This window comes from Coregonus lavaretus (genome assembly GCF_964263955.1).
Source record: "Coregonus lavaretus genome assembly, chromosome: 34".
Classification (NCBI taxonomy): domain Eukaryota; kingdom Metazoa; phylum Chordata; class Actinopteri; order Salmoniformes; family Salmonidae; genus Coregonus; species Coregonus lavaretus.
In genome coordinates this window covers 33,232,570-33,520,927 of record NC_140021.1, presented here as the reverse complement: position 1 = coordinate 33,520,927, position 288,358 = coordinate 33,232,570, and the positions used below count along the sequence as shown (strand labels likewise).

The following is a 288,358-nucleotide window of genomic DNA, read 5'->3' as shown; positions in this document are numbered from 1 at the left end:
CTGGTGGAGGTGGAGGGGTGCAGGAACACATAGCATATTAAATCGGCCGGCAGAGGACGGGTACGTCCATGCAGAGAGCTAGGAGAGCCAGATCTGAGGCATGCCCTGAAGGGATGGCTGGGCCTGGGGATTAGGAGGGCCAAGAAGAAGCCCCTCATGCTGCGCCCGCCCGCCTGCCCCCTTCTTCTCGCCGCTCACACGCAAATGCATCCAGACACTTTGATGTAGGCTACACTCAGCGGCACACTGCCCCGGCCCCAACTTTTTACAAGGAGGTGAAGGAGCCACTCACATGTCACATGCACACCTCTGTCTCTTGTCTTGCTGCCTTCTCTCTCTTTCTCTCTCTCTCTTTCTCTTTCTTTTCCCCACTGTAACTTTTCCATTTGATGTCAATATATCAAAGTTCAGAATCATTAAAGTGAGGGATTCCTATTGGGGGCAATCTATTCATGTAGCGGATATATTCACAGGGCAGCGATGGCGAAACAAATCACTTAGGGGAAAGATTCCAAACTTTGATTGGGTAGCCATTGTGATAGTGTGTTTATTTATTTCTGCCAAAAGCCTTGGTACATGTTACCTTAATTAAAATCAACTTCCCCTAGATTAACCTCATAGAACAATACACTTGGTACCTCTGAGTGTGCCTTTATTGAGTGCCATTACCACAACAACAGACGTCATTAGGGCCTCATGCATACACACTTGATAACAGGTATTCTTCCTCTAGGATGTAAAAGGGCCTAAGGACAGAGGCCTCCTTTAAGTGCCTGCCTAGAATAGTGGATTTGAGAGGCCCTTGACTTAAGGGGAATAATATTTCATCTTTATGCATTAACATCTCCTTGTGTGACAGGCCCTATTTTGGGCAGGTTGGAAAGGTCAGGAGTGCACTGCCTGGTGTTTCGCAGCTATGCATAATTGAATGTAAAGGTTTGCTAATATGGAGATAAAGGGCTGCTCTGCTATCAGACGGGCTGAGGAGGAATAAGGAGGGAAGGATAGGGGTTATCCGTGACTTTCCTTCCCTATCCGTGGGACTGTGCGTTACAGATTGTTCCCTTCACCAGACGGGCATTGATTCATCTCAGCCGGTGAAGAAAAAAAAAAAAAAGGTTCTTCATTGTGCCTTTTTTAAACATTATGTGTATTTATCACTGTTACTGAATCATTTATGACATGCAGTCGTTGTTTTGTAAAATTGCACCTGTTCAAGCGAAGCTGCAGCCCCTAGCTGAGCTCCGTTCTGTTCTGGAGATGTAAAACAGTAACGCCATACATATTTATATTACTGAGTGTGTTCATCAGATATCATTCATATTTAATATGATTAAATCATAAAATATCTCCAGCTCCATACACATATAGGCAGGTACTCAGAGCCAATCTGTGATTATTTCAGAGCATCGTTTTCTCGTGGAAAATATCAGCCATTCATTAAGGCTAAATAGAGCTCAAATTAATATAATTAAGTTTAATGTTGCTTTGGTGATCATTAAATCTGGGGGTAAGCAATCACACATTCTTCATGAAAAATGCACTCTGTCATAGAGCTTTCTGTCGACCATCAATCACTACAATTTTGATAAATAAAACTTAATCACAAAATACCAGAAATATATAAATTCTAGTATGTTTTTAAAGTCCATTGCATCCTCTCTAAATAAAATAACAGATGATAGTTTTAGAATGCAGGTAGGCTTTATATAATTGAGGTATAACGCTTGGATTTTTGCAAGCCAAAAACTTTGTTTCTCTTGATTAAAATACATATCTGAAAGGCAAAAATGCATTAATAAAAAATGACATTTCGTTTCATGGCTAGATAAGGATAACAATACACCATATTACTGTACCAAACACTAGTTTTGATTAGGAACAATAATCTATTGAGATATTGAGAATTAGGCTAAAACAGAGGTTTATGGCTTCCTTGATGTTCATACTCAAACCAAATATTATTTCATAAAACATAGTTGGGGGGTTCACTAGATCAATTAAATGATTAAATACTGAGCATATGATTTCAAAAAATAAGTGCATAAAGGTTTGGGCTCACGCAAACAAAATTATGCGTAAAAACCAAAATTATGCGTCAAAACGATCACTAAATTTAGTGGGTTATAGGCCAATGTTCTTGTCATTTTTCTTTCCTTCTTAAGGCAGCACAAGAGAGATCTCATATGGGCCTAAAACTGGCCAGTCCAGATGACCATGTTCTTAACACGAGGTAAAAAAAAAACTTTCATCTGCACAAACTCTTAAACTGTTAATGCTAGATCACAAGGCAGTTACTGTAGATCTCCGTTAATAATTTGCCAAGTGTCAAAGAAGGTTTGTCTGAGCCGTCACCGCACCGCTGAACGCCTCGAACCCTTGTTGTTTGTATGGCGGCGTGAAACCCGAGACACAAACGGTCCAACAGTCACTCACACCGAATCTGACAAGCAGATAAAATCTGGAACAGCTGGTTGGTAGCAGAAGGAAAAGTGTAAAACAAATATCTCCACATGTGGAGGCGTGCTGCCATGATACAGACGCAAAAAAAACGAAATGGATTACAGACAAAAAAATTATAGGCCTAATAATTAGATCTAATTATAAATCAGGGCAATAAAATATTAAGGGAAAGTATCCAAATGTGCCAGTGCGAATATAAGGCCTATCCAAAAGTAGCCTATAGTGTAGTCTATTTAAACTCAGAAATTACATTTTCTATTTAGAACTTTTCTATTTAATTTGATTAAACCTAGTTGCTTTTCTTTTGTCAAACTCGATGGGCCTACAATACTCATTATATAGGTCTGCAGGCCTGTATAATCGTTAAGTTGTGCCTATGGCATTGTATAATAAATGTGGGGCTACATTCATATTTTGATTGTAGAAATAGGGACTTCAGTGGTTGCATTATATTTTTATGTGAATAGGCTACATGGAATTCTGAACAATAGTCCATACATTTATAGTATATACATCCAGTCATAACTCATATTAGGCCTAATGGATAAGAGACCGAATCGATAACATGGTAAAATCCTGCTGAAATATGATCACATGTCAATATGCATGCCCCCCGTGCGTGTCTTTGGGCAAAAGTCCAATAGTGGAAGTTTTTTGTTTTAGTAGTGGAAGTTCCCAAAGAAGTTTCAGCCCATATCACAATTCTCAACAATGCAATTACTTTTGCATTCAAGTATATCCAATGCACAAACTTAAAATGTATAAACCTTCCATTAAATAACTTTAAACACACCTTTAAATCAGATTTAGGGGAATAAGAACCATTGTGTTGAATGAACAGAGTGAGAGTGTGTTTCTATCACCTTCTAAGAAACTGCATCAGCAAAGTTTGGAAACTATGCAATGGGTCAACTTGTAACTTTAAAGAAAGTAGAAAACATCCAGCAAAAGACGTAGTGTTAGTAAATATGTTATGCTGTGTCTAAAGTCATTTATGTTGCGCAAGTAATAATATTAGTGAATAGGTTGGGTTTTCATACAATTTTCTGCTTATATATCACCCCCCTCCGATTTATGCACTTCTATGAAATTCCAGTTGATTTTAAACATGATACCTCTGACAGTTTTTGAAATAAATGTGTTTTCTCTTCCACACTTTCAAAGCCAGTACATAGCAAAATGTTCAAAGGAAACAGTTCATCATGACTCGTCGTGTTTTTCTGCACTTACGTGTTCTTGAACTTTTTTGTCTTCTTGTAAGTGAAGTCTTTTTTCGCTTGTTGCAGATGTGCTTCTCGCGCTCTTGGGTTGCCTATGTGACTTTACGCTGCAACTCCAAACTCCGCTCTGCCAGACTTTCCTTCTTCTCCGCGTCTTTCTCCTTTTCACAGTTTGCTGAACAGAGCGAAAACTGAACTAAAACCGTGAACCGCCCTACATACCTGCCAATAGCATATAGCAAACCTGTATGAATAAGAAAACATGTGTTTTCAAAAACTCGTGGACTGTAGTTATTACATTAAGTATGCTTTTCGAAGAGAAGAGGGCGAAGTGTGGAAATCCAGCTGCTCTTTCCCTCGCCTGACTCCTCCCTCGTATTATCCCTTCGGATCGGGCTCCCTCGCACTCTACCTCCCTCCTTTCTATTCTCCCACCGTACCCCCTCCCTCCCTTTCGCCTCTCTGCTCCGGGCCGCAATTTACTGAGAAGGTGCAGACACCGTTGGAACGAATGAACTGTTGTACATTACCAGTCGCACAAAATTGCAAAGGATTGGCAAATACTCACATAGTTCACTTAGCTGCCTCTACTCCTTAGGATGAAGTTTGTGATTTTTAGTGCCAGTTTTGTCTTGTTATTCATAATAGTTTCAACACCAGTGGCCCAGAATCCAGTGGCTATAACAAAACTCTATTCAATTGCGTTTAGGCCTATTTATTCTTCATTAAAAAAATTATACTGCATTATAAATAAGCAGGATAAGGTGAGCATGGTTTTATTTAGTATGAGTTATTTCATTAATCATACAAAAATCCAATGAATATGAATATCATTCAATCATAAAGTATATGTTATGAATAATGAATGTTATTTAAACATACATTTTCTGTTTGCATTGACTTGTGGGTTGAATGTTATTTCAATAAGTGTCCTTTCGTCTTCTTTCTGTCTAACCCTGAAGTGTGGGGTCACTGTGTCTCAGCCTATGTTCAGGTGTGATCTACATTTCATTTATTCAGCTCAAGTGAAATTGTTATTTAATATTCCATTCCCATGTTTCAAACTCATTTAAATCTATGTTTGTTTAGCATGACATTCAGATAAGCCTAAAGTAGGCCTATGTTTAACTGGGTCCCTCTTTACATTAGGTAAGTAGAGTGTAATTGCAAAGGTGGAGACCACGACACAGTTCCCCACTACCACAACTTATGGAGTCAAGATTCCCACATTTGGGGAATTCGCATGGGGTCAGCACGGCCGGAGTGCAATGGCCGAGCTTCGTCCTGGGTGAACCTCTTTCGTGACCAAGATGTCTCCCCTGCCAGGTAAATATAGCAACTGCATTTCTGTGGTGTCTCTGCAACATATAGCAATGACAGTGACATGCTCTGTTGTTGTGATACCTAAATAGAATGATCTACTGTAGGTCTAGGTCTAGGTCAAGTTGTCCAGTGGTCTACGGATGCGTCCCAAATGGCACCCTATTTCTTTTATAGGGCACTACTTTTGACCAGGACCCATAGGGAATAGGGTGCTATTTGGGACAACTTGACATGGTTACGTAGCGGCCTACATACAACAGTTTTACCAGTCTGCAATTACACATTCAACCTGAAAAACTGCCAATTGACATAGGTCACTTGCTCTGGGTTTTCCCCATATAAACTCCCATTCACATATGAAGGGGAATTACGCGACGTGTCTAGCTTTTTTTGATAGGGAAACTGACGATTTATGAGGAGGAAAGTCATGGTCCCCTGGGCCAGCCTTCTGAATGAGACCAAATGGTACGTTAAGGAGGGGAAAGCTTTCCTGTAGGGTTAGGTAGGATCAATATACAATCAATATACAGGGAAATTATGTAGTATGAGAGGTCTACAGGGGTCTGTATCAATCAATGAAGATGTGCAAAATCCCCAGTTAATCATTTAAGCAGGATTTGACAGTGTGTGTGTGGTCAAGAGGTCACGTTGTCCGAAATAGCACCCTATTCCCTATGGGTCCTGGTCAAAGGTAGTGCCCTATAAAAGGAATAGGAAAAGGAAGAATTCCCCAAATGTGGGAATCTTGACTCCATAAGTTGTGGTAGTGGGGAACTGCGTCATGGTCTCCACTAAGAAGAAGGGGAACAAATACAAATTAAATGCAGTTGCGTCAAGCAGGATCATGGTCAAATCAATGTGCCCTGTAATAAATTTTTTCCCATTGTTGTGATTTTTGAAGCATTGGTATCCACTGTATCGCATAGAGAGTGACACCTCTGTCTTTACCTACATAGATCATTATGACTAGGTAATATTGACAAATTACTTTCTTGATCAACAATCAGTGTGTCATATGTTCTGATCTCTACTGTATGTATGCTGTCATGGATAGCCTGTGCCTCCACAACATTTTCCTTGGAATCAAATAGAGCAATAATGGACAATTAATTCTGTCTTCATCAACATTTGGCATAGATATTCAGTTTAATGAAAGCTTGATGGAGGGAGGTACACATGTATATCTATGTAAACATAGATTGTACAGACTAAACTTTCCTCTTGGAAAAATGAAGTTAGATCTCTATTCAATCTGCATCACGGAAATTCAGCTTTACAGCATGATTGGAATTTAAAGGCAATGTTCCCGCTTTAGCGGAGACTGTATTCATGGTAAACGCTGCTTATGTCGGCTCCATCAAATGACCTTTACATTTCTATTGTGGATTCTGTAACGCTTCATCTTTACAGATAGAATATCCCTTATTCTATTCTACAGAATTAAAGCAGGAAGCATGAAGTGGCCAATCAGTGACAGTGACAACAGCAAACCAAGCAACAGAGAGTGCCTAGTCAAAGGTCCCCTGTAAGACACGGGTAATCCTCCTGTCTGTTTGTGAAGGCTTGTGCTCAGCTGGACTGGACTACACCAAGATAAAGTCCTTGTTGTATGAGTCTCTCAAAGAGAATGATCTGAGGAGCAGGGAAGGGCAGGGGAGGCAGTAGGAAGGGTGTGGGGTGTAGGGAAGGAGGGATGGAGAGAGGGAGGTGGGGGTGCACATGGGCATCAGTGGGGTTAGCAGCTCCAGAAAGTATTTCATCAAAGAGGGCTAGGATCCTAGGGATTGAGATTCTGCCTGGAGGCAAGTAACCAATGGTCTCCCAAGAACCTATTCCAAAGTAGAACTCAGAGAGCCAAAACACACATCAAAAGCACCTCTGGAGCCAAAGCGATTCTGGAGGAGAAAGAAAGGGGTACGGGTTCCCTTCTTGACCCCGTCTAAGCCCCAGATATCACCCCAATAAAGGAGGAACTACTGTTTGTTCCAGACCTGAGATCTACTGCAGTCAGAGATGTGCACACCAAGGCAGGCACACACACACACATAGCGAGAGAGAGAAAGAGAGAGAGTGGCACACACACTAATATTACATGGTTTCACACGACATACAGACAAACAAACAGTATATTCTCATTACACATATTGTGATTCATTTCTGAGGCTTTTTTCGAATTGTGTTTGAATAAAACAGAACGGTTATAAACTGTAAAAGACACATTCATTTGTTTGTCTTCATCTACACACTGATTGATACATTACAACAAATATGCATTTAACACTGCATCAGTCTTTTTCCCAAAAGTAATTTCATGATCTCATTGAAATAAGTTACACAAGTAACATAAAATGACTACTTGGCAATACAGTGTTTAATTTTTCTCTCCATTTATCTCCAATTGGACAGATGTCACAGTGAAAGGGATATGTCATCAGAAAAGCATATGATATCCATCCAGATTTGACCTCTAGCATTGCATTGGACATACCAATGTTGAATCCCAAATAGCACCCTATTCCCTACATAGCGCACTACTTTTGACCAGAGACCCATGGGCCCTAGTCAAAAGTAGTGGATTACATAGGGAATAGGGCTTCATTTGGGGTGCAGACCAAGAGAATGGCAGGCTTGTTCAGTGAGTTGTGCAGTTGAGAACCGCATGCAGTCTCCTCTCAAGTTAACACCAAGGGTCCCAATTCAAGGAACAGTTTTCCACTCCTTCTGGACCAATAGAGTATATTTTAAAGCTTTCATTTCATGAATAAGACAATACATTCCCAGATTGTAATACTTTCTTAATTACAACTTTATTAACTCAGGATCTGACAAAAAAGTCCCACTGACATCCTATGCTGTGACTCGTTTGGCCTCATTTTTTCACTGCTTTCAATTGATAGAGCACCCTTCACTGTTTACTTGTTTCCCACTTGTTTGCTACTCCATTATTCTCCAAGACAAGGCAGCAAACAGACTAGGGCTACCAGTGGTCCCTGCTTCCCAATGTGTCAGGGGAAAGAGGGGCCAGAGTTACTGGGGCCAAATGAACACACCACAAGGACTGCTATACTGACCACTAATCTACTCCTGAAGAGAGCATTAGGCCCCATCCATCCTAGAGCTGTGTACACAGGGTTCAAGTGCTCCTTCACACACAGACCCCCCCCCACACACACACACACACACTGAGGCCTCGCAGCCATCTGCCAAATCAAAGAGCAAACAGTGAAGACACGACTGAGATAAAGCCTCTCTCTCTCTCTCGCTCCCTTACTCTGCTCTCTCTCCTGTCTCTCTGTGCATGCTGGAGGTATATCGGGTGTCTATGAGTGGCCCATTAGCGTGCATGACTGATAACAGGCGCTCAGTGCCCCCCCCTCCCCCCTTTATAATCACAGAGAGGGATATTTGTGGGGTTATTTTGAATCTGTCAGAAATAATAAACGCAAAACTATATCCACTTCGGCTATTTAAGCAATTTCCCTGTGATAACGTCCCGAGGGTTCTCATGCAGCTTCCAAATGACGACATAATGAAAAGACGACGCCTGCACCCCCTTATCAGGGCGGATTAAAAGGGAATAATGAAAGTGAGGGGGTTTGGAGCCTTGTGTGGCATGAATATGATTATCTAATGGACTCCAATGGAAAAGCATGTTAATTCCACTTAAAGGCGAGACCTTTCCCAGCCCTATCTCCTGCCCCTTGCTCCTCTGAAGTCTTCCTTTCTCCCCCTTTCTCTTCCTCCTTCCCTCTCTCCTCTCCTTTAAGTTTAAATAATCGCAACTCTCCTCAGCAGAAGTCATTATGTGTGCTGGGTATCTCTGTATGTGTATGAACGTGAACGTGTGAGAGCCAGCGTTTAATCGCACTCGTTTTTTTACCATCTCTTCTTTCTTTGGGCCTGTTGGAGCGTGTGTTGCTCTCTCTTAGCTTTCAGACAAAAGCTCTCAAGGCGGTTATCGATATTCAGAATTTTTCTCCATGAATGGACGTCCCCTTTGTTGCTGGAAGAATGTGGGTCACATTCTTACAAACTCAAATCAAACTTTTGGAGCCACCATTGGTATTAGGTTAAGTAAGTAAGGATTTGAATATTGGGTCAGACAATTATTATTTTGCTTTGCTGAGGAGAGCGCATAGTTACTTCAACTCTGACATGATGACAAAGTTGTCAAGATCAAAGTTCAAGTGAACATTCTTCCTCTACTCTACACACTTCCTATTGAGTATTCATACACACTATATAAGGATACACACCCTTCTGGCTGAATGTTGACAGGAAATTGACAATACAGCATTTATCCCAGGCATTTGAAGTATTTTGTTGTCAGATCCACAAACTGTAAATCTACTGGCTAAGATTAATTGGAGAAGAACAGCGAAAAGACCTTTCTCCTTTTGATCCCGACCAACCTTTCCACCTCGTCAAGGGGGCCTTCCATCCACATTAAGGACCGTTAGGACCAATAAGACTCCTTCAACTGATAGCCCAGTCCATTCTCCTCCAGTAACAGCAGCAGAAATGTGGCCCAGACCACTGCACACACTTCACACATCCTGAAAGCAAACAGAGATCCCACAGGACACAGTTAAAAAAGAGAAACATCAATATTTCATCAAACTACTCTCTCTTTCTGTCCCACATCAAAGCTAGTAGCTCCCATTGAAATCCTACAGGTACAGCTCTTTTGTTTTTCCTCCTCTGGTATGCCTGTAGAGACTACAGCCATTCCCCCGCTCTCCTTTAGAAAACCTCTCGGTTACAGTGTTCGTCTGTCTCGTGGTTAACTGTCTCACGGTTTGGAAGATGAGGTGCAAAGGGGAGGGCTGTGATTAGAAAAGAGAAGACATACTTACTCTGAGGATGTCCAGGGAATGGTGGAATCACAAATGCAGGGGAAATGATTGTCCAATTTAAGTAAAGTAAAAGAAGGTGTTTCTTCTATTTTACTCAACTACACTTTCTCATAAAGTCTTCAGTGTACGTGGAGGCCATCAACATGTGGTCAGAAGACTCAGAGCAGCAGGGGGGACAGACAGGCCATAAAGAGGAACCTTCTGACATGCCAAACCTGCCGGGGGCACGTAAAACTCCCTGGAGAGCTCGCTAGCTGGGGGAGGAGGAGGAGCATTGATAATTGGTTGTCGGGGGATACTTTGATCTATTGTTGCGGTTGAAGGAATTTTGTTCCTTTTCAAAGATGATTTTGTCTTTTGAGTTGTTATATTTTCCTAACACGAGAATGATGTAAGGGACCCTAAGCAAAAAATGGAATGCCCAGTGTTACAAATGGAAAAGCACTAACATTTTAACACAAAACTACTTTTGAACAAAATCAAAAGGAATGATCACTTTAGCATCGCTGAGGTGTTGCCTATGTGCACTTTGCCTCATTGTCGCTGGATTTGTACACTAAACACATTTCCATAAAATGACACGCTCTGAGTGTGTGTGTTTGTGTGCGTGTATTTTCCCCATAGCCCTACAGCTGTGCGTTGTGGTTAGGTGTTTGGAGTGTGGTGGCGCCTGTGCCTGAACACAGAGGGCTCCTCCCATCATCACCGTCGTCAATCTATGGCTGTCCCTCAGAGGCGGACAGTGACAAATGACACTCCCAGTCAGTCACACGCTTATCACCATACAGGTAACACACAGGCCTGAAAATGACAGACATGAAATGGAAACATCTCTCATTCTGTGGGCCTGGGAGTCTGAAGTGAAGTATTAACTGAGGGAGAGATGGAGTAGGATAACAGGGTCACTGTTTGGGGTGCGATTGCAGAGGAGGTCCACGTGCTATTACGTTTTCTAAAAAAGAGAGTGTTATGGAGATCCTTTGAGCTTTTATTTGCCTTTAATAAAATAGTTATATTACTTTATAGATAGCGTGAACTCACTGAAACTTTTTTCAAATGAACCTTTAAGATAATACCAAACTTTTGCAACACAGTGCGTTTGTCATAATGTATTTTGAGATCTTATAATAGTAAAGTGTGTCGCATGCCATTGTGTCAATGTTGATACATAAGCTATCCATGGTCCCTCAGTCTCACAGTACAAAATCCTCTCTGGTGCCCGAATGCAGCCAGGTCAATGGGTCAACCCCATCCCAACCTGGACTCTCCCATTCAACTAGACCCATAACTCAGAGAGGCCTTTCTCTCTCGCTCTCGTAAACATTTGCACATGTACACACAGGCACCTACACACACATGCTTGTGCACACATTCACACACCCACTGTTGTTCTTATACAATCTATGACACACACACACACCAACACATACACCTAAATCCCTGGGAAAGGAAAGATGGATGGGATGTCTTGGGACACAGGTGCTGTTCCAGTTGTTTGTTCTCCCACACATTCCTTCTAGCTCCGTTTTAAACACTCTTCTTCTCCCCTGTGTTAATTACCATAACATTAGACAGAGTAAGGAGAGCTGAATATCATGTTAGATCAATCAACCTATCTTTTGGCAAAGTTTGTTCGTCGCTGACTGTCTTCTTGCACTGAATGTACGATAAGCATTTCTCAAGACAGCGTGACCAAAGGGGTCTCAGGCAGTTCTCTTCATTGCCGTTAAATGGTGCTAATTCACCAATAATATTCATACCACATACTTAACACTAGTTATTCCATCTTGTGGCAGACCATAGAGATAGATAGAGGACTCATCTTTCTGCGCCAATATAGCGTCTGTGACAGCATGGACAGTGCCATTTTGAAGTAGTCCATTTTCTTCTTCACAATTGGCTGATCCCTCCTGATGACCCGGTTGGACATGACTCCAACAGGGTCACCAGGAGGGATCAACCAATGAAGTTGAAAGTCCAGCCCTCAATGGTGCTGCCCATGCTAACACAGCCTTTTGTCACCAAGGGAGTACCCCAAGGCTCGATCCTAGGCCCCACGCTCTTCTCAATTTACATCAACAACATAGCTCAGGCAGTAGGAAGCTCTCGCAGCTCTCGCATCCATTTATATGCAGATGATAGTGTTATACTCAGCTGGCCCCTCCCCAGATTTTGTGTTAAGCGCTCTACAACAAAGCTTTCTTAGTGTCCAACAAGCTTTCTTTGCCCTTAACCTTGTTCTGAACACCTCCAAAACAAAGGTAATGTGGTTCGGTAAGAAGAAGGCCCCTCTCCCCAACGGTGTGATTACTACCTCTGAGGGTTTAGAGCCCTAATTCAGATGACCATCCTACCCATGCTAGAATACGGAGACGTAATTTATAGATCGGCAGGTAAGGGTGCTCTCGAGCGGCTAGATGTTCTTTACCATTCGGCCATCAGATTTGCCACCAATGCTCCTTATAGGACACATCACTGCACTCTATACTCCTCTGTAAATTGGTCATCTCTGTATACCCGTCACAAGACCCACTGGTTGATGCTTATTTATAAAACCCTCTTAGGCCTCACTCCCCCCTATCTGAGATACCTACTGCATCCCTCATCCTCCACATACAACACCCATTCTGCCAGTCACATTCTGTAAAAGGTCCCCAAAGCACACACATCCCATGGTTGCTCCTCTTTTCAGTTCGCTGCAGCTAGCGACTGGAACGAGCTGCAAAGAACACTCAAACTGGACAGTCTTCATTCAAAGACTCAATCATGGACACTCTTACTGACACTTGTGGCTGCTTCGCGTGATGTATTGTTGTCTCTACCTTCTTGCCCTGTGCCCAATAATGTTTGTACCATGTTTTGTGCTGCTACCATGTTGTGCTGCTGCCACGTTGTGTTTCTACCGTGTTGTTGTCATGTGTTGCTACCATGCTGTGTTGTCATGTGTTGCTGCCATCATGTGTTGTTCTCTTTATGTAGTGTTGTGGTGTCTCTCTTTATGTAGTGTTGTGGTGTCTCTCTTTATGTAGTGTTGTGGTGTCTCTCTTTATGTAGTGTTGTGGTGTCTCTCTTTATGTAGTGTTGTGGTGTCTCTCTTTATGTAGTGTTGTGGTGTCTCTCTTTATGTAGTGTTGTGGTGTCTCTCTTTATGTAGTGTTGTGGTGTCTCTCTTTATGTAGTGTTGTGGTGTCTCTATGTAATGTTGTGGTGTCTCTATGTAGTGTTGTGGTGTCTCTCTTTATGTAGTGTTGTGGTGTGTCTCTTTATGTAGTGTTGTGGTGTCTCTCTTTATGTAGTGTTGTGGTGTCTCTCTTTATGTAGTGTTGTGGTGTGTCTCTTTATGTAGTGTTGTGGTGTGTCTCTTTATGTAGTGTTGTGGTGTGTCTCTTTATGTAGTGTTGTGGTGTCTCTCTTTATGTAGTGTTGTGGTGTCTCTATGTAATGTTGTGGTGTCTCTATGTAGTGTTGTGGTGTCTCTCTTTATGTAGTGTTGTGGTGTGTCTCTTTATGTAGTGTTGTGGCGTCTCTCTTTATGTAGTGTTGTGGCGTCTCTCTTTATGTAGTGTTGTGGCGTCTCTCTTTATGTAGTGTTGTGGTGTCTCTTTATGTAGTGTTGTGGCGTCTCTCTTTATGTAGTGTTGTGGCGTCTCTCTTTATGTAGTGTTGTGGTGTCTCTCTTTATGTAGTGTTGTGGCGTCTCTCTTTATGTAGTGTTGTGGTGTCTCTTTATGTAGTGTTGTGGTGTCTCTCTTTATGTAGTGTTGTGGTGTCTCTCTTGTTGTGATGTGTGTTTTGCCCTAGATTTAAAAAATGTATCCCAGCCCCCGTCCCCGCAGGAGGCCTTTTGGTAGGCCATCATTGTAAATAAGAATTTGTTCTTAACTGACTTGCCTAGTTAAATAAAGGTTAGATAAATAAAAGTAGTACAACATTAGTGAAGCAGACTACTTGTGAATTTAAATTATTAAGGCACACCACATGTATGTATTGACGTAATGTAGGCTGGTGACATCTTCAAAGACAAGTGTTTTGATGCTACCAATGGTGATTAAAACCAAAGCTAGTGGATTGTGTAAATGATACTTAAATTGCAATTAGATTTCATACTACGCTTCACTTGCTTACAACCTGAATCTAGGTCATCAGACTGCAACTCAACAAAACAGCAGACAAGGCTTCTTTTTTTTTTTTCAGTGGGATCACAATCAATTTCTCAATCGTCAAATTTGACGGCATGCTACTTTCACCCTGTCTGAACCTATGGTGCTGAGTCAACGGTTTTCAGAGGTGAATGAGTGCATTGAGTGCAAACTATCCTCATACCAGTCTGAATGGGCAACTTTCACAAAGCCATACCCAGACCAAAATAGAGTACAACTGTTTGTGTTGGTGGAAACTCAGCAGACAGTCAATGATGTTTGAACAGCCAACTAAGAATAGTCTTAGGCTGCAGTCATAGTGAAAATATTGTGAATGCCACAGCATTATACTTTCTCACACAAAGTAGATGACAATAAGTGAATGCTGCTCTTGTGGCTCAAAGCATTGCATTCCTTCATTAAGACTTTGTTCTTGTTGCTTATTCTAATATTGCTACCTTATAAAGGTTAGATTGAGAGTGCCTCACACTTACTCAATTGACCTCATTGTGCTCAGAAAAAAAGATTGTGATGAGGCATTCTGTTCTGAGAGTAATTGGGTTTTGTAAATGTTATTCAAAATTTGTTAAAGAATTATAAAAATACACACAAAAATGAGGATTTTAGACTCTAGACCAGCACTAACTCTGCAAATAGAGAACATATTGAACCAGTAATGGTAAGACCAGGGCTGCTGCTACATGGGAGGACACCGATTCTTTCAAATAAAATAAATAAATAATAACATATATTTTTTGGTAGGAACTCAGCCTGGGTCTCAACTTACTGTTAAAAGTGAGAATAGTAGAATACACAAGGTGCAATTTCGAAACTTGGTTGTGCATCAGCAGTTTGCCTTTTGTTCTATGTCACTCAGTGACAGTCACTCAATTAGTCCATGTCAATAAAAACAATTTAAATTGGTAAATGAGTCTAGTTAGTCTAGCCAGATATCTAAACTTGTAGTAATCATGGCTGAATTACCGACCAGGCACGCAGTGCACGTGCCCAGGGGCCCTGACCTCCAGGGGGCCCCCATTGATTTTGTTAGTCAGTCTCACTCAGAAATCATATTAACACGGCCTAAGCCATAGCACCACTTTACACATTTTGTAGAATCGCTGGAAATTAGCTGTAAAACTGCAACAACAAAACAAATCTGTAAAACAAACATATTTGTTTAGCTGTTGTTAATAAAATAATTGTTCCGCTAATAGATCCCTCACTGTCTCCCACGTGGGTGGGCCTATGCCAGGCCCACCAATGGCTGCACCCCTCCCAGTCATGTGAAATCCATAGATTAGGGCCCAATTAATTTATTTCAGTTGGCTGATTTCCTGACTGTAACTCAGTAAAATCGTTGATATGGTTGAATGTTGCGTTTATATTTATTGTTCAGTATATATACAATAATTTACACTTTAATACAATGTCTTAGAGAATGGTATGCATGTACTGCATGTTTCTTGATTGTCAGCATGGGGTAATTGTAAACAACAATGAATTTCTATACTGGCAAAATATCAATGTACTCAGGATGCAACAGGTGGGAGTGTCCCCTAGCAGCATATGATATCATGGAGGAAGAAAGGTGTAGAATGATGAGGTGTTTACCATTGGAATTATGTGATCTGAGGTGACATTGAATGTGTGTGTGGTTTCAGTGGGCACGATTACAAGGCGAGGGCTGGGGTGGTCTCAGTGTCAAACATGACAGAAGGGCGTTTGGGGATGGCCTGCAGATTACTCAGGCCGCAGGTGCACAGCTTCAGCAGCCTCAGCAGATCCTTCTGGAAGCGAACGCCAATGAACACGTACAGGAAGGGGTTAATGCAGGCGTGGGTGTACGCCAGGCTCTTTGCAATCTGACCAGCGACATCGAAATGCCCCGATACGACACAGTCCGTGATGGTGGTGTTGGCGGCCTGCGTGGCGGCGACCACCAGTAGCCCATTGTACGGCAGCTGGGAGAGGACAAACACAGCCACCACGGCGAAGATGACCCTGAGTGCCTTGTGCTTCTCAAAGCTCTTGGCATGCAGCAGGGTGCGGATGATGACAGAGTAGCACAGCACCATGACCAGCAGCGGTAGGCAAAAACCCACACATATCTGCAGAGCCAGCACCAGGATCTTGGTGCGATTGAAGAGGTTGTTGGGGTAGACCAGGACACAGAAGGAATTCCCCCTAAGGTCAGGCTTGACCTGGGCAAAGATGAACTCGGGTAGGGCCAGGGAGACTGAGATGATCCAGACAGCTAGGCAGGCCAGCTTGCTGACAAACAGCCTCTTGTTCTTCAGGTTGTGGGCCTTGGTAACCTGGACGATAGCCACATAGCGGTCCACGCTGATACATGTGAGCAGCAGCATGCTGCTGAAGAAGTTGATCTTGTAGACGGCCGAGAGGAGCTTACAGAGGCCCAGGCCAAACATCCAGCCCTTGGTGGCGTCGGCGGCCCAGAAAGGCAGCGTGCCCAGGAAGAAAAGGTCAGCCACGGCCAGGTTGAGTAGGTAGACGTCAGTCATGGTCTTGAGGCGGTGGCGCACAGTGGTATAGATGAAGACCACCATCAGGTTGCCCACAGCGCCTAGGACGAAGATGAGCCAGAACAGCGGGGGTTCGTAGAGACCCCGGAAGTCCCTCACCCAGCTCTTGTCACACACCCCCCCTGAGGTCTCAGTGAAGGTCTCATATTCCTCTGTGTAATCGCCAGAAAGCTGTAATACAAACAAGCATTCTTTAATGGGAGACCTTTACTCTGGATTTGTGTAACAGGTGTCCCTAATCATTTATTTTGTCACCGGGTCTTTGATAAGTGTCTTTGATAACAGTTTAAACAGATTTCAATTTAGCCTACTTTTAATTTAACAATTATTTTAATTACTGTCTACAGTGGTTGACTGTCTGTCTGTTCCCCCAAACTATCTGCATACACTACAGGGTTTCATAGCACAGTGGATTCAGTGGAGCAGTGTGACACCAGGATCTGGTGGTAGTGACGATCTATCTAAACCAGACGCTACTCTGGCTGCTCTCAGATGCAGGTGTTGTGTCTCACTGTCTCTACTGGAGAAACCACACCACTACACCACTTCCTGTATGAGATGGCAGGATAACGTTTCAGAGGGGCTACAGCTCAGGTTCACGATGCACGTCAACGGCACAGTGCTCATTGTCGACACCGACACACACAGATGTAGGACAGCGATTAAACTGGGGGAAGAGGTGACAGCATGCACACCATGGACATTTTTAGACTGATGTTTTAGCCTTTACTGAGGCAAAGTTTGTGTGTGTGTCTATTGGAAACATTTGCCTAGCTTAAAGGAAAGCAAGCATTAAATTCACAAACTCCATGCTACATATACAGTGGGGGAAAAAATTATTTAGTCAGCCACCAATTGTGCAAGTTCTCCCACTTAAAAAGATGAGAGAGGCCTGTAATTTTCATCATAGGTACACGTCAACTATGACAGACAAATTGAGGAAAAAAATTCCAGAAAATCACATTGTAGGATTTTTTATGATTTTATTTGCAAATTATGGTGGAAAATAAGTATTTGGTCAATAACAACAGTTTCTCAATACTTTGTTATATACCCTTTGTTGGCAATGACACAGGTCAAACGTTTTCTGCAAGTTTTCACAAGGTTTTCACACACTGTTGCTGGTATTTTGGCCCATTCCTCCATGCAGATCTCCTCTAGAGCAGTGATGTTTTGGGGCTGTCGCTGGGCAACACGGACTTTCAACTCCCTCCAAAGATTTTCTATGGGGTTGAGATCTGGAGACTGGCTAGGCCACTCCAGGACCTTGAAATGCTTCTTACGAAGCCACTCCTTCGTTGCCCGGGCGGTGTGTTTGGGATCATTGTCATGCTGAAACACCCAGCCACGTTTCATCTTCAATGCCCTTGCTGATGGAAGGACGTTTTCACTCAAAATCTCACGATACATGGCCCCATTCATTCTTTCCTTTACACGGATCAGTCGTCCTGGTCCCTTTGCAGAAAAACAGCCCCATAGCATGATGTTTCCACCCCCATGCTTCACAGTAGGTATGGTGTTATTTGGATGCAACTCAGCATTATTTGTCCTCCAAACACGACGAGTTGAGTTTTTACCAAAAAGTTATATTTTGGTTTCATCTGACCATATGACATTCTCCCAATCCTCTTCTGGATCATCCAAATGCACTCTAGCAAACTTCAGACGGGCCTGGACATGTACTGGCTTAAGCAGGGGGACACGTCTGGCACTGCAGGATTTGAGTCCCTGGCGGCGTAGTGTGTTACTGATGGTAGGCTTTGTTACTTTGGTCCCAGCTCTCTGCAGGTCATTCACTAGGTCCCCCCGTGTGGTTCTGGGATTTTTGCTCACCGTTCTTGTGATCATTTTGACCCCACGGGGTGAGATCTTGCGTGGAGCCCCAGATCGAGGGAGATTATCAGTGGTCTTGTATGTCTTCCATTTCCTAATAATTGCTCCCACAGTTGATTTCTTCAAACCAAGCTGCTTACCTATTGCAGATTCAGTCTTCCCAGCCTGGTGCAGGTCTACAATTTTGTTTCTGGTGTCCTTTGACAGCTCTTTGGTCTTGGCCATAGTGGAGTTTGGAGTGTGACTGTTTGAGGTTGTGGACAGGTGTATTTTATACTGATAACAAGTTCAAACAGGTGCCACTAATACAGGTAACGAGTGGAGGACAGAGGAGCCTCTTAAAGAAGAAGTTATAGGTCTGTGAGAGCCAGAAATCTTGCTTGTTTGTAGGTGACCAAATACTTATTTTCCACCATAATTTGCAAATAAATTCATAAAAAATCCTACAATGTGATTTTCTGGAGAAACAAATTCTCATTTTGTCTGTCATAGTTGACGTGTACCTATGATGAAAATTACAGGCCTCTCTCATCTTTTTAAGTGGGAGAACTTGCACAATTGGTGGCTGACTAAATACTTTTTTTTCCCCACTGTACATTTTTCTTTAAGATTATCACTAAATCTGATCAACTGAACATGGAGAAAAAAAAAATGGTATCATGAAAAATAATAACTAAAACCATCTACATACAGTATGTGTGTACTGTAATAACATACACACACAGACAGATCACATACAGTGGGGAAAAAAGTTCTCCCACTTGCTGATCTGAATCTTGGGTACTAAAAGTGATGAGTTTAAAATACAAACATGAGTTTTTCTATGTATGGGAGTTCAAAAGACAAACAGTAGATACTCTAGGCAACAATCAACATGTTTGGATTGAATTCATTCTCTGATGTTTGATGTTGATCTCTAAATTCATTTTATAGCATGGCTTTACAATTGTAAATACAAGCATTTAGGTTGAAATAATACTTACAGTTTCATCAGTTGGGAGTGCAGTGAATAATGGCCACTCCATTTAACCTGTCAGAAGAAGTAAAATGTAAATAATGTGTTCTTTAATCCACAAATAACCTAATAGATTATGTGAAAAAAAGTTATTACTACATATACACTTAATAATGTATCACCTTTGACCCACACTGAAAACAATTTCAACCAAACGAAAACGTTAACAAAAGAATACTATCCAGTATTATGAAAGAACATCTCTACATTTGAAACAAAACTCACTAGCAAGAGGATAACAAAGACAGTGTTCCAACCCACTCAGTGATGACACTTCAATGCTGTGTCTCTTTCTCAGAGTAGACGCTTCTAGCTACCTGTCTCACCGTCACCAGCTTTTATGGTTCTTTGTCTTAACCACAACGTCACATCGATAGACCGCTTTGCCTATGTCATTAGTTCCTGTTTTTTCTAACATACAGTATACCAGTGTAAACATCCTAATCAACTTTGTATGCATTACATTTAGAAACTGTTTCTCTTTTTAGGGAACCTGTGGTATACTCTATAAAAACAAACACTACCAGTCAAAAGGTTGGACAAACCTACTCATTCAAGGGTTTTTCTTTATTTTTACATTGTGAAGTGAAGACATCAAAACTATGAAATGACACATATGGAATCATGTAGTAACCAAAAAAGTGTTAAACAAATCGAAATATATTTTATATTTGAGATTCTTCAAATAGCCACCCTTTGCCTTGATGACAGCTTTGCACAATCTTGGCATTCTCTCAACCAGCTTCATGAGGTAGTCACCTGGAATGCATCTCAATTAACAGGTGTGCCTTCTTAAAAGTTTTGTGGAAATTTGTGGAATTTCTTTCCTTCTTAATGCATTTGAGCCAATCGGTTGTGTTGTGACAAGGTAGGGAGGTATACAGAAGATAGCCTTATTTGGTAAAAGACCAAGTCCATATTATGGCAAGAACAGCTCAAATAATCAAAGAGAAACGACAGTCCATCATTACTTTAAGACATGAAGGTCAGTCAATACGGAAAATGTCAAGAACTTTGAACGTTTCTTCAAGTGCAGTCGCAAAAACCATCAAGCGATATGATGAAACTGGCTCTCATGAGGACCGCCACAGGAAAGGAAGGCCCAGAGTTACCTCTGCTGCAGAGGATAAGTTCGTTAAAGTTACCAGCCTCAGAAATTGCTTCAAGTTCAAGTAACAGACACATCAACATCAACTGTTCAGAGGGGACTGTGTGAATCAAGAAAAAGAGACCTGCTTGGGCAAAGAAACACGAGCAATGGACATTAGACCGGTGGAAATGTGTCCTTTGGTCTGGAGTCCAAATTGGACATTTTTGGTTCCAACCGTCTTTGTGAGACGCGGTGTAGGTGAACGGATGATCTCCGCATGTGTATTTCCCACCGTAAAGCATGCAGGAGGAGGCGTTATGGTGTGGGGGTGCTTTGCTGGTGACACGGTCTGTGATTTATTTTGAATTCAAGGCACACTTAACCAGCATGGCTACCACAGCATTTTGCAGTGATACGCCATCCCATCTGGTTTGGGCTTAGTGGGACTATCATTTGTTTTTCAACAGGACAATGACCCAACACACCTCCAGGCTGTGTAAGGGCTATTTTACCAAGAAGGAGAGTGATGGAGTGCTGCATCAGATGATCTGACCTCCACAATCCCCCGACCTCAACCCAATTGAGATGGTTTGGGATGAGTTGGACCGCAGAGTGAAGGAAAAGCAGCCAAACAAGTGCTCAGAATATGTGGGAACTCCTTCAAGACTGTTGGAAAAGCATTCCAGGTGAAGCTGGTTGAGAGAATGCCAAGAGTGTGCAAAGCTGTCATCAAGGCAAAGGGTGGCTATTTGAAGAATCTCAAATATAAAATATAGTTTGATTTGTTTAACACTTTTTTGGTTACTACATGATTCCATATGTGTTATTTCATAGTTGTGATGTCTTCACTATTATTCTACAATGTAGAAAATAGTAAAAATAAAGAAAAACCCTTGAATGAGTGGGTGTGTCCAAACCTTTGACTGGTACTGTATGTCAGCATGCTAGGTATGACTTGCATTTGTTCTAAGAGACACCTTATATGAACTTCCTCATAGCAGTGAATGCAGGCTTTATTAGGCATCTCTGCTCTTCCTTGGATCTCACACCACCTGTCTTATGCAGCTGGAACAATTCTCCCTCATCCCTCTAAAAACACTTTTCATGTCACGGTCCATTTTTCACAAGACTGTATGCTCAAGTGAAGCACTTAGTGCCCATGAGAAGTGATGTGTGAAATGGATACGCTTGGTAGTAAGACAACACCAGTGTTGTGAGATGGTGAGGGGAAGTTCATTGTGGGCTGTAGTGACAGAGTTATCTTTAGGACCACTAAGCCCAAACAGAGTTATATGTCACAACAGGGCTGTTGAACCCTGTTCCTAGAGAGCTACCCTCCTGTAGGTTTTCTTTCCAACCACAGTTATAACTGACCTGATTCAGGTTATCAACCAGCTAATTTCTAGAATCAGGTGCTCTACATTAGGGTTGGAGCGAAAACCTACAGGACGGTAGCTCTCCAGGAACAGGGTTGGAGTGCCCTGTCTCAGTGAATACATCTATACACTGTGACCAAAAGGGGCCAATGTACTGGAATGTACTGGAATATGTAAAATCCCCAGATGTTGCCTAAATGAAAGTAATGTAGTTGATAACATAAGTTTAATCAGTAAAGCGGACTGAATGGCTTGCTTCTTTAACTTCATCCAGTAAGTATAATACACTGAGTGTACAAAACATTAAGAACACCTGCTCTTTCAATGACAGACTGGCCAGGTGAATCCAGGTGAAACCTATGATCCCTTATTGATGTCACTTGTTAAATCCACTTAAATTAAATAAAATCAAGTTTTATTTGTCACATGCGCCGAATACAACAGGTGTAGACCTTACAGTGAAATGCTTACTTACAAGCCCTTAACCAACAATGCAGTTTTAAGAAAATAGAGTTAAGAAAATATTTACAAAATAAACTAAAGTAAAAAAAAAATATATATATATATGCAAATTGAATGCAAATAGTCTGGGTGGCCATTTTATTAGCTGTTCAGTAGCCTTATGGCTTTGGGGTAGAAGCTGTTAAGGAGCCTTTAGGACCTCGACTTGGCATTCCGTTACCGCTTGCCGTGCAGTAACAGAGAGAACAGTCTATGACTTAGTTTACTGGAGTCTTTTACAATTGTTTGGGCCTTCCTCTGACACCACCTAGCAACTCAATATTAGGAAGGTGTTCTTAATGTTTTGTACACTCAGTGTGTATTCACATTGCTTCCTCTTCTATGGTCGTAGTGGGAATGTACCGATAACTGCCAAAATAAAGGAAACATAGTGTCTTAATAGGGCATTCGGCCACCACGAGCCAGAACAGCTTCAATGCAACTTGGTATAGATTCTACGAGTGTCTTTAACTCTATCGGAGGGATGCGACACCATTCTGTCATGATGTTGTGTTGATGGTGGTGAAAAACGCTGTCTCAGGCCCTGCTCCAAAGTCTCCCATAAGTGTTCAATTAGGTTGAGATCTGGTGACTGAGACGGCCATGTCATATGGTATATATCGTTTTCATGATCATCAAACCAGTGACCACTCGTGCCCTGTGGATGGGGGTATTGTCATCCTATGGGGGCATAGCCATGGTAGCCAAAATAATGGACTGCCCAGCATTCACCTATTTACCTTATAGCCTATGAGCATGGCACAATAATGCACATTCCTCACGATGCCAGTTGCCACCCATAGGGCTGGCTACCTGCCATCATATCCTCTGGCTACGAGGCTATTCTCAAAACGATTTTAATAAATGTTCATATTACGCTGTGTCTCTGTTCCTCATTCAGTTAGTCTGTCCTCAATTTAACTACATCTGAGCATATCCACCCTTGTTTACAATTGCGACAAAGAAGCAGACACCATAGAAAAGGAAGTGCAGCTACTATGAGCAGACGTGAAAGGCAAGGGGAAATTAAACAAAAGGACAAAATGCTGCTTTGCAATGTGGGCACAGTTAACCACATGTACAGTACACCGCAAAAAAGACTGCATCAAAAGTCCCTGGCATTCTTGGACTTGTTCACAACATGGATAAATGAAGAGGCAAAAATGATAGTTTTGATTGAATTCATTTAAAGATGTTATGTTTTTATCGGGCTGAGTTCCAGGTTGCAGCAACAGTCAATAGTTTGACAACTTGATATTGTTGATACCATGTGTGTTTACCATGCTCTTGGGCTTCCAACCACACCTGCACACCGTTTTTATTGTATTGTTGTCTATCATTTGTTTTCTTTGGTGCAAATAAATAAATAATACAAACAAATAAATGTTAGCATGTTTTGAGTTTCCAAAGCCGAAGAGACTGTTATGATAGAAACATCAAGGGAGAGGGAAGTCCATTCATGGCTGTTTGTTTCCTGTGAGTAGGTGTAAGGAAGAGTACTTTCTAACCTCCTGTGTTTCAACACATTTTTAGGCACTGAGTACAGCTGAGAGCAGAGCACAGTGCAGACCAGTGTGGAATCCTCATAAAGGTTTCACTACCCAACTTGATTTAGCAGTTTCTGTCTCAGTTTCTCATAGGACTTAGGGGTGAGATGCCGGAGGTTGAGAGTAGCTACCAGTCTCCTCTTTCAGGTTCCGTTTCTCAGTTTGGACCACAAAAAGGCAAAGTGAAACAGCCATGGCCCGTAAGCTAGGCTAAGGGTGCTTCAGGGTTCCTATGAAAACAAACTCTTGAATAAAGTGACAGACAGAGGTGTTGGTGATTACATCAGTTCCAAATGACACATGCCAAAGCAGTGTTACTGTAGCTCTAATCTGCGTGGTAGGTGCTATATACAGTAACACCTGTGCAGCCACAGGACAGACTTCTCTGTTAAACACGAGTAATGCTTGAAAACACACATGCACCCATCCAAACACACACACACACACTACAAAGCCAGTCTCCAAATGATCTTCGGGTTCTTGCATAAATTATTCAAATCACACAGAAGGAAACACCATATCTACATTGTGTGTGCACTATGGACATTCTACCAGACGTATTGCTATTCACCACAACCCAATAATAACCACAATTAAATCCTATACGATGAAGCAGAGTTTATTGGTTGAAAGTTAGATAGGGTCACCATGCTGTGCTGCTGAGGTCGGAAGTCTGACGTCTGACCTCCAGGACTCAGACTTTGCATCAGACGTGTTAGTAGTGGTCTCAGAGTGGGCCTCTGTAGAGAGAAAGCATTGTCCCAGCAATCCCTTATGAGATGACATCAAACCTTATTCATTAGAATTGCTGATTAGTAATAGGCCTACGTACATAACAATATTTGGTTGATGGTGATACTGAGCAAAAGAGAGTTCTGTGAAATCCCCTGCTGATAGGGTAAACCCTGACAGACAATCGGAGTGCTTGAGACTGATTCACCTTGACAGTGATTCATGACAATGGACTTGGTATAACCCTAAGCCACATGGCACTGTATCATTGGTCTACCAACCCATTGGCTCCGTCTGTTCAAATGATATGGGTTACAGGGACTCACCCGTGATGACTTCCTCTTTGGTCTCACTTTCGGCACCTCCTCTGTCACTGCACAGAGAATAAAAGATTATGTGTCAGTGTTATCAGTCATCAATGACGTTAGCTCTTAATCTAAGATTGAATTGGCAAATTGAGAGGTACTCTTCCTAAGAAGAATGACACGGCACAGTTATGCATATTGAGAAAAAACGTTGTTGTGTGGTTTTGCTGGTGTGACTATGTGACGTCTGTGATTTACCTAGTAATTCAAATACCCATATCCTCAGACTGGCCATAGGACAGTTTGGGAAAATGCCAGATGGGCTGGACCATCTTTAGCCCAGTAGCCCTGTCTACATTTGTTTGTTTGTTTTTGTTTTGCGCAATTATCATTATTTGGCCAATAAAATAACGTTAGCGCCTAACTAGAATTCGTAAAATATCATGTTAGAAAATTCGTAAAATATTGTAAATTTTGAAAATGTGTAACATATTGTACGTTTGCAAAACTTTTAACGTATAATACAAATTGTAATTCGTAACATATCATACGAAATGGGTGATGGACATCCACAAATTAATACATACTGTACCATAAGAAACTTAACATATCATACTAAATGAATTGTCTACGTACAGAATAATACGAAATGCTCTGAGACCAGGTTGTCCAGGGACATGTTCTATATAATATAATAATAATATGCCATTTAGCAGACGCTTTTATCCAAAGCGACTTACAGTCGTGCGTGCATACATTTTTGTGTATGGGTGGTCCCGGGGATCGAACCCACTACCTTGGCGTTACAAGCGCCGTGCTCTACCAGCTGAGCTACAGAGGACCACAGAGGAGGGAGGAGGGAGAGGAAGTGGTGGTTTTGGCATGAGTCCAGTATAGGGAGGGTCAGAACCATAATTCTGTTAACTAACTCACTAGCTCATGTTAAAACATACAGTATATTTAACTGGGAAACACAACATAATCACCATCACCATGTTATCAAAAGTGTATCTTTCAAAATCAAAGTGCCAGTCAATGCACCCCATTCGCCATAAACAGGAACTCACTTCACATTTCTGAAGAAAAACACTTGTTAGAATTGAGAAAAGTCCCTTGGTGCCTTGGCAAACCCCCTTAGTCCCCGGTCTGTGAATCGGTACACCATTGTGATGATGTGTATAAGTAGACAGTTGCTCAGGTATTTTCTGGAAAGTTGCTGTTTGTGCCCTCAGCGGCAGGGGAGTGTGGCACGGCAAGACAGCATAGCAACCACTTCCTGTGTGACTGTTAGCACTGATTTATTTCACACTTTGATACTCATCAGCTTGCCAGCTTCATCCCGGAACGGTCAAAGAATCACTGTCTGACTTACAGTACCAGTCAAAGGTTTGGACACACCTACTCATTCAAGGGTTTTTCTTTATTTTTACTATTTTCTACATTGTAGAATAATAGTGAAGTCATCAAAACTATGAAATAACACACATGGAATCATGTAGTAATCAAAATATATCAAGGCAAAGAAAAGGGTGGCTATTTGAAGAATCTCAAATATACAATATATTTTGATTTGTTTAACACTTTTTTGGTTCCTACATGATTCCATATGTGTTATTTCATAGTTTTGATGTCTTCACTATTATTCTACAATGTAAAACATAGTACAAATAAGGAAAAACCCTTGAATGAGTAGGTGTGTCCAAACTTTTGATTGGTAGTGTACGTACATGGTTTGATTATAACATAAGGACTCTTTCTTCATGTCCTCATTACATGTAGTGCAACAAGACCACTCATGGACCACTGTATTTTTATTTGGGGTTTTCAAATGAATCATTTTCTATATTTTACAAATGTTTGTTTTGAACTTATATATTTAGAGGCAAAAAGTATGTTTTTAGTATTTGCTGTTAACTCCTTCAGTGGCTTGTCAACTCCGTCACTGATGGCTAACCTCCTTAAGAGCAATCTTTTTGTCCATATTCTGAAAATATATTTGAATCACTGTTCTGCAACATATTGACATATTTGCTGTGCTAGATCCAAGGGATAATGTTTGCTTTCTAAATGTTGTTTTATGTTCTGAATCTAGAAAAACATGCCAAATTGAAACAAACTCTACAAGGTGTCGAAAGCGTTCCACAGGGATGCTGGCCTATGTCGACTCCAATGCTTCCCACAGTTGTGTTGATGTCCTTTTGGTGGTGGACCATTCCTGATACACATGGGAAACTGTTTTGAGCATGAAAAACCCAGCAGCGTTGCTGTTTTTGACACAAACCAGTGCGCCTGGCACCTACTACCATACCCTGTTCAAAGGCACTTCAATCTTTTGTCTTGCCCATTCACCATCTGAATGGCACACATACACAATCCATGTCTCAATTGTCTCAAGGTTTAAAAATCCTTCTTTAACCTGCCTCCTCCCCTTCATCTACACTGATTAAAGTGGATTTAACAAGTGACATCAATAAGGGATCATAGCTTTCACCTGTATTCACCTGATCAGTCTATGTCATGGAGAGAGCAGGTGTTCTTAATGTTTTGTATACTTAATATTAAGAAAAATAAGGAGATATTGTCCCGTCTTCCAAGAATCCCTGATTTATATTTATTTTCTATAAGAAATAAAGTGCACTTACGACCTCATTCAGTAACTACTCATCCTGGCCTGCTTTTCAAACTTTGGTAACCATTCAAAGGCTGAATAATGCTTTGCTCCCCAAAAATGTCTCACCCTCATGTGAAGATATTTTCAAGTCAAACTAACTCATCCACACAAGGTGCTAAACGTGTAACCCAGAGACCAGCACCCGTGTCCACAAAGCATCTCAGAGTAGGAGTACTGAGCTAGGATCAGTTTTAGCATTTAGATCAGAATGAATAAGATTATATGGACAGATCCTATATCAGCACTCCTACTCTGAGATACTTTGTGGCTACTGGCCCAGAACTATATGGTGTAGCCATATCTACTGACCCCCAGTGGACAAAGCGTGTATTTCACATTTTGTAGAAGGATATCCCGTTGAGGGCAGAAGTGATGTACGTGTCAGTGGACGAGGTCCCGAGTTTGACTGAACAGCTCCTGTAAAACCACCCCCCAGCAGTAGTAGTATATGGGTAAAATCACTGGGGAAGCCAAGCCAGAAACAAAAAGCCATATTATAACCTATGTGTTGTGACAATATCCCAGTTTGCCCTATAACCTGTTAGTTCATATGCCTTGCCACCGTGATATATAGGCCTAAGGCCGAGACAATAAGAAGACACAGTGGCAGAATCAATTAAACCACAACTTTGTTTCATCACAAAACCAGAGAGCAACCTCTGTCCGGTGAAGTCCATAAAGCATACTGCATGTAACAAACAGTTACATGACCTACAGCATGGTCAAGCAAGTTAATGTTTCCGGCATTTTCCGACTACTAAACAGCTATTGATTTAGAACCATGGAGAGTTACCACAAGTTGCAAAGAAAACAGGAGCTGCCTCCACATTTTCCAGCACCACTTCAACTTCAACATCATCAAATCACCTATGCTTAGTCTAATACAGTGACAACTAAAAGATACCAAAAACAATTTAGTCCAATAAACGTAAGCTAAATATGATGAGGCTGTCCATGGTTCTGGTTTCTGTGTGTGTGTGTCTGTGTGTGTGTGTGTGTGTGTGTGTGTGTGCACAAGTAGAAAAAACATGTTGACTCGCCCTACTTGTAGAGAAATGCCAATGGCATCCTCCTCTCTTTCATGTTGACGAAACGGTCTACGACTGTCATACAGAACAGGACACGCTTCTAGCTACATACTGAACTTCCATCCTCTCAGGCCAGGGGCACAATGTATGAATTTATGGTTGGATCAGAATCGCCGTTATAAACATTGGCCAGTATGTAGAATTAAGTAAAACCACAAGTCCAAATCCCTATCTCCATCCATGGCTGATTTAGGAAAGGAGCCATTTTAGCTAGCTAGCTAGTCACCGGAGGATGACACAACGAGATGCAACAATTCGACAATTCAATTACATTTTGCTTTTGATGTGATTGGTGTGAAGCCAAATCCAAACTGGCTTCCCTTGACACTTTTTTTTGGTGCACCAGGACCATTCACAGCTCACTCAGTTAAGCTCAATGCTGATTGGCTATAATTTTTTATCAAGGGAGGCCAAATGCTCGCTGGCTTCCCTTGCATTCAATGCTACGTGCGGCAACAATGTCATACTCTTTTTGACCAGACAGCATCAGATAGATGGGCTACACATACAGAGACAGAGGGGCGCTGTTTTGCTCGCTCGGATGCTTTCTCCGGTGAGATACATTCAGCAGCCTCTTGCGAATTGAAGGAAAATTATGAAACACAGAGAGACGAAAGATACAAAAATTATTGGTCCATTTTTTGGGGAAGCCTGGCTTCCCTTGGCATCCATGAATACACGCCACTGCCCCTCAGTCAGTTAATACCACTCATTACAGTTCACATTACAACAGTTCACAGTACAAGTCTCATACTGTTGTATGTAGTTGAATAGTATAGAATATAATAACTTTAATTTTCCCAGAGGGAACTTCAGTGTTGACTTGCTCACCATCTCACAATGAATGTATATAAAATGTACTAACTAGTGCTGTGCTCGCTGATGTATTGTAGGCTTTTACCTCTTCCTGAGTCTTGGTGACAGTCAAGCTCATTTTTAAAGAGCAACTGCCACTAAAAAAACAACTTCTCATTTAGAATACACCCTATGTGGCATTGATATGAGTCCGAAAAAAAATAAATAAAAATTGACTACAAAGTGTAAATAGGATAATTTTGATCATAAAGTTAGTCTCATCCAAAACTGAGTTTTGTGAGACTTGTGGTCGTGACTGCATCACAACGTAAATTAACGTTGGGTTTGTTTCAACCCTGCCCAGATGCCCACAGCACACAAGTAATCATTAATTCGGAGTGCAGCTGCACGTGACCCGATCTTAATGCATGTGGTAAATTTGGGTTGACTTCGGATAACCCTATGGGGCTAGTTAGGGACCATTGATAAATTACACAATGTAGGCCTACATGGGACAATATGTTAAAGTTCCAATAGCTCCAAATTTCAATGACTTAAAAACCTCAAACCAACTACTGTATAAATTGTAGGAATTCATATACAGTACATACAGTATATTGAAAGCGTTTAATGAGAAAACAAAGGTGTGTAACATGAAAATATTGTCTCGTTTACATAGTGTAATTTATTGACGTTCCCTAACTAGCCCCGAGATAAGCTATCCAAAGTCAAATCATTTTTGCCAGGGTTGCACACCAGCCAGCTGACGCCTGATGCATATGTGTTTTGCTGAATGTCTTTTCCCTACTTACATGTGCTTTTCCCTACTTACTTTTCAACTAGCTAAAAGCTAGCTAGTTGGAGTCAGTGTGGGTACTTCCGTTTGTACCACTGCAAGGTAAAGCAACGAACGAGTTGAAAATATTGAACGCATGCGGTACACAGAACGCATCGCTGCCTAGTGTGGCATCCCCAACATAGCGTTGCTCCATTGACAATAAATTACTTCCGCCGGAACGCAAAGAGTTTGATGCATCTGGTGGACATGAGGCGTGAAGCTAATTGGCTAAATAATTTGGCTAACTCATCCCACCTGCCAACACAGAGACGAGACACCCACATCAAACCACACCCGAAACCAACTCACATTTGAATTCAATCATGGCCGCTAGCATTTCTTAATGTACCACATCTAAAACATGGCCAAATCAGGAAGTGCAGTCGCCCTTTAACGCTTGAGTGTTTGGCATCTCGTGGGCCATGTCAATACCCTACAGGATGGATAGTTAGTGTATTGTATTGGGTATTGTTGTCCAATTGAACATGAACTTTATTGCCCTTTTAGTGTAAGAGCTGTTTGAAAAGACCGCCTGAAATTTCAGCCTGTTTTGGTGGGTGGAGTTTTGACCTGCCTGGTGACATCACCATGAGGTAAATTAGTTAATAGACCAATAAGAAAGAGAGTTCCAAACCTCTCTGCCAATAACAGAAAGTTTTCAGTTTTCCCCTCCCCACTCAGACCACTCCCAGACAGTCCTAGCAAAATTCTTGCTTGAGAAATTGCTCTTTGCTAAGAAGTTATTTTTGACCATTTTAATTGAAAAAGAACATAGTGAAGGTACCAAGAAATTATTGGATATCGAGATAAAAACGGCTGCATTGGGCCTTTAATGAAATCTGATATTTATAAGCATAGATTCTGCAGTACCCTCTTCATGCTTCCAGCCTTGTTCAAAATCATACCTGCATGACCAAAAGGTGACAGGTATGACAGGTAATCATAAACATCTTTTCAAAATTGGTTTAGCAGACAATGCATAGCTAGCATGTTTTAAAAAACACATGCATCCCAAATGACACCCTTTTCCCTTTATAGTTCACTACTTTCGACCAGGCCCCTATTTGTATTTATTATGGCAGCAGCTACTCTTCCTGGGGTCCAGCAAAATCAAGGCAGTTATACATTTAAAAAACATTACAATACACTCATAACAGATTTCACAACATATTAAGTGTGTCCCCTAAGGTCTCTACTCTTCTACCACATATCTATAACACAAAATCCATGTGTACATGTGTGTGTAGTGCGTATGTTATCGTGTGTTTGTATGCATGTGTCTATGTTTGTGTTGCTTCACAGTCTCCACTTTTCCATAATTTGTATCTGTTTTTTAAATCTAATTTTACTGCTGGCATGAGTTACTTGATGTGGAATAGAGTTCCACGTAGTCATTGCTCTATGTAGTACTGTGCGCCTCCCATAGTCTGTTCTGGACTGTGAAGAGACCTCTGGTGGCATGTCTTGTGGGGTATGCATGGGTGTCCGTAGTTCAAACAGACAGCTCGGTGCTCTCAACATGTCAATACCTCTCACAAATACAAGTAGTGATGAAGTCAATCTCTCCTCCACTTTGAGCCAGGAGAGATTGGCATGCATATTATTAATGTTAGCTCTCTGTGTACATCCAAGGACCAGCTGTGCTGCCCTGTTCTGAGCCAATTGCAATTTTCCTATGGGCCCTGATTGAAAGTAGTGTACTATATAGGGAATAGGGTGCCATTTGGGAAGCAAACATGCACTTTTCTCAGAGAAATGACTTACAGTGAGACTCTTACTTGGCCTTCATCTCATGGGTGGTTCACCGGATGCCGTCCAGCTCAATCTCCAGTTTAACCGTGTCCAGGGTGAGGCGCTCCTGTTCACCGCGGTACTCCATCAGCTGGGTCTCGTACTCAGCCGTGGTGGTGGTGGCTCCGTTGGGCTCATTGGCCAGCATGGGCCCCGCAGAAGCAGATGCTACTGCTGCAGCCAGAGCTGCACACGCTCCCAGCCCCCTGCTGCCATGGTGCGGCCCATAGAGAAGCACTGCCACGACCCATATCCTGGCCCATTCATTTTAGTGTGAGGATTAGCTTTAGATAGCTGCTTGCAGGCCCACATCTTTATATTCTGTCCCAGGGTGCACATTGAACAAATGTGAAAGAAGCTGCCATTTTGGTAACAGCTTTTATTACCTCACAACAATTCAAACATATCACACATACACGTCTAATATGACATAGGTGGTCGTGTATCATACTCTACAAGAGCATTACGTCAAAGACTGTATCATTGAACTTTTGTCATATTACACACATGCCAGACACAATACAATATATGCCTTGATACCAGGCTATTATCAGGATTAAGGACAAAAGAGTTCAATGTTCCCATAAAAATATTCTATATGTGTAGGGAAGTATTTGTACATTCGCTTAGGTCCAACCTCTGATCTTTCCAAGCATTTTTTATATGCTAAAACAGGATAAAAATTGTACGAAAAATAAGAAAACATGTCAAATCATACTATGTAAACGTTTCCCTCCAAAACCTTCTCCTCAAGATATATTTGGAAAGTTATGCTATGCTGCGATTCATAATATGTACCATTAGCCATGACTATTCACTATCATTGAGCTCTGAATTCCGCCAGCTGAATACATATAAAAAGATGTTGCATGATGCCCTAGCTACATAGAAATAGGTGAAAAAGAATATACCGTCTTGAGAAGAGAAAATAATCTATGAGTTGGTGTCATGGAAAAATTTACCCATCACCATCAGATATAGACAGCTGCAAAGCTTCAGGCATATCTCTCCTATTCAGAAGGCCTCCTTTTTAGACAGCAAGTCAAGGACGTGAAAGTACTTGCATAGTGCAATGAGGAAAACCTAGTACTAAACACACAAAGCTCCAGCTCCTAGATATGGGACAGAACGGTATAGCAGAGGGACAGAGACATTCAAGGTTCTTCTCCCAGTGAGACTGACCATAGGAGGCTCTGTCGATTAGCCCCCAACCCTTAATACCCCACAATCATATCCTAAAGCCAATGACTACAAAAGCTGCTGGATCAGCGAGATGATACGATTCTTCTGAAAGGTTCTGAACTACAGGTGATATTCTCAATTCAATTTTTTGTTCAAAGCACCTGCTCCTGCAGTGGGGAAGAAATACATGGTAAATGTGCCAAAACCTTCACCAGGGTGACAGTCCCAGGTTTTGGGCCATTTCTACCCTCTTTAACCTCCATTTTGTGTCTTGCTGTGTGATGCAAAGGGTTCATTCATCGGACTCGTATCTAGAAATGATACATTAGAACTGTTAGCGGAGAAGGTTGTTAGACAGGACCTGCAAACACAATCATCTTTCAGGAGAAGAATCTCAATCAATCAATCTGTCTATATATCATACATAATCATTTGTATAATAATTAACCGACTCACTTTGAAAGCCGTTTCCTGATGTCCTTGATCTGCTCATTTTTCTTGGTGAGGATCTCCTTCATGTTGCGGTAGGCAGAAGTCTGCTGGAACTTCTTGTCCAGCTCCTACACACACACACACACACACACACACACACACACAACAGGATTGCATGATAACCTCGAAATGGCAGATATACAATTCAAATGCTAACTTCAGATATTTTGAGATTGAAGTTCACACAATTGTCCATTGGTTGAAATGAATGCATGATTTATGTGAAAGGCATCAGGTAGGTACCAGTATAGGATACAGGCCAGGCACGTACCTTCTCTGCCAGGGCCAGTTGTTCCTGTACCCTAAGCAGGTCATGTTTGGCAGACATCAGGTTCTCCTGCAGGTCTCTTTGGGAGGCAGCGTTGACACTCAGGGACTTCTGGTAGTCTTCCTGCAGTGCTGCCACCGTGTCCTCCAGACTAGTGATATCCTGAGAACGGGCGGCCGTCTTGGGGAAAGAGAGACAGCACGTCAGTGGGTGAACTTTTATGTGCGGACAAAATGGCCCCCTTTTCCCTATACAGTGCAGTACTTTTGACCAGAGCCCTATGGGAATAGGGTGCCATTTGGGATGCACACTTAGATTTACATATATTCAACACACAATGTATAGTGTTGGATTGATACATACCAGTTGATTTCCATGAAAGCAAATTAAATAATAGTAATCGTTCAGAAAAAGAGGAGGACAAAAGCTTCCAACACATCATAAAACACAAGGCCTGCATGTGGACAGCTTCACTAAAAGGAAATAAATACTACAATGCACAAAAACCAGGAAGTAAACAGGGAATACTACTGAAAAGTCAAGTGCAGCTGTCATTCTATGGTCATTTGACCCATGTTTGTCTGTTATATTGTTAACCTATGACCTTGAACCCATGGCCCTTATGTTGCTACAGTACCTGCTGTTCCCCCTGGACCTTCTGCAGGTCTTTGAGAGCCCTCTCCGCCCTGGTCTTCTCATCCAACGCACCCATGGCCTGAAACACAATCAGTGTACTGCATGATACTGCATTTAAGTGATACCAACATCGATCATTCAATTAGCAAGGTCAGGTGTAGGTCAGGTGGAAACATGAGCACAAAATACAATGATGTCAAAAGTTACAATAAGTTGAGTGCATTTAAGGGTGTGTTCGTAAATTCACTCTGGACGCTCTGCTCTGAAAAGCGAGTGCTCTGGTTCGAGCGTCCTAGAACGCTTGATAATGACGAATTCACGCACGATAAAACGGTTCACAAATGAAAATGAAAACAGAGAAGGCGTGACTGCTCTCTTTTGGGTAGTTAACAATGTTGTTTCATCTATTTTTGAGACTGGTTGACAGCGACAGTGATGAGGACAATGTAAGATTAACATATTGCCCTTGCAACATGCATTTGGCGTGTCAGCGTGTCACTAACCTTGCTTTTAGCTACAGTAACATCAAGCTAGCTAGTTAGCTAACGTTGGCAAGTGCAATCAGCTGATTGTCAGCTGGAATGGCAATAGCTAGAGTAGTATAACATAACTTACTTAGCTAGTAACATAGCAGGCTATTCTAGCCAGATAGCTAGCTTGCTACAGTACAATGTCTTTCATTTGTTTCTTTTAGGAGTATGACACTGCCAACATTGACATGGAAATCCTGAATATGTTAACAGCCAATCCGCAGCTAACATACACACGGTTTCCAGACTATGCTGAAAGAATTGTACTTATATACATTGATGACTTCAAAATGCACTTTGCGAGGAAATAGCTACCCAAATAACAAACAAGGCAGTCGGTTGGCCATCCATTCTAGCAGACAAGCAGCTCATGATTGTTCTGTGGTTACTAGGAAATCAGGAGTCATTCAGGTGAATATTGTCGTGCCATTATAAACTAATCATGATAATGGATGTGATCAGGTACAGAACTTGACAAAATTATGTCCAAATTTACAGTACCACACCATTGATAAGCAACGTCATAACTAAGTAAGAATATGTCAATCAGAAACACACCTTATGGATTCAGATGTGTTTTTGTGTGAAGTACCTGGGTTTCCAAAGTCCGGAGCCTGCCTTTCAGCTTATAATTTTCCTCTTGTAGCCTTGATATCTCCTGATGAAAAACCAACGTGAAGTAACAGTTGATGAAATGGTTGGTGAAATAGCTGCTGAGCTGGTGTTATTACTCCTATATTACAAAATAAATCTGTACTACCAGATGAGGTTTGAGTACCTTACCTTGTTGAGAAGTTCAGATACCCCACCTTCATTCAGCGGCGCTAACTTGGGCTTGCTAATTTCCTGGTTAGTCTGGGTAAGGAAGCAAGGCATGTAAGTGAGCACATACTCTCCCATCAATAAATAGCGTCAATGCATGATTTGCAACATTTCAGCCCTAACCCTAACCATGTAATAAATGCACGCTTATTTTTTATAAAAGGGAAATGGTTAAAAGTGGTTGGGCACTCACCTTATTTGGGATTTTAAACTCAGTCTTCTCAAACTCAGCCACTTGCTCTAACAACTCTCTGTAGATAATGAAAAAGAGCAAAGGGGACGAGAAAAAGAGAGATGGACAAAAAATGAGAACATGTTCATTTGAAAAAAAGTTTGACTTTAAGGCACATTTATAGCTTATAAACGACCCAGAGTAATGACAGAATGTTTGATACCATACAGTGAGTTTCAGTGAGTGTACTGACTCATTGGTCGTCTGAAAGTAGGAGAAACGTGGCCTATAACAGCTTAGCATGTTCCTTTATGAAAGTGACCTACAGAATAACATTGTGCAAAACATTTGAGGTGGAGTACAGGGGAGCAGCCACCTGGCAGTTACTGTATGTATCTTTAAGAAGAAAAATAAAACACACTTGTTGTCCTCCTTAAGAGAGTTGAACAAAATGTTTGTGGTAAACAAAGCACCTCTCTACACGCTTCTATGTGGTTTGAAGAAGCTGCAGAACGCACGTAGATCTGTGGCTACTAGGGGCGTATTCCCCATTTTTTCGGGACACCTTGGTAGGTTATCTTATTGAGTGACTGTAGGCGTAATAGAAACACAAAAACATAATCTACAAAAGCACAGGGCTTGGTTTTTTATGTTTTGTTTTTGTTCTATGACTGGTGTCAGTGTAATGAAGGTCAAATGTAGTTTAAAACACAGCTGGTTAATATTCTCAACTCAGCAGATGTTAGATGTCAAATACAAACAAAGACCCAAATTGCTACAAAAAAAAACGAATTGCAAGCTAACAGTGCCATAACTCAAATAGAATCCATACGGGCTCATGGATTTGGAACACAGTATTCATTATAGTCCCTTGGAATAAATTGTGTGACATTGGATCAAACCTACAGTGGGGGGAAAAAGTATTTAGTCAGCCACCAATTGTGCAAGTTCTCCCACTTAAAAAGATGAGAGAGGCCTGTAATTTTCATCATAGGTACACGTCAACTATGACAGACAAAATGAGAAAAAAAAATCCAAAAAAATCACATTGTAGGATTTTTAATGAATTTATTTGCAAATTATGGTGGAAAATAAGTATTTGGTCAATAACAAAAGTTTCTCAATACTTTGTTATATACCCTTTGTTGGCAATGACACAGGTCAAACGTTTTCTGTAAGTCTTCACAAGGTTTTCACACACTGTTGCTGGTATTTTGGCCCATTCCTCCATGCAGATCTCCTCTAGAGCAGTAATGTTTTGGGGCTGTCACTGGGCAACACGGACTTTCAACTCCCTCCAAATATTTTCTATGGGGTTGAGATCTGGAGACTGGCTAGGCCACTACAGGACCTTGAAATGCTTCTTACGAAGCCACTCCTTCGTTGCCCGGGCGGTGTGTTTGGGATCGTTGTCATGCTGAAACACCCAGCCACGTTTCATCTTCAATGCCCTTGCTGATGGAAGGACGTTTTCACTCAAAATCTCACGATACATGGCCCCATTCATTCTTTCCTTTACACGGATCAGTCGTCCTGGTCCCTTTGCAGAAAAACAGCCCCAAAGCATGATGTTTCCACCCCCATGCTTCACAGTAGGTATGGTGTTCTTTGGATGTTCTTTGGATGCAACTCAGCATTCTTTGTCCTCCAAACACGACGAGTTGAGTTTTTACCAAAAAGTTATATTTTGGTTTCATCTGACCATATGACATTCTCCCAATCCTCTTCTGGATCATCCAAATGCACTCTAGCAAACTTCAGACGGGCCTGGACATGTACTGGCTTAAGCAGGGGGACACGTCTGGCACTGCAGGATTTGAGTCCCTGGCGGCGTAGTGTGTTACTGATGGTAGGCTTTGTTACTTTGGTCCCAGCTCTCTGCAGGTCATTCACTAGGTCCCCCCGTGTGGTTCTGGGATTTTTGCTCACCGTTCTTGTGATCATTTTGACCCCACGGGGTGAGATCTTGCGTGGAGCCCCAGATCGAGGGAGATTATCAGTGGTCTTGTATGTCTTCCATTTCCTAATAATTGCTCCCACAGTTGATTTCTTCAAACCAAGCTGCTTACCTATTGCAGATTCAGTCTTCCCAGCCTGGTGCAGGTCTACAATTTTGTTTCTGGTGTCCTTTGACAGCTCTTTGGTCTTGGCCATAGTGGAGTTTGGAGTGTGACTGTTTGAGGTTGTGGACAGGTGTATTTTATACTGATAACAAGTTCAAACAGGTGCCATTAATACAGGTAACAAGTGGAGGACAGAGGAGCCTCTTAAAGAAGAAGTTACAGGTCTGTGAGAGCCAGAAATCTTGCTTGTTTGTAGGTGACCAAATACTTATTTTCCACCATAATTTGCAAATAAATTCATTAAAAATCCTACAATGTGATTTTCTGGAATTCTTTTCTCTCAATTTGTCTGTCATAGTTGACGTGTACCTATGATGAAAATTACAGGCCTCTCTCATCTTTTTAAGTGGGAGAACTTGCACAATTGGTGGCTGACTAAATACTTTTTTCCCCCACTGTATATGTCTCATCCCCACACACTCATTCACCAATCTCACAATATCCATAGTAGTGGTAAATCAAAGTATTTTTGGTAAAGTACGAAAATGGTCTCTTTGAGTCCATTTGCCATGTAACCACTGTCTCCATTCTACCTTGCTGATGGACTGCCAGCTTTTCAACATAAAAAGGTTGGGACTGTAAAAGGAATGGCTTACCCCTCCCTCTCTAAAATACCCATTAACACAGTCCCTGGGCCTGGAAATGTACTCCACATCACAGAGCCATGCTATACATTTCAATGTGGCATGTTCCTGTGCCCAAGTAACAAGTTCAGATCCATCCACAGAGTGGAGGAGTGAGTGTGAGGGAACGGTCCTTAGCCTCACCCTCCCATTTCATTGTATTGTTGGGGGAAAAGGGTAGTGAAGTGGGAGAAACCGTTACCTGCTAATAACCCTTTACGTAATTGCTTCAATAGCCTTAAGTCCGAGTTTAGATTTAGGAAGTGTGCTATTGAGATTAATTGAGCCACCAGCTAGTTGCCCATGTTTCATTGCTGGCCAGACTTGACTATGGCCACGCTGCATTGTTTCCTGCTATGTATTTAGCACCTCTGATCTGAGGCACCATGATGAATGATCCTGTGGTAAATTCAGCATGGTAAAAGGGAAAGATGCGCTAATACATTTTTTGGCACAGTGTAAGTATGTCCGCTAAGGGCAAAGTAAAAATGGGACAACCCCTCTCCATGAGATAAAGCTGTTTTTACTGGTACTGAACATTCCCACATCCCTCTTTGTCCAGGCATGTTATTAAGCACTGCTGTAAGACATTCTTGGCAGCCATGCTTAATAACCCTGGATGCAACAGGGACCTTTCATTGGCAGTTTTCTACACATTTTGTTTCGTCTCCACTTAGCCTAGACCATTTATATTTTCTTCCCATTTACAGTGTAAATTGTACAAACATGTTTTTAGAACTTTCACCACTACATGTGGTGAATAGCAAACGTCCTGTCAATATATGGCAGGAAAGGCAGGCATCAACCAAAACAAACATTCCTTAGGTATCATATCATGTGAACTACTCCACCCACACATGTATCAGAAGCTATGGTCGCATCTGCCGGCATTTCAGTGAGAGTAGGAAACCACAGAAATTGAAAAGCAGGGTACCATTCTCATGAGAATGTGTGGCTTGGCAATAACCTCAGTGATTTACGTAGCCTAGGAAGTGGCTTCTGCTACACTGAAGGAAGTGGCTTCTGCTTTGAATGGGAGGGACATTTACTGCTCACACTCTCAGTGTACATATGAGAGGCTCTGCTGACAGGCTACACACAGAGGCATGTTGAGGTTAAAATGTTGCTTCCCACCTGAGTGTCACCCTCTCGTTGACCCTTAAACTGAAATATACCTTCACACACACTCCCTAATTCTCAGTACTATCTACTACTTTACATTTTAGTCATTAAGCAGACGCTCTTATCCAGAGTAACTTACAGTAAGGAGTGCATACATTTTCGTACTGCTCCCCTGTGGGAATCGATCCCACAACCCTGGCTTTGCAAGAGCCATGCTCTACCAACTGAGCCGCAAAACGGGATTCAGCCTGCCCTTGCAGCCCCCCCTCATCCCCACAGTCCACCTCCAAGCCATCCCACCCATCCCCACAGTCCACCTCTAAGCCATCCCACCCATCCCCACAGTCCACCTCCAAGCCATCCCACAGTCCACCTCCAAGCCATCCCACCCATCTCCACAGCCCACCTCCAAGCCATCCCACCCATCCCCACAGTGCACCTCCAAGCCATCCCACCCATCCCCACAGTCCACCTCCAAGCCATCCCACCCATCCCCACAGTCCACCTCCAAGCCATCCCACAGTCCACCTCCAAGCCATCCCACCCATCTCCACAGCCCACCTCCAAGCCATCCCACCCATCCCCACAGTGCACCTCCAAGCCATCCCACCCATCCCCACAGCCCACCTCCTAGCTACTCGTCCCCACAGCCCACCTGTTCTCCAGCTCCGAGATGTCAGTCTGCAGACGGAGGTAGAACTTCTCAGCCTGGGAGAAGAGCTGCCGGAGCAGCAGCACGTTAGTGTGGGCTGTGTTGATGAGCTCCGTCTCCACCTCCCCTCGCACCACCAGCTGCAGCCCGTCCAGCATGTCCCGCACCTCGTCCACTGTGAATGTCTCCTCCACTAGCCTAGAATAGAATAGAAATAGAATAACCTTCTCCCTGTGGGGGAACTTCTTCTTTGGAGATACACACAAATACCCTTAAAAGCTGTCCTAAAAAAATTGACTTGCATTCCTCCGACAAACATTGTTGGCTAGCTGTGATAAACAACATGAAAATGGTGTGATACACCACCTGCTGTCTTTAAGGTCCTCGAAGCAGGAGTCAATGGTCTTGAGTCTGATGACCCTCTTGGAGCGTGCAAAGCGCATGTAGTTGATGGCCTCATTCTGATGGTGTTCATTGAAACCAAACTCAGCCTTCAAGGAGAAAGAGGAACAGGGATGGATGTCAATCTCCAGCTAAGTAACGCAAACTAGAAGACAGATCTGTGGTTGTGGCCCTCTTGATTAATTATAGTTAGTTATTTAGCTAGCAGGTTAAGTTACTGTTTCAAGCACAATATTGAACAAGGCAGTGTGTGTGGAGGTGGGGGGGGGGGGGGGGGGTGGGGGGGGTACTGCAAGGTTCTGTAGCTGCAATCACTAGCTAGGCTATGGATGGTTACCTAACAGTCGACACTAGTTACCACAGCCACAGAGTCAAAAAACCCGACTATTTCTACAATTTATCTTATTCAAATGTGATTTTAAACCTAACCCTAACCACACTGTTAACCTTATACATAACCCTAACCTTAAATTAAGAACAAATAGCTCATTTTAGTTTTCATGCATTTTTACGATATAGCCAATTTTCTGTGGCTGTGGTAATTCGTGGAAACCCTAGCTAATCAGCGTCGAGCACTGCGTTGTCATGGAAACTTCATTGTACATTATATTAGGTAGCTAGCCTAGTAGCAGTCACTTGGCTAGCTAGCTCATGTTGCATTTCGCTACTAACTGACTAAACTAACGTTAGCTAACTAACTATCCGTGCAGTCGACCGCATCGATAGAGTGATTGTTCGAACATATCAACAGTATCCTGATGCCTCGTTTACGAGTTAGTCACTTTACCCTGCCTTCATGACATGACTCATGTAACGTCACATATTTACCTCAAATACCTCATACCCCTGCACATATATTTTTTTTTTACTCTGCATCGTTGGGACGGGCTCGTAAGCAATCATTTCACGGTTAAGTCTAACGATGTTACACCCGTTGCGTTGTATGCGGCGCATGTGACAAATACAATTTGATCCCTTGCTAAATCCACACCAGCAAGCTGGCCATATCATGTTGCTAGCTACATAAATTAGCTAGTTAACGTTAGCTGGGATAAATTAGCTTAGCTTCCTAACGTAGCTAGCTAGTCTGCTAATGTTACTCACCATTGTTGACCCCAAACACCCGACTCTTTTACTGCTAAATGTTATGTTAACTAGCTAGACCACAATGCACAAACTAATAGTTACACTACGCTTTTAACTAGCTATATTTATTTATGGTGATATATGAAAAGATTAAATCAGCTAGTTCGCCTCTTCAACGCTGGAGATGTCTTGGATACGGAAAAGCGTCATTGCGTTGGTAACCATGGAGCACGTTCAACCATAGAAATATAATAACTAGAATGGAAATCCCCATTCAAGTCAATATTCCTTGTTCGGTTGGAATTTCTATTTCTATACATTCAATAGAGATCCTATGAAATTACTTTTTACATTTACATTTTAGTCATTTAGCAGACGCTCTTATCCAGAGCGACTTACAGTTAGAGAGTGCATACATTTGTCATACTGTATACTTGAGGTGCTGTATACTTGAGGTACTATACAGCACATTTGGAAAAGTATTCAGACCCTTTCACTTTTTCTACATTTTGTTACGTTACAGCCTTATTCTAAAATGGATTAATTAATTGTTTTCCTCATCAATCTACACACAATACCCATAATGAAAAAGCGAAAACAGGTCTTTATAAAAACAGAAATACCTTATTTAAATAAGTATTCAGACCCTTTGCTATGAGGCTCGAAATTGAGCTCAGGTGCATCCTGTTTCCATTGATCATCCTTGAGATGTTTCTACAACTTCATTGGAGTCCACCTGTTGTAAATTCAAATGATTGGACAGGATTTGGAAAGGCACACACCTGTCTATATAAGGTCCCACAGTTGACAGTGCATGTCAGAGCAAAAACCAAGCCATGAGGTCGAAAGAATTGTCCGTAGAGCTCCGAGAGAGGATTGTATCGAGGCACAGATCTGGGGAAGGGTACCAAAACATTTCTGCAGCATTGAAAATGTAAGGTCCCCAAGAACACAGTGGCCTCCATCATTCTTAAATGGAAGAAGTTTGGAACCACCAAGACTGTCCGTCCGGCCAAACTGTGCAATCAGGGGAGAAGGGCCTTGGTCAGGGAGGTGACCAAGAACCCGATGGTCACTCTGACAGAGCTCCAGAGTTCCTCTGTGGAGATGGGAGAACCTTCCAGAAGGACGACCATCTCTGCAGCACTCCACCAGTTAGGCCTTTATGGTAGAGTGGCCAGACGGAAGCCACTCCTCAGTAAAAGACACACGACAGCCCACTTGGAGTTTTACAAAAGGCACCTAAAGGACTCTCAGATCATGAGAAAAGATTATCTGGTCTGACGAAACCAAGATTGAACTCTATGGCCTGAATGCCAAGCGTCACGTCTGGAGTAAACCAGGCACCGCTCATCACCTGGCCAATACCATCCCTACGGTGAAGCATGGTGGTGGCAACATCATGCTGTGGGGATGTTTTTCAGCTGCAGGGACTGGGAGACTAGTCAGGGTCGAGGGAAAGATGAACGGAGCAAAGTACAGAGAGACCCTTGATGAAAACCTGCTCCAGAGCGCTCAGGACCTCAGACTGGGGCGAAGGTTCACCTTCCAACAGGACAACTGTCACGCTCGTCGGGAACAGAGGAGGACCAAGGCGCAGCGTGGAATGCGAACATTTTATTAATTTGAATGAACACACGAACAAAACAACCAAACGAAAACGTGACGTCCCTGGTTACATACACGAACCAACACGGAACAAGAAACCACAATGAATGAATGCCTAACGGCTACCTAAGTATGACTCCCAATCAGAGACAACGAGCTACAGCCGTCTCTGATTGGGAGCCACCCTGGCCAACATAGATATACAACAACTAGAACCAACACACATGACAACTCACACCCTGGCTCAACATACTAGAGTCCCCAGAGCCAGGGCGTGACAGTACCCCCCCCTAAAGGCGCGGACTCCGACCGCGCCAACCAAATACCACAGGGGAGGGACCGGGTGGGCACTCCGCCTTGGCGGCGGATCCGGCTCCGGGCATGATCCCCACTCGCTCTCTAACCCCCCAAAGTACCCCTGGTCCGGTCTGGCCCTGCTGACCGGAGCTGGACTGCACACTGGTGGAACGGATTGCTCTAGCTCCGGCGTGAAGCAGCTGACCCGTGCTGAACCAGGCACCAGTGGAACAGGCACGGGCTGTGCCGGACTGACGACGCACACCACTGGCTTGGTGTGGGGAGCAGGAACGGCCCGAGCCGGGCTGACGAAACGCACCCCTGACCTGGTGCGGGGACCAGGAGCGGGCCGAACCGGGCTGACGAAACGCACCACTGACTTGGTGCGGGGAGCAGGAACGGGCCGAGCCGGGCTGACGAAGCGCACCACTGACTTGGTGCGGGGAGCAGGAACGGGCCGAGCCGGGCTGACGAAGCGCACCACTGACTTGGTGCGGGGAGCAGGAATGGGCCGAGCCGGGCTGACGAAGCGCACCACTGACTTGGTGTGGGGAGCAGGAACGGGCCGAGCCGGGCTGACGAAGCGCACCACTGACTTGGTGCGGGGAGCAGGAATGGGCCGAGCCGGGCTGACGAAGCGCACCACTGACTTGGTGCGGGGAGCAGGAACGGGCCGAGCCGGGCTGACGAAGCGCACCACTGACTTGGTGCGGGGAGCAGGAACGGGCCGAGCCGGGCTGACGACGCGCACCATTGGCCGGGTGCGGGGAGCAGGAACAGGCCGGACCGTACTGGGGACACACACCACTGGTCCTACGCCGGGATCTGGAATGGGCCGGACTGGACTGGTAACACACCCCAGTACCTCTCGCCGTGCCTCTACACCTTCCATCCCCTCTTCGACCAGTGGCCCCCGTAACCTGGCGGCCTCCATTGCCAACCCGCTGGGCCGCTCTGCCGCGGTCTCCTGCTGGCCCGTCGTCCACGGCGTTAGCCCCCCCCTAAAAAATTTCTGGGTGTCTCTCCTACCCGTGGACCAGGTCTCCATGTCCCTCGCCAGCCTTTCGCCCTTCTGCTTCCATATCAAGCCCTTCTCTTCCTCACCCGGCTTGACCCAGTCGAGGAGGCGAAGGAGATCTGCTAGAGATCTCCCTGGCGATGGCTCCTGGACACGCTGCTTGGTCCAGTCTTGGTGGTTTCTTCTGTCACGCTCGTCGGGAACAGAGGAGGACCAAGGCGCAGCGTGGAATGCGAACATTTTATTAATTTGAATGAACACACGAACAAAACGAAAACGTGACGTCCCTGGTTACATACACGAACCAACACGGAACAAGAAACCACAATGAATGAATGCCTAACGGCTACCTAAGTATGACTCCCAATCAGAGACAACGAGCTACAGCCGTCTCTGATTGGGAGCCACCCTGGCCAACATAGATATACAACAACTAGAACCAACACACATGACAACTCACACCCTGGCTCAACATACTAGAGACCCCAGAGCCAGGGCGTGACAACAACAACCCTAAGAACACAGCCAAGACAACACAGGAGTGGCTTCGGGACAAGTGGTCCTCTGTAGCTCCGCTGGTAGAGCACGGCGATTGTAACGCCAAGGTAGTGGGTTCGATCCCCGGGACCACCCATACACAAAAATGTATGCACGCATAACTGTAAGTTGCTTTGGATAAAAGCGTCTGCTAAATGGCATATTATTATTATTAAGTCTTTGAATGTCCTTGAGTGGCCCAGCCAGAGCCCGGACTTGAACCCGATCATAGCTGAAAATAGCTGTGCAGAGACGCTCCCCATCCAACCTGACAGAGCTTGAGAGGATCTGCAGAGAAGAATGGGAGACATTTTCCAAATACAGTTGAGCCAAGCTTCTAGCGTCATACCCAAGAAGACTCAAGGCTGTAGTCACTGCCAAAGGTGCTTCAACAAAGTGCTGAGAAAAGGGTCTGAATACTTATGTAAATGTGATATTTCATTTTATTTTCTAAAAACCTGTTTTTGCGTAGTCTTTATGGGGTATTGTGTGTAGATTGATGAGGGGAAAAAACAATTTAATCAATTTTAGAATAAGGCTGTAACGTAACAAAATGTGGAAAAAGTCAAGTGGTCTGAATACTTTCCGAATGCACTGTACATGAGGTACCAGTACCGAGTCAATGTGCAGGGGTATGAGGAAATTGAGATATATAGGTAGGGGTAAAGTGACTAGGCAACAGGATAGATAATAGACAGCAGCAGCAATGTATGTGATGACTATGGAAGTGTGTGTGGCGAATGTGTGCCTGTGTGTATGTGTTAGGTGTGAGTGTGTGTGTGTGTGTGTGTGTGTGTATGTATGTGTTGGTGTGTCAGTGTAACTATGGGTGCATTTGTAAATTCACTGGAGTGCCAGAGTACATTCAGAGTGCGCTCTGGGCGTTTGTAAATTCAGAGCATTATCAGATTGTCCATTAGTAAATTCAGAGCATTTCGTTGTCGGAGCGCACACTGATCCGAGCATTCTGACTTCATAACGGCTGTCAAGCACCCAAGCTAACTGGCTAAAGATGGCTAGCTTGCTAGTTACTTCCAGACACAAGAACACCTCACTCTGACCATTCTACTCGCCCTAGCAGAGCTGATTAGGCTGTTTTCATGTTATCTAGAGTGTTGGTGACTGTAACTGTCCTGCTGGCAACAATTTAATAATGTTTTTTTGGGTGTTTTTAATGGGTGTTGCCTGTTCATAAATCCTTCAGTTATTATGCGCTCTGACACACTCAGACGAGAGTGCTCTGAAATCAGAGTAGATAGCCAGAGTGAATTTACGAACGCACCCTATGTGTGGGTAGAGTCCAGTGTGTGTGTGCATAGAGTCAAAAAGGTATTAACTATTTAGCAGTCGAATGGTTGGTAGTAGAAGGTGTTCACAACTAATCTTCTCCTTTCCCCCTTCTGATAACCAGGTGGCAAATCGCATCTCTGCATGTCTGGCAGACATATCAGTATGGATGACGGATCACCACCTCAAGCTGAACCTTGGCAAGACGGAGCTGCTCTTCCTCCCGGGGAACCTGGACAACACCCTGTCGTTCTCCGCTAACATCAAGGCGGTGACCCGATCCTGTAGGTTCATGCTCTACAACATTCGGAGAGTACGACCCTGCCTTACACAGGAAGCGGCAGAGGTCCTAATCCAGGCACTTGTCATCTCCCGTCTGGATTACTGCAACTCGCTGTTGGTTGGGCTCCCTGCCTGTGCCATTAAACCCCTACAACTCATCCAGAATGCCGCAGCCCGTCTGGTGTTCAAACTTCCCAAGTTCTCTCATGTCACCCTGCTCCTCCGCACACTCCACTGGCTTCCAGTTGAAGCTCGCATCTGCTACAAGACCATGGTGCTTGCCTACGGAGCTGTGAGGGGAACGGCACCTCCGTACCTTCAGGCTCTGATCAGTCCCTACACCCAAACGAGGGCATTGCGTTCATCCACCTCTGGCCTGCTGGCTCCCCTACCTCTGCGGAAGCACAGTTCCCGCTCAGCCTAGTCAAAACTGTTCACTGCTCTTGCACCCCAATGGTGGAACAAGTTCCCTCACGACGCCAGGACAGCGGAGTCACTCACCACCTTCCGGAGACATTTGAAACCCCACCTCTTTAAGGAATACCTGGGATAGGTTAAAGTAATCCTTCTACCGCCCCCCCCCCGCCTTACCCCCCCACTGGCTATAAGGTGAATGCACCAATTTGTAAGTCGCTCTGGATAAGAGCGTCTGCTAAATGACGTAAATGTAAAATGTAAATGTGTTCAGGAGCCTTTTGGTCCCAGACTTAGTGCTCCGGTACCATTTGCCGTGCAGTAGTAGAGAGAACAGTCTATGACTTAGGTCGCTGGAGTCGTAGAATATTTGCAGGACTTTCCTCTGACACCGCCTGGTGTAGAGGTCCTGGATGGCAGGGAGTTCGTCCCTAGTGATGTACTGGACCGTATGCAGTACCCTCTGCAGCGCCTTGCGGTCGGATGCCTAGCAGTTGCCATACGAAGCGGTGTTGCAGCCAGTCAAGATGCTCTCAATGGTGCAGCTGTATAACCTTTTGAGGATCTGAGCACCCATGCCAAATCTTTTCAGCTTCCTGAGGGGGGAGAGATGTTGTCGTGCACTCTTCACAACTGTGTTGGTGTGTTTGGGCCATGATAGGTCCTTAGCGATGTCGACACCTAGGAACTTGAAGCTCTTGATGTGAATGGGGGTGTGTTCGGCCTTCCGTTTCCTGTTGTCCAAGATAAGCTCCTTTGTCTTGTCCACATTGAGGGAGAGGTTGTTGTCCTTGCACCACACTGCCAGGTCTCTGACCTCCTCCCTATAGGCTGTCTCATTGTCATTGGTGATCAGGCCCACCACCGTCACGTCATCTGCAAACTTGATGATGGTGTTGAAGTCGTGGGTGAACAGGGAGTACAGGAAGGAACTAACTATGCACCCCTGAGGGGCCTCCGTGTTGAGGATCAACGTGGCGGATGTGATGTTGCCTACCCTCACCACCTAGGGGGCGGCCCGTCAGGAAGTCCAGGATCCAGTTGCAGAGGGAGGGGTTCAGTCCCTTGGACCTTAGCTTAGTGATGAGCTTTGAGGGCACTATTGTGTTATATGCTGAACTGTAGTCTATGAACAGCATTCTCTCATAGGTGTTCCTTTTGTCCAGGTGGGAAAGGGCAGTGTGGAGTACAAAAGAGATTGCATCATCTGTGGATCCCCCAAATTATCATCTTGGGCGACCTCAATGTCCATATTCCCTCAATTAACAAAACAATACTGCTGCTCAGTAAAATATTCATATTAAAAAAACAAAGTTCTTTATCTCTAACACCGAACCTGTTTATACAATTTGTTAGGCACAAAATTAATCTTAGAAAGTACAGTCGTGGTCAAAAGTTTTGAGAATGACACGTATTGGTCTTCACAAAGTTTGCTGCTTCAGTGTTTTTAGATATTTTTGTCAGATGTTACTATGATATACTGAAGTATAATTACAAGCATTCCATAAGTGTCAAAGGCTTTTATTGACAATTACATTAAGTTTATTCAAAGAGTCAATATTTGCAGTGTTGACCCTTCTTTTTCAAGACCTCTGCAATCCGCCCTGGCATGCTGTCAATTAACATCTGGGCCACATCCTGACTGATGGCAGCCCATTATTGCATAATCAATGCTTGGAGTTTGTCAGAATTTGTGGGTTTTTGTTTGTCCACCCGCCTCTTGAGGATTGACCACAAGTTCTCAATGGGATTAAGGTCTGGGGAGTTACCTGGCCATGGACCCAAAATGTCGATGTTTTTTTCCCCGAGCCACTTAGTTATCACTTTTGCCTAATGGCAAGGTGCTCCATCATGCTGGAAAAGGCATTGGTCGTCACCAAACTGTTCTTGGATGGTTGGGAGAAGTTGCTCTCGGAGGATGTGTTGGTACCATTCTTTATTCATGGCTGTGTTCTTAGGCAAAATTGTGAGTGAGCCCACTCCCTTGGCTGAGAAGCAACCACACACATGAATGGTCTCCGGATGCTTTACTGTTGGCATGACACAGGACTGATGGTAGCGCTCACCTTGTCTTCTCCGGACAAGCTTTTTTCCGGATGCCCCAAACAATCGGAAAAGGGATTCATCAAAGAAAATGACTTCACCCCAGTCCTCAGCAGTCCAATCCCTGTACCTTTTGCAGAATATCAGTCTGTCCCTGATGTTTTTCCTGGAGAGAAGTGGCTTCCTTGCTGCCCTTCATAACACCAGGCCATCCTCCAAAAGTCTTCGCCTCACTGTGCGTGAAGATGCACTCACACCTTTGATTTAGGTGCAATCTTAGTAGTGTAACAGTGTTGCTTCCGTCCCTCTCCTCGCCCCTACCTGGGCTTGAACCAGGGACCCTCTGCACACATCGACAACAGTCACCCTCGAGGCACCGTTAACCGTCGCTCCACAAAAGCCGCGATCCTTGCCGAGCAACGGAAACAACTACTTCAAGGTCTCAGAGCGAGTGACGTCACCAATTAAAACGCTACTAGTGCGCACCGCTAACTAGCTAGCCAATTCACACCGGTTACACTAGCAGCAATAGCCTTGCCTGTGAAGCCCTTTTTGTGCAAAGCAATGATGACGGCACGTGTTTCCTTGCAGGTAACCATGGTTAACAAAGGAAGAACAATGATTTCAAGCACCACCCTCTGTCACGCCCTGGCTCTGGGACTCTTATATGTTGAGCCAGGGTGTGTAGATTCTATGTGTTTGTGTTTCTATGTTAGGATCTAGTTCATGTGTATCTATGTTGGCTGGGGTGGTTCTCAATCAGAGGCAACGAGAATCAGCTGTTGCTTGTTGCCTCTGATTGGGAACCATACTTAGGCAGCCTGTTTGGCACAGTGTATTGTGGGATCTTGTTCCGTGTTGGTTTGTGTTTGTTACCAAGGACTTCACGTATCGTTTTGTTGTTTTTGTTTGTGTGGTGAATATATAATAAAGTATGTTCGCATTCCACGCTGCGCATTGGTCCAATCCTTTCGACGATCGTGACAGAAGATCCCACCAATACTGGACCAAGCAGCGTGTTCCGGAGCTAACGCCGGGTAAGGAGATGGAGAAGTTGGCGATGGCCCAGGTGGGCCAATGGTGGTCCTGGGAGGACATGTTCGAGGGCAGAGGACCATGGGCAAAGGTTAAAGCCTTGGCGAGAGAGGAGGTACGGCGCCAACAGTGTCGTCGTCGGACAGGCGAGAGGCAACCCCAATACATTTTTAGGGGGGGGGGCACATGGCATGGACGACGGGGCTGCTGGAGGCAGATAAGGGGCGAGTTTGTGGACGAGGAGAGAAGGCCACCGGGTTACGGGAGCCATTGGTGATTAGAGGGAGGGAAAGTGTAGAGGCCCGGCGAGAGGTGCTGAAGTGTGTTGCCAGTCCGGTCCGGCCCGTTCCTGTTCCACGTATAAGGCCAGTGGTGTGTGTTCCCAGTGCGGTCCGGCCTGTTCCTGTCCCTCGCACCAAGCCTGTGATGCGCGTCGCCAGCCCGGTCCGGCCTGTTCCTGCCCCTCGCACCAAGCCTATGGTGCGCGTCGCCAGCCCGACCCGGCCTGTTCCTGCCCCTCGCACCAAGCCAATGGTGCGCGTCGCCAGCCCGGCCCGGCCTGTTCCTGCCCCTCGCACCAAGCCAATGGTGCGCGTCGCCAGCCCGGCCCGGCCTGTTCCTGTTCCTCGCACCAAGCCAATGGTGCGCGTCGCCAGCCCGGCCCGGCCTGTTCCTGCTCCCCGCACCAAGCCTATGGTGCGCGTCGCCAGCCCGGCCCGGCCTGTTCCTGCTCCCCGCACCAAGCCTATGGTGCGCGTCGCCAGCCCGGCCCGGCCTGTTCCTGCTACCCGCACCAAGCCTATGGTGCGCGTCGCCAGCCCGGCCCGGCCTGTTCCTGCTCCCTGCACCAAGCCAATGGTGCGCGTCGCCAGCCCGGCCCGGCCTGTTCCTGCTCCCCGCACCAAGCCTATGGTGCGCGTCGTCAGCCCGGTCCGGCTCATTCCTGCTCCCCGCACCAAGCCTGTGGTGCACATCGTCAGCCCGGTCCGGCCCGTTCCTGCTCCCCGCACCAAGCCAGGGGTGCGCGTCGTCAGCCCGGTCCGGCCCGTTCCTGCTCCCCGCACCAAGCCAGGGGTGCGCGTCGTCAGCCCGGTCCGGCCCATTCCTGCTTCCCGCACCAAGCCTGGTGTGCGTGTCGTCAGTCCGGCACAGCCCGTGCCCGGTTCACCGGTGCCTGGTCAGGTACCGGTCAGCTGCTCCACACCGGAGCCTAAGCAATCCGCTCCACCGATGTCCAGTCCAGCTCCAGCCAGCGGGGCCAGACCAGACCAGGGGCACTACGGGGGGGTTATTAGAGGGTGGTGGTCACGCCCGGAGCCGGATCCGCCTCCGAGGAGGAATGCCCACCCGGCCCTCCCCTGTTCGGTTTATGTTTGGCGCGGTCGCAGTCCGCGCCTTTGGGGGGGGGGTACTGTCACGCCCTGGCTCTGGGACTCTTATATGTTGAGCCAGGGTGTGTAGATTCTATGTGTTTGTGTTTCTATGTTAGGATCTAGTTCATGTGTATCTATGTTGGCCGGGGTGGTTCTCAATCAGAGGCAACGAGAATCAGCTGTTGCTTGTTGTCTCTGATTGGGCACCATACTTAGGCAGCCTGTTTGGCACAGTGTATTGTGGGATCTTGTTCCGTGTTGGTTTGTGTTTGTTACCAAGGACTTCACGTATCGTTTTGTTCATGTGGTGAATATATAATAAAGTATGTTCGCATTCCACGCTGCGCATTGGTCCAATCCTTTCGACGATCGTGACACCCTCCTTTTAAAGCTTCCAGTCTGTTATTCTAACTCAATCAGCATGTCAGTGATCTCCAGCCTTGTCCTCGTCAACACTCTCACCTGTGTTAACGAGAGAATCACTGACATGATGGCAGCTGGTCCTTTTGTGGCAGGGCTGAAATGCAGTGCAAATGTTTTTTGGGGATTAAGTTCATTTTCATGGCAAAGAGGGACTTTGCAATTAAGTATATGCAATTGGAGTATATGCAAATTGCCATCATAAAAACTGAGGCAGCAGACTTTGTTGAAAATTAATATTTGTGTCATTCTCAAAACGTTTGACCACGACTGTACAATTGCCACTATAAAACAGAAAACAGCATTAAAGAAAGTCTGAGGCCTATTTTTGAGAAAGTCCACTAAATTGTTGTTGAATAATATGAAATAAAATGAATACACAAAAAGTTATTACTAGTCTGCTTTTCTTATAATTGATTGACCCCATTGACTCCAAATGTGTTGTATCGTCTATGTGTTTTTTTTCAGTCATTATCCTTATTGTCTTGTTTGTATTCCGTTTAATAAAAATAAAACATGTTTTAAAAACAGAAAACACAGCACAGTATTAGATATCAGTCATTTCCACTCCTTGGGATATCTGCACTGTCATCTGCTTTGTTTACATTGCCCTGAGAAGTTGAAATTGGATGGGGGTCAAGGTACAGTCACGTGATTGTGTCAGCAGCCAATCACGTGATGTTGTTTACCTCTGTCCCAGACAAGTTTCAACACACCCCCTTATCTCTGCAAACATCTGCAACACACACACAGGCACTCACACTCACAGGCAGCCACTGCTGCACTGAGAGAAGGAAAACACTAAAGAGAGGTGTAGCTAAAGAGAGGTGGGTTAAAAAAGAATAAAGAAGAACAAGAACAAGAGACATTGTTGTTTGTTTTGCCGGCCGGAGTAATGGAGATGTGTAGTAGCGTGGTGTTGGGAGGCCTGGTGTTGGTTCTACTGTGGTTGTTGAGGAGACAGAGACATGTCCGTCTACCCCCCGGACCCCGCGCCCTGCCGCTGCTAGGCAACCTGCCTCAGATGGACAAACAGGCCCCCTTCAAGACCCTCACCAAGTGGAGTGGTGTGTATGGGCCAGTGATGACAGTGTATTTGGGGCGCCAGCGGGCCGTGGTGCTGGTGGGGTACGAAGCGGTCAAGGAGGCTCTGGTGGACCAGGCTGAGGACTTCATAGGACGAGCTCCTGTCCCCTTCATGGTCCGAGCTACCAGGGGATACGGCCTGGCCATCAGTAACGGGGAGCGTTGGCGCCAGCTGCGTCGTTTCACCCTGACCACACTGAGAGACTTTGGGATGGGCCGTAAGAGGATGGAGGAGTGGATACAGGAGGAGAGCCAACATCTCATAGACAGTCTGGATGGCACTAAAGCTGTGCCCTTTGACCCCCAGCCCTTCCTGAGTCGCACCGTGTCCAATGTCATCTGCTCTCTGGTGTTCGGCCAGCGCTTCGGCTACGAGGATGACAACTTCCTGCACTTGCTCAACATCCTCTCAGCCATACTGCGCTTTGGAAGCACCCCCTGGGGACAGCTCTACAACATCTTCCCCTGGCTGATGGAACGCCTGCCTGGTCGGCAGCAAGTCGTGTTCGGCCAGGTGGACGAGCTGAGAGGCTTTGTGATGAAAAAGATCCATGAGCACCAGGAAACCATGGACCCAGGCAACCCTAGAGACTTCATAGACTGCTTCCTTACCAAACTCAACCAGGAGAAGGATGTGTCCTCCTCTGAGTTCCATTATGAGAACCTGGTGTCCACAGTGTTGAACCTCTTCCTGGCAGGAACAGAGACCACCAGCACCACTCTCAGATACGCCCTCATGGTGCTCATCAAATACCCCAACATTCAGGAGCACATGCAGCAGGAGATCGACACAGTCATTGGACGACAGCGCGTCCCTCAGATGGAGGACAGGAAGTCCCTCCCCTTCACAGACGCTGTCATCCACGAGGTGCAGCGGTTCCTGGACATCGTCCCGTTCAACATCCCGCACTACGCCACCAAGAATATCTCATTCAGAGGGTACAATATCCCTCAGGGCACCGTGATAATTCCCATGATTCACTCTGTTCTAAGAGACCAGGACCACTGGGCCACGCCCACAACCTTCAACCCTGATCACTTCCTGGATCAGAACGGAAACTTCCAGAAGAACCCCGCCTTCATGGCCTTCTCTGCAGGTAAACGTGCCTGTGTGGGGGAGTCTCTGGCTCGTATGGAGATCTTTCTGTTCCTGGTGTCTCTGCTGCAGCGTTTCTCCTTCTCCTGCCCTGGAGGACCTGACAGCATTGACCTCAGCCCAGAGTTCAGCAGCTTCGCTAATGTGCCGCGCCGCTACCAGCTCATTGCTACCCCCCGCTGACCAGGAGGGGGAACTGCAGCTGTACCAGTGGGAAGATGAGGGGGAGATCAAAATCAAATCAAATTTTATTGGTCACATACACATATTTAGCAGATGTTATTATTTGCCAGTAATATTTACTGCTTTATATGATATATTTTCATTACCAAAAACAAAAACAAAACAAAAACATTAACTTAAAACAAAAGATTAAAAAAACATGACCTTAAGGGGCTCCTTTTTCTTCATTGAGGGTCTTTATAAAACTTTGTCATGGAATTTGTAATGAATTGTTCAAGGATGACATGTTCATGACAATACAGTAGCGTACATAAAGATAGTGTACATTAGACCTATTACTTGACATGTTAACCTCTTGATGTGTGGACACATATTGCGCTGCCCTATTTCTCTAAATGGCTCAGAGAAGCACATTGAAGGTATTTTAACAACCACAGCTAATTCTGTGATCTGTGACCCTTTTACAGGCCCCTGACATTGTTAACTTTTTGTTGCAGATTGGAAAATCTGTATCTGTTGTTTGACAATATCTGATGAAAAAATTTATATGATATATAAATAGGACAACATATGTGCTCTTTTATTCCCATTTGACTCCATGTGAACCAAATAAAAAGTTTGGCCTCCCTCCTTGCCTCTTTCCTCTGATGCCTGAAGATATCAATGTATGTTTTGTTTCCGCAGGATCCTATAGAAGCCAAATGCTCCCCTTTCCTCTTGTGTCTATCTATAATTCAATTTACCTAATGGGCAGCGCATGGTTACTGGTAGGCCCCTGAATCAGATGCTTCATAAGGTGACCACTCAGTGTCCCTGTCCCACTCTCAACATCACTCTGCCACTCAGTCACAGAGGCCAAGATGTTTCCCATCTGGATTCAAGCGCGGTGAGTTAGCACACTTTATGGTATGGGACCCAGGTGCCACAACAATCAATAGTCTCGGTTTGAGGAGCTGGCTGACAGGTCACTGCTGAATTGGGTTGTATTGTTTAGAGAAGTACATTTGGAGAACTGCAGATCAACTGTACTTTGATTGACTGCACTGATTCTGAGTCACATGACACAATTCTAGAAACTTTGTTGGTTTGCTATCTCTAGCTATTTGGTTTGACAAGCTGAGGTCAAAACTAGACCAATGTAATTTTATTGTTTCATGCTACTTAGCTATTTTTTGTCATCTTTATACTCTGGGGAGCTCGGGGAGTGCACATTTGTGGAGGATGTTCTTGTGATCTAGACATAGCCAGAGCAATAAAGCATGCCAGATTTGTTGCGCCATATGTAAGTCAAATGAGGTCTCTACCAGAGTGTACTGTAATAGTACTGTAATAGAATAGGGAGGTGATGAAGGGTTCAACTACTTTATTTAATACCTATATTACATTTTTAGGTAGTAAATACAGTTGCATCTTAAATAGCCCACTAATTTGTAAATAGACGCCATCAATCCTAGCCTGTATGTGTGTTAGACCTTTACCTGTGACAACATAGAGTGGATCCTGTCGTTACCACTTTGTGTGGAAGGGTCAGGATGCTGTCTATAGAGGGCACTATAACACTCTTGATTAAAGGCATTTTACCCTTTCAGGAATGTAAACAGTAGTGGGCAAGACTTCATTCATTTTGCACCAGTTCAAAGTTTGCAGATTTGTTTTTCAGAGGGCAACAACAAAAACAAAACAATTATGAAGCTGACTTTGTTTGCATTAAAGTATACAGTCCCATTCTGTCTCTTTTCATGTATTTGCCTATTCTGTGTTTTATTCCCCTTTAGAAATAACAGATGAAACCACTGTCTGAATGTGATTACTATACTGATTCTCAGAAATTGTGAGAAAACCATGACAGTGGATGTACAAAAATGTACAGTAAGTTTAAAATTATTTAATTAAAATGAATTTGTAGATAACATTCTCTGGTGGTCTGGTAGAGAGGAAAAGTGATGCACCTTTTCGATTTGGAAGGCATCTTTCTTAACCCCTTTTACATTACTCTGCTATTTCTTTGGGTTCACTGTTTATTTGCAGATTTAAGGTCAGTTATACACTGAACAAAAATATAAACGCAACATGTAAAGTGTTGGTCCCATGTTTCATGAGCTGAAATAAAAGATCCTAGAAATGTTCCATATGCACAAAATGTTGTGCACAAATTTGTTTACATCTCTGTTAGTGAGCATTTCTCTTTTGCCAAGATAATCCATCCACCTGACAGGTGTGGCATATCAAGAAGCTGATTAAACAGCATGATCATTACACAGGTGCACCTTGTGCTGGGGACATTTACATTACATTTACGTCATTTAGCAGACGCTCTTATCCAGAGCGACTTACAAATTGGTGCATTCACCCTATAGCCAGTGGGTTAACCACTTTACAATATTATTATTATTATTTATTTATTTATTTATTTTGGGTGGGGGTGGGGGGGTGGGGGGTAGAAGGATTACTTTATCCTATCCCAGGTATTCTTTAAAGAGGTGGGGTTTCAAATGTCTCCGGAAGGTGGTGAGTGACTCCGCTGTCCTGGCGTCGTGAGGGAGCTTGTTCCACCATTGGGGTGCCAGAGCAGTGAACAGTTTTGACTGGGCTGAGCGGGAACTATGCTTCCGCAGAGGAAGGGGAGCCAGCAGGCCAGAGGTGGATGAACGCAATGCCCTCGTTTGGGTGTAGGGACTGATCAGAGCCTGAAGGTACGGAGGTGCCGTTCCCCTCACTGCTCCATAGGCAAGCACCATGGTCTTGTAACGGATGCGAGCTTCAACTGGAAGCCAGTGGAGTGTGCGGAGGAGGGGGGTGACGTGAGAGAACTTGGGAAGGTTGAACACCAGACTGGCTGCGGCATTCTGGATGAGTTGTAGGGGTTTAATGGCACAGGCAGGGAGCCCAGCCAACAGCGAGTTGCAGTAATCCAGACGGGAGATGACAAGTGCCTGGATTAGGACCTGTGCCGCTTCCTGTGTAAGGCAGGGTCGTACTCTCCGAATGTTGTAGAGCATGAACCTGCAGGATCGGGTCACCGCCTTGACGTTAGCGGAGAACGACAGGGTGTTGTCCAGGGTCACGCCAAGGCTCTTCGCACTCTGGGAGGAGGACACAACGGAGTTGTCAACCGTGATGGCGAGATCATGGAACGGGCAGTCCTTCCCCGGGAGGAAGAGCAGCTCCGTCTTGCCAGGGTTCAGCTTGAGGTGGTGATCCGTCATCCATACTGATATGTCGGCCAGACATGCAGAGATGCGATTCGCCACCTGGTTATCAGAAGGGGGAAAGGAGAAGATGAGTTGTGTATCGTCAGCGTAGCAATGATAGGAGAGGCCATGTGAGGATATGACAGAGCCAAGTGACTTGGTGTATAGGGAGAAAAGGAGAGGGCCTAGAACTGAGCCCTGGGGGACACCAGTGGTGAGAGCACGTGGTGCGGAGACAGCTTCTCGCCACGCCACTTGGTAGGAGCGACCGGTCAGGTAGGACGCAATCCAGGAGTGAGCCGCGCCGGAGATGCCCAGCTCGGAGAGGGTGGAGAGGAGGATCTGATGGTTCACAGTATCAAAGGCAGCAGACAGGTCTAGAAGGACAAGAGCAGAGGAGAGAGAGTTAGCTTTAGCAGTGCGGAGAGCCTCCGTGACACAGAGAAGAGCAGTCTCAGTTGAATGACCAGTCCTGAAACCTGACTGGTTTGGATCAAGAAGGTCATTCTGAGAGAGATAGCAAGAGAGTTGGCTAAAGACGGCACGCTCAATAGTTTTGGAAAGAAAAGAAAGAAGGGATACTGGTCTGTAGTTGTTGACATCAGTGGGATCGAGTGTTGGTTTTTTGAGAAGGGGTGCAACTCTCGCTCTCTTGAAGACGGAAGGGACATGGCCAGCGGTCAAGGATGAGTTGATCAGCGAGGTGAGGTAGGGGAGAAGGTCACCGGAGATGGTCTGGAGAAGAGAGGAGGGGATGGGGTCAAGCGGGCAGGTTGTTGGGCAGCCTGCAGTCACTAGTCGCAAGATTTTATCTGGAGAGAGAGGGGAGAAAGAAGTCAAAGCATAGGGTAGGGCAGTGTGAGCAGGACCAGCAGTGTCATTAGACTTAACAAACGAGGATCGGATGTCGTCAACCTTCTTTTCAAAGTGGTTGACGAAGTCATCCACAGAGAAGGAGGAGGGGGGGATTCAGCAGTGAGGAGAATGTGGCAAAGAGCTTCCTAGGGTTAGAGGCAGATGCTTGGAATTTAGAGTGGTAGAAAGTGGCCTTAGCAGCAGAAACAGATGAAGAAAATGTAGAGAGGAGGGAGTGAAAAGATGCCAGGTCGGCAGGGAGTTTAGTTTTCTTCCATTTCCGCTCAGCTGCCCGGAGCTCTGTTCTGTGAGCTCGCAATGAGTCATCAAGCCATGGAGCTGGAGGGGAGGACCGAGCCGGCCGGGAGGATAGGGGACACAGGGAGTCAAAGGATGCAGAAAGGGAGGAGAGGAGGGTTGAGGAGGCAGAATCAGGAGATTGGAGGGAGAAGGATTGAGCAGAGGGAAGAGATGATAGGATGGAAGAGGAGAGAGTAGTGGGAGAGAGAGAGCGAAGGTTGCGGCGGCGCGTTACCATCTGTGTAGGGGCAGAGTGAGTAGTGGCCTCTGTAGCTCAGCTGGTAGAGCACGGCGCTTGTAACGCAAAGGTAGTGGGTTCGATCCCCGGGACCACCCATACACAAAAATGTATGCACGCATGACTGTAAGTCGCTTTGGATAAAAGCGTCTGCTAAATGGCATATTATTATTATTTATTATTAGTGTTGGAGGAGAGCGAGAGAGAAAGGGATACAAAGTAGTGGTCGGAGACATGGAGGGGAGTTGCAGTGAGATTAGTAGAAGAGCAACATCTAGTAAAGATGAAGTCAAGCGTATTGCCTGCCTTGTGAGTAGGGGGGGACGGTGAGAGGGTGAGGTCAAAAGAGGAGAGGAGTGGAAAGAAGGAGGCAGAGAGAAATGAGTCAAATGTAGACGTAGGGAGGTTGAAATCCCCCAAAACTGTGAAGGGTGAGCCATCCTCAGGAAAGGAACTTATCAAGGCATCAAACTCATTGATTAACTCTCCAAGGGAACCTGGAGGGCGATAGATGACAAGGATATTAAGCTTAAATGGGCTAGTGACTGTGACAGCGTGGAATTCAAATGAGGAGATAGACAGATGGGTTAGGGGAAAAATTGAGAATGACCACTTGGGAGAGATGAGGATTCCTGTGCCACCACCCCTCTGACCAGATGCTCTCGGGGTATGCGGGGACAATAAAAGGCCACTCTAAAATGTGCAGCTTTATCACACAACACTTTGCCACAGATGTCTCAAGTTTTGAGGGAGCGTGCAATTGGCATGCTGACTGCAGGGATGTTGCCAGATAATTGAATGTTCATTTCTCTACCATAAGCCGCCTCCAACATAATTTTAGAGAATTTGGAAGTACATCCAAATGGCCTCACAACCGCAGACCATGTGTATGGCGTCATGTGGGTTAGCGATTTGCTGATGTCAACATTGTGAAAAGAGTGCCCCATGGTGGCGTTGGGGTTATGGTACGTATGGGCAGGCATCAGCTACGCAAAACGAACACAATTGCATTTTATCGATAGCAATTTGAATGCACAAAAATACAGTGAGGAGATCCTGAGGCCCATTGTGAGGCCCATTTTTTTTAAACGTATCTGTGACCAACAGATATCTGGATTCCCAGTCATGTGAAATCCATAGATTAGGGCCTAATGAATTTATTTCAATTTACTGAATTCCTCATATGACCTGTAACTCAGTTGTCACGATCGTTTAAAGATTGGTCGAACCAAGGCACAGCGTGATAAGCGTACATGTTTATTACAACTGTGCAAACACGACAAAACAACAAACAAACGATACGTGAAGTCTTAAGGTTACACACAACAAACCTATACGGAACAAGATCCCACAACCCACTAGTGCCAACATGCTACCTAAGTATGGTCCCCAATCAGAGACAACGAGCTACAGCTGCCTCTGATTGGGAACCACCCTGGCCAACATAGATCTAAACGATCTAGAAACTAAACATAGAAAACCTAACATAGAAACTACACACCCTGGCTCAACATTTAAGAGTCCCCAGAGCCAGGGCGTGACAGTACCCCCCCCCAAAGGTGCGGATTCCGACCGCGCAACCTAAACATAACAGGGTAGGGGCCGGGTGGGCATTCCGCCTCGGAGGCGGATCCGGCTCCGGGCGTGACCACCACCTATTATCCGCCTCCCTGTTGCGCCCCTGGTCTGGTCTGGACCTCGGCGCGCTGCTTCCCCTCTCCTTCCTCCCACAAAGTACCAAGCCCTGTCTGGACCCTGGTGTGGGAGACCCCGAACCTAGAGAGGGGCTGACGTCTGGGTCTGGACTGGAACCGCTGACTGGAGCTGGACCCGACGACGGTGGAGCGAACTGCTCTGACTCCGGCATGGAGCCGCTGACCGGAGCTGGATCAGGCACCGGTGGAGCGGACTGCTCTAGCTCCGGAGTGGAGCAGCTGACCGATGCCGGACCAGGCACCGGTGGAACAGGCACGGGCCGTGCCGGACTGGGCACACGCACCACTGGCTTGATGCGAGGAGCAGGAACAGGCCGGACCAGGCTGGCGACGCGCACCACTGGCTTGGTGCGAGGGACAGGAACAGGCCGGACCGGGCTGGCGACGCGCACCACTGGCTTGGTGCGAGGGACAGGAACAGGCCGGACCGGGCTGGCGACGCGCACCACTGGCTTGGTGCGAGGGACAGGAACAGGCCGAACCGGGCTGGAGACGCGCACCACTGGCTTGGTGCGAGAGACAGGAACAGGCCGGACCGGGCTGGAGACGCGCACCACTGGCTTGGTGCAAGGAGCATGAACGGACCGGGCCGGACTGGGAACACGCACCACTGGCTTGGTGCGGGGAGCAGGAACGGGCCGGGCCGGACTGGGAACACGCACCACTGGCTTGGTGCGGGGAGCAGGAACGGGCCGGGCCGGACTGGGAACACGCACCACTGGCTTGGTGCGGGGAGCAGGAACGGGCCGGGCCGGACTGGGAACACGCACCACTGGCTTGGTGCGGGGAGCAGGAACGGGCCGGGCCGGACTGGGAACACGCACCACTGGCTTGGTGCGGGGAGCAGGAATGGGCCGTACCGGACTGTAGAGGCGGACTGGAGGTCTGGAGCGGAGAGCTGACACAACCCGTCCTGGCTGGATGCCTACTTCCACACAATATGTGTGAGGCATTAGCACAGGCCGTACGGGGCTGTGCACGCGTACTGGCGATACAGTACGTAGCACCGGCGCAGGATATACGGGACCGAGGAGGCGTACTGGAGACCACGAGCGTTGAGCCGGCACACCCCGTCCTGGCTGAATGCCCATCTTCGCACGACACGTGCGTGGTGCTAGCACAGGACGTACAGGACTGTGCCAGAACACTCGTGGCACAGTACGTAGCTCCGCATAACACGGAGCCTGCCCAGTCACACGCTTCCTTGCATGAGTACGGGGAGTTGGCTCTGCTCTAACACTAGGCTCCGCCAACCACCCTTTTAGCCCCCCAAAAAAAAATTATTGGGGCTGTCTCTCGGGCTTCCTCCTCGGCCGGCACCTTCTGCGTTGCCGCTGCTCCCCTCTATAGCGCGCCTCCACTGTCTCCTCCCAAGGACGGCGATCCATTCCGGCCTGAATCTCCTCCCAAGTCCAGGATCCCTTCCCGTCCAGGATCTCCTCCCAGGTCCAGGCTGTCTGCTCCTGGACACGCTGCTTGGTTCTTAGTTGGTGGGATCTTCTGTCACGATCGTTTAAAGATTGGTCGAACCAAGGCGCAGCGTGATAAGCGTACATGTTTATTACAACTGTGCAAACACGACAAAACAACAACCAAATGATACGTGAAGTCTTAAGGTACAAACAACAAACCTATACGGAACAAGATCCCACAACCCACTAGTGCCAACAGGCTACCTAAGTATGGTCCCCAATCAGAGACAACGAGCTACAGCTGCCTCTGATTGGGAACCACCCTGGCCAACATAGATCTAAACGATCTAGAAACTAAACATAGAAAACATAACATAGAAACTACACACCCTGGCTCAACATTTAAGAGTCCCCAGAGCCAGGGCGTGACATCAGTAGAATCTTTGAAATTGTTGCATGTTGGTTTATATTTTTGTTCAGTACAGTGAGGGAAAAAAGTATTTGATCCCCTGCTGATTTTGTATGTTTGCCCACTTACAAAGACATGATCAGTCTATAATTTTAATGGTAGGTTTATTTGAGCAGTGAGAGACAGAATAACAACAAAAAAATCCAGAAAAACGCATGCCAAAAATGTTATAAATTGATTTGCATTTTAATGAGGGAAATAAGTATTTGACCCCTCTGCAAAACATGACTTAGTACTTGGTGGCAAAACCCTTGTTGGTAATCACAGAGGTCAGACGTTTCTAGTAGTTGGCCACCAGGTTTGCACACATCTCAGGAGGGATTTTGTCCCACTCCTCTTTGCAGATCTTCTCCAAGTCATTAAGGTTTCAAGGCTGACGTTTGGCAACTCGAACCTTCAGCTCCCTCCACAGATTTTCTATGGGATTAAGGACTGGAGACTGGCTAGGCCACTCCAGGACCTTAATGTGCTTCTTCTTGAGCCACTCCTTTGTTGCCTTGGCCGTGTGTTTTGGGTCATTGTCATGCTGGAATACCCATCCACGACCCATTTTCAATGCCCTGGCTGACGGTACATGGCCCCGTCCATCGTCCCTTTGATGTGGTGAAGTTGTCCTGTCCCCTTAGCAGAAAAACACCCCCAAAGCATAATGTTTCCACCTCCATGTTTGACGGTGGGGATGGTGTTCTTGGGGTCATAGGCAGCATTCCTCCTCCTCCAAACACGGCGAGTTGAGTTGATGCCAAAGAGCTCGATTTTGGTCTCATCTGACCACAACACTTTCACCCAGTTCTCCTCTGAATCATTCAGATGTTCATTGGCATACTTCAGACGGGCCTGTATATGTGCTTTTTTGAGCAGGGGGACCTTGCGGGCGCTGCAGGATTTCAGTACTTCACGGAGTAGTGTGTTACCAATTGTTTTCTTGGTGACTATGGTCCCAGCTGCCTTGAGATCATTGACAAGATCCTCCCGTGTAGTTCTGGGCTGATTCCTCACCGTTCTCATGATCATTGCAACTCCACGAGGTGAGATCTTGCATGGAGCCCCAGGCTGAGGGAGATTGACAGTTATTTTGTGTTTCTTCCATTTGCGAATAATCACACCAACTGTTGTCACCTTCTCACCAAGCTGCTTGGCGATGGTCTTGTAGCCCATTCCAGCCTTGTGTAGGTCTACAATCTTGTCCCTGACATCCTTGGAGAGCTCTTTGGTCTTGGCCATGGTGGAGAGTTTGGAATCTGATTGATTGAATGCTTCTGTGGACAGGTGTCTTTTATACAGGTAACAAGCTGAGATTAGGAGCACTCCCTTTAAGAGTGTGCTCCTAATCTCAGCTCGTTACCTGTATAAAAGACACCTGAGAGCCAGAAATCTTTCTGATTGAGAGGGGGTCAAATACTTATTTCCCTCATTAAAATGCAAATCAATTTATAACATTTTTGACATGCGTTTTTCTGGATTTTTTGGTTGTTATTCTGTCTCTCACTGTTCAAATAAATCTACCATTAAAATTATAGACTGATCATTTATTTGTCAGTGGGCAAACGTACAAAATCAGCAGGGGATCAAATACTTTTTCCCTCACTGTATATGTTTGTTGCTCTCAATACACAAGGCTTATTGTGCTTTCAAGACAACTGGGAACTCCCCCAAAAAATATGAGGTCAAATCATGACATCAGTGATCTTCAGGCCTAAAAGTCGGAGCTCTAGAAAGATGATGCTTTCAAGACAAATGGGAACTCTGAAAAAAACGAGGTCAAATCATGATGTCAGTGATCGTCAGGCCGGACAGCTGGAGTTTCAGACTTGGAATTCCGAGTTGGATGACCGTTTTTCGAGTTCCCAGTTGCCTTGAACGCACTGAAGTCTGAGATTTCCGAGTTCCCAATTGTTTTGAACGCGGAATTACACTCTTTGGTATGATGCTGATCCTAGATCTGGGCTTAGAGCCAACTTCTGCTTAGAAAACGCTCCTTCCTGACAAACCAGCTGACACAGTCTTTGCCTGATAAAGTGAAGTTAGGGTATATAAGTTATCCTGTACGAGCTTATGTGCCGAATACATTACGATGTTACAGGTGTCAAACTTATGGGCATGTGGCAGCAGTGTGTAGGAGGGAGGTTCCAAGGTGTGAGAAGTGTGCAGAAGGGCATGAGACAAAGGAATGTGTAGCATTGGGGAAAGTAGTGGTATGTGCTGATTGTAGGGGTGCCCATGGGGCTGGAGATCAGAAATATCCTGTGCGAGAGAGGCAGGTTGAGGTTTCCAGGGTAAGAGTAGTGAAGAAGTTGTCATATGCTGAGGCAGTGAAGAAAGTAGAGGAAGAGGGGTCAAGGGGGAGGAGTGGTGAGAGTAGTAGAGATGTACCAGTACAGAGAGATAGGACAACAAGTGATATATGTTTCAGTAAGATTGGATTTTTGGCATTTATAGCAATGGTTATTAATTGTACTGCTGGGATGGAACGTAAGTCTAAGAAAATTGAGGTTGTGGTGGCAGCTGCAGAGAGGTATTTGGGTGTGCGAGACTTGACATCAGAAGAGTTACAGGGAGTGTTAAGTGGTGATGTTCCATCATCTCAGGTTGAGGGCATGAGGTAGGAATTAATATATTTAAATAGTGGAGTGGGGTGGTGTTAATTATTAATAATAATTTAGAATTTGTGAGTGTAGTGTTAGATGGTAGGGTATTTCTTTATTTTATTTTATTTTTCAAGCAAAATATAAGGGAGTTGTACACCAGTCTAGTAGGTGGCGGTAATGCAACAAATTGGATGCCAACCGCCGTTAAATCTCATCGAAGAAGAAGAACCAGCTGACACACTAATGACAGACAGGTTTCGGGTCATGTCTAGAAGGGATGCAGCTAATGTCAACGTGACGTCAGAATTAGCATATTCGAGTCGCGTCGGGTATATTTGGACATAACCGCAACCCTTTTCCTAGAAGTGACCTAATTCTCCTAACCTGCTAAGTAAGCCCTCCTAACCTGCTACAAATAGTCACTTCTGACATTAGCGGTATCCCATATAGTCAAAACCTAGGTTTCGCGCGTGCGCTTTCGGCTATCAGGAATATGGCAGCATCCTGAGCACTGAGGGCGCAATTGAACAGCAACAGCATCGGATTGGGAAAACAAAAACACAACAGCCACGCATATTGGAGGGTGGGGGGTTGCGGTTCGGAAAATAATCGAATCTGGTCGCGAACATACAGGTAAATTAATCTGTGACTGCCACACTGCACAACTCCTTTCCTCCATGTTTGAGTTCCATATACACAGAACCCTTGCTAAGCTAGTTTGCATGGTTAACCTAGGCAGTTTGCGTGTTGAAGTGTGTGTTGATAAAAAAACCACTGCGACAGTTGTATGCGTCGCTTGTCATGAGATAGTTACAATGTGTATCACTGAAATGGCAATTTCGGCTTCCGTCTTTACTCGGTCTCGTATCTATCAGTATCCTCCCAACTTGGCCCACTCGAGCTGCACTTGAATGTGGCCCTACTAGCCGTTAGCTTGTTACCAAAGCAAAGCCAAATACACAGCGGCTGGCAAACGGGGTGTGATCAAAGTGAGTCTGCAGTTATTTATTAAAATAGACACCCATAGTTACATTACCTTTGATTGTGTCTACGAAAGCGTCTAACTAGTTTTTCTAACGGAAGTTAGTTGTGTCAACGTCTAGCATAGCTCCAGGTTAGTTTAATTTAAATCTCTGTAATTTGGATATCTTCCATCGAGATATAACTTTGTATCATGGAGTTGAGTAAACTCAGCTCTAGCAAGGTGTTTGTTGAACCTTTTTTCGGTCCTGACCAGTGTGATATGTACTATGAAATACATTTAGCAATCGGACATTGAATTTGATAGCAGCGTCTACATTCTCAGGCTGACCTCACTTGGTTGTGGCTGTCATGCATTCTCAATAGGATTTCGATTTTTTGTGAAAGAATGTAATTTATTTTGGGAAATTATGCGACTGCGTTATCAGTAACGTTATGTGTAGGTGATTTTGCTTCCTAGTGAGTTAGTGGTAACAATGAATGTGGGTAACAATATCTGTCAATATCAAATTTGTTGTAGACCAAAATAAGATTAGCTACATCCACTCGTTATCCAAGATTAAAGTTACCTTTTAGAAGTAGCCTTGTCATTGATTCTCACCAGCACCATTTTCAGTCAATCAGACACATAAGCGTATATCCACTACAAAGGCGGAGATCCATTAGGCCTAGTCATTGATTGCATGGATGCTATGGAACAGCGGTGAACAAGGATCACAATACCCTTTTCCCTAAAGTTATCAGTTTCAGCAACATTCCCAGCTGATAATATTGAAAGAACCCCAGTGGAAATGTTGAGGCACAGAATTCTCAAACCTCAAGTGTGTAAAGCCAGGCTTTTCTTCCTCAGTAACAGTGTTATTATATTAGCTATCATCACAGTTATTTATATGCATGTATTTTCCCCTTTGATGATCTGGACTTATCTGAGAATTTCCCCAAAGTTCAAGTTGTTGTGTTTCAAACCGTTTCTAGTGCCATCCAGGGAAGCGCTGTTTGTAAGATAAATCGAGCAAGTGATGATCAATACATGGGGAGAAGTTTGTTGTTACACCAGGCTCCTGGCTTGCTGACTGTGTTCCTCTCAGACAAATACGATTCAAAGTTGTAAGATTTGACTCTTTATTCCCATAACTGTTATATTTGTTATATCTGCGGCATTTGCATTTATCATAAAATCTTGTGCAGAACTCCAATAATGTTGTGTTATTGTACAAATGTCACAAGAAGGCAGGTTACACAGTCACCCAGCGTTCAGAGAGGCTCTGTGTAGTCAGCGCTGTGCACTCACTGCTTGGAAACCATACACTGCCTCACAGGTCGTATGACCCCGCTACTGTGAGGTGTCAGTACAATCCATTTGCTGCTCTGCCTTGTTGATTTTGTTTGTACCCTCCCATGGCAAGCTGAGGGACTATTTTCTCCAGGACCACTTGATGACCTAGTCAAGTGCTTTTCTCTGTAGGCCACACAAGCTCACAGTACGTGACCGGCAAGTGCTGAAGCGCGTAGCGCGTACAAATCGTCTGTCTTCGGTTGCAACACTCACTACAGAGTTCCATACTCCCTCTGGAAGCAACGTCAGCACAATAACTGTTTGTCGGGAGCTTCATGAAATGGGTTTCCATGGCCGAGCAGCCGCACACAAGCCTAACATCACCATGCGCAATGCCAATCATCGGCTGGAGTTGTGTAAAGCTTGCCGCCATTGGACTCTGGAGCAGTGAAAACGCGTTCTCTGGAGTGATGAATCACGCTTCACCATCTTGACAGTCTGAAGGATGAATCTGGGTTTGGCATATTCCAGGAGAACGCTACCTGCCCCAATGCATAGTGCCAACTGTAAAGTTTGGTGGTGGAGGAATAATGGTCTGGGCCTGTTTTTCATGGTTCGGGCTAGGCCCCTTAGTTCCAGTGAAGGGAAATCTTAACTCTACAGGATACAATGACATTCTAGACGATTCTGTGCTTCCAACTTTGTGGCAACAGTTTGGGGAAGGCCCTTTCCTGTTTCAGCATGACAATGCCCCCGTGCTCAACGTGAGGTCCATACAGAAATGGTTTGTCAAGATCAGTGTGGAAGAACTTGACTGGCCTGCACAGAGCACTGACCTCAACCCCATCGAACATCTTTGGGATGAATTGGAACGCCGACTGTGAGCCAGGCCTAATCGCCCTACATCAGTGCCCGACCTCACTAATGCTCTTGTGGCTGAATGGAAGCAAGTCCCCGCAGCAATGTTCCAACATCTAGTGGAAAGCCTTCCCAGAAGAGTGGAGGCTGTTATAGCAGCAAATGGGGGACCAATTCCATATTAATGGCCATGATTTTGGAATGAGTAGGTGTCCACATACCTTTGGTCATGTAGTGTGTGTGTGTGTATCTGTGTATATAGAGCTATCTCTCTATCTATGAATCATCTCCAGGAGGGGATTGAATGTCTGCTGTAACCAAGAAGCTTGATCTTGACATCTATACACTTAGCTAGCAAGTTAGTAAACCAAATTCATAGCTGGAGCCCTGAGCTGGATATCATTTATTTGACACATCTTAGATTTCTTATAGTTATACTTACCTTATAGTTATAAGCAGTGGCGTAGCCCGCAGCCCCCGTGAGGGTATACGGTGTAAATGGTATACAGTGGGGGGGGAAAGTATTTAGTCAAATCAAATCAAATTGTATTGGTCACATGCGCCGAATACAACAGGTGCAGACATTACAGTGAAATGCTTACTTACAGCCCTTAACCAACAGTGCATTTATTTTTAACAAAAAAAGTAAAAATAAAACAACAACAAAAAAAGTGTTGAGAAAAAAAGAGCAGAAGTAAAATAAAATAAAATAACAGTAGGGAGGCTAAATATACAGGGGGGTACCGGTGCAGAGTCAATGTGCGGGGGCACCGGCTAGTTGAGGTAGTTGAAGTAATATGTACATGTGGGTAGAGTTAAAGTGACTATGCATAAATAATTAACAGAGTAGCAGCAGCGTAAAAAGGATTGGGTGGGGGGGCAGTGCAAATAGTCCGGGTAGCCATGATTAGCTGTTCAGGAGTCTTATGGCTTGGGGGTAGAAGCTGTTGAGAAGTCTTTTGGACCTAGACTTGGCACTCCGGTACCGCTTGCCGTGCGGTAGCAGAGAGAACAGTCTATGACTAGGGTGGCTGGAGTCTTTGACAATTTTGAGGGCCTTCCTCTGACACCGCCTGGTATAGAGGTCCTGGATGGCAGGAAGCTTGGCCCCAGTGATGTACTGGGCCGTACGCACTACCCTCTGTAGTGCCTTGCGGTCGGAGGCCAAGCAGTTGCCATACCCAGGCGGTGATGCAACCAGTCAGGATGCTCTCGATGGTGCAGCTGTAGAATTTTTTGAGGATCTGAGGACCCATGCCAAATCTTTTCAGTCTCCTGAGGGGGAATAGGCTTTGTCGTGCCCTCTTCACGACTGTCTTGGTGTGTTTGGACCATGATAGTTCGTTGGTGATGTGGACACCAAGGAACTTGAAGCTCTCAACCTGTTCCACTACAGCCCCGTCGATGAGAATGGGGGCGTGCTCAGTCCTCTTTTTTTTTTTTTCCTGTAGTCCACAATCATCTCCTTTGTCTTGGTCACGTTGAGGGACCACCAATTGTGCAAGTTCTCCCACTTAAAGATGAGAGAGGCCTGTAATTTTCATCATAGGTACACGTCAACTATGACAGACAAAATGAGAATTATTTTTCCAGAAAATCACATTGTAGGATTTTTAATGTATTTATTTGCAAATTATGGTGGAAAATAAGTATTTGGTCAATAACAAAAGTTTCTCAATACTTTGTTATATACCCTTTGTTGGCAATGACACAGGTCAAACGTTTTCTGTAAGTCTTCACAAGGTTTTCACACACTGTTGCTGGTATTTTGGCCCATTCCTCCATGCAGATCTCCTCTAGAGCAGTGATGTTTTGGGGCTGTCGCTGGGCAACACAGACTTTCAACTCCCTCCAAAGATTTTCTATGGGGTTGAGATCTGGAGACTGGCTAGGCCACTCCAGGACCTTGAAATACTTCTTACGAAGCCACTCCTTCGTTGCCCGGGCGGTGTGTTTGGGATCATTGTCATGCTGAAAGACCCAGCCACGTTTCATCTTCAATGCCCTTGCTGATGGAAGGAGGTTTTCACATTCACAGTTATGACATTCTCCCAATCCTCTTCTGGATCATCCAAATGCACTCTAGCAAACGTCAGACGGGCCTGGACGTACTGGCTTAAGCAGGGGGAGTGTGTTACTGATGGTAGGCTTTGTTACTTTGGTCCCAGCTCTCTGCAGGTCATTCACTAGGTCCCCCCGTGTGGTTCTGGGATTTTTGCTCACCGTTCTTGTGATCATTTTGACCCCACGGGGTGAGATCTTGCGTGGAGCCCCAGATCGAGGGAGATTATCAGTGGTCTTGTATGCCTTCCATTTCCTAATAATTGCTCCCACAGTTGATTTCTTCAAACCAAGCTGCTTACCTATTGCAGATTCAGTCTTCCCAGCCTGGTACAGGTCTACAATTTTGTTTCTGGTGTCCTTTGACAGCTCTTTGGTCTTGGCCATAGTGGAGTTTGGAGTGTGACTGTTTGAGGTTGTGGACAGGTGTCTTTTATACTGATAACAAGTTCAAACAGGTGCCATTAATACAGGTAACGAGTGGAGGACAGAGGAGCCTCTTAAAGAAGAAGTTACGGGTCTGTGAGAGCCAGAAATCTTGCTTGTTTGTAGGTGACCAAATACTTATTTTCCACCATAATTTGCAAATAAATTCATTAAAAATCCTACAATGTGATTTTCTGGATTTTTCCCCCTCAATTTGTCTGTCATAGTTGACATGTACCTATGATGAAAATTACAGGCCTCTCTCATCTTTTTAAGTGGGAGAACTTGCACAATTGGTGGCTGACTAAATACTTTTTTTCCCCACTGTATCGCCCAAGCCTAATCCACAGGAAGAGCTGGGAAGGGCCATCACATGACCACATCCAGGAATCTGGGCTGGCTTTTTATACCCCTCATCACGGTAACAGAATTAAACAGCATGGCCTTTGAGAGGAGTGCAGAGCACGTGGTCACCTCAATACCCATTGCAAACGTCGGTCCCTATTGTTAAATTCCACCCGTGTGTGCTTGATTAAATTCATTAGGAGGAAGGGTTTGATGCATAAAAAAAATAATGTGCTCAGATTCAGAAATGTTCCTTTTTAGCTTAGATGTCTCTAAATCTGGTTCTCTTTCAGAGGAAGATTGATGACTAACTTCAGGATTAGTCAGCTAGCTCCTGTCTGATTTGCTACAGTATGTGTTAGCAGTGAGTCAGAGTGAAGAGCACCCATCATATTCGTTGCCTTGGGACATTGTATGATACACTTCTCCTCTGTGATTTAATCTTCCCATTGAAGAAGAGTTCGACTCATCTCTTGGGGGCATACTGGACGTTCATAAGGACTTAATTTTGCTGCCCCTTGCTGCAGGCAGATATGGAGAAGAAGGAAAAGAGCAGTCCGTTATTTCCAGAAGGATCTGGGCAGAGTGCTGACACGGGTTTCCTCTGTAACACTGACAGCACAGCAGCCAAGAGAGGGGGGTTACTACTGCTCTCTGGGCATGATTTACTACTAGTTTACTACTATCTCACTGTACGCTACTGTACTATTTGTTTGTCTGTTGGTGTCTGTTTGCTAGTTACTACTAGTTGCTGGTTTTTATCTAGTGACTTTCTGTGATTTCGGGTGGTGTGTTTATGATAGCCGAGTTACAATCCACATAGGTCTAGTATTCTCAACACAAGTACTGAAGTATTTTTTGTTTTTGTTGCTGGAGTTTTGTAGAATTTGGACCCATTTTGAGTCATACAAAATTGTGTGTTCTCTACTCCAACAATTAATCCACAGATAACACGGGTAACCTAGTTATTTTTCTTTGATTCGTCTCTCCTCGCTCATCTTTCAATCACCCACGTAGGTTAGTATGCTGGTGAAAACCAATTAGTAGATGGGAGAGGCGGGACTTCCAGCGCGTCAAGCATCTCATATAGAACCAAGTTCTGTTTTAGCGACTGTCTATGCAGAAGCCCGTAGATGTGCATGAGCAGTTAGGATGAAATGATTGAAAAACATGCAGGTGTACATTTATTTTGCAACGCTCGTGCATGCAACGTGGCCGTTCTAGTCAGGGTGTCAGGCTTAATTGTTTTGTCAAGACGACCAACACATTCTCTGTGTATGCTGATCTGATCGTCTCAAAGGCTGCTTTTTTGCAATGTTGTCAAGACAACTTGTATGCAGTTTCTGTACTATTTTGCTGTGTTGGCGCTTTTTCCCCAATGCCTCTATGTAGGCGATGCTTCAGTCTCCGCTGAGCGCCTGTGAAAATGTGCATACACAGGCTGTCAACGAAGAGAGGGGTAGAGGGATGAATGTAAATTGTTTGTGAAAGTTGAAGGCATCATCCACGGTGGCTCAGATTCTGGCTGAGACTGTGATTGTTATTGTTGCTGTGACTGCTGTTGAGATGGCATCTGTCAGTCAGAGAGTCTCACCTTTGTCTGTTGTGTCAATTCGACTCTCATTTGCTGTTCAACACTGTTTATTTTGTGTTCAGCACCACAGAGTTTGCCAGCGATGCGACTGTCACGGGACTCTCCCAGCCAGCACAGGGAGTGTCAATAAGGATTTCTATGTGAGGTGTAGAATGTGATCCACCAGTGTGAAGTGTGTGTGGCAGTTAAGTCTTTAAGGTCAGCGGGGGTCCTGTGTGACTTCTTCTCAATAGAACTAGCTTTTGGTTATCCAGCTGACTCTTCTCCACAACCAACTCACATGACTACTTTAGATGGCAATGGGACAGGAATCCCTCCCTCCCTTTGACCTGTGCTCTTCACGCGTAATTGAATTTGCAGACCGTAGGCCAATCTATGCTTGCTGCCATTCGCTTAAATTAACGTTGCCTGGCGTCCATTGCCACTGCTCTGGCCTGAATGTACTCACTGAAGTGACACTAAAGCGAGACTGTAAAAAGCCTATTTCATCATGTTTCTCTCTCCCATGACCTTGTTCTCCTGTATTGCAGGTCTTGCCAGAAGATGAATGTCATCAAAGACAACAAAGACTTGGCCTGTTTCTACACTACCAAACACTCCTGGAGGGGAAAGTAAGAGGCGCACCTCATATTCTAAAGTTCCTTATCCTGATAGGATTGAATTGGTTGAATGACAGTTTTCTATGTTCTTGGAGCTGGTCATTAGTTTGGTAATTACCACACCTTCTAAATGGAACTATAAATGCAACAATTTCAAAGATTTGACTGAGTTACAGTTCATATAAGGAAACCAGTCAATTGCAATAAATTCATTAGGCCCTAATCTATGGATTTCACATGACTGAGAATACAGATATGCATCTGTTGGTCACAGATGAAAAAGTAGGGGCGTGGATTAGAAAACCAGTCAGTATCTGGTGTGACCATCATTTGCCTCATCTCCTTCGCATTGAGTTGATCAGGCTGTTGATTGTGGCCTGTGGAATGTTGTCCCACTCCTCTTCAATGGCTGTGCGAAGTGGCTGGATATTGGTGGGAACTGGAACATGCTGTCGATCCAGAGCATCCCAAACATGCTCAATGGGTGACATGTTTGGTGAGTATGCAGGCCATGGAAGAACTGGGACATTTTCAGCTTCCAGGAATTGTGTACAGATCCTTGCGACATGGGGCCATGTATTATCATACTGAAACATGAGGTGATGGCGGCGGATGAACGACAATGGGCCTCAGGATCTCATCACGGTATCTCTGTGCATTCAAATTGCCATCGATAAAATGCAATCGTGTTCGTTGTCCGTAGCTTATGCCATAACCCCACCGCCGCCATGGGGCACTCTGTTGACATCAGCAAACCGCTCGCCCACAAGTCTGCCATCTGCCCTGTACAGTTGAAACTGGGATTCATCTGTGAAGAGCACACTTCTCCAGCGTGCTAGTGGCCATCGAAGGTGAGCATTTGCCCACTAATTGCCTAACAGTTCTGGTGGACATTCCGCAGTCAGCATGCCAATTGCATGCTCCCTCAAAACTTAAGACATCTGTGCCATTGTGTTGTGACAAAACTGCACATTTTAAAGTGGCCTTTTATTGTCCCCAGCACAAGGTGAACCTGTGTAATGATCATGCTGTTTAATCAGCTTCTTGATACAGTATGCCACACTTGTCAAGTGGATGGATTATCTTGGCTAAGGAGAAATGCTCAAAAGAGAAATAAGCTTTTTGTGCGTATGGAAAATGTCGGATTTTTTATTTCAGCTCATGAAACATGGGACGAACACTTTACATGTTACATTTATATTTTTGTTCAGTAAATATGCATCTCTGCTCTGTGAATGGCATTATCATGCTTTGAAAGATAGCCTAGGTCTTCATGTTCAGGTTAACACCAACAAGGTAATGTCAGGTCAAGCCATGTGCACTCTACCATTCCACACTGAGCCTAGTTGTTGGCCTAGCTATCAGGCAGCAGCAGAACAAAGGGAAGGCACTGAAATCCCTGACTCGGTCCTTCCATTGTGTTTGCGTTTCCTTATCTTCAATGGGGGACAAGGTGTAAGTAAATCACTACTGTCAGATTCTCGCTATCCTGAATACATGTCACTGAAATCCCAATACCTATATATTGCCGGTTAGACGGATTACTCGTGATCTATGGCATCACCTCTATAGCGCTAAGTAGGGCTGGGCGGTATGGCTAAAATATCATATCACAATATTTTCCACATTTTTTTACGGTATTTTATGTTTTTGAATAATAAAAGTTATAAATATGCTTTGTGTAGTTCATGACCCTAGAGTGGCAACACTTTCATTATAAGTGATTTGAATGCGGCTTTCTCCATTCTGATTTGTTTTATACTGTTCAATCCAACCCCCCCAAAAATTCAGCATTTTCATAATTGTTTGCATTTCCTGCACTCATTTGTTATAATTTCCACACTGTGCCATGTAGATCTGCATGATATGGGCAAATAATCTAGGCCTAATTAATTGGTCAACTGTTGGAATCATGGAAATAGAATGATTATTCTAATTATATAGTGGGAATCTAGTGAGCAGCACTTTGAATACATTGTTTGACATGACAATGAATGAAAAAGCCAGGGAGGGATTATTGTGACAGGGTAGGAACCAAAGTGTTGGTCAGTGGTTTCCAGGGGATCCTAATTCGATGTTACATTACATGTTACTCTTACTTCATGTATACTGAACAAAAATATAAATGCAACATGTGAAGTGTTGGATCCATGTTTCATGAGCTGAAATAAAAGATCCCAGAAATGTTCCATACGCACAAAAAGCTTATTTCTCTCAAAATAGGGGGCGTGGCTTGGTGTGGGAAGCGCGTGGGGGAGCGGCATGCAGAGGGAACGAGACGACAAGTAGCAAATGGAGTGAACTATAAAAAAATGGACATTACACGCACCAAAGTGGCGTGTCACTTTTAACAAACATAATTACCGGTGTATATAGTAAAATACAGTATACCGCCCAGCCCTAGCTCTAAGATAACGTTAATAAATACAGCTGAATGGTAGCAATGAGTTCATGAATCAATGGCTTCTTCTATACCTTGGAAAGGGAAAACAAATGTTACTAAACAAACTAGTCCCGTCCTGTTTCTCTGGTAGACTTCAATAGAGGTGAGACCTGAGAGACATTGGGCATTAGTCAACAGGATCACATTACCGATGTGTGCTTCCTAAATGGCTTTGTCCTATTAAGGCAGCCATTGACTGAGGTAACTATAGCAGCAATGCTAAAAGAGCAGATTAGCTACAGCCACAGGAAGGGGAGGGTTGAGGGCTTCATCCTGCTAATTCCTGCAGTGATCTGTGGTGATGTTTGGAGTGGACAGTCATTGAGTCAGGCCAGGGCTTTGACTGGGAGGCCAAGAGAGAAGGGTTTGGTTTATTACCTAATGTTGTTTCTCCTCTCCGCTCCCTGTGGAGCATATGGCCGAAACAAGGTCCTTTGCGGCTTTCTCAACTTCCCCCCCAAGACAGTTTTGTTGTATAGCCTACAGTGGCTTATTTGCTGTTGCTTTAAGAAACTGCGTGGAAATACAGGTGACTGTTTGCAGTGTGAAGCCAGTCTTTTATACACAGAACATCTGTCAGGGGGCAAGCCTTAATTACAATCAACCTTGATTAGCCTGCACTCTTTTCCCAAAGTCTCAGCGTAAACAGCACTATTGCCCTTTTAATAAGAACCTCCTCAGTCCTGAAGTACTGTAGAGAGAGTCCAGTTTCAGGAAGAAGCAAGCTACACGACTCAGTAGGAAAGGTTCACCACCGATTGCACAACATCAAAGCGCCTTTTTAATGACGTAGTATTTTCTTCTCCCGGTGCTGTCTCTTGTGAAGTCCTTTTAAATCCTGTGACTCCTGGCATCTAAAGGCTGTATTAGATTTGGCCTCAGTGTGGCTAACAGGCTGCTCAATGTTGTGGCCACACAAAGGGCCTCTCTCAGAGCCATCGCTGCTTGGATTGTGGACCGTCAAGAATCTACGCTCCCCTGCTGCCGGATCTGCTCTGAGCCGAGAGTGAAGGATTCACTCTACAAACACAGACCACATAGGCTACAGTGTACTTAGGAAACTGGTTTTGGCACCTTCCTAATATTGAGTTGCACCCCCTTTTACCCTCATAACAACCTCAATTCATCGGGGCATGGACTCTACAAGGTGTCGAAAGCGTTCCACAGGGATGCTGGCCCATGTTGACTCCAATGCTTCCCACAGTTGTCAAGTTGGCTAGATGTTCTATGGGTGGTGGACCATTCTTGACACAAACCGGTGTGCCTGGCACCTACTACCATACCCTGTTCAAAGGCACTTAAATATTTTGTCTTCCTCATTCACTCTCTGAATGGCACACATAAACAATCCATGTTTCAATTGTCTCAAGGATTAGAAATCCTTCTTTAACCTGTCTCCTCTCCTTCATCTACACTGATTTGAAGTGGATTTAACAGGTGACATCAATAAGGGATCATAGATTTCACCTGGTCAGTCTGTCATGGAAAGAGTAGGGCTGTTACGGTGACCATATTACCGCCACACCAGTGGTCATGACAGCAGTCAATTCCAAATTCCATTCTAAATCAAAACAAGTTTCACACATACAGTGGATTCGGAAAGTATTCACACCCTTTGACTTCCACATTTTGTTACGTTACAGCCTTATTCTAAAATGGATTAAATAAAAGTGTTCCTCAATATACACGCAATACCCCATAATGACAAAGCGAAAACAGGTTTTTAGAAATTTGTGCTAATTGTTTACCTTATTTACATAAGTATTCAGAACCTTTGCTATGAGACTCAGAATTGAGCTCCGGTGCATCCTGTTTCTACAACTTCATTGGAGTCCACCTGTGGTAAATTCAATTGATTGGACATGATTTGGAAAGGCACACATCAGTCTATATAAGGTCCCACAGTTTTCAGAGCAAAAACCAAGCCATGAGGTCGAAGGAATTGTCCGTAGAGCTCCAAGACAGGATTGTGTCGAGGCAGAGATCTGGGGAAGGGTACCAAAAAATGTCTGCAGCATTGAAGGTCCCCAAGAACACAGTGGCCTGCATCATTCTTAAATGGAAGAAGTTTGGAGCCACCAAGACTCTTCCTAGAGCTGGTCACCCGACCAAACTGAGCAATCGGGGGAGAAGGGCCTTGGTCAGGGAGGTGACGAAGAACCCGATGGTCACTCTGACAGAGCTCTAGAGTTCCTCTGTGGAGATGGGAGAACCTTCCAGAAGGACAACCATCTCTGCAGCACTCCACCAATCAGGCCTTTATGGTAGAGTGGCCAGACGGAAGCCACTCCTCAGTAAAAGGTACATACAGCCCACTTGGAGTTTGCTAAAAGGCACCTAAAGGACTCTTGCACCATGAGAAACAAGATTCTCTGGTCTAATGAAACCAAGATTGAACTCTTTGGCCTGAATGCCAAGCGTCATATCTGGAGGAAACCTGGCACCATCCCTACGGTGAAGCATGGTGTTGGCAGCATCATGCTGTGGGAATGTTTTTCAGCGGCAGGGACTGGGAGACTAGTCAGGATCGAGGCAAAGATGAACGGAGGAAAGTACAGAGAGATCCTTGATAAAACCTGCTCCAGTGCGCTCAGGACCTCCGACTGGGGCGACAGTTCACCTTCCATCAGGACAACGACCCTAAGCACACAGCCAAGACAGGAGTGGCTTCAGGACATGTCTCTGAATGTCCTTGAGTGGCCCAGCCAGAGCCTGGACTTGAACCCGATCTAACATCTCTGGAGAGACCTGAAAATAGCTGTGCAGCGACACTCCCAACCTGACTGAGCTTGAGAGGATCCGCAGAGAAGAATGGGAGAAACTGCAAGGTGTGCCAAGCTTGTAGCGTTATACCCAAGAAGACTTGAGGCTGTAATTGCTGCCAGAGGTGCTTCAACAAAGTACTGAGTAAAGGGTCTGAATACTTATGTAAATGTGATCACGTTTATTTTATTTTAAATACATTTGCAACAATTTCTGAAAACCAGTTTTTTGCTTTGTCATAATGGGGTATTGTGTGTAGATTGATGAGGAAAACACAATTTAATCCATTGTAGTAATGTAACAAATTGTGAAAAAAGTCAAGGGGTCTGAATACTTTCCAAATGCACTGTATATTTAGGTGCAGGAGCTCCACAATACTTTTGAGCTAATATTCTATAAGAGGACCAGGAGCTCAAGCAGTAGAACATTTGAGGTGCCGGTACTTAGCTCCGTTGAGCTCCTGCCCAAGTCAAGCACTGCTTCTTCTGGCTTGCGCAAATAGCCTACAGCTGTGTCTGTCCCGAGCTCACTCGCTCGTGAAACAGAATATTTTATACAATGTTGCAAGTTGACTAGACCAAAGTTGATAGTTGATACAATGTTTCAAGTTCTTTGCAGACAGGCCATGCATAGCCAATGTGATTTCTAGGATATTTATTTTTATCATCAGGATATTTTCTACCTGCAGGCTGCAATGTTTTTATTTGTTGGCTTTATGTAGGCTATTTTTACATACAGTGAGGGGAAAAAAGCATTTGATCCCCTGCTGATTTTGTAAGTTTGCCCACTGACAAAGAAATGATCAGTCTATAATTTTAATGGTAGGTTTATTTGAACAGTGAGAGACAGAATAACAAAAAAAAAATCCAGAAAAACGCATGTCAAAACTGTTATAATTGATTTAAATTTTAACGAGGGAAATAAGTATTTGACCCCCTCTCAATCAGAAAGATTTCTGGCTCCCAGGTGTCTTTTATACAGGTAACGAGCTGAGATTAGGAGCACACTCTTAAAGGGAGTGCTCCTAATCTCATCTTGTTACCTGTATAAAAGACACCTGTCCACAGAAGCAATCAATCAATCAGATTCCAAACTCTCCACCATGGCCAAGACCAAAGAGCTCTCCAAGGATGTCAGGGACAAGATTGTAGACCTACACAAGGCTGGAATGGGCTACAAGACCATCGCCAAGCAGCTTGGTGAGAAGGTGACAACAGTTGGTTCGATTATTCGCAAATGGAAGAAACACAAAATAACTGTCAATCTCCCTCGGCCTGGGGCTCCATGCAAGATCTCACCTCGTGGAGTTGCAATGATCATGAGAACGGTGAGGAATCAGCCCAGAACTACACAGGATCTTGTCAATGATTTCAAGGCAGCTGGGACCATAGTCACCAAGAAAACAATTGGTAACACACTACGCCGTGAAGAACTGAAATCCTGCAGCGCCCGCAAGGTCCCCCTGCTCAAGAAAGCACATATACAGGGCCGTCTGAAGTTTGCCAACGAACATCTGAATGATTCAGAGGAGAACTGGGTGAAAGTGTTGTGGTCAGATGAGACCAAAATGGAGCACTTTGGCATCAACTCAACTCGGAGGAATGCTGCCTATGACCCCAAGAACACCATCCCCACCGTCAAACATGGAGGTGGAAACATTATGCTTTGGGGGTGTTTTTCTGCTAAGGGGACAGGACAACTTCAACGCATCAAAGGGACGATGGACTGCGCCATGTACCGTCAAATCATGGGTGAGAACCTCCTTCCCTCATTGAAAATTGGTTGTGGATGGGTATTCCAGCATGTTTATGACCCAAAACACACGGCCAAGGCAACAAAGGAGTGGCTCAAGAAGAAGCACATTAAGGTCCTGGAGTGGCCTAGCCAGTCTCCAGTCCTTAATCCCATAGAAAATCTGTGGAGGGAGCTGAAGGTTCGAGTTGCCAAACGTCAGGCTCGAAACCTTAATGACTTGGAGAAGATCTGCAAAGAGGAGTGGGACAAAATCCCTCCTGAGATGTGTGCAAACCTAGTGGCCAACTACAAGAAACGTCTGACCTCTGTGATTGCCAACAAGGGTTTTGCCACCAAGTACTAAGTCATGTTTTGCAGAGGGGTCAAATACTTATTTCCCTCATTAAAATGCAAATCAATTTATAACATTTTTGACATGCGTTTTTCTTGATTATTTTGTTGTTATTCTGTCTCTCACTGTTCAAATAAACCTACCATTAAAATTATAGACTGATGTATGTCTTTGTCAGTGGGCAAACGTACAAAATCAGCAGGGGATCAAATACTTTTTTCCCTCACTGTAGTTGGCAATTGCAATAGAAGTTACTTTTTAGGTTTGTATTACTTTAATTTAGATTTGGATAGAATTTTGATTAACCACACATTGATTTTGAGATATGAAGACGCTATTATAAATGGAATGAAACTGTTCCACGAAAATGTGCATATGAAAACCATAACTTGCACTCAGATCGGTGGAAATGGTAAGATAAATTGGCATTCCACATGAGAAAGGTTGCCGACTCCTCATGTAGCCTATTACCGGAAACTTCAGGAGAGTAATGGCAGAATCTGCGAATGCCAGCAGGAGCAGGAGGAGAATGGTTGGGTCAGGTTACGTTTTTTTTTAGATCTCTGACTCCCTCTTGAGGCATTTGTCTTATTTAATCAGACAAGCTCAATGCAAATAGTTGATTTTATTAAAACACATAGGAATATACACTACATATACAAAAGTATGTGGACACCCCATTTAAATTAGTGGATTTGGCTATTTCAGCCACACCCGTTGCTGAAAGGTGTATAACATCGACCACAGCCATGCATTCTCCATAGACAAATATGAGCAGTAGAATGGCCTTACTGAAGAGCTCTGTGGCTTTCAACGTGCCACCGTCATAGGACGCCACCTTTCCAACAAGTCAGTTCATCAAATTTCTGCCCTGCTGGAGCTGCCCCAGTAAGGGCTGTTATTGTGAAGTGGAAACGTCTAGGAGCATCAACGGCTCAGCCGCGAAGTTGTAGGCCACACAAGCTCACAGAACGGGACCGCCGAGTACTGAAGCATGTAGTGTGTAAATATTGTCTGTCCTCGGCTGCAACACTCCAAACTGCCTCTGGAAGCAACATCAGCACAATAACTGTTAGTTTGGAGCTTCATGAAATGGGTTTCTATGGCCAAGCAGCCGCACACAAGCCTAAGATCATCATGCGTAATGCCAAGCGTTGGCTGGACGCTCACACAGGTGATTGCTGCGTGGAAAATGTGTTCTAATACTGTAAACCCAGTCACTGCGCAACATTCCTAAATGCAATCTCAGGAAAAGACAACAGTTTTGATGGCAATTATTGAAAAGAGCGGGATACATAGCCGCGGGAAGTAGGGGTGCTGAGGGTGCTAAAGCACCCCCTGAAAAAGAAGAATAAAACAAATATATTAATAAACCCAAACAAAATTTGGGGGAAAAATATATTTGTATTTTTTACAAAATCAGTGCACTGGGCCTTTACTAGTCCTGTATTAGTGGACCGATATAGCCATCTGTAGTGTGGGCAAAAAATAATAATCAGCATCGCCGCCCCCAAACTACTTCCTGTGGCTATGGCGGGATACCAGCTTTTCAGTGTTGTATGATGTTTTAGCATACCCCACCAAAACATGAGACATCCATGTTTTCATCACTTGAAAAGATACATTGGTGAGATTTGATATCATTTAAAAGTTTACAAACAGGGTTGTCAAACAATTGTATAGTTTCTGGAAAAAAGGTTTTTACTAAATATGATTTTTTTAAATTTTTACTTTAACGTCAATTATTTAAAAAAACACGAACTGTTTTTTTCATATTCGCATACGCTGTAGCTTAGACCCTATTTTCCATCCAGGTTTTTGTGTTGTGCCTGCCATCGGTTGAGGCACAACATGTTCTTGAATACAGGGTGGGTGTCATGTTTTAGCTGATAAATAAACAAACAAACTGTTTTACTCCATGTAAAAACGTATACATACGTACAACAACTTACAATGACTACATTCATTTGCCCTGACCTTAATGCTCACACCCCCATCCCTAGTGCCTGCATTATTGTTTGCCGCTTGTATCAATTTGTTTTTCTCGGTCGCCCCTGCTTTTTCAATAATAAATAATTAGATTTTTACATTGTGTTAATGATGGTGGATTGGTTGATTTCCATGTTTTTAGTATACGTTTTTTCAAGATGAGTGATGAGAAGAGAATCGTCCAGCCTATTGGGTATTTCACAACACCCCCATATACCGTGTCTTGAAATATGCAGACCGACGGATTAAAAGTAAATTTACATTGTAAAACGTCTGACAGCCAACTTTCTAGCTCTGCCCACAACTTCCGGACTTTATAGCGTTCCCAGAAAGCATGGATTATTGAGTCATTATTAGTTTTACACTTGAGGCATGACTCTGCAGTTGTACTGTAGAATTTGTGAATTTTGTCTCTTGTATAATACATTTTATACATTCATTTTATACTGGATTAAGCGTACATTTTTGTTAACTGTATATTCGTCAGTTATGCTGCAACTTTCACCTTAACTTGTGCCAACATCAGTTCCTTTTTAAGTCTTGGTTCCAATAGTAAAAAAAATTCTAAGAGGTTGTCAGTCGGATATGCTCTCTGCAAGGTTTTGTATATCTTCCCTATCATATGAACAACCTTTTCTGACTCAAATAAGATTCCCTCAATGTTGCTCTGATGTCCAAAATACTTCAAATCGAAATTTTGTGATATGTAACTTTTAAGTTGCATGTATTTGAAACTATCAGTCCAAAATTACTTTTTAATTCTGTCATGGAAACATTTCCACTTTCAAATGGTACAACAAAGATGGTTGGGAGTTCACACATCAGAGAATGTTGACTTGACTGGGAATATCTGTTTTAAATTATACTGTCAATCCTCCATAGAAAAGCTATTGAAATATAGAATAGACATTCCCATTTAATCGGAGTTTACGCATTTTTAGATAATTGACGTTAGTGAAATGTTTAAAAATGAAACATTTTCGTGGAATTTTTAAAAATGGAAATAACATTGTTTGACAACCGTGTTTGTAAGCTTTTGAATGATATCAAACTCAACCGTTTCTCTTTTCCAGTGATGAAGACATGGATGTCTCATGGTATGGTGGGGTATGCAAAATGGGTCAACTTTTAGCACCTTTATCTCCTGAATGTTTTGCCATTCAGGTCCAAAAAGTCACTTTCTGACAACTTTTCATACATTTGCCCAAAGAAGAAGTTTTGTTTAAATCAAAAGGGATGCTTTCAAAAAGTGATTGAATTCAAATGGATTTAACCTGCTGTGTCTGTGAGGTAAGGGCTGTACTATGCATCGCTTACGCTGCATGTTGTGCTTTCTCTCCATATAAACGCCCTTTAACCTTCGTCTCTGTTACACCCTGGTAACATAATCTACCATAACCACCCCCCACACTACTGCCTTCCTCCTCTGTCCCAGGCAACACTGAGGAATTGTTAAGGAGGGAAGAGACAATTTGATTCAGTCAATGGAAAGGCTCTTTCAGTGTGTGTGCTTGTGTGTACATCATGTACCAAAGCCTAGCTGTCTGTAGACAATAGATTTTCCAGCTATAGACAAAATACCCCAGTGCCTTGCTTTGCACTAGGCCTCCGTGCCTAATTTAAAATGTATGACAAACAAAAACCATTGATTTCAAAGTTTAACAAACCATACAACTCCATGCACAAGGACTACCTTTAAAAATGTACACTGAACATTTTACAGAAACACATTTACTGGAAGAACTGTGCAGATGCTAAGTTTAGTAACAGAATTTTGGAAAAATCTCCCGCAGTTTCTGTCCAAGTTTTGAAAAAAACGGTTAAATATCTGCTCCGAATCAAGATTCAATGATGCCTGCAGAAAGAATGGGGTGTCAGCTATGACATGACACATTCACTTTGAAAAAATCTATTTTGCTTTTTGAACTACAGTAAGTGAAGTGGATATACCCCGGGTAACAGAATTGTGGAAACGGAATTTCATCATGTGCCCCTGATCTGTACTACACAGAAATGCATCATTATGGATATGAACGTCATTGTCTTCATGGTGATGTATCCTGAATAGGTACACAAAGGTAGAAATATGGAATATTCTCCTTTTGTATATTTGGGTATTATTCTACACACTGGCTATTATTTTAATGAGCTCCTCCACCAAACAAGACCAAATTTGGTTGGTCCGAACCAAATCTGAATCAGTCATAGATGTCTGTTTCACAAGTTTGGAACGCACAGTAGAGTTCAGTACAGTACATTAGTGTACTCAACTCTAGTGTGCTCTACTGTGTACTGTACTGAACTCTACTGTACAGTATTCTACTTTTCTTTACTGTACAGAACTCAACTCTACTGTACTCTACTGAACAATACTTTACTTTTCTTTACTGTACTGTACTGATCTATACTCTACTTTTATTTACTGTACTGTGCTGTACTGTGTACTGTGCTGTCCAAACTTATGAACCCAACTGTGGTTTGTGACTACTGTGATTTCCCATTGTAGCCAATTCAATTGCAGAAATTCCGTTACCGATATTTCAGAATTTCCATTACCGATTAGGTAACGGAATTTCGAGTTTTAATCACTTACCAATTTTGTTTATGAATTATTATCAGTAAAAACACTAACATTGATAGGTTCACCTTTACTTGTTACTTCTGAGAAATTTGAAAATATCTTAAAGATATGTGGGTTTTTGGTAACAGAATTTCAAGACGCATGGCAATGTTTCTTAAACTTACAGAAGGCAGAACATTTCTCAAACTAAATATAAGTGTTGATATTAGTTGGCAGGGGTCTTTACTTTAACATTATTGTGTTTTGATGTATTTCTAATATACATTTTCTGGTAGATGTTTTCTAAGACCCCTTTTCTGTATGACCAGAAATCAGCCTTTGCTTATTCCTAATAAAATGGTTTAAAAAAATAAATAAATAAGTGTGTGTGTGTGTGTGTGTGTGTGTGCTTTCATTTGACACCCAATTTGATATGCTCCTATGAACTTCACATGTTGGTGCTCATGGGTCCTTTTACATGGAAATCACCCACTGCCAATTAAATGTTCCACTGCTTCCAGTAACACTCGTATGAAATTTGATAGCAGTGCCTTTATGATGATGTAAAGCACTCTTTGAGGTCATGGAGGAAATGCCTGAATGATGCCTGTCATTGTGAGGAGCAGCATAGCCTGCCCTGCCCTCTACTTTACATAACCTCTGACCCATGTAGGCTATGGCTATGTAGAGTTTTTCCTGACCATGTGACCTGCCCAGGAAAACAACTCAGGGCCCTAGTTAGTCTATAACCGGTACCCAGAGTATGTCCTGGTCAGGTCACATGGTCAGGAAAAACTCAGGTCCCTAGCTACTACAGTATGTGTGCTAGGCTGGGCTGTTCCACGCTTAGACTGGGCTGGGTGAGGGCCTGTGTCTGCCTGGAGAGTACTGCTCACAGAGGATGAATAATTAACCAGTCGTGTGACTAGGCCATGCCCAGCCACTGAGCACTGAGCAGCAAGGACAAAGGCTCCATGTAGGGGGGTGCCCTCGGAGCAGAGCAGGGGCCCTGCACTTAGAGGAGCGAGGGAGGGAGGGTGGTTGGCTCAGGGTAGGATGAAAGGGAAACGATGTGTTTGCATAAGGATGGAGGAGGAGAGGGAGCTAGGCTCTGGATCCAGAGAGACTGATTACTCTCAATGTCCCATCTACCTCTGTATTTCTATCACTGATATCTGGACACACTCAGGCGTGAATCAAAGATCTTTCAAGGTGTATTGGAATGAATGGCCAATGACTGTGATTGTCTATTTAAGCCACTTTCTGTTTGTCTGAACGTAGTGAAGATCTGTCTGTGTGCTTGTGTGCGCCAGAATGTTTTGTGTTGAGGAGAACAGTGATTGGGAGGTGCTGAAAGTGCTCCTTTCAGCTCACAAACACTGCCCTCACTCACACTCTCTCCCTTCACCTATTGATTAGACAACTCTGTGAAGCCAAGGTCTTCAAGTGTGACACACTCTTCTCATGAGAATATGCCAAGGCCTAAATGTTGATAAATGTGTGTGGGTAGAGATTAGAAGGTGACAATATAGCCTAATATAAGTCTTTGAAAATGTAGGGCCTACGTGATCGTAGTCATTTTGATACGCAGAACAAGGAACGTTGCATGAATGTCGTCGTAAAGCCGGTCCACCCTTCCTGTGTTGAGTCAATCTTCCCATTCCCATCATCTGTCAAGTCAGTCAGCTTCCATTGAATCTGTTGCCTTATTGCCAATCACACATTCAGCACATTTAAAGGCATCAGCGTGACCACAGCATGGTTAGCAGCATGGTGGAAGGTGGCCGAAAACAATACCAACAATACCACCAATTCACTTCATCCAATTGAACAACCCAGGAAATAAGTCCTTTGGGGGTTAGCATAGCAACATCTGAGCCTGGCACCTGACTTCAGCCTGGTTTAGTTTTATACATGTTCAGATGCAAAGTTGTGAACAGGATGTTGCTATAGAATTTCAGTTCAGAGCTCTCTGCTCTTCTTCGTTCAGTTTCGGTGCCCAAGAGCTGTAGCATTTAGGTTAGGGTGCACATCCTAGGTTTTGCTTAGAGGCCTTGTTGGGGCTTGATACTAGGGCAGCTTCTCAAATAACGCCCTATTCTCTTTATAGTGCACTACTTCTTACCAGGGTCCATAGGGCTGTGGTCAGAAGTATATAGGGGATAGGGTGCCATTTGGGCCTCAGTATCACACTTATTTTCAGCCTTTGGCTCCTCGTGGTAACGGAAGTCAGTTGTGTGAGTGGCAACGTGCCCAGCTAGCCCAGTCTCCCCCTCTTTGTCTGAGTGTGGCGGTCTGATGTGGAGGAGAGCGATCAAGGGAAAGTCTAGCGGAAAGTCTTCAGCCGCTCTGAGGTAGCTAGGGCGGGGTACACTGGGCTGCAAGATCATCAGACCCCCCCCCTACCCGACACGCACGCTTATAAACACACAGTCAACGCTTTACAGTGGCTGCCCTTTTCGACTCCCTTTGAATGTGGCTGGCGGTAACATTTCTCACAGATTTCGAGCACGCTTCACTGTTGGCTTGTATATTAACTCAACCGTCCTCTCCCTCAGTGTCAGCAAGCTACTCGCTAGTTAAACCCCACTTATTATTCAGTTCCAGTGACAAAACGGTAGCAGTTAGAGTTCCGCTCCGTATTGGTGCTGTATAAACGACTGTATAAATATCTTCTATTCCTTTTATAGTGCTGCACTAAGGAATAGGAGACATTTGAGATGCACATACAAGTTCTCTGGTCCATTCATCTCACTCTGTCCAGTGTCGAACTCCTCAGACATAATAGGTTTTTATTTCTGCAATGGTTATTTCCAGCTCCAGAGGTATTTCGGGAGCATTGACTGATGGGGAACCATTTTTTTGTATCAATTCATCAATGCTAATGGAATTCACCAGCCTAGCCAATGCTAGGATAACCTTTGTCACTTCAGAAATGCCACCACTTAGGCTACAGCAGCAAAGCCATTCAGGTCCACCACCCTCACTGCAGTACTCCAGTCCACACACTCTTTCTTTACTGAATGTTCAGCTACCCTAAGTTGCAAATGGCACCCTATTCCCTTTATAGTGCACTACTTTTGACTAGGTCACATAGGGCTCTGGTCAAAAGTAGGGCACTATGTAGGGAATAGATTGCCATTTTGGGACGCAGCCCCACAGGAGAAAACGCATCGCACTGAATGACGGTCTGTCGTTATCTGCCATTCGTTCGGAGTTGGTTCGGCGCAGTTTGTTTTAGGGACCACCCGCTGGTAGGCGTCTGACTGCTAACATTTTCTGCTGTTTCTACATGGGTTTGCACTCGGTTAGCAAATTACAGTGAGCTCAAAGTATTGGGACAGTGCATTTTTTTGTTTTGGCTCTAGAATGAATATGGGGTTAAAGTTTAGACTGTCAGCTTTAATTTGAGGGTATTTTCATCCATATCGGGTGAACAGTTTAGACAGCACTTTTTGTACATAGTCCCCCCATTTTAGGGGACCAAAAGTATTGGGACATTCACTTATGTGTATTTGGTCCCATATTCATAGCACGCAATGACTAGGCTACATCAAGCTTGTGACACTACACATTTGTTGGATGCATTTGCTGTTTGTTTTGGTTGTGTTTCAGATTATTTTGTGCCCAATAGAAATGAATGGTAAATAATGTATTGTGTAATTTTGGAGTCACTTTTATTGTAAAACAAACAGCAAATGCATCCAACAAATGTGTGGAGTCACAATCTTGATGTATTCATTGTGTGCTATGAATATGAGACCAAATACCTAACTTTTTACTACTTTAAAGCACATCCCAATACTTTTGGTCCCCTAACATGGGGAACTATGTACAAAAAGTGCTGTAATTTCTAAACGGTTCACCCGATATGGATACCCTCAAATTAAAGCTGACAGTTTGCACTTTAACCTCCCATAGTCGTTGTATCATTTCAAAGAGCTGGAGTACAGAGCCAAAACAACAACAAATGTGTCACTGTTCCAATACTTTTGGATCTCACTGTATGTCTGGCACTGTGTTCAGAGGTGCTAGGTACTCTTGGCCAGCAAATGCTACCGATGTGTCCATGCCTTACCTCAATGTTATAAAAACAAAACAAAAAAACAATTCCTTTAGCAGACACTTTTATCCAGAGCGACTTACAGGAGCAATTAGGGTTTAGAGCCTTGCTAAAGGGCACATTGACAGATTTCACCTAGTCAGCTCGGGGATTCGAACCAGCAACCTTTCTGTTACTGGCCCAACCTCTTAACCGCTAGGCTACCATCCAGGACCCTCAATGTCCTGTAGGTTCTTGTATAACAGATGTTGTGTAGGTAGGTGTCTGACTGACTGAGCTCTCTTCTCTGTTCCAGGTACAAACGAGTCTTCTCTGTGGGCACTCATGGCATTACCACGTACAACCCCGCCACGCTCGAAGTCACAAACCAGGTCAGTGGGCTCATTTTAAAACCCTTAATGATGTCTCTATGTCTGAGTCATGTGAAATTATCCTTGTGATCAATATAGCCTTTGTCACCATTTGGATGCTAATCTACAGTCGTGGTCAAAAGTTTTGAGAATGACACAAATACTAATTTTCACAAAGTCTGCTGCCTCAGTTTTGATGATGGCAATTTGCATATACTCCAGAATGTCATGAAGAGTGATCAGATGAATTGCAATTAATTGCAAAGTCCCTCTTTGCCATGTAAATGAACTTAATTCCCCCAAAATATTTCCACTGCATTTCAGCCCTGCCACAAAAGGACCAGCTGCCATCATGTCAGTGATTCTCTCGTTAACACAGGTGAGAGTGTTGACGAGGACAAGGCTGGAGATCACTCTGTCATGCTGATTGAGTTAGAATAACAGACTGGAACTTTTAAAAGGAGGGTGGTGCTTGAAATCATTGTTCTTCCTCTGTCAACCATGGTTACCTGCAAGGAAACACGTGCCGTTATTATTGCTTTGCACAAAAAGGATATTGCTGCTAGTAAGATTGCACCTAAATCAACCATTTTATCGGATCATCAAGAACTTAAAGGAGAGAGGTTCAATTGTTGTGAAGAAGGCGTCAGGGCGCCCAAGAAAGTCCAGCAAGCGCCAGGACCGTCTCCTAAAGTTGATTCAGCTGCGGGATTGGGGCACCACCAGTGCAGAGCTTGCTCAGGAATGGCAGCAGGCAGGTGTGAGTGCAACGGCACGCACAGTGAGGCGAAGACTTTTGGAGGATGGCCTGGTGTCAAGAAGGGCAGCAAAGAAGCCACTTCTCTCCAGGAAAAACATAAGGGACAGACTGATATTCTGCAAAAGGTAGAGGGATTGGACTGCTGAGGACTGGGGTAAAGTCATTTTCTCTGATGAATCCCCTTTACGATTGTTTGGGGCATCCGGAAAACACCTTGTCCGGAGATGACAAGGTGGGCGCTACCATCAGTCCTGTGTCATGCCAACAGTAAAGCATCCTGAGACCATTCATGTGTGGGGTTGCTTCTCAGCCAAGGGAGTGGGCTCACTCACAATTTTGCCTAAGAACACAGCCATGAATAAAGAATGGTACCAACACATCCTCCGAGAGCAACTTCTCCCAACCATCCAAGAACAGTTTGGTGATGAACAATGCCTTTTCCAGCATGATGGAGCACCTTGCCATAAGGCAAAAGTGATAACTAAGTGGCTCGGGGAACAAAACATCAACATTTTGGGTCCATGGCCAGGAAACTCCCCAGACCTTAATCCCATTGAGAACTTGTGGTCAATCCTCAAGAGGCAGGTGGACAAACAAAACCCCACAAATTCTGACAAACTTCAAGCATTGATTATGCAAGAATGGGCTGCCATCAGTCAGAATGTGGCCCAGAAGTTAATTGACAGCATGCCAGGGCGGATTGCAGAGGTCTTGAAAAAGAAGGGTCAACACTGCAAATATTGACTCTTTGCATAGACTTCTTGTAATTGTCAATAAAAGCCTTTGACACTTATGGAATGCTTGTAATTATACTTCGGTATACCATAGTAACATCTGACAAAAATATCTCATAACACTGAAGCAGCGAACTTTGTGAAGACCAATACTTGCGTCATTCTCGAAACTTTTGACCACGACTGTATGATCTGTCATTTTTAGCTTTAGTGAATGTGACATCCCTTAGTGACATGTTTGTCTCTCTCTCTCTTTCTCTGTCCTCTCTGTGGTGCCTTGCAGTGGCCGTATGGGGACATCTGCGGCATCACCCCGGTGGGCAAGGGCCAGGGCACCGAGTTCAACCTTACATTCCGCAAGGGCAGCGGCAAGAAGTCGGAAACGCTCAAGTTCTCCACAGAGCACCGGACAGAGCTGCTCACAGAGGCACTGGTGAGAGAACACACAATTGGTTCTGGAAGAATATAACTTGTAAATACCACAGGAGCTTAGTTCAGATGCCTTAGCTCATCAGGACCCAAAATATAAGCTTGTTTTAGCCGATTGTTTGTAAACCATATCATTGTAAACAATGTATAATTTCAGTCCATAGCCCCATCTATACATTTGAGTGGTTAGATTTCTGAAGCCCCACCCCTCAGCTGTTTACCCAAAAAAGTGGTGGGATTACATTTCACATTTTACTCGTTTAGCAGACGCTCTTATCCAGAGCAATTTACAGGCGTAATTAGGGTTAAGTGCCTTGCTCAAGGACACATCGACAGATGTTTCACCTAGTCAGCTCCGGGATTCAAACCAGCAACCTTTTTGTTACTGGCCCAACGCTCTTAACCGCTAGGCTACCTGGGATAACTGCTTTGTCATTGTTTGAATCCCAGATTGCCCCTTTAATCACCTACTCCCACCACCAGCACAATTGGCCCAGTGTCGTCCAGCGTAGGGGAGGGAATGGCCGGCAGGGATGTAGCTCAGTTGGTAGAGCATGGCGCTTGCAACGCCAGGGTTGTGGGTTCGATTCCCACGGGGGGCCAGTATGAAAAAATAATGTATGCACTCACTAACTGTAAGTCGCTCTGGATAAGAGCGTCTGCTAAATGACTAAAATGTAAAAAAATAGCATCAGCCATTCTTTTTGCATGAGAACACTCACAACACATTAGCAACAGTGGCCGACTGTAGGTTGCTTTATAAACACCATCACATACATTAAACGGCATGAAGTTATCAAGAATGCACGCACACACACAAGGACAGATCTAAATTGCAGGGAAGGCGAAAAAGAATTGCTGCAAAAACACTCATTGTCAAAAAAAATTGCTTAAGTTTCTAGCGCTCGCAAGTTACAGGTCCCTTGACACAGCTGGTTCTCACACACCACGCAGAAAACAAAATGTGTTGATATCATGAAATCATTTATTCTGAAGAGGTGTAAGAGACTCTCTAATGAGTTTGATATTTTCCATAAGAATTAGACCAGATACAGTAATAGTGCTGATCTAGGATCAGCCCCCCTGTATCACGTAGTGTTCTTCATTATGGTGTAGTAGACAAAACAGGTCTAAATTCAGCACTGAGAAGTATTATGAATACGGGCCCAGGTAACAGTGGATACATGTTTAATCTGATCTCTCTTTCTCTCTGCAGAGATTCAGAACAGACTTCTCAGAGGGAAAGATAACTGGCAGTGTAAGTATTGACTGAGAGAATGGAGAAAAGAGGGAGGGAATGAAAAAACCTGAACGAAAGAGTGAAAGGAGAACCGAAAGCATGAAATGCTCCTTTACAGAATGCATGACCTCACTATATAGTGGAGAATAGAGGGGGGGGGGGACAAATGAGTAAAACAAACACCCCACACACCCCAGGACTATGTTGAGTAGAGCAGAGAGGAGGAGGAGGAGGAGGAGGAGGAGGAGGAAGAAGAAGAAGGGCAGAGTGACGCAGCCTCTAGTTGTTCTTCCTGAGTTGATGATAAAATGATATGTGTCCTCTCTCTGTGTTTCTTGCTCTCTCTCTCTCTCTCTCGGTCTCGCTCTCTATCGCTCTCTTGCTCTCTCTCTCTCTCCCCCTCCCTCCCTCCCTCTCCCGCGCTGAGCCGGTCTAGCAGACACAGTCAGGAACCCTGAGGATTTGATTTAGTGTCTCACATGGCGTCCAAAATGGCACCCTATTCCCAATGTAGTGCCGCTCGCTCTGGTTTCAAAGTAGTACACTATATAGAGAGAATAGTGTGCCATTTGGGACGGAGCCTCTGTCTGTGTTTGTGTTCTCCTCCATCAGCACAATCCCATTTCCCTGGGAGAGAGAGGTTGGAATAGAGCAGCTGCTCGCGCGCTCCCCTAAGGGTGACTTTCATCTACAGCACAGATCAATACAACTTCCTGGTGATCTCATCAAAGAGAAGCACTATGGTTGCGTCTCAAATGGCACCTTATTCCTTAAAGGCCCTGGTCAAAAGTACTGCACTACATTGGGAATAGGGTGCCATTTGGAACAGTGCACTATGTTTTTAAAAGGGCAGCCAGGCACAGACATAACGAATATCTTCATATTTTCTTAAAGCAGGGTCTTGCATAGTGGTTCACTTTCTATATCCATTAGTTGTGAGGGGTAACAATGGACTTTGTCAGTTTGATTGGTTTGTGTTTGAATGTCTGATAGCTCTCTAAGCGTTATCACGCCTATCTCTGGTCCGGGGTGTTACTGTATGTGCGGCTTGTTGATGCTGAGCCTTCCCCAAGCTGCACGTAACGCCCTGGACCAGAGCTATATCATGCCGTGATGCCATGACCAGTTTTGTCCACTTTGTTAACATGTGTGTCCCTCCCGCCAGCGCTACAACTGTTACAAGCACCACTGGAGCGATACACGGAAATTGGTGAGCCTGGAGGTGACCCCGGGGGGAATCGACCAGATCGACCCCCAGACCAACCGGGTGGTGTGCTCCTACGACTACCGCTCTGTGGAGGGCTTCGCAGAGGTGAACGACTACCAGGGGGGCTTCTGCATCCTCCATGGGGGCTTCAGCCGCCTGGTACGTACCTGGGGGGTAGGGTGTACGTGTGCATCTGAGTCTCTAAAGGCTTGTTTAATTGTCTGTGTGAAAATGTGTTTATTCCCTTGAGAAATTCCACTGTCCAGGACTGACTCACATACTGTTTTTATTGCACTCTCTTTCCACCTTCCCATCCCTCTTTCTCCACCTTCCCATCCCTCTTTCTCCACCTTCCCATCCCTCTTTCTCCACCTTCCCATCCCTCTTTCTCCACCTTCCCATCCCTCTTTCTCCACCTTCCCATCCCTCTTTCTCCACCTTCCCATCTCTCTTTCTCCGCCTTCCCATCCCTCTTTCTCCACCTTCCCATCTCTCTTTCTCCACCTTCCCATCCCTCTTTCTCCACCTTCCCATCTCTCTTTCTCCACCTTCCCATCTCTCTTTCTCCACCTTCCCATCCCTCTCTTTCCACCTTCCCATCCCTCTTTCTCCACCTTCCCATCCCTCTTTCTCCACCTTCCCATCCCTCTTTCTCCACCTTCCCACCTCTTTCTCCACCTTCCCATCCCTCTCTTTCCACCTTCCCATCCCTCTTTCTCCACCTTCCCATCTCTCTTTCTCCACCTTCCCATCCCTCTTTCTTCACCTTCCCATCCCTCTTTCTCCACCTTCCCATCCCTCTTTCTCCACCTTCCCATCCCTCTTTCTCCACCTTCCCATCCCTCTTTCTCCACCTTCCCATCCCTCTTTCTCCACCTTCCCATCCCTCTTTCTCCACCTTCCCATCCCTCTTTCTCCACCTTCCCATCCCTCTTTCTCCACCTTCCCATCCCTCTCTCTTTCCTGACATCCTTCTCCGTCTCTCCCCCTATCCCATCCCTCTCTCTTTCCACCTCCCCAACTTCCTCTCTATCTCCCCCATCTATGCCCCTCTCCCCAACCCCCTCAGCACCTGTTTGCCTCAGAGCATCGGGACGAGATCATCAAAAGTGCCATTGAGCATGCGGGCAACTTCATTGGCATCACGCTGCGGCTGCGTAAGGACCCACTGACCTTCGAGGACTTTGTGATGGACCGACTTGGGAAGTACGGCTCGGACGAGTGCATAACCTCCCTGGCAGAGTTTGTGGTGCAGAAGGTCTCCCCGCGCCACTCGGTCAGAATCTCTAACTGCTATCACTATTGTTCTTTCAATTACTTTTATAAATGACCTGTTTATTTGACCTGTTGATCTTTTTATGAGGAGATTTTGACTTTATTAGGACATCGAGATGGAAATTTGCTTTGTAGTCAAATGGCCCTTATCAACTTGAGACTAACTTCTCTTGTGCTGTTTGTCCCTGGCAGGAGCCCATCAAGAGGATCCTGTGCCTGACAGAGACATGTCTGGTGGAGAGAGACCCAGCCTCCTACAACGTAGTCACCGTCAAGCCCTTTGGAGAGGTGGGTGGCTGCTACAATTCCTACACAAACACTGGGGCTGACCCATAGAGTTGGTAGAAGTCTCCATTTTCCTTGATGTGTTATGATGTGGATTTCAGAAATGTTCTATTCATTCTATTTCTATGACCTGACCTCTGCCTCAGGCTCTTTAAATGCCATGTTTGTCTTTTTCAAGTAAATTGCACTGAAGCACTGTTGTGTTAGTGTAATTTGCAGTAAACTGTGTGTGTGTGCGTGCGCAGGTGTTTGCGCTCATCTGCGATGTGGAGAACCCCCAGGTGTTCACCATAGAGTTCATCAGAGGCCAGATCAGGAAGTACTGCTCCACAGACAGGTACAGCACAAAACAGCTCTATAATGGCAAATGTCATATTTGCCCTCCCCTGTTTCCATTCGCACCCTGCTCGTACAGTATGTAATATATTTCCCTATCCTGCATCACTGTCTTTTTATTTATCGTCTATGTGTGTGTGCGTCATATCTGCATATACTTGTCTCTCTCCAGTGACTTAATTCGATGTGTACGTGTGTTTAGGGACTCCCTGATGGCCAGCCTGCTGGACGGGGTGCGTGCGTCGGGGAACAGGGACGTGTGTGTGAAGATGGCCCCCACCCAGCGGGGCCAGCGCTGGGGCCTAATGAGTATGCCCGTGGACGAGGAAGTGGAGAGCCTGCACCTCAAATTCCTAGCAGCACCTCCTAGTGAGTGACACCCCTATCACAGGTTTGATATTTGACCTGGGGTGTGTTCAGTAGGCACTAAATGGAAGAAAACTGAGTTAAACTGGGAGGTACTACCTGAGCTTGTCCAATTGGAATCGCTCATTTTTGTTTTCAGTTACAAAACATTTTGCTAAGGTGTGCCCTAATGAATACAACCCTGAAATGGCCAGTTGAATATTGTATCTCTAAAGGATTGAGGGTTTGACTTAGAGTTCTCATTCTCAGGCCGAACCCGACGGGGCCCGACTGCCTCAAATTCTGTGAATTGATTCAGGCTGGGCGGGTTTCCGGCGTGCCGTGATGTGTTAAAGAAAAACTGAGCGTGTCTGTGCACTTTTTAGCCTAATACAGCTCTCTCAGCTGCAACCGCTGGGGGCCCTAGCGGGGCCAGGATTCCGATATTGGCCAGAGAAATTTGTGGCCATGTTTCAAATTGCGATACAAATATGCTGGAGTGAGAATGATGATCCACAAGACCACGACAGGCAGCGCAGCTCAGAATCAGGAGAAGCACATTGATTGATTATCAGACAAGACGCAGGCTTTTGGTCAGGAGTAGGATGACTATGCGAATGAAGAGGAAAATCCACTTGTTAAGCTACATAACATGCTAGCAAAATGTTCTGACCAGCTAATATATCAGCAAACTAGAATAAAGATGATCCTGAGCACTCACCTCAACTTAGCTAACATTTCCCCAGCCTAATGGTTACCAAATATTGTGTCTGTCTGTCTGAGTGTGTCTGTCTGTCTGAGTGTGTCTGTCTGTCTGAGTGTGTCTGTCTGTCTGAGTGTCTGTCTGTCTGAGTGTGTCTGTCTGTCTGTCTGTCTGAGTGTGTCTGTCTGTCTGTCTGTCTGAGTGTGTCTGTCTGTCTGAGTGTGTGTGTGTGTGTTTGTGTGTAAATGATGTACAGTGGGGAGAACAAGTATTTGATACACTCTGTCACTACAGCCCACAGTGAACTTCCCCTCACCATCTCACAACACTGGCGTATCCATTTCACACATCACTTCTCACTTGAGCACTAAGTGCTTCACTTGAGCATACTGTCTTGTTAAAAATGGGCCGTGACATGAAAAGTGTTTTTCGAGGGATGAGGGAGAATTGTTCCAGCTGCATAAGACAGGTGGTGTGAGATCCAAGGAAGAGCAGAGATGCCTAATAAAGCCTGCATTCACTGCTATGAGGAAGTTCATATAAGGTGTCTCTTAGAACAAATGCAAGTCATCTCTAGCATGCTGACATACAGTACCAGTCAAAGGTTTGGACACACCCACTCATTCAAGGGTTTTTCTTTATTTGTACTATTTTCTACATTGTAGAATAATAGTGAAGACATCAAAACTACGAAATAACACATATGGAATCATGTAGTAAACAAAAAAGTGTTAAAAAAATCCAACTATATTTTATATTTGAGATTCTTCAAATAGCCACCCTTTGCCTTGATGACAGCTTTGCACACTCTTGGCATTCTCTCAACCAGTTTCATGAGGTAGTCACCTGGAATGCATTTCAATTAACAGGTGTGCCTTCTTAAAAGTTAATTTGTGGAATTTCTTTCCTTCTTAATGCGATTGAGCCAATCAGTTGTGTTGTGACAAGGTAGTGGGGTATACAGAAGATAGCCCTATTTGGTAAAAGACTAAGTCCATATTATGCAAGAACAACTCAAATAAGCAAAGAGAAACGACAGTCCATCATTACTTTAAGACATGAAGGTCAGTCAATACGGAACATTTCAAGAACTGATGTTTCTTCAAGTGCAGTCGCAAAAACCATCAGGTGCTATTATGAAACTGTCTCTCATGAGGACCACCACAGGAATGGAAGACCCAGAGTTACCGCTGCTGCAGAGGATAAGTTCATTAGAGTTACCAGCCTCAGAAATTGCAGCCCAAATAAATGCTTCACAGAGTTCAAGTCACAGACACATCTCAACATCAACTGTTCAGAGGGGACTGTGTGAACCAGGCCTTCATGGTCAAATTGCTGCAAAGAAACCACTACTAAGGGACTTGCTTGGGACAAGACACACAAGCAAAGGACATTAGACTGGTGGAAGTCTGTCCTTTGGTCTGATGAGTCCAAATTGGAGATTTTTAGTTCCAACCGCCATGTCTTTGTGAGACGCAGAGTAGGTGAACGGAGGATCTTAGTGGGACTATTATTTGTTTTTCAACAGGACAATGACCCAAAACACACCTCCAGGCTGTATAAGGGCTATTTGACCAAGAAGGAGATTGATGGAGTGCTGCATCAGATTACCTGGCCTCCACAATCCCCCGACCTCAACCCAATTGAGATGGTTTGGGATGAGTTGGACCGCAGAGTGAAGGAAAAACAGCCAACAAGTGCTAAGCATATGTGGGAACTCAAGCTCTGTCAGGTTGGATGGGGAGCGTTGCTTCACAGCTATTTGCATGTCTCTCCGGAGATGTTCGATCGGGTTCAAGTCCGGGCTCCGGCTGGGCCATTTAAGGACATTCAGAGACTTGTCCCGAAGCCATTCCTGCGTTGTCTTGGCTGTGTGCTTAGGGTCATTGTCCTGTTGGAAGGTGAACTGATGATGGCCACTGTGTTCTTGGGGACCTTCAATGCTGCAGAATTTTGTTGGTACCGTTCCCCATATCTGTGCCTCGACACAATCCTGTCTCGGAGCTCTACGGACAATTCCTTCGACCTCATGGCTTGGTTTTTGCTCTGATATGCACTGTCAACTGTGGGACCTTTTATATAGACAGGTGTGTGCCTTTCCAAATCATGTCCAATCAATTGCATTTACCACAGGTGGACTCCAAGTTGTAGAAACATCTGAAGAATGATCAATGGAAACAGGATGCGGCTGAGCTCAATTTCGAGTCTCATAGCAAAGGGTCTGAATACTTATGTAAATAAGGTATTTCTGTTTTTTATTTTAATAACTTTGCAAACATTTCTAAAAACCTGTTTTCGCTTTGTCATTATGGGGTATTGTGTGTAGATTGCTGAGGATTTTTATGTTTGTTATCCATTTTAGAATAAGGCTGTAACGTAACAAAATGTGGAAAAAGTCAAGGGGTCTGAACACTTTCCCAAGGCACTGTATATATATATATATATATATATATATATATGTGTATATATGTGTGTGTATGTATGTATGTGTATTAACATTTGAATGCTGAAGGTACCGCGCAGATGTGCAAGATCAGGCCGCCTACTTGGCTTTGGTCAGTGCGTGAAGCTGGGCACAGTGCGCAGTTTGACTACAGTAGGCTACGGATCTTGCCTGGGGTATACAAAATTACCTGTCAACACCGTTACATGCTTAGTTTGACACTGAAGGTGAGGACGCATCAGTTGTCACAAAAGATGAGGTATTTTCAGAAGGTAGAAAGAATGTAATATAAAAATAAAAAATAAATGTGAACCGGCGATTCGTCATGTTTGAGTCGATTTTCTGACCGATGCATGCTACATTTGGATCGGTTTGGGATTTGCGGACTGATGCTCTTAAACATTTCAATCAGGGACCGATACTTATCGATGAATCATTACATCCCTACCAAATATCCAAACGGAGATTCAGTGAAAACAAAAATCTGACATTGATTTTATTTATCAAAATTTTCCCCCACGCTTGTCTCAAACCAGCTTGGCTCATTCGCTGCCCTGAAACTTCTCCCCAGGTCGTTGCTGTAAATGAGAATGTGTTCTCAGTCAACTTACCTGGTAAAAAATAAAGAAAAGGGAATGATGCTGTCCCAATCAAAACAGTGTTGAGATGATCATCTAGGTGACCACACATGACTATTGCTTTACATTTGTATAACGGTTGGATATGACTTTGGGAGTTTCAGTTAAAGCAACATAATGATCCATATCTTTAATTACATTAGCTTACTTTATTCCAATATTTTAAGGTGAGTTTTCCTCTCTTGAGTTTTTTCTAGGCCCAAGGGCAGTTTCCTCTTCTCCGCATTGTTCTCAACACCAGCTTAAATCAATATATTGTTTTCTAGAAATCTGCCCTTTTCGGGTATTGGCCTCATTTAATTTATGTAACGGGGGGCCAGTATGAAAAATGTATGCACTCACTAATTGTAAGTCGCTCTGGATAAGAGTGTCTGCTAAATGACTAAAATGTCAATTGGATCACAAAAAAATAAATAATGTAATGTCGGACCGGGCTTAGGCTTTAATTTTCAGGCTCGATGAGAACTGTAGTTTGACTCAGTGTCTCTGTCTGTCTCCCTCAGATGGAAACTTTGCAGACGCAGTGTTCAGATTCAATGCTAACGTATCCTACAGTGGCGTGCTGCATGCTGTCACCCAAGACGTGAGTGTGTTCAAACCTACCAAAGAGAGTGTGTGTGTCTGTCTGTCTGTCTGTGTATTAGACCTACCTTAACGCTCCTTTCCTCCGCCCGTCTCTCAGGGTCTGTTTTCGGAGAACAAGGAGAAGCTGATCAGCAACGCCATCTTGGCCCTGCTGTCCCAGGAGTGTGAGCTGCCAGGCCCCAACGCCGAGCTGGAGAGCCACTTTCACGCCATCCGACGCCTCGTGGCCTCCAAGGCAGGTTTCCAGGCCTTCACACAGCTGCCCAAGTAAGGCCTCAACGCGCACACACACACACTGCTACCCTTTCTTCCTGACTTTCCGTCTCTCCTCTCACTACCCCTCTCTCCCTCCTTCAAAGCTCTGACTGTCTAATTGTGCTCTTCACCACTCCCCACCTCTGCTACATCCATTTCCTCTTTCCATCCCCCTCTCCTACTGATAGTTATTGCTATGCAGTGTTGTGTAGTAGTGTTGTGGTAAGCGTGTAGGTAACAGACATGCTCTGTCATTCCAAGGTCTGGTCAAGGGTCTGGATTCACAGATGGAACGTAAATATGAATCCATACATCTCAGTCTGCCCTCTCTGTCTGTGTGCCCTCTGTCTGACTGTCTCTCAGGGTCTGTCTGTCTGCACTCTCTGTCTGTTTGCCCTCTCTCTCTGCCTCTGTCTGTCTGACCTCCTCCTCTCTCTGTCTGACTCACTGACTGACTACGTCTGTCTGTCTGCCTCTGTCTGTTTGCTCTGTATCTGTCTGTCTGCCGCTGACGATCTTTGTCTGTTTGCTTGTCTCTGTCTGTCTCTCTGGCCTGCAGTCTGTCTGGCCTGCTATCTGTCTGTCTGGCCTGCTATCTGTCTGTCTGGCTGTCTGCTCTCCTTTCTCATTTCATGTGTGTCATACACTGGGAGAGCAAAAGAGAAGTGATGCCATCCGTCCATCTCTCTTCTCCACCTCTGTCTGCCTGTGTGTGCTTATCTCTTTCTGTCTTTATTTCTCTCTCGATCAGGGTCTCTCTCTCTCTCTCGCATATATCCAGGACACTGTCTCTCTCTCCTCCGGGGTCACTGAGATGTATGAGAGGATGCGTATTTCTATTCTTTGTTCCTGTGGAATTGAGAATGAACTCCCAGACCCCTTTTAAAATGATATTTGTATATCAAATATGAGGCCCTTTTTGAATTTCCAATGACTCCCCCTTGTATCCCTATCATGTCAATGAAATGAATGAGTGAGTCTCGGTCTAGTTTAATCTGTGTGTGTGTGTGTGTGTGTGTGTGTGTGTGTGTGTGTGTGTGTGTGTGTGTGTGTTGCAGGTTCCGTGAGAAGTTGGGGGTGAAAACAGTGAAAGCTCTGAAGAGGAACAACAACGGCGTGACACACGGCGCCATAGACATGCTCTGTGCTCTTATGTGTGTAAGTGCCATTTGAGCAGGTACTGAAAGCGCACACACACAGACCATCTTACACACAATATTATTGTGGCGACATGACGGTACAGAGAATGTGACTGCTTTTGGTACTGCACAATTTAAATTGAATAGCAATTTTTATTTGTAGCCGATGCACGATGACTACGACCTGCGTCAGGAGCAACTGAACAAGGCCTCCCTGATGTCGTCCAAGAAATTCCTGGAGAACCTTCTAGAGAAGTTTGTCAGCAACGTGGTACGTGTGTCAGCCTCAACCTCTACTAACCTTTTTTGTTGGTCGTGCCGAAACCCAGCAGTCAACATTTACATTTTAGTCATTTAACAGACGCTCTTATCCAGAGCGACTTACAGTTAGTGAGTGCATACATTAATTTTTTTCAACCAAAGGAAGCCATCTTGCTTCGTTATTGACAGTCTCCTTTACACTCTTTTATTCTTCTTCCCCTTCTCTACCCTCCCTCTCTCCAGGACCACGGCACAGGGGCACTGGTGATCAGCTCACTGCTGGACTTCCTGACCTTTGCCCTGTGCGCCCCCTACAGCGAGACCAGCGAGGGCCAGCAGTTTGATATGCTGCTGGAGATGGTGGCCTCCAACGGGCGCACCCTCTTCAAACTCTTCCAGGTAGCTAGGAAGGGTGAGAGAATGGTAGTATGGAATCCAACGGGTATGCTCCGTTTTAGTTTGGATTTCAAGCTAAGACTAAGAGAAAGGGGAAATGATGGGAGGATTGTTGATTTTTAAGGAAAAACGCTTAAAGAAAGAGTGTGAAAGGTGTGGTGGAGGTGGGTAAAACGAAGACAAATGGAAAAGAAAAAAAGGCGTGTCTTTGTATACAGTATAAGGTACAGTGGGGAGAACAAGTATTTGATACACTGCCGATTTTGCAGGTTTTCCTACTTACAAAGCATGTAGAGGTCTGTAATTTTTATCATAGGTACACTTCAACTGTGAGAGACGGAATCAGAAAATCCAGAAAATCACATTGTATGATTTTTAAGTAATTAATTTGCATTTTATTGCATGACATAAGTATTTGATCACCTACCAACCATTAAGAATTCCGGCTCTCACAGACCTGTTAGTTTTTCTTTAAGAAGCCCTCCTGTTCTCCACTCATTACCTGTATTAACTGCATCTGTTTGAACTCGTTACCTGTATAAAAGACACCTGTCCACACACTCAATCAAACAGACTCCAACCTCTCCACAATGGCCAAAACCAGAGAGCTGTGTAAGGACATCAGGGATAAAATTGTAGACCTGCACAAGGCTGGGATGGGCTACAGGACAATAGGCAAGCAGCTTGGTGAGAAGGCAACAACTGTTGGCGCAATTATTAGAAAATGGAAGAAGTTCAAGATGACGGTCAATCACCCTCGGTCTGGGGCTCCATGCAAGATCTCACCTCGTGGGGCATCAATGATCATGAGGAAGGTGAGGGATCAGCCCAGAACTACACGGCAGGACCTGGTCAATGACCTGAAGAAAGCTGGGACCACAGTCTCAAAGAAAACCATTAGTAACACACTACGCCGTCATGGATTAAAATCCTGCAGCGCACGCAAGGTCCCACTGCTCAAGCCAGCGCATGTCCAGGCCCATCTGAAGTTTGCCAATGACCATCTGGATGATCCAGAGGAGGAATGGGAGAAGGTCATGTGGTCTGATGAGACAAAAATAGAGCTTTTTGGTCTAAACTCCACTCGCTGTGTTTGGAGGAAGAAGAAGGATGAGTACAACCCCAAGAACACCATCCCAAACGTGAAGCATGGAGGTGGAAACATCATTATTTGGGGATGCTTTTCTGCAAAGGGGACAGGACGACTGCACCATATTGAGGGGAGGATGGATGGGGCCATGTATCGCGAGATTTTGGCCATCAACCTCCTTCCCTCAGTAAGAGCATTGAAGATGGGTCGAGGCTGGGTCTTCCTCTACATGCTTTGTAAGTAGGAAAACCTGCAAAATCGGCAGTGTATCAAATACTTGTTCTCCCCACTGTATGTGTGACTATCTGTTTTGATGTGACCCATTTAACAGTCTCAGTGAGTTTCTCTTTTTGTTTTTAGCACCCCTCTATGGCCATTGTGAAGGGAGCAGGCCTGGTCATGAAGGCCATCATTGAGGTGAGGCTGGGGGAGCAGGTCTTGATATGGAAAAGAGGTGAATTTTGATGATTATATTGCTAATGATATTGGTGATGATTATGATGATCAAGAAGAATATTTGTTTTGTTTATTAGGAGGGGGATAAGGAGATAGCCACTAAGATGCAGGAGCTGGCTCTGAGTGAGGGGGCCCTGCCCAGACACCTACACACCTCCATGTTCACAATCAGCTCAGACCAGAGGATGCTCACCAACAGGTAAAGGACATTCGGTCGAAATCAGTTTACTTCCGATTTATACACACATCTCCCATAACATCCATGCATGATTTACTCAAAAGTCCAAATTACGCATCCTTATCTCAATTTAGGATTCTGACAAACTCACTCATGGTTTTTTAACTGTTTTCCCACAGGCAGCTAAGTCGTCACCTTGTGGGCCTGTGGACAGCAGAGAACCCCATCGCCATGAACCTCCTCAAGAGAATACTGGTGAGGCTCCAGACAGGTGTTCAGGCAATTCACTTGTGTACCATCCATACTGTCAGGGGCAGGGAACTTGATATTGTGTACAGTCTCTCCATCTTTTACTCTCTCTCCATCTCTCCCACCCTCAGCCGACGGGGCTGCTGGCGTACCTGGACAGCCCTGATCCAGTCCCGGAGAAAGACGTGGACAGGATGCACATCCGAGACAACGTCAAGATCGCCACGGTAATCTGTTGTAGCGACACTAGCCCAGATTCCCCTTTACCCACTCCATACTCTATTGTGGTACCTTTAGAAATTAATGTGTGCTTGTATGTTAACAGTACTGTATATTTTTCCCCGTTTGTCCACTACAGGACCAGTTTGGTCGGCAAAAGGTGCCTGACTGGCAGCGGGTGGCGGGCAAAGCAGCCAAAGAGGTGGAGAAGTTTGCCAAGGAGAAGGCCGACATCGTGCTGATGCACTGGAGGGACAAGATGGGCATTGCCCAGAAGGAGGTGAGGAGGGACTCACTGCTCGCTTTTCTCCCCCCATTCAGGGGCTCCATTCTGGGCCAGTAGCTCTATTGGTGATGCCCTCATTCTGGCTCCGCTGGCTCTTGCTCCTTCTGCTGGCGCTGAGTGGTATTGTAGACTCCCGAGTCACACTCTACTGCGTCCATATCTGTCTGCTGGACTGGTCCAGGTACTGTAGTACCAGTTAGCATGGCTAGCATCCAGCAGCTTTGCCATTACCTGGCTTCGGGGAGACACTCGGGCAACCTGTTGTTTTTGAACCACATTCGAACAAACCCTTTGCTATGCTGTTTTTGACGCCGCTGAGCAGATATGCGCCGCTTACTTCATGTGTGGTGTCTACGCTTGTCTACATGTGTCAGAGGGATCCACAGAGATCTTTTTAAAGTGTATTGGGATTTCTATTAAAACTGTTGGTGCAGTTATGACTTCTACTTTGGGCAACTAAGTGTATGAATGATGCCACTGATTGAGTAACCCTGTGCGTTATGGTGACAGAATGTAATGCAAGCATTTACAGTAACATAGTTAGTGTTGTGCGGTAGCAAAAACGGTAAATTAGATGTCTTGTTAGGACTAATGTGTGTTCTTGAGTAGAGCAGACCATATGACTGGGTCAGTCATTAACAGAAGACTCTCTGCCCTCCTGTCCTGTATGGGGTCACAGCTGCCTCGCTGCTCTGGCTCCGCTTCAAGTCTTTAATCGAATCACCTTTTCTATCAACTGGGCCACGACGCTGCCACAAACCGAAGTTCACCTATACTATATAATAATATGGCCATCACTGGGGTTTTCCTGGGATTTTCTCGCACTACACTAGTTTTTCTTCGTCTAGGTACTAAGATAAATAGGAACTTATTAGTGCGGATTCTGAATGAGACAGTTGTTAATGGCTTACTGTGGGTATAGGTGATTCCAGCTCAAATCAATCATTTAATTTACATTTCTTTCCTTTATCTGCCAACACAAACACTCAATCACTACCACAACTGTTGTGATTTGTATTTAATTATTATTAATTTGATTATATAGTAAAAAAAAATATATATATATATATATATATATATATATATATCATTGCATAAGGTGGTGAATCGTACTGTTTTTGTCGATAAAGATTTTGATAATGATGCAGATGACCTTTGACCTAACTTTATTGAGAAGCATCTCTGTTTGATCCGACTGAGGACCAATAATCTCTCTCTGTTGTCTCTTGCCCCACCCACCCCCTCTTGTCTGTTGTGGTTCTCGGCTGTCAATCAAATGCAGCAGGACAGAAATAACCCGGTAAGTAGAACTGACCAATGGGAACCCCTCTTCCACCCTCTTGACCCCTCCCTCTTTTACCTGTCAGTCATTTAGAGTTCATGCAACATGTTGTGGGATCCCATCTCTGTATTTAGATTTTTGTCACTGTTTATGTCAAAGGTTGTGTGTTTTTGTTGGTGTTTGTTATCATCACAGTATTTTTCACCTGGTGGTCGGTGACATTAAACGTTGTCCGTCCATTTGAATTCATTAATACAGTAAAACATTTATTTGTGAAAAACTTACTATATATATATATACACACACACACACATACAGTGGGGAGAACAAGTATTTGATACGCTGCCGATTTTGCAGGTTTTCCTACTTACAAAGCATGTAGAGGTCTGTAATTTTTATCATAGGTACACTTCAACTGTGAGAGATGGAATCTAAAACAAAAATCCAGAAAATCACATTGTATGATTTTTAAGTAATTAATTTGCATTTTATTGCATGACATAAGTATTTGATACATCAGAAAAGCAGAACTTAATATTTGGTACAGAAACCTTTGTTTGCAATTACAGAGATCATACGTTTCCTGTAGGTCTTGACCAGGTTTGCACACACTGCAGCAGGGATTTTGGCCCACTCCTCCATACAGACCTTCTCCAGATCCTTCAGGTTTCGGGGCTGTCGCTGGGCAATACGGACTTTCAGCTCCCTCCAAAGATTTTCTATTGGGTTCAGGTCTGGAGACTGGCTAGGCCACTCCAGGACCTTGAGATGATTCTTACGGAGCCACTCCTTAGTTGCGCTGGCTGTGTGTTTCGGGTCGTTGTCATGCTGGAAGACCCAGCCTCGACCCATCTTCAATGCTCTTACTGAGGGAAGGAGGTTGATGGCCAAAATCTCGCGATACATGGCCCCATCCATCCTCCCCTCAATACGGTGCAGTCGTCCTGTCCCCTTTGCAGAAAAGCATCCCCAAAGAATGATGTTTCCACCTCCATGCTTCACGGTTGGGATGGTGTTCTTGTGGTTGTACTCATCCTTCTTCTTCCTCCAAGCTGCATGCCTATTGTCCTGTAGCCCATCCCAGCCTTGTGCAGGTCTACAATTTTATCCCTGATGTCCTTACACAGCTCTCTGGTCTTGGCCATTGTGGAGAGGTTGGAGTCTGTTTGATTGAGTGTGTGGACAGGTGTCTTTTATACAGGTAACGAGTTCAAACATGTGCAGTTAATACAGGTAATGAGTGGAGAACAGGAGGGCTTCTTAAAGAAAAATTAACAGGTCTGTGAGAGCTGGAATTCTTACTGGTTGGTAGGTGATCAAATACTTATGTCATGCAATAAAATGCAAATTAATTACTTAAAAATCATACAATGTGATTTTCTGGATTTTTGTTTTAAAAATTACAGACCTCTACATGCTTTGTAAGTAGGAAAACCTGCAAAATCGGCAGTGTATCAAATACTTGTTCTCCCCACTGTGTGTGTGTGTGTGTGTGTGTATATGTATACAGTGGGGGAAAAAAGTATTTAGTCAAATCAAATCAAATTTTATTGGTCACATGCGCCGAATACAACAGGTGCAGACATCACAGTGAAATGCTTACTTACAGCCCTTAACCAACAGTGCATTTATTTTTAACAAAAAAAGTAAAAATAAAACAACAACAAAAAAAGTGTTGAGAAAAAAAAGAGCAGAAGTAAAATAAAATAACAGTAGGGAGGTTATATATACAGGGGGGTACCGGTGCAGAGTCAATGTGCGGGGGCACCGGCTAGTTGAGGTAGTTGAAGTAATATGTACCGGTTGTGCAAGTTCTCCCACTTAAAAAGATGAGAGAGGCCTGTAATTTTCATCATAGGTACACGTCAACTATGACAGACAAAATGAGGAAAAAAAATCCTGAAAATCACATTTTAGGATTTTTTATGAATTTATTTGCAAATTATGGTGGAAAATAAGTATTTGGTCAATAACAAAAGTTTCTCAATACTTTGTTATATACCCTTTGTTGGCAATGACACAGGTCAAACGTTTTCTGTAAGTCTTCAAGGTTTTCACACACTGTTGCTGGTATTTTGGCCCATTCATCCATGCAGATCTCCTCTAGAGCAGTGATGTTTTGGGGCTGTCACTGGGCAACACAGACTTTCAACTCCCTCCAAAGATTTTCTATGGGGTTGAGATCTGGAGACTGGCTAGGCCACTCCAGGACCTTGAAATGCTTCTTACGAAGCCACTCCTTCGTTGCCCGGGCGGTGTGTTTGGGATCATTGTCATGCTGAAAGACCCAGCCACGTTTCATCTTCAATGCCCTTGCTGATGGAAGGAGGTTTTCACTCAAAATATCACGATACATGGCCCCATTCATTCTTTCCTTTACACGGATCAGTTGTCCTGGTCCCTTTGCAGAAAAACAGCCCCAATGCATGATGTTTCCACCCCCATGCTTCACAGTAGGTATGGTGTTCTTTGGATGCAACTCAGCATTCTTTGTCCTCCAAACACGACGAGTTGAGTTTTTACCAAAGAGTTATATTTTGGTTTCATCTGACCATATGACATTCTCCAAATGCACTCTAGCAAACTTCAGACGGGCCTGGACATGTACTGGCTTAAGCAGGGGGACACGTCTGGCACTGCAGGATTTGAGTCCCTGGCGGCGTAGTGTGTTACTGATGGTAGGCTTTGTTACTTTGGTCGCAGCTCTCTGCAGGTCATTCACTAGGTCCCCCCGTGTGGTTCTGGGATTTTTGCTCACCGTTCTTGTGATCAGTTTGACCCCACGGGGTGAGATCTTGCGTGGAGCCCCAGATCGAGGGAGATTATCAGTGGTCTTGTATGTCTTCCATTTCCTAATAATTGCTCCCACAGTTGATTTCTTCAAACCAAGCTGCTTACCTATTGCAGATTCAGTCTTCCCAGCCTGGTGCAGGTCTACAATTTTGTTTCTGGTGTCCTTTGACAGCTCTTTGGTCTTGGCCATAGTGGAGTTTGGAGTGTGACTGTTTGAGGTTGTGGACAGGTGTCTTTTATACTGATAACAAGTTCAAACAGGTGCCATTAATACAGGTAACGAGTGGAGGACAGAGGAGCCTCTTAAAGAAGAAGTTACAGGTCTGTGAGAGCCAGAAATCTTGCTTGTTTGTAGGTGACCAAATACTTATTTTCCACCATAATTTGCAAATAAATTCATAAAAAATCCTACAATGTGATTTTCTGGATTTTTTCCCCTCAATTTGTCTGTCATAGTTGACGTGTACCTATGATGAAAATTACAGGCCTCTCTCCTCTTTTTAAGTGGGAGAACTTGCACAATTGGTGGCTGACTAAATACTTTTTTCCCCCACTGTGTATATATATATATATATATATATATATATATATATATAGTAACATCTGTCCACAGGGGATAGATAAAGTACACGCCATTCAATACTAGGGCTGGGAATTGCCAGGGACCTCACGATAGGATATTATCACGATACTTATGTGCCGATACGATATGTATTGCTATTCTCACGTTTCTATATGTATTGAGATTCGATACTGTGATTTTATTGCGATTCGATGTTCCAAACATATTGCTCACCACATGTCTGCTGCAGAGGGACAACATGGAGCCATGAGAACTAGTTTTGATCAGTCATAGAAATAAAAGTGCTGAAAATAAATTGGCTCCCTACATAAAAAGAAGATGGAGAACAAGCTATGAAGGAAAAACACTGCAGTTTTGGGGCAGGTACAGCCAACTAGCGCAAAAATAATATTGCGATATTGTCGATACGATATATCGTCAAAAATAATATTTGTCTACTGGCAAACAAGCTTTGCAGTAATGATCAATTAGCGGATATTGCAACTATTGAATCCGAATCAGGTGAATTACTATCAGAACCTAAAATAATCAACCAAAGATTCTCCCTTTTCTATAACGAATTGTACGCCTCTGTTTTGTAAATCCACACCAAGTCAGATCAAGTCTTTTTAAAAAGATATTAGAACTCCTCTTCTCTCAACGGAGGAAGCCGGCTTGCAGAGAGCCCAACTCTCTTTCTATGAAGCCAGAAGGGCATTGGATACATGAATAAAGGCTAATCACCTGGTTGTGACAGTATTCCTCCTGAGGTCTATTTAAAATTGTATTAGGTCCTCTGTTACTTCAAATTATCAACACAGCCGTTCACAAAGGTTCATTTGGAAGGGATGTAAATACAGCACTAATTTCGCTTTTATTTTAAAAAGGTTAATGACGCCACCCAGTGCTCTCACTAGCCTTCTATCTTTGATAAACTATTTTCTAAAATTCTGTCATCCCATCTCGAAACTTACCCAAATTGGTACATCTGGACCAAAGCGGATTTGTTAAAAAAAGATTATCCTCAGATAATCTCCATTACATGCTTCATCAGAAACCTAAGCTCCTAGGGCAGTTCTATCTCTCGACGCAGAAAAAGCTTTTGATAGACTAGAATGGTCATATCTTTGGTCGGTGTTGGAACATATGGGACTTGGCTCCAATTTTCATTAATGTGATTTAAATATTATATGCCAATCCCTCAGACATAGTAATAACAGGCAATACCTGCTCTGTTCCGTTCAGAATAACTACAAGTAGCAGGCAGGGTGATCCCATCTCACCTCTGCCAGGTGAATCCAGGTGAAAGCTATGATCCCTTATTGATGTCACTTGTTAAATCCACAGTGTAGATGAAGGGGAAGAGACGGGTTAAAGAATGATTTTTAAGCCTTGAGACAATTAAGACCTGGATTGTGTATGTGTGCCACTGAGGGTGAATGGGCAAGACAAAAGATTTAAGTGCCTTTAAATGGGGGTATTTCCCGTGTGTATCAAGAATGCTCCACCACCCAAAGGACATCCAGCCAATTTGACACAACTGTGGGAAGCATTGGAGTCAATATTGGTCCATTCCTCGACGAATTGAGGCTGTTCGGAGGGCAACTCAATATTAGGAATTTGTTCCTAATGTTTGGTATACTCGGTGTACGCCGACGATATCTTACTTTATCTAGACAATGTATCTCAATCCCTCCCAAACGCTTTGAAGATCATAGACAAATTCAGCTCCATCTCAAGTTATAAAATAAATCTAACCAAATCTGCCCTACTGCCTATCAAGACTTATGGAATCCCAATCGTTTCCCATTTTAAATATTTGGGAATAGATATATTTCCTTCCTTAGATAAAACCATTGTCAGAAACTTTGACAGACCGCTCAAATGAATTCAATCCGACCTCAGTAGATGGACTAACATCCCAGTTGCTTTAACTTGCAGAATATCTATTGTCAAAATTAATAATTTGCCACGCCTGAATTTCTATAGTTCAATGCTTCCCTTGTCTCCCCATTCTGGCTATTGGGAAAAAGTCCATAGTGCAGTTTCTAAATTTATATGGCAAGGTAAGCGATCACTGTTAAATGCTTCTGGAACAAAGTTACAACAAATTTACAAGAATAATTTCTAAGTGCATGAATGTAAATATTCAATGCTTTGCATCTGCTATGTTACTTAACAACGATAGCTCCTTGAATCTCTCAATAAATCGGAGACTATTACTGCTGGCAGACATGGCAATCACCTCACTCTCCCAATTCGCTAGTCGATACAGTTGCTATTAGAAGTTATAACATTAGGGGAGGTGGGAAGGGGTGGAAAACATGGCTTCTGGGTGGTGGTTGGTTGGAGGGAGACATGTGGGGTTGGGGGGAATGGGGTGGAGGCTCTCTTTAAAAACATTTTTTTAATACTGAATGTTTTGTTACTTTTTGGCTCTTTTCATGCGAGCTAAATATTAAATTAGATGAATTAGTGTATTGTGCATGTAGCCCCCCCCCCAACAAGAACAATTTATAAAGATTTAGTCACAAAAATAAAATAAATAAATATTCCGATATGTATCTATACATTTTTCCCCTCCACTCCCATTGTCTCATCCTTTCATGTAGAGCAGTTGTCCAACAACCCAGAGAGAAAGTGTAGTAGTTAGTGACTGACTGACATTGTTCTTGGCTGCTCTACTACAGAACCCCAATCAAAAGCCTGTCATTCTGAGGAAGAGGAGACAGAGGATCAAGATTGAAGCCAACTGGGAGCTCTTCTACTACAGGTAGCTACACTTGGTCACGTACTCACAAAATGACCTCCTTACTGTCTCTCTTACTATTATAGGCTTTATTGTGTTTTTTTTTCCGGCGATCATTTTTCATGTATGTAATGTTTCTTCAGCTGGAGCAGCCTTCTACTTTAAATTATTAAATAAATTCAATCAATGCATGAAAAGTTATTCTTTTGGTTTTGGATAAGTAGTCCTGTCTTTATCTCTGGTTCTCCTGTGTCCCAGGTTCCAGTTGGACCACGCGCGGCCCAACCTCATCTGGAACCTGAAGACACGCGAGGAGCTGCGGGATGCTCTGGAGGGCGAGATGAGGGCCTTCGGCGTGGACCGCGAGCTGGGCAACGCTAGCGTCATCTCCTGGAACCACCAGGAGTTTGAGGTCAGGGGTCAAACCAAATTACGACCATATTATATGATCATTAATCAACACAGCATGTGGATTGGTAGCTGACGTGTTTGTGTGCGTTTGCGTGTGTGTGTTGCAGGTGAAGTACGAGTGCCTTTCGGATGAGATCAAGATTGGTGATTATTACCTGCGTCTGCTGCTGGAAGAGGATGGGACGGACGAGTCGAGGTCCATCAAGAGATCGTAAGACATCAGCTACCTACAACACGATCAGCCATGTCTAAGCCATCTAATGACAATGTTGCTCTTGCATCCAATCGAAAGGCATAAATTAAAATGTTTCAATTGTTACATTTTCCCAAAGTAAACGTTTCAATCCGCAATATCCCTCCGTCCATTACGGTCCCAGATTGTTGTACGTCTAATAGGCTAATTACCGCTGAATAAATTAGCCTAATCCTCCAGCTGTACTGAGGCTCTCTGTAGTAATGTACGAGGTGTGAGTGGCCTAGACCCAGGAAAACATCTAGTGTGTGTGTGTGTGTGTGTGACTGAGGAGAAACAGATCCTTTACTCAGCAAAGACTAACTGTGAGAGAGAAGAGAGGGTAGAGGTTAAATAAAAGAAGAGTGTCTAAATTCTCTCTGCCATTCATCATCGAGAGAAACATTGGCAGATCGCACTTTCTCCTTTACCAGTAAATCAATACAGTTCTCTCTCTCTCTCTCTCTCTCAGGTATGAGTTCTTCAATGAGCTCTACCACCGTTTCCTGCTCACGCCTAAAGTCACCATGAAGTGCCTGTGCCTGCAGGCTCTCACCATCGTCTATGGGAAGTGCTGCGATGAGATTGGCCCCTTCACCGACACCAAGTACATCATGGGCATGCTGGACCGGGTCAGTGATGCTGACACAGACACACAGAAGCAGTATCACATAGCGCAACATTTTTGCACGGATGGGTCAGCCAAAGATAACTTAATTGCAGTGCACGCTTGCCCCCACACAAACACGTCGGCAGGGGTTGGAAACTCACTATATGAAAGCTGAAGGCTGTCTAATAAAATACAGATTTTAAAATACCAGTTTTATATCAACCCAAAATATATACCTTGTAGGCTAACACATAATAACACAATTTAATCAATATATACTGAACAAAAATATAAACGCAACATGTAAAGTGTTGGTCTCATGTTTCATGAGCTGAAATAAAAGATCCCAAAAATGTTCCATATGCACAAAAAGCTTATTTCTCTTAAATGTTGTGCACAAATTTGTTTACATCCCTGTTAGTGAGCATTTCTCCTTTGCCAAGATAATCCATCCACCTGACAGGTTTGGCATATCAAGAAGCTGATTAAACAGCATGATCATTACACAGGTGCACCTTGTGCTGGGGACAATAAAAGGCCACACTAAAATGTGCAGTTTTGTCACAACACAATGCCGCAGATGCCTCCAAGTTTTGAGGGAGCGTGCAATTGGCATGCTGACTGCAGGAATGTCCACCAGAGCTGTTGCCAGAGAATTGAATGTTCATTTCTCTACCATAAGCCACCTCCAATGTCGTTTTAGAGAATTTGGCAGACCACGTGTATGGCGTTGTGTGGGCGAGCGGTTTGCTGATGTCAAAGTTGTGAACAGAGTGCCCCATGGTGGCGGTGGGGTTATGGTATGGGCAGGCATAAGCTACGGACAACGAGCACGATTGCATTTTATCGATGGCAATTTGAATGCACAGAGATACAGTGATTAGATCCTGAGGCCCATTCTCATGCCATGTCGCAAGGATCTGTACACAGTTCCTAGAAGCTGAAAATGTCTGTCATTCCATGGCCTGCATACTCACCATACATGTCACCCACTGAGCATGTTTGGGATGCTTTGGATCGACGTGTACGACAGCGTGTTCCAGTTCCCGCCAATATCCAGCAACTTTGCACAGCCATTGAATAGGAATGGGACAACATTCCACAGGCCACAATCAACAGCCTGATCAACTCTATGCGAAGGAGATGTCGTGCTGCATGAGGCAAATTGTGGTCACACCAGATACTGACTGGTTTTCTGATCTGTGACAAACATATGCATATCTTATGTGAAACCCATAGATTAGGGCCTAATGAATTTATTTAAATTGACTGATTTTCTTACGTGAACTGTGACTCAGTAAAATCGTTTAAATTGTTGCATGTTGCATTCATATTTCTGTTCATATTTTGCTACAATATCACAAAGACATTGTAAGTTATAGAGCCCAGGAACCACCACATGTGGATTGCTATTTCAAAAAAAAAGTGATATTTCTAATAGTGTCTATTGTCGTTGTCTTTTTAGTTTTTATCTGCAGCGGAAGATAAATGGAGTATCATTGAATAGCCTAAAATTACTGTCATAGGCTTTTTAAAATTAAAAACATATAAAAAAACTAAAAAACTGGGAGAAAAGTTATTTCAACCTTCTAATAGTTCAATTGATTTCAATTTCCGATATTTCCATACACTGGCAATAGACCGAAATAAATGTATCAGGTTTAACCGGTAGAGGGCAAGACTGCACAGCCTCCCCTTGAGAAACCAAACCGAATCTGTCTAACAGGAACTCAAACAGGTACATATTGGCCCCTCCCAGGACCATACAATTAATTACCCAATTACAACCAATAAACTGGCTCTACAATGTGTAAAGTAATTTCCACATCCATTGTTACATTGGTACATTCGTCTTAATAGACTTAAGGATTATTATTAGCCTAATGAAATTTCATCACCATTCGTACATGGAACAATAATCTCCAATTATTCAACGTAGACTCTAAAGCAGCCTATTTCTATGTGCACTGAGGCGTGCGCGTTCCTATTACGCACAACCAGAATGACAGACCTATAGGACACAGACACACAGAACTCCAACATAACCCGGGAAATACGAACAAAGGAAACCATACATAGAATTAAATAAACAGAACTTCTGCCTCATGAGACTTACGAAAGTTCATGTACACAACAAACATCGCGCCCACTCAAAAATGGTAAATTTAAAATGTATCGTATGAAACAGAAATGTCTAAGTGTTGGAATAACCTGTACGGGGATGGAATGCTGAAACGCTAGCAATTATTGTAGGATTAGATGGAATATAGATTTGCCACATATGCATTTAAACGTGTGAAAGCAACAGCAAACATTTCAACAAGCGAACAAAGCGCTCTTCACTGGCGAGAGTTTGGAGGGTGCAAGTGTATCCTATAGATCATAAGTAAATGATACATTTCAAGCAATTTTGACATGCATAAAGACCAGTAGGCCTATGCTAGTAATTGTTGCTTGATGCCCAATTGCTGGAGAGCTTGCAAAGTAAACGGTTAATATTCTTGATCACCAAACCATTTTTGGAGCTGCATATTTATTATGACAATCCTCCTAGGGAGTACAATTTGACGTTTGCGCTACACCCGATCCTATAGCTGTACAGCAAATCATCAATTGCTAGCTCACCCGACAGTTTGCTGGTCCAATCAGAGGGCCAAGTGTGTTTTTTACTAGCCAATCCGTTGCACGTTTTTTTGCAAGGGAGATTACTGCGGCGACTGTCTCTGGCTGTGTGGAGAGTCATCCACCGAGACCGCCACAAAATGAGTGACAAAACGTTACAAAACCTGGACAGATAATTTCAAGTCATCAGTCGAGTCCCGAGTCTTGAGGGTCCAAGTCAAGTTTCAAGTTATTTTATTTTCTAAATCAAGTCATCAAATTTGATAGCAATTATTGTAGGATTAGATGGAATATAGATTTGCCACATGCATTTAAACGTGTCCACAACTCTGTTCATTTTGAATAATAATAATAAGGCCTATTTTAAATTTGTATAATTAGTCGACTGACTCGTTACTTTTCTGAATATATCCCCACAAGGCCCTACTTATTGCCACCTCTCTATTTTCACTTCATTCCTTCCTTCCCGCTCAACAGTTAAATTAAATACGTTTTGTCCTTCTCCTTGAATAATATCGGACTAGAATAAGATCCAGCGGCATTCACTTCTCTTCACGAGGATTGCATGGTTATGGGTCTGAATAAATAACGGCTAAATGCATTCACCATCGTTCTCTCGGTCAAACTCCCCGCAAGTTTTTTTGGCTGCTGTATTTTACATGCAGCAAACGAGCAAGCTTGCATCCCTCTTTGAATGTTCTAAAAACATTAAAAAATATATCCATAATAACCCATCATTCATTAGCTAAATATAAGGCTATTACTGAATTGAATGTATTACCTGCACTATGTTGCGATAACCACCAGTGAAGAGACAGTTATGCTGTTGGATCCAATATCGGTAAATGGATGTTGATCATCTGCTGAAATGACAATGTTTCAATTTCTATAGTCATGTTCCAAAGAGTCTTTTTTTGTTGTTGTTGTCTAATTTGAATTACCAAATGTCGGCCTTTTACCAGATCTGAATATTTTCGCATGAACTGTAGGCCTAACTGATCAAATTCCTGTAGGCTAGGCTATATAGATTATATAATATTCTGCCCATTAATTAATTTATTTTAGGGCATAGCGTAAAAAAAACAGCCCATACATGATTTAGCAACAAACATACACAACATTGTTGCACATTTTTTGATAACAGACTCATAAACACAATCAAGCAATAGGCTACACAGCTGTTTCCCTCCCAAATACAGGGGAACTCGACATATTGTAGTGCAATGTGCGGAGGGCTCTGTAGGCAGTGTTGTACAGTCGCGTTTTGCTCGACAAAAAGCCACACACACAGTTCCTTTGGGACAGTTTTGAAATGGTAACTTCTCCCTCTCCCCCTCTGTATTTACAGTCTACAGACAAACTGGAAAGAGACAGACTGATCATTTTCCTTAACAAACTCATTCTCAACAAGAAAAATGTGAAGGAGGTGATGGACTCCAATGGAGTTCGTATCCTAGTGGACCTGCTCACCCTGGCCCACCTACACACCAGCCGAGCCACCGTCCCACTACAGGTCTTTACAACTGCCCTGTCTGAACCACCCAAATTGTAGTGTATTCTTCTTAACACATATCTAAAGTTGTATGATTTGATACAGTTACAGGTTTTGGAAGCGTATAACTATTCAAATAGAAATTTGACAGCTATATGCTTCAGTAACAGGCCAGTCTGTCTGGTTTCATGCTAATAACATGTCTTTGTGTCTGTCAGAGCAATGTGATCGAGGCCGGGGCGGACATGAAGAGGGAGAGCGAGAAGGAGTGGTACTTTGGGAACGCAGACAAAGAGAGGAGGGGCCCCTTTAGCTTTGAAGAGGTATGTTTCTATTAAATGCTAAACCAAGACTAATGCTTAGCTCTACTTCAAAAGAAAAATCCTAAGTCTGATTATCTGGATCCAGTTGCGTTGATTAGTTTTTTTTGGTATCTCCAAGACAAGGCACATTTTTGTAATGTGGGTGAACTATCCCTGAGTATGATATCTTTATGACTGAACACGTGCATGTGCCTCCCCCACCGCTCCAGATGCAGGAATTCTGGAACACGGGGGTGCTGACGGCCAAGACCCGGTGCTGGGCCCAGGGCATGGACGGCTGGCGCCCCCTGCAGGCCATCCCCCAGCTCAAGTGGTGCCTGCTGGCCAGCGGGCAGGCGGTGATGAACGAGACGGACCTGGCCACGCTCATCCTCAACATGCTGATCACCATGTGCTCCTACTACCCCAGCAGGTAGGGAGAAGATCATCAGTTATCTCCTTTTGTCCCACTTCTGTTCTCTCTCAATGTTTTTCTTTCGTTCTCTCTCTTTTATTCTCTTTCATTCCCTCTCTTGTTCTTTCATTCTCACTTACATTTTCTCCCTCTCTATTTTATTCTTTCTCTCTCTTTCATTTTCTCTCATTCCCTCTCTTTCATTCTCTCGCTGAACCCCAGTTTAAAGTGTGAGTGTGTCTCCATCTTTCCCCAGGGACCAGGACAATGCCATTATTCGTCCTTTACCCAAGATCAAGAGAATGATCAGTGACAACACCTGCCTCCCCCACATTGTCCAGGTGAGTGAAACCAACCTGTTATTAGCTCCATCTCCCTCCCATAGTTAATATCATTCACATGTTTGGTTGTCATTCAAATCACTATCCTACCACTTTAGCCAGCTGGACTGGTATTCATAAAGGATCTCAGATAGGGAGTGCTGATCTAGGATCAGGTCCCCCGCTCCATTGTTTATAATCTATAAGGTCAAACTTATCCTAGATCAGTACCTCTACTCTGAGAAGCGTTATGAATATGAGCCCTGAAATGTACTGAGGTTAATGTAGACCCAGGTCTCCCTTGTGAAAAGATGTCTTCTGACCTCAATGGCACTTCCTGGTTAAATAAAATCAAATGTCATGAAACGTGTACTATTTCCTCTTCCCTTCTCCAATCAGCTGCTGCTGACCTTTGACCCCATCCTGGTGGAGAAGGTGGCCAACGTGCTGTACCTGGTGATGCAGGACAACCCCAACCTGCAGCGCCTCTACCTCACTGGCATCTTCTTCTTCATTATGATGTACACCGGCTCCAACGTGCTGCCTGTGGCCAGGTCAGACTGGTGGAGAGATGCACGCATGTCATACACACGCACACACCACGAACCACGCATGACAAACACTCATGTCACACACACGTATACACACATACTTACAAACTCACGTATGCTCATGTATTCACGCGCATACACATACATGCTGGAAAAAATGTAAGAGACCACTGCAAATGTTTCTTAAATCAGCATCTCTACATGTATGACAGCCATTCCATTCCAGTGTCTGTTGAATTCCAACACAGGCACACCTCAGTCTACTGAATTAGGTACTGATTAGGTGATCACCTGAACCAAATCTTATTTAACGGGGAAAAGTATAAAAACCACTCCTGTGGTCATCACTATCCTCTTGCAATAGGACCAGCTGGATGGCAAAAACCGTGCTAATAGTACCTCAAAAGTAATATTAATCAAAAAATAACTATTGATCATGCCAAAAGAGTTGAAAAGGAAAGTTTTGAGTGAGGAAAAAAAGGTTCAATTCTGGCTTTACTGGCAGAGGAATACAGTGAGCGTCAGGTTGCTTCCATCCTTAAAATGTCAATGACGGCGGTTCATAAGAACAAGGTCAAGCAGCAGACATTGGGGACAACAAAGCTACAGACCGGCAGAGGGCGAAAACGACTCTCTACTGACCGGGATGACCGCCAACTCATTCGAATGTCACTCAGCAACCGTAGGATGACATCAAGTGACCTATAAAAAGAATGGCAAACGGCAGCTGGGGTGAAGTGCACGGCGAGGACGATTCGAAACAGGCTCCTAGGGGCAGGGCTGAAGTCGTGCAAAGCTAGAAAAAAGCCCTTCATCAATGAGAAGCAAAGAAGAGCCAGGCTGAGGTTTGCAAAATACCATATGGATTGGACCGTAGAGGACTGGAGTAAGGTCATCTTCTCTGATGAGTCCAATTTTCAGCTTTTCCCAACACCTGGTCGTCTAATGGTTAGACGGAGACCTGGAGAGGCCTACAAGCCACAGTGTCTCGCACCCACTGTGAAATTTGGTGGAGGATCGGTGATGATCTGGGGGTGCTTCAGCAAGGCTGGAATCTGGCAGATTTGTCTTTGTGAAGGACGCATGAATCAAGCCACGTACAAGGTTGTCCTGGAAGAAAACTTGCTTCCTTTTGCTCTGACATTGTTCCCCAACTCTGAGGATTGTTTTTTCCAGCAGGACAATGCGCCATGCCACACAGCCAGGTCAATGAAGGTGTGGATGGAGGACCACCAGATCAAGACCCTGTCATGGCCAGCTCAATCTCCAGACCTGAACCCCATTGAAAACTTCTGGAATGTGATCAAGAGGAAGATGGATGGTCACAAGCCATCAAACAAAGCCGAGCTGCTTGAATTTTTGCACCAGGAGTGGCATAAAGTCACCCAACATCAATGTGAAAGACTGGTGGAGAGCATGCCAAGACGCATGAAAGCTGTGATTGAAAATCAGGGTTATTCCACCAAATATTGATTTCTGAACTCTTCCTAAGTTAAAACATTAGTATTGTGTTGTTTAAAAATGAACATGAACTTATTTTCTTTCATTATATTATTCAAGGTCTGACAACACTGCATCTTTTTTGTTATTTTGACCAGTTGTCATTTTCTGCAAACAAATGCTCTAAATGAAAATATTTTTATTTGGAATTTGGGAGAAATGTTGTCAGTAGTTTATAGAATAAAACAAAAATGTTATTTTTACCCAAACACATACCTATAAATAGTAAAACTAGAGAAACTGATCATTTTGCAGTGGTCTCTTAATTTTTTCCGCAGCTGTGTGTATGTATATATGTGTGTATATATATATATATATATATATATATATATATATATATATATATATATATATATATATATATATATATATATATATATATATATATATATATATATATATATATATATATATATATATCCTAATTATTTTCTGTTGGCCTAAGTTACATCTTGTGGTTTCCTTTAGGTTCCTGAAGTACACTCACCTGAAGCAGGCCTTCAAGTCAGAAGAGGCCAAAGGTACAGACATTGTGCAGCGCAGTGTTCTGGGGCCGGTCCTGCCCGAGGCCATGGTGTGTTACCTGGAAAACTATGAGGCAGAACGCTTTTCTGAGATCTTCCTTGGAGAGTTTGACACGCCCGAGGCCATCTGGAGCAGCGAGATGAGGTAGGCACAAGCTTGCTGTCATTGTCCTTTGACTGTCTTTTGCCGAGTCTGAATTCAAATCTCAGGTGCTATTCCCAATTACTTTTTTTACCGGATTTGAAAGGACCAGATGGGTGTAGAAGGATTGTTTTTGGACCAAGACTTTCTCTCTCTCGGTCATCTACACATCTGCCTCTTGTGTGTTGGATTGTGTGTCCCCCCTCCCCCCCCCCCCCCAGGCGGTTGATGATTGAGAAGCTTGCGGCCCACCTGGCTGACTTCAGCCCGCGGCTGTACAGCAACACACGGGCCCTCTACCAGTACTGCCCCATCCCCGTGGTCAGCTTCCCCCAGTTGGACAACGAGCTCTTCTGCAACATCTACTACCTCCGGCACCTGTGTGACGCCAACCGCTTCCCCAACTGGCCCATCCGAGAGCCCGTACGTTGATGTGAACTGTGTGTGTGTGCAACTATATGATGGCAGAATGGGCTTGTGAGAGGCTGATTGATTGATTGACTAGTGAAGGTGTGTTTTGGAAGTGCTTCCGACTGCAGCACCTATACTAAAAGTGTATATGAAAGGGATGGAGACCCTAATAGTGCTCTCCTCATTGGTCTCTATTGTGTTCTGCCCCCTGCAGGTGAAGCTGCTGAAGGACACCCTGGAGGCCTGGAAGAGGGAGGTAGAGAAGAAGCCTCCCTCCATGTCTGTAGACGATGCCTACGAAGTCCTCAACCTGCCCAAAGGACAGGGACAGTAAGTGGTCGTTCATATATGAAGAAAAATACGCTTCTCCCTTCCCTCTGTCATCTCTACTCTCTACACTCTACTCAGCAAATTGGATGTAGTCTATCACAGTGCCATCCATTTTGTCACTAAAGCCCCATATACTACCCATTTGTGACCTGTACGCTCTCGTTGGCTGGCCCTCACTACATATTCGCCGCCAAACCCACTGGCTCCAGGCCATCTATAAATCACTTCTAGGCAAATCCCTGCCTTATCTTAGATCATTGGTCACCATAGCAACACCCACCCGTAGTATGCGTTGCAGCAGGTATATCTCACTGGTCATCCCCAAAGCCAACACCTCCTTTGGCTGCCATTCCTTCCAGTTCTCTGCTGCAAATGACTGGAACGAACTGCAAAAATCTCTGAAGCTGGAGACTCTTATCTCCCTCACTAACTTTAAGCATCAGTTGTCAGAGCAGCTTACCCATCACTGCACCTGTATACAGCCCATCTGTAATTAGCCCACCCAACTACCTCATCCCCATATTGTTATTTATTTTGCTCATTTGCACCCCAGTATCTCTATTTGCACATCATCTTCTGCACATCTATCACTCCAGTGTTAATACTAAATTGTAATTATTTTGCACTATGGCCTATTTATTGCCTTACCTCCATAACTTACTACATTTGCACACACTGTATATATATTTTCTATTGTGTTATTGACTGTACGTTTTGTTTTTGTTTATCCCATGTGTAACTCTGTGTTGTTGTTTTTATCACACTGCTTTGCTTTATCTTGGCCAGGTCGCAGTTGTAAATGAGAACTTGTTCTCAACTGGCTTACCTGGTTAAAAAAAGAAAAGAATCTCTCCTCTACAAGATGTCTATCAGTGGAATATTTTAGATGTTCTGATTGTTATACAATGGTTTTTCCACAGGCATGAGGAGAGTAAGATCAGGAAGGCCTACTTCAGACTGGCGCAGAAATACCATCCGGACAAGAACCCAGAGGGCAGGGTACGTTATCTCACCACTGCTGCATCCCAGATGTAGTGCATTATATAGGGCAGTGGTCACAAACAAAACTTGCAATGTGTTTTTGAATGTTTTCCATCGCATGACCTAATGAACATGACCCTGTATTATTGGGCCTTCTGTGTTGTGTGGTTGGTCGATCTCCAAGGCTTCCTAGTCGATTGCCAAACGTTTCTGTAAAAAACCCAACGATAAAGCCTCGAATTCCTTTTTTTATTTTTTTACGCTGTGGCGGTAGGTGCACTTACATTTGACATTTTAGTCATTTAGCAGACGCTCTTATCCAGAGCGACTTACAGTTAGTGAGTGCATACATTTTTCATACTGGCCCCCCGTGGGAATCGAACCCACAACCCTGGCGTTGCAAGCGCCATGCTCTACCAACTGAGCTACAGGCCACTTGTTTCCATTTTGAACCATTTCATGTGTCTGAAGCTACAAATTCCCCGGACAGCAAATCAAGTGCAACTATAAGCCTACAGCTGGCCAATCGGATAACTCAGATTACCGTGTCTGCAGCTTCCTCGAGCGCACAGCAAAGTTGATACTGTGAGATTTCAAAACTAAAAAAACTAGACAAACTGTCAACAATTACAGCAAAGAGCAGCTGTTCATGTTTAAGTTTTAACTCAGCACTGTCAATACTTTTTATTCAACACTTTTATAAGCCATAAAATGCGCTGCTGCCTACTTCCACTCGTGCTACAAAAAGTTTCACTTTCTCTGGTCATAGGAGTTACAACATGAATTTGTGCATGAGGCAGAAATAATGCGGTGCGACTCGAGTTTCCCCATCAGCTGGAAGACAGTGTCCCCTTTTTGGTCAGTCTCAGTGGAGGGAGGGAGAGCGGAGGGACGTTGAGCAAAGCAACTTATTTGAAATTAGGCCCACTCAGCTGTGCCTCACAAGTAATATAAGAACTGTTCTATTACCAGTTTGATCATATACCTCCAATTTTGAACTATAATTTTTAAGTGGTCTGAGAAGAACAGCAATGTAGGGCAATTCAAGCATAGCCAATATGCAGTGCTAATGTATTGGGGCTATAGCTTACTGCACAAACCTCATTACTACAGGACTGTTTTTAATAGGTTAATGTTGCATAGGCTTATGTTTATTTTTTTTATCTGAGCGGTGGATCTCGGCTTGCATTTTGACTCAAAGTGATCTTGACTCAGAAAAGCTTGGTGACCACTGATATAGGAAATAGGATGCCATTTGGGACCCAGACATTATCATCAGAGTTTGAGGAGTGTTCATGGCTGTGTCTCTGTGTGTTCAGGACATGTTTGAGAAGGTGAACAAGGCATATGAGTTCCTGTGCACCAAGTCGGCCCGCATCATCGATGGCCCCGACCCTGAGAACATCATCCTCATCCTCAAAGCCCAGAGCATCCTCTTCAACAGACACAAACAAGGTCTGACACTCTAATATTCTCTGCGCTATTCTGCATTGTCTGTAGTATTGTATGTTTTATGTTATTAAGGTGAATTGGACATAAAAACACACAAAAATGACAATGTCAGGGCATATTAACTTGTGTTGGTTTTTGGACACAAATGCTAAAAAGTTAGCATTTGGAGACAGTGGCCATGTAAATAAAACCAAAGGATGGATTGCTATCTTACCTTGTCCATAGACTGCTTACAGGGCAAAGAAACCAATATGTTGTTTTGTAAATTGGGCGAACTATCCCTTTAAGGCAAGCTCTTGTTATCCTCTTGTTGACAGAACTGGAACCTTACAAGTACGCTGGCTACCCCATGCTCATCAAGACCATCACAATGGAGACAGGTGACGAGCAGCTGTTCTCCAAGACCTGCCCCCTGCTCCCGGCTGCAATCGAGCTGGCCTTCCACACGGTCAACTGCTCTGCCCTCAACGCCGAGGAATTACGCAGAGAAAGTGGCATTGAGGTAAAACTAACAACACTAATGGCTATTCACATATCAGGGTCATATTCAATGGAAGTAAACTACTATAACAGGGAGGTGTCCAATAAGAAATGCTTGTTTTTCATTTTCCGTTGCAAAACGTTTTGCTACGTTTTGAATCGGTGTGCACTAATGAATACAATTCAGATACTATTGTTGCAACAATCTTCACCTTTTCTGATCGACATTCTTACATTCGTACTTTTATGGTGTAAACATGGTCTAAATAAAAAAGTACTTTTCCCTCTCCCTTTTCCACCAGATTCTGTTGGACGCCCTATCCCGGTGTGTCGCTGTTTTAACCGCTTCCAGCAAGTCTGATGACATGGCTGTTCAAGTAAGACCACCAGATACAGTGCAGAGCCGTGGTGGAGTGGTAACACTCCCTGGCATATGTCTTATATGCAATTCCCCCACCGGAGACAAGGATTCAATCCTCCAGTCTACCCTTTCCACTGTTTATCCCACTTGCCAGTCTCGCCCTCTAATTTCCTTACTGTCTGAATAAAGTGTAAAATCACCTAAAATATATATATATTTAACAATACACCAGATCCACATACATCCCTCTGTGTCTCACTATTATCACTGTATTCTAACCCATACATGTCAGGCTGGAAATGAGTGTTAGTGTTCTGTGTCGTTAATGGGCTGTGTTATTTTGTCTCTGCCTAGGTGTGCGGCCAGGTGTGTAAGTGCTACAGTGTAGCGGCTCAGTTTGAGGAGTGCCGGGAGAAGATCATCGAGCTGCCCAACATCATCAGGGACCTGTGTCACGTGCTCTACTATGGGAAGGTGAGACCTCTATTTAATCATGTAACAACAGCCTTGTATCTCTGGCTCTGGATATGTTAATGGGATACCACTTTATCATCCAATGCAGAAAGGACACCGATTTATACTTCCTAAAAGGGGCATTTTAAAAGTGAGCACATACCTTCAATTGATAGCAATCATCTCGTATCCTCTCTCTCTCAGGGTCTCCAGCGGACAGCGGCGCTGGCCGTGCAGTGCGTCAGCTCCTTCGCCGTGGACTACTTCCTGCAGGCGCACCTGTACCACGCCGGCGTGCTCTGGCACCTCCTGGTGCACCTGTTCAACTACGACTACACACTGGAGGAGAGCGGCGTGGCCACCAGCCAGGACACCAACCAGCAGGAGGTGGCCAACAGCCTGGCCAAGCTCAGCCTGGTGGCCCTCAGCCGTCTGGGGGGCTACGCCCCGACACCCCCACCCCCTGGAGAGGGAGGTGTAGTGGAGACTAACGGGCTGGAGGGGCAAACCCCGGAGAACCCTACGATTCGTAAGAGCCTGGCGGCCATGCTCACACCCTATATATCGAGGAGGTTAGGGTCGGGGGCACCGGCGGAGGTGAGTGATATTGGAAAAGGTGAAAGGGATAATGTAGATTAGACACAATAACACATACTCATAGACCCACTAGTTAAAACACTCTTGAGGATATACTCTGATATGCCAAACTTCATGCTCGCACTCACTCACACACGCATTCACTTATGCAGCTGTTCCTTGTCTTTTCCCCTGTGTGTTTACTAGGTACTGAAGCTGCTGAACAGCAACTCAGAGAACCCTTACCTGATCTGGAACAACGGGACCCGGGCCGAGCTGCTGGAGTTCCTAGAGGCCCAGCAGGAAGCCAACATCAGGAGGGTGAGCAGAGCACTTGGACTGGCTCTAGAATGTGGCTACGTCCCAAATGGCACCTTATTCCCTGTATAGTGCACTACTTTTGACCCAGGTCTATAGGGCCCATTTGGGACGCAGCCATGGACATCTGTGTTATGATCATTGTAAAACTGTATTATTAGGCCTGCGTAAAGAAATGCCTCTCTATCCGTCTCTGTCCTAGGGGGATAATGATAAGAGCTTTGGCTCAGAGTTTGTGTTCAGTGACCATGGTAAAGAGCTTATCGTGGGCGAGATCTTTGTCCGGGTCTACAACGAGCAGCCTACCTATCCTCTGGAGGTGAGCCCCAATACTCAGTATAGGGTTAGACCATGCCCCATACTCGTCACTGTCAACCATTGTTCAATCAAATTGGTACCAACAACATTGTAGTCATTGTCATGCCATAAAGTAGTCATTGTCATGCCATAAAGTAGTCATGTCATTAAGTAGCACACAATCACGGTAATCCATTTGCTTCACGCAGCTCACAGTAATATCTGAAAACCTGCAGGTAATTATCTGGTAATATCTACAGTACCAGTCAAAAGTTTGGACACACCTACTCATTCAAGGGTTTTTCTTTATTTTTATAATTTTCTACATTGTAGAATAATAGTGAAGACATCAAAACTATGAAATAACACATATGGAATCATGTAGTAACCAAAAAAGTGTTAAACAAATCAAAGTAGCCACCCTTTGCCTTGATGACAGCTTTGCACACTCTTGGCATTCTCTCAACCAGCTTCATGAGGTAGTCACCTGGAATGCATTTCAATTAACAGGTGTGCCTTGTTAAAAGTAAATTTGTGAAATTTCATAGTTTTGATGTCTTCACTATTATTCTACAAGACAAACCCTTGAATGAGTAGATGTGTCCAAACTTTTGACTGATACTGTAAGGTATTTAGCTACAACCATATAATTAAATAGAATGCTAGTAATTTGATGTACATCAGATCAGATGTTATAGGCCTTATTCTAAGTCTATAACTATGTCTCCCTGTTCCCTATGGTCCAGTACCCCAAGGCGTTTGCGGCCAGCCTGCTGGACTACGTGGGCTCCCAGGCCCAGTACCTCACCACCCTGCTGGCCATGTCCCAGAGCAACAAGGTGGAGTCCCAGCAGCACGCAGAGAGGCTCCGCTGGGCTGAGATGGCCCTGGAGGCCTTGCGCAACGTTATTAAGAACAACCCAGGTATCCACATTTTAAAAACTTTTTTTATTTGCTTTTTTCATGACCTTAACTGAACGTGTGCTCTGTGACCTTTGTTGACCCCAGGTTCAGAGACCGAGTGCATCGGCCATTTCAAGCTGCTCTTCTCCTTGTTACGGGTTCACGGGGCTGGGAAGGTGCAGCAGATAGCTTTGGAGGTACAGTGACGCTCTCCCAATTCAAATGTTCACGCTCGCTCGCTCTCTCTCACACACACATTCACTCTTTGTTTTTCTCCCCAAGGTTGTGAACACGGTCACCTCCAACCAGGAATGTGTGACCAACATCGCTGAGTCCCTGGTGCTGTCCAACCTACTGGTGCTACTGCATTCCTTGCCCTCCAGTAAGACCACAGAACACCTACTTCATCTACTACTCCTTTGTACTATATATACTTCATTCAAAACCTGCCTGTCTGATTTTCTGTATCCCTTTCAGGCCGGCAGCTTGTACTGGAAACCTTGTACGCCTTGACCTCCAACACCAAGATAGTCAAAGAAGCTATGGCTAAGGGTCGGTATTATGCAGATTGTTCTTAGTTCTTGTATTACAGTATTATAGTAACTGCCAAAATAACGGAAACACCAACATCAAGTGTCTTAGTAGGGCGTTGGGCCACCACGAGCGACCAGAACAGCTTCAATGCGCCTTGGCATAGATTCTACAATGGCGCATTTCCATACATGATTTAGCCAAACTTTAAGGAGACCTTTAATTACGTAAATATAGGATAAACGCTAGTCATGTTTTAAAAATATAATGAAGTTTAGTTAACATTAGTCTAAAGGCTTGATTCTGTTGACATTCTCGAGGCAAGGTTCGTTCAGATAAAATGGTCACAACAGACCGGAGAAGGACAGTGCCTGTTGCGCGCCGTACATAACCCACCTTGAATCTGAGCGGAGGCAGTCAGCATTTTGAAGCTATTTAACCATAAACGTATTGTTTAAAACCTGGAAATGTTATGTCATTTTATGAAGCATGTCTTACCTTGTTTCAAAGTAGCCTAGCCAAAATACGACCATAGAAATAATGAGGGAATTATTTTATAAACGCTTAATATGCCCTAGAAACCGGCATTTTTCTCATGTTCTATAAGTTTTCAAATCAACTTTATTGTATTGTCCAGCAGCCAAAGGCATTAATCCTGGTCATATTAGTAGGCCTAACCCATGGTAGTTGATGCATGTTTAGATCTCCCCGCTTTCTTAATTTCGAGCAGATATTTTCATCTCTGTCAGATGAAACCGCTCATGCGTGCGGTGCGCTTTTGAGAATGGTGTTTTCCCTCTGATTGCATTTTGGAACGTTCACGCGTAGCCTACAGCCATGTGCGCATTGTTGAGCTCATAATATGAAGAAATAAAACTTGTTCAACATTTTAAGCTAACTGCTTTTTTTTTCTTTTTTTTAATGTAGTGGTTGTATGAATTTTGGATCTGTCATCCCAGAACTGTCCCAGAGTCCGTTTTGAACCATAGACATATTTTTTTTTTATCGTCCCAGGAAAGAGAAGTAAAAAATCTGTCCAAAAAAAGTGAATGTCAAACCCTGCCCTCCCTCTTTCCTCCAGGTGTGTTGATCTACCTACTGGACCTCTTCTGTAACTCCACCCACCCCCAGGTGCGCACCCAGACAGCCGAGCTCTTCTCCAAGATGACCTCAGACAAGCTGGTGGGGCCAAAGGTCAGTCAGTATCCTTGTGTGGATGGTCATAGGAAGAGAGCGATCACTCTGTATAGACTACTTTAGCTCTGCTTCCCAGATGGCACCCTACTTTTGGCTAGGGCCCTGTTTTCTCCCTCCCTCATCCCTCTCTCCCTTAGGTGCGTCTGACTCTGATGCGTTTCCTGCCCGGCGTGTTCATGGACGCTATGCGGGACAATGCGGAGGCGGCGGTGCACATCTTCGAGGGGACACATGAGAACCCCGAACTCATCTGGAACGACGGCTCCCGGGAGACCGTCTCCACCACCGTCCGGGAGATGATGCTCGAGTACGCAATCTTTCTCTCTTATTGGGAAACCTACAGTGTCTACGTGTCGAGTAGTATCGAGTTTTTCCTGACCACGTGATTTGTCTCTTGTGTTCCTCCCTTTTGCTCTGCAGGCACTTTAAGCAGCAGAAGGATAATCCTGATGTTAGCTGGAGAGTAAGTTTATTCATATTAATAAATTGAGCCATATTCATGTAAATATGTTGTTTTGAATGTTATGGATATCATCTTTAAAAAAATAATAATAATACTTTTCGCTGTGTAGTAAACAGTGAATAAGGTGACCTGATAAATGCCCAAAGGAATCAGCGTAAACAACAGTAATCACATGGTGTGTTAATAATACAATGTTGACTGTGTGTGCAGCTGCCAGAGGAGTTCACGGTGGCATACGGGGCGGGGCAGGGTGAGCTGGCGGTGGGCGGAGTCTTCCTGCGTATCTTCATCGCTCAGCCGGGCTGGGTGCTTCGCAAACCCCGGGAGTTTCTAGTGGCCCTCCTGGAGACCCTTACTGAGCTGTTTGAGAAGAACAACCCCAATGTGAGGACACACTGAGTGAATTAAAGCACATTTCGTGCGCACACACACATATATTTCCTGTAACTGAGCAGAAAAATATCTATTGTCATCTCATAAAATACCCTGTACAGAATATCCACTTTATGCTTGTACTTGTACGCAAAAATCTCAATTTCTAACCTTCGCGGCTCGTTTCCAACAGGGTGAGGCCCTGGAGACAGTTACCACGGCAGCGGTGTGTTTGTTCAGCACCCAGACCCAGCTGTGTGATCAGGTCCCTCCCCTGGGCCACCTGCACCGCATCCTGGCAGCACTGACCCACAAGAACAACGCCGTGCCCAAGAGCTCCATCCGCCTCATTCACGTGCTCTCAGACAACGAGGTGAGATCACAGTCTATGGTGGCTTTCCACAACATGAGAAGGTGACCAGATCTACCATTAGCTAGTTTAGCAAGCTACGATTGGCTGATGTGCTAATGTAGCTGTATAACTACAACCAAGCCAACCTCAACTACATACAGAGTCTACAATAGTCCTGATTTGGTTGTAATGAGGTCAACAATCTTCCCATGTACACCAGATCTGTTTTATATTTATTTCTGTCACACTTAGAAATGTATAGCAAGTCTAATGTATCGTGTGTGCACGCCCAGCAATGTGTGCGCTCCATGGCTTCTCTGGAGACCATCGGTCCTCTAATGAGTGGGATGAAGATGAGGATGGACATGGCAGGACTGGCCTGTGAGGCGCTCAACCGCATGTTCCAGAGAGAGCAAACAGACCTCGTGTCTCAGGTAGCTCATCTCTCTATCATTGCGGAGTCCCGAATGGCGCCCTCTTCTCAATGCAGTGCATAGTGCTCAGGTCAAAAGGAGTTCACTATATAGGGAATAGGGTGCCATTTGGGGTTAACGGTTACATTTTCTCACCATTTCTTCCTGTTAATTGCTTAGGGGAAAACACAGGGTGTGCTTACGTTCTACCCTTTTTTACTTGTTGTTATTCCATGTCATTTGAGTGTTTTTCCGTGTCCATGGGTTCCTACATGCACACACAGGCCCTCAGAGTGGAGCTGGTGCCGTACCTCCTGCGGCTACTGGAAGGGATTGGGCTGGAGACCTTAGACAACCCCTCGGCCACCAAGGCTCAGATCGTCAAGGCTCTCAAGTCCATGACACGCAGTCTGCACTATGGAGAACAGGTTAGGCATCACAACTATATGTCAATCAATATATCAATCAGTATATCAACAATATATTGCAGTGCTTACTGTGAGTCTAAGACATTAAAGTTGATCCTATCCTAATTGCTATGGTGCTGTACACTTTTATCAGTCTGAGGGGGTCCTGTGTTGCAGGTGAATGAAATCCTGGCTCGGTCCACTGTGTGGAGTGCTTTCAAAGACCAGAAACATGACCTGTTTATCTCCGAGTCCCAGACCGCAGGGTACCTCACAGGTAGGAATGTAATCCACAGACACACACAGTATATTATGCACTACAAAGAAGGTCAGTTTAGAGGGGGCATTGTACAAGCTCAATCTGAATCCTTTCGTTCTACTATGCTTCCATTGAGCACTTTGTGGCTGCTGACTCCTCACTTTGTGCTTAGTACCTCTCAGTAAGTCCTCCTCCCTTCCTTTTCCTCTCTGTTCTCCTCTCTTCCTCCTTTTCTTTCCCTTTCTCCTCCACGTTTCCTTCTTCCTCAGGTGTGTCCACTCCCTCTCTCATGGCGGCCAGCAGCCCCCTGCGGAGCGGGCTGTAGTTTCCTGTGCATGGCCCTCTCTCTTTGCTCTGACTGCAGGTAGACTTTGTCCTTGCTCCCCCACCCTCCCTCCCTCCCTCCCTCCACTTCCACCACTCCTTATCCTGTCGCCCCCCATCTTGTGCTACTGCTCAGTTTTTCCATTTCCACTTTCCCCCACTTCTCATCTCATCTTCGGACATGGATTGGAAAAACGCTATGGCTGGATCACTGTAGCACAAGTCAATGGGTGAACCAGTGGAAGCCCTGCCCTTGATAAGCCAACATTGGCCCTAATAAAGTAAACAGTGGCAATATGCTTGCTGACGCTCTAAGTAGCAATAGTTCAAATACCTCCATGCCATATCCACTACCACCTCTCACACCGCCAACACTGTAACATAACCACACAATGTAAGACTTTCACCAGATAATCTAGTGTTGACCTCAGTCACCCATCTTGAGCATTCAGTTCCAGTGGTCAGCCTTGAGCATTCCTTAGTCTATCTAATCCCATGTGTCTTTCTGTGTGGCTGTCTCCTGCAGGTCCAGGAGTGGCAGGCTACCTTACAGCAGGAACTGGCTCCACAGTGCTGCCCAGCGTTCCGCCCCCTGTGGACAATGACATTGGAGACTCAGGCTGAAAGTCTGACTGACAGACGGACGGACTGAGAGAGAAGTGCTCAGCCCTCCAGACTGCCCTGCGGCTCCAAAGCTGCAGCTCAGAGACTGCTCAGCTCCCCGAGGGAGGGAGGGAGGAAGGAAGGAGAGGGAGGAAGGAGAGGGAGGAAGGGGGCAACAAACTGTCCCCAAAATGTCCACCGTCGCCACACCTTCAAAATGTCACTCTCCTTCCCCTGCCCCCCCAAACAGCAGTCGGTCTTCGTAAAACCGTCTTAAAGTAAATTATAAAACTTGTCGTCGTCAACCTTCGTTTTTTTGGTCTGTTTTTGTGCTCCTTTGTTTCTTCCAATGAGACAACAAATAGTTTACTTTTGTATGAATATATTTTTTACTCTTAATTTTTGTGGAGTAAAAGACAGAGGATCTATGTAAATTTGGACCTGTCTCACCCTCTATTCTCTTCTCCTTCCTCTCCTCCATCATGCCTGGTCTCACTACCCTGCCTGGTCACACACATCCTCACACCCCCCATCCCTGAAGGAGGTTACTGTATCTGGCCTGGACATGTGGTCACTGACTGGACAAAGATTAACTTTAATCTCCACTCACCTGTTTACAGGAGGCGTCCAGTCATGCATCGAAAATATTTCCTAATTTTATAACGTTTTAGTGTCGTATGGAAAAGGTTGAAAAAAATGTTGTAAGGAGGAACTGACAGAACTGTGGTGAATTAAGACTGCCCTTTTTGAAGTGGCCGTACGTGTGTGTTCGTTGTCTCCTGTTTGTCTTACCTTCCTCATGATGATCCTGATCCATACTTTGCTCTGCTCACTATCTATTTGAAGGTTGTCCTTTCTGCCGCTACCAAGAATATCTTTTTCTATGTTATTTTCCTTTCCCAGAATGCAAAAAGCACTCGAATATTTATAGGTAAATAACGGCCTTTACCAACTGAAATGAGCTTCTGTTAAGACATTAGGAATGAAACTGACTCTGATTATACATCAATGTGAAAGACTAGTGCAATTGGGAAATGTTCAATGTAAAATGACGTATGTAAACTTTCTATATTGAATGTACATAAAAAATAAAAGTTGCGCTTGTACATAAGATTTTAAGAATAAAAGGGAACCCACAATGTTGTTCTTTATATCAGAATGTGTTTCTATTCCCAATTAAACTGAGAAGAGTGAATGACAACAAAGTACAGTTCGATAAGAGAAATGTCCAACTTAATACCAGAGTGGGGCATAGCAACAGTACATACATTGACAGAGCAAGCAAACTTGTACCATAAAGGTCCAGAATCTTGGGCTGCAGTACACATACTAACAATACAAATCTAATCATAAACCATACTTATACTAGTTTTCTAGTATTTCGGATCTTATTTCTGATATTCTAAGTAGACTGGGCTTCAGATTTGACCATTTCATTTTTGGTGGGCCGTTGGTGGCATGGTGAATTAACGATTAGTTACCGGAGTGTAACTCCAGTTCTATGAGTGGAGCGGAGCCCCATAGGGGAGCTCTGCTCCTATTGGTTTACCCTCTGCCCTAAGGCAGCATCAGCCTGAGACAAAATTATGCACACACCTGCAGCCAATATAGGTGTCCCTATAAGAGGGGATGCCTCCCCTCAATCAGCCTCCCGAGATATTTATCTTCAGCGAGACTAGAGAGGGTCGGCAGGGCCTTAAGTCCTATGGGGCTCCGCTCCACTCATAGAACTGGAGTTGCACTCCGGTAACTAATCGTTCTATATCGTGGAGCTCCGCCCCATAGGGGAGCTCTGCTCCTATTGGTTTAAGGCGGAGCGTAGCGCTCCAAAATGTACTCCCTGCCGAGCCTAACACTTCCCATCGAAACGAAAAGGTCAGGCCTAGCAATGGCTGCAACCAAGTCCCGCAGTACTGCAACTAAAAACCCATACGGGCGTCACAATATACCGCGTCATCGGTTAAAGACCCGCCCCACCTAGTCCAATGCCAATGACTAGTGGGCAGATCACCAGAATAGAAGCCATACTAATCTGTACTAGCAGATAGATGTGCCTCCATATCCTGTGAAAACACTACCGACCACTAATGGAATGACACAAAGTGTCACTCTACATTGTGTACACGGTAGACCGCCTCACTCACTCAATGGAATCCCAGAGATTAGTGGGCAGGAACAAAACATGAGTCATACTAAAACTGAACAAGCAGATAGATGACCTCACATTCTGTCAATCAACACATGCCTCTACTGTACTGAACCTGTCAGTCAGGAGTCATGCCACAAAATATGTTTTCTTATCCAAAGCGGACCTGATGGAAACCTTGTCCATAGTCCTGCTTCTCCCTCTCTTCCTAGCTCAAGATCTCCCTTCAGCTATGCTGAGTACAAACCGAGCCAAAGAGTTAGAAAACATATCTGTCAAAAACACGTCTTCCTAACCAAAGCGGACCTGATGGAAACCTGTGTCCACAGTCCTGCTTCTCCTCTCTTTCTTGCTCAAGACCTCCCCTCAGCCACGCTGAGTACAGATCGAGCCAGAGAGTTAGAAGACATATCTAAGAGATAGAAACGGATAAATGGAGACGGCGTCGACCAGGATGCTGCTCTACAGATATCCTCTACCCCTGTTCCTCTGAAAAGGGCAGTAGAAGCCGCTACTCCACGAGTGGAGTGAGCTCTGATACCCTGAGGCAATTGCCGCCCCGCTGCCTCATAAACTGTCTCAATGCCTTCACAAAGCCAGTGAGACAACCGCTGTTTTGAAAGTGGTCTACCTAGTGCAGCCGCACCGTGACACACAAACAACTGAGGCGATGACCTAATCGCTGCTGTGCGCTCGACGTAACACGCCAAAGCGCGTACCGGGCACAGGCGATGGAGCTTTTCCTCACTCCTCTCTCTATGAGGAGGAGGAGAAAAAGCCCACAGCTCCACGGTCTGTGACCTATATGAACTCTTAATAGCCTTCGGCACAAATGCCGGGTTAGGACGTAACACTGCTCTGCTCAGGTCACCATTGATGGCCAGGCAGTCAGGTCTCGTCGAAAGAGCACACAAATCACTGACCCGCTTAGCTGTAGTCAAAGCTTCATTGACAGCATCTTGAGGGGTATTTGATTCAATGGCTCGAACGGCGACTTACATAGCGCTTCGAGTACCAAAGCCAAATCCCACTGAGGAAGCGTGACTCTAGGTGTTGGCCTAAGTCGCCGCGTTCCTAATAGGAATCGTTTCACTAGAGGGTGGCTAAAGACATTGTCTCTGCCAAACCCCTCATGACAAGCCGAAATCCCTGCTGAAAACACCCTAATAGTGGCAGGCGATCGTTGCTTATCAAACATGAGCTGTAGAAAAGAGAGAATACTCTCCACCTGACAGCTCATGGGGTCTACACCTTGTGTGACACACCATCGTGAAAAACACGTTCCATCTAATGGCATACATCTTAGAAGTGGAACTGGCACGTGAACCCTGTATGGTCCTGATCACTGCATCAGATAACCCACGGCGCTCTAGTCTGTCCCTCTCAGCAGCCAGGCCTTCAGTGGTTGGCCGATTATGGGCAATTTCCCTATCGTGCCTCCCGCCTGAGACAACGCGTCCCGTCGATGTGGAATTGGCCAAGGTGGCGCAATCAACATCTGACTCATCTCCGCAAACCAAGGAGCCCCCGGGCGATCGGGCGCTATCAGTATCACTGACAGCCCCCCTGACCTCACCCTGGCTAGCTGTGGGAGAATGCAGGACAGCGGAGGGAATGCATACAGGAGAACTCTCGGCCACGGTTGGTGCGCAAAGGCGTCCCTTCCCAGTGGCGGTTCGTCCTGTTCCCTCAGAGAGAACCACAGAGGACATTGCGCGTTCACGCGTGACGCGAATAGGTCCACCTCGGCTCTCCCGAATTGTTCCCAAATCTGGAGAACAATGTCCGGATGCAGACACCACTCGTCGTCTCGAGGACCCCCTCTTGACATGAGGTCTGCTCCTATGTTCAAGTAGCCCGGAATGTGTGCTGCTCTCAATGAGCGAAGGTGCTCGTGAGCCCACAGCCACAATTCCTCTGCCGCCCGATGGAGAGCAGGAGACCTGACTCCTCCCTGGCGATTTATGTGAGCTACTGTGGTCCGGTTGTCTGACCAGACCAGCACATCGCGACCCCGAAGGGTAGACGCGAAGTGGGTCAGAACCAGTCGAACCGTTTCCAACTCCAAGAGGTTGATGTGACGACCTGATTGAGGCCACACACCTCCTATCGCTTGGGTCTGACATGTCCCTCCCCATCCCGTCAGGGACGCATCTGTGAATACTGGGATGTAGGAGGACACCTTGCCTATCGGGACTCTGTGCGTAAGAACGCGCGGGTTTCTCCAATAGTTCAGATCTGCACTGAGCGAGAGTGGAACCACCACCAACCGATGACGTTGACGCAATGGGTCTAGTCTTAGTTGGGCGAACCATCGCTGCATCCTACATTTACATTTACATTTTAGTCATTTAGCAGACGCTCTTATCCAGAGCGACTTACAGGAGCAATTAGGGTTAAGTGCCTTGCTTAAGGGCACATCGACAGATTTTTCACCTAGTCGGCTCGGGGATTAGAACCAGCGACCTTTCGGTTACTGGCACAACGCTCTTACCCACTAAGCTACCTGCCGCCCCATATCCTGTGCATATGCATGAGTCCCAGCGGAAACACAGAGTGGCCTGACGACATGAGACCCAAAAGTGACATGATCGACAGCGCCGTCACCGTGTGATTCGGACGACACTTCCTCAGGGCTAGCAACAAGGCTACCCTTCGGGGGTCAGAAATTCGAGCCCTCATCCTCACAGTGTCTAGCTGTATCCCCAGGTAGACAATCTGATGAGTGGGCCAGGGCGCGCTCTTTTTCCAATTCACAGCAAACCCCAGACTTGTGAGATGCATCACTGTCTGTGTTGTGTGAGTGATCGCCAGCTCTGCTGACGGGGCGAGAACCAGTAGATCGTCCAGGTAGGCTAGTAGCCGTATTCCCTGACGACGCAACGGTTCCAATGCCGCCTCCACACACTTGGAAAATGTGCGAGGTGCCAGGGCGTACCCAAATGGCATCCTCGTGTATTCGTACGCCACCCCTTGAAAGGCGAATCGCAGAAACTTCCTGTGACGCGGCTGTACCGGCACATGAAAGTACGCGTCCTTTAGGTCTATGCTCGTACAAAAGTCTCCTTTCTGGACACATTCCAGCAGACGTTTTGTCGTTAGCATTCGAAAGGGCCATTTGGTTACGCTCTCGTTGAGAATGCGTAAATCCAATATTGGCCTCATTCCCCCCGTCTTTTTTGGCACTAGGAAGTAGGGCGAATATAGCCCCTTGTTCCTTTGCTCCTGGGGAACCACTGTGACCGCCTCCTTCGCCAAAAGTTCCGTAATCTCTGAGACCAGAGCGGCCACTTTTTCGGGCGTTTTCATCACTGTCTCCACCACTACCCTGAATGGGGGTGGGGTCCGGTGGAATTGGAGAGCATAACCCTTCTGCAACGTCTGTTGTAGCCAGCGTGAGAGGATGCAGCTTCGCTGCCACTGCCAGCAATACAGAGAAAGCGGCCGAGCACGAAGCTGTGGTACATTCAGTAGGAAGGACCTGTATTCCTCTATGGCCCTTGCCGCCGCTGTTCTCCAACACTGAGGTGGTGGAACAGCCCAAGGCGGGCCTCCCAAGAAAGGGAGAGGAAACATTAGTGCGTTCTGAACCAAAAGGGGGGGCAGAAACGTCAGTTAAACCTGTAACTGTCGTATTCCTGCCCTCCGTGAACGCAGCGTGGGTCTGAATTGCACTGACCGAGGCCACAGCCTGCGACAGGGCACCATCCCCAGCAAGCGATTGCGTCATCGTAGATGACTGCAAACCGTTATTAGAGCCAATCACTACAATACTCCTCGAAGTCTGTGATATGAGGTCTCTATGAGGTAACACAAGGCGGCGCCTTGATACCGTCTTACCCTTCACCTTCTGTGTGTGTTCAACTCTGCACCTCTGGTGGGTTGAGTCACGCTCAGTGTGGTGAGGATTAGCGCGTTCAAAGGAAAGTGGGGGCGCCGATACACTGGGCACATTCGTGACCGTGGTAATCGGGCCCTCCGTGAATGCAGCATGGGTCTGAATCGCACTAACCGAGACCTTAGTCTGCGATAGTGCGCCATCCCCAAATAGCGGCTGCGTCATCATGTCTCCTGACTGAGACTGCAGCCTGCTATGAGAGACACTCACTACAGTACTCCTTGGGGTCTGTAATGTGAGGTCTCTTTGAGATAAACCAAGACGGTGTCTTGGTATCTTTCCTCCTTTCACCTCCTGTGTGCGTTCAGCTCTGCACCTCTGGTGGGCTGAACTACGCTCAGTGTGGTGAGTATTAGCGCGTTCAGAAAGAAGTGGGGGCGCCGATACACTGGGCACCTTCGTGACCGTGGTAATCGGGCCCTCGGTGAACGCAGCATGGGTCTGAATCGCACTAACCGAGACCTTAGTCTGCGATAGTGCGCCATCCCCAACTAGCGGCTGCGTCATCATGTCTCCTGACTGAGACTGCAGCCTGCTATGAGAGGCACTCACTACAGTACTCCTTGGAGTCTATAATGTGAGGTCTCTTTGAGATAAACCAAGACGGCGTCTAGGTATTATTCCTCCTTTCACCTCCTGTGTGCGTTCAGCTCTGCACCTCTGTTGGGCTGAACTACACTCAGTGTGGTGAGCCTTGGCGCGTTCAGAAAAAGGTGGGGGCGCCGATACACTGGGCACCTTCGTGACCGTGGTAATCGGGCCCTTCTTGAACGCAGCATGGGTCTGGGTCGTACTAACAGAGACCTTAGTCTGTGATAGTGCGCCATCCCCAACCCTTTTATCTTCACCTCCTGTGTGTGCTCAGCTCTGCACTCCTGGTGGGCTGAGCCACACTCAGTGTGGATATTATCAGCGCGTTCTGAGAGAAACGGGGGCGCCGATACGTTGGTTACGCCCGTAACCGTAGTAATCAGGCCCTCCGTGAACGCAGCACGGGTCTGAACTGCACTGACTGAGGCGTTAGCCTGAGACAGAGCGCCGTCCCGAATAGCGGTCGCGTCATCATGCCATTATCTGGCTGAGACTGCAGCCTGCTATGTGAGACACTCACTACAGCACTCCTAGGAGTCTGTAAAGTGCGGTCTTTATAAGGTACACTTAATACCTTTTATATACCTGCCTTATGTGTGCGTTCAGCAACGCACCATGGTGGGCTGAGCTGCACTCATAGTGGTAAGAGAGAGAGCGAGAGTGAGGAAGGTCGAACGCTCTCGGATGTATTATGGAAAAGGGGCTCTTTTTTGACAGTGTCAAGTAGAGCCAACTCTTTATTACACACATCAACAAAAAACATTCTCCTCCATACACTCAACGGTAGGGTGGGGGGGGACAGTGGGCTCGGTCACAGCAGGCGCTGCGCCGTCTTCCGTTCTCTCCCCCTCGCCTGTCATAAACGGCGTCTCTTCTGGCCGCCCTTCGGGTGATGCCAGGATGACCTCTCTCGCCGGCACCTCTGGCGCTGCAGGGGGGGGGCGAGGCCCGCTCCCTTGCTGCTGGAGGCCGCCGTCTGACGCCAAGCTGTAGCGAGAGTAACGGCCGCCCTTCATCATATCCACTTCCGGGTTGGAGGGAATGGGTGGCAGCTTAATCTCCCGCTGTTTAGCAGCCCACTCAATGAGACCTGAGAATTCAGAGCACAGAGAGGCTGTGGCGTCATCATCCAGGGATGTAATGACCTCACAATTTCCTGAAGGAAAAGGAGTGTTAAACATCTGGGTCAGTGTAATGAATTGTTCCAATAGAATATTCATTTCTTCCCCAATAGCCCTGTCATCTCCTGAGTCAGCGCCTTCAGATGATGCCTCGGAAGCTGAGACTAACACTGATAGCACATCCTCAAGAGGAATATCCTCCCTAAAAATGCCCAACGCTGCTTCCACTCCTTCAAAAAAGGAGGGCGCAGCTGGCGCATAGTGGGGGATTAATGAGGCCGTCCCTGGCGTGCTGTGTCCCTCGACCCACATGTCGGGGGGGGGGGGGGGGGTGACAGCCGCCAAGGGGAACAGCGACATTGAGCTCTGAAAAGAGCTTTTGTTAAATACTTACCCTATGGATAAGCTTGGTGTGCTCATTGTAGGACGACGATCTGGAAAATCGACGGCGTTTTCTTCGTCCTGAGTCTTCTCTTCGTCTCTTCTTGGCTTCTTCAGTCTAGTCCAGTCGCTGAAGATAAAGGGAGGCTGATTGAGGGGAGGCATCCCCTCTTATAGGGACACCTGTACTCCTATTGGCTGCAGGTGTGTGCATAATTTTGTCTCAGGCTGATGCTGCCTTAGGGCAGAGGGTAAACCAATAGGAGCAGAGCTCCCCTATGGGGCGGAGCTCCACGATATAGAACTACATAGCAGGCAGCAGCCAAGGTAAGTGGAAAATCGTGTTGGATTTGAATGCATTTATATTCGCGCCAGCAGGGGCGCACATTCAAATTCACTTTTTTTTTAGGACCCCCAAAAATCTCACTTCCGTCAGCATCCGATTACGATTTCCTCGCGCGAATAACGACGAAAACACAGCTTGCGATTTTCTATCTTTATGATGACTGAACAGTTGTACACTGTGATCTAGACAAATGACTTGTTAATTACGATAATAATGAGTGTTTGTTCAGGTTTTAGACATCTTATTTGATGGTCATCAACATCTGAGAATGACAAGTTCGTAATTGAAGTCTGTCACTTCATTTGGGTCACGAGCAAAAGTGATTTGGCCCCTCGCGAGCGCGAGGATTTTTAATCCTGTATTAATCCTGTAACTTGTTAGTTCTAGATAACTAACGCGTAAACTAGCTAGCTAAACTAGTTATTTGCTGGCTAAAGGAATAAGCTAATGTTGGAGGTCTTATAACAAGGTAAGAACAGTGGTGAACCTGAACTGTTCCCATGAAAAATGTATGCACTCACTAACTGTAAGTCGCTCTGGATAAGAACGTCTGCTAAATGACTAAAATGTAAATGTTCCCCCTTCCCAGACGTTTTAAACACAACTGCACATTCTCATAGCAGAAAGTGACTCAATGCTATCGTGATTTATCCGTTAGCTAGCTATTGTAGCTAGTTAAATATGTTGTCGCTGACGCCATATTACTTAGTCACTGACACTGGCAGCAAAATAAACTAGCTAACTAACAATATGTCAACATTAATGTCATCTAGTTATATTCTCTGTAGCTAGCTAACGTTAGCTATATGTCATGAATTAAAGAGTCTGCTAGCCATATGACTGTTCCTAAATCCATATAGCAGTTACACTTCTGTCACATTGCAGGTTGATCATGTCAAAAGGAGCTAGAGAAGGCTTCGTTGTGAAGTTTGTAGAAGTCAATGGACGAAAGACGGACCTTGCTGTCAAGGCCTATGAGGTGAGTGTCATGTTGATTATGATGCCAGTGACACTATTACTGTAGTGTTCATGACTAGGCTAACCACTAACATTTTACAGTAACGTTACAATGATCATGCTATTTGAAACTTGTCTGTCCAGCTGTGTCAGTGTGTTAGGGAATGAACGTTATTCATTATAAGGGTTGCATGGAGAAAATCGGACCTCTGAAATGAAAATGGATGGCCCTTCAGGAAAATATACACTGCTCAAAAAAATTAAGGGAACACTAAAATAACACATCCTAGATCTGAATGAATGAAATAATCTTATTAAATAGTTTTCTTTACATAGCTGAATGTGCTGACAACAAAATCACACAAAAATTATCAATGGAAATCAAATTTATCAACCCATGGAGGTCTGGATTTGGAGTCACCCTCAAAATTAAAGTGGAAAACCACACTACAGGCTGATCCAACTTTGATGTAATGTCATTAAAACAAGTCAAAATGAGGCTCAGTAGTGTGTGTGGCCTCCACATGCCTGTATGACCTCCCTACAACGCCTGGGCATGCTCCTGATGAAGTGGCGGATGGTCTCCTGAGGGATCTCCTCCCAGACCTGGACTAAAGCATCCGCCAACTCCTGGACAGTCTGTGGTGCAATGTGGCGTTGGTGGATGGAGCGAGACATGATGTCCCAGATGTGCTCAATTGGATTCAGGTCTGGGGAACGGGCGGGACAGTCCATAGCATCAATGCCTTCCTCTTGCAGGAACTGCTGACACACTCCAGCCACAGGAGGTCTAGCATTGTCTTGCATTAGGAGGAACCCAGTAAGCACAACCCCCACCTGTGGACGTCGGGCCCTCATACCACCCTCATGGAGTCTGTTTCTGACCGTTTGAGCAGACACATGCACATTTGTGGCCTGCTGGAGGTCATTTTGCAGGGCTCTGGCAGTGCTCCTCCTGCTCCTACTTGCACAAAGGCAGAGGTAGCAGTCCTGCTGCTGGGTTGTTGCCCTCCTACGGCCTCCTCCACGTCTCCTGATGTATTACGTTTACATTTACATTATTTAGCAGACGCTCTTATCCAGAGCGACTTACAGGAGCAATTAGGGTTAAGTGCCTTGCTCAAGGGCACATCGACAGATTTTTCACCTAGTCGGCTCGGGGATTAGAACCAGCGACCTTTCAGTTACTGGCACAACGCTCTTAACCACTAAGCTACCTGCCTCCTGGTAGCGCCTCCATGCTCTGGACACTACGCTGACAGACACAGCAAACCTTCTTGCCACAGCTCGCATTGATGTGCCATCCTGGATGAGCTGCACTACCTGAGCCACTTGTGTGGGTTGTAGACTCCGTCTCATGCTACCACTAGAGTGAAAGCACCGCCAGCATTCAAAAGTGACCAAAACATCAGCCAGGAAGCATAGGAACTGAGAAGTGGTCTGTGGTCACCACCTGCAGAACCACTTCTTTATTGGGGGTGTCTTGCTAATTGCCTATAATTTCCACCTGTTGTCTATTCCATTTGCACAACAGCATGTGAAATTTATTGTCAATCAGTGTTGCTTCCTAAGTGGACAGTTTGATTTCACAGAAGTGTGATTGACTTGGAGTTACATTGTGTTGTTTAAGTGTTCCCTTTATTTTTTTGAGCAGTGTATTTTACCTAAACCGTCCCTGAACGCTTGAAAAAACAAAACAAGTGACCCTCCCCTACACCCAAAATAATTAAAACATACAGTGGATAGCAGAGAACATGTCTACGGTTTACCCTCACTTCATGGACAGACCAGGGCCCAGATTCACAAAACCTGCTTAAGAATACATTTCTTCTTAACTGCCATTTTTTCCTTAACTATAGACTTAAGAAAAAGTTAACCAAAGTTGCTATTCCTCAAAAAGGTTATTGAACATTTTCTTGGCTATTTCTTATGTTTCTCCTTAAGCAAAAAGTTAAGAAGAAATTCGATTCTTGAAAATAGTTATTGGAAATGTTCTTAATTCCAAGATAGCCTTAGAAACTGTTCTTTGTCCTGTAAGCGTTAGGCTACATGGCAATGCAGGAATTTTGATAGCGCACAGGGCTGGTGGCCAGAAGGTTGTGGGTTCTCAGACCACCGTGGACAAGAGTAGGGGTGGAAAGATCTCCTTTTATAGTAAATGCATTGCATGAATCTATCATTGTATTTGCAGGTCTGAGAAAAAATTACCTTTTATAAACATTTTATGCAATTCTATGTCATTTTACATATTAGCAGAATGTATTTTAATTCCACACAAATTACTGAAATTACAGGCTAAGAATGGACAGACAGAGAGGCCTATGTGTTCATCTTATCATATTTCTCAAATGCCAAATCAGTGTGTCTTGTTTGCAATGAAACTGTCCCTGTTTGCAAATAATTACATCTGAGACATCATTAGGAATCTGAGCATGGTTCTTTCAAAAGTTAGGCCTACCTTTCCGCCCCAGACAGAGTAGGCCTAACGATGCAGAACATTTTAAGCTTTAACTGCTGGCTACTCTTCTTCCATGGCTTAACCCAAGGAGAGAAGGTCACAAGTATTTCCCTAAAAGCTGTCTGGGTTTAAACATCTTCTATTGTACAGAAAGTGAATAGCTTAATCAAAGAGTGCATGGTGGGTGGACGAATTGACAGGAAATAGCAGCCTATAAATCAAAAAAATAAATGATTGGTCACATGCACATATTTAGCAGGTGTTATTGCGGGTGTAGAGAAATGCTTGTGTTCCTAGCTCCAACAGTGCAGTAGTATCTAACAATTTACAACAATACACAAATCTAAAAGTAAAATAATGGAATTAAGAAATATATAAATATTAGGACAAGCAATGTCTGAGTTGCATTGACTAAAATACAGTATATACATATGAAATGAGTAAAACAGTATGTAAACATTATTAAAGTGACTAGTGTTCCATTTAAGGTGACCAGTGATTAAATGTTATATGTACATAGGGCAGCGGCCCTATGTACATAGACAGGGTTGAGTAACCGGGTGGTAGCTGGCTAGTGATGGCTATTTAACAGTCTGATGGCCTTGAGATAGAAGCTTTTTCAGTCTCTCGGTCCCAGCTTTGATGCACCTGTACTGACCTCGCCTTCTGGATGATAGCGGGGTGAACAGGCCGTGGCTCGGGGGGTTGATGTCCTTGATGATCTTTTTGGCCTTCCTGTGACATCGGGTGCTGTAGGTTTCCTGGAGGGCAGGCAGTGTGCCCCTGGTGATGCGTTGGGCAAACCGCACCACCCTCTGGAGAGCCCAGAGCTTATAGCCTAATTTAGTCTGTAGTTTAGCCTAATTTGGTAGCAAGCTATCAAAGTTGACCTCCGGTCCTCCTTCTCATCTTCGTGCTCTCCTTCTCAATACTGAACAGAACATAGGCTAGTCTGCGCGCAAGATTGTGCATTTTTGGGACTAGGCATAATCAACAACCCCAAAATCGAAAGAAGCATTTTGAGTCTCCTGAACTGTCACCATAGGCCTACATAGCACAGCCAGCCGTTGGTTAGGCAGCACACAAAAACGTTTTTGATCAGCAAGAGCAGGCCAGGGCTCAGGGTTGGAATATCCATTGCAGTGTGTAATGCAGCCTAGTTTTATTTCCACCATCCCAGCAGCTATCTTAGAAATATAACTTTGCTCTGTGCTTCTCCGAGCATGCACTTCGTAGCCCATAGGCTATGGATTAGGGCTCTCTCCGACACCCCCCCCCCCCCCCCAAAAAAGAAAATTTGGTTGACCGAAAGTCGTCTGTTCTTTCGACCAATCGATTGGTTGACATTTTCAAATTTGTCCATATATAGACACACCTTGTCTGTTTTAATAAAATCAACTATATATGCATTGAGCTTTTCTGATGCTTTATGCTCACAAATGACTCAAGGAGGAGCCAGAGATCAAGATCACCAGAAGAAAATAAAAAATTAACCTGTCCCGACCATCCTCCTCCCGCTCCTACTGGCTTTCGCAGATTCTGCAGTTACTCTCCTGAAGTTGCCAGTAATAAGCTACACGAGGAGTCTGCAACCTTTCTCGTATGCCAATTTACAATTTCTACCGATCTGCGTGCCAGTTATGGTTTTCATATGCACGTCTTCGTATCTCAAAATCATTGTCATGTGGTTAATCAAAATTCTATCCAAATCTAAATGAAAATGATACAAACCTAAAAAGTAACTTCCATTGCCAACTATGTAAAAATAGCCTACATAAAGCAACAAATAAAATCATTGCAGCCTGCAGGTAGAAAATATCCAGATTTAAATAATAAATATCCTATAAATCACATTGGCTACACATGGCCTGTCTGCAACGAACTTGAAACATTGTATCAACTATTAACTTGGGTCCAGCCTGAAGCTCCTTGCAACATTGTATAAAATATTCTGGGCCCTGAGTTTCCCGCAGAGCTGTTGGCTATTTGGCAAGGGATAAAAAGTAATCAGGTAGTTTTATAAAGTTTCCACTGGATCAGAGCATGACATTTTTCCCTTTCACGTTGAGTGGTTATCGAAAGCGAGAGCGCTGGAAATATTTTTCGAATACATTGAGGAACTATTGTAATTCTCAATGGATGTAAAAACAGACTTTGTTTGCTTGCTGTTTGAGTTGAAGAAAACATTACTTTGAGAAGCTCCACAGCTCATTAGTGGTGGTGCATTAAGCCAATCAGATCCCCAAATGTGCACATTTATAAGCCTACATTTGCGCGCAGGCCAGGTAGCCTAGGCCTACTTCTATGCGTAATCAGGTGCGCGTCCTTACTCAACATTGACAGGAGAACTCCAAACAAAACACAATGAATAAATTGACAACTCGTAAATGGAATGAAATAAACCAAAACTTGTTTCTCAAGTGTAGCCTAGGTTGTGCACTCTGCAAACGTGTCCACTCTGACAATGAGAACGGCAAAAGACTGGAATAATAATATATTGAATGCATTAACAGACATCACCGTAACCAAACAAGCATTGTAGATTAGAAATTAATGGTAAATGTACTACGGGTGATATATGTAATGGGGAATGGATATACACTAACAATCAAACGCAAACAATTCACAAAATGAATTTATGAAACAATGAATGTGCACAAATTGTGCAGCCACACTCCCCTTCTTCTTGGACTGTGCCATCCCTACGGCCTCCGCAATGGATTAGTTCACTGAGATGGGCGCGAATTAGACAGGTGTCTCGTGTGCCATACAAAATAAATATATATATTTGCTACTGCTCCACTAAAGAAATCTTAGTCGACCAACAGCCTATCGACCAAACAATCGACAAGTGGAATAATTGGGGTCAGCCCTACTATGGATCATTTGATTGAGACCACACTAAATAGCCTATAGGCGAACTTGATATTGCGCTTAGTGGAGAATCGGAGATGAGGGGCAGATTCAGGCACACATTAATATAGCTTAATAAGCAACTAATTCTAAAACACTGAGAAATATTGAAATGTCATCAATTACAAATGACATAACCCTACCCTGGACTAGATTTTTTTTTAAACATGACTGAAATTGAAAAAGCATGACCCTCCCCCATTTTCCTCCAGGTACCCATTATGTACATTTCGATCCATCCCTTATTGAAATGCATTATCTCTCTCTTCACTATGAAACAGGCCATCATGGAGCTCCAGTCTGAGAAGTACTTGAAGACCATCGATGAGGAGGAGGCATTACAGCTGGACCACAATGACAAGTCTTTGTTCGTCTTCAGTAGCTTCGCCACCCCAGCCTTCCACCACTGTAAAAAGGTCTGTCTCAAGATGCACACATTCCCAAACCTGGCTTCTACATAATCCTCATAAGTCACAACATGTTAACAATACTGTCAGCATTCAGCAATGAAGTGTACTGGAAACTGGGTTGTCTCTTTGTGTAGCTGGGCTGTCGAGTGGTGAGTCCACTAGTGGTGCTCTTCTGCCTGCAGCAGCAGCGCTGTGTGCCCAAAGCAGAGGAGCCCGTCTACAACATGGCCATGGCTGATGTCACCATCTCCTGCACCAGTCTGGACAAGGTGGCTAGGGTAAGTCAATTGCTGTCCGCTCTACTTTGCTTGACTCAGCAACAATGACGCCAAGTGTTTTTCACGCCAATGATCCACATCAACAGCCTTACAGGGGAACTCTTGACAATAGAACCAGAGTGTAATTTTACACTGAGCGGTGTGAGTCTCTCGCTGAGTCGTGCTGCTTAAGCCCAGGTTACATTGAAATGATTGGGAGCTTCTCACGCCCGGCAAAAGTTAAGTGTCCAGTGTAGCAGGCCTGTTAGTGACTGACTGTCTGTCTACCTTCAGGCTAATGTGATGGATCTGGTGCAGCTGATGGGAGGGAGGGTCTACCGGGACCTCAACATGTCAGTCACTCACCTGGTCGCCGGGGAGGTTGGCAGCAAGAAGTACCTGGTGGCTGCTAGCCTGGGGAAGCCCATCTTACTGCCCACCTGGGTCACAACCTGCTGGGAGAAATCACAGGACAGGTAATAGGGCTTTTTATGCCTTTCCCATTTTGCCAGACACTTAATGAAAAGCTATTTCTGTAATCAACTGAGTATACAAAACATTAAGAGCATGACATAGACATATAATATGCCATTTAGCAGACGCTTTTATCCAAAGCGACTTAGTCATGTGTGCATACATTTTTACGTATGGGTGGTCCCAGGGATCGAACCCACTACCCTGGAATTACAAGCGCCATGCTCTACCAATTGAGCTACAGAGGACATAGACTGACCAGGTGAATGTTAACTCCAAATGAAACAACGACTAGGTTCCAGTTAACAATGTTTACTTCACTGTATCTCCACGATACATAGTTGCAATTACACTCAGGACCGGTCCAACAGAGCCCTGTAATAACAGAAGTATAGGGACACTTTAAACATGAACTTAAACAACCTGCCACTTTTCTTTCAAGACAAATAAAACATCAACAAATAATTACATGTCCAAGTACTATTCCCCATTACAAATGGGTCATGGACAATGTCACGTGACATAATTTTTTTTACTTTCCATTACTGAGTGCCTTTAGGAGCACAAGTGCGGATGCTCCTTTTTTAGTCAAGACAGTCAGCTTGCTGTTCCTTTGTGGCCGACCACAGAATCCGCTGGATTCTCTGAGCCTGAATATGTTCCTTGATGCTGCTAACCTCAAGACGAAGTATTTTCTCTGTGACAGTCTTGGGTGACTTGACAGCATCAACTAGGGAGTAGTCGTCAGTGACACACACTGCAGGTACAATGTGCCGATTTGCCTCACCAGTGGTAAGCTCTGAGAACAGAGTTGCCAGAAAGATGAAGTCATCAACATGACAGGCAAGTACTCCAGTCTTGATCAAGCCAATAGAAGACGGCATTTTGATATTTTGCCACCTGTATTCAGCATTGTTGCCTTGACTTTGTTGTACCAGTAGAGTGATGCATCTGCGAGGCCTTACACACACTTTCTTAGTTTCCACAGTGTTCCTTGAGGAGCTTCAGGCAGAGGTTGGATGTGAATGTCCCATGACAGCTCTGTTCCCTGCAGAAATGCAGATTTGATGTCCATGGAATGAAGTTAAATTTTTTTCTGGCAGATCACTGTCAGCAGCAATCTGAGTGAGTCTAGGAGGCTGATTCTCAGCAACAGCCACTCCCAACTTTTTTATCATTTACTTTCCACAATCTTGTGTGATGCACCCGGACAATGGTGCCTCCGTGCCTCACACATATCACCACACCATCATGGCCAATGACGACTCCCGGTCCTTTCTACTCTTGACAGTCAACTCGTTTTGTAGTACACTTTGTTTCCAGGCTCGTGCTTTTCATCTGTGGGTCGAAGCTGTTTACGCAGAGTCCTGCGAATTCTCTCTGAACACTCTGCTTCAGTGAACGCTTTCCTCGCTGCTTGTAGTGCTGAAAGGTGCTGTCCCACCCATGCGCTCACACTGGTCCCTTTTAGTGCTGGTGGCTTGTCAACTAGTACAGAGGGAAGATAAGGGTTCTGCCCGAACATTAGCTGGTATGGGCTGTAGCCATGAACATTGTGCATTGAGTTCTTTGCCATCAGCGCCCAATCTAGGGCTGTTTTCCAGTCACATCCATTGTCTTGCTTGACTTTCAGCATGATCTCTGTGAGTGTTTTGATTGTATCTCCAGAAGCCCATTGCTCCATGGATTGGATGCAGCAGTTCTTTACTTCCATGTTGAATTTCTCTTATTTAATTATTATTGAATTCTCCTCCATTGTCACTGTACAATTTCTGGGGCGGGCCATGCAGACTTATCAAGAAATGAATGATGTGCTTGACAATGTCACTGGGTTTCTTTGTATTCACAATGCTTCCAGCACTGAAGCGTGTGAAGTGGTCGATTATGTGAAGGTACCACACACTTGGTCCTAGCTCATGTAGATCTACAGCCACTGTTTCATAGTACTTGGAAGCCAGTGGAAAACCAACAGCTGGGCTTAGTTTTGCTGTATTTCTGGCATGTCTCACAACTGCTCACTATCTGCCGTAGAATGTAAATACTCTCATCATTATTCCCAGAACTGCTGAGTAATTTCTGAAGTCTGTCAACTGTAGAATGTCCAAATTGTTTGAAGTTTAAACAATACTTTGTGTTTTTCCTCTGTGGTCATGTTGTCTGTGACTGTCAGAATCTCCATGTGCTCTGTGTCTGTCAGAATCTCATTTTCACATGGACTCTGTGTGATGTCTTTGTCTAAAATGTTTACACAATAGAAGTCTGAGGTAGTAAGTTCAAGGGTCACTGGTTGTTTAATCACTGCCTTGTCATTTTCAATGTCTAGTACAGCCTCTGCCTTCTTGAGGGAAGCCTTGCTTAATAGTAAGAGGATATCTACAGGGACCACCTCTGTTTCAATGTGACACTTAGTCTGACCAAGTTTTGCTGGTATTATGACTCTCTTGGTAGAGTGGACGACTCTCCCATCTCCAAATTTGAACGCTCTGTTGCTTGGCGTGTCAATCAAATGTTGTACTTCTTTCATATTTAGTACACTGGCATAGCTATCAAGACATTTTGCACAACACACTGTGCGTGTACACGCAGTATCAATCACAACAGATCCTAAGGATTCAACTATAAAGATCTTAGAAGCAGATTCATTTGAAAACAGTGTAATGTTACACTGCTCTATCTCTGTGCTTACATGTTCCTCTGTTAGTTTAACTTGTTTGTTTTAATTATGATAGTCTTTAACCCAATGGTAAGTGCTTTGGAAAAATAGCACATTTTGATCTCCTTCCATACCTGTCCAGTGGATTTGTGCCAGGCAATGGCACCCTCGTCTGGTTGTCTTGAGAACGTGACTTGTTGGCGCGTTTTCTCGGCTGCTCGGTGTAGTAAACCGCGTCACTTCATTGACGCAAAAGTCAGCACAGTACAAGCAGTCTAAGCCAACTGTTTCACCCTACAATTCACCCTAACAACTTGAAAGCTAACACTGCATCCGGGAGAACCTTGTCGTACTTGCGCATCCTATTGTACCTCTGTTCAAAATCAACTATGTAGTCCGTCATTGCAACCAAAATGTCTCTAGTAACACTGTCAAAGTTTGAACATGCCTTGTAGGCACGGCCTTTCTCTTCTTTAACAAACACAGAATCCAGTGCTCTGATCAAAGTTCCCATACTGTCATCCCTGTTCAAATCCTTGGCGGATATTTCCTTTGCTGTATCTCTCGCCCTCCCCTCGAGCGACAATAACACCGCAAGTGCTTGCGTTTTCTCGTCCAGATTAGTAACTTGTGTCCAGATTCCATGTTCATTTTTCCAACTTTCATACAACCTCGTCGACGCGAGGCGGCACATTGTAGTTATTAGCCCATCCTCTGCTACCAATGTTAACTCCAAATGACACAACGACTAGGTTCCAGTATAACAACGTTTACTTCACCGAATCGCCACGGTACATAGTTGCCGTTACACTCAGACCCGGTTCAACAGAGAGGGAAACTTCTGCACAGGCACACTAATAAGAGTGAGAGATACTTAGAACATGAATTTAACAATGAATCCAGGTGAAAGCCATGATCCCTTATGGATGTTAAATCCACTTCAATCAGTGTAGATGAAGGGGAGGAGACAGGTTAAAGAAGGATTTCTAAGCCTTGAGACAATTGAGACGTGGATTGTGTATTTGTGCCGTTCAGAGAGGAAATGGGCAAGACAAAATATTGAAGTGCCTTTGAAAAGGGTATGGTAGTAGGTGCCAGTAGTTTTTTTTTCACGCTCAACAGTTTCCCATTTCTAACCAGAAAGGAAGAGAGACTGTAGATTCTTCAAACAACAACCTTTTATTATAAGAATTGCAATTGTGGAGGGGTTAACAATCACTCAAAAGTTGCAGAGTTAAGAGCCCAACGAGTTGGGTCTCCGCTTTTATAACCTTTGTCTACGTGGCAGTTTAGCAGGTGTGTGAGATCATGATGGGAACATAAGGTACAAACAAGTGATAACGCTAGTTTTGTTACGATCTAGCTGCTGCTGCTCAATATTAGGAAGGTGTTCCATTCTTTAACCTGTCTCCTCCCCTTCATCTACACTGATTGAAGTGGATTTAACAGGTGACATCAATAAGGAATCATAGCTTTCACCTGGTCAGTCTATGTCCTGGAAAGAGCATGTTCCTAATGTTTTGTACACTCAGTGTAGATGCTCCATGTAGCTGTACTTGTATTTTAGACATGTTAACTGACCATAAATGAAACCCTTCTCTTCATCCCCCTATCCCTGTCTCTCCTTCCCCCTCAGCCTGTTCAGACACACTGAACTGCCCATAGAGGACTATGTGTGCCCTGTGCTCCTCGGCTGCACCATCTGTGTCACAGGCCTCTCCACGGTGGAGCGTAAGGAGGTGCAGAGGCTCTGCCAGCAGCACGGTGCCAGCTACACAGGACAGCTCAAGATGAACGAGTGCACCCACCTCATCGTCAGCAAGCCCTCGGGTCGGTCAAACTTACCATACCTTTATTGTCCAACTTAGTTATCGAAGTTAGTTATCTGTCCCTCATACCATCATGGCCACCTAATAATCACCAGCTTCCAATTGGCTCATTCATCCCCCCTCCTCTGCCCTGAAACTATTCCCCAGGTTGTTGCTGTAAATGAGAATAAACTACCTGGTAAAATAAGTTTCAGAATCAGGTCAGCGCACACCACAAATACAAAACAATTAAGAAGCGATAAATCCAGCTTCAGCAAAATAAATCACCAAGACAGTCTATTACATTTTCATGAAAACATGCTTCAGCCCTGTCCTTCTGATGCCCTTTCATGTAACAGATTTAGGTTTTAGAGTTCCTGAGTCTCCCTTATTCCCAAACAGTTTCCATCAATTTCACTTATCCCTCTCTTTGTCTGTGCCTGCAGGTCAAAAGTACGAGTGTGCACAGAAGTGGAATGTCTTCTGTGTATCTCTGCACTGGCTGTTTGACAGCATCGAGAAGGGCTTCTGCCAGGACGAGAGCCGCTACACCGTGGAGCGAGAACCTCAGAAGGCCGGCCGACCCCATACCTCCACCCCCACCGTCACCAGCAAGAAGAAAGCGGGTAAGGCGCCAGGCTCAAGGTTTATTGTTGCCGTTTTCAGCGTTAATTCAGAAGTTCATGACTCTTAGAAATAGCCCCTGGTCATGGTAATGATGGGAGGATGTTGTCGTTTTCCTTCAGAGTCCCTGCTGGGGTTGAGCCACATCTCTGTGAACACCAGCATGACGGTGAATGACACGGCCATGACCAATGCCACGGTCAGCCGTCTGGACACACCAGATCCCATTGACGCTCTGGACATCACAGTCTGCCCCACAGAAGACCTGCTGGACGGCTGCAAGGTCAGTCGAAGTTTCTCTTAACACTTCATCTTGATATGAGCCACTCGATATAGATCCTGTAATTCTCTATTAGAGAATAATAATCTTTAAAAATGTTCTATTTAACTCTGTGAGCCACTCTATGGAATAACTACAGGCTACTTTCCTCACTGAGGCCTTCAGTTGCCAGAGAGACTCATGATTGCTCTTATAGAAATGTGCTAATCAGAAGTTCAGTTCACTTACAGACAACATGACATAGAGAGCCATATACCTTATGGTTCCTTATTCCTTACGGTTGCTTATTGTGAAGCGTCTTTGGGTTTTAGAAAACACAAGTAGAATTTCCCGTCTTCTCCTGTAGCTGCACCTGTGTGGTCTGCCAGGGAAGCGGATGGAGAAGCTCAGTCGGCTGGTCAACATGGCCGGGGGCCTGCGCTTAAACCAGCCCAGCGAGGACCTCACCCACGTGGTCATGGGAGACCAAGACCAGGACACCAAGACCTTCCTGGCCAAAGCCACACACAGGTCAGTCAGGACCGTAGAACTGTCACAACAGCACACCTACAAGGGGACTGGCTGCTATTAGACACTTACAGCCATTGCCATATCCATAGTGTATTATGCTTAGGTTAATAATGATGATATATTTATTTTATATTGCACTTTTCATTACAAGTAGAATCTGTCGGTTAAAAAAATTGTCATTAGGCTTTGTCATTAAACCGTTATTCATTCAAGTACTTATATTGATGCAGAAAGGCAGTCCCTGTAGTTAGGAAATTCGGAATCCTCCCACCAGGATTTCTAGAAAACCTGGGAATTTGAGGAAAATGACCGGAATTTTGCAAGCCAACCTGTAGTCAAGGAGAAAATAACCTATAAAAAGTAACTTGTGCCTATGTGTCATCCCATCTTTCTGATCTCTCCTCCAGGCCTCATGTGGTGACGGTGCAGTGGCTGCTGGACAGCTTCTCCAGAGGCAGCCTGCTCCCCGAGGGGGACTACCACCACCCGGCCTGTCTGCCTCCTGCCCCTGCAGCCATGGCCATGCTTGCCCCCCGCACCTCCGCCTCCCACCCCTCTTCCACCTCCTCAGCCGCTACCCCCGAACCCGCTACCCCCCGACACAGGAAGGCTGAAGAGGACATGCTCTCTCAGTACATGGATGATGACCCGAGAGAGGGTAAGCGAGGAGCTCCTCTGTGTATACTCAGTGTAGCAGCAAGACCACAACTCAAAAGTCACGTAACAATCATGTGTAGCCTCATTGGTGGTGTTATGGCGTTTTAGAGACAATTGCGAGGAATATTAACATATTCACATTGCCCAATATTGTGTCATCACTGTACAATTTCTCTTGTTGATATACAGTACGTGTAGTACATATTGTTAGCTTGACTGAAAGTCACAGAACCTGTACCTCCAGGTATCATGTACCACCATGACCTCCTTGTAACTTCCTCTCTCTACGCCATTTCTCTCCTCCAACCCCAGTGGAGATGCCTCCTCCAGCTGACAGTAGCAGCCACAGAAGGCAGAGTGCTGCAGCACTGGAGCCCTGGGTCTCAGCCCCAAACCAGTCTACTACTGCAGCCGGGGGTGGGGCCGGTTCTGACTCCACCCTGCAGGAGGCCAGCGAGGCGGGCCTGTTTGCGGGAAAACACTTCCTCCTGGTGGGCTTCGAGGCTGAGATGGAGGCCCAGCACTCCATGCTGGTGACGGAGAACTGTGGGAAGGTGCTGGTGCAGCACACACGGGCGGTGGCCGACTACGCTGTGGTGCCCCTGCTGGGCTGTGTGGTGGAGGCCACTGTGGACGAGGTGGTCACTGATACCTGGCTGGTAAGAGAGGGGATTTTTACAAACATTCTGGCTCCTAGTTCATGTTATTGTTGTCTGTTTTTAGTGTGGTGGTAGTGGGTTCTTTTGGCCAAGTGTGCAAGTATCAAATGTGTGTGCTAGTCTTCGTTAAGCCATATTGTATGAGCATTTATCAATGTGTTATTGTGTCTTTTGTGTAGGCCATGTGTGTGGAGCAGCAGTGTGTGTTAGAGCTGGGCTCCCACCCCCTTTTCAGTCCTGTGCCAGTGATGGAGGGCTGCTCCCCGCTCAGAGACTGTGTCCTCTCAGTCAGCCAGTTCACCGGGGCGGAGAGGGAGTCCCTGGTAGAGCTGGCCAAACACCTGGGAGCCAGGTAACCATCTAACTACTGCACATACACACACACACATACATACTTGTAGAAAAGACTTGATGGGGACGCGTATCGGGGACACATGTCAAGGACATTCGTTGTGGGAACGCCACTTTCCAGAAGTCCCACAAATTTAGGGGGAAAATCAGGCATGTTCAACTATAGTTTGTTAAAGGTGCAGTGAAACACGTTATTTCCCTTTGTTTCATATACAGTATATTTCCACACTATAAGGTTTGTAATAATATAGTGAAAATGATGATAATGTCCTTTAGTGTAAAAGCTGTTTTGAAAAGACCGCTTTCAATTTCAGACTGTTTTGGTGGGATGGAGTTTTGATCTTCCATGATGACATCACCATGCAGGAAATGTGTTATTAGACCCAATAAGAGAGTTCCAAACCTCTCTTCCAATAACAGCACATTTTCAGTTTATCTCCCCACTCAGACCACTCCCAGACACTCCTAGCAACATTTTTGCTTGAGAAATTGCCCTTTGCTAATAAGCTATTTTTGTTAATTTTTTACCATTTTTATTGAAAACAATAACAGTAAGGTAATTATTTGTTACCCAGAAATTTTAGAATAAGGCTATAATGTAAGAAAATGTGGAAAAGCTCAAGGGGTGTGAATACTTTCCGAAGGCTCTGTATGTGGCATATTTGTGCATACTTTCTCTTATCTTACTACCTTCGCTCCTTTCCTCTCCATCTATCCATCCTCCCTACAGTGTCCAGGACTACTTTGTGCGCATGGCCAACCAGAGGAAGGGCATGCTGGCCAGTACCCACCTAGTGCTGCAGATCCCCGAGGGCACCAAGTACCAGGCGTCCCAGAAGTGGGGGCTGCCTGCCGTCACCCTGCTCTGGGTGCTGGATTCTGCCAGGACGGGCCGGAGGGCAGAGGAGGGTCGCTACCTGGTGAACTTGCCTCCTACTCCAGGTCAATCTGCCTAGCAAATAAGTGAATTGAAAACCATATTTTCCTTTTTCAAAAACTTGCGCAGCAGTGGTGGTTGAATGACATTTAAGCAACAGTTTTTGATACTTCTGGGCTGTTGAAACCTTAACATTTTGTTTATTGAGAGAAGATGAGTTTTGTACAAACAGGGTATGCTCTATTGTATGTGATAGATTTAATCTGAATCAGTGTATTTCCTTATCTGTTCCCTAGAGAGAGAAGACGAGAGTTTTGTGGGGGGCTCCCAGAAGCCGTCCATGCTCCCTCCCCCGTCCCGTATCAAGTCCCCAGAGATCCCCCTGCTGGGCCCCCAGAGGGGGGCGGCCGTCACCCCCCTGGACATGGGCCGCTTCCAGAGTAAAGTGTTCCGCTCCGTGCTGGAACAAGGCCCGCCAGAAAAGGACTGTACCACCCCGAGAGGCCAGGAGGGGGGCAGGAAATCAGGGGGGCAGAAAGACTCCTCGGCGCTGCAGGTGGACACCCCCTCCCGCTTCCTTTGTCGAGACCAGCTCTTCAGACCCACCTTCAACGTCAAGGTTAAACTCACTTGTCTGTATTTCGAGAGAATGTAGTGCAAAAATACTCATTGACGGAATAGTGTTGAGCATTAAATTATAACACACTTTGAAAGTATGTACTTGTATATGACATTCCAGGATGCGTTAGCGGTGTTGGACACGCCAGGGGGCAGGACTCAGCAGGGTCAGACCACGACCCCGCTGTCAGAGGTCATCGGGAGGAACCTGAAGGTGGCCCTGGCCAACAGCACCCGCAGTCACACCCCTGACCTCCAGGCTCTAACAGCTAGCCCCCAGCTCAGCAAGGAGACACACAGAGAGGTACGGTTACTGTTTATTGTCTATCCTGTTGCCTAGTCACTTTATCCCTACCTATATGTACCCCTGCACATCAATTCGGTACTGGTCTCCCGTGTATATAGCCAAGTTATCGTTACTCATTGTGTAATTATTCCTCGTTATTATAATAATTTTTTTCTCTCTGCGTTGTTGGGAAGGGTCCTTAAGTAAGCATTTCACTGTTAGTCTACACATGTTGTTTACCAATCAAATTTGAGTACAGTACAATACACACACATCCACACACTACAGCCTTCACGGCCAAGTACATGCACTCACAAGCCCAGTAACAGTTTCTTATATGGCAGTGGTGTATCTTTGTGTGTGTGCTGGTAGGTGGAGGAGAAGGAAGCTGCTCCCCTTGCTGGCGTGGTGATCTGTGTGAGTAAGAAACTTAGTAAGAAGCAGGGAGAGCTCAACGCCATCGCTGCCTCACTGGGAGCTGACTTCAGGTACTCAACAATACGTGCTCTCAGCTACGTCTCCAATGGTACTAATGCCAGTAACAGCACTTGCCATTAATGATTGATGTCCCTCTATAATCCAATACGATGTGTTCTAGGTGGTCGTGTGACGACACGGTGACTCACTACATCTACCAGGGTCGTGTGGGGGACAACACGCGGGAGTACAGGGCTGTGAAGGAGAGAGGGGTGCATGTGGTGTCCCAGCACTGGCTGCATGCGGTACGGATGGTTTCCAGTACACGCATACACACACACACACATACGTAGTTGTGGGACATGTACATGTGTCAGTACACACACACGTACTACATAAAGTAAACGACAGGCTCCATTCTTATCAGACTGAACACAGTCACAAAAGTGTTGTGGAAGTTTGTGGAAGTGTGTGTGTGTGTGTGCGTGCGATACTGAATCTTTGCTGTTGTCTCTCCAGTGTGCTGAGGATCAGAGGCATGTGTCTGAGTCTCTCTATCCATTCACCTACAACCCCAAGATGAGCCTGAACCTCAGCCAGGTGCCTCCTGACAGTAGCCAGAGGTCTCCCCCTGCCACCCGTACCTCACAACTTGGAGACCTCACTGAGGCCCAAAAGAACAAGGTATGTTTGTCCTGAGAAGAAACAGTTCATCCCTAGATCTGCTCAAATGAAAATTGTGCATTGAGGAGGACTGTCACATAAAGCGCCACACATAACCATTATTTCTTAAAAATGTAAAGAAAACTGCTTCAGCATGCATTAGCCCACTTGGTTGTTCTCCATCTCCACAAAATAATTGGTTATTATGTACAATATTGGCTGTTTATGATATAGGTCAAACAACCTGTCTCACCCTCTCTCCCTCAGCCTGAAGACACCACTACATCCCACCGCATCAGTGAAGGAGAGACTGACACAGAGCAGGGCCAGGACAATACAGAGAGGAGAGGTGGGCTCTTATACACTGATGATCCACTGATCTGCCCTGCTGTGCCTTAGCTCAAGTGCATTGTATTGAAACATTCCGGGTCCATACTTAGGAACTCTTGCTTAGACCACAGGTTTAGACTTCAGGTCCTTACACCTTGGATTGAGTGCTGTGGCGATCTTCAGCCATGTGAGGTTGGTGTTTTCCTTTGCGTTTCTCCAGGTCTGTTGTGAATGTCAGCTTCATCATCGGAGCTCTCCATCACCCAAAGGAGATTACACAAAGCAGGCAACACCACTGAGCAGGAAATGTACTTCTCTCCTCCCAGAAGTTCAGTCAAGTACCTGCAGTGAAAGATAATTCAAAATCACTTCAGTCAATTGTGAGAGACTTGTTATACACTCTCACTCACTCACTCACTCACTCACTCACTCACTCACTCACTCACTCACACACTCGCTCTCTCACACGTACACACACACAAACAATATCTTATTCTAACACTAATAGTGAGATAAAGAATATTACCTGCAGGGCTCCAGTACTGCCTCCAGTTTCTCCAGTTCAGCTGTGGTTGGCATGGTGATGTTAGTTTTCTGTTGGGCCAGAGCATCTCTGTGGTTTTTGGTTTCTATGGACAGGCTTTACCATTTCCAGAGTGGAATTCCATCTTGTGCGAGTGACTCCTTCTTTAGCCCATTTGCAACTTGCTGTTGTCCGAGCTCTGCAGCGTTTGCTGGGCTGTGTTTGAAATTGTCAATTTTTTGGGGGCCATTTGGCTAGGGCATTGTCGAACCCACGGTTCTGTAGGGACACTGTGATGGACCTTTGGAGGCAGACGTCTCGCAGCTGCAATCATGATCCGTGCAGTGTGCAAACTGTGGTAACTTTGTTTTCAATGTTCCACTGCTTTGCTAGATCCATGAAATGTTCGGCGCACATTTCAGCATAGTGCCTCTCTTCTGTCTTCATTACGGCCAGAGCGTGTGAATGCATTTTCCAGTTTTCATCGAAGTGGTGCGAATTAACCCCAAGGTAGTTGTGGTTACTGACCTAAGTCCAGTGGTCTCCCGTAAGAGCAACAGCCGTTGCATGTTTCAACTCCTCCGCTTTCGTAGCCCTCTCGCTTTCATACAGCTCGTGTATTCTTGTAATGACGGTGGCACTCGAGGGTAACTCATACTTTGAGTCGTTCGATGCTATCCGAATAATATCCTTCAAGCCTTCGTCCTCCACTTTGTCCTCCACAATGTGGACTGGCCTGCAACCTGTAGCTATCCACTTGGCTATTGCTTGTGTTAGCTTGCTGCTCGTCGACTTGTCCATAGGCCTCCCGCTCGCGCACTCTTCTGAAGATGTCCTCCATTGCTACTACTAACGTTACTTGTATTGCCGGCGTCAATAGTATGTTTCACTTGTAAATGATAACGAAGTGATAAACAAATTCAGCCTTGCAGTAGATGCAAATTACTTTTCCATCTGGGAGTGATTTGAAATTGAATTTGCCATTTAAAAGCCCCTTACTAGCATTCTCCATCATTCAGTCATACAAGTAGCTACAGTGGCTTCCGAAAGTATTCACCCCCCTTGGCATTTTTCCTTTTTTTTTTTTTTTTTTCTGGGGGTAGATCAGCTTAATATTGCAGATAGATTGTAACTTCTATCAATGTAATTGTCTGCATCACTTCCATTTTTCCTGTTTTGTTGCCTTACAACCTGGAATTAAAATGGATTTTTTTGGGGGTTTGTAACATTTGATATTGTGAAACAAACAAGAAATAAGACACAAAAACAGAACTTGAGCGTCCATAACTATTCACCCCCCCCCCCCCCCGAAGTCAATACTTTGTAGAGCCACCTTTTGCAGCAATTACAGCTGCAAGTCTTTTGGGGTATGTCTCTATAAGCTTGGCACATCTAGCCACTGGGATTTTTGCCCATTCTTCAAGGCAAAACTGCTCCAGTTCCTTCAAGTTGGATGGGTTCCGCTGGTGTACAGCTATCTTTAAGTCATACCACAGATTCTCAATTGGATTGAGGTCTGGGCTTTGACTAGGCCATTCCAAGACATTTAAATGTTTCCCCTTAAACCACTCGAGTGTTGCTTTAGCAGTATGCTGAGGATCATTGTCCTGCTGGAAGGTGAACCTCCGTCCCAGTCTCAAATCTCTGGAAGACTGAAACAGGTTTCCCTCAAGAATTTCCCTGTATTCAGCGCCATTCCTTCAATTCTGACCAGTTTCCCAGTCTCTGCCGATAAAAAACATTTTGTGGGGATGGTGTTCTCGGGGTGATGAGAAGTGTTGGGTTTGCGCCAGACATAGCGTTTTCCTTGATGGCCAAAAAGCTCACTTTTAGTCTCATCTGACCAGATTACCTTCTTCCATATGTTTGGGGAGTCTCCCACATGCCTTTTGGCGGACACCAAACGTGTTTGCTTATTTTTTTCTTTAAGCAATGGCTTTTTTCTGCCCACTCTTCTGTAAAGCCCAGCTCTGTGGAGTGTACAGCTTAAAGTGGTCCTAATGACAGATACTCCAATCTCCGCTGTGGAGCTTTGCAGCTCCTTAAGGGTTATCTTTGGTCTCTTTGTTGCCTCTCTGATTAATGCCCTCCTTGCCTGGTCCGTGAGTTTTGGTGGGCGGCCCTCTCTTGGCAGGGTTGTTGTGGTGCCATATTCTTTCCATTTTTTAAAATAATGGATTTAATGGTTGCTCCATGGGATGTTCAAAGTTTCTGATATTTTGTTATAACCCAACCCTGTTCTGTTCTTCTCCATAACTTTGTCCCTTACCTGTTTGGAGAGCTCCTTGGTCTTCATGGTGCACCAGATGTTGCACCAGATCTTATTTAGGGGCTTCATAGCAAAGGGGGTGAATACATATGCACACACCACTTTTCCGTTATTTATTTAATTTCACTTCACCAATTTGGACTATTTTGTGGATGTCCATTACATGAAATCCAAATAAAAATCCATTTTAATTATAGGTTGTAATGCAACAAAATAGGAAAAACACCAAGGGGGATGAATACTTTTGCATGGCACTGTACCTAGTAAAGTGGTTGTCAAACTAGCGCATCGGCTGCCAGGGCTTGAATTTGAACTATGGATGGTTCAGGGGGTCAAACTAAGAAAATGTTTTAATGGCGTCAAAAACATTTACGCCATAAACCATCTAAACAACTTTGACAGCCCTATATGTTTCTATTCGTTTATCGTATAAAAAAAATATATAAATATGAAGGTCATGGTCTTATCAAATAGCAGTCATTTATCCTCCACTGCTATCACTGCCAGGCGGCGTCCTCCATTGAGGTGGTAAGTGTGGGTTCGAGTCGAAGTAGGACATTATAATAATGCATATAAAATGTTGTACATTTTAAATGTGCACGTCTATGTAATATAATATATACGGTAACTGCCAAAATAAAGGAAACACCATCATGGTGTCTTAATAGGGCGTTGGGGCCACCACGAGCCAGAACAGCTTCAATGCACTTTGGCATAGAGCACCAGTGTCTGGAACTCTATTGGAGGGTTGCAAAATCCACGAGAAATTCCATAATTTGGTGTTGTGCTGATGGTGGTGGAAAACGCTGCATCAGGCCCCGGTCCAGAATCTCCCAGAAGTGTTCGATTGGGTTGAGATCTGGTGACTGAGACGGCCATGCCATGTGGATTACATCGTTTTCATGCTCATCAAACCAGTGACCACTCGTGCCCTGTGGATGGGGGCATTGTCATCCTATGGGGGCATAGCCATGGTAGCCAAAATAATGGCCTGCCCAGCATGTTTATACAGGATCCTAAGCAAAATGGATGTTAATTGCTTAATTAACTCAGGAACCACACCTGTGTGGAAGCACCTGCTTTCAATATACTTTGTATCCCTCATTAACTCAAGTGTTTCCATTATTTTAGGAGGTGCCTGTATATATGATTATTAACCCTTTACACTCATACCTGTATATGGGTTGAATTTGGCATATTTGGGCACTGATAAACGGCTAAATTGGAATGCAGTGGCTGTACAGCAACATGCTATACATGACGTCAGAGCTCTGGCTCTGAGCACCTCGCGCGACAAGAAGTTGCCCCCATCCCTCCTGTTAATTGGGCAACTTTTGAAAAAATGTGTTGTCTGAGTGAGGGAAATGCTGTACATTAAGATGACTCTATGTATTTTGAAAAATGAGACATTGAGGATTATAGTAAATACCTCTTTGATGTCATACAAGCAAGCCAAACACCCGTGAGTCCAAATGTGCACTTCACATTTCCATATCATAAAACTCATGTTTGATGTCCAGTTAGAAGATGACATGTGGTCATACCCTGGGTTGTTCTGAACAGAATGAGCCTATGTTTGTCTTTTATGAAGACAATTTGCAGCAGCACACGCACCTGAATGCACTCGTGACTCCTTTCTATGCGGACCAAAATTATCCCTGAATTGCATTGTGAAAGCCTAACACTAATATCCTATTTTAGAACTTAGCTAGGCATGTTGGCAATATGTCAAAATATGTCCTTTTAGAAACGACAAAGCTCTCTGTATAGTGATGCAGGTCTTTAGATGTTGTACACATGAAATTGTGTAATTCCGAACTTTATCCGCAAGGTTATATTCCATTTTGTTGGACTCAAGCGATACTTTTCTGTGTGCGTGCATGCTCGTGCTTTCTCGTTCCCATTGTGGTGATAGGAGAAAGCATGCGCATGCTCACACATGGAAATTTATGCTTTGCCATTTCTAAAATAACATATTTGTTGTTGTTTTCTGCATTTGGTCATGTTTATCCGTGGTCCCCATACTGCAGAACGAGCAATGAGGAAGTCTATTGCTGGTGGGGTAAGTTTCTCAAAACCAAGTGAAATCATTAAAGTGGTCCTCTGTAGCTCAATTGATAGAGCATGGTGCTTGTAACGCCAGGGTAGTGGGTTCAATCCCCGGGACCACCCATACCTAAAAATGTATGCACACATGACTGTAAGTCGCTTTGGATAAAAGCGTCTGCTAAATGGCATATTATTATTATATTATTAAAGTGTCTGGACATTTCTATAACATGCCATTTACATAAAACATTTAGATTTGGTAAAATCTTGTCCTTTAAGGACGCTTTCATGAAAAAAAGTGTTCGATTACATTCGACCCATGGGTTGATTTGTTATTTGTTCCCATAAATATAAGTGACTCGTGGTAGCAAGGCGGCTAATTGTGACGTCTTTCCCAATGGGAAAAGCTAACAGCTAGCATAATTGCTCTAAAGGGTTTAAACCTGTGGTCTAAGCAAGAGATCGTAAATATGGACCCTCCTGGTTCATACAGAATTTGAGGCTGTTGGTCGATTTTTAAAAAGGTACATTTGCACTTATCAGGAGTCAACTGAATATCCCATGGGTGCAGGTCCCCAAAACACACACACACATACCACATTATTTCATTCCTCTCATCCTCTGACCGTCTCTGTCTCCCAGACCTGTCTGAAACCCTGGAGATGAGGAAGAACCTCCAGAGGCAATTGCAGGAGATCATGTCAGCCACCAAGATGGCTACTGGCCGGCGCTCCTCGGCCCGCCTCACCCGCCTGTGCTCCGGGGGTTCCGACTCTCAACCCCACACCCCCGACAGGCAGGCCCGCATGGGCCGCAACGCAACCGGCCGACGTACCCTGGAGGCACTGAGGTAGAAGACGCAGACAGACCAGGGGGCTGGGAAATATCTAAATAACCTTCACTATTCAGTCTCCCTCTGCCAATGACCAGATCTGTATCCAGGGAAACATCCCATTGTTTGGTTTTGAAATTCCTCCACACTACAAATGTTCAGATTTTACTTGAGACTTGAGTTGAATTTGTGTTGTAAGTTTGTTGGATGTTTACAATGTAAATCTCATTGCCATGTAAATAAGGCCATGTACATTGTATCTTCAGAGTGTGAATAGGGCTTAACTCCAATCTCCCTCCTCTGGTGTTACTCAGGATGTCTCGTCAGGCAGCCATGGACCTGAACACAGAGCCGTCTCAGAGTGAGCAGATCGTGTGGGATGACCCCACGGCCCGGGAGGAGAGGGCCAAGCTGGCTGACAACCTGCAGTGGCCCGGCAGCCCCTCCCAGCACTCTGAACCCCTTGCTGTACCCCTAGCAGCATCCCTCTCCCACTCTGACCACGCCGGAAACACCCTCAGGGACTCTATGACCGACTCTGAGCTGGTGGAAATGGGTGAGAACATTTTTTAAATAAAAAAACTGTTTATTAACACTCCATTCAAGTGAAACTTTGCAAAGGAATGTCTTTTTTTGAATTGGGTTATATTAGGGCTGTGGCGGTCACTAAATTTCATCAGCCGGTGATTGTCAAGCAGGTAATTGATCATTAATTAACAAACACATTTAGCATCTCCTGGCTTCCACACATAGCCTACAAGCCACTGTTGCAGACCTTTGGAACATCTACATTTAAAAAAGTATAATAAATCCATGTAATATAGCCTACACCTTCACAATAAATCCATTATTTATTTTAGACAGGTCTAAAGAAACATGATATGAAGAAAATGTAGTCTACTTCAGAAGAACAGAATAGCATACTCTGAGTTTTCCTTATGTTAGGCCCTGATCTGGCTATGCCATATGGCTGTGGGCTACACTAGTTCATTTAGCAGACAAGATTTGCTTAGAATTCCGTGGCATTAATTTATAGTATGAAGAATACAATTGAACAAAGCTGAATAAAATAGAAAGGATATTTTCTCCAAACGATTTTAGGGAGTGCGCACATGCGGCTATTCTGCGTTGAGCGTTTAACAAAGAAATAAGTATTCCTATGTGATTCATTTAGAGTTATTAATGTAACTTTAGTTCTACAAACGTTGGGCTATATGTTTAGATTTTTAATACATTGTAAGGCTGCATGATGAGACTCTAATGATGATTTGAAAAAAGTTGCTTGAAATGCATGAGCCTCTGCTTTGTTTTTTGTACAGGCTGTACTACATCAGTCACTCATTCACAATTTGACAAGCACTTGATAATGCCTAGAATTTCACGGCAGCATCCCCTTTGTGTGGCCGTAATGCACCCTAAAAAAATCCATGCCTTTTGCGAGCCAGTGGCCGTTGTGCCCTTATCCCTGAATGCTGCGCGCTCCTAAGCACCTCTCACTCACATGGCTCTCCATCACGTGATCGGGTCTTTCTCACAGGCTACAAGTGAAGACAGACACATCGGGGATGCAACTGCGCGCGTCCTTATTCAATTCCGAGGTGCATATTGAAGATATTGGAAGAACTGTCCACATTAACTTTTCGTCAGCCAACAAGATCAGAAGGCCTAACGAACAGGAAAACCACTAACCTATGTCAAGCTACTATCCCCCATAGTACAAAAGTCAACCTATTCTGTGCGAGAAATAAATATTCCAACCATAGTCTGGGACAGTTGTAGGATGCAATAGATCCCAAATTAATACAACCACTAGCATCAAAAAACTTTTTTTACGCAATGTGGCTGACGCAACAGATCAGAACGTTTAGCTTAAAATGTTGATAAACTATTAGGCTATTTCTTCACATTATAAGCGCAGCAATGCGCACATTTACATTTACATTTACACATGGTAGTAGGCTATAAGCGCAAATGTTCCATTAGCAGGAAAACACCATTATCAAAAGTGACCGCAAATGCAATTATGCATGTAATGCTTTTATTATAAAGGTGCATTTTTATGGTGAAAATTATCTTCACCAAATTTGAAACTCACTCGCTGCTTATGTATGCCAGTTAGGCTCTACACCCCTTGTAAAGCGGATTAATGTGCTTAATTCTAATAAGTTATTTGGCCACTTTAGTTGTGATACAAACCTTATCAAAACATATAGGCTACATGAGGTGTGCGACTATGATTCGTAAAAGTCGCAAAAAGAATGCATTGTTTCTTATGCTGGGCATCATTCACAAGTGATAATATATAATTCACAAGTGATAGGCTAAATATTGTCACCCATCAGACTACTCTTGATTTAATCTTGTCTTTACATATACTAAATAATATATGTGTGAGATTTGTTTTGATTTAGAATGGACCATTATCATGCACCTGTATCGAAACAGGGGCAGCGGGGAAAAATACATGTCATCTATGTACTTAAATAGCGAATGGAGGACGCTTTTCCAGTGGTTCATTTTCATACCAGCCAGGTAGCATTTGCATTTATGTAATACTACTGCACTGTTGGAGCTAGGAGCACAAGCATTTCGCTACACCCGCAATAACATCTGCTAAATATGTGTATGTGACCAATAACATTTGATTTGATTCAAGGGACAATAGTGCTGAGTACCAGGCAGTTAGCAAGTTTGGTAGGCTACTAATGACCAGCAGCATCATCAGAGCTTGGAGAAGCCTAATTACCGTGACTAAACGGTCACGTGGAATTTGACTGCCGTCATGACTCGTGACCGCCGGTGTGGCGGTAATACGGTCACTGTAACAGCCCTAGGTTATATATGGCAACACGCTTGCAAGGGACTAGATTTATGCAAGTGCAGCATCCCTTTCAAAGTTCTCACTCAAGTTGCAAAACATTCACCTTTTCTGTCTCTAAACATCAGTCTGTGTTTTGTTACTCACTCTGTGTGGTGGTAGAAACATGCATTTTTGTATGGCTGCGTTCCAAATAGCACCCTATTCCCTATATACACTCCCCTCCATATGTATTTGGAGAGTGAAAATTGTCTTGTAATCAAACTTGTCTGTACGTGAGTAAAATAACTACTAATGGTGTGTCTTTATGAAGGCACATTTATTTGCGAACTTGACGTTGCTTCACATTACAAGCCACATGAGAGAGAGATGCTTTTCTCATGAACCCCTACATTCTCACAGAGCAAAATGAATTGCCCATCAATCTACTCGCTGAGCTTATTTATTTTAGGGAAGTTATTTACAAAAGCAAACCTTCAATAGTAAACATACTAGCAATATATTGGCTAACCCACTGTAGCCATGTCAATCAGGGTTGCCAGGTCTAGCAAACATTTGTAGGCCAATGACCACTCAAAACTAATCAATTTTTTTGGCCATATTTATACAATAAACAATTTTTCCGTAATATCGTATTTACTTGTAATGACTTTAGAAGCAAAATGTGGTTTTCCTCAAAATAATAATTATTGCGAGCTATGACGTAATAAAGGAATTTGAATATGTCGCAAGAGAAAAGATCATTCGCCCTTATTAAACTCGCCAGATAATTTTCCATCAATGGATGTCGATTTAACTCGATTGACTGCTATGATTAAGCAATAAGGCACAGGGGGGTATGGTATATGGCCAATATACCACGGCTAAGGGCAACACAGAGTTCCTGGATAAAGCCGTTAGCCGTGGTATATTGGCCATAGACCACAGACCCCCGGGGTGCCTTATTGCTATTATAAACGGGTTACCAACGTAATTAGAAGAGTAAAAAGTATTTTTTTTGTCATACCAGTGGTATATGGTCTGATATACCATGGCTTTCAGCCAATCAGCATTCAGGACTCGAACCAGGTTTATAATTGTAAATAAATCCCCTTTGCGCATGTGCATAACTATAGATAAATCCGACAGGAGAGTTTGAGTCATTAAAGTTGGACAGAGGATATAGAAATCTCTGAGCAAGCAACACTTAGACGAACATGAAAAAACTAATGTTAGACTATTTTCTGGCAATTGTGCTGTTATTATGTGCCAGGTGTTAAGACTACAAACTGTTATAAATGGCCTATTTGCGAGATTGACTTGTCATTTCAATAAGTACAGGCTAGACTAAAATCTGGGTTTATGATTGTAATTCAAATTTGCCATGGTTTGAATAGATAAAGGCAGGTAGCCTATAGCCCCTTATAGGCCTACAGCTCATTTCATATAGTCTACAGTAGCCTAGACAAGATGTCAACTGAACGATTTAGCAGCTTGCTTAATTCAAATTAAGACACATTTATTGAACATGAATAGCGAGGTGATTTCGAGGTAAGTGCTTGTTTCCCAATAGCCTGCTGGAATAGGCTACTGAGGATGGGGTCGTAATTTCAGGTACAGAATTAAATATTAATAATATGTATATTAACTGAATATGCTTGTCAACAACAGCCAGTGTTTATTTTGTAGATTATTTTGTTTACCTGTAGCTTAATCTGACTTACCGTCAATCTAATGCGTTCTAACAACTGATCAGCAATTGAGATGGAGCTTTGATAACTTCCAATTTAATTAACTAAACATGTCCATTAATAATAATTGCATAATAACTACATAAGGCTACAACAACAATAAACTGAAGTTATAGGCTATTTATTGAATTGCTTTGCCAGCTCCAGGTAGCCTACACAAGTGGCACATTGATTTGCAATGACTCCAGTGATATCATTTCAACATATTTATTGTATCAAATGGTAGCCTACAATGGCATTTACATTAATAGGCTACTTGATTGCCAACAGAGGCAAATGTGTCATTCTCCACATTTAATGTCAGTTTCATTGAGGACTTTTCCCCCCATAAAAAGAACCACGCGAGGGAGATCCATAACTTCCATTTCAAATTTCCACTCGGGCAGCCCCCGAGACCCAGAAACTGATCCTGCATAAAACACTTCGCTTGGTACCGTTTTCTTCAAGCAATCAACATTAGAATACAGTTTAAACCACCTCAGAGCGAATGTATGTAATGTGCTCTAGTGCGCCCAGTCTTTTTCCAGTGCTTTGTCTCCATTATTTCTTGATGTGCATCAGTTCTAACGTATTATGTTTTATGGAAAAAAGGGTTGGAAATAGGTGTCTCCATAATGAGAACCTAAATAGCCTACCTACAACTGGTAAAAGGTTATCATGATGCTCCCTCTGCTCTCGCTCACGTGACTCAGCAGATGGGTGTAGCAAAGATGTTCTAATTGTTCTATCTGTGGATGTGTGCTCTCTCAACACACTCGCACCCTCCCGGCCCTCCCCTCCACTCACTCAGCAACAGCCTGTCTCACTGCCTGACAGGCAGGAGCAGGTCACAGTGAAATATATATATTTTAAGAGAAATGCCATGGCGGCCGCGGTGCAACTTAGAAATAGCCCAAAAACCCACAACCCGCGACCAATAAATTGTCACCCGCGAAATCGTTTTCAAAGTAGCCCAATTTGGGAGGAAAACCCCGAATGTGGCAACACTGATGTCAATATCTCTTTTGGTAGGTTTGTCTTAAAGGGACAGCGTCCTATTTTCAAATCTTCTTAAAATAATATACTATAGAAACAAAAATGATGCAATTAATACAATGCAATTCTAAAGAATAGAGTACTGACTTGCATTGCTAAATTATATTACACAGCTTTTTAATACATATCATAATAACTAAATTTAGCATATTAATAGCTGAATATAGAGAGAAAGCATGTCAACCTAGGCTGGCTGTTGGTCGACCTTTAATTGTTTTAGTCGAGCAGTAACAAATATATATATATATATTTGCGCCCATCTCAGTGAACTAATAATCCAGTGCGGAGGCCTAGACTAAAAGCCAATTTATGCTTGATTCGAAAATGTGGTCAGAGACTCCATATGGAGGGTGTGACGCAATTGCGGGGCATGGAGAGGCCAAATCGAGCTCCATACTGCATCGCCATGCGCCTCCCAAATTTTGTAACAATGCGGAGGGCTGTGTAGAGCTCCGCATTGACATGATTGGTTGACGGTAGGTGGGGGTGGTACATCCTGTATAAACACAAACTCACTTCCTTGATAATAGCTCTACTCTGCTCCGCGAAGCGCAAGAAGTATGAATGCTCTGACTTCTGCTGAGGAAATATACGCTCTCTCCCTCCAATTTGTGCACATTCATTGTTTCATAACTTCATTGTGTGAATTGTTTGTGTTTGATTGTTAGTGAATATCAATTCCCCATTACATACAGTTCATTCGGAAAGTATTTAGACCCCTTGACTTTTTCCACATTTTGGTACATTACAGCCTTATTCTAAAATGGATCAAATAGTTGACAAAGCAAAAACAGGTTTTTAGGAATCTTTGCAAAAAAACAAAAAAAGTATATTACATTTACATAAGTATTCAGACCCTTTACTCAGTACTTTGTTGAAGCACCTTTGGCAGCAATTACAGCCTCGAGTGTTCTTGGGTATGAACCTACAAGCTTGGCGCACCTGTATTTGGGGAGTTTCACCCATTCTTCTCTGCAGATCCTCTTAAGCGCTGTCAGGTTGGATGGGGAGCGTCGCTGCACAGCAATTTTCAGCTCTCTCCAGAGATGTTAAATCGGGTTCAAGTCCGGGCTCTTGCTGGGCCGCTCAAGGACATCCTGCGTTTTCTTGGCTGTGAGCTTATGGTCGTTGTCCTGTTGGAAGGTGAACCTTCACCCCAGTCTGAGGTCCTGAGTGCTCTGGAGCAGGTTTTCATCAAGGATCTCTCTGAACTTTGATCCGTTCATCTTTCCCTCGATCCTGACTAGTCTCCCAGTCCCTGCCGCTGAAAAACATCCCCACAGCATGATACTGCCACCACCATGCTTCACCATAGGGATGGTGCCAGGTTTCCTCCAGACGTGACGCTTGGCATTCAGGCCAAAGAGTTCAATCCTGGTTTCATCAGACTAGAAAATCTTGTTTCTCATGGTCTGAGAGTCCTTTAGGTATTTGTATTTGTATTTATTATGGATCCCCATTAGCTGCTGCCAAGGCAGCAGCTACTCTTCCTGGTGTCCAGCAAAATTAAGGCAGTTCATACAATTTTAAAAACATTACAATACATTCACAGATTTCACAACACACTGTGTGCTCTCAGGCCCCTACTCCACCACTACCACTTATCTACAGTACAAAAATCCATGTGTACGTGTGTGTGTATGCATGTGTCTGCGCCTATGTTTGTGTTGCTTCACAGTCCCCGCTGTTCCATAAGGTGTTTTTTTAATCTGTTTTTTAAATCTAATTTTACTACTTGCTTCAGTTACTTGATGTGGAATAGAGTTCCATGTAGTCATGGCTCTATGTAGTACTGTGCGCCTTCCATAGTCTATTCTGGACTTCGGGACTGTGAAGAGACCTCTGGTGGCATGTCTTGTGGGGTATGCATGGGTGACTGAGCTGTGCGCCAGTAGCTCAAACAGACAGCTCGGTGCACCCAACATGTCAACACCTCTCATAAACACAAGTAGTGATGAAGTCAGTCTCTCCTCCACTTTGAGCCACTTTGAGCTCTCTGTGTACATCCAAGGGCCAGCCGTGCTGCCCTGTTCTGTGCCAATTGCAATTTTCCTAAGTCATTTTTTGTGGCACCTGACCACACGACTGAACAGTAATCCAGGTGTGACAAAACCTAGGGCCTGTAGGACCTGCCTTGTTGATAGTGCTGTTAAGAAGGTAGAGCAGCGCTTTGTTATGGACATACTTCTCCCCATCTTAGCTATTGTTGTATCAATATGTTTTGACCATGACAGTTTACAATCCAGGGTTACTCCAAGCAGTTTAGTCACCTCAACCTGCTCAATTTCCACATTATTTATTACAAGATTTAGTTGAGGTAGTTGATTTAGTTGAGATTTAGATGAGGTTTAGGGTTTAGTGAATGATTTGTCCCAAATACGATGCTTTTAGTTTTAGAACTAACCTATTCCTTGCCACCCACTCTGAAACTAACTGCAACTCTTTGTTAAGTGTTGCAGTCATTTCAGTCGCTGTAGTAGCTGACATGTATAGTGTTGAGTCATCTGCATACATAGACACTCTGGCTTTACTCAAAGCCAGTGGCATGTCAGTAGTAAAGATTGAAAAAAGGAATGGGCCTAGACAGCTGTCCTGGGGAATTCCTGATTCTACCTGGATTATGTTGGAGAGGCTTCCATTAAAGAACACCCTCTGTGTTCTGTTAGACAGGTAACTCTGTATCCAGAATATAGCAGGTGGAGTAAAGCCATAACACATATGTTTTTCCAGCAGCAGACTATGATCAATAATGTAAAAAGCCGCACTGAAGTCTAACAAAACAGCCCTCACAATATTTTTATCATCGATTTCTCTCAGCCAATCATCAGTCATTTGTGTAAGTGCTGTGCTTGTTGAATGTCCTTCTCTGTAAGCATGCTGAAAGTTTGTTGTCAATTTGTTTACTGTAAAATAGCATTGTATCTGGTCAAACACAATTTTTTCCATTTACTAAGGGTTGGTAACAGGCTGATTGGTCGGCTATTTGAGCCAGTAAAGGGGGCTTTACTATTTTTAGGTAGCGGAATGACTTTTGCTTCCCTCCAAGCCTGGGGGCACACACATTCTAGTAGTCTTAAATTGAAAATATGGCAAATAGGAGTGGCAATATCGTCCGCTATTATCCTCTAAAATGTTCCATCCAAGTTGTCAGACTCCGGTGGCATGTCATTGTTGATAGACAACAATAATTTTTTCACCTCTTCCACACTCACTTTACGGGATTCAAAATTACAATGCTTGTCTTTCATAATTTGGTCAGATATACTTGGATGTGTAGTGTCAGCAATTGTTGCTGGCATGTCATGCCTAAGTTTGCTTATCTTGCCAATTAAAAAAAAATAATTGAAGTAGTTGGCAATATCAGTTGGTTTTGTGATGAATGAGCCATCTGATTCAATGAATGATGGAGCTGAGTTTGCCTTTTTTCCCAACATTTTATTTAAGGCGCTCCAAAGCTTTTTACTATCATTCTTTGTCATTTATATTTGTTTCATAGTGTAGTTTCTTCTTCTTTTTATTCAGTTTAGTCACATGATTTCTCAATTTGCAATATGTTTGCCAATCGATTGTGCAGCCAGACTTATTTGCCTTTTGTCAAACTCCAAGCGGGCTGTCTTGTGCCTTTTATTGAGGAGTGGCTTCCATCTGGCCACTCTACCATAAATGCCTGATTGGTGGAGTGCTGCAGAGATGGTTGTCCTTCTGGAAGGTTCTCCCATCTCCACAGAGGAACTTTGGAGCTCTGTCAGAGTGACCATTGGGTTCTTGGTCACCTCCCTGACCAAAGCCCATCTCCCTCGATTGCTCTGTTTGTCCGGACGGCCAGCTGTAGGAAGAGTCTTGGTGGTTCCAAACTTCTTTCATTTATGAATGATGGAGGCCACTGTGTTCTTGGGGACCTTCAATGTTAGATACATTTTTTGATACCCTTGATCTGATAGTATTTCTGATTAGCTTAACGCACCACCACTAATGACCTGTGGAGCTTCTCAAAGTAATGTTTTCTTCACCTCAAACAGCAAGCAAATGAAGTCTATTTTTACATCCATTAAGAATTACAATAGTTCCTCAATGTATTTGAAAAAATATTTCCAGCTCTCTCCCTTTCGATAACCACTCAGCGTGAAAGGGAAAAAATGCAATGCTCTGATCCAGTGGAAACGTCATAAAGTATGCTTCTTATCAGTGCTGGACTTGGACTGAAATAGCTTCTGGTACTCATTTTGGGTGCTGGTACTGTTTCTATTTAGGTGTAGAAGCTCCACAATACTTTTGAGCTAATATTCTATAAGGGGAATAGGAACTCACGCAGGAGAACATTTGAGGTTCTGGTACTCAGCTCTGGTGAGCTCCTGCCCAAGTCAAGCACTGCTTCTTATCCCTTGTGCAAATAGCCTACAGCTGTGTCTGTCCAGAGCTCACTGGCAGGGAAACTCTGAGGGCCCAGAATATTTTATACAATGTTGCAAGTTCGCTAGCTCAACGACCCAAATTAATAGTTGATACAATGTTTCAATTTCATTGCAGACAGGCCATGTGTAGCCAATATGATTGATAGGATATTTATTTTTATCAGGATATTTTCTACCTGCAGGCTGCAATGTTTTTATTTGTTGGCAATAGAAGTTACTTTTTAGGTTTGTATCATTTTCATTTAGATTTGGATATAATTTAGATTAACCACATGACAATGATTTTGAGATATGAAGACGTTATCATCAATTAAATGAAACTGTTTCATTGACCTTTGACCCTCTTCTATCCAGCGGTGTGTGATGTGATTGACCAGCAGATGGGTCAGAGGGTGATGACCCCACCAGTGGAGGAGCCAGAGCCTGACCACCTCACCACTAAAGCCCCTAGCATCGCCTTCCCTCTCACCAACTCTCCTGTGCCCCCAGAACCACAGGTAACCACGCACCCTCCCTCCCTCCCTCCCTCTTGTAAGGTGATATTATAAGTAAATGTTGAGATGTTTTGAATCGATACTTAGCTGCGCAGTGGTGTAAAGTGATTGTGACAGTGATGCTAAAAGCTTCTTTGTTCTCTCCACAGACTAAAGAGGAGAGCGAGGCGAAGAAGGAGCCTCCTCGATTCCAGCTGTCCTCCCTTAACCCCCAGGAGAGGATAGACTACAGCGCCCTCATAGACGAGCTGGGTGAGTCTTAATCCTCCACCCTCCTCCCTGTCTCTGACCATCTAACTGGACTGTATTTGCCCTGTTGTCTCTGTAGTACATCTCAGTGGTCTGAAGTAGCCTCAACTCCTTTGTTGCGTCTCAGATTGGCACCCTAATCGCTATATAGTGCGCTACTTTTGACCAGGGCCCATAGGATTCTGGTCAAAAGTAGTGCACTAAATATGGTGCCATTTGGGACACACTCTTGTCTACTTGTTTATCTGCATTGGTCTGTATCTATGCGAGTCCCCCTATTGCATTTGTCTGTCTGTGTGCGTCTTTGTCTGACGCTACATGTGTTTGTTCCTCTGGGGTCCCTGTAGGTGGTGTGGTGCTGGACAAGCAGTGCTTTGACCCCAGCTGCTCCCACATCATTGTGGGGACCCCCCTGAGAAATGAGAAGTACCTGGCAGCCATGGCCGCAGGGAAGTGGATCCTGCACTGCTCCTACCTGGAGGCCTGTCGCTCCGTGGGACACTTCATCCAGGTCACGATCTGGCCATCAGTGCATCAGACCACAACATGCCACTATTTCATTTTCATTTCTAGCCCCAGCTTGTTTTATTTAACCTTCATTTAACCAGGAAGTCCCAATGAGGTCAGAAGACTTCACATTGTTTTATGTATCTTGACTGTGTGTTCCAGGAGGATGAGTATGAGTGGGGCAGTAGCTCCATCCTGAACGCCCTACTGTCTATCAGCTCCCAGCAGAAGAGGCTGGCGTTGGCCGCCATGCGCTGGAGGAGGAACCTGCAGGACCGCAACAACCAGGAGGGATCATTCAGCGGTTGGACCGTCATGCTGAACATGGACCGGACCAGAGAGTCAGGGTTCAGACGACTCCTGCAGTCTGGTGGAGCAAAGGTTCAAACAAAGCTCTTATCTGTCATACTGTACCTCAATCTTCTTAGTTTGGGTAAAGCTACTAAGACACAACTGCTTTTCAAGTCTCTTCCATACTTGCCTTTGTAGATATTGACACTTGTACACTTCTGGATGTAACTCCCATCCACCCTCTCTCCTAACCTCTCTTTCTCCTATATTTCTTTCTTCTCCCTAACCCTCTCTCCAGGTTCTCCCCAGTCCCTCTCCATCTCTGTACAAGGGAACAACCCACCTGTTTGCAGAGTTCAGTCGGTTGAAGCCGGGAGACTTCCGGGTGGATGTGCCAGAGGCCATGTCCCAGGGGGTCAAATGCCTAAAGCCAGAGTTCATCGCAGACTACCTCATGCAGGTTAGTGGGACTGTAACTAAAATGCATAACTGCCTCACAAAGAGACTGCAGAAGGCATTTTTTGTTGTCTGACTACTTTAAAGGCAGTGTATTCGGTGCATTCGTAGAGTTTTCAGATCCCTTGACTTTTTCCACTTTTTGTTACATTACAGCCTTATTCTAAAAAATCTAATAAATTCCTCATCAATCTACACACAAAACACCATAATGACAAAGCGAAAAGGTTTTTAGAAATTTTAGCAAATGTATTAAAAATCAGAAATACCTTATTTACATAAGTATTCAGACCCTTTGCTATGAGACACGAAATTGAGCTCGGATGCATCCTGTTTACATTTATCATCCTTGGGATGTTTCTACAACTTGATTGGAGTCCACCTGTGGTAAATGCAATTGATTGGACATGATTTGGAAAGGCACACACCTGTCTTTATAAGGTCCCACAGTTGACAGTGCATGTCAGAGCAAAAACCAAGCCGTGAGGTCAAAGGAATTGTCCGTAGAGCTTCGAGACAGGATTCTGTTGAGGCACAGATCTGGTGAAGGGTACCAAACAATGTCTGCAGCATTGAAGGTCCCCAAAAACACAGTGGCCTCCATCATTCTTAAATGGAAGAAGTTTGGAACCACCAAGACTCTTCCTAGAGCTGCCCGCCCGGCCAAACTGAGCAATCGAGAGAGAAGGGCCTTGGTCAGGGAGGTGACCAAGAACCCAATGGTCACTCTGACAGAGCTCCAGAGTTCCTCTGTGGAGATGGGAGAACCTTCCAGAAGGACAACCATCTCTGCAGCACTCCACCAATCAGGCATTTATGGTAGAGTGGCCAGACGGAAGCCACTCCTCAGTAAAAGACATGAAAGCCCGCTTGGAGTTTGCCAAAAAGGCACCTAAAGACTCTCAGACCATGATAAACAAGATTCTCTGGTCTGATGAAACCAAGATTGAACTATTTGGCCTGAATGCCAAGCGTTACGTCTGGAGGACACCTGGCCCCATCCCTACGGTGAAGCATGGTGGTGGCAGCATCCTGTTGTGGGGATGTTTTTCAACGGCAGGGACTGGGAGACTTGTCAGGATCGAGGGAAAGATGAACGGATCAAAGTACAGAGAGATACTTGATGAAAACCTGCTCCAGAACGCTCAGGACCTCAGACTGGGGCGAAGGTTCACCTTCCAACAGGACAACGACCCTAAGCTCATAGCCAAGAAAACGCAGGAGTGGCTTCGGCACAAGTCTCTGAATGTTCTTGAGTGGAAAAGGTCAAGGGGTCTGAATACTTTCCGAATGCACTGTAAGTAATTTGGGGAAAGTCTAATGTGAAACCTTGGTTAATGTTTGATCCATAAAGTGGTTACTTTCCTTCATGTAACAATACAATGTGTTCAACATTCTCCATAAAACCCACCCTGGCCAGTGAATTAAAGGTTATCCGTGTAACATTTCCACCTGCAACTAGTGCTAAATATCAATTACATACCAGTAGTAGCAAAATAATAGAAATCCACCCGGGTAAAACATACTTATTAGAATGCAGCGTGACGCTGCAAATGAGCTTTTTTTGACGGTGACTAGCCAGGCAGGTTGTTTTGTGTACACGTTTTTCACGTCCTTGCAACATATGTTTTTGGGGATTATGAAAAGGTAAGAAGCAGTACTAAGCCATTTTAGGGGTTTCAAAGCAGTGTCCTTGAAAAACCATGACGGAATCGATACGATGGCTTAAATATAACATGTTGCTCCTTTTAAGAAATAAAAAGATAGAAACTAAAACTCCTCTCTCATGAGTCTTGTCTTTTTGTCCAGGAGCCTACTCCACCAATAGAGATGTACTATCTGCCTGAAGCTGCCCAATGTCTGCCAGCGGCCACAGATGCCAGCGGCGCCACCCCCTCCCGCAAGCGCAAAGCATCAGGAGATTCCTCAAAGTTGAAGAAGACCCGCCTCAAGTGAAAACATTGTCATTTAGAGCTTTGGCGTCAACTAGTAAATTCCATCATTTTAGAAACGCCCCTGCAAGCCATAATGATATGTCTGTAAATAAGATTGTTTTGTTAGTTGAATGAAAATAAAATGAATGTGACCAAAGTGTTTATGTCGTTGTGATTGATTGGTGCTTTCACTAAGCGTCTGAGACAAAATGTTCTCAAGCGCTCAACACAGAGATGCACTGTCAATTTCTGTCCTGTAGAGGGCACTCTACATTCAGCTTGAATCCCAAGCATTGTACCTGGAGTGAGTGTATTGTCCTTTCACAGCATCACATGCTGTACCATTCAGCTTTGCACCTCTGAGTGTACTGATGTCATAAGCAGGAACATTCCTACTTTCTTATTTTTTATTCTCTTTTCTCATTGACAACATGAGTCCTTCCTGAGATCAATTCTACCTGCTGTGAACTGTGATAATTGCATTTGTTCAGGGTGTGTCACAACAGTGTCTCTGTGACCCATGCCCTCATTTATCACTGTCATTAGGACACAGTCACTGCTGACACCAGCCTCATTACTCATGGCAGCCCCTTACCACCTTACTGCTGTCATTGTTAATGTAGGTCTCACCTACTAGATTCCAAATATATGCCAATGTTTAAACACAAAACAAGCTGACAAAGGCTACCCAAGGCATAGGTCTACTTACTGTGATGGAGAACAAAGAAAACCAATGGCAAAATAAGACATCCCCAAATCAGAACCAACTACATGTGTTAGACTACTTATCCAAGCAATTGTACTGCTTTAGCAACATATGTGTGTCTCTACCTTACTATAAACACCAGATTTTGTTTACCCACCTCTTACCCTGTCCTATGCCAATGCCATGCCAGGCTGGCTGGTGTGGGGCAAGGTTCCTGCTACACGCCCATTTGGAGGGGTAAGTGGTTTAACCTCGGAATGGCTAAACTAAACCATCCTCTCCATGGGTTAAACTGCTGGTTGAATGCTGCAGGATTAGGGGAGTTGGTGGGGTAAAGGAGCTACATACAAACACTGTCCTGTTGGTCACAAAAGAGAGCTTGGTCCTCCCACAAGCGCAATACTCGCCCATTTCAAGACTTTGTGTTTAACCATTTATTTATTTATTTTGATTTTATTTAACCTTTATTTAACCAGGTAAGCCAGTTGAGAACAAGTTCTCATTTACAACTGCGACCTGGCCAAGATAAAGCAAAGCAGTGCGATAAAAACAACAACACAGAGTTTCATATGGGGTAAACAAAACGTACAGTCAATAACACAATAGAAAATATATATACAGTGTGTGCAAATGTAGTAAGTTATGGAGGTAAGGCAATAAATAGTCCATAGTGCAAAATAATTACAATTATAATTTAGTATTAACACTGGAGTGATATATGTGCAGAAGATGATGTGCAAATAGAGATACTGGGGTGCAAATGAGCAAAATAAATAACAATGTAAATAACAATATGGGGATGAGGTAGTTGGGTGGGCTAATTACAGATGGGCTGTGTACAGGTGCAGTGATCAGTAAGGTGCTCTGACAACTGATGCTTAAAGATAGTGAGGGAGATAAGTGTCTCCAGCTTCAGAGATTTTTGCAGTTCGTTCCAGTTTTTTGCAGCAGAGAACTGGAAGGAATGGCGACCAAAGGAGGTGTTGGCTTTGGGGATGACCAGTGAGATATACCTGCTGTAGCGTATACTACGGGTGGGTGTTGCTTCCATGTTGGCCAGATATAGGACATCTTTCACAATGGGAAGCCCAATTATATTCCTCTGTCCCAGGTCTGTTTCTGGAGGCACAGATAAGGCCCTCTCAACCCTCCTCAACCTCGCTGGCCATGGATGCGTCCCAAATGACACCCTATTCCCTACATAGTGCGCTACTTTTGACCAGATCATAGTCTAAGACCGATGCTGCTGGGACTGAGGAACCTAATGAGAAAGTCAGCCATGGAGAACGCACAACATTCCCACAACAATACCATGTTGCCTTGGTGATGATGGGAGCCTGTAGCATTGAAAAAGAAAAATATGTGCCTGCTGTTGCAGCAATATGTCCTCATTAAAATTCCACGGCCATACTCCCGCCACGAAAACCCAAGTCCTTTCGTGCTTGTGTGGCACAGACTCTCTGCCCGCCTCTCATGAACATCTTGTGGACCGCGCAGTAGCCTAGTCACATATGATGCTCGTACTGCTAGCCAAGCCTGTTGCCTCCACGGTGTGGTTATCCACCTACCGTTGTCAGTGGTCCCAGGATTTGAGGGGATGCGCCCCCGCCGTCCTCCTATTGTATTTCGCTTGATCAAACTGTATGGCTCCCCGGGGCAGCAGTGTAGAGCCCCGTCGGATTGAACATGGAGCTCATGTGACATTCTGGTTCGGAACTGGCCATATGTGCGCGCGGCTTGTGTGACTTGAGTGGTGACACAGCCGCCTTTTGGGATTCAGTTGACTGGGATACGCGGACTACTCGGAAGGACCGACGCACCTTGTGTAATAGGTAAGCATAATAATTGGTGTGGCACCTAGGCTGTAAGTACTCAAATGGTAGCATGTTTCGTGCTTTCGTGAGTCGATACCGATGCATCACTGGGTCACTAACCTAAGGTTTAGATGTAGCTACTCTGGCGTTTGTCACATTCTTACTACCACGATACAGTTTATTTTCGCGCGCGCTATGTGTGCGATTGTCTGCGAGCCTTGAAGGTTCACACGAGACTGTCCCTCTTTTATTATTATTATTAGTAATGTTATCAATAGGGCATCTCTACTCGGGAAACTCTAGTCAATGAATAACCTATTCCTCAGCTATTGATTACAGTTCACGGTTGTGAGAGACCGGGGAATACATGACACACGGTTTAAAAAACAGTGTCGACAACCTAGGTCATGTTTACTGAACCTTGAACCATATTCATCGCTAACAATTAACACTATATCAAGCAGAGACTGTTTTACCACATGGCCGCTATTTCCATGTTATAATACATCCATTGTTGTAGTCGACTTGTTATAGAATGTGTTATTGATGAGAACTACTGTGTATTTGAAACTGACACACTGAACAAAGATGGGATGGGGAAACCATTGAGAAGAAAAAGAGAGCGATTTTTTTTCGTCCACTAAAGTATATATATTTTTCTCTCTTGAGACCCGCAGGAACAGAGTGCTTAATAAGGGTCACGCTTAAAAAGTGAGACAACCACCTTCTCCCTCCCACTGAAGACCTCCTTTTCATCTGGAAACTTAGGCTTTGTTTCCTCAGCTACATTGAGGTAGTGTTGAATGTACAGAATAATACGAAATGCTCTGAGACCAGTTTGAGTAAGTGTGTAGTAGGCCTAGATGAACCTGCTGGTCACCCTTACCATTGTGATTGGAATGTTGGTGTCCAGTTCTCCACAGAACCCCCCACTCTCTTTGTTCTGGGGACAATCATCCACTGCTGTGTGTACAATGGTGGGGGAGGGGCGTGGTCAATAAGGGGCATTGACATCTGTAGCTGACAGCTTCCTTAGGGTCCATTGACATGATGTATGTAGAGCTCAGAGACTGGTTAGTGAAACATAGGAAACACTAAGAATGAGAGGCGTAGAGACCATTCACATCCAAGGGACCAAGTGAACAAAATAACACACAGGATGGCAGTCTTTCGAATCTAGCATAGATTGTCACCCATAACGAGTTTGCAACACAAATCTGAACTCAAATAAAATTGTATTTGTCACATCCGTCGTAGACAACAGGAGTAGACTAACAGTGAAATGCTTACTTACAGGTCCCTTTCCAACAATGCAGAGTTAAAGATAAGATATAAAAAAATAGAAATAGTAACACAAGGAATAAATACACAGTGAAAAACAAATACAAAATTAAGAGTAAAAATAACATGGCTATATATATATAGAGAGAGAGTAGAAATAACATGGCTGTATACAGGGAGTATCAGTACTGAGTTGATGTGCAGGGGTACGAGGTAATTGAGGTAGCTATGTACTGTACATATAGGTAGGGGTAAAGTGACTAGGCAACAGGAGAGATAATAGAGAGTAGCAGCAGCGCATGTGGTGAGTGTGGAAGTGTGTGTGTATGGCGTCAGTATGCATGTGTGTGCATGTTGTGTGTGTAAGTATGTGTTGGTGTGTGGGTATAGTCCAGTGTGTGTGCATAGAGTCAGTGCAAGGGAGTTAGTGCAAAAAAGGGTCAATGCAGATAGTCTGGGTAGCCATTTGATGAGCTATTTAGCAGTCTTGTTTAGAAGTCTTATGGCTTGGGGGTAGAAGCTGTTTAGGGTCCTGTTTGTTCCAGACTTGGTGCATTGGTACCGCTTGCTGTGCAGTAGCAGAGAGAACAGTCTGTGGCTTAGGTGGCTGGAGTCTTTTACGGTTTTTTGGGCCTTCCTCTGACACCGCCTGGTATAGAGGTCCTGGATGACAGAGAGCTTTTCAGCCTCCTGGGGGGGAAGAGGCATTGTCGTGCCCTCTTCATGACTGTGGGTGTGTGTGGACCTTGTTAATTCCTTAATGATGTAGACACAGAGGAACTTGAAGCTCTCAACCCACTCCACTACAGCCCTGTCAATGTGAATGGGGGCATGCTCGGCCCTCCGTTTCCTGTAGTCCACGATCAGCTCCTTTGTCTTACTGACGTTGAGAGAGAGGTTGTTGTCGTGGCACCACACTGCCAGGTCTCTGACCTCCTCCCTATATGCTGTCTAAGCACGGCCCCCGTGTTGAGGGTCAGCGTGGCGGATGTTGTTGCCTACCCTCACCACCTGGGGGCGGCCCATCAGGAAGTCCAGGATCCAGTTGCAGAGGGAGGTGTTCAGTCCCAGGGACCTTAGCTTAGTGATGAGCTTGGAGGGCGCTATGGTGTTGAACGCTGAGCTATAGTCAATGAACAGCATTCTCACGTAAGTGTTCCTTTTGTCCAAGTGGGAAAGAGCAGTGTGGAGTGCAATCGAGATTGCGTCATCTGTGGATCTGTTGGGGCGGTATGCGAATTGGAGTGGGTCCAGGGTGTCTGGGATGATGGTGTTTATGTGAGCCATGGCTACAGATGTGAGTGCTATGGGGCGATAGTCATTTAGACAGGTTACCTTGGCGTTCTTGGGCACACAGACTATTTTGGTCTGCTTGAAACATTACAGACTGGGTCAGGGAGAGGTTGAAAATGTCAGTGAAAGCTTTCCAGCTGGTCAGTGCATGCTCTGAGTACGTGTCCTGGTAATTTGTTTAATAAAAACTACAACTCCCATTAGCCCAGCGTCCCACATAGTTCTAGAGTTGATTTCTCGTGAATTATTTGATTTCTCTCTAGAAAAACAGCGTGTTGGGCAAAAAAAAACAATGAACTAAATGGCATTCAAGTAATTGAACCGACGTCGGTCAATTAGTTGTTTAATAATCCCCCCAAAAAACAAAATGTTGGTTCATCGTTCAGCACTAGATCCCATTTAGACATCTAAAATACATTAGAACCACACATATACACGTTTTAATACACCAATATTACCTGTAAAGACTATAAGAAGAAGAGACCTGCTTGGGCCAAGAAACACGAGCAATGGACATTAGAACGGTGGAAATTTGTTCTTTGGTCTGGAGTCCAAATTGGAGATTTTTGGTTCCGACCGCCGTATCTTTGTGAGACGCGGTGTGGGTGAACGGATGATCTCTGCATGTTTATTTCCCACCGTAAAGCATGGAGGAGGAGGTGTTATGGTGTGGGGGTGCTTTGTTGGTGACACTGTCTGTGATTTATTTAGAATTCAAGGCACACTTAACCAGCATGGCTACCACAGCATTCTGCAGCGATACGCCATCCCATCTGGTTTGGGCTTAGTGGGACTATCATTTGTTTTTCAACAGGACAATGACCCAACACGCCTCCAGGCTGTGTAAGGGCTATTTTACCAAGAAGGAAAGTGATGGAGTGCTGCATCAGATGACCTGGCCTCCACAATCCCCTGACCTCAACCCAATTGAGATAGTTTGGGATGAGTTGGACCTCAAAGTGAAGGAAAAGCAGCCAACAAGTGCTCAGCATATGTGGGAACTCCTTCAAGACTGTTGGAAAAACATTCCAGGTGAAGCTGGTTGAGAGAATGCCAAGAGTGTGCAAAGCTGTCATCAAGGCAAAGGGTGGCTATTTGAAGAAACTCAAATATAAAATATATTTAGATTTGTTTAACACTTTTCTGTTTACTACATGATTCCATATGTGCTATTTCATAGTTTTGATGTCTTCACTATTATTCTACATTGTAGAAAATAGTAAAAATTAAGAAAAACCCTTGAATGAGTAGGTGTGTCCAAGCTTTTGACTGGTAGTGTATATATAATTTACAAGTAATTATGACAAAAAACAAGATTCAGAAAAGGTTGTGTTAATGAGATAAATTACTAAATAAATTGTAATAATTTACTTTTAAACATATTTGTTTTCAGAGTTATGTTTAACTCAGGCCTTTTCATTAGGGGAGCAATGTTAAAAAAAACATTAGAAATTGATTAGTTAACTTTTGGGGAATTTCTGTGTTGGAAGTTGTGGAAATTGTGGTAAAATGCATAATATCTGATCAATAAACATAACAATCATTATTAAATAGATAAATATGGATCGTAATCTTAGTGATCCAAGAGGAATAATGTTGGTAGTATTTTATTTTAATTTTTTTGTCATGTGCCAGTTTCGTGAGAATCACCCGGGTTTCCTTTGTAATCTGTGATAGTTTGCAAGCCCTGTTACATCTGACGAGCATCCGAGCCGTTAGTCCTGTATTTTTGCTTTGCCTGTTTGATGTTTCATTGGAGGGCTCAGCAGGATTTCTTATAAGCGTCCGGGTTAGTGTCTCGCTCCTTGAAAGTGGTAGCTCTAGCCTTTAGCTCAGTGCGGATGTTGCCTGTAATCCATGGCTTCTGGTTGGGATATGTACGTACGGTCACTGTGGGGACAACGTTGTCGATGCACTTATTAATGAAGCCAGTGACTGATGTGGTAAACATATTCCAGACTGTACTATCAAAACAGTCCTGTAGCTTAGCATCCGCCTCATCGGACCACTTCCGAATTGAGCGTGTCGCTGGTATTCCCTGTTTGAGTTTTTGCTTGTAAGCAGGAATCAGGAGGATAGAGTTATGGTCAGATTTGCCAAATGGAGGGCGAGGGAGAGCTTTGTATGTGTGTGGAGTAAAGGTGACCTATAGTTTTTTCCCCCTCTAGTTGCACAGGTGACATGCTGGTAGAAATTAGGTAAAACAGATTTCACTTTTCCTGCATTAAAATCATCGGCCACTAGGAGCATTTTCTTGTTGCCTTTATGGCTCTATATAGCTAGTTGATTGCGATCTTAGTGCCAGCATCGGTTTGTGGTGGTAAATAGAGAGCCAATATAGAAACTCTCTTGGTAAATAGTTTGGTCTACAGTATTCAGGCGAGCAGAACCTCAAGACTTAATATTGGAGATATGTTGTTAACAAAGCGAGACACCCTTGAATTTACGAGATGCAGCCGTTCTGTCCTGTCGATGCATAGAAAAAGCAGCTAGATTTGATTAACCATGTCCTTGTTCAGCCACAACTGAACATAGGATAGGATATTACAGTTCTTCAGGTCCTGTTGATAGGATAGTCTCGAACGGAACTCGTCTAGTTTGTTCTCCAGTGATTGTACATTCGCCAATAGAACAGAGGGTAGAGGCGGTTGATTTACTTGTCACCGTAGTTTCATCAGGTTGCCCCCATGTCGGCCTCTGTATCGCCGTCTTTTCCACTACCGAGTGTCAGCGATTAGGTACTGGTCCCGGGTGAACAGTATGTCCTGTGCGGCTGAGTCATTGAAGTAGAATTCTGTATCCAAATCGAGGTTAGTGATCGCTGTTCCGATGTCCAGAAGCTCTTTTCAGTCATTGGAAACGATGGCGGAAACATTATGTACAAACATTTTTTGGACACTTCAAAAGGCACTGATGTTGGGTCATGTAAAGCTCTCAGTAGAGCTTTGTTTTAATACTGATCCAGGTTGTCCAAGATAAAGACCAAATGCTGTCAATGTTTACCAATAAGAATGTGAGAGCTGGTCTCAAACCCAGGCCACCAGCACTAATGACAAACACCCTAACCACTGTCCCAATAAGGGATATCTCTAGGGCATGTTCTTATTGGGCCAGTATAGTTAGGCCCTGTCCAGAAAACACCCTAACCCCTATTCCTTAGGCACTTGTGTAGATCTGAAACAATTAGATAGGGGTATAAGCAATAGGGTAAATGCACTTTGAAGTAAATCTCACCTCTCTGTTAAAAGTACACTGAATAAAATATTTGATTGATAATAGTGATTCAGGAGTATCATTAAAACAGGTTAATATGCCCCACCAACATTTAGATAATTATACAAAAACTCTTAAATCAGCGATTCCCATACTCTGTCCTCGGGACCCTAAGGGGTGCACGTTTTGGTTTTTGCCCTAACACTACACAGCTGATTGAATTGATCAAAGCTTGATGATCATTTGATTATTTGAATCAGCTGTGTAGTGTTAGGACAAAAACCAAAGTGTGCACCGCTTTGGGTCCAGAGGACCGAGTTTGGGAAACCCTGCCTTAAATTGTTTACATAAATAAATCAAATCAATAGTCAAATTAACTGATAACTGACACAGACATGGTGGCGTAGCAGGAATATCTGAATGCTGTGAACCAAGGACATGGGTGAGGACATGTTGAATAATAATTACTGTATAAATGAATTTGCACAATGTAATCCTGTATGTCATAGTGCGTCAAATATGTAAGTTGAAAACGCTGTGTGTGTGTGAGTATCCCTGCCAACAGACAAAAAGAGCTGTGAATGGCTGTGGTTCACCAATCAGGGCCTTGATGTAACTGTACCCGAATACCCAAGAGTGGGTCCAGATCCAGAATTCTAAATAATGTCACAGGTCTGGGTCAGATCTGATATGATGGTCTCTGTATGTGTAATCTTTGGTTGCCTCATGCTCTGTCTTTACAGAGGCATTTAACTGAGCCTAATCTTTATGATGTGTGTGCTGTGTGCCACTCCTGATGCCTTGTGAAAGAGAGCATTAGTCCATGAGACTGGTTTTTATAGGACACACCCTTTGTGATAATGACAATTGACATGTGTATGTCAAAACTAGAGTTCTTCATGGATCTGTACATGAATACCCGAGACCCGATCCGGGACCTGAGCGGCCAATCATAAGTCATCAAAGCGGCAATAGGTTACAGTCATAGAGCCTCGCTCCATGTGTGGCAAAAGTTAGGAGATATCTAATCAATGGAGGATGGAATTCAAATGACGGAATTAAAAGGTAAAGGACAAGGATAGGGTACAATGACTAAGAGCCATCAGGTAGGCTGCTACTTAATATTCTGAATGGAGTTGTTATTTGTGACCAGGTCTATACGGAACGGGTCTAGTTGTCCTCGGGTTTGATCGGAACGGGTCTCTATATTTAAAAAATGTATTTATGCATGTCTCTCCAGAGATGTTCGATCGGGTTCAAGTCCGGGCTCTGGCTGGGCAACTCAAGGACATTCAGAGACTTGTCCCGAAGCCACTCCTGCGTTTTCTTGGCTGTGTGCTTAGGGTAGTTGTCCTGTTGGAAGGTGAACCTTCGCCTCAGTCTGAGGTCCTGAGCGCTCTGGAGCAGGTTTTCATCAAGGATCTCCCTGTACTTTGCTCCGTTCATCTTTCCCTCGATCCTGACTAGTCTCCCAGTCCCTGCCACTAAATAGGATCCCCGCAGCATCATGCTGACACCACCATGCTTCACCGTGTTCTTGGGGACCTTCAATGCTGCAGACATTTTTTGGTACCCTTCCCCAGATCTGTGCCTCGACACAATCCTGTCTCGGAGCTCTACGAACAATTCCTTCGACCTCATGGCTTGGTTTTTGCTCTGACATGCACTATATAGACAGGTGTGTGTCTTTCCAAATCATGTTCAATCAAATGAATTTACCACAGATGGACTCCAATCAAGTTGTAGAAACATCTCAAGGATGATCAATGGAAACAGGATGCACCTGAGCTCAATTTCGAGTCTCATAGCACAGGGTCCGAAGACTTATGTAAATAAGGTATTTCTGTTTAAAAATATATATAAATTAGCTAAAATGTGTAAACCTGTTTTCGCTTTGTCATTATGGGGTATTGTGTGTAGATTGATGAGGAATAAAACATTATTTAATCAATTTTAGAATAAGGCTGTAACGTAACAACATTTTGAAAAAGTCAAAGGGTCTGAATACTTTCCAAGTCAAATGTATGTTTGGTGGAACGTTGAGGGAATATTCTCCCAACCCTCAGATAACTGGACACATGAATGTTCTTGCAACGTCCCATATAATGCGTCTAGAACATTCATGTTGTATATTCTGAGAACCTTGTACCACGTTCTAGACAAGATGCTTGACATTAAGGGAATGTTCTCCTAACTTTAACACCAAAACATGCTAAAAAGGTTCTCAGAAGGTTTTTGCTAACATAGATAGAATGTTCCCCTAACTAACGGAAAACTGGACACTCAAACATTACGGGTAACATTACAAAAACGTTCTCTCTCCCTAGAATTGTTAGCTGGGCCGATCCAATCCCCCATGATCCTTTCTAATGTGCTTGTGATGGAGGGCAGACCTGGGAGAGTGTATCGACTGTCTGGTATTGACTGCCACTACCTCCCAATGTATAGACCTATCTGTCTTCTGTCATCTAGAGGAACATCAGGGGACCAGTGTTTGGTCATCCTGCGGTCTTATCAGAATTGTCAGGAAAAGTCTGCTTCACCAGTAGAAAACACCCGGAAAGTATTGAATTTCCCATCCAAAACATCAGGCCCCCTCAAACATACGTACCAGGGATGGTTCAGGAAAAGGGAAAACCTGGTGTCTGACTCTGGGTTGTTGAGAAATACAGTAGTTGTGTAGCTGTGTGACTGCATGACCATGTGAAAGTGTTGTAATGTAGGCTAGTCATAACAGCCTCACAAGAGCCCCCATGACTGGCGGAGCATGGTACAACTAGGCCCTACAGCATGAAGTGAAATTCACCCCTCTGAGTAAATATGGCCCCCACATACTATACATGCTCAGGGTGGACTTAGAACTCACTACCCATAGTGCTGATAAACACAATGCCGGAAAAACAGGATTTCATAGAACAAGAGAGGGAAGGAAAAAACAGCCAACTCCTTTTCCTTTCCTGTATTTTCTAAATGCCACACGGCATTAGCGACTAGCGAGGCGCTTTCAGACTCGGCTGCCTTAGAAAGGAATTTAGTTTAAGCCGAAAGAGATGAGGGTTCACACACAGGAACCACAGGAGTTGGTGACATGCTGAAGACTGTTTAATTGGAACAGCAAAAGCTGTTCTATTTTAACAGGAAGAAAATTACATTTCCCCCTTAGCCACTTATGATTATATCAACCAAAGAGCACTGCCATAGGAGATGGAGGAGCCTGTGCCAGCAAAGCAGAACGGTTAGCCTCACCAAAAATGGCTCTCTCAATGGCGGTGACATTTGAAAAGCCATTATACTGTATAGAGACCAGTATCAGAATGGGGTCTGTCTGTGCATTGGGGGGTATCTGAATGAACGTCGATATACCAACCGGGCGCTTTAGGAACACAAAAGGCCTGGCCAGCGCTAGCAAAGCCCCCAGCTGCACATTCACATCAGCAGCCACAGAAAGAGCGGCAAGGGACCAGGGTTGAGGGAAAGCAGCGGTAACGGATTCCTAGCCATTATGCTGATTATAGGGGCCGATAGGCACGGGGAGATAAGAGCGTAGACAGCACCCGGCCGAGCGTGAGGACAACGTGTTTTACAGGGGGACCCAGCTAACAATTCTAGGTAGTGAGAACTTTTGTGTAATGTTACCGTAATGTTTGAGTGTCCAGTTGTCCGTTAGTTAGGCAAATATTCTATCTAGGTTAGCAAAAACCTTCTGAGAACCTTTTTAGCATGTTTTGGTGGTAAATTTTAGGAGAACATTCCCTTAATGTCAAACAGAACTTATCTAGAACGTGGTTACAAGGTTCTCCGAATATACAACATTAATGTTCTAGTCTCATTTTATGGGACCTTACAAGAACATTCATGTGTCCAGTTTTCTGAGGGTTATGTGAATATTCCATCTGTATCCCACCAAAAATACACAGAACATGGTTGCTATGTTCTCAGAACATAAGATATTAATGTTCTAGACACATTTCTGTTGCTGAGCCAATCAAGGCCCTGATTGGTGAACCACTGATCCATTCACAGCGCTTTGTCTATTAGCAAGGTTAGGGATACTCACACACAGTGTTTTCAACTTACAGTTGAAGTCAGAAGTTTGCATACACATTAGCCAAATACAGTTAAACTCAGTTTTTCACAATTCCCGACATTTAATCCTAGTAAAAATTCCCTGTCTTAGGTCAGTTAGGATCGCCACTTTATTTAAAAAATCTGAAATGTCCGAATAATAGTAGAGAGAGAATGATTTATTTCAGCTTTTATTTCTTTCATCACATTCCCAGTGGGTCAGAAGTTTACATACACTCAATTAGTATTTGGTAGCATTGCCTTTAAATTGTTTAACTTGGGTCAAACATTTTGGGTAGCCTTCCACAAGCTTCCCACAATAAGTTGGGTGAATTTTGGCCCATTCCTCCTGACAGAGCTGGTGTAACTGAGTCAGGTTTGTAGGCCTCCTTGCTCGCACACGCTTTTTCAGTTCTGCCCACAAATTTTCTATAGGATTGACATCAGGGCTTTCTGATGGCCACTCCAATACCTTGACTTTGTTGTCCTTAAGCCATTTTGCCACAACATTGGAAGCATGCTTGGGGTCATTGTCCATTTGGAAGACCCATTTGTGACCAAGCTTTAACTTCCTGACTGATGTCTTGAGATGTTGCTTCAATATATCCACATAATTTTCTTTCCTCATGATGTAATCTATTTTGTGAAGTGCACCAGTCCCTCCTGCAGCAAAGCACCCCCACAGCATGATGCTGCCACCCCCGTGCTTCACGGTTGGGATGGTGTTCTTCAGCTTGCAAGCATCCCCCTTTTTCCTCCAAACATAATGATGGTCATTATAGCCAAACAGTTCTATTTTTGTTTCATCAGACCAGAGGACATTTCTCCAAAAAGTACAATCTTTGTCCCCATGTCCAGTTGCAAACCATAGTCTGGCTTTTTTATGGCGGTTTTGGAGCAGTGGCTTCTTCCTTGCTGAGCGCCCTTTCAGGTCATGTCGATATAGGACTCGTTTTACTGTGGATATAGATATTTTTGTACCTGTTTCCTCCAGCATCTTCACAAGGTCCTTTGCTGTTGTTCTGGGATTGATTTGCACTTTTCTCACCAAAGTACGTTCATCTCTAGGAGACAGAACGCATCTCCTTCCTGAGCGGTATGACGGCTGTGTGGTCCCATGGTGTTTATACTTGCGTACTATTGTTTGTACAGATGAACGTGGTACCTTCAGTTGTTTGGAAATTGCTCCCAAGGATGAACCAGACTTGTGGAGGTCAACATTTTTTTTTCTGTGGTCTTGGCTGATTTCTTTTGATTTTCCCATGATGTCAAGCAAAGAGGCACTGCGTTTGAAGGTAGGCCTTGAAATACATCCACAGGTACACCTCCAATTGACTCAAATTATGTAAATTAGCCTATCAGAAGCTTCTAAAGCCATGACATCATTTTCTGGAATTTTCCAAGCTGTTTAAAGGGACAGTCAACCTAGTGTATGTAAACTTCTGACCCACTGGAATTGTGATACAGTGAATTATAAGTGAAATAATCTGTCACTAAACAATTGTTGGAAAAATTACTTGTGTCATGCACTAAGTAGATGTCCTAACCGACTTGCCAAAACTATAGTTTGTTAACAAGATTTGTGAAGTGGTTGAAAAATGAGTTTTAATGACTCCAACCTAAGTGTATGTAAACTTCCGACTTCAACTGTACATATTTTACATACATGATTACATTGTGCATGTTCAATGAATGATTATTCAACATGTCCTCACCTGGGATTTTAACTCACAACCTCTTGGTTCACGGTACACCGATCTTCCTCCTACACCGCCATGTCCGTGTCAGGTATCAGTTAATCTGTCTATTCTCTCATCATTGATCTTTACTTATTTCAGCAATTTAAGGGCTTTCTGTATAGTTTTCTTATGTTGGTGGGACATATTAACCTGTTGTAATGATACTCCTGAATCACTATAATCAATCAAATATTTTCTTCAGTGTACTTTTAACAGAGAGGTGAGATTTACTTCAAAGTGCATTTACCCTATTGCTTGTATGACTAAAATGACTAAATGTACCCCTATCGAATAAGTGAACAAATAACACAACAATTACATATTGATTTCATGAACAAAGTTATGCAACACCCAATTCCCCTGTGTAAAAAAGTAATTGCCCCCTTACACTCAATAACTAGTTGTGCCACCTTTAGCTGCAATGACTCCAAACAAATGCTTCCTGTAGTTGTTGATCAGTCTCTCACGTCGCTGTGGAGGAATTTTGGCCCACTCTTCCATGCAGAACTGCTTTAACTCAGTGACGTGTGGGTTTTCAAGCATGAACTGCTCGTTTCAAATCCTGCCACAACATCTCAATTGGGATTAGGTCTGGACTTTGACTAGGCCTTTCCAAAACTTCCAATTTGTTGCTTTTTAGCAATTTTCATGTAGACTTGATTGTGTGTTTTGGATCATTGTCTTGCTGCATGACCCAGCTGCGCTTCAGCTTCAGCTCACAGACGGATGGTCTGACATTCTCCTGTAGAATTCTCTGATACAGAGCAGAATTCATGGTTCCTTCTATTAAGGTAAGTCGTCCAGGTCCTGAGGCAGCAAAGCATCCCCAAACCATCACACCACCACCACCATGCTTGACCTTTGGTATAAGGTTCTTACTGTGGAATGCAGAGTTTGGTTTTCGCCAGGCATTACTGGAACCATGTCGTCTATGCTTGAAAACCCACACGTCACTGAGTTAAAGCAGTTCTGCATGGAAGAGTGGGCCAAAATCCCTCCACAGCGACGTGAGAGACTGATCAACAGCTACAGGAAGCATTTGGTTGGAGTCATTGCAGCTAAAGGTGGCACAACCAGTTATTGAGTGTAAGGGGGCAATTACTTTTTCACACAGGGGAATTGGGTGTTGCATAACTTTGTTTATGAATAAATGAAATAAATATGTAATTGTTGTGTTATTTGTTCACTTATGTTCCCTTTATCTAATATTAGATTTTAGTTGAATATCTGATAACATTCAGTATCACAAATATGCAAAAGTAGAGAAAATTAGAAAGGGGGCAAATACTTTTCCATAGCACTGTATCTACAGTACAAGATCCATGTGTACGTGTGCGTATAGTGCGTATGTTATCGTGTGTGTGTGTATGCATGTGTCTGTGCCTATGTTTGTGTTGCTTCACAGTCCCCGCTGTTCCATAAGGTGTTTTTTTTAATCTGTTTTTTAAATCTAATTTTACAACTTACATCAGTTACTTGATGTGGAATAGAATTCCATGTAGTCATGGCTCTATGTAGTACTGTGCGCCTCGCATAGTCTGTTCTGGACTTGGGGACTGTAAAGAGACCTCTGGTGGCATGTCTTGTGGGGTATGCATAGGTGACTGAGCTGTGCGCCAGTAGTTCAAACAGACAGCTCGGTGCATTCAACATGTCAATACCTCTCATAAATACAAGTATTGATTAAGTCAATCGCTCCTCCACTTTGAGCCAGGAGAGATTGACATGCATATTATTAATATTAGCTCTCTATGTTTTTTGTGGCACCTGACCACACGAATGAACAGTAGTCCAGGTGTGACAAAACTAGGGCCTGTAGGACCTGCCTTGTTGATAGTGCTGTTAAGAAGGCAGAGCAGTGCTTTATTATGGACATACTTCTCCCCATCTTAGCTACTGTTGTATCAATATGTTTTGACCATGACAGTTTACAATCCAGGGTTACTCCAAGCAGTTTAGTCACCTCAACTTGCTAAATGTCCACATTATTTATTGCAATATTTAGTTGAGGTTAAGGGATTAGTGAATGATTTGTCCCAAATACAATGCTTTTAGTTTTAGAAAAATGTAGGACTAACTTATTCCTTGCCACCCACTCTGAAACTAACATTTCAGTCGCTGTAATAGCTGACATGTATAGTGTTGAGTCATCCGCATACATAGACACTGGCTTTACTCAAAGCCAGTGGCATGTCATTAGTAAAGATTGAAAAAAAGTAATTGGCCTAGACAGCTGTCCTGGGGAATTCCTGATTCTACCTGGATTATGTTAGAGAGGCTTCCATTAAAGAACACCCTCTGTGTTCTGTTAGACAGGTAACTCTGTATCCACAATATAGCAGGTGGAGTGAAGCCATAACACATACGTTTTTCCAGCAGCAGACTATGATCAATAATGTCAAAAGCCGCACTGAAGTCTAACAAAACAGCCCTCACAATCTTTTTATCATCGATTTCTCTCAGCCAATCATCAGTCGTTTGTGTAAGTGCTGTGCTTGTTGAATGTCCTTCTCTATAAGCATGCTGAAAGTTTGTTGTAAATTTTACTGTAAAATACCATTTTATCTGGTCAAACACAATGATTTCCAATAGTTTACTAACGGTTGGTAACAGGCTAATTGGTCGGCTATTTGAGCCAATAAAGGGGGCTTTACTATTCTTAGGTAGAGCAATTACTTTTGCTTCCCTCCAAGCCTGGGGGCACACACATTCTAGTAGGCTTAAATTAAAAATATGGCAAATAGGAGTGGCAATATCGTCCGCTATTATCTTCAGTAATTTTCCATCCAAGTTGTCAGACCCCGGTGGCTTGTCATTATTGATAGACAACAATAATTTTTTCACCTCTTCCACACTCACTTTACGGAATTCAAAATTACAATGCTTGTCTTTCATAATTTGGTCAGATATACTTGGATGTGTAGTGTCAGCAATTGTTGCTGGCATGTCATGCCTAAGTTTGCTAATCTTTCATTTAAGGTGCTCCAAAGCTTTTTACTATCATTCTTTATGTCATTTATCTTTGTTTCATAGTGTAGTTTCTTCTTCTTTTTATTCAGTTTAGTCACATGATTTCTCAATTTGCAGTACGTTTGCCAATCGGTTGTGCAGCCAGACTTATTTGCCATTCCTTTTGCCTCATCCCTCTCAACCATACAATTTTTTCAATTCCTCATCAATCCACGGGGATTTAACAGTTTTTACAGTCATTTTCTTAATAGGTGCATGCTTATTAGTTACTGGAATAAGCTATTTCAAAAATGTGTCAAGTGCAGTGTCTGTTTGCTCCTCATTACACACCATGGACCAACATATATTCTTTACATCAACAACATAGGAATCACTACAACATTTTATTGACCTCTTAAACACAATATTAGGCCCAGCCTTTGGAATTTTGGTTTTCCTAGATATGGCTACTATATTGTGATGACTACATCCAATGGATTTGGATACTGCTTTCAAACAAATCTCTGCAGCATTAGTAAAGATATGATCAATACATGTTGATGATTTAATTCCTGTACTGTTTGTAACTACCCTGGTAGGTTGACTGATAACCTGAACCAGGTTGCAGGCACTGGTTACAGTTTGAAGCTTTCTCTTGAGTGGGCAGCCTGATGAAAGCCAGTCAATATTTAAATCACCCAGAAAGTATACCTCTCTATTGATATCACATACATTATCAAGCATTTCACACATGTTATTCAGATACTGACTGTTAGCACTTGGTGGTCTATAGCAGCTTCCCACCAGAATGGGCTTTAGGTGAGGCAGATGAACCTGTAGCCATATTACTTCAACAGTATTTAACATGAGATCCTCTCTAAACTTCACAGGAATGTGGTTCTGAATATAAACAGCAACACCTCCACCGTTGGCATTTCTATATTTTCTGTACATGTTATATCCTTGTATTGCTACCACTGTATCATCAAAGGTATTATCTAAGTGAGTTTCAGAGATAGTCAGAATATGTGGTGCAGATGAACAATGGGACTATAATAGGATTATAAGGAGGGCCTGCTGGGAGAGGTTAGGGGGGCACACGCTACCTTCCCCCTGCGCTCTGGCCCAGGCTGGCCACCCCTGAGGGTCATGTGATGGACGGAACAATGCTGGCAGGACTGGTGTCGCCCTCTTGATTTATTGAGGCTGGACTTGGTTCAGTCAGGAGGATTATTTAGACAGACCAACTAATGGTGGACAGGTTGTGAACCCTGTTAACAAGCAACGCAATTAATGCCCTTGTCACCTTCGCAAAGTGGCTTTCTGAAGTAAAAAGATTAATAAAATAAAGGGCGGAAATGGTGCACTTCTGCTTTCTTGGCAACTTCTTTGGATAGACCTCTTTCAAGTGAGCCTGAAATACTGTGGCAGATATATAAAAGGAACATTTTTTGGGTTACTCTGGATACATTTTGTATATTTACTGAGCAACGCTGAGCTTTGGCTCTTGCTTTGATTTTGAAATATTTTTTCTGTGGACATTCCCCTTTATCTTTGGGTGTTTTTCTTCACTTCAGAACATTAGCTCCTCTGAACAGTAAAGCTCAAACCATAGCAGTGATGCCCATGCAGGCCCATCAGACACAGGCTAGAGATTAAACCATGCATCATATGCTGAGGAGCCAGCCCAGGGGGACCACTAATTAGTGGGTTCCCATGTCACTGTCGCCTGCTAATCAGTTGGGGGAGATGGGGACTCCCTTCTCCCAGTCAGAGCCCCGCTTCCATATTTACCCCTGGCAGTGTCCTTCCACAAATCCCAGCTTTTTGGCTCCAAACAACCTCCTCATCCTTCATCTTCCTTCCCCCAAGCCAGCTTTGGTGTTTCAGACAGATGCCATCCAATGTTCCCTCACATTTTTTGGGGCACTGAGCAAATTTGAGGTCTTGTGAGCGGAACCTTGAATGTTGTGGAATTGTTGTGCAACGTCCAGTGCATTTACAGTGAACAATGAGGCTGTGCCCTTACAGTTTTAGACAGTAGCCAATAGGCCATTGTGGTTATTTGAGCATAATGTAGGCCTACCAACAAAACCAATGGAGCAAATCCCATAAAATGTTCACATGGAAATAGCTTTTGATTTCTATGATATGTGGTGTTCAATGCAGGCCTACATTGCATGAGACTTTTAAAAAAGTTTTTACTTTATGAAGGGCTTGCTATTAATTATTTTTTACTTGGTCTGTAACACCATGGGCCAAATAGGTGACTGTAAATTGTATTGTTTTGTATGATGCAAGAAACCACTTTACAAAATAAAATAAATTATACAGAGAAATAGACAATGTAGGCTACCCTTCTGCCTATTGGCTTATTTGCATAAGACGTAAGCTTTTTACTTGACTGGCTTTTCAAAGACAACTTGAAATGGGGCCTACATGTTTTGTGCTCTTGTAGGAAGCAGTAACTCCTGATTGCTGACCTATACTTATCTATAACTGGACTAATAACTTGCTAACTAGCGAAGAATATCAACAAATGTGCACATGAGCGGTTCTGCACTCTGAACTGATCTGAAAAGCACATTCACTCCTGGGTGATTGAAAGACCGCTGCTTGTGGGCTACCCCCGCCAATAGAATTCTACTCCGTTGCGCTCTGGCTCTGCCTACAACAAAATCACGGACTCAATCTTGCAAAGTTAGATTTGGTTTGGTTTGTTGCATTGAAAAGGGGCTGATATAATGTTGATTCGATCACAGAAAAAAAAGTTAATCTACTGTATATAGTGCAAACTAATGGGGCGAACTCAGTAAAGTTCAATCGCTTGCGTCTCTGGGCAGCATGGCATTTCTTCAGCGAGGCAGTCCTGGAGGAGGTGCGCGGCCACGTACGAGCACAGTTTAGAGGGAACATTGATGCCATCATAAGTTTTGCTAATGTGGGTCAACCGATAGTTCTTTGGGCTCAAGTGATGAAATCTTGGCTGTTTGCAAAGAATATAACGGTAGCCATCTCTTCATTCTTTGGTTCATAAAGTTGTATTTTTCCTCTGACAGTGAGTCTATGCTGCTCGTCCTGTCTCTACTTCATTTCATGGCTGCTCAATTATCGGATGAATTGGCTCAGGAGGAGCAGGCTGATGTAAGCTAGCTACAGTATATGTTTGGCTAGGAGGTCGAACCCTTTGCCAGGGTCACCTGAGGTCAATTAGAAGATAGCGGAGGGTGACAGTGCTGAGACATTTTACAGGTATAGCCTATATGTCCTGAGCCAAAAAGCTCTTCAGTAGAGACCGATAGAAAATAATGAGGGTCTTCAGAAGGCTAGTTTTAGAAGTTTAAATAACCTGTTTAAATAGTAAGAATTATTAACTGTTCTCATCATGTTTTTCCTCTCATTGTATCACTGTAACTGTCATTTCACTTTAATCACTGAATTAGCCACCTCTGCAAGTATGTATGTTCAAATAGGAGACTTTTGGCGCTTGTCTTTGGCAATTAGAGAGTACTTTATATGGTCCTCTCTCTTCTCTCTGCCTGAAAGAGATCCCAGCTCCCTGGGGGTTGGAGTAGAGCTGTCTGGTAATCTGAGGCGGCATTAATATTGAATAAGTTGGAGAGAGGCATCAGCCCCACAAAATTAATTTCCATATACAGAGCTGCTGACGATAATGAATAAAGCTTCAACATGCGTCCGTACAAGCCGCATCACCATGGAGACAGTGGATTCAAGGGATATTGGGAAGACACTGAAGTGGACACAGCTTGGAAACACAGGAGGGGACAGGCAGATAATAAATATAGTAACACACCAAACAAACTCCCAGTCACACAAACTACACCGTAATTCATTGGCAGAATGTTTGGCAGAGAAGAACTGGGCAGCCATTGGCTTTCTGTCTACTGAGTGGACTGGGAAATGGCTTCTTAGTAAACTGTCCTTCACTGTGTCCGCCTGCCTGGCTTTGATGTTCTGGCTGGGGGGGGGTTACAATACATGAGTTATGTATACGATTCTGGACTGGGTTCCATCGCCCATATGTTCTGTGTTCTCTCCCAGATTGCCTAGCTAAGTGTTCCGATTGTAGGGTAGATAGACTCTGTTCTGGATGACAGCCCTGAGCCAAATGAAATCACCCTACTGTAGCTGCTGCCTGCATGCTGGACAGTCCCTCTTCTTTAGCCGTCTCCTTGAGCCAGAGGGAGAAGAGATTACTTGATGTTTCAGGTTCATCTGAAGGTCCACATACAGTGCTGTGAAAAACGATTTGCACCCTTTCACATTTTCTCTACTTTTGCAGATTTTTATACTGAATGTTATCAGATCTTCAACCAAAACCTAATATTTGATAAAGGGAACCTGAGTGAACAAATAACACAATAATTACATACTAATTTAATTTATTTCATAAACAAAGTTATGCAACACCCAATGCCCCTGTGTGAATAAGTAATTGCCCCATTACACTCAAAAACTGGTTGTGCCACCTTTAGCTGCAATGACGAGATGGGTCCTATTATTTCTGGCGAAAACCAAACACTGCATTCCACAGTAAGAACCTCATACCAACGGTCAAGCTTGGTGGTGATGGTGTGATGGTTTGGGGATGCTTTGCTGCTTCAGGACCTGGACGACTTGCCTTAATAGAAGGAACCATGAATTCTGCTCTGCATCAGAGAATTCTACAGGAGAACGTCAGGCCATCCGTCTGTGAGCTGAAGCTGAAATGCAGCTGGGTCATGCAGCAAGACAATGATCCAAAACACACAATCAAGTCTACATGAAAATAGTTAAAAAGCAACAAATGTGAAGTTTTGGAAAGGCCTAGTCAAAGTCCAGACATAATCCCAATTGAGATGTTGTGGCAGGACTTGAAACGAGCCGTTCATGCTTGAAAACCCACAAATTTCACTGAGTTAAAGCAGTTCTGCATGGAAGAGTGGGCCAAAATTCCTCCAAAGCGATGTGAGAGACTGATCAACAACTACAGGAAGCATTTGGTTGCAGTGAAAGGTGTCATAATCAGCTATTGAGTGTAAGGGGGTGTCATGACTTGCCCTTATGGGTTGAGGATCAAAGATTCCTGCTAGGCAAAGGTTTGAACACCCCCTTTCCTGGGGGCCAGTTTTATGACCGGTTGTAAATTCCTTGCAGAGACTTTCTCTTCCTTGCCATGAAGTATTGGGAGAAAGGACCTCTTTGTAAACAAAGGAAGTCTTCCTGCCAAAACTCCAACATCCAAAAGTGGATAATGAAACAACATTCCTACTTAAAAGTATGTGGGAAATGGTTGGTGGGGAATTAAAGAACAATCATGTCAAATGTGTTACTATGTTGTGATGTCATTAAAGACGGTGGAACAACATAACTGTATCTCTGGGGGGGTACACTTCCCAGTTATGAGGTTTGCATCTAATTGTTGTATAAAACGAATGATTAAGTATAATAATACTTTTGTGAAGATAACAATGTGATTTTAGCATTCTAGACGAGATGATTGTTTTCCATATAGATTTGTTCTCAGTCAGTGGCCACGCCCAGATGAGCACAAACATGATGGAATGCCCCTTTTACCCCGAGTGCATAAAAAGCCTTGAAAAACAGACCAGTAAGCCCCACGGCTTAAAATGGTTGACACTCTACAAGACCAAGAAGCGTGAAGCTGAAGCTACACATTACAAAATGGTTAGACTAGAAAGACCAGAAAACGTGAAACGTTAGTCCACATGTTTGAAACTGAGAAACTCTCAACCTCTACACGAGGTGAAGAAGAAGACAATGCACTAGACCTTATCATCTCAGTCTGCAGCAGGCATGTATAGTCGTCTAGAGAACTTTCACTAAAGACACGAGTTGGAAAGGACAATCCCTCTCAGACAACCACTGGTACATCTGAAGTATCCATTCTAACCACCACTACGACCAGAAACTCTACCAAGGACATTGAGATCTCTGGTGGGCAAACCAGAGTCCTACATCATCAACTCAACTATCGAGGACAGCAACACGTAAATACATGTTTAATTTCTAATCCGAATGAGCATTATTAGGGTGCATAAGTATTATGATTACTGTGACCGTAGTTTCCAAAGTAACTACGATAGTTTGAATCTCTGTCTCTCCCTTCCACTCTGACCCTCCTTCTACCCAAGCATTCATGCTATTGTTAGTCCAGTCCACTAGGGACCTGTTTTCATTGTATTACGTTAGTAATCAATAACCTATGTGTGTGTGTTTGTATTGTGTTATTATTTAGTTAGTTAGTAAATAAATAATTAAGCCAATTTTTTGTATTGCTGGTTCATCAATAAGGTTAGGGTTTTTGCAGGATCAAGGATTATGCGACGTTCAGAATGAGACTGATAGGAGATCATTATTTTATAAGTGACTTATCGATATATAACATATCTTCTAAGAGTTTAATTCGGGAAAACTTATTCCGTGGTGCCCCAAATTTCTAATGAGTTAATTGTTACATGATTAATTTAATCGAGTGACAATTAAACATAGGTGATTCGATAAATAACAGTCATACATTAAAGTAAGTCACGTCACAACAGGGGGCAATTACTTTTTCACACAGGGGAACTGGGTGTTGCATAACTTTGTTAATTAAATAAATAAAATATTATTATTTTTTGTTATTTTGAAACTCAGGTTCCCTTGATCTAATATTAGGTTTTGGTTGAAGATCTGATAATTCAGTATAAAAAATAAGCAAAAATAGAGAAAATCAGAAAGGGGGCAAATACTTTTTCACAGCACTGTAAAACAGACAAAGTGGTTGCAGTACAGACTCCCAGCTAACAACAAAGCGAACGTTCCCTTAAGTCTCATTAGGTCATTAAAATCAAATCTAATTTTATTTGTCACATACACGTGTTTAGCAGATGTTATTGCGGGTATAGCGAAATGCTTGTGCTTCTAGCTCCGACAGTGCAGTATCTAACAAGTAATATCTAACAATTTCACAACATATATCCAATACACACAAATCTAGTAAGGAATGGAATTTAAGAATATATACATATATGGACAAGCAATGACAGAGCGGCATGGACTAAGATACAGTAGAATATTATAGAATAGAATACAGTATATACATATGAGATGAGTAGTGCAAGATATGTAAACATTATTAAAGTGACTAGTGTTCCATTTCTTAAAGTGGCCAGTGATTTCAATAGGCAGCAGCAGCCTCTAATGTGCTAGTGATGGCTATTTAACAGTCTGATGGCCTTGAGATAGAAGCTGTTTTTCATTCTCTCGGTCCCAGCTTTGATGCACCTGTACTGACCTCACCTTCTGGATGATAGCGGGGTGAACAGGCAGTGGCTCGGGTGGTTGATGTCCTTGATGATCTTTTTGGCCTTCCTGTGACATCGGGTGCTGTAGGTGTCTTGGAGGGCGGGTATTTTGCCCCCGGTAATGCGTTCAGCAGACCGCACCACCCTCTGGAGAGCCCTGCGGTTGCGGGCGGTGCAGTTGCCGTAACAGGCGGTGATACAGCCCGACAGGATGCTCTCAATTGTGCATCTGTAAAAGTTTGTGAGGGCTGTAGGTGCCAAGCCGAATTTCTTCAGCCTACTGAGGTTGAAGAGGCTCTGTTGCGCCTTCTTCACCACACTGTCTGCGTGGGTGGACCATTTCAGTTTGTCAGTGATGTGTATGCCAAGGAACATAACATTACCTAACATTTTCATAGGAATGTTCCAGTGATGTGGAAAGAGACCATTCTCTAAATGTCAAACAGAACTTACCCAGAACGTGGTTACCATGTTCTCAGAATATTCAATATGAATGTTCTAGACACGTTTCATGGGACGTTGCAAGAACACCCAGTGTCCAGTTTTCTGAGAGTTAGGAAAATATTCCATCAACGTCACACCAAATATACACAGATCATGGTTGCCATGTTCTCAGAATATAAGACATTAATGTTCTAGACACATTTCATGGGAACGTTGAAAGAACATTAATGTGTCCAGTTTTCTGAGGTTTAAGAGAATATTCCATCAACGTCACACCAAACATACACGTAACATGGATGCCATGTTCCCAGAATATAAGATATGAATGTTCTAGACACATTTCATGGTAATGTTGCAAGAACAAACCCGTATCCAAGGACGTTTAAAACATAGGAAATTCTGTCATGGTCCCCTGGAGGTTTTTGTATAGTTCCCAGCTTGTTCCGGGGAGGTCCGCAAGGATGATTTTAGGATGATGGTCTGAAAGAAACATCAAAAGAAAAGTAGACACCATGTTCTGTGTATGTTTGTTGTGACGATGGAATATTCTCCTAACCGTCCGAAAATCTCATCTCATGAAACGTATCTAGAACATTAATATTGAATATTCTGAGAACATGGTAACCACGTTCTGGGTATGTTCTGTCTGACATTAAGGGAATGTTCTCCTAACTCTAACACCAGAACACGCTAAATAGGTTCTCAGGAGGTTTTTGCTAACATACATAGAATGTTCCCATAACTAACGGAAAACTGGACACTCAAACATCAGGGTAACATTACAAAAACCGTACAAGATGGCGTATTGAATAGACAGCGGTACAAATCACCTCAAGATAAAAACATAATTGTCACGGTTTCGGCCGAGGCAGCTCCTCCTCCTTGTTCGGGCAGGTTTCGCCGGTCGTCGTCTCCGGAGTACTAGCTGCCACCGCTCCATGTTTTCTGTTTGATTAGTTTTGTCTGTTAGCCACACCTGTCTTGTGTTATGTCTAATTAAGCACCCTATTTAGTTTCCTTGTTGTTAGTGTAGTGTTGTGTGTAATTGTTTTGTGTTAGGTGTCGTTGCGTACTTGTGTTTTGGTACGCCACTACTGTTTTGCTTACTTCTCGGTTGAGAAGAGTTTTGCGCCCCTGTTTATGCGCGCTTGTATTTTACGCCTGTGTGCGTTTTGCCTCTGGCTGTTTTGGATTATTGCTTCGCACTTTCCAGTAAAGTTTATTGGACTGTCAATCTGCTTCTGCGCCTGATTCCACACCACACCATTACTACACAACCTGACAGAATTACACACCAGCTATGGAATCAGCAGGAGCACAAGTCGACAGCGTGGAGGAACGTCTTCTGGGACAGGAACATCGCATTAATCGGATCGGGCACGCGTTGGAGGGCGTCATGGACACTCTTCGGCGCTGGGAGATCAGCGGTGTGCCCACAGCCCCACCGGTCGCTCCATCACCACCAGAGAACCAGCCTACCCATCTACCGGAACCCAGTGGAATTCGGCTCTCGCTCCCGAGGGCGTACGACGGCTCCGCTGCCGGGTGTCAGGGGTTCCTTTTGCAAGTGGAGCTCTACCTGGCCACTATACACCCGGCGCCCTCGGGATACGAGAGCGTTTCCGCCCTCATCTCCTGTCTCACCGGCAAGGCGTTGGAGTGGGCCAACGCCGACTGGAGGGGAATAGACTCCGCCACAGTCACCTATGCGGAGTTCTCCCGCCGCTTCCGTGCGGTCTTTGACCATCCACCAGAGGGTAGAGCGGCGGGGGAACGTCTATTCCACCTCCGACAGGGGATGAGGAGCGCTCAAGAATTTGCGCTGGAGTTCCGGACTCTAGCGGCTGACGCGGGGTGGAATGAGAAGGCCCTCATAGACCATTTTAGGTGTAGCCTGAGGGAGGACGTCCGCAGGGAGTTAGCGTGTAGGGACACTACTTTAACGTTTGACCAGCTTGTGGACATGGCTATTCGTCTGGACAACCTACTCACGACCCGCGGACGTCCCAGATGGGGGCCTCCCATTCCACCCTCCAGCGCCTCCGAGCCGAGTCCGATGGAGCTTGGAGGGGCTGGCGCTAGAGGGAGAAGAGGTAGGAACCCGAGGGGGGCAGTCTCCTGCACCAAGTGTGGCCGCGGAGGGCACACCGCGGCTAGGTGCTGGGGAGGGTCCCCTGAGGAGGGAGATGGCAGGCCATACAGTGGGGAGTCCACCCAGGTGAGTAGGCGCCCTACTTACCCAGAGCTTTCTGTCGTCCACTTTACATTGCCTGTTTGTTTTCCACAGGTTGCACCTCGTTCTCAGCATAAGGCGCTAGTCGATTCAGGCGCAGCTGGGAATTTTATAGATCGCAAATTCTGTGTTAAGTTAGGGATTCCCCTCCTTCCAGTCGATAAGCCTTTCCCCGTACATGCTTTAGATAGTCGTCCGTTAGGATCTGGGTGGATTGGGGAGCTCACAGCGCCACTTAGGATGATGACGCAGGGGGGTCATGAGGAGACGATTCAACTCTATCTGATTGACTCTCCTGCGTATCCGGTGGTACTGGGGCTTCCCTGGTTGACCACCCATGATCCTACTATTTCGTGGCGAGAGAAGGCTCTTCAAGGGTGGTCTGCTCAGTGTGAGGGGTTTTGTCTGGGTGTTTCCGTAGGGGTGACCTCGGTGGAAAGTCCGAACCAGATGCCAGCACTGCACATTCCTCCTGAGTATGAGGATTTGGCACTCGTGTTTAGTAAGACCCGAGCGGCACGATTGCCACCTCATAGACAGGGGGATTGTGCGATAGACCTCCAGACAGGAGCCGCGCTTCCGCGGAGCCATGTGTATCCTTTGTCACAGGAGGAGAGAAGGGCAATGGAGACGTACATTGCCGAGTCTCTGAGACAGGGATACATACGGCCCTCTACTTCTCCCGCGTCCTCGAGCTTCTTTTTTGTGAAGAAGAAGGATGGAGGTCTGCGTCCGTGTATTGACTACCGCGGTCTCAATCAGGTGACGGTTAAATATAGTTATCCACTCCCGCTGATTGGGACTATGACGGAGTCATTACACGGGGCACGGTTCTTCACAAAATTGGACCTCAGGAGCGCATATAATTTGGTGCGCATTAGGGAGGGCGATGAGTGGAAGACAGCATTTAGTACTACCTCCGGCCATTACGAGTATCTGGTCATGCCATATGGGTTAATGAATGCTCCATCAGTCTTCCAATCGTTTGTAGATGAAATTTTCCGGGACATGCAGGCGCAGGGAGTGGTGGTGTACATCGATGATATTCTTGTGTACAGCCCTACTCGGGCCGAGCATGTAGCCCTGGTGCGCAGGGTATTGAGGAGACTGTTGGAGCATGACCTGTATGTCAAGGCTGAGAAATGTCTGTTCTTTCAGGAGTCAGTTTCCTTATTGGGCTACCAGTTGTCTGCGTCAGGGGTGAGAATAGAGGTGGACCGAGTGTCCGCCGTGCGTAATTGGCAAACCCCAACGACGGTTAAAGAGGTGCAGCGGTTTTTGGGGTTTGCGAATTACTACCGGAGGTTTATCCGGGGTTTTGGTCAGGTGGCAGCTCCCATCACGTCTCTTCTGAAGGGGGGTCCGGTGCGCTTGCAGTGGTCGGCTGAGGCGGACAGGGCTTTTGGGAGACTGAAGGACCTGTTTACCTCGGCTCCGGTGTTGGCGCACCCGGATCCTACTTTACCGTTTCAAGTTGAGGTGGACGCGTCTGAGGCCGGTATTGGGGCCGTTCTATCTCAACGCTCGGGTACACCACCTAAGCTCCGCCCCTGTGCTTTTTATTCTAAGAAGCTCAGTCCGGCGGAGCGGAATTATGACGTAGGGGACAGGGAGCTGTTAGCCGTAGTACAGGCCCTAAAGGTGTGGAGGCATTGGCTTGAGGGGGCTCAGCACCCTTTCCTTATTCTGACCGATCACCGTAACCTGGAATATATTCGGGCAGCTAGGAGACTAAATCCTTGCCAGGCTCGATGGACTATGTTTCTCGCCCGGTTTGTGTTTAAGATCACTTACATCCCTGGGTCCCAGAACGGGAAGGCAGATGCTCTGTCCCGCCGGTATGACGCGGAGGAGAGGTGCGTGGAGTCCATTCCCATACTACCGGAGTCGTGTCTGGTGGCACCGGTGGTGTGGGAGGTCGATGCGGAGATCGAGCGGGCGTTACGTACCGACCCTAGTCCTCCACAGTGTCCGGTGGGTCGGACGTACGTCCCGCTCGAGGTCCGGGATCGGTTGATTTATTGGGCTCACACGTCTCCCTCCTCTGGACATCCGGGTATTGGCCGGACGGTGCACTGCCTTAGTATGAAGTACTGGTGGCCAACGTTAGCCAGGGATGTGAGGGTTTATGTCTCCTCCTGCTCAGTATGTGCCCAGTGTAAGGCACCCAGACACTTGCCCAGGGGTAAATTACAGCCCCTGCCCGTTCCACAGCGACCCTGGTCTCATCTATCGGTGGATTTTGTTACCGATCTTCCCTCCTCTCAGGGGAATACCACCATCCTGGTCGTTGTGGATCGGTTCTCTAAGGCCTGTCGTCTCCTTCCCATGCCGGGTCTTCCTACTGCCCTACAGACCGCTGAGGCTCTATTTACTCACGTCTTCCGGCATTACGGGGTACCCGAGGATATAGTGTCTGATCGAGGCCCCCAGTTTACCTCCAGAGTCTGGAGAGCATTTATGGAACGTTTGGGGGTCTCGGTGAGCCTTACCTCGGGTTACCACCCGGAAAGCAATGGGCAGGTCGAAAGAGTCAACCAGGATGTGGGTAGGTTTCTGAGGTCATATTGTCAGGACCGGCCGGAGGAGTGGGCGAGATATGTGCCCTGGGCCGAGATGGCACAGAACTCTCTCCGCCACTCCTCCACTAGACTAACCCCTTTTCAGTGTGTCTTAGGGTACCAGCCGGTTCTGGCACCGTGGCATGAGAGCCAGATCGAGGCCCCCGCTGTGGATGAGTGGGTAAGGCGCTCGGAGGAGACGTGGAACGCTGCTCACGTCCATTTGCAGCGTGCCATACGTCGACAAAAGACGAGCGCCGACCTACACCGCAGTGAGGGGCCAGTGTACGCACCTGGAGATCGAGTCTGGCTCTCAACCAGAAACCTACCCCTCCGCCTGCCCTGCCGGAAGCTGGGTCGGCGGTTTGTGGGGCCTTTTAAAGTCCTGAGGAGATTGAATGAGGTATGTTACAGGTTAGAACTACCTATTGATTACAAGAATATTAACCCCTCATTCCATGTGTCTCTCCTCAGGCCGGTGGTAGCTGGTCCACTCCAGGACTTCGAGATTGAGGAGACTCCTCCGCCCCCGTTGGAGATCGAGGGGGCTCCGGCGTACACTGTTCGGACCATCCTGGATTCGAGACGCCGGATGGGGGGTCTCCAATATCTCGTGGAGTGGGAGGGGTACGGTCCGGAGGAGCGGTGCTGGGTGCCGAGGAGGGATATTCTGGATCCGTCCCTGATGACCGAATTCCATCGTGGCCATCCTACGCGCCCGGCACCGCGTCCTCCTGGGCGTCCCCGAGGCCGGAGTCGGCGCACGGCTGGAGCCGCGCGTCAAGGGGGGGGTACTGTCACGGTTTCGGCCGAGGCAACTCCTCCTCCTTGTTCGGGCAGGTTTCGCCGGTCGTCGTCTCCGGAGTACTAGCTGCCACCGCTCCATGTTTTCTGTTTGATTAGTTTTGTCTGTTAGCCACACCTGTCTTGTGTTATGTCTAATTAAGCACCCTATTTAGTTTCCTTGTTGTTAGTGTAGTGTTGTGTGTAATTGTTTTGTGTTAGGTGTCGTTGCGTACTTGTGTTTTGGTACGCCACTACTGTTTTGCTTACTTCTCGGTTGAGAAGAGTTTTGCGCCCCTGTTTATGCGCGCTTGTATTTTACGCCTGTGTGCGTTTTGCCTCTGGCTGTTTTGGATTATTGCTTCGCACTTTCCAGTAAAGTTTATTGGACTGTCAATCTGCTTCTGCGCCTGATTCCACACCACACCATTACTACACAACCTGACAATAATATTCCAAATCAGTAAGTTAGACTAAATATTAGCATTTCATATATTCGCAGTTAATAAAATTAAATCCGGATAATAACACAAAACAAATCATAGGGCTAGAGAAATATATCGACAAATATTACAACAACATGCAACACCCAAACATGTCGGAAGATAAACCAGGAGAACCAATCTCCAAGAGAAAACGCGACTTGTTGACTGATACAGATGATATATGCTTTTCACCACTGGGTCTGGTAAGTGTGGAAAGCGACCTGTTGAAGTCGATAAATGACAAACTGGGCATATTAGAGTTGGTCAGTAAGGATGTAAAGGAGTTGAAAGCGAGTCTTGAAATGAGTGACGAAAAAGCTGCGATAATGGAGAAAGAAACCAAAAAATTAAAAGTGACAGTCACTAAGATGGAAACAGACGTTAGGGAACTTAAAAAGGAGAACAACCTTCTGAGAGAAGCCTTACTAGACATGCAAACTAGATCAATGAGAGAAAATCTAGTACTTACGGGTATTCAGGAAAAAGAGGGAGAAGTAACTGAGAATATTGTGAAGGACTTTGTTTTACAGCGCTTCAAATCCCACTCGAGGCTGTCTGTCACGCTCTGGTTCCGGGACTTGGTATTTTAGCCAGAGTGTGTTAAGTATTGTTGTGTTTGGGTTGGTTGGGTGGTTATTGGTTGTTTCTGTGTTTGGTTGAGTGACTCCCAATCAGTGGTAACGAGTGTCAGCTGTCGGCTCGTTATCTCTGATTGGGAGCCATATTTAAACTGTCATTGTTCACCTTGGGGTTGTGGGTTTTTGTTCATTGTTCAGTAGTCATCACTGAGGACTTCACGATCGTGGTTTGTTTTTGTATTCTCGTGTGATTATTAAAGTCAAGATGTTCACTCCCAACGCTGCGCTTTGGTCATACTTCTTAGGCGATCGTGACACTGTCGATAAAATCCAACTCGAACGTGTACACCGTTTCGGACAAAGAGGACAGAAATACGAGCGTCCAATCGTTGCCAAATGTGCTTTTTTTTAAAGGATAAAGCAATGGTTAAAATCCTAGGTAAAAGACTTGCTGGCACGAAAATAGGCATGAATGATCCATTTCCGAGGGAGATTGCAGAAAGGCGCAAAGTTCTGTACCCAATCTTCAAGGAAAATAGATTGAAAGGGAAACGTGTTGCACTCGTTGTCGATAAACTGTATATTGACAACCAAATGTTCCGAGACACAAAGATTACTCCATGGCTATTCTGAAAGTTCTAATAGAGGAGTCGAATAATGGAACACCCAATACTAGCCATGATAGGGATTGTAATATTAAAGAACATGTATAGTATTTTATTAAAGGATAAGACGATATAACAAGAAAAGATAACAAGCAGAATAATACATCTTCAAATACAACTAATTAGAACATTGCATTTTTGGCAGGCAATTGTTGTTTTGGCGGACGGTTGTTGTGGTTGGTCCTGTGTTCTCCCTGGCGTCCTTTCCCCCTTGTGGCAGGTGTGGGATGCAGGCGCTTGCGCGCTCGGCCCCTATCCTCCGCAATCAGCCATGTGGTGTGTGTTTTTGTGTTTGGAAAAGTCCAGCGTTAAGTGAGTGAGAGGGGAAATGGTTGCATATCCCAGAACCAACAGGTGTCTATGAGCAGGCGTTGTGAGAGAGAGCTTTCAATTTTGTGTAGATGAGGGATATACATTTTCAAATATAGTATACATCTAATCAATTTTTTGATTGTCCTATCATGATGGAACGGTCCCCAACCCTATATCCTGGACACCCACCTGAGCGACCCATACACCAAAGAGAAGTTCACATCTGTTTTATGGACCTGCTGTGAATTGCCTATATGCAGCCTAAACAGAGAAATAAATGCGGTCAGAGACCTACTTGAGCAGCACCGCCCCCTCAAGATTCTGAGCCTGCCTGGCAGGGTTGGTCCTACAAAGCCAGAGCCCCCTGATGGGAGAGCATAATATACAAGGACATTCTCAAAGCTGCTAATGAGAACCTTGACGACCTTGTACCTAGCCGGTGGGGATTCCGGTGGGGTACCCCCACCCAGGTAGTGGCAGTGCTGGCAACACTGGCTGCAGTAACCCATGGGGAGGGGGTCACACTCTGACAATCAGAGAGGGGGCTTACTATTGTGGCCCAAGTGGCACAAAATAATCAAGGAATGACTGCACGGAGATGCTTCGGAAAATGGTTACAACGGGGGACCAGAGTGTTTGTGTCTCAGGGGAAGAGGGTGGATCTGATCTCCATCACCTAGGACTTAACATAGATTAAATAGATCAAATCTCACATTGCTGTTCACTTTTGCTCAATCTTGCATGCTTTCTCAAACGGCTGTAACTGTATATGCATTCGTAAATCAGGTATTTTCTTGAGTTGGGATGTATCAACCATTGAGCATCTGATCTTGTGGCTGGTTGTGGGGGGGGGGGGGGTTGAATGTGTGAGCGCGCGTGTGTGCGTGTGTGTGTGTGTGTGTGTGTGAGTTTGTGTCCCGCATCTGTTGCGGGGGGGGGGGTTTGAATCGCAGTGGTTGTTTGCTGAAGTGGTAGTTGCTTGTTAAAAATGTAATGTAATACAATGGCAATTCGGGTTATAAGTTAAAATCCTACGCATGAACTGCCAACATTTTTACGCACATTAATTGATAATGATGGAAAATAAGATATGCAAGATATTTGAATAGATATTTTTTAAATAGCTATATAAATATATTGAGGTGAGAGCATTGGAAATGCTTTTGGCGGTTGACCTGCTTCTGTTTTGTGGGTGGCACTATGTGACGTTTTCGATGGATGGGTCCTGGCCCCTCGGGGGCATAGGGATCCGGGGGACAGGGGTGGTATGCTGATCACTGGGATGACGGCCCAACTTGGGATGGGGGGGGGTTTAGCAGGGGAATTAGTGGAGAACAATTGGAGGGTTATTTAGTAACATTGCAAATATCATGGTATAGCTATATGGACACTCAATCACTATGGTATTTTCTATTGGTAAATTTACAAACATATATAATGACAAATAGATTTGAAACTTGTATCTCATTATGCTATGTGGTGAAATAAGTATAGCCAGTTATAATTGTAATGGCTTAGCAGATAATAACAAAATAAGAAAATATTTACATGGCTCAAAGAGAAGGAATATAATATCTATTGTTTACAGGAAACCCATTCAACAATTCTAGATGAAGTTGCATGGAAAAAGGAATGGGGGGGCGAAATATACTTCTCCCATGGGCTAAGAAACTCAAAAGGGGTGATGATATTAATTAACAGTAATTTCGATCCGAATGTGCAAATTCTCCAAACAAATACGCAAGGTAGATGGATTATTTTAAATATGTTATTGGACCATAAACAAATATGGCTCATTAACCTTTACGGACCAAATAATGATGATCCACAGTTCTTTGAAAATATATATAATAAATTATCAACTTTGCAAGCAATTCAAGACTCTATTATTATGGTGGGAGATTATAATACCGTTTTAAATAGCTCAATGGACCGTAAAGGAAATCTCACTACAAACAATCACCCTCATGCTCTTAAGGAAATTGTGAATGTCATGGATACATTAGAACTAGTAGATATATGGAGGCTTAAATATCCTGATCTAGTGAGATATACATGGCAGAGACTCAATCAAGCTAGTCGTCTTGACTTCTTTCTTATGTCATTCTCGTCGGCACCAAAAGTTTAAGAAAGTGTTGATAGGGGACAGAATGCGGTCGGACCATCATATAATTGGCATATACATTACTCTTACTGAATTTCCACGTGGGCGAGGATATTGGAAATTTAATCAAAGCCTATTGGATGATAACTTGTTTTTAACTAGGACAGAGGAATTTATAACTGATTTTTTCCGACATAACATAGGTACAGCAAATCCCCTTATTGTATGGGACACCTTTAAATGTGCCTTTAGAGGCCATGCAATTCAGTACTCATCTCGAAAACAAAAGCAATTTAGGTCAAAAGAGTCCACACTAACAAAGGAAATAGAAGGTCTAACAGAACAGATAGATAGCAATAAAAACTGTAACATATAGGCTCAGAATAAATTAGAAGAAAAACAAAAATAAATTGAGAAACTTATTCAAGAAAGATCAAGTGTAATATATTATAAAAAATAAAGCAAACTGGATGGAAATGGGGAAAAATGCACCAAATTCTTTTTTAATCTTCAACATAGGAATGCTATGAAAAATAATTTATTGAAACTGGTTACAAATGACGGAGTCACCCATGATTCACCAAATGATATTTTGAAGGAGGAAACAAAGTACTTTAAGCATATGTTTTCGTTTCATTCGCCTCCATCTCCTCTAACTGAAGCAAATTGTAGAGATTTTTTTCTATTGATAATGTAAAATTAACAGCTATACAGAAAGACTCATGTGAAGGTGAAATGACAGAGGAGGAACTTCTGGATGCAATTAAAGACTAAGTCCAGGAAAACTCCAGTGTTGGATGGCATACCAGTCGAGGTATACCAAACATTTTTTGATATACTCAGAGGACCGTTATTAGCATGTTTTAACCACTCCCATGTAAATGGTAGATTATCAGACACTCAAGAAGAAGGTCTGATTGAATTATTACTGAAACAGGATACAAGTGGAAAATATAAAGATCCAGTCCATTTAAAAAATTGGCGGCCCCTTACACTTCAGTGTTGTGATGCAAAAATTCTAGCAAAATGTATAGCGCATAGAATTAAAAAGGTATTGTCTGACATTATTCATTCTAATCAGACAGGTTTTTTACATGGGCGATACATTGGAGATAGCATAAGGCAAGTACTGTAAACAATAGAACACTATGAAAAATCTGGGAAACCAGGCCTACTATTCATAGCAGACTTCGAAAAGGCATTTGATAAAGTACGACTGGGGTTTATATATAAATGCCTGGAGCATTTCAATTTTGGACAATCTCTTATAAATTGGGTTAAAATCATGTATAGTAACCTTAGGTGTAAAATAGTAAATAATGGCTACAGTGGGGAGAACAAGTATTTGATACACTGCCGATTTTGCAGGTTTTCCTACTTACAAAGCATGTAGAGGTCTGTAATTTTTATCATAGGTACACTTCAACTGTGAGAGACGGAATCTAAAACAAAAATCCAGAAAATCACATTGTATGATTTTTAAGTAATTCATTTGCATTTTATTGCATGACATAAGTATTTGATACATCAGAAAAGCAGAACTTAATATTTGGTACAGAAACCTTTGTTTGCAATTACAGAGATCATACATTTCCTGTAGGTCTTGACCAGGTTTGCACACACTGCAGCAGGGATTTTGGCCCACTCCTCCATACAGACCTTCTCCAGATCCTTCAGGTTTCGGGGCTGTCGCTGGGCAATAAGGACTTTCAGCTCCCTCCAAAGATGTTCTATTGGGTTCAGGTCTGGAGACTGGCTAGGCCACTCCAGGACCTTGAGATGCTTCTTAGTTGCCCTGGCTGTGTGTTTCGGGTCGTTGTCATGCTGGAAGACCCAGCCACGACCCATCTTCAATGCTCTTACTGAGGGAAGGAGGTTGTTGGCCAAGATCTCGCGATACATGGCCCCATCCATCCTCCCCTCAATACGGTGCAGTTGTCCTGTCCCCTTTGCAGAAAAGCATCCCCAAAGAATGATGTTTCCACCTCCATGCTTCACGGTTGGGATGGTGTTCTTGTGGTTGTACTCATCCTTCTTCTTCCTCCAAACACGGCGAGTGGAGTTTAGACCAAAAAGCTCTATTTTTGTCTCATCAGACCACATTACCTTCTCCCATTCCTCCTCTGGATCATCCAGATGTTCATTGGCAAACTTCAGACGGGCCTGGACATGCGCTGGCTTGAGCAGGGGGACCTTGCGTGCGCTGCAGGATTTTAATCCATGACGGCGTAGTGTGTTACTAATGGTTTTCTTTGAGACTGTGGTCCCAGCTCTCTTCAGGTCATTGACCAGGTCCTGCCGTGTAGTTCTGGGCTGATCCCTCACCTTCCTCATGATCATTGATGCCCCACGAGGTGAGATCTTGCATGGAGCCCCAGACCGAGGGTGATTGACCGTCATCTTGAGCTTCTTCCATTTTCTAATAATTACGCCAACAGTTGTTCCCTTCTCACCAAGCTGCTTGCCTATTGTCCTGTAGCCCATCCCAGCCTTGTGCAGGTCTACAATTTTATCCATGATGTCCTTACACAGCTCTCTGGTCTTGGCCATTGTGGAGAGGTTGGAGTCTGTTTGATTGAGTGTGTGGACAGGTGTCTTTTATACACGTAACGAGTTCAAACAGGTGCAGTTAATAAAGGTAATGAGTGGAGAACAGGAGGGCTTCTTAAAGAAAAACTAACAGGTCTGTGAGAGCCGGAATTCTTACTGGTTGGTAGGTGATCAAATACTTATGTCATGCAATAAAATGCAAATGAATTACTTAAAAATCATACAATGTGATTTTCAGGATTTTTGTTTTAGATTCCGTCTCTCACAGTTGAAGTATACCTATGATAAAATGTACAGACCTCTACATGCTTTGTAAGTAGGAAAACCTGCAAAATCGGCAGTGTATCAAATACTTGTTCTCCCCACTGTATTTCTCAGAAAGCTTTAAACTGTCAAGAGGAGTGAAACAAGGTTGTCCACTATTGGCATATCTATTTATTATTGCCATCGAGATGTTAGCTATTAAAATCAGATCCAACAATAATATCAAGGGATTAGAAATCCAGAGTTTAAAAACAAAGGTGTCATTGTACGCTGATGATTCATGTTTTCTATTAAATGCACAACTTGAATCCCTCCACAGCCTCATAGAGGATCTAGATACATTTTCTAACCTCTCTGGATTACAACCAAAATATGATAAATGTACTATATTACGTATTGGATCACTAAAAAATCTAATTTTTACATTACCATGTAGTTTACCAATAAAATGGTCTGATGGTGATGTGGATATACTCAGAATACATATCCCAAATTAAATAAATGATCTCGCTCCAATAAATGTTAATAGAAAGTTAGCAAAAATAGATAAGATCTTGCTACCATGGAAAGGTAAATACCTGTCAATTTGTGGAAAAATCACCCTGATTAACGCTTTAGTATTATCCCAGTTTACCTATTTGCTTATGGGTTTTTTAATTATATGAGAAAAAAATATTCCATTTTATTTGGAACGGCAACCCAGACAAAATTAAACGGGCCTATTTATATAATGAATATGAATTCGGAGGACAGAAATTATTAAATATGAATGCATTAGACCTATCACTAAAAGTTTCAGTCATACAAAAGTTATACTTAAATCCGAACTGGTTCTCTAGCAAATTAGTAAGATTGTCTCACCCAATGTTCAAGAATGGCTTTTAGTTATTTGAAAAGGAAATAATCTCCCAAATATCACTATTTCTAAAATAAACCATAGAAAGTTGGTTGCAATTTCAATTTAATCCTCCAGAAACGACAGAACAAATAATGCAACAAATAGTGTGGTTAAACTCAACTATACTAATTGATAAAAATTACTTTTTTTTCAATTAGCCTATCATAAGCTTCTAAAGCCATGACATCTTTTTCTGGAATTTTCCAAGCTGTTTAAAGGCACAGTCAACTTAGTGTATGTAAACTTCTGACCCACTGGAATTGTGATACAGTGAATTATAAGTGAAATAATCTGTCTGTAAACAATTGTTGGAAAGATTACTTGTGACTTGCCAAAACTATAGTTTGTTAACAAGAAATGTGTGCAGTGGTTGAAAAACTAGTTTTAATGACTCCAACCTAAGTGTATGTAAACTTCCGGCCTCAACTGTATGTTTGCTTGTGTGTATAGGCTGAATGTGTACAGTATACCTTTGTCAGCATGCAATTGCATGTTAGTGTGTGTGTGATGGGAGGTGATGATGCTACTTTTAAACTAATGGTATTAGTTATTATCTCCCTCTCCTTCTCTTTCCCTCTTTTACACACACTACTCTTAAAATAATGTCAGTGAGGAGGCTTGGCTCCATTCCTCCAACCTCCCCTACCCCGCTCACTCCATTTTTCACTCTTTCGCTAATAATAGATCCTGCTGATCACCCCGCCTCATTGTCTGGCGCACAACACCTCTCATGAGAGAATAATAAAAAAAAGAGAGAGAGCGAGAGAGACCTGCGAGTTTCACTCTCTCTCTCTGTGTCTGCTGCAGCCGCAAACTCTTCCCTGGGCCAAGCGTTTGACATTTAACTACCAAAGCCCATAAACAGAGCGCTGGAATGCCATTGACATTCATTTTGTCTGGCACGTTTGTCTCTCGCTGGGTGCGTTTTGTCTCTGTACCATACTCAACCAAGATCCATCACGGCTCAGGATACATTCTAGTGCACACAATGTTGGGGCCCATCATTCACCAACAAAAGGTGTATTAGAGGAAATTCACCTATTTTTCACTCTATATAAGGTGTTTTATTAACATTGTGAATATCATGAAGTAAGTGTACAATTGAACTTTCACTGATTGGACTCAATCATAATTTGTTCAAATATTCCCTCAGCCTTCCAAGAAGAACAGCAAGCTTATCATCCCCTTTCACAAAACAAGTAATGTTGTCACTTCATCATAAGCATAAGATGGGGAATAATACACTACACACAAAGCGCTCCAGCTCTTCAACCAAGCTTAGCACCCGATGTCACAGGAAGGCCAAAAAGATCATCAAGGACATCAACCACCCGAGCCATTGCCTGTTCACCCCGCTATCATCCAGAAGGCGAGGTCAGTACAGCCTAGCGCTGGACCGTTCACTGCCTTCATCCGTATTAATAAACAGTGCTGACTGTCTGTGTGTGTGTGATCGCTCATGTTGTTCCCGAGCCACTGATCCTCCCGTCCACTACACCAACCATGCTGGGGCCTGCTATGCTAGCTACCTCCTTCTCTGTTTACATATTCATTTATTCAGCCATGACTGATGGCACAGGCCAACTACCTCACTGGGTATAGATGTCAATTTAATGTCTATTCCACGTTGGTTTAACGAAATTTCATTGAAATGTCGTGGGGAAAACGTTGATTCAACCAGTGTCTGCACAGTGGGACAGCTCTCCGTCTTCTGTTAATTAAACATCTGTTGGTGGTTTTTCGCCTTGAAAGCACCCCAAAAACACACACACTCAAGAGTGCGGCACCGGCAAAAACTGCTTGTCCTGGGCGAGCAGGCTAGTGTTTGGTAATTAGCGTGCTTAGGGGTTGCGTTGATTACTTCATTATTTCCCAGATAAGCATCTGTGTGAGGAAGTTGATTGATGCTTCTGGTTTGACAGTAATCCATGCTAAAGCCCCTTAATAATAATAACACAGCTCTGGTGAGAACAGGGGGTTGGTGAACACCTAGCGGAGAGTTGTTTACCACGAATAGGCTAGGCTACAGTACCGAGGCCTTTTGAGAAGCCTTTAGCCTGTCTCTTTGATGAAGGAACCATCAGGTCTGCTTACACCATGACTGAACTCAATTAGCAGGCCCTCAAAGAGCTTTGGCGTAATTACTTGACAGTCATGGCGTTGATAACATCACCATTAAAGCCTGAATCCCATTATAGCAGAGGATAATCTTCAGATAGGAGCCTGGTTGGGGGGCATGAAAGGAAAGGGTTTGAAGGGTGCATTATGTCTCAGACCCCCATTGGTTAGTTAAGACAGTTCACTTCAAAGGACTTCACCTAAAGTAATTGGCGTATTTACCCATAGCTAGCTAAACCCGATGATGCACACTGGACAACATCTTGTAATTCCTCGACTTTGAAATGAAAGTTTCCACGATGGATAATGGAGCAGTAAACAACCCGGGCGTGCAAATAATCCTCAAATAAACTTCCGAACAGCATGGAGCCATGCTCACTTAAAAGACATGCTCCGGAACATTGGCGACTAGCAAGTATTTTTTAAACCTCCCTCTTTCGGCTGGATGTGTCAATGTGTAGTTCATACATGTATAATCTATGAGCAGAATTACTGTTTTACCTCAATTAGCCACAAAATCTCTAGTTTGAAAGCAACTGTTTTCTGGAAGCTGTGCTGCGCCATTTTCCCTACATTTTCCCCCACGTGGGCCAGCCCCCTAGCAATTTGAGTTCTAGCCAATGAGCTTCAGCCCCTCGCCATTTGAGTGACAGCTAGCAAGATGCACACACAGCAGAGCGAGAGAGAGAGAGAGAGCAATGACGTGGTGCACATGTGACATAGTACGCACTTTTTCGGGGACCACTTTTGACTGGTGAGCGTTACTTTCAAAACTACTGGCTAAAAAGTATACAAAAGTACCGGAGAATCTCTTTGACATGGCCAGGAAGCAGTTTAGATGATGGACAATGAGGTTGAGATACGATCTTCAATATCAATTGATAGGAAATGCTCTTCGGATCCAGCCAAGTAATCTCTGCTGATACGCTCTAAAGGGCGTAATGAATTTCTAAAGCACACCATTGTAGACGCTTTGTGTCGCTTCAGGCACTGACAGACAGATGAGGCCAATCACTACTAGGCATGCTCTGATTGAGCAATCACTGTATGGTTTCACTCTGTGACACCAGAAAAGAGCTCCAGTTTGGACCTTTATTACTTTTCCAATAATCATGTTCCACCTTTGGGTTGTCTCTGGGCTGGGTTATAGCTTCTAACATGTCTGTACTGAGCCCATCCAACAACTCTCATACTAGACTGAACTCCCAGCAGAACCACATCTCTTCCAATAACCAACCTGTCTAGACAGAGTCCACACCCTATATGTCCTCATATCTGCTGTCTGTCAGGGCAGGTAAACAAACCCATACCCACAGGGACTGGCTCTTTTACTAGCACCATTATGGCTTTGGCTGTCCTGTTCCAACTCCTTTTTCATCGACTTGTACACCCAGGGTTCTCCACAAAATGTCACTGTTTTAATCATGGGTATTCTTGAGTGGCTGTGGGAAAAGGTCACCTCTAGTTACCCAGGCAGTAGATAAGGCTGTGGGGATATAAGACTCGTAGGCCTGCCAGTTCCAGCGCTAGTGAATTACTCTCAGTGGGTGTCAATCATGAACACCCACAGTCGGTCAAAGCACTCCACTCAGAGCTCTGACCTATACTCCTCTGTGTGGGAAGCTTCAGAAGGATGAAGGACCAGTAGGATGGAAATATAGTACAATGCAACCACCAACCAGACAATGACACTGCAGTAAGGGATCCTCAGTCATCATTACAATCCTCTCATGTTCTCATAGGCAGACTGTCTAGCATCTGCCTTTGACTGTTAATCTTAATGATGGCGTAATTAACTAAGCTTACAGTGGCTGATTGTGTGCATGTTTGAAATATTGTGCTTCCCCATGGATGTGGGTGGGAGTTTGTTGGAGTGCACCCTTGTGCATGTGTGTATCACAGGAGGCTGCTGAGGGGAGGAAGGCTCATAATAATGGCTGGAATGGAGTAAATGGAATGGCATCAAACACATGGAAACCATGAATTTGGTGTATTTGATACCATTCCACTAATTCCGCTCCAGCCATTACCACAAGCCCGTCCTCTCCAATTAAGGTGCCACCAACCTCCTGTGGTGTGTGTGTTTAAGCGCAGCGCCGAAGCCAGACACGCTTCCAGTCCCAGCCGCTTTCCGAGAGTTAATCCGTCTCACTAATAGCGGGGGATGGAGTAGAGGGGGAGGGCGGAGAGAGAGAACAATACAGCATCTCTCCTTCTCGCTCTGCTGACACATGGTTAGTCCCAGCGGGAATTCTTCTGGGCCTTGGAGCTCTTGGAGCTCTTGGACGCTCTCCCCAAGGATGCCGGTTCTCCCACTAGTCTTACAGCTGTTTCTTAGTGCTCCCAGTTTAGACACTCAAGGAAACCCAGCACAATACCCCCCCCCCCCCCCATCCTTCCTCACTACCCTCTGTTCCTGCCATTGTCACCGTGACAACCCTGGTCTGCATCAAGAGGTCAAATTAGATGTGTGTGTGCAGAGTATGGAACTTCCTGAACTTGTCGTTCCTGCATTTTTCCGTTACTGAGGTGTGTGTGTGTGTGTGTGTGTGTGTGTGTGTGTGTGTGTGTGTGTGTGTGTGTGTGTGTGTGTGTGTGTGTGTGTGTGTGTGTGTGTGTGTGTGTAGCCTTTAAAGAAAAGAGAAGGAAATGTAGACACATTGGAGAGAAGTTATTTCCTCACAATACAGGTTATTTTGTGTTATCTCCATAGACCGGCTTGCTAAGGCTACCTCATGGAAGAACTTTCCAGAAGGTTTTGTACTCTATCCTGTACCGGACATTGGAGTGGGTCATAGTTTCAGACATAAATAGAGAATAGAGATCATATCCAGATCAAATCTCTCCAAAAAGTGTAAATACCATAGTTTGTTATTGTTCTTGTTTCTCCAGTAGTTTTTTACTCATACCAGTAACGTAGGCGTATAAGAGCATTAGTAACAAACATGGTTGCCTCATGCTCTATGTCTGTACAGAGGCGTTTATCTGAGCCTAATCTTTATGATGTGTGTGCTGTGTGCCACTCCTGATGCCTTGTGAAAGAGAGCATTAGTCCATGAGACTGGTTTTTAGAGGACACACCCTTTGTGATAATGACAATTGCCATGTGTATGTCAAAACTAGAGGTCTTCACGGATCCACCTGTACACAAATACCCGAGATATGATCCTGGATCCAGTATTCTAAATAATGTCACGGGTCTGGGTCGGATCTGATATGATTATCATGGGTCTGGGTTATTGTTATTTAAACTGACTTGTCTGGAAGGGCCCGTACAGATCCGAACGTGACTGCTGCAGTAGAGAGAGATAGCGAGAGAGAGGCATTTTATCATTTATGCTGCTGCTCTTGCTATTCATGAGAGTGGAGTGTGGCGCGTGTAGCTTGTTGTTGGCCAAACATGAGTCATCAAAGCGGCAATAGGTTACAGTCATAGAGCCTCGCTCCATGTGTGGCAAAAGTTAGGAGATATCTAATCAATGGAGGATGGAATTCAAATGACGGAATTAAAAGTTAAAGGATAGGTTACAATGACCAAGAGACATAAGGTAGGTAGGTTGCTACTTAATATTCTGAGTTATTATTTGTAACTGTAGGATGAGAAAGAGCATGCACTGCAGCCTCAATTAGCCTAGCTAGCTAACCTTGGTTTACTATAGTGCAAGTCGGCTTGTTGGTTGGTTGCTGTCTCTCGTCTCTCCCCTCCCTGCTCACAGTACGGCCCCTCCCCCACCTGCTAGAGTGGCACCTCTCTCTCCCTCTTCTTGCGCTTTATCAGCTCCGGTTAATAAAGTGGCTGTTTCCATCACTCTGATCAGATCGGACCGGGTCTGGATCTGACCAGGTCTATACGGAACGGGTCTAGTTGTCCTCAGATCCGTTTGGAACGGGTCTCTATATTTAAAAAAAATATTTATGCATATCAGGTCCGAGTGGGAAAGCCCCAGGTCCATTTCGGAACGGGTCCAACTTTTTGGACCCGTGAAGACCTCTAATCAAAACCCCTTATCATGCCAACATGAATATGATGGCATTTTGTCATCTGTTTATCTGAGAGATTTAGTCTGTTTGTGTTATTACGCCCACTCTGTTGGTGTCCATTATATATTTTATGGAGAAACATCAAACGCAACCCAAGGAGAAGGCGTAACATGCTTCACTTCTGTGGCAGCAGGATACAGCCCTCATTTATGATATTACACCATTACATTATTAATCTCTCATGCAGATAGATACCCTAAGGGCCACTAAAATTGCTTTTATTTTAATGCATGATACTTTATTATTACGTGAATGATTTAGACAAGCTCAAGCTTAGAGGAATTCTCATTGTACTGTATTTTCCTCTTCGATGAATTCTCATTGTGTGTCCCTCTTAAACTTGAATCGGTCCAGATACAAGGTCAACTCCCTAACCACTGCACTCTGCTGTCTTCTGCACACGACTCACCACTCCTTGAGTGATGTGCAATAGGACCTCAGGGACTTAACTGGACTGACATGGCACTAACTTTCCTTAATGGTTACCATTGGTAGCTCATAGGCTCATAAAAACATCCAATTGACAAACACCTTGACAAACCTTCCTCCTCAATTACATGCTTTCAGCTGCCTGTACTACGGTTCTCGAGCATCAGTTTTCATGTAATTTTTTCGGGGGAAAGCGTTGTTTTTCCTTGTACTACCTCTCCCCATGCATCATGGCCGACTGTGTCAGGCTCTATAGAACAGTGTACAGCAACAGGGCAAGGTGCACCGGAGGAGGTTCACCAGGTAACTGCAATGCCTGCTGGGTTGTGGGAGGATTGATAGTCGTTGACAGCTCCCCTGGCGTTGCGGCGTTAGCCGCTGCTGTGTCATGCCGTGGGACGCTGGGCTGTTTGTCTCCATTTGAAATCACTGGTGAGAAGGCCCATCTGATACTGCTGTGTCTCCGGGGCTAAAAATATCCCTGCGTTGTCTGACCAATCAGAGTTAAGAAAGGGCTAAACGGTGAGGTCTCATTGGAAAGGACATTGTCCCTCCCGTGGCGCTCTCTGACTAACCACTGTCTGTCCCCACAGCATGGAACTACGGGAGCTCAGCTGAATCTAAAACAGCTGAATCAGAGAGTTTTAATTCCCTCATTTATTCGACCACCAGAACATTTGTTTGACATTTGTTTTTCTTTCGACCACCCATCTGCTTTAAAGTGCATTTTGAATGGTGAGCCAGCAAGTTTTACCATTACTTACAATACATTCCTTACTTTTCATTGTGCTAAACTCATTCCATGCTGCATTGAACCCTGTACTAAAACATTGAGCACGGACACAGTGTGACGGTAGGGGTTAGCGTCACACACAGCCGCAGACGGAGACAGGGAGGAGGGACACGTGTCAGGCCCCGCTGCAGATTGGTTGTCAGATCGGTCGAAGACACACACGTCCATGGTCTTAAAGGATCCCCCTTTCCGTTAAACACACACACACACACACACATACACACACACACCACCCCTATTGACGTCAGTAACACTGACACTCTCAGCCTGATAAGTTCAGAAGAGTACATGTATTTCCTCTTTAGAACATCCTTGTGAATCCATGGTTTTGGTATTGCCAGACAGTGTCAACTGCTCATTTCAAAGAGGATATTTCTGTGATGCTTGGTGCTGTGATGTTAATGTCCCAGAAGTGGTGCGTGTCCTAATATGATCATTTCTAAGCATTGCTGCTGTACATGTCAGCTGATGACCGTTTCTGAGCATCAATACAAGTCGTTTCTGAAGTCAATGCAACAGAGGGTTAGGACATGGAGGTATCAATCTTGTCTAAGGAAAGATGAGAGAGAGAGAGAAGACCAGGGGGAGATGGGAGATGAAGGAGTGTTAGACGGGAGTAGGGCGGGTCATTGCTCCAACATCAAGTTGCGTTTGAGGCTATGAGATGAGATCGGAGTGCAGAGCTATCACAGCCTCTCTCACTCCAACAGTAGGCAAGCAACAGACTGAAGCAGTCCACTGCAGATACTCCATCACACACATCCCCGCCCCCCCACTACACAAAGAGCCAAGCTTGAGAAACACGGCACTGTATCCACTGACTACCTGCTTATGCAGTTAACCAAGCCTAAAAGATCAACACTAGTGCAAGCTGAACACCCAACACAGTCAACCAACTGTTGCACAGTCACCCAAGTACAACACCTACAAAACCAAACCAATGTTTTATCAAGGAATTCAAAGTGCCAATCAAGCAGCTTTAACAGCTGAGTAGCCCCTCTGGACAGCAAGGCATTGGATGGATCAAGGGTAAAAGGCTATATGCCCGTTATCTGCTACTAAGGTCTCATTGATCGCCTAGTCCAATAATCAATGTGCTTCACGCAAGAGTGGCTGAGTTGACATGTCTATCTGGCAGATTCAGCCAATGCTTTAACCTGTAAAGATTAGATGATGTTGATGTAAGGGGGCTTGTCTTGAACTAGACTAGAGCTGAAACGTTTGCCCTTTGCGTCAGGGACAAGAGGAAACAGATTCTGTTCTAATCTCACGTTGATGCATTTATTAAATGAGAGAGCTGTTTAATCCTTGAGTTATTCTTCTAGATATTTCAATTGTTTCTCTCCTCTTTTCTCTCTGGAACTTTCTCATCTTTCACTTGGATGTGAGAAATGAAGTAGATTAGATTATCAACACAATACTTCTTCACTTCATCAGTTTGGCGACAGACACAGCATGATCAATGGAAAAGCAGAATGAAAGCAGTAAAACACAGTAAAAAAAAAAAATAGATCTTACAGTAACCACAGCACAGCATTATCCTGGAGAAATTGGGATGCACCCTGTCTCGCCAGGCAATTCTGACAGGCATCCATCATCATCATGCTTTGTGTAAAGTGTGGTGAATTTAGGTGTCAGTCACAACCCACGCTCTCTATTTTCGGGCTGTATTATTTTCTTAGTGATTGTGACAGGCGTAGCAGGACGTGACGCGCTGCTAGCTTCACTTTACTGTTAATCAGCAGCACCACGCAACACGGCAACTGTCAATCATATTATTACTGCCTGCAGGGTCACACAAGGACAGAGATAAGGTGGCGGAGATATGGATACAGAGAGGGGGAGGGAGGGATAGAGAGAGAGAGGGAGAGAGAGCAAGTGTGAGAGAGAGAGAGAGAGAGAGAGAGAGAGAGAGAGAGAGAGAGAGAGAGAGAGAGAGAGAGAGAGAGAGATAGTATTTACAACTGGGACGCTGCCAAAGAGCGACGAGCTGCATCACAATATCTCTCTCTTCACTGCTTGTCCCAATAACTCTAAAGGGACAGAAGTGTGAAAATACATTTTCCCTTTTAATGACAGCTATGCAATGGCTTGATGTTAGGCAAATCAGATTGATTTAGGGCTAGCACTTTGAGTGTGTGTGTGCATTTGTGTGTGCACCCTTGAGCTATCCATCAGCCAACCAGATCTGTCTTCAACCCACGTCAACTATATGTCCCATTATTGGTATTGACAGTGTGCCTGCAGACAGTTATTAGGGCCGTTTTCCATTCTGTGGCATGCAGTCTGTGGGTCTGTTATTCAGTCAATCAGTCAGTCAGTCAGGGAGAGTTGACCCCTTATGTAACTGGGAGTGACCCTCCCATGGCCCCTTTGTTTGGGTCACATTGTGGCCCCTGTACTAAGAAGCATGTTACAGACAGATTGCAGCCTGTGTCACTCACAATGGCCCCCCACCAATCAGATCTTTTACTGTCTGTCACACAGTCTGGGTCCCAAATGGCACCCTATTCCCTATATAGTGCACTACTTTTGATCAGGGCCCATAGGGTGCCATGTGGGATGCAACCACAGTCCTTCTCCTAACCTGACTGTCCGACCGGGGATTGAAACAGGGACACATTATACCCTGGTTATTACACTATTACCCTGCTTGGTAATCTCATTCAGGCCCATCATCTTTGTTGCTGATTATAATACTATTTGAAGTCTATGGGAACTGTACCTTTGTCAATGATGAATCAGACACACGTGCGCGCTCACACACACACACGCATGCCCACACACATACACAAACAAATGCACACACATACACACACAGGACCTTGGTCACAGCTCCCCTGATGAATGGGCTTGGCTAGTGAGTAATGGGGACGATGGAGGTGTTGCTGTTGGACTCCCCCTAACTCTCCTTTCTACTGCAGGCAGGTGCTGCTGTGGTTTTTACTGAGTGGTATGTATGAGTAAGAGACTCATTCAGGTTGAGATGTGTGAATGTGTGTGGGAGGTTGAGAGTTGGTTGGGTTGGATGGGTGAAGGTGTGTGTGTCCGCGTGCGTGTGTGTCAATGTGTGCCGGGGTGTGTGTGTCAGTGTGTGTGTGGTTATGAGAGCTGAGCTGGCAGAGTCAGCCTCTGGAGCCGACCACCCACACACACACAGACCCTGTGACGCACAAACACACACACACACACACACACACTAAACAGGTGCCCACTCACTACGCTGCTATGCTGCTGTGGTCCAAGTCACTCCTACACAAATTGCTATTGGCAGATGTATCATCTCTGGTGCTACAGTGTTCTGCCTTGCATTACTGATGTTAACCTACACTACCAGTCAAATGTTTGTTACTCATTCCAGGGTTTTTCTTTTTCTACATTGTAAAATAATAGTGAAGACATCGAAACTATGAAATAACACATGGAATCATGTAGTAACCAAAAAAGTGTTAAACAAATCAAAATATATTTTATATTTGAGATTCTTCAAATAGCCACCCTTTGCCTTGATGACAGCTTTGCACACTCTTGGCATTCTCTCAACCAGCTTCATGAGGTAGCCACCTGGAATGCATTTCAATTAACAGGTGTACCTTGTTAAAAGTTAATTTGTGGAATTTCTTTCCTTCTTAATGCGTTTGAGGCAATCAGTTGTGTTGTGACAAGGTAGGGGTGGTATACAGAAGATAGCCCTATTTGGTAAAAGACCAAGTCCATATTATGGCAAGAACAGCTCAAATAATCAAAGAGAAACAACAGTCCATCATTACTTTAAGACATGAAGATCAGTCAATCCGGAAAGTCTCAAGAACGTTTACATTTTCTTCCAGTGCAGTCGCAAAAACCAAAAAGTGCTATGATGAAACTGGCTCTCATGAGGACCGCCACAGGAAAGGAAGACCCAGAGTTACCTCTGCTGCAGAGGATAAGTTCATTAGAGTTAACTGCACCTCAGATTACAGCCCAAATAAATGCTTCACAGAGTTCAAGTAACAGACACATCTCAACATCAACTGTTCAGAAGAGACTGCGTGAATCAGGCCTTCATGGTCGAATTTCTGCAAAGAAACCACTACTAAAGGACACCAATAAGAAGAAGGGACTTGCTTGGGCCAAGAAACACAAGCAATGGACATTAGACTGGTGGAAATCTGTCCTTTGGTCTGATGAGTCCAAATCTGCGATTTTTGGTTCCAACCTCTGTGTCTTTGTGAGACCCAGAGTAGGTGAACGGATGATCTCCGCATGAGAAGCATGGAGGAGGAGGTGTGATGGTGTGGGGGTGCTTTGCTGGTGACACAGTCTGTGATTTATTTAGAATTCAAGGCACACTTAACCAGCATGGCTACCACAGCATTCTGCAGTGATATGCCATCCCATCTGGTTTGCGCTTAGTGGGACTATCATTTGTTTTTCAACAGGACAATGACCCAAAACACACCTCCAGGCTGTGTAAGGGCTATTTGATCAAGGAGAGTGATGGAGTGCTGCATCAGATGACCTGGCCTCCACAATCACCCGACCTCAACCCAATTGAGATGGTTTGGAATGAGTTGGACCGCAGAGTGAAGGAAAAGCAGCCAACAAGTGCTCAGCATATGTGGGAACTCCTTCAAGACTGTTGGAAAAGCATTCCTCAGGAAGCTGGTTCAGAGAGTGTGCAAAGCTGTCATCAAGGCAAAGGGTGGCTACTTTGAAGAATCTAAAATATATTTTGATTTGTTTAACACTTTTTTGGTTACTACATGATTCCATATGTGTTATTTCATAGTTTTGATGTCTTCACTATTATTATACAATGTAGAAAATAGTAAAAAATAAATAAAAATCTTGAATGAGTAGGTGTGTCCAAACGTTTGACTGGTACTGTAGCTTCTAACCCAGGGAGAGAAATGGGAATTGACATCCACAGCTCAGTGAATATGGAAAATAGTTGTATGTGTAATGCAGACGCTGGGAGTCAGGAAGCAGGTGCAGTTGGAGAGTTTAATAGAACACGAACAATAAACAATACAAAAACAGGAGCAGCATCGGGACATGGAAACAGAGTCAATAACACCTGATGGGAAATAACAACAGAGTGCTATATACAGTGGGGAGAACAAGTATTTGATACACTGACGATTTTGCAGCTTTTCCTACTTACAAAGCATGTAGAGGTCTGTAATTTTTATCATAGGTACACTTCAACTGTGAGAGACGGAATCTAAAACAAAAATCCAGAAAATCACATTGTATGATTTTTAAGTAATTCATTTGCATTTTATTGCATGACATAAGTATTTGATCACCTACCAACCAGTAAGAATTCTGGCTCTCACAGACCTGTTAGTTTTTCTTTAAGAAGCCCTCCTGTTCTCCACTCATTACCTGTATTAACTGCACCTGTTTGAACTCGTTACCTGTATAAAAGACACCTGTCCACACACTCAATCAAACAGACTCCAACCTCTCCACAATGGCCAAGACCAGAGAGCTGTGTAAGGACATCAGGGATAAAATTGTAGACCTGCACAGGGCTGGGATGGGCTACAGGACAATAGGCAAGCAGCTTGGTGAGAAGGCAACAACTGTTGGCGCAATTATTAGAAAATGGAAGAAGTTCAAGATGACGGTCAATCACCCTCGGTCTGGGGCTCCATGCAAGATCTAATCTTGTGGGGCATCAATGATCATGAGGAAGGTGAGGGATCAGCCCAGAACTACACGGCAGGACCTGGTCAATGACCTGAAGAGAGCTGGGAACACAGTCTCAAAGAAAACCATTAGTAACACACTACGCCGTCATGGATTAAAATCCTGCAGCGCACGCAAGGTCCCCCTGCTCAAGCCAGCGCATGTCCAGGCCCGTCTGAAGTTTGCCAATGACCATCCAGAGGAGGAATGGGAGAAGGTAATGTGGTCTGATGAGACAAAAATAGAGCTTTTCGGTCTAAACTCCACTCGCCGTTTTTGGAGGAAGAAGAAGGATGAGTACAACCCCAAGAACACCATCCCAACTGTGAAGCATGGAGGTGGAAACATCATTCTTTGGGGATGCTTTTCTGCAAAGGGGACAGGACGACTGCACCGTATTGAGGGGAGGATGGATGGGCCCATGTATCGCGAGATCTTGGCCAACAACCTCCTTCCCTCAGTAAGAGCATTGAAGATGGGTCATGGCTGGGTCTTCCAGCATGACAACGACCCGAAACACACAGCCAGGGCAACTAAGGAGTGGCTCCGTAAGAAGCATCTCAAGGTCCTGGAGCCTAGCCAGTCTCCAGACCTGAACCCAATAGAACATCTTTGGAGGGAGCTGAAAGTCCGTATTGCCCAGCGACAGCCCCGAAACCTGAAGGATCTGGAGAAGGTCTGTATGGAGGAGTGGGCCAAAATCCCTGCTGCAGTGTGTGCAAACCTGGTCAAGACCTACAGGAAACGTATGATCTCTGTAATTGCAAACAATGGTTTCTGTACAAAATATTAAGTTCTGCTTTTCTGATGTATCAAATACTTATGTCATGCAATAAAATGCAAATGAATTACTTAAAAATCATACAATGTGATTTTCTGGATTTTTGTTTTAGATTCCGTCTCTCACAGTTGAAGTGTACCTATGATAAAAAATTACAGACCTCTACATGCTTTGTAAGTAGGAAAACCTGCAAAATCAGCAGTGTATCAAATACTTGTTCTCCCCACTGTATATGGGGAGTAATCAGGAAGGTGATAAGAGTCCATGTGTGCCTGATGATGAGGCGCAAGTGTGCGTAATGAGGCATTACCGGTGGTTAGTAGACCGGTGACGTCTAGCGCCGGAGAAGGGGAGTAGACATGACAGTGCCCCCCACCCCCCCGATGCGCGGCTCCGGCCGCAGGACAACAACGGCCAGGAGGACGGCCCCGAGGGCGAGGAGTGGGCCGGTCCGGACGGCGAAGGTGGAATTCTCGGATGATGTAGGGATCTAGAATGTCGTCCACCGGAACCCAACACCGCTCCTCTGGACCGTACCCCTCCCAGTCCACCAGGTACTGGAGCCGACCCTCACGATGTCTGGAGTCCAGAAGGGATCTGACAGCATAGGAGGGACCTCCCTCGATGTCCAGAGGAGGCGGAGGGGTGTCGTGGAGGACACCCCTCCTGAGGAGAGAAACATGAAAAGAGGGTGAGATCCGGTAGTTAGTGGGAAGCTGTAACCTATATGTCACCTCGTTGACCCTCCGGAGGACCTTGAACGGCCCCACAAACCGGGGGTTCAGCTTCTTGCAGGGCAGGCAGAGTGGGAGGTTCCTGGTGGAGAGCCAGACGCGATCACCAGGATGGAACACAGGTGCCTCACTGCGGTGGCGATCCGCTCCTTCTGGTGACGGACGGCGCTGGAGCCTCACGTGAGCTCGGAGTCCATGGAGCCAGGGCTGGCTGATGACCCAGGACACACTGGAAGGGAGTAATTCTGGTGGAGGAGTGACGTAATTAATTCTGGGCATATTCCGCCCAGGGAAGGAATCGGGCCCACTCCCCCTGCCAGTCCTGGCAGTGACTCCTCAGGAACCTCCCGAGCACCTGGTTCATCCTCTCCACCTGCCCGTTGGACTAAGGCCGGTACCCGGAAGTGAGGCTGACCGTGAACCCCAGTTTCTCCATGAAAGCCCTCCATAACCGTGAAGTGAATTCGGGGCCAAGGTCGGAGAGGCCATAGTGCCGGAAGACCTGCTGGAACAGTGCCTCAGCGACCTGGAGAGCGGTAGGGAGACCAGAGAGAGGAATAAACCGGCATGATTTTGAGAATCTGTCCACAACCACGAGAATGGTGAACAGATGTGACCAGGGACGCTGAGGCACAGGAAGGGGAAGGAGTCTCCCTGCTGGAGCGTGCCGGGGGGATTTAGTTTGGGTACATACTGAACATGAGTTGACATAGTGAGCCACATCCACCAGTATTTATTGGAGATGGAGTGAATGGTGCGGGTAATATCTGGGTGTCCAGTGGTGAGGGATGTGTGCGCCCAAGTCAACAGCCTATCCCTTACCTCCGTGGGGACGTAGATGCGCTCAGGAGGGCAGGTAGCGGGTGCCCTCTCCAGAGCCTGGGGATGTCCACATCTACATCCCAAAACACGGGGCCAACTATACAGGAAGATGGAATATGAGGCTGGAGGGCACTTACCGGACACTTACCGCAGGTCGTGCCCAGGCGGTGATCTTCATCCTTGACCAGGAGATGGTGGGGTTATGCCGTTGGAGCCACGGGAGGCCAAGGATGACTTTGTGCGTGGGTGCATTGACGTTGAAGAAGGGAAGGCTCTCCTGGTGCACAGCACAGTCCCACGGTAAGGGTGAGTGGTGCTGTGCTGTGAGTGGTCGATCATCAAGCGCTTGAACTGGAAATGGAGAGGAGAGCGGGTATGAGGGGATGTTCAGGGAGGAGGCAAGGGCTTGGTCAATAAAATTCCCCGTGGCACCATAGTCCACTAGAGCAGTAGATACCACAGATGAGGGACAGCCTGCTAGTGAAATGGGTACTAGAAAGGGTTTGGCGGAAAGTGATGATGGTGGAATACTCATGCCAAACCCAGGAGACGGATAATCACGGAACTGTCCCTCTGCTCATGTGGACCCTAGGTTGGGACATATTGAACACCCCTGAAGCTGGTACCCCTCCTCTCTGCAATAGGGACAGAGCCCCAGCTGTCTCTGACGGTGTCGCTAAGCCGCGGGAAGGCGCATAGCCCTTAACTCCATAGGTTCAGGCTCTGACTCAGAAGGGTCAACGAAGGAGGGAGAGAGGTGACCATTCTGAGTCAGAGCCTGAACCTATGGAGGTAGGGGCTATGCGCCTTCCCGCGGCTGAGTGACACCGTCGGAGACAGTCAAGGTTATCCAGACGGATGGCCATCACAATAAGTGCATCCAAGGAGAGGGTGTAATCTTGGTATGCCAACTCCGTCTGAACCTCTTCGCACAATCCTCTTCTGAGGAGCGCCGGCACATTCCATCCGCAGGATGCTGCCACTGTACCTAAGGCGAGGGCATACTCCGCAGTTGAAGTAAGCGCTCTCCTCCATCTCTGCCCTCTGGTGGATGGTCGAAGACCTCCCTGAACAGAGCCATGAACCCCCCGTAGCCCACTCCAACGCCCGTCCAGTCAGCAGGGAAATAACCATGGCAACCTTGGACCTCTCGGTGGTGGGGGCTCCCATCTGATGAGTGCAATACAAGGAGCACTGGAGTTGGAAGCCACTGCATTTTGATGGAGTCCCGTCGTATTTGTCCGGGAGGGACAAATGGACCTCGCTGACCTGGACAGACTGCTGGATGGGCTGGGATACTGGCTCGCTAGGACGACTGGTGGTAGACAATCCTCCGTCCGAGGGAGGTGATGTACTTGAGTAACGTTGAGAAGCTGCAGAACGCGGAGGACCTCTTCCATAGCCATTCCCAGTTGAGCCAGCTGGTTGTGGTGTTGGCGAAATAGGTTTCCCTGTTCGCTGACAATCTGGGAGAAGCATTGCTCAACTGCTGCTTCCATAATATTGAGGCGTTATTCTGTAACGTAGACGCTGGGAGTCAGGAAGCAGGTGCAGTTGGAGAGTTTAATAGAACACGAACAATAAACAATATAAAAACAGGAGCAGCATCGGGACATGGAAACAGTCAATAACGCCTGATGGGAAATAACAACGGAGTGCTATACAGTGCATTCCGAAAGTAAGGCATCATGGCTACATTGCATTTTGAAAGTATTCAGACCCCTTGACTTTTTCCACATTTTGTTACGTTACAGCCTTATTCTAAAATAGATTAAATAAAAACAAAATCTCATCAATCTACACACAATACCTCATAACGACAAAGCGAAAACAGATTTTTAGAAAAACCTAAATACCTTATTTACATAAGTATTCAGACCTTTTGCTATGAGACTCAAAATTTTGCTCAGCTGCATCCTCTTTCCATTGACCATCCTCGAGATGTTTCTATAACTTGATTGGAGTCCACCTGTGGTAAATTCAATTGATTGGACATGATTTGGAAAGGCACACACCTGTCTATATAAGGTCCCACAGATGACAGTGCATGTCAGAGCAAAAACCAAGCCATGAGGTCGAAGGACTTGTCCGTAGAGCGCCGAGACAGGATTGTGTCGAGGCACAGATCTGGGGAAGTTTACCAAAACATTTCTGCAGCATTGAAGGTCCCCAAGAACACAGTGGCCTCCATTATTCTCAAATGGAAGAAGTTTGGAACCACCAAGACTCTTCCAAGAGCTGGCCGTCTGGCCAAACTGAGCAATCGGGATATTGTGTGTAGATTGATGAGGGGGAAAAAACGATTTAATCTATTTTAAAATAAGGCTGTAACGTAATAAAAAGTGGAAAATGTCAAGGGGTCTAAATACTTTCCGAATGTGCACTGTTTATATGGGGAGTAATCAGGAAGGTGATAGAGTCCAGGTGTGCCTGATGATGAGGCGCAGGTGTGCGTAATGATGGGTTGCTAGGACCGGTGGTTAGTAGACCGGCGACGTTGAGTGCCGGAGAGGGGGAGCGGGAATAGATGTGACAGTACGGCTGTATTTTATGCCAGTGGTGTGTCTCTTTTTGGTGATTTAATGTTCTTGCAGAGGCATTTTGTGAACTAATTACTGTGTCTGTTACGATACGCTTCTTGTACAAATAGAACAGAATTGCTACTTACAAGCCACTTATGAGGGGACTATAGCAACATAAATCAGCTGTAAGTAGCTGTTGCTACTCCATTCTACTCCTTTCTATCCATGTACTCTTAAGGGTTTAGACTTGTTTTGGAGATGTACAGACAGACAGGCAGGCAGTACAGTATGTGAGAATCCCCCATGATTATGTAAGTGGTAAGAGACTCAGGTAGTCAGACCAGTTAGTCAGTGAGGGTTGATAGGAAGTGATGATATGTCCCCACCTCCCGCCGCATCGGGGTGAATGGCATGCAGGGAGTCTAATGTCCTTTTAATGGCCTGGCGTTTACTAGCTGGTTGGCGGGGGAAGTGGTGGCAGGCTGTGCTGATTGATGACCCGTGCAGACAGCGGCAACCGCCTCCAGCCTGCATGACATAGCAACTGCAACTCATCCTGCCATCAGGGCCATGGCCGATGACGTCGACAGCGTTCAATCACAGCACAGCACTGCCAGTGACTCAGCACCATAGCATCCTGCAGATACACATTTGCCATGGTGGAGAGGAGGAATGGGATGCTGAAGAACCAAGCTTTCCTTTATATAGAGCTTGTGGTAAATGCCTGGTGCTATTTCATCAGGGACAGTTATTGGAGCAAATCGATACTGTAGTAAACATTCAATTTGTTTTGTCTGGCTGGCCGCCCAATTAAGTAATCACAGCAGCTCTCCAGTGGCACCAACAACCAATCGGCTGCTCTGTGGTTGAGTCACTGCTCACTGGCCCTTAGCTGTTGTTGTGGCACATTCTTGAAGAAGAAGTGTTATTTGTTTCATAATGGAATTGTTCATTGTAATCAGGCCCATCATCTATTGTCAGTGGGGATCAGCCTCAGCAGGGTCTTATGTGAATTCCTGTTATGAAAGCCCAACTGCCCTTGGTCTACTCAGGGCCGGATAACCAAACTACTCAGGAACTGATTTTTCTCTCAGCACCATGGCAAAATGGGCCCCAAATGCGGTAGTCCGGCCCTGTGTCTACTGTGAGGTCACTAAGAGCGTAAGGCCTGGTGGAGGGGAGGGCAGCGGCAGAGGGAGGGGAGGGGCCCTGAGACTAGTGACCTCTGAGGTTCGTCCTCCCAACAAACAACAGCACAGGAAACACATGGAGAGAACGAAGCCCTTTGCGTCAGGAGGGAGGCCATGTTATCAGGAACTGTTTACTGATTCCCATCAAAGGGGGGAAAGAAACATCTCTTTTGGCTGGTCCTCTGGCAGGATGGGGTGGAGATAGGCATCACAGTCTTGTTGCAATCACATGGAACCCCTTGAGATCACGCCAATGAGGTCCACTGGAAATTCACTTTTCTAATCTAATGTAACCGGTCTGTTTCCCAAATGGCACCTATTTCCTTTTATAGTGCACTACTTTTGACCAGAGCCCTATGAGTAGAGCCCTGTATAGAGAATAGGGTGCCATTTGGTACTTACACATTGTTTCTCCTCTGGGGCTGCCTTGGTGCCCTTACTGTAAATTGACCTATTTATATATTTAGAATTAGAATATTAAAATGGTGGAGAAATGTGGCATATGGGAAAGTTGTTAAATCTATCGCAGCAAACATGACACCCATTGGCCCCATGTGGGTATTCGGTGACCAAGGTGGGCATGGGCTAGCCCACAGCAAGTCCACACCAAGCCCACACCAGCCCAACAGGGGCTAGCCAAGCGCAGGTTTGCCCAGCAATCCCACATCAGACCATCACGGGCGAGCCCACACCAGCCCAACACGGGCGAGCCCACACCAGCCCATCACGGGCGAGCCCACACCAGCCCAACACGGGCGACCCCACACCAGCCCAACACGGGCGACCCCACACCAGCCCAACACGGGCGAGCCCACACCAGCCCATCACGGGCGAGCTCACACCAGCCCAACACGGGCGAGCCCACACCAGCCCAACACGGGCGAGCCCACACCAGCCCAACACGGGCGAGCCCACACCAGCCCATCACGGGCTAGCCCACACCAATCCCACTCCAGCCCAACACAAGCTAGCCCACCACAGCCCAACACGGGCCAGCCCACACCAAGCCCAACAGGGGCTAGCCCACACCAAGCCCAGCTAGAGGCGGGGCTCATTAGAATATTTGGGGGGGTGGTTTGCACCCAGTTCTTTTGGTGCAACTGTTACTGAGAGTGTCATTCCAGTTTAGCTGTTCTATTGTGTGATGGCTAATAATATTTTTTTAAATCTTGTACACTGCCAATGATGAAGTATTTAAAAATACTTAAATATGTGCATGTCACATGAGAAATGTAACAGTCTCTCTTGTAAAGATATATGTATGATAGTAATAACTTGGTTGTCTTTCTGATACATTGTAACATGTTTAGAAAATTATGCAATTAATGCATTACATTTAAAGGTAATAAATAAATTCCTATGAAATAGCAAATTTCCTATAGCCAATATTTTTGCCCGCATTGGGCCCACATCGTGCCAATGTGGGCATGTTTGTTGAGAAAGATGGGCGCATTTCAGGCAAAGAGAGGGCTGCCCTCACCAGATATGGGCTGCCCACTGGGCCACACTGGGTAAATGCGCATTGGCCCCAATGTGGTTAGCCTACATGGGGCAACCTACATCGTGCCAATGTGCGCATGTTTGCTTGGATAACTCTTTTCAGCTATCCGATAGAAAGTTAAGGAAACAAAAGTGATAGAAAGTCAATGTAACACCTACGACGGCCATATTTTCTCTGATTTGTTTCTGTAATACCATAAATCTGTGTAATGAATTCAGAAGCACGTCTCTCCTAAGTTCTCTGTCTCTATTTACCGACCGCCCTCACAGATAGACAGCGTCTGCATCCCAAATGGCACCCTATTCCCTACATAGTGCACTACTTTTGACCGAACCCTATGGTCAAAAGTAGTGCACTATATAGGGAATAGAATAGGTTGCTATTTGAGACACACACAGTGTGTTCATTCAATGCAGCTGTAACAAGCCGATAAACCTAGCCGTGAGAACCTTGTATTGGAGTGAGGAAAATATCAGCTCACCAGCTTCCATAAAAGTGTGTGATTAGGGCTTTGGGTCATCTGTGGGTTGTTGTCAGAGCGCAACCCTGTCCACTCGTTCAGTGACTCCCTCACTCCCTCCAACCTCTCTCTCTTTACTCTCTTGTAATGGAAAGTGCAGCTTCATGCAGGCATAGAGCCAGACTCTTAGACGCTAAAATAGAGGGAAGTCCAAAATTAAAAGGTATTGTTATCCTTGCGGGCTTGTACCCTGGGGGAGACGGATTGACATGTTTATTTCACTACCCCATCTCAAGTGACCTTGGCTGGGGCGTAAACTCTGTGCCACCCTCCAGACTCACTATTCAGAGCTGCACTCTCCAAGTAGCAGCAGCAAAGGCATTTTGAGGACCCAACGGGCTGTCAACATGAGCCCAAACACAAAGGCTGATCTGCTAGGAGGAAGGGGATTGTTTCTGAAAGTCTTATTCTCCCAGTCCCAATGGTGAGTGCTTTATTTTGTCTTTCTCTTTTAGAAATTTGGGGGTTGTGTTTTTTTTCTTCTCACTGATGGAGACCCGAGTTTGTCCTGGCCGAGAAGATTTGAATATATAATGTAGGCCTACTATTAGGGTTGCCATGGCAATGGCCACAGTCTCTGTGTGTGTGTGTCAGTTGCCATGCAGCGGTTGATTTGTTATTCTCCTGTAAAAGGCTGGAATGTCATGGAGTTGCTAGCTGTCTCTGACGCAGAAAATACACAGGTGGAGGGTATTCCCATATCATTACATATAGAACTGATTTATAGGATATTTGTGGGTCTGCCTCTGTGTGGATTTGTGAAATATGTTTACATCTTTGGATGGATGTATATTCTGTCGTATTATATCCTATGGAAGTGGGGATTTTGATTCTTCTTCTAAGCAACATATTTCAAACACATACCCTGACATAATGCTCTGTTTTAGGAGTATTGTTCCTTCCTGTTCCTGGACTATAAGGACCATGACGCGGCCTGCCATAACACATTATCTCTCTCTGACTCTGTGTCCAGCTGTACTCTGTGCAGTGGTCTGAGGGGCTTTACCCGTTCTAGTAATTCTATTTCTATGACAGCTCCCCATGTGTGAACAGCCTGATGCTTTCCTCTATCTTAGCTAGTTAAATCCACAGCCTCTCCACTCTCTCTTTCCCTCTCGATGGACTAGAGTCATGATACGCACCTGTGTTTTCTCTAATGAAAGGTATGCCACAATTGTGCAATTGTACATGTCAAATACACAGCAACTCAGCTAGCTGATCTTTTCAGGTGGTTGGCAAATACATCCAAATGCAAATATGACTGGTAGTAGGTGGATTGAGTTGCAGCCTGCAGTAGAGGTCTTCACGGATCCACCAGTACCCGAATACCTAAGATCCAATCCGGGACCCGAGCAGAATTCTAAATAATGTCACAGGTCTGGGTCGGATCTGATAATAATAATAATAATAATTGGTCATTTAGCAGACGCTCTTATCCAGAGCGACTTACAGGAGCAATTAGGGTTAAGTGCCTTGCTCAAGGGCACATCGACAGATTTTTCACCTAGTCGGCTCGGGGATTAGAACCAGCGACCTTTCGGTTACTGGCACAACGCTCTTAACCACTAAGCTACCTGCCGCCCTATAGGATATGATTGATATGATTGTCACGGGTCTCTGGTATGTGTAATTTTAACTGACTTGTCCGGAAGGGCCCGTACATATCTAAATGGACTGCTGCAGTAGAGCGAAATTAGATAATTTTTGCTGCTGCTCTTGCTTTTCATGAGAGTGGAGAGTGGAGCGTGGCGCGTATAGCTTGTTGTTGGCCAAACATGAGTCATCAAAGCGGCAATAGGTTACAGTCATAGAGCCTCGCTCCATGTGTGGCAAAAGTTAGGAGATATCTAATCAATGGAGGATGGAATTCAAATGACGGAATTAAAAGTTAAAAGAGAAGGATAGTGTACAACAACCAAGAGACAACAGGTAAGCTGCTACTTAATATTCTGAATGAAGTTGTTCTTACACTGAAAAAGTTAGGAGATATCTAATCAATGGAGGATGGAATTCAAATGACGGAATTAAAAGTTAAAAGAGAAGGATAGTGTACAACAACCAAGAGACAACAGGTAAGCTGCTACTTAATATTCTGAATGAAGTTGTTCTTACACTGAACAAAAATACAAACACAACATGAAAAGTGTTGGTCCCATGTTTCATGAGCTGAAATAAAAGATGCCAGAAATGTTCCATATTTCCAAAATGTCTCTCAAATGTTGTGCACAAATTTGTTTACATCCCTGTTAGTTAGCATTTATCCCTTGCCAAGATAATCCATCCACCTGACAGGTGTGGCATATCAAGAAGCTGATTAAACAGCATTATCATTACAGAGGTGCACCTTGTGCTGGGGACAATAAAAGGCCACTCTAAAATGTGCAGTTTTGTCACACAACACCATGCCACAGATTCCTCAAGTTTTGAGGGAGTGTGCAATTGGCATGCTGACTGCAGGAATGTCTACCAGAGCTGTTGCCAGATAATTTAATGTTCCTTTCAGAGAATTGAATGTTCATTTCTCTACCATAAGCCATAATGTCGTTTTAGAGAATTTGACAGTCCGTCCAACCGGCCTCACAACCGCAGAGCACGTGTATGGCGTCGTGTGGGCAAGCGGTTTGCTGATGTCAACGTTGTAAACAGAGTGCCCCATGGTGGTGGTGGCGTTATGGCATGGGCAGGCATAAGCTACAGACAATGAACACAATTGCATTTTAAATGCACAGAAATACTGTGACGAGATCCTGAGGCCCATTTTTTGTAAGGTATCTTTGACCAACAGATGCATATTTTATTTTTTTAAAGTCATTTAGCAGACGCTCTTATCCAGAGCGACTTACAGGAGCAATTATGGTTAAGTGCCTTGCTCAAGGGCACATAGACAGATTTTTCACCTAGTCGGCTCGGGGCTTAGAACCAGCGACCTTTCGGTTACTGGCACAATGCTCTTAACCACTAAGCTACCTGCCGCCCCATATCTGTATTCCCAGTCATGTGAAGTCCATAGATTAGGGCCTAATTTATTTATTTCAATTGACTGATTTCCTCATATGAACTGTAACTCAGTAAAATCTTTGAAATTGTTGCATGTTGTGTTTATATTTTTGTTCAGTATAGTTGTAACTGTAGGATTAGAAAGTGCATGCACTATAAGTCTACAAACGTTAGCTATCTTAACTAGCTTCTCCTGGTTTGATGCAGTCAAGACCGGTACTACGTAATCATATTTGATGATAAATAACCTAGCTATAACAGCTATAAGTCTACTATAGCGCGAGTCAACATGGTTGGTTGCTGTCTCTCGTCTCTCGCTCCGTCCTCCCTGTGTCAGTCGCACACAGTATGGCCCCTCCACGCCTGCTAGAGCGACACCTCTCTCCCTCCTCTCAAGCTTTATCAGCTCCAGTTAATAAAGCTGCTTAAAAAATGACTTTTCTGCTGCTTCCCTCACTCGGACCGGACCAGGTCTGGATCTGACCAGGTCTATACGGAACGGGTCTAATTGTCCTCTGGTCCATTTGGAACAGGTCTCTATATTTAAAAAAAATATTGATGCATATCGGGTCCGGGTAGGAAAGCCCCAGGACCATTTCGAAACGGGTCTGACTTTTTGGACCCTTGAAGAGCTCTAGTCTGCAGCGTGCATATCTCCATCCAGTCTATTATAAAAGTGATTATATTTATAAGGAACAATACATTATTAAATGATCAATGCCACTGTGCTGCTGTGCTTGTGTTGCTTATCCCTCTCCTTCTCATTCCATGGTGATCACAACGAAACACTGGTTGTGTCCCAAATGGAACACTATTCCCTTTATAGTGCACTACTTTTGACCAGGGCCCAAAGGTTCTGGTCCAACATAGTGCACTATATAGGGAAAAGGGTGCAATTTGGGACGCACACCCAGGTTGCCCACATCCAGACTCTGTCGTCCTAGGGGGCACAAATCCAATTCCACATCTCACATGCCACCGCCACCAGATTATTTATGCAGTGGGGATTCATTTTAGGGGAAGCTCAGGTGTGTATGTGTATTCCCCAAGGACAGGGCAACAAGGGGAAATGCAATCACACACATATGCACACACACACCAACACACATACGCTCGCTTTTCCAGAGGTGAAAATAATTTGTGTCTGCAAGCGTGCTTGCGTGTGTGTGGCTTCCTTTCATTAATCAAGGTGCTATCACTTCTGTCACTAGACTACCCATGGGAGTTAGCATACACTTTAATGATATCTAGCTCAGTACACTACAGGCCCTATTCTTCAATGTTTAATGACCAATAATTGGTTTTACTGACCAGCCCAGGTAGTGAGTGCAGTGGACTGAATTTCATGCCTACATACCAGGAATTAAAGATAACAACTCAGAATCCTCACCAAAAGAACTGAAATAGCTAATTAATTTGTCAAATACTATACTCCAGAGGCACAATAATCTAACATAGAGAAAATACAAACATACTTAGAAAAAATCAATCTCCCTGAGGTGACAGACAAACAAAATGCTAAGTTAATCAAATCAATAACTGAAGAAGAACTGACAGCTACCATTAAAAAAAACTACAAATGAGAAATGCCCAGGAAGTGACGGATACCTTATTTACACAAGTAATCAGACCCTTTGCTATGAGACTCTAAATTGAGCTCATGTGCAACCTGAAGTTTGGAACCACCAAGGATCTTCCTAGAGCTGGCCGCCTGGCCAAACTGAGCAATCGGGGGAGAAGGGCCTTTGTCAGGGAGGTGACCAAGAACCTGATGGTCACTCTGACAGAGCTCTAGAGCTCGTTTGTGATGATGGGAGAACCTTCCAGAAGGACAACCATCTCTGCAGCACTCCACCAATCAGGCCTTTATGATAGAGGGGCCAGACGGAAGCCTCTCCTCAGTAAAAGGCACATGACAGCCCGCTTGGAGTTTGCCAAAAGGCACCTAAAGACTCTCAGACCATGAGAAACTAGATTATCTGGTCTGATGAAACCAAGATTGAACTCTTTGGCCTGAATGCCAAGCGTCACATCTGGAGGAAACCTGGCACCATCCCTACGGTGAAGCATGGTGGTGGCACCATCATGCTGTGGGGATGTTTTTCAGCGGCAGGGACTGGGAGACTAGTCAGGATCGAGGCAAAGATGAATGGAGCAAAGTACAGAAAGATCCTTGATGAAAACCTGCTCCAGAGCGCTCAGGACCTCAGACTGGGGCGAAGGTTCACCTTCCAACAGGACAACGACCCTAAGCACACAGCCAAGACAATGCAGGAGTGGCCCAGCCAGAACCCGGACTTGAACCCGATCAAACATCTCTGGAGAGAGCTGAAAATAGCTATGCAGCAATGCTCCCCATCCAACCTGATAGAGCTTGAAAGGATCTGCAGAGAAGAATGGGAGAAACTCCCCATATACAGGTGTGCCAAGCTTGTAGCGTCATACCCAAGAAGACTCAATGCTCTAATCGCTGCCAAAGGTGCTTCAACAAAGTACTGAGTAAAGGGTCTGAATACTTATGTAAATGTGATATTTACGTTTTTTATTTGTAATACATTTGCAAACATTTATTAAAACCTCTTTTTGCTTTGTCATTATGGGAATTGTGTGTAGATTGATTAGGGGAAAAAACGATTTAATCAATTTTAGAATAAGGCAGGTGACGTAACAAAATGTGGAAAAAGTCAAGGGGTCTGAATATTTTCCGAAGGCACTGTAATCCCAGATATCATAAACTCTGACCAAACAGGTTTTATGTCCAGCAGACTCCTGACAAAATATCAACTGCTTATGCAAAATATCAACTGTCATGGCCTACATTTTTTTTTACTTTTGTGAAACTTTCTTGCAAATTATGTACAAAACACCAAATGCCAGAATAATGGTAAATGGTACATTATTTCACTCTTTTGACCTTCTAAGGGGGACACGACAGGGAGATCCTCTGTCACCTTTAATCTTAATTTTAAGGATGGAACCGCTAGACGGAAATATAAAAAACAATCTGAAAGTACAAGGTCTACAGATCGGACAGGAAGAACACAAATTAGCAATATATGCAAACGACGTAATTCTCTATTTAACAACATACCTCAGTCAGTTCCCGCCACTATGGATGAAATAAAACAATATAGTGCCGTATCTGGGTCCAGACTAAATACAGGGAAATCAGAAGCAGATAGAACATACCTGTATAAATAACACCATAAAAGGTATGGACACCAAAACAAAACGTATCCAAACAGACATGATCCACCTGCGAGAAATTGTAATGGACCAGGTACCACCAGATGTTCACAGACAAGGGGAAAGATACATAATAGAATCTATTAAAAAAATATACATAACCTCCATAACTTTCAGTTTTACAATTACTAACAAGTAATAATAAAGTACATTTGTAAAGCACTTTTCATTATACAAGAATAATCTCAAATTGCATAAAATAAAATTGAAAAATATAAAATTATAATAATTAAACAAAACAAATATACAGTACCAGTCAAAAGTTTGGACACACCTACTCATTCCATTTTTTTATTTTTTTTTACTATTTTCTACATTGTAGAATAATAGTGAAGACATCAACACTATGAAATAACACATATGTAGTAACCAAAAAGGTGTTAAACAAATCAAAATATATTTTATATTTGAGATTTTTCAAAGTAGCCACCCTTTGCCTTGATGACACCTTTGCACACTCTTGGCATTCTCTCAACCAGCTTCATGAGGTAGTCACCTGGAATGCATTTTAATTAACAGGTTTGCCTTATTAAAAGTTAATTTGTGGAATTTATTTCCTTCTTAATGCATTTGAGCCAATCAGTTATCTTGTGTCAAGGTATACAGAAGATAGCCCTATTTGGTTAAAGACCAAGTCCATATTATGACAAGAACAGCTCAAATAAGCAAAGAGAAATGACAGTCCATCATTACTTTAAGACATGAAGGTCAGTCAATCCGGAACATTTCAAGAACTTTGAAAGTTTCTTCAAGTGCAATCGCAAAAACCATCAAGCGCTATGATGAAACTGGCTCAAATTAGGACCGCCACAGGAAAGTAAGACCCAGAGTTACCTCTGCTGCAGAAGATAAGTTCATTAGACTTACCTGCCTCAGAAATTGCAGCCCAAATAAATGCTTCACAGAGTTCAAGTAACAGACACATCTCAACATCAACTGTTCAGAGGAGACTGCGTGAATCAGGCCTTCATGGTCGAATTGCTGCAATGAAACCACTACTAAAGGACACCAATAAGAAGAAGAGACTTGCTTGGGCCAAGAAACACGAGCAATGGACATTAGAGCGGTGGAAATCTGTCCTTTGGTCTGATGAGTCCAAATTTGAGATATTTGGTTCCAACCGCTGTGTCTTTGTGAGACGCAGAGTAGGTGAACTGATCATCTCTGCATGTGTGGTTCCTACCTTGAAGCATGGAGGAGGAGGTGTGATGGTGTGGGGGTGCTTTGCTGGTGACACTGTCAGTGATTTATTTAGAATTCAAGGCACACTTAACCAGCATGACTACCACAGCATTCTTTAGCGATACGCCATCCCATCTAGTTTGCGCTTAGTAGGACTATCATTTGTTTTTCAACAGGACCATGACCCAACACACCTCCAGGCTGTGTAAGGGCTATTTGACCAAGAAGGAGAGTGATGGAGTGCTGCATCAGATGACCTGGCCTCCACAATCACCCGACCTCAACCCAATTGAGATGGTTTGTGATGAGTTGGACGGCAGAGTGAAGGAAAAGCAGCCAACAAGTGCTCAGCATATGTGGGAACTCCTTCAAGACTGTTGGAAACAGAGGGCTTCCTCTGTTTGCTACCGTATGGGTCCGTGCTTGGGGTGTCTATAGAATGTCTTAGGATGTTAGGCGAAGGCACGGTGACTATACCTCTCGTCTCATGGGACACTAGGTCCCATTACGGTGAGTAACTCCAGGTCCACAGGTGAATGGTTTGTGACGGACACAACAATAAATAAAACAAATATTGATAATAATAGTTGCTCAGCGGGACTCAAGTTCCCCTGGTCTTATAGCACTAGGAGAGCCTGATGAACTATGGGTTGCCCTACCCCTGAGCTGGACGTCCCGCTGAGTGGTTTTTGGAAAAGGTTTCTCCCACCACAGCTGTCGGCCGCCGAGTGCTAAGCCAGCTCCACGGTTGGTATCAGTGGGTCGCTGGGATCGGTACTGGAAGTGCAACACCCGTAGGTAATAGGCCTAAATCAGGGGTAACCTAGGCTAGCTCATTAATCACAAGGGAGAGGCGTGAGTTGGGCAAGACAATATCTAACCATATCATGAAAGCAACAATCAAAGTCTTGGAGGGAGGACATGATGGTAGGTCAGCTGATAGTGATGAGTCTTAAGTCCTGCTTTAAAAGCCCCAACAGTCTGAACAACCCTGAGATTATCAGGAAGGGAGTTCCATAGGCGTGGTGTGTGGGAGGAAAAGGCACGGTCCTCCATTGTGCTGAGCCTGGTCCTGGGGGCATGTAGGAGTTTGGCGTGGCTTGAACATAGGGTGCGTGGAAGTTGATAGGGGGAGAGTAGATCTGACAGGTAGGCGGGTCTGATGCCATATAGTGCTTTGTAGACAAGGATGAGAATTGTATAGTCAATTCTTTGAGGAACAAGTAGCCAATAGAGATCAGCAAGGATGGAGGTGATGTGTAGCAGACTTTTCTGTTTGTGTCAGAATCCTTGCAGCACTGTTTTGGATGAGCAGTAGTTAATTGAATTTGCAGGCTGGCCCCAAAGTACTGCATTCCCAAGTAAGAAGCTATCTTACTCAAGCAGTGGGACCTAATAAAACTCTCAACGACATACATCCTTTAATTAGATGTACTGTACCCCTCCTGCACTGGTTCTTGAATATGATAAGTACATCTTCAGAGAATAACAACACTTAAACAGATTACTAGAATTTTGCTTAAAACGCTGGCACCACAAATTAGCAATTAGAAAGAAACAATTAATTAAATCTATAGTTTGGAAATGATAACGCATAGAATAAGAAACCAAAGGATATTCATACCCCTTGACTTATTCCACATTTTGTTGTGTTACAGCCTGAATTCAACATTTATTAAATTGTTTTTTTCTTCACCCAGCTACACACAATACCCCATAATGACAAATTTAATTTATTGAAAAAGAAATACAGAAATATCTAATTTACATAAGTATTCACACCCCTGAGTCAAGACTTTGTAAAAGCACCTTTGGCGGCGATTACAGCTTTGCATCGTCTTGGGTATGTCTGTATCAGCTTTGCACACCTGGATTTGGGGATTTTCTCAAATTCTTCCTGCAGATTTTCTCAAGCTCTGTTAAGTTAGATGGGGAGCAGCGGTGAACAGCAATCGTCAAGTCTTTCCACAGATTTTTTATGGGATTCAATTCTGGGCCACTCAAGGACTTTCACATTCTTGTTCTGAAGCCATTCCAGCGTTGCTTTGGCTGTATGCTTGGGGTCATTGTCCTGTTGGAATGTAAAATGTTCTCCCTAGTCTAAGGTCGTTTGCACTCTGAAGTAGGTTCTCATCAAGGATTTGCCTGTATTTGGCTCCATTCATTATTCCCTCTATTCTTATCAGTCTCCCAGTCCCTGCCGCTGAAAAGCATCCCCATAGCATGATGCTGCCACCACCATGCTTCACGGTAGGGGTGGTGTTAGACAGGTGATGAGCTATGCCTGGTTTTCTCCAGACATAGGGGATAGGAGGGGGGATGAATTAGCCAATTGGAAGCTGGGGATGATTAGGTGGCCATGATGGTATGAGGGCCAGATTGGGAACATAGCCAGGACACCGGGGTTAACACCCCTACTCCTACTCTTACGATAAGTGCCATGGGATCTGTTGTGGAAATTCTTACACCGGGACAATGGAAGTCAATCTTAAATGAATCATTGTTTATTGTCATCTTGCTGGAGAGGTTCCAACAAACTTGATGCACCATAGTGAACGTCTGTCAGGAGCTCTAACGGGGCAGTCCCGTTAGTTCCCATATATACTGACAAGTCATATTTGCATGATTTAGCTTATTCATAATTCATTCATCATTAACGTTTGCGTCATTCATGTGACCGACCAATACTGGGTCATACATGTGAGAGACCAATACCTCACGAGGCTTCTTCTCTAAGCTGAGACCGTGAAACTGAGATATCAAAACAAGGGTCTGGGCGTACTGCCTAATTGCAGATACTGATAGTGAGGGTTCGTTCAATCAGTCACTTGCATGAACACAGAAATTGGTTTATAGAAAAGCACAAACATAGAACATAGAAATGTATAAATTAGAAAAGCACAACATAACATTTTCCATCACAGATCTTCAGTGACCACAGAGAGTCTGGGGCATTTTTATTTTAGACCAGCTGAAAGAGTGCCTCCTTCCAGCAGCATCTGGTCTCCCATCCAGAACCACCCCTGCTTAGCTTCAGAGGCAAGCCAGCAGTGGGATGCAGGGTGGTATGCTGCTGGGTAGTTCCATATTTGTTCCATTTCCCAATGGAAGCTCTAGGAAACTTTCAACACTCTATAAATTGTTGTATACCCTTCCCTAGATATATGCCTCATCACAAATCTATCTCGAAGATCTACGGACAGTTCTTTGGAATTCATGGTATAGTTTCTGCAACCTTACAGTTGAAGTCGGAAGTTTACATACAATTAGGTTGGAGTCATTAAAACTTGTTTTTCAATCACTCCACAAATTTCTTTTTAACATTTACATTTAAATCATTTAGCAGACGCTCTTATCCAGAGCGACTTACAAATTGGTGCATTTAACAAACTATAGTTTTGGTAAGTCGGTTAGGACATCTACTTTGTGCATGTCACAAGTAATCTTTCCAACAATTGTTTACAGAGAGATTATTTTACTTATAATTCACTGTATCACAATTCCATTGGGTCAGAAGTTTACATACACTAAGTTGACTGTGCCTTTAAACAGTTTGGAAAATTCCAGAAAATGATGTCATGGCTTTAGAAGCTTCTGACAGGCTAATTTACATCATTTCAGTCAATTGGAGGTGTACCTGTGGATGTATTTCAAGGCCTACCTTCAAACTCAGCAAAGTACCTTGTGAAGATGCTGGAGGAAACAGGTACAAAAGTATCTATATCCACAGTAAAACAAGTCCTACATTGACATAACCTGAAAGGCCGCTCAGTAACGAAGACGCCACTGCTCCAAAACCGCCATAAAACAGCCAGACAACGGTTTGCAACTGCACATTGGGACAAAGATCATACTTTTTGGAGAAATGTCCTCTGGTCTGATGAAACAAAAATAGAACTGTTTGGCCATAATGACCATCCTTATGTTTGGAGGAAAAAGGGGAAGGATTGCAAGCTGAAGAACACCATCACAACCATGAAGCACGGGGGTGGCAGCATCATGCTGTGGGGGTGCTTTGCTGCAGGAGGGACTGGTGCACTTCACAATATAGATGGCATCATGAGGAAGGAAAATTATGTGGATATATTTAAGCAACATCTCAAGACATCAGTCAGGAAGTTAAAGCTTGGTCGCAAATGGGTCTTCCAAATGGACAATGACCCCAAGCATACTTCCAAAGTTGTGGCAAAATGGCTTAAGGACAACAAAGTCAAGGTATTGGAGTGGCCATCACAAAGCCCTGACCTCAATCCTATAGAACATTTGTGGCCAGAACTGAAAAAGTGTGTGCGAGCAAGGAGGCCTACAAACCTCACTCAGTTACACCAGCTCTGTCAGGAGGAATGGGCCAAAATTGTGTATATGTGTGTATATGTGAGAGTATGGGTGTAAGTGTCTGCGTGTCTGCATGTGTGTGTGTTTGAGAGAGAGTGCGTATCTGTGTGTATGTGTATGTGTGTGTGTGTGTGTGTGTGTGTGTGTGTGTGTGTGTGTGTGTGTGTGTGTGTGTGTGTGTGTGTGACGCGTGCAAAGACGGTGGAAATGCTGTGCAGATAGGGATGCCAGGATGCCAACACCACGTAGATGAGATATAACTAAAACAAGTACAGTGAGGGAAAAAAGTATTTGATCCCCTGCTGATTTTGTACGTTTGTCCACTGACAAAGACATGATTGTCGTGGATGGGTCGTGGATGGGTATTCCTGGAGTGGCCTAGCCAGTCTCCAGACCTTAATGCCTTAGAAAATCTGTGGAGGGAGCTGAAGGTTCGAGTTGCCAAACGTCAGCCTCGAAACCTTAATGACTTGGAGAAGATCTGCAAAGAGGAGTGGGACAAAATCCCTCCTGCCTGAGATGTGTGCAAACCTGGTGGCCAACTACAAGAAATGTCTGACCTCTGTGATTGCCAACAAGGGTTTTGCCACCAAGTACTAAGTCATGTTTTGCAGAGGGGTCAAATACTTATTTCCCTAATTAAAATGCAAATCAATTTATAAAATTTTTGACATGCGTTTTTCTGGATTTTGTTGTTGTTATTCTGTCTCTCACTGTTCAAATAAACCTACCATTAAAATTATAGACTGATCATGTCTTTGTCAGTGGGCAAACGTACAAAATCAGCAGGGGATCAAATACTTTTTTCCCTCACTGTACATAAAGGAAAACAATAACACATCAGGTACACTGCCCATCGCCAAACAAAGGATACCTTATTTGTTTAAATGTTTTATTATTAATATAATTAGTATTTTATTATAATGATTTCTTAGGGTCAACAATTACTTGTATCATATCACTAATTATATTGCCTTTTGAAATGGTGATTGTACCCCAGTTTACCTTTGCTTAGCTTTTTTTTTTTGTCTTGTTATTTATTTTGTAATATAAAAGCATTAAAGAAAAAATATATATATATATATACAAAAATAAGGTAATGCCTAGCCAGTGTTCAGGAGCCAACTCCGTACATTTAAGGTCTAACCCAACCCTGATTTATGGTGCTTTTCCATGGCTAAGTATTAATGCCTGTCACTGTGAATATTTATTTATTATTGTTGTCAGAGTTTTAAAAAAATTTTTATCGATACCTTTTCAGTTCTTTCTGTTTTTGGCTGAACTGATTAGCAATTTTAAGCACCGACTAGTCCGCCCTGGTCTGTCTCTGACTGTATTATTATCTCCATTCCTATCTGTCTGTCTGTCTCTTTCTGTCTGTATGTCTGTCTCTCTGTCTGTCGGTCTGTCTCTCTGTCCACCCTCTCTATCTCCCCTCTCTCTCCCCCCTCTCGATCTCTCGCTCTCTCTCCCCTCTATGTCCTCACTTAATCTCATCAGTATCTGACCGAGTTACCTGAGCTAATCGTGCTACCTGACAGCGCAGTGTCTTAATCTCTCTCTCTGGTGTGGTTGTGTTCCACAGAGAACCATGAGCACTGTGGAGGAGGACTCGGACCACATGATACCATGAAGAGAAGCCTGCAGGTCCTGCGCCGCCAGCTGCTGAGTGAGTAGACAAGACTGGGTCCTCATATACTAACTGAGATAGAATACAGTCAAATCATATACTGTACATTAGTGAGACTCATAGCAGTGACATAACTACAGATCAATACGAACATCTCAATCCAGAGCATCCGCCTATGTAACACTTCCGCATCTGCGGTGAAAGGTGACAGAACTACAGCGGTGTTTGTCAGACAATGAGACATCACGAAAATCAGTCTTCTCACAGAATTGTCTGTAGCGTCCGAACGGTTTAGCCTACAAACTATTATGACCCCTCTATGGAAAGATTAGACTCTCACGAACATGTACATATCCGTTTTGCTCTAGGATGCCCACAGGCCTCACAAGTGTCATGGGACTTGTCTGAAGGTAACCCATACAAACAAATGGAAGTTTTGTGCCAACAAAAATAAGGGTGTCCAAAAAAAACTTCAATATTTCCAGAGCTTTCTTATATCTTCTAGATATAGGACAGACATTTCAAAACCTTATTCCTTATGATACATTTTTTGACTGTATTTTTTTCCATTTATGAATGTGTTATTCAATAAGTTTCTACTGGCTATAGTAGTAAAGGCCAAATTCAATATTTTATCAAATAATTAAAAAATATATAATTTGATAGCTAAAGGAGTCCTAAATCAAATAGCTAAATGATCCATGGTATGACCATCTTAAAACAATTCCATATGTTCAGTGGTGATTTTAGCATGTACATCTTGGTGGGGCGAACCAAAAAATTTAATAAATTTGATACACAACACAACACAATACATTAATTGCACTATAATGGTGACAAACAGTGCGTCCCAACAGCAGTCCCAACACCTTACCACTGCTACACCTGGCTATCAGCGGAGCCTTGTCTGGCAGCGAAACAGTTCATTCAGCCTCATTTACTGCCTTAAAAAAACATAGCTGATGTGGCTGACTTGCTTAAACAAATGTGGTTTCTACTGACAATTGAGATATACAAACTCTGGTATAAGGGGACGACGAGCGAATAAGAGGCAATCCGTAATTTTGATTAAGACATTAATGAGCGAGCTAGGACGGACGTAGTCAATATAACTATTTGTTCAGCACTTTTGAAATGTACAGTGACGGAATTCAGAACATGGGCCGTTCTTACAGTATTCTCCCTGTACACCAAGTTAGAACCGTAGGATAAATAAAGGGGGCATATATGCAGACAATGAAAGCTCTTACAATATTCGACGATTACAATTCTCTAAAACAGACTATAGGCTACATGTGCACCACCAAGTCAGAACAGCAGGTGTAATTAAAAGGGGGAAATTGACCAAATTATTAGGGTGAGGCACATGGGCTACTAACAGCTTACTACACAACATACACTTAGTATTACTTTCTTAGCTACAGTATACATATCTCCCTGGCATATTACATCATTTATGCAGCAGCATACAATACATTTTTGGACTCACCTTGTTGTGCTGTGCTCACTTGAACAGGAAGGTCCAGAGCAGTCCTTCGTGGGCAAAATTTGTCATCAAACTTTGTCATCAAAATTTGGCATTCTCTTGATTTATGGTGCTTTCAAGACAACTGGGAACTCGGAAAAAAACAAAGTCGATTCATGATGACGTCAGTAATCTTCAGGTTGGAGCTCTAGAAAGAGGCCAGAATTCCTGATTTACAATTCCGAGTTGGATGACCGTTCAAAACATATTTTCCCAGTCAGAGCTAGTTTTTTCCCGAGTTCCCAGTTGTCTTGAACTCACTGATGTCAGATTTCCCAGTTCCGAGTTTCCAGTTGTTTTGAGTGCAGCAGAAGTCATGCTGGATTGACAGCATTGCCAATGTTGAGTGTTTATCCTTTTAAGCTTGGAAAAGAGACCCTTAAACCCAAACTTGGGATCACACACACACCCACTCCACTGAATAGCAGGCTAGTGATTGCTTAGCAATGCTTGCAGTTAGCCACAGATTCCTTCCAAACCACTCATTGTTAAATTTGCGATTTCCACCTTGTTGTGTAATGTTTATGTCCAATGGCCGATGAGCACCGATACGTTTTATCTATAATTTCTCTTCATTATTTCTCTTCATATGACAAGGATTAAAAAGGATTTGCCAGTAGATTGTCGACTTGATTCATGATGATGACTGCTAGCTAAGATTTTGAAAGTATGATGTTGACATGATCAGTCCGATCGAAGCTACTGTAGATATAACGTTATTTGACGTCATTTTATCTGTGGCCAATGACCTTGAGCCTTCTTAATGGGCACTTCTAATGTAACTCTATGGCAGCACCCAAGGGGCTTGAATTTTTTAGCTCTACCCTTAGATTTGGCAGTGAAGTAGTGTCCCCATGAGTGACAGAACACTGAGCCAATTACGCCGCAACACTCTGATGGCTCAACAATTTTCTGATGGCTTGCCCCACCACCACAGAAACCACTGAGCTAGGCTGAAACACCAGAGCAGAATGTGGAACATGGGGTCAGGCTGAACCACTGACAGTAACACAGCTAAGAAGAGGGTACAGCCACGGAAATAATGGAACCTTTGGAAAGGAAACTCTTATCAATCTGTGGCTCAGAAATGTAGGATATGTGAAATCGTATCCCCTAGGATAAGTGAATTGCAGATCGTTTCTGGTACCATGTGGTTTTTGGTACCAAATTTTCTGTCGCCTCTTTTTGAGAAGTTTCTTGAGTTTTCTATGGAACCCAACTTTGACGGCCTATGGCCTATTTGTCACTTAGATGTGCTGCGTGGGTCAGAGCTTTGGCCTGCCTCTCCCCAGGCTCTTCACACACAACTCGCTGCATCCCAAATGGCACCCTATTCCCTATATAGTGCACTACTTTTGACCAGAGACCTGTGGCCCCTGTTCAAAAGTAGTACACTTTATAGGGAATAGGGTGCTATTTGGGGTGCAACCAGGTTAGCGGGAGGGGCCCACCTGAAACCCACCTCAGTAAAACAGACTATTCTCATTTCTCATTCTGGCTGCATCCTGGGTTTAATATAAACCGGAGTTGGGGTCAGTAAATATTTTACTAAATGGAAATGTATTTAGTTAATTGAACAATCCTCATTGAAAATAAATGACACTTTTCAATTCTTGGAGTGAATTTCAATTAATCTTATGAGTTGACCCAGCTCTGATGTAGATCTATAGCTTTGGCTGTGGAGAGGGGTTTCAGAGAGAACGCACAGAGATAGGGATGATATCATATCATGATATGATCAAACACTTGTCAGAACAGGAAGTTTCTCTCTTCTCTTCCTATTTTCTTTGGTCACACTTGTCATGACTCTCCCTGGGTGAGGATTAAAGGCCTCACATCAAATGGCCGACAACAACCAGACGCTCTTACCCATGGGGGGTGCCGGTCTTGACATCTTAACACTGCCATAAATTAGAGAGGAGGAGAATCTATCTCTGGCGCTCTAGTATGATGAAAGGAATGCCTTTTTTTCAGAGACTTTTTGCCGCCCAAAAACGTAAACATCCAACAATGAACATTGGGACAATATATTTCAACATCCAAACGTTGGGAATGATGAGAAATGGAATATGGAAAATTCATGTATATTTTGTGATGTCATTAAAATGGTATAAAGGCGTTATAACGAAAACATTGTGACTTGAAGAGCTTTTACACTGTGTCTATCAGGCTTACATCCTTTACCTTGTGTAGAAAATATCAAGGAGGAAGACAATGTTTTCGTGAAGATAGGAATGTCATTTTAGCTTTCTAACAAAATCATAGTGATGATAATACTTTTGCCTCGTAACTAGCCACGCCCGAGGGAGCTCAGAGAGCGTGTCAGTATGACGGAAACGCCCCTCTTTACCAGAGTGCATAAAAGACTGAGTTAAGAATTATCAGATCAGACTAGACGGACCTCAAGCTGCAGCATTGGTCCATATTGGTCCCGACCCTGAAAATCAACACGAGGTGAAGACTACAAATTTACCTCCACTAACAATGTGTTGTATCTAAGAAGGTGAATTTAAGTGGGACCATCCTGTTACTCTCTTCAAACCATCGTCTACTACACTGCTCTCATCACCCCACAGGGGATCATCGACATGGCTGATTAGCCCTCCTCAGAAGACCACTTCCAGAACAAGTGAAAGTAAACAGACAACTAAGAAGATGGACATTGTGACCTCTTGTGGACAATCTGAGCCTTACATCTAAAAGGCCATCCGAAAGAGAAGGCCCAATCGACCCCTTCCCACGAAGGCCTGGGTCCAACAGAGATACACGACGAAGACCTCCAACATGTAAATACATGCATTACTTCTTACCAAAGTTCGGGACAAAGTATTAGGGTTACTGTGAGCGTAGGTCACATGTGTATCCTAGTGTTTTCTCTTTCTCTCTTTATCTCGTCATAGTGGTGCAGTGGTCTAAGGCACTGCATCGCAGTGCTAGCTGTGCCACTAGAGATCCTGGTTCGAATCCAGGCTCTGTCGTAGCCGGCCGCGACCGGGAGACCCATGTGGCGGCGCACAATTGGCCCAGTGTCATCCAGGGTAGGGGAGGGAATGGCCGGCAGGGATGTAGCTCAGTTGGTAGAGCATGGCGTTTGCAACGCCAGGGTTGTGGGTTCGTTTCCTACGGGGGGTATACAAAAATAATGTATGCACTCACTAACTGTAAGTCGCTCTGGATAAGAGCGTCTGCTAAAATGACTAAAATGTAAAATGTAAATGTTGTAACAAGTGTCATATTGTGTTAGTCCGTTTTCATTGTATTACGTTTCTAATCCCTACCTGTACGTGTTTGTATCTTGTGTTATCATTTTTAATTAGATAGTAAATAAATAATTAAATACATTTGTGTGGTACGGAATGATCAGTGCAGACTTAAAGATCCTACGACTTTCAGAATGAGACTGATATGAGGTAAATGATTAATAAATGACTGTTAAGCGATAAGAGATATCTTTAGAGTTAATTCGGGAAACAGTAACTCGTTCCCGTGGTGCCCCAAATGCCTAATGAGTTAACTGTTACATGATTAATTGAATCTAGTAACAATTAAACATAGTAGGTAATTATTCGATAAATAATAGTCATCACAAAAATGAGAGTCACGTCACGACACACTCCTCCTTTCCTATGGTTCTCTCTTCTGGTCTCTTTTCTTCTCCGTTCTCTCTTCCCTTCCATGTCTGTCTGGCTCAACATGGTACTGTACAGGCCCACCTGACGCTACAGGGTAGACTCATCGTTTGTTTTAAGAAAATTGAGTTTTGCCTCTGTCCTCAATCCAATTCCTTCCAAGTAAGCCAATTCCTTTAAAGTATTTCCTTGCCTCAAGTGTAAATTGCATTGTAAAGATGCAATCATAAAATGCTTATCTGTGAGAGCATTTAGTGTACGGTGGGAATGATTGCACACTATGAGTAATCTCCCTAATCTGAGTTGCAGGGCCACGCTTCTCGCCTCTCCGTAGGGTTCTATTGTGGCAATAAATGGTGCTTGTAATATCATCATAACACCGCTGTAATGTTGTGAATAACTTATACATTTAGTGAGAGAGCTGGCGGCCTATTTTATGGCATTGTTTTTCACAGCCCTCGTGGCTCAGTGTTCTCCGCAGAGCTCGGACAACTTCCTGGTTTATGTATTTCCTTCCTGTTTGAGCCGACCAGAGCCAGCCCTGCGGCCCAGTCGCTGTCACAGTCCCAGTGAACCAGGCAACGAGTGTCCCGCTAAATCATTATACCAGAAGCCCTTTTTTTCCTTCTTGTCTCTCATTCCTCAGTGCTCTGACAGCGTGGATATGGGATCTGGGATAAACATGTCTGTGTTCAAAGTGGGGCGGGAGCCTAATATGACGAGCATTGCACAGCATTCAAACAGGAAGATATTATCCCACTGTGTGATAGGATGTATCCCACTGTGTGATAGGATGTATCCCACTGTGTGATAGGATGTATCCCACTGTGTGATAGGATGCGTCCCAAATAGGCCCACGGATCAACAAAAACAGTGGGGCCGAACATTTTTTACATTGGTAAGTTAGTCTAGCCAACTATATAAGCTTGTAGTAATCATGGTCAAATTACAGACCGCAGGGCCCCCATTGATTTTGCTAGTCACTGTCACTCAGATATCATATTCAAAACGGCAAACATCTCACTCCACCCAAAGGCAATATGAGTAGAATTGCAGGACATTAGCTGGAATACTGCACATTTATCTCTCCGCCCCATGGCAAAATGAGTAGAATTGCATGAAATTTGTTAGGGAGTGGTAGAAATTGTTACAGTGAGGGAAAAAAGTATTTGATCCCCTGCTGATTTTGTACGTATGCCCACTGACAAAGAAATGATCCGTCTATAATTTTAATGGTAGGTTTATTTGAACAGTGAGAGACAGAATAACAACAACAAAATCCAGGATAACGCATGTCAAAAATGTTATAAATTGATTTACATTTTAATGAGGGAAATACGTTATTGACCCCCTCTCAATCAGAAAGATTTCTGGCGGGACACTCGTTGCCTGGTTCATACAGGTAACGAGCTGAGATTAGGAGCACACTCTTAAAGGGAGTGCTCCTAGTCTCAGCTTGTTACCTGTATAAAAGACACCTGTCCACAGAAGCAATCAATCAATCAGATTCCAAACTCTCCACCATGGCCAAGACCAAAGAGCTCTCCAAGGATGTCAGGGACAGGATTGTAGACCTACACAAGGCTAGAATGGGCTACAAGACCATCGCCAAGCAGCTTGGTGAGAAGGTGACAACAGTTGGTGTGATTATTCGCAAATGGAAGAAACACAAAATAACTGTCAATCTCCCTCGGCCTGGGGCTCCATGCAAGATCTCACCTCGTGGAGTTGCAATGATCATGAGAACGGTGAGGAATCAGCCCAGAACTACACGGGAGGATCTTGTCAATGATCTCAAGGCAGCTGGGACCATAGTCACCAAGACAACAATTGGTAACACACCAGGCCGTGAAGGACTGAAATCCTGCAGCGCCCGCAAGGTCCCCCTGCTCAAGAAAGCACATATACAGGGCTGTCTGAAGTTTGCCAATGAACATCTGAATGATTCAGAGGAGAACTGGGTGAAAGTGTTGTGGTCAGATGAGACCAAAATCGAGCTCTTTGGCATCAACTCAATTCACCGTGTTTGGAGGAGGAGGAATGCTGCCTATGACCCCAAGAACACCATCCCCACCGTCAAACATGGAGGTGGATACATTATGCTTTGGAGGTGTTTTTCTGCTAAGGGGACAGGACAACTTCAACGCATCAAAGGGACGATGGACGGGGCCATGTACCGTCAAATCTTGGGTGAGAACCTCCTTCCCTCAGCCAGGGCATTGAAAATGGGTCGTGGATGGGTATTCCAGCATGACAATGACCCAAAACACACGGCCAAGGCAACAAAGGAGTGGCTCAAGAAGAAGCACATTAAGGTCCTGGAGTGGCCTAGCCAGTCTCCAGACCTTAATCCCATATAAAATCTGTGGAGGGAGCTGAAGGTTCGAGTTGCCAAACATCAGCCTCGAAACCTTAATGACTTGGAGAAGATCTGCAAAGAGGAGTGGGACAAAATCCCTCCTGAGATGTGTGCAAACCTGGTGGCCAACTACAAGAAACGTCTGACCTCTGTGATTGCCAACAAGGGTTTTGCCACCAAGTACTAAGTCATGTTTTGCAGAGGGGTCAAATTCTTATTTTTTACTTATTTTGTTGTTATTCTGTCTCTCACTGTTCAAATAAACCTACCATTAAAATTATAGACTGATCATTTCTTTGTCATTGGGCAAACGTACAAAATCAGCAGGGGATCAAATACTTTTTTCCCTCACTGTACCTAGAGGAAAATGGGGGAGGGTCATGCTTTTCAATTTCAGTCAGGGGGAGGGTTTAGTATTTTTTTTTGTTTATTCCAGGGGAATCGATTAGCAAACCTAAAGCAATGGGAAATCTAAGCTCAGGTGGTAGCGCTATAGGTTTGGGGGGGAAATATTGTTGCTATTTTCACAACCAAACATTATCGGCACAGTGCTGACGGTGGCGAGAAAGCGCTGGGTTTTGATGAATAAACCAGTTGTGGGTGTGTCGAGGCTTGGCCCCTCACTGGTCAAATAGAACGTGTTCCATGGTTAAATATGTGGTTGTTTCAAGTTGTGTATTTATGGTCTTTTATGTTTTGCCTTGGAATCAACTCCAATTCCAATGTTAGTCCTTTAAAGTTTGTTAAACAGCTTACAGAAACTAAATAACAAAATGTAGACCCATAATTACTCCCTGTGGGCATATAATATTAAAACAACGCAGACTATTTTACGGGCATCCAAAGTTTTCACAGTAACTGGACAAAGATCCAATATAAAGAGAAAGGGAGAATGTCCACTCACCATTATACTGCTCCCAAATATAATGTTTTGTATACATATTGGATCCATTTTACAGATTGCATTCACACTGCTCCAGAAGTTGCATGCTCACCATAATACCAGGACATTGTTTATCATTGTAATAAGTTTGGTTTTAATAAAATTCAACAAAAAACAAGCAATCTGTAACTTGTTTTCAACAACAATAAATAAATACATGTAAAATGTAATTATATAAAATTGCCAGGATAAAAAAGACATGACGCATTGCTGTTTAACCAGCATTCATTATAGTAGGCCTAGGGCTATAACCAACCGCATTACTGTGAAAAACAGCTTTTGGTTGGTCTTAAATATCCCTATCAGCGCTGCCTGAAATTAGCACTTTGGATCCTGTTTTTAAGGACACACCTCAAATATTTCCACCCCACCCATCTGAGCACAAGCGAGCTGATATAAGACAGGTAAATTACCCATCCTTGCTCAACAGTTGGAAAATAGCAGAGCGCTGGCTTCTTCCTTAGGGGCTTCCCATTCAAGATTGGATCCGAAGGTACCTGCGTCTTCATCCTCTGTTCTTTCTCCCTCTCCGGTGGCTTCTACCTCGGGTTCAGATCCTCAGAGCTCCCATCCTCATCAGACTGTGAGGCTGTCTGAGAGACCGGCCCATTCAACATCACCAGCTGTCATCATCAGCAGCTCTATGGAGAGAAACATCTCGGTTTCAAATGCAAAGACCCTGTGCTGCCCAGGAGCACGAGTACAGGACATGACAAGGCTGCTTCCGACTGTTCTACGACAGATACCGGGAGCTGGAGCTGTCATAGTCTATGTGGGGTCAAACGACATCAGGAGGGCTAGCTCGGAACATCTGAAAATGGATTTTAAAGAACTGATTTTAGCATTAAAAGATTCCAAAAAACGGCCAATCATTTCAGGTCCAGTACCATTGTTGGGCTGCAGGTGTGAAAGATTCAGCAGGCTACTGGCATTACACATCTGGCTAAAAGATTACTGTAGCTCTGTAGGAATCACTTTTATAGATAACATTGACACCTTCTGGAAACAGAAGATACTCTACAGGAATGACGGAGTCATCTTGGCTCCTGGACTCCGTCCACGCGTTTCAAGGCTGCGTTGAAACTTATCAATGACACAAGACCAACTCAGTTAATCCCTACCATTGTGACAATGAGTCATCATAATGCTGCATCAAATGTACATTATCCTAGGGGCGTTGGCAGACACAATGTAAGTAACTTAATTTATGTCCCCCTAATGGCCGTGAATACCGCTGTTGATCCTACAGCTATTGTATGCAGTAATCATGATCCTATGAACCAGAGTTACACTGTTAGCACTGAGGCAGTGTGCCCTAGGAGGAATACATTTTACATTTTAGTCATTTAGCAGACGCTCTTATCCAGAGCGACTTACAGTTAGTGCATACATGTTTTTTTGTGTGTGTTTTTTTCATACTGGCCCCCCGTGGGAATCGAACCCACAACCCTGGCGTTGCAAACGCCATGCTCTACCAACTGAGCTACACGGGGTCATTGTGTGCAGCTCACCCTACACTATCAGACCCAATATAAATAACATGAGAAAGTCTACTTCTGATAAGCTTCCCAGTAAAGCATTAAAAACAATCAAGCAACCCATAAAAGTGCTAAAAATAGCCAATATTAACATATGCAGCCTGAGAAACAAGGTCCATGAAGTCAATAACTTGCTTGAAACAGATGACGTTCATATTCTGACTATCTCTGACAAAAGATAATACCTTTGATGATACAGTGGTAGCAATACATGGTTATAACATCTACCAAAAATACAGAAATGCCAACGGGGGCGGTGTTGCGGTCTATATTCAGAACCACATTCCTTTAAAGCTTAGAGACGATCTCATGTTAGATACTGTTGAAGTAATGATGCGGATGTGGTGCGAATCAATAGCAGGACACAGGAGCTCAGTTAATCCAGACTTTACTAGAAAATCCAAAAATCATAACACGGGTCAAACAACCCGGAGGCGAAACATACGCCACAGTGCGTAAAATACTCCCAAACCGAACTGCGCACGAACAATAGTGCGACGGTAAAACAAAGAGAGTCTAGCAAACAGCACTGCACCAAACGACAGGAAAACAATTACACACAACACATGACAAACAAATGGAACAATATATAGGGTACATAATCACACTAACAGGGAACAGGTGCACAACAACTAGACAAAACCAAACGAACATCGAACACATCCAACGGTGGCAGCTAGTACTCCGGAGACGACGACCGCCGAAGCCTGCCCGAGCAAGGAGGAGGAGCAGCCTCGGCCGAAACCATGACACTCACCTAAAGCCCATTCTTGTGGGAAGCTGCTATAGACCACCAAGTGCTAACAGTCAGTATCTAGATAATATGTGTGAAATGCTTGATAATGGATGTGATATCAACAGAGAAGTATATTTTCTGGGTGATTTAAATATTCACTGACTCTCATCAAGCTGTCCACTCAAGAAAAAACGTTAAACTGTAACCAGTGTCTGCAACCTGGTTCAGGTTGTCAGTCAACCTACCAGGGTATTTACAAACATGTATTGATCACATCTTTACTAATGCTGCAGAAATTTGCTTGAAAGCATTATCCAAATCCATAGGATGTAGTGATCACAATATAGTAGCCATATCAAGGAAAACCAAAGTTCCAAAGGCTGGGCCTAATATAGTGTATAATAGGTCATACAATAAGTTTTGTAGTGATTCATATGTTGATGATGTAAAGAATATTTGCTGGTCCGTGGTGTGTAATGAGGAGAAAACCAGAGGCTGCACTTGACACATTTATGAAATTGCTTATTCCAGTTACTAATAAGCATGCACCTGTTAAGAAAAGTACTGTAAAAACTGTTAAGTCCCCTTGGATTGATGAGGAATTGAAAAATGGTATGGTTGAGAGGGATCAGGCAAAAGGTATGGAAAATAAGTCTGGCAGCCCAACTGATTGGCAAACGTACTGCAAATTAAGAAATAATGTGACTAAACTAAATAAAAATAAACTATACTATGAAACAAAAATAAATTATATAAAGAATGATAGTAAAAAGCTTTGGAGCACCTTAAATGACATTTTGGGAAAAAAGGCAAACTCGGCTTAATCATTAATTGAATCAGATGGCTCATTCATCACAAAACCCACTGATATAGCCAACTACTTGAATGACTTCTTCATTGGCAAGATAAGCAAACTTAGGTATGACATGCCAGCAACAAACGCTGACACTACACATCCAAGTATATCTGACCAAATTATGAAAGACAAGAATTGTACTTTTGAATTCCGTAAAGTCAGTTTGGAAGAGGTGAAAAAATTATTGTTGTCTATCAACAATGATAAGCCACCCGGGTCTGACAATCTGGATGAAAAATTACTGAGGATAATAGCGGTTGATATTGGCACTCCTATTTGCCACATCTTCAATTTAAGCCTACTAGAAAGTGTGTGCCCTCAGGCCTGGAGGGAAGCTAAAGTCATTCTGCTACCCAAGAATAGCAACAAAAAAACTTTACTGGCTCAAATAGCCAACCAATCAGCCTGTTACCAACCAAATTGTGTTTGAACAGACACCTGCTATAATGTGGATAAAGAGTTACTTGTCTAACAGAACACAGAGGGTGTTCTTTAATGGAAGCCTCTCAAACATAATCCAGGTAAAATCAGGAATTTCCCAGGGTAGCTGTTTAGGCCCCTTACTTTTTTCCATCTTTACTAACGACAGTGTGTCTATGTATGCGGATGACTCAACACTACACACGTCAGCTACTACAGCAACTGAAATAACTGCAACACTTAACAAAGAGCTGCAGTTAGTTTCAGAATGGATAGCAAGGAATAAGTTAGTCCTAAATATTTCCAAAACTAAAAGCATTGTATTTGGGACAAATAATTCCCTAAACCCTAAACCTCAACTACATCTCATAATAAATAATGTGGAAATTGAGCAAGTTGAGGAGACTAAACTGCTTGGAGTAACCCTGGATTGTAAACTGTCATGGTCAAAACATATTGAGACAACAGTAGCTAAGACGGGGAGAAGTCTGTCCATAATAAAGCGCTGCTCTGCCTTCTTAACAACACTATCAACAAGGCAGGTCCTACAGGCCCTAGTTTTGTCGCACCTAGACTACTGTTCAGTAGTGTGGTCAGGTGCCACAAAGAGGGACTTGGGAAAATTGCAGTTGGCTCAGAACAGGGCAGCACGGCTGGCCCTTAAAAGTACACGGAGATCTAACGTTAATGACATGCATGTCAATCTCTCATGGCTCAAAGTGGAAGAGAGATTGACTTCATCACTACTTGTTTTTGTAAGAGGTGTTGACAAGATGAATGTACCGAGCTGTCTGTTTAAAATACTAGCACACAGCTCGGACACCCATGCATACCCCACAAGACATGCCACCAGAGGTCTCTTCACAGTCCCCAAATCCAGAACAGACTATGGGAGGCGCACATTACTACATAGAGCCATGACTACATGGAACTCTATTCCACATCATGTAACTGATGCAAGCAGTATAATCAGATTATTCCTATTCAAGAAATAAGAGGTAGGCCTACCTGTTTGACAGATGAAATTATAGTCTACTAGCCAATTCCTTCAGTCACCATGCACTCCTTAAATATCTCAGTGTCAGTGAGTGAAGGGCTTGGTGTGTTAAGTTAAAACCAGTGCTCGAATTGAGGGAGTGTGTGAGGGTATTGTGGCTTTTGTTAAAGACAATGGCTAAAAGCATAAGATTTCGAAAAATATTAAATGGGCATGATTATATAAAATGATTTATAATGACATTTTAGTCCGCAAATGCTTTATCCTAGAAACAACATGTAAAATGCCAGGGAAAGACGTGACTCCGATGCATATGGGATATCTTTGGTTTGTCTCTATGACATTCAGAGGCTGTGCTAGAACCTTCTATAGCCAAGGAGACAAAAAATGTACTTTGCTTAGGAATTAATGTGTGATTCTGTCACTATCAACTGACGTTCAACATTTCAACGGGCTATTAAACAACTTACTAACTCTAAATCAGCCAGGAGCAAGCCAGGTAGCCTACAAAGGAATGAAAATGAATGATTTAGGCTATATTACTATTATTTCAAGGCTATAGCCTGCCATTTAAGAAATACATTGTGAAGCAATTGTGACAGCTACAGGCTGGCAGGAGCACTCAGCATTTCAACATCACATCAACAACAGCACTTCAATGGCTCCTGTGGCGGACCGGGCACATGCACGCTGACATGCTCGCCAGTTGTACAGTGTTTCCTCCGACACATTGGTGTGTGTGTGTGTTGTTTGGGTGTTGTGAGATTTGAGAAAGAAGCTCATTGGTATTCTGATTGATGCTGTAGAGACAGCCTTCCCACCTCCCGTGTGGATTCGTGGAGGATCCCATTGAGTTAGCATCCGCGTGCCTTAACACGGTCCATAGAGGACTGCATGGTGAGGGCATCCTTAATCGCTAACTGCTATGCAGTGTCAACATTGCTAACAATACAGTAACAGTCATGCATGTTTAGCCTGTACGCTAATCGCTAATGATGTGATAATATAATGATCTGTCCCTGTGGCACCACAGCGAGTGATGTGTGTGTTAAGCTTGGAGAAATTGCTGAGTGGAGTGTTGGAGGCTATTTTGTAAATGACATCGCCGAAGTCAAGGATCGGTAGGATAGTCAGTTTTACGAGGGCATGTTTGGCAGCATGAGTGAAGGAGGCTTTGTTGCGAAATAGGAAGCCAATTCTAGATTTAACTTTGGATTGGAGATGCTTAATGTGAGTCTGGAAGGAGAGTCTACAGTCTAACCAGACACCTAGGTATTTGTAGTTGTCCACATACTCTAGGTCAGACCCGCCGAGAGTATTGATTCTAGTCGGGTGGGCGGGTGCCAGCAGCGTTCGATTGAAAAGCATGCATTTAGTTTTACTAGTGTTTAAGAGCAGTTGGAGGCTACGGAAGGAGTGTTGTATGGCATTGAAGCTCGTTTGGAGGTTTGTTAACACAAACACAGTGTCCATGAGATTACCCTGGTAATAGATGGACCTACTCAGGCCTCCACACAGAGAGAGAGAGAGAGAGAGAGAGAGAGAGAGAGAGAGAGAGAGAGAGAGAGAGAGAGAGAGAGAGAGAGAGAGAGAGAGAGAGAGAGAGAGAGAGAGAGAGAGAGAGAGAGAGAGAGAGAGAGAGAGAGAGAGAGAGAGAGAGAGAGAGAGAGAGAGAGAGAGAGAGAGAGAGAGAGAGAGAGAGAGAGAGAGAGAGAGAGAGAGAGAGAGAGAGAGAGAGGGGCAACCCCCACAGGATTGATCACAATAACGTAGCTATCAGTAGAGTCAGAGCTAGGGGAGGGGGGTCAAGTGCAAGTGGTGCAGGTAGGAGGATTATTTAAGATACTGTTTGAAGAGGTAGAGTTTCAGATGTTTTCAGAAAATGGGCAGGAACTCTACTGTCCTAGCTTCAGGGGGAAGCTGGCTCCACCATTGAGGTGCCAGGACAGAGAAGAGCTTGGACTGGACTTAATGGGGCCAAGAGACCAGAGGTGGCTTAACGGAGTGCTCGGGTTGGGGTGTAGGGTTTGAGCATAACCTGAAGGTAGGGAGGGGCAGTTCCTCTTGCTGTTCCGTAGGTAAGCACCATGGTCTTGTAGTGGATGCGAGCTCCGACTGGAAGCCAGTGGAGTGTGCGGAGGAGCGGGGTGACATGAGAGAACATGCAAAGGTTGAAAACCAGGTGGGCTGCAGCGTTCTAGATAAGTTGCAGGGGTTTGATGGCACAAGCGGGTAGCCCAGCCAACAGTGAGGTGCAGTAGTCCAGACGGGATAGGACAAGTGCCTGGATTAGGACCTGCCCCGCTTCCTGTGTGAGGTAGGGTCGTACTCTACGGATGTTGTAGAGCTGCTCTCTACGACACACTGATCTGCTCTCTACTATACACACTAAGTGGATTCTCTGCTATGATTGATTAGCCTGGTCTGGTGGATATAGGATGTAGTAGCGTAGGCTACATCTCACACTATTATCCCACTACAGTAGTTGGTAGAGTTGGTAGCTTAAGTAAATACTGACCAATGAGGTTATAGCTGAATGTTGAGGATTTGATCATTTTCACCACTCAATGACACTGGGCGGCCAATTTGGCTTTCTAGGCCCTGACATTGACTCTAAAACTGAGTGATGGGAAAGGGACAGAGAGATGGGGACAAGGCCATTGGATCAAGTGCACAAGACACATCAGCCAGCCCTATGATCTATTAATGTCCCATTCCCCGCCATGTCATTAATGGAGGACTTATACATGAATGTCACTAGCTTCTTATGCATTCAAAACAGCCTCTAATTCAGCAAGTTTACTGCATAAATTGCCCTTCCCCTTGATAAATCTCTTGGCTGGGTTAATTGAAATAGGTTTTTGGCTGATATAACAGAAATAAATCAGGATCTAATTTAACAGTAATTTGGACCTCGTCCTCATTTTTTTACCTCCCAGAATAGTGAGTGGTATGATCAGTTGGGTGTCAGAGATAGTGAGAGAAGCTAACAGGCTGAATCAACGTGGAATTGGATTTGCAAAACCCAACTTTTAACCTAAATCCAATGACATGGTGACATTTTTTGTTGAATTCACGTTAGTTGACAACTCAACCAAATGTAAATCAAAACTAAATGTTGAACTGACGTCTGTGCCCAGTGGGTATGATGTTGACAAGGCCTTTCATAGTGGTGAAACTGCCACATTCGTTTGCAATATTACAACAACAAAGACGTTACTTCAAACAACGAACACCGTTTTGTTTTTTTGCAGACATTATTGCACATCATTGCATGCGCGATAGAATAGCAGAGTATGTACTACGATGCGCCTGGGTCGGCCAGTGTCGCTGTTTCGCCTATCGCAGATCTCAGCTTTAAGAGCGAGTCATGTGTCCCTGTGTCCTTTGTGTTGTGTTAGATGGAGTCAAGATGTAGGATGGTATGTCCTCCATGATATGTCCTCTAAAACAGTAATTTGTTTCCTCAAGCACCTTGTATTTGACATGCTTACTCAATTAAATATATGATACTGTGGGGTGAGACACACACACACACATTGCCAATCTGTCTGTGCCAATGCAATCTGTCTGTGGACAAGTCCAGACTAGCCTGAGGATCTCAACCAAACAGAGGATGAAAAAGGAAGACAAGATCAGACTGAATACTGTTACTTCCAACGTCACCCTGCACCATCGGGCCCCTTCCAGAGAAGCCAGCTCGACCCTACACCTCCAGGCTCCATCCTGCACCATCGGGCCCCTTCCAGAGAGGACAGCAACCCCCCCAACCCACTACCCCCCATGCTACTGTAACAGAACAACACCCCAATCAGAAGAGACCAAGAGTCCAGCAAGACAGCTATGCAGAGGTGGCACGAAGAATAGAGCACCCTGCTGAAAAACTGTTGTTATCCATCAATTATGTAAGCCACCAGGTATAGAAAACCTAGATGGGAAACTATTGAGAATGGTAGACTGTATTGCAACCCCTATTTGCCATGTCTTTAACCTAAAGGAGTGTGTGTGTCCACAGGCGTGGAAGGAAGCTAAAGTAATTCCACTACCTAAAAATAGTAAAGCACCCTTTGCTGGCTCTAATACCCGCCCAATCAGTTTGCTGTCTTTACAGTGTACAGTCAGAAAGCAGTTTAGCAGTTACACCGGTGGGCCCAGATGGCAAATTAATTAACTTAACTTGAATTGGAGTTCCCGTGTTGGATAGCCATAGCCAGCTAGCTAACATAGCATCCCTCTCTGTTTGAGCCGGGTGTTTGAGTAGGCTAAACTAGCTAGCTGCATACGCAGTTTAGAAGTTAACACATACAGTGCAGTCGGAAGGTATTCAGTCCCCTTCCCTTTTTCCACATTTTGTTACGTTACGGCCTTATTCTAAAATTGATTAAATTATTGTTTTTTCACATCAATCTACACACAATACCCCATAATGGCAAAGTGAAAAGAGGTTTTTAGAATTTTTTGCAAATGTATAAACAATTAAAAACAGAAAGACCTTATTTACATAAGTATTCAGACACTTTGCTATGAGACTCGAAATTGAGCTCAGGTGCATCCTGTTTCCATTGATCATCCTTGAGATGTTTCTACAACTTAATTGGAATCCACCTGTAGTAAATTCATTTGAATGGAAATTATTTGGAAAGGCACACACCTGTCTATATAAGGTCCCACAGTTGACAGTGCAGGTCAGAGCAAAAACCAAGCCATGAGGTCGAAGGAATTTTCCATAGAGCTCCGAGACAGGATTGTGTCGAGGCACAGATCTGGGGAAGGGTACCAAAACATTTCTGCAGCATTTAAGGTCCCCAAGAACACTGTGGCCTCCATCATTCTTTTTTTTAATTATTTCTCAGCTGTCTATTTTACAACTGAGATATATGCAGTACTAGTCAAAAGTTTGGACACACCTAATCATTCAAGGGTTTTTACATTTTTATTTATTTGTACTATTTTCTACATAGTAGAATAATAGTGAAAACATCAAAACTATGAAATAACAAATATGGAGTCACGTAGTAACCAAAATAGTGTTAAACAAATGAAAATATGTTTTGATTTTAGATTCTTCAAAGTAGCCACCCTTTGCCTTGATGACAGCTTTGCACTTCTCTCAACCAGCTTCATGAGGAATGCTTTTTCAACAGTCTTAAAGGAGTTCCCACATATGCTGAGCACTTGTTGGCTGCTTTTCCTTCACTCTGCGGTCCAACTCAGCCCAAACCATGATTGTGGAGGCCAGGTCATCTGATGCAGCACTCCATCACTCTCCTTGGTCAAATAGCCCTTACACAGCCTGGAGGTGTGTTTTGGGTCATTGTCCTGTTGAAAAACAAATGATAGTCCCACTAAGCGCAAACCAGATGGGATGGCGTATCGCTGCAGAATGCTGTGGTAGCCATGCTGGTTAAGTATGCCTTGAATTCTAAATAAATCACAGACAGTGTCACCAGCAAAGCACCCCCACACCATAAAACCTCCTCCATGATTCACGGTGGGAAATACACATGCAGAGATCATCCGTTCACCCACACCACGTCTCACAAAGCCACGGCGGTTGGAACCAAAAATCTCACATTTGGACTCATCAGACCAAAGGACAGATTTCCACCGGTCTAATGTCCATTGCTCGTGTTTCTTGGCCCAAGCAAGTCTCTTCTTCTGATTGGTGTCCTTTAGTAATGGTTTCCTTGCAGTAATTCGACCATGAAGGCCTGATTCACGCAGTCTCCTCTGTACAGTTGATGTTGAGATGTGTCTGTTACTTGAACTCTGTGAAGCATTTATTTGGGCTGCAATCTGAGGTGCAGTTAACTCTAATTAACTTATCCTCTGCAGCAGAGGTAACTCTGGGTCTTCCTTTCCTGTGACGGAAAAGAAGACAAGTCTCTGAATGTCCTTGAGGGGCCCTGCCAGAGCCCGGACTTGAACCCGACCGAACATCCCTGGAGAGACCTGAAAATAGCTGTGCAGCGACGATGCCCATCCAACATGACAGCGCTTGAGAGGATCTGCAGAAAATAATGGGAAAAACTCCCCAACTACAGGTGTGCCAAGCTTGTAGCGTCATACCCAAGAAGACTTGAGGTTGTAATCGCTGCCAAAGGTGCTTCAATAAATTACTGAGTAAAGGGTCTGAATACTTATGTAAATGAGATATTTCAGTTTTGATTTTAAATACATTTGCAAAAATTTCTAAAAACCTGTTTTTGGTTTATCATTATGGGGTATTGTGTGTAGATTGATGAGGGGGGAAAAAAACAATGTAATACATTTTAGAATAAGTCTGTAACGTAACAAAATATGGAAAAAGTGAAGGGGTCTGAATACTTTCCCGAAGGCACCGTATTTATATGTGAATTTGGTCAGGTTACATATTGCTGCTTTAACTGCACACACAGAACTAACATCAACAACATGCATGTTAGTCTTTCATAGTTGAGGGTTGAGGAGAAATGGACTACTTTTGTTCTAGTCTTTTTAAGAGATACATACCCCACCAGACACGCCACTATGGGTTTCTTCACGGTACCCAAACCAAACACAGATTTAATGCTTCGCTCAGTTATATATAGAGCCATATCATTGTGGAATGCTTTGCCACCAGAGGTTACTCAGGAAAAAAGCAAGTTTAGCTTTAAAAACAGATACAAAAAACATATTGTAGAGCATCCATCCTCCTTCTAAAGATCTAATTGAACTGTATTGTATATAAGAATATGAACATGTAAACTCAGCAAAAAAATAAACGTCCTCTCACTGTCAACTGCGTTTATTTTCAGCAAACTTAACATGTGTAAGTATTTGTATGAACATAACAAGATTCAACAACTGAGACATAAACTGAACAAGTTCCACAGACATGTGACTAACAGAAATGGAAGAATGTGTCCCTGAACAAAGGGGGGGGTCAAAATCAAAAGTAACAGTCAGTATCTGGTGTGGCCACCAGCTGCATTAAGTACTGCAGTGCATCTCCTCCTCATGGACTGCACCAGATTTGCCAGTTCTTGCTGTGAGATGTTACCCCACTCTTCCACCAAGGCACCTGCAAGTTCCCTGACATTTTTTGGGGGAATGGCCTTAGCCCTCACCCTCCGATCCAACAGTTCCCAGACATGCTCAATGGGATTGAGATCCGGGCTTTTCGCTGGCCATGGCAGAACATTGACATTCCTGTCTTGCAGGAAATCGCGCACAGAACGAGCAGTATGGCTGGTGGCATTGTCATGCTGGAGGGTCATGTCAGGATGAGCCTGCAGGAAGGGTACCACATGAGGGAGGAGGATGTCTTCCCTGTAACGCACAGCATTGAGATTGCCTGCAATGACAACAAGCTCAGGCCGATGATGCTGTGACACACCGCCCCAGACCATGACGGACCCTCCACCTCCAAATCGATCCCGCTCCAGAGTACAGGCCTTGGTGTAACGCTCATTCCTTCGACGATAAACGCAAATCCGACCATCACCCCTGGTGAGACAAAACCGCGACTCGTCAGTGAAGAGCACTTTTTGCCAGTCCTGTCTGGTCCAGTCACGGTAGGTTTGTGCCCATAGGCGACGTTGTTGCCGGTGATGTCTGGTGAGGACCTGCCTTACAACAGGCCTACAAGCCCTCAGTCCAGCCTCTCTCCGCCTATTGTGGACAGTCTGAGCACTGATGGAGGGTTTGTGTGTTCCTGGTGTAACTCGGGCAGTTGTTGTTGCCATCCTGTACCTGTCCCGCAGGTGTGATATTCGGATGTACCGATCCTGTGCAGGTGTTGTTATACGTGGTCTGTCACTGCGAGGACGATCAGCTGTCCGTCCTGTCTCCCTGTAGTGCTGTCTTAGGCGTCTCACAGTACATACATTGCAATCTATTGCCCAGGCCACATCTGCAGTCGTCATGCCTCCTTGCAGCATGCCTGAGGCACATTCACGCAGATGAGCAGGGACCCTGGGCATCTTTCTTTTTGTTTTTTTCAGAGTCAGTAGAAAGGCCTCTTTAGTGTCCTAAGTTTTCATAACTGTGACCTTAATTGCCTACCATCTGTAAGCTGTTAGTGTCTTAACGACCGTTCCACAGGTGCATGTTCATTAATTGTTTATGGTTAATTGAACAAGCATGGGAAACAGTGTTTAAACCCTTTACAATGAAGATCTTTGAAGTTATTTGGATTTGTATTAATTATCTTTGAAAGACAGGGTCCTGAAAAAGGGACGTTTCTTTTTTTGCTGAGTTTATATACTGTATGAATAGTGTGTAAATAGTATTTTTGTTGTGTCTTGGTGTCTTTCCTATATAGAACTCTTATTTCAATTTAATATCTTATGTTGTTCTTGTCTGTTACTGTTCTGTACTTTGTCATGTATTTGTACGTTTTATGTGGACCCCGGGAAGAGTAGCTGCTGCATGTGCAGTAGCTAATGGGGATCCTAATAAACTAAACTAAAACGTTAACCCCATCCATCAACCACCACAATCAATCAATCAATCAATTTTATTTTATATAGCCCTTCTTACATCAGCTAATATCTCGAAGTGCTGTACAGAAACCCAGCCTAAAACCCCAAACAGCTAGTAATGCAGGTGTAGAAGCACGGTGGCTAGGAAAAACTCCCTAGAAAGGCGAAAACCTAGGAAGAAACCTAGAGAGGAACCAGGCTATGAGGGGTGGCCAGTCCTCTTCTGGCTGTGCCGGGTGGAGATTATAACAGAACCATGCCAAGATGTTCAAAAATGTTCATAAGTGACAAGCATGGTCAAATAATAATCAGGAATAAATCTCAGTTGGCTTTTCATAGCCGATCATTAAGAGTTGAAAACAGCAGGTCTGGGACAGGTAGGGGTTCCATAACCGCAGGCAGAACAGTTGAAACTGGAATAGCAGCAAGGCCAGGCGGACTGGGGACAGCAAGGAGTCACCACGGCCGGTAGTCCCGACGTATGGTCCTAGGGCTCAGGTCTCTCAGTTGGCTTTTCATAGCCGATCATTAAAGAGTTGAAAACAGCAGGTCTGGGACAGGTAGGGGTTTCGTAGCCGCAGGCAGAACAGTTGAAACTGGAATAGCAGCAAGGCCAGGCGGACTGGGGACAGCAAGGTGTCATCATGCCCGGTAGTCCTGACGTATGGTCCTAGGGCTCAGGTTTTCAGAGAGAAAGAGAGAACGAGAGAATTAGAGAGAGCATACTTAAATTCACACAGGACACTGGATAAGACAGGAGAAGTACTCCAAGTATAACCAACTAACCCCAGCCCCCCGACACATAAACTACTGCAGCATAAATACTGGAGGCTGAGACAGGAGCGGTCCGGAGACACTGTGGCCCCATCCGAAGAAACCCCCGGACAGGGCCAAACAGGAAGGATATAACCTTACCCACTCCGCCAAAGCACAGCCCCGCACCACTAGAGGGATATCCCCAACCACCAACTTACAATCCTGAGACAAGGCCGAGTATAGCCCACAGAGGTCTCCACCACAGCACAAACCAAGGGGGGGGGGCGCCAACCCAGACAGGGAGATCACGTCAGTAACTCAACCCACTCAAGTGACGCACCCCTCCCAGGGACGGCATGAAAGAGCACCAGCAAGCCAGTGACTCAGCCCCTGCAACAGGGTTAGAGGCAGAGAACCCCAGTGGAGAGGGGAACCGGCCCGGCAGAGACAGCAAGGGCTGTTCGTTGCTCCAGCCTTTCCGTTCACCTTCACACTCCTGGGCCAGACTACACTCAATCATATGACCTACTGAAGAGATAGGTCTTCAGTAAAGACTTAAAGGTTGAGACCGAGTCTGCGTCTCTCACATGGGTAGGCAGACTGTTCCATAAAAATGGAGATCTATAGGAGAAAGCCCTGCCTCCCGCTGTTTGCTTAGAAATTCTAGGGACAATTAGGAGGCCTGCGTCTTGTGACCGTAGCGTACGTATTGGTATGTACGGCAGGACCAACTCGGAAAGATAGGTAGGAGCAAGCCCATGTAACGCTTTATAGGTTAACAGTAAAACCTTGAAATCAGCCCTTGCCTTAACAGGAAGCCAGTGTAGGGAAGCTAGCACTGGAGTAATATGATCAAATTTCTTGGTTCTAGTCAGGATTCTAGCATGATTCGACTATGACTGCCTTTGAAGTGAGGGATCTAACATTAAGTAACCCTATTTTGAGATGTGAGGTATCACGATCTCTTTCAATAATGGCAGGAATGGAGGAGGTCTTTATCCTAATAAGATTGCTAGGGTGAACACCGCCATGTTTAGTTTTGCCCAACCTAGGTCGAGGCACAGACACAGTCTCAATGGGTATGGCTGAGCTGACTACACTGACTGTGCTATTGGCAGACTCCACTAAGCTGGCAGGTTGGCTAACAGCCTGCTGCCTGGCCTGCACCCTATTTCACTGTGGGGCTAGAGGAGTTAGAGCCCTATCTATGTTGGTAGATAAGAGGAGAGCACCCCTCCAGCTAGGATGGAGTCCGTCACTCCTCAGCAGGTCAGGCTTGATCCTGTTTGTGGGTGAGTCCCAGAAAGAGGGCCAATTATCCACAAATGTTATCTTTTGGGAGGGGCAGAAAACAGTTTTCAACCAGCGATTAAGTGCTGAGACTCTGCTGTAGAGCTCGTCACTTCCCCTAACTGGGAGGAAGTGACGAGCTCACACCCCACTAGATCTATCCTGTGTCTATCTGTGGCTTGCATCCCAAATGGCACCCTATTCCCTACATAGTGCACTACTTTTGACCTAAAAAGTACTGCAGTATGTAGTGAATAGGGTACCATTTGGGACAGCCTGTGAGTCATTGCGAGTGTCTCAGTCTTATGATCAGCAGTAGCTCTAATGTGTAATATTCTGTGTTTGTGTGTGATTGCATGCGTGTGCACCACACACATCCAACACTAGTATCTTCTCCTCAGCTACCTCCATTGCCCCTCCTCCTCCTCCTCCTCCCCCTCCTCCTCCTCCTCCTCCTCCTCCCCCTCCTCCTCCTTTTTCCGTCACCTCCTTCTCTTGCTCATGTTCTCTTCTTACCTCAGCCCGCTCAATAATGGATGTTAATAAAACCCTGTTCACTCTTCCTGGCCTCTCAATCATCTAATTTACTCCCAGTACTTTCCCTCTCACTGTACCACTGTGTGGAGAGATCCAGGTTCAGCCAGCCAGAGGAGCGCTGTGACAAATTACATGGCTTGATCTGCCTCCTCCAGCTCAACCCACTGCCGCATACACACACACACACACATATACTGGTACACACACATACCGGTAGACAGGCACACACACATAGCCACACACATACACATGCACACATACAAACTCACTCAACACAAACAGTATGCGCCTGCCCACCCACACACACCCCACTAGATCTATCCTGTGTCTATCTGTGGCTTGCATCCCAAATGGCACCCTATTCCCTACATAGTGCACTACTTTTGACCTAAAAAGTACTGCAGTATGTAGTGAATAGGGTACCATTTGGGACAGCCTGTGAGTCATTGCGAGTGTCTCAGTCTTATGATCAGCAGTAGCTCTAATGTGTAATATTCTGTGTTTGTGTGTGATTGCATGCGTGTGCACTCAACCACACATAGCCTACCACACAAGTAAAGACACTTTATAAAATATTGACTATTCACCGGACCGACAACGAACATCATGCAACAAGTTTTGATGCTACCCAACTTAAAAGGTGTTTTGCCTCTTTTAAGATTTTTTATGAGCTACTCAATAAAGCATGATGATCAGCGGGTTCCCAGATTAATATTAATAAGTATGTTTATTGCAGATGAGGAGGACCAGTGTGCGAGCGTGCGTGCGTGAACGTGCGTGTGCAGAGGTGCGTGCATGTGTGTGTGTGTGTGTCTGCGGAGTGTATTGCTGGAGCGTTTGTAAGTATGCACAGCGGATGCAAACTCTGTTGCCATTTTGTTGTCAGCGGAGCCGGAGCTCATGTATTTTTCAGGCTTTTCCGACCAACCGAGGGCCGGGTTGCCAGGTAGTGTTGTGATAGCGGGGGTTAGATCCTGATTGAGGGTGTGATTGACAAACAGTGTTGCACACTATCACACTCCTGAAGTACAATGCTCAAGAACAACTGCTACTGTTAGTCTATAGCAGTAACATAGTAGCTATGGTCTACTAACAGCCCCCGCAATGGACATCATATAGTTATCAATTCTACTCTGTGTGGTTGGAACCATAGCTAGCCTATATGTCACAGAGAGACATGTATAATGTATTATGTTTGTGCATGTTGGAGAATTGAATACAGTAATAATGGGTTGAGGAGACCGGGGGGCAACGTACCACCACCAGAGATCAACAATGGGCCAAAATATGAGGGTCGGACTATTTCTGCGAGACTATATGCTCTCTCTGCCTTGCGACCATCTCTCTGAGACCACCATTGATAAATCAAAATATACCGTCTGTGTTATCTCCCAGTTATGGGTCTGGAGTGTCTGGAGTAGGTTCCTGTATGCATTAGGGATGTGTAAGGCTTGGTAAATGGAAAGCAGAGGAGAGAGGACCCTCTCATACAGTACCTAGCAAGCCAGAACGGCTGTGTACCAAATGGCACCCTATTCCCCATGTGCACCACTTTTGAATAGGGAATAGGGTGTCATTTAGGACAAACAGCATATAGGGAGGAATATGATTTATGAGTTGAAGGCTGAGTTTAAATGCCTTATGCTTTGTATGCTATTGGATCCCTTAATGGACTGGGAGAAAGGAGTGTATAGGAATGTGTGATGCTGAATTGAACTAGCTCATCAGTACAGTGTTTGAGATTGTGGACGTTTGCTGGTGTGACTATGGTTTTTGTGGCAATTCATCCTCTTTATACCCTTATTTCTCCTTACTCTATTTTCTTCTTTATCATTCTTATCTTATCTTATTTATTTCAATATTTTATTTTCTCCATCTGTACATATGCACAACATGGCCCAAAGTATGTGGACACCCCTTCAAATGAGTGGATTCAGCTATTTCAGCCACACCCGTTGCTGACAGGTGAAGGAATCTCCATAGACAAACATTGGCAGTAGAATGGCCTTACTGAAGAGCTCAGTGACTTTCAACGTGGCACCGTCATAGGATGCCACCTTTCCAACAAGTCAGATCGTTAAAATTCTGCCCTTCTAGAGCTGCCCTGGTCAACTGTAAGTGCTGTTACTGTGAAGTTGAAACATCTAGGAGCAACAACGGCTCAGCCGTGAAGTGGTAGGCCACACAAGCTCACAGAACTGGACCGCCGAGTGCTGAAGCGCGTAGCACGTAAAAATCGTCTGTCCTCGGTTGCAACACTCACTACCAAGTTCCAAACTGTCTCTGGAAGCAACATCAGCACAATAACTGTTCTTCGGGAGCTTCATGAAATGGGTTTCCATGACCGAGCAGCCGCACATAAGCCTAAAATCACCATGCGCAATGCCAAGCGTCGGCTGGAGTGGTGTAAAGCTCGACGCCAATGGACTCTGGAGCAGTGGAAATGCGTTCTCTGGAGTGATGAATCACGCTTCACCATCTGGCAGTCCGACGGACGAATCTGGGTTTGGCGGATGCCAGGTGATTGCTACCTGCCTCATTGCATAGTGCCACCTGTTAAGTTTGGTGAAGGAGGAATAATGGTCTGGGGCTGTTTTCCATGGTTCGGGCTAGACTCCTTAGTTCCAGTGAAGGGAACGCTTAATGCTACAGCATACAATGACATTCTAGACGATTCTGTGCTTCCAACTTTGTGGCAACAGTTTGGGGAAGGCCCTTTCCTGTTTCAGCATGACAATGCCCCCGTGTACAAAGCGAGGTCCGTAACATAAATGGTTTGTCGAGATCGTTATGGCTGAACTTGACTGGCCTACACAGAGCCCTGACCTCAACCCCATCAAACACCTTTGCAATGAATTGGAACGCCGACTGTGAGCCAGGCTTAATCGCCCAACATCAGTGCCCGACCTCACTAATGCTCTTGTTGCCGAATGGAAGCAAGTCCTTGCAGCAATGTTCCAACATCTAGTGGAAATCCTTCCCAGAAGAGTGGAGGCTGTTATAGCAGCAAATGGGGGACCAACTCCATATTAATGCCCTTGAATTTGGAATGAGATGTTCGACGAGCATATGTCCACATACTTTTGGCCATGTAGTGTGTGTGTGTGTTTACTAAAGACTATCTAAAAAAATAAGTGAAAATTGACAAATTATCCAATGGATTATGATTTTTTTTTAAGCAGAGGTGCAAAAGCATAAGTTTGCACCCCCTATTTTCATTTTCTCCATGGCTCAGGCGACCAAGTGGACACAAGGCTATTTGGCTCATCCCAGTCGCAAAGAGGAATAACTTTGCAGCTGTTTTTGAAGAATTAACAATGCCATGCTGGTGGGTGGTAACATTAAAATAAAACCCAGCCCTGAAATGAAACGTAGGAAAAGACACCGCATTCACACGGATTTGGGGGCAGTTCAGTATATCATACTTTGACTAAAATGATTACTTATTGACTTAAATCGTTCTGCAACATCATGGGTAAGCTCTGGCCATCATCTTTCAGCTCGATTGAATCCAGCCGAAGGTTATGGTTCCTCCAGGACTCATAAACAGCCTATTGCAGCTTCTGGGGATCAGTGTTTGTGCCTCAATATGCCAAACAGGGAACCTCAGGAGAAAGAGGAGACCGACCTGGACACACACTCAGATATGCATACTTGCACGCAATCACACACATTCTTTCTAATAATTATCTCTCTCTCTCTGTAGGTGTTCTAGCGATCCTGGCTGTGCCAGTGGGAGTGGTGTCCTCTACCCAGGAGCTGTACCCCAGCCGGACCCCCCAGGACCCTGTCTCCATGGCAGCGCCCCACAGCAGCCCCCCTAACGCGCTCCTGCCCCTCCCAGACTGGCAGCAGGAGGACTCCAGCAGCGGGGACCCTTGGTCCCCCCAGGGAGGGGCGCTGCCCACAGGCATCATCCAGCCCACCACAGCCCTCAGCTCCTGGGGCTGGCATCTAACCCACCACACCAGCCTGGCACACACTGTGACACCACTCAGTAAAGACAGCCTCATTCATGCTGCAGCTACTTTCAGTCCTAACACTGTGAACTCTGTGAGAGTAAACCAAGACCCTGGCCCTAGCTCTGTCAGCCCCAGCCCAGTCAAGCAGGCCCATTCCCCCAGCTCTGGTGCGCTCAACCCGGGCCACAGCTCCAATTCTCTCAGTGCAGACCAGGGCCTCTTGCCCAACTTGGTCAATCAAGCCCATAGCCCAGATACTGTTAATGTTAACCAGGGCAACAGCCCTCCTAGCCCTCCCAGCTCTGCTGGCCCACAGAGTGAGGTGGCTCCAGCTGCAGTGGAGGGGGCTCCAGATTCTGGGTCTGCCCTGGCTCCTCCTTTGCCCAGCCCGCTCACAGAGAGAGGGGATACTCTGGGCCCGGAGCTTGTTGGTCCCCCGGTCCCCACACACACCCAGGAGCCCCAGGAGAAGAATGTCGAGGAGCCCACAGACCCCAGTCAGCAGGACTTCACCACTGAGCTGCAGCCTTTCTCACTCTCCTCCTCCTCTTCCTCAGTGGATGCTGCTCTAGATCAGACCCTCAGGGAGCATGTTGAAGCCACGCCCGAGCTGTCCCGACCCCACGCCATCACCATACGGGAGGTGCACCCCCTGGTCAACGAAGACCCCACCCTGGAGCTGAAAACAGATGGCAATGTCACTTTTCATAGCGGCAGTGTGGAGGGCATCCCTGGCGAGGACCCCTCCTCCCAGTGGAACAGCTCGTCCGCTACGGAGCCCCCCTCCACGGCCAGTGGGAACTTCCTGAACCGACTGGTCCCCGCCACCACTGCGGACCCCTGGGGTCCTGGTAATGGATCCGGCCCCGCTCTGGACTCACCGCTGTCCCACGCCACCATCTGCCTGAGCAAGATAGACATTGTGTGGATCGTGTTGGCCATCAGTGTGCCTGTGTCCTCGTGCTGTGAGTATCAAATAACAACCTGATGAATGCTTTGATGGCAAAACATGTTTTTTTAATGATAACAAAGCCCTTCATATCAAACGTCCATTTCCCTCTATTAGGGATTAATATCTCTTGTACAATTTAAGTAAAAACTCAAAGCCCCTTAGAGAAAACCATATCAAAGGCAAAGAGGTTAGAGAAATTGTGTTTGAGTCAGTAGGAGACTGACCACCACTTTTATGAGGCTGAGATCACATTCATACCACCCAACCTATCCACTGAGTCAATGTGATAAATAATTAAAGAGCTGGACAGATATATTAGAGGTTGGATCGTTTTAGAGACTGTACTGATTTTGCCTCCCCCTCGCCCTCCTTCCCTACCTTCCTCCATCCTCCCTTCCTCTCCCCCTCCAGCTGTGCTGCTGACCGTGTGCTGTATGAGGAGGAAGAAGAAGTCTTCAAGTCAGGAGAACAACCTGAGCTACTGGAACAATGCCATCACCATGGACTACTTCAACAGGCACGCCGTGGAGCTGCCCCGGGAAATCACATCCCTCGACAATGCTGAGGTACACACAGTCCTGAGACTGACTGACACTTTTATTATTAGACCAAAGAGGACTTCCTGTAGGATATGATAAATGTTACACTTGAGGGGAAGGGCCGGTATATAATGTAATTACGAAATTACAGCCCCCAATCTGGCACTCAATTGCTTTAGAGGGGATTTATTATATATAGTGAAATTGCCTATATGTAAGGTTGTTGCATGGATTCAGCATGGTATAATGGAGATTTAGTCAGATTGATATAAACTGTGTGATGGCATTGATTAGAGTTTAGAAATACCAAGGGATTTAATGAATATGTAGCCTATATTCATACAGCCATTACAATATTGGGCTCCTCCAAATTAGGCTCCTCAACTATACATGAATTCAGAGATGATACAGAAAATGTAAATCAGCGAGCCGAGTGTTGCTAAGTAGCTAGAGTAGATGTGAGGTCAACATGTGGTTACAGTGGAATATATATATATATATATATATATATATATATATATATATATATATGTGTGTGTGTGTGTATGTGGACTATAGTGCCCTCTGCTGTAAGATTAATGGTACAGCTAAAATGTTGTGGCCCCACTTCAACTAATCATTTTGGTGTAATTTTAGACCTTTAGCTTATCCTTTATTTAGTTCAATCTACTGACATATTTTTGTTGCTATGAAATCAGCAAGTCTTATCAGCTCTCCTCATAATTTCTCATCTGCATACTGACCACACCTCTATTTCTGGTTTGTCCTCTTTTTTTGCTCCCTCCATCGCTTTCTCTCTCCATCCATCTCTCCTCTGGTGGTGCAGGAGCGGGATGCCGAGGTCGGAACATGTTTAGGATGCTCGTGGTGACACACAGGTGTTCTGTTGCGTCCCTGTTTTATTCCTCCTCTCACTGAAGCTCTGCCTCATCCCTTCCTCCTTCCCTCCATATTTTTCTTTCCTAAAGTGCCTCTAGCTTGTCTGGTGCCGTTACCATAGAGATGAATCGTGAATAGATTTATCTCTATGGCCGTTACAGTCAATATTTATCGCTTATTTTTCCTGAATAGCCTAGTGCAACCTAGTGTATGTTGTATACAATAGTACAAGTACTATATATAGTGATTTGTTTATGTTAGGGTTTGGGGTATTGCCAGTTAGAATGTACCTCTCTTTGTCTCCTCTCTTTCTGTTTTTTTCATCTTTTTCTTCACCACCTTCCACCCCCAGTTCTGTCTTTTAGCTGAGTCACCACCACCATTTCTCTCTCTGCCTCTCCTCTTTCTCCCTCTCCTCTCTCTCTCTCCCCCCTCTGCTGTGTTCTGCTGAGTCACCCCTTCTTTTCCCTTCTTTCCTTCTTTTCTCTGTCATGGAGCCTGTTCAACTCCCCTTTCTCCTTCCCTCTATTTTTCTCTCTGTGTGTTCTCTCTGCTAGTGTAATCATTTAGCCATCTTTTGTCCTCATGAGAATGGTTTGTGTCTGCCAAGTCACAAAACACTCAGCCCTGAATCTCACTAGCCTTTAGAATCAGCTAGTATTTATCTTCTATAGTGTGTACCTGGCATGAATCGTGATGTAGTGTCATGCTAATGTATATGTTGTGTGTGTGTGACTTTGTCTGTCTGTCTCTGTGTGTGTGTGTGTGTGTGTGTGTGTGTGTGTGTGTGTGTGTGTGTGTGTGTGTGTGTGCGTACATGCGTGCTCCTGTGTATGTTCCAGGAGCAGGAGATGTGTCTACCCCCTAACGGGGACTACAGCGACAGCGGGGTGGTGCTGGTTAACCCTTTCTGCCAGGAGACCCTGTTCATCAACAGAGAGAAGTCCTGCGCCATCTAGAGATGAGGGAGGCTGGTCTTGTGGCCATGTCCTGAAACCACCAATACAAGACTGTCAAAAATAAAGGTCTGACTTTCAAAATAAAAGTCCCCCGCCATGGCTTTCTCCCTTTTCTCCCTCCGCTGTCGTTTTATATACGTGGTAAATCTTCAGAGACTCCCACTTTATACTGTACATTATGAATACATAGACAACACTAAAGGAAGAGTTAAAAACAGACACTATTTACTATGAAGGTGCGCCTACATATTTTTGTGATGTAAATTTTCTACAAATGCTTAATTGTGATAAGGGTTTTTATGTCTTTATAAACTACGGAGTATGTGTGATTTCCGTTTTGTTACAGTGGCTTGATCGTGAGAACATTGTGGACGTGGCCACTTGAATTCTGCTTTAGAGAGAAGATATTCTGTAAGAATGTTATGTTTCATTTTCTTTTTAATCAAACCCCAAATATTTTGCGAAAAGCCTGTTCAACTTGAATTCTGTACCTACGAGATTTAGGGCAATGTTTGTGAGATCAGGTTTTAGTAGAGGCAATGGAGGGGTTATCATTTGAACTGCCTCGATAGCAGGGGGACCTGCAACAGTAGTGTAGGCAAGGGACAATGCCCAAGAGATATAGTGTTGTATCTGTATATACCAAATGGAATTGACTTTTATAATGGCTTTTCCCCTCGCGTGTCACCAGCCTGTGTGTGTGTGTGTGTGTGTGTGTGTGTGTGTGTGTGTGCTTGGGTGTGACTGTCTGTCTGTCTCTCTGTGTCTCTCTTTCTTTGCCTATCTGCCTATCTCTCTCTCTCTCTCTCTCTCTCTCTCTCTCTCTCTCTCTCTCTCTCTCTCTCTCTCTCTCTCTCTCTCTCTCTCTCTCTCTCTCTCTCTCTCCCCCTGTCTGTCTGTCTGTCTGGATTTGTGTTATGGAGTAGGTTCTGGTTTTGGCACTCAATGAGGTTTGTTTAACGTTAACCCTCTCTAAACTTTAGGAAATATTTTGAGACCAAACCTATTGTAATCTCCCTCCATAAGTACAGTATTTGTCCATGAGAGTAAACTGTGTTTATTACTGTAATGTATAGATATTGAATGATATTATATTTAATTGCTGGTTGTAGAAATGAAAAAGGCCGTAGAAATCATGACCAATGAAAATACTGAGATAATATTTTATCCTGAATATTTACTGTGAGCACATACAGTGGCAGTTTAATCAAATATACATATTTTGTTTCATTATCAAATCTATTTCAGTTTATCATGCTTTACTTTTGCTTTGTCACAGGTTTCTAGTTGCTAAATGCTGCCTCTGTTACTGCGTCTGTTTGTCACATTGTGAAATGCTGATCGGTTGAATCATACTTCCCTGTGTTTGAAGATTTTGTTGAATTATCGTTTTGTTGAATATGTTGTCAATCTACTGGATGTATGTCGCTGCAATGGGCATGTGGTGCCATACCAGATAATGGGTATTTTGCTACATGTAGAATGGAGAGGAGGGGCAGTATCTTTGGTCCACAGTCATGTCTTTTTTGTATCGTAGCATACACTGAGCAATAAAAGAGAAAAGCTTTTAACATTCTCTGTGTTTTACTGACTATACATCTGTTTTACTCCTTCCATTCATCAATGAAGACTGTAATTATGCTTGTTATAGTTGCATATTAACTGCATTGTCTTCCTGAGAAATTGTTTGTGCCACTGCCAAGTGTAAGGGATAAAACGTATTCATATTTTTGGTATTTTATTTTATCAATCTTTATTTTAATTGTCCATGAACAATTTTTTTTTTGAAGAATCCTTACCACCTGCTACATACGGATGGGTATGATGACAGATGTACATTAAACCTTTGAGGCAAAGCAATGTGTCAGTGCCTTGCTGACCCCAGCTAAACCATGGACTGTTCTAGAATGTTCTCTGTTCATCTATGCTGGATATGGCCAGTGGCCATTCTATACACTGTCATTGGATAAAGCCTACACTTTGCTAATACTTATCTAGAGAGCTTCACTACTTGGGGTTCATTGATGAGCTGTCACTTTCCGAGGAACCATTTTAGGTTCTAGGTAGCACCTTGTTTTCGAAGAGTGTATAGTTTCTGTGCCAATAATGAGTTTCGATATACTTTCTGAATTCCTATTCAGAAGAGTGCAGAGAAAGAGAAAATTGACAATAGCTAGATTTCCATCCAATTGGCGACAGATTTTCATGCAAATATTCTAAAATCTGCATAAAGAAAATATGCGTATTTTCCCACCAGTGGTGTGTTTCCACCAAACTGACTTGTTTCGGATAGAAATCAGTGCGTGATGACTAAGGCACACAAAATATACTTTTTCTCTTAAATTTTCATGTACCAAATAAAAATCTAAAGTTCAATGTGTTTCCATTGCATTTTCAACTCTACGATAGTTCTGTCACAAAAACGGTTGCGTTAAATAGCTAATGTGCCTACTCTGGTGTTGGTTCATGCGCTCTAGGCAACAGCTAGAGGTACAGTGTGGGTAGGCTGTGCGGGTAGGCTAGTCGTCATGATGAGATTATTATGGATGAGAGCGAGAATATTTTTATTGGTCAAACGGTAGCCAAGCATCCATCATTGTGTCACCAGAATAAGACCCTCAATATTTATTGGAAAGGAGCATTGTAGTGTCGAGTAAAATGTTGCTAGTCATTGCTGTAACAAAGGAGTCCGCTCATACTGAACCTTGATCATAAGTTTTATTCATATCACAAGATTTCAGCATACGTTTTACAGATGTCATGACACCCGGAGAGCAGTGTCCTCGAATTGTAATGTCTGCTCTAACCCCCTCTGCCTCCAGCCTATACTTATAAAGAATGCAAAAATATGGGTTGCTCCCTCTGCTGTCCAATCACCTGTCTCCCCTGGGGTGTCACCCTACAAATGGCTACTTTTGAACTAGAATAAACATCCTTTCAGTTCCACTTAAAAACCATTAACAAAGACATAATCCTAATACACTACATTCCCCCCTCGAGACGAACTAAAAGTCTCGAAAACAAACAGAATAGGATTATGACAAGTAACAATTTATCTTATTGAGTATCTTTAACATTAAACCAAAAAACATTCTTCTCTAGAGTGTAAATACCTTTCCATGAAATATGAACAAATGTTTATGAAGTGTGAATACATTACTATGAAATATGAACAAATCTTTATGGAGTGTGAGAGCGAAAAACTGTCTGGCAACCTTCGTTCCAAATATCCATCCATCAATCAAGACAGTAAAATTATCTCACGGTCCCTCTGCCCCAGGCAACCACCTAGGTACTCCCGATGAATTCATAAATCTTTATCAATGCATTTGAAACTATGATGCAATTAAATACACATGAAAGCCCCTGCAACAAAATACTATCCAAAAAATTTCCACTCTCAGGCTGGTCGACCCATCGGATCCTACAGTGGACCTCTATCCCTGCCTAGTCTCCCTGTCCCTAAGCATTCCCGAAATAAACAAAAACATCTAAGATCCCCACATGTATCCAATATTCATCAAATATCATTCTACAAAAATTAATACCTAAGAATATGACACAAATTATGTATTACACATGCAAATATGTCTATATTTCATTGCAGACACTGGAATGTAGTCCACTACACTTCATCTCCTCCGTAGTCTCCTCTTCCAATGCATCTTCGATGATGGAATCGGAATCTTTCCACACCTTCCTTGTTCCATCTCCTCCAGTCATTCTCCTTTCATATTGTCCCTTCATATTGTCCTTGTTTGAGTATTTCAATCTCTACATATTCCCCCAAATGCTTCTGGAAGAAAATAAAAGACCAAACAGTATCTTTTGCAAAACAACATTTTCAATATCAACTAAGAATATAAAAAATGATATAAAATTATATATGAATCACATCATCCTATTTCCCCCCTTTGATTCATAACATCATACTAAAATCACACTAATATTGAAAAAAAAATTGAAAAATGATCAAATAATCAAAAAAGGATATTTATCATCAATACTCCATCCAGTCCCACTTCTCCATCTTCATCCAGATCAGGAACAGTCAACAACGGCATCTGAGCGTTGTCTCCAGGCATCACAACTCCAACCTATCTCAATATCATAGCTTTCTCAAAGGTCAGTAACAAATTACAAACATCACACACAGTGCTATCAAAGCTGCTATTAAATCTGAACCATCACTGCTCCCACTGGACCTAACTGATCTTGCAACCAAGTCTTCGCTGACAATCCAGCTCCTTCAGATCTACCAAACGCATCCCTTATATATTTCAATGCATTTATAACTATCTGGATCAAAGTATAGGTAATATTATCAATATGATCTGCCAAAAATGTTACACCATACCATGGAAAAAGTCCCCCCTTCTCTCTTAGACTTATCCTCCAATGATAGGC

General features: G+C 44.3%; 7 protein-coding genes across 7 annotated transcripts in view; 4 read left to right on the top strand and 3 right to left on the bottom strand.

Moving 5' to 3' along the window:
• LOC311109177 (transcriptional activator GLI3-like) overlaps positions 1-4,014 on the bottom strand; it is a 170,475-nt gene extending 166,461 nt beyond the window's left edge. Inside the window, exon 1 of the mRNA XM_084152014.1 lies at positions 3,694-4,014. The gene's annotated coding sequence lies outside the window, so the exon portion shown is untranslated. The remainder of the gene's footprint in view (positions 1-3,693) is intronic.
• Positions 4,015-15,674: 11,660 nt separating this feature from the next.
• Positions 15,675-19,687, bottom strand: LOC311109097 (C-C chemokine receptor type 9-like; the record flags this gene model as incomplete). Its single annotated transcript, XM_084151901.1, has 3 exons — positions 19,621-19,687; positions 19,364-19,410; positions 15,675-16,718 (listed from the first exon to the last, which is right to left on the bottom strand). Exons 2-3 carry the CDS (start codon positions 19,403-19,405, stop codon positions 15,675-15,677), a joined length of 1,086 nt encoding a protein of 361 aa, XP_084008027.1. The 5' UTR covers positions 19,406-19,410; positions 19,621-19,687.
• A 12,810-nt stretch (positions 19,688-32,497) lies between these two features.
• Positions 32,498-42,434, bottom strand: LOC311108885 (leucine zipper transcription factor-like protein 1). The gene is made up of 10 exons (XM_084151677.1): positions 42,258-42,434; positions 41,118-41,242; positions 40,755-40,949; positions 36,253-36,310; positions 36,021-36,092; positions 35,830-35,895; positions 34,709-34,786; positions 34,075-34,251; positions 33,768-33,871; positions 32,498-33,622 (listed from the first exon to the last, which is right to left on the bottom strand). The coding sequence occupies exons 1-10, from the start codon at positions 42,258-42,260 to the stop codon at positions 33,604-33,606; spliced, it is 897 nt and encodes a 298-aa protein (XP_084007803.1). The 5' UTR covers positions 42,261-42,434; the 3' UTR covers positions 32,498-33,603.
• A 10,854-nt stretch (positions 42,435-53,288) lies between these two features.
• LOC311109373 (cytochrome P450 2F3-like) lies at positions 53,289-55,546 on the top strand. Its single transcript, XM_084152226.1, has one exon. It carries the CDS (start codon positions 53,449-53,451, stop codon positions 54,916-54,918), a length of 1,470 nt encoding a protein of 489 aa, XP_084008352.1. The 5' UTR covers positions 53,289-53,448; the 3' UTR covers positions 54,919-55,546.
• A 10,530-nt stretch (positions 55,547-66,076) lies between these two features.
• LOC311109432 (dnaJ homolog subfamily C member 13-like) lies at positions 66,077-134,722 on the top strand. Its single transcript, XM_084152324.1, has 55 exons — positions 66,077-66,319; positions 73,758-73,838; positions 90,026-90,101; positions 91,858-92,007; positions 93,220-93,261; positions 94,409-94,609; positions 95,520-95,726; positions 95,918-96,013; positions 96,256-96,347; positions 96,549-96,715; positions 100,979-101,058; positions 101,158-101,327; positions 101,577-101,609; positions 102,374-102,473; positions 102,618-102,725; positions 102,959-103,114; positions 104,562-104,618; positions 104,735-104,856; positions 105,015-105,090; positions 105,216-105,311; positions 105,443-105,583; positions 106,872-106,889; positions 112,917-112,999; positions 113,234-113,387; positions 113,494-113,597; positions 114,091-114,250; positions 118,199-118,363; positions 118,561-118,665; positions 118,875-119,077; positions 119,316-119,400; positions 119,779-119,933; positions 121,899-122,099; positions 122,318-122,519; positions 122,722-122,837; positions 123,758-123,836; positions 125,138-125,273; positions 125,588-125,772; positions 126,053-126,127; positions 126,466-126,585; positions 126,769-127,161; positions 127,348-127,461; positions 127,661-127,777; positions 128,502-128,679; positions 128,764-128,855; positions 128,941-129,040; positions 129,136-129,210; positions 130,271-130,383; positions 130,524-130,693; positions 130,807-130,849; positions 131,060-131,233; positions 131,415-131,594; positions 131,867-132,007; positions 132,271-132,414; positions 132,571-132,670; positions 133,503-134,722. Exons 2-55 carry the CDS (start codon positions 73,771-73,773, stop codon positions 133,598-133,600), a joined length of 6,816 nt encoding a protein of 2,271 aa, XP_084008450.1. The 5' UTR covers positions 66,077-66,319; positions 73,758-73,770; the 3' UTR covers positions 133,601-134,722.
• Positions 134,723-142,324: 7,602 nt separating this feature from the next.
• Positions 142,325-180,017, top strand: LOC311109145 (DNA topoisomerase 2-binding protein 1-A-like). The gene is made up of 27 exons (XM_084151967.1): positions 142,325-142,531; positions 142,948-143,041; positions 148,672-148,806; positions 148,935-149,078; positions 149,352-149,533; positions 153,821-154,014; positions 154,439-154,618; positions 154,739-154,899; positions 155,243-155,406; positions 155,814-156,064; positions 156,376-156,722; positions 156,902-157,074; positions 157,804-158,015; positions 158,247-158,569; positions 158,690-158,872; positions 159,227-159,342; positions 159,453-159,576; positions 159,791-159,955; positions 160,202-160,283; positions 165,748-165,955; positions 166,252-166,493; positions 176,287-176,429; positions 176,576-176,678; positions 177,023-177,186; positions 177,345-177,563; positions 177,772-177,933; positions 179,739-180,017. The coding sequence occupies exons 2-27, from the start codon at positions 142,955-142,957 to the stop codon at positions 179,883-179,885; spliced, it is 4,611 nt and encodes a 1,536-aa protein (XP_084008093.1). The 5' UTR covers positions 142,325-142,531; positions 142,948-142,954; the 3' UTR covers positions 179,886-180,017.
• A 2,098-nt stretch (positions 180,018-182,115) lies between these two features.
• On the top strand, positions 182,116-284,031 carry LOC311109146 (uncharacterized protein). Its single transcript, XM_084151968.1, has 5 exons — positions 182,116-182,401; positions 252,583-252,666; positions 280,367-281,587; positions 281,986-282,140; positions 283,835-284,031. The coding sequence occupies exons 2-5, from the start codon at positions 252,627-252,629 to the stop codon at positions 283,949-283,951; spliced, it is 1,533 nt and encodes a 510-aa protein (XP_084008094.1). The 5' UTR covers positions 182,116-182,401; positions 252,583-252,626; the 3' UTR covers positions 283,952-284,031.
• Positions 284,032-288,358: the final 4,327 nt, after the last annotated feature.

Excerpts from the sequence above, each read along its gene's own strand:
- LOC311109432 (XM_084152324.1), top strand. The coding sequence starts at position 73,771 with ATGAATGTCATCAAAGACAACAAAGACTTGGCCTGTTTCTACACTACC. Across the intron at positions 119,401-119,778 it reads GCCTCCCCCACATTGTCCAG|CTGCTGCTGACCTTTGACCC; the intron begins GTGAGTGAAACC and ends TTCTCCAATCAG. Across the intron at positions 132,008-132,270 it reads AAACAGACCTCGTGTCTCAG|GCCCTCAGAGTGGAGCTGGT; the intron begins GTAGCTCATCTC and ends ATGCACACACAG.
- LOC311109373 (XM_084152226.1), top strand. The coding sequence starts at position 53,449 with ATGGAGATGTGTAGTAGCGTGGTGTTGGGAGGCCTGGTGTTGGTTCTA.
- LOC311109146 (XM_084151968.1), top strand. The coding sequence starts at position 252,627 with ATGAAGAGAAGCCTGCAGGTCCTGCGCCGCCAGCTGCTGA. Across the intron at positions 252,667-280,366 it reads CCTGCGCCGCCAGCTGCTGA|GTGTTCTAGCGATCCTGGCT; the intron begins GTGAGTAGACAA and ends CTCTCTCTGTAG. Across the intron at positions 282,141-283,834 it reads CATCCCTCGACAATGCTGAG|GAGCAGGAGATGTGTCTACC; the intron begins GTACACACAGTC and ends TGTATGTTCCAG.
- LOC311108885 (XM_084151677.1), bottom strand. Across the intron at positions 40,950-41,117 it reads GAGGACCTTAAAGACAGCAG|GCTAGTGGAGGAGACATTCA; the intron begins GTGGTGTATCAC and ends ATTCTATTCTAG. Across the intron at positions 36,311-40,754 it reads ATCTCGGAGCTGGAGAACAG|AGAGTTGTTAGAGCAAGTGG; the intron begins GTGGGCTGTGGG and ends CATTATCTACAG.
- LOC311109145 (XM_084151967.1), top strand. The coding sequence starts at position 142,955 with ATGTCAAAAGGAGCTAGAGAAGGCTTCGTTGTGAAGTTTGTAGAAGTC. Across the intron at positions 154,900-155,242 it reads ACCTGCTGGACGGCTGCAAG|CTGCACCTGTGTGGTCTGCC; the intron begins GTCAGTCGAAGT and ends CTTCTCCTGTAG. Across the intron at positions 177,187-177,344 it reads CCGTGGGACACTTCATCCAG|GAGGATGAGTATGAGTGGGG; the intron begins GTCACGATCTGG and ends TGTGTGTTCCAG.